The 277,391-nt window shown below is 51.1% G+C and overlaps 10 protein-coding genes, 1 long non-coding RNA gene and 1 pseudogene across 46 annotated transcripts; 7 read left to right on the top strand and 5 right to left on the bottom strand.

Annotated features, from left to right (window-relative positions):
- Positions 1-21,297: 21,297 nt before the first annotated feature.
- Positions 21,298-34,071, top strand: Kcng4 (potassium voltage-gated channel modifier subfamily G member 4). 5 transcript variants are annotated; one of them, XM_063278061.1, is made up of 5 exons: positions 21,298-21,882; positions 22,246-22,461; positions 23,455-23,630; positions 23,837-24,245; positions 30,546-34,071. In XM_063278061.1, the coding sequence occupies exons 4-5, from the start codon at positions 23,904-23,906 to the stop codon at positions 31,314-31,316; spliced, it is 1,113 nt and encodes a 370-aa protein (XP_063134131.1). In that variant the 5' UTR covers positions 21,298-21,882; positions 22,246-22,461; positions 23,455-23,630; positions 23,837-23,903; the 3' UTR covers positions 31,317-34,071. The 5 variants fall into 5 exon arrangements, with proteins under 5 accessions (XP_063134131.1, XP_006255772.1, XP_006255773.1 ...); XM_006255710.5 differs by having other exon boundaries at positions 23,451-24,245; XM_006255711.5 differs by having other exon boundaries at positions 21,301-21,528; positions 23,455-24,245.
- Positions 34,072-41,128: 7,057 nt separating this feature from the next.
- Positions 41,129-45,408, bottom strand: Adad2 (adenosine deaminase domain containing 2). Its single transcript, XM_039098198.2, has 10 exons — positions 45,013-45,408; positions 43,950-44,090; positions 43,241-43,288; positions 43,006-43,131; positions 42,763-42,913; positions 42,518-42,685; positions 42,184-42,413; positions 41,847-42,090; positions 41,526-41,646; positions 41,129-41,441 (listed from the first exon to the last, which is right to left on the bottom strand). The coding sequence occupies exons 1-10, from the start codon at positions 45,362-45,364 to the stop codon at positions 41,337-41,339; spliced, it is 1,686 nt and encodes a 561-aa protein (XP_038954126.1). The 5' UTR covers positions 45,365-45,408; the 3' UTR covers positions 41,129-41,336.
- A 6,315-nt stretch (positions 45,409-51,723) lies between these two features.
- Positions 51,724-58,244, top strand: Taf1c (TATA-box binding protein associated factor, RNA polymerase 1 subunit C). Of its 5 annotated transcripts, NM_001014155.1 has the most exons (15): positions 51,724-51,786; positions 52,544-52,682; positions 53,492-53,573; positions 53,700-53,797; positions 53,869-53,958; positions 54,033-54,106; positions 54,577-54,815; positions 54,924-55,040; positions 55,151-55,268; positions 55,355-55,426; positions 55,578-55,713; positions 55,804-55,941; positions 56,360-56,534; positions 56,630-56,767; positions 56,847-58,244. In NM_001014155.1, the coding sequence occupies exons 2-15, from the start codon at positions 52,545-52,547 to the stop codon at positions 57,758-57,760; spliced, it is 2,529 nt and encodes an 842-aa protein (NP_001014177.1). In that variant the 5' UTR covers positions 51,724-51,786; position 52,544; the 3' UTR covers positions 57,761-58,244. The 5 variants fall into 5 exon arrangements, with proteins under 5 accessions (NP_001014177.1, XP_063134216.1, XP_038953800.1 ...); XM_063278146.1 differs by lacking the exons at positions 51,724-51,786; positions 54,033-54,106 and having other exon boundaries at positions 52,544-53,573; positions 53,700-53,958; XM_039097872.2 differs by lacking the exons at positions 51,724-51,786; positions 52,544-52,682; positions 53,492-53,573; positions 53,700-53,797; positions 53,869-53,958 and having other exon boundaries at positions 53,965-54,179.
- A 136-nt stretch (positions 58,245-58,380) lies between these two features.
- Dnaaf1 (dynein, axonemal, assembly factor 1) lies at positions 58,381-86,464 on the bottom strand. Of its 4 annotated transcripts, XM_017601323.3 has the most exons (13): positions 86,424-86,464; positions 86,001-86,328; positions 75,657-75,792; positions 73,593-73,684; positions 70,692-70,913; positions 70,429-70,595; positions 67,199-67,320; positions 64,855-65,012; positions 63,793-64,050; positions 61,532-61,623; positions 60,442-60,501; positions 59,061-59,454; positions 58,381-58,689 (listed from the first exon to the last, which is right to left on the bottom strand). In XM_017601323.3, exons 2-13 carry the CDS (start codon positions 86,125-86,127, stop codon positions 58,595-58,597), a joined length of 1,923 nt encoding a protein of 640 aa, XP_017456812.1. In that variant the 5' UTR covers positions 86,128-86,328; positions 86,424-86,464; the 3' UTR covers positions 58,381-58,594. The 4 variants fall into 4 exon arrangements, with proteins under 4 accessions (XP_017456812.1, XP_063134214.1, NP_001014176.1 ...); XM_063278144.1 differs by having other exon boundaries at positions 58,381-59,454; positions 86,424-86,461; NM_001014154.1 differs by lacking the exons at positions 86,001-86,328; positions 86,424-86,464 and adding an exon at positions 78,561-78,729.
- Positions 68,820-69,313, top strand: Ndufa2-ps3 (NADH:ubiquinone oxidoreductase subunit A2, pseudogene 3; annotated as a pseudogene).
- Hsdl1 (hydroxysteroid dehydrogenase like 1) lies at positions 78,796-94,888 on the top strand. Of its 3 annotated transcripts, XM_039097871.2 has the most exons (6): positions 78,847-78,921; positions 81,953-82,174; positions 86,901-87,126; positions 87,816-88,261; positions 88,404-88,631; positions 92,809-94,888. In XM_039097871.2, exons 3-6 carry the CDS (start codon positions 86,907-86,909, stop codon positions 92,905-92,907), a joined length of 993 nt encoding a protein of 330 aa, XP_038953799.1. In that variant the 5' UTR covers positions 78,847-78,921; positions 81,953-82,174; positions 86,901-86,906; the 3' UTR covers positions 92,908-94,888. The 3 variants fall into 3 exon arrangements, with proteins under 3 accessions (XP_006255775.1, XP_038953799.1, NP_001020067.1); XM_006255713.5 differs by lacking the exon at positions 81,953-82,174 and having other exon boundaries at positions 78,796-78,921; NM_001024896.1 differs by lacking the exons at positions 78,847-78,921; positions 81,953-82,174 and having other exon boundaries at positions 86,583-87,126; positions 92,809-93,434.
- Positions 94,889-97,884: 2,996 nt separating this feature from the next.
- Mbtps1 (membrane-bound transcription factor peptidase, site 1) lies at positions 97,885-149,078 on the top strand. 4 transcript variants are annotated; one of them, NM_053569.2, is made up of 23 exons: positions 97,981-98,076; positions 108,882-109,365; positions 110,281-110,538; positions 114,834-115,037; positions 115,588-115,698; positions 116,015-116,124; positions 118,606-118,722; positions 119,167-119,234; positions 122,538-122,640; positions 124,446-124,597; positions 126,700-126,861; positions 128,586-128,730; positions 132,126-132,314; positions 133,088-133,260; positions 134,757-134,872; positions 135,485-135,641; positions 136,286-136,410; positions 137,030-137,107; positions 139,021-139,161; positions 141,402-141,533; positions 143,088-143,214; positions 146,548-146,678; positions 148,263-148,778. In NM_053569.2, the coding sequence occupies exons 2-23, from the start codon at positions 109,203-109,205 to the stop codon at positions 148,457-148,459; spliced, it is 3,159 nt and encodes a 1,052-aa protein (NP_446021.2). In that variant the 5' UTR covers positions 97,981-98,076; positions 108,882-109,202; the 3' UTR covers positions 148,460-148,778. The 4 variants fall into 4 exon arrangements, with proteins under 4 accessions (XP_008770873.1, XP_038953977.1, NP_446021.2 ...); XM_039098049.2 differs by lacking the exons at positions 108,882-109,365; positions 110,281-110,538 and having other exon boundaries at positions 97,920-98,076; positions 148,263-149,078; XM_008772651.4 differs by lacking the exons at positions 141,402-141,533; positions 143,088-143,214; positions 146,548-146,678; positions 148,263-148,778 and adding an exon at positions 141,200-141,345 and having other exon boundaries at positions 97,885-98,076.
- Positions 149,079-150,470: 1,392 nt separating this feature from the next.
- On the top strand, positions 150,471-186,799 carry Slc38a8 (solute carrier family 38, member 8). Of its 2 annotated transcripts, XM_063278261.1 has the most exons (14): positions 150,471-156,141; positions 157,207-157,405; positions 160,528-160,660; positions 162,401-162,502; positions 164,309-164,366; positions 168,774-168,888; positions 170,058-170,205; positions 170,523-170,731; positions 173,223-173,274; positions 175,503-179,797; positions 181,546-182,310; positions 182,440-182,587; positions 184,837-185,604; positions 186,307-186,799. In XM_063278261.1, the coding sequence occupies exons 1-10, from the start codon at positions 155,953-155,955 to the stop codon at positions 175,594-175,596; spliced, it is 1,299 nt and encodes a 432-aa protein (XP_063134331.1). In that variant the 5' UTR covers positions 150,471-155,952; the 3' UTR covers positions 175,597-179,797; positions 181,546-182,310; positions 182,440-182,587; positions 184,837-185,604; positions 186,307-186,799. The 2 variants fall into 2 exon arrangements, with proteins under 2 accessions (XP_063134331.1, NP_001178938.1); NM_001192009.2 differs by lacking the exons at positions 181,546-182,310; positions 182,440-182,587; positions 184,837-185,604; positions 186,307-186,799 and having other exon boundaries at positions 155,363-155,598; positions 155,951-156,141; positions 175,503-176,692.
- Necab2 (N-terminal EF-hand calcium binding protein 2) lies at positions 182,952-209,696 on the bottom strand. Of its 4 annotated transcripts, NM_133415.2 has the most exons (13): positions 209,164-209,324; positions 206,364-206,388; positions 204,247-204,355; positions 202,220-202,245; positions 201,992-202,089; positions 192,212-192,348; positions 189,639-189,757; positions 189,431-189,510; positions 187,136-187,189; positions 186,565-186,677; positions 184,667-184,744; positions 183,795-183,886; positions 182,955-183,437 (listed from the first exon to the last, which is right to left on the bottom strand). In NM_133415.2, the coding sequence occupies exons 1-13, from the start codon at positions 209,260-209,262 to the stop codon at positions 183,409-183,411; spliced, it is 1,059 nt and encodes a 352-aa protein (NP_596906.2). In that variant the 5' UTR covers positions 209,263-209,324; the 3' UTR covers positions 182,955-183,408. The 4 variants fall into 4 exon arrangements, with proteins under 4 accessions (XP_063133817.1, XP_063133815.1, NP_596906.2 ...); XM_063277747.1 differs by lacking the exon at positions 202,220-202,245 and having other exon boundaries at positions 182,952-183,437; positions 209,164-209,696; XM_063277745.1 differs by lacking the exons at positions 202,220-202,245; positions 209,164-209,324 and having other exon boundaries at positions 182,952-183,437; positions 206,364-209,157.
- A 461-nt stretch (positions 209,697-210,157) lies between these two features.
- On the bottom strand, positions 210,158-238,987 carry Osgin1 (oxidative stress induced growth inhibitor 1). 16 transcript variants are annotated; one of them, XM_063277754.1, is made up of 12 exons: positions 238,784-238,923; positions 237,467-237,596; positions 235,979-236,082; positions 229,518-229,658; positions 225,957-226,026; positions 222,008-222,110; positions 218,351-218,449; positions 214,644-214,748; positions 213,659-213,795; positions 213,103-213,294; positions 212,910-213,001; positions 210,158-211,471 (listed from the first exon to the last, which is right to left on the bottom strand). In XM_063277754.1, exons 8-12 carry the CDS (start codon positions 214,708-214,710, stop codon positions 210,523-210,525), a joined length of 1,437 nt encoding a protein of 478 aa, XP_063133824.1. In that variant the 5' UTR covers positions 214,711-214,748; positions 218,351-218,449; positions 222,008-222,110; positions 225,957-226,026; positions 229,518-229,658; positions 235,979-236,082; positions 237,467-237,596; positions 238,784-238,923; the 3' UTR covers positions 210,158-210,522.
- Positions 238,988-240,882: 1,895 nt separating this feature from the next.
- Positions 240,883-242,522, top strand: LOC120098609 (uncharacterized). The gene is made up of 2 exons (XR_005496986.2): positions 240,883-241,411; positions 242,047-242,522. It is a non-coding gene; the product is annotated as an uncharacterized LOC120098609 (long non-coding RNA).
- A 4,353-nt stretch (positions 242,523-246,875) lies between these two features.
- Mlycd (malonyl-CoA decarboxylase) lies at positions 246,876-262,741 on the bottom strand. The gene is made up of 5 exons (NM_053477.2): positions 262,175-262,741; positions 255,285-255,397; positions 254,355-254,511; positions 250,082-250,231; positions 246,876-247,941 (listed from the first exon to the last, which is right to left on the bottom strand). Exons 1-5 carry the CDS (start codon positions 262,697-262,699, stop codon positions 247,408-247,410), a joined length of 1,479 nt encoding a protein of 492 aa, NP_445929.2. The 5' UTR covers positions 262,700-262,741; the 3' UTR covers positions 246,876-247,407.
- Between the last annotated feature and the right edge of the window lie 14,650 nt (positions 262,742-277,391).

The following is a 277,391-nucleotide window of genomic DNA, read 5'->3' as shown; positions in this document are numbered from 1 at the left end:
AGAGTGGATGTGGCCTTATTAGGGTGGGTGTGGCCTTGTTGGAGTAGATGTGTCCTTGTTGGAGTGGGTGTGTCACAGTGGCTGTGGGCTTTAAGACCCTCACCCTAGCTGCCTGGAAGCCAGTCTTCTCCTAGCAGCCTTCAGATGAAGATGTAGAACTCTCAGCTCCTCCTGCACCGTGCCTGCCTGGACGCTGCCATGTTCCTGCCTTGATGAAAATGGACTGAACCTCTGAACCTGTCAGCCAGCCTCAATTAAATGTTGTCTTTATGAGAGCTGCCTTGATCATGGTGTCTGCTCACAGCAGTAAAACCCTAACTAAGACAGAGGGACTTCTGGGGTTGGGGATTTAGCTCAGTGGTAGAGCGCTTGCCTAGGAAGCGCAAGGCCCTGGGTTCGGTCCCCAGCTCCGAAAAATAGAACCAAAAAAAAAAAAAAAAAGACAGAGGGACTTCTGGGTGGGAAGACAGTTCACTGGAGGTGTGGAAAGAAAGAGTGGCAAGTGACTGTAGGGATAGAGAATGGACAGGTGATACATGGACGGTGAGGAGTAGACAAGGATTGACCAGTGGAGAGTGCACAGGTGAGAGTGGGGATGGATACTGGGTGGGTGTGGTGCTTCAAAAGAAAATGGTCACCTCAGGCCCATAGGGAGTGGTACTATTAGGAGGTGTGGTCTTGTTGGGGAAAGTGTGTCACCAACTTTGAAGTCTCAGATGCTCAACCCAGGCTGAATGTGGCTCACCGTCTCTTTCCACTACCTGTAAATACAAATGGAGAACTCTCAGCTCCTCCCTCAGCACCATATCTGTCTGCACGCCACCATGCTCCTTGCCATGATGATAATGGACTGAACCTCTGCACTGTAAGCCAACCCCAATGAAATGTTTTCCTTTATAAGAGTTACTGTGTCCAGTCACTGTGTCACTTCACAGCAATGGAAACTCTAAAACAGAGGGTGGGTGGTGGGTGGGTAGAGGGCGGGTGAGAGGATAGAGGGAGGGTAGGTGAGCATGGAGTGAGTGAATGGTGGAGAGGACAGGTGAAGGAAGGATATATACAAAATTCTCCATGATGCTTCTACCGCACTGTGCTGAAAGGTAAAAAGTTTTAAAGTTGCCCCCTAGACACAAAGTTTAGAGCAGAAGAAAAAAAATAGGTTAGGCCCCAAAATTATATGTTCCAAGAAGCCTCTCCTAGGGCTATAGAATGGGTAATTACATTGGCCGGCTCAACAGCTTTCTCCCAGAAACTAGCTGACCATAAATCTTAGAGAACAATCTTGAGAAGCAGGAAGCAACTTCTCCTAGGACCATGAAGCTAAACAATCTGAGAAGCAGGAGACAGCTTCTCCTAGGAAACAATCTTGAAAAACAGAGAGTTTTTCCTTGTGATTTTTCACTGTTATTCTATACACTTTCCAATGACGCCATCCCTGCCCCCTTGTTGTGGTTTCTCCCTTTAAATACCTCTTCTCCCAGCCTCTCGGGGTCGAACTCCACTGACCCTGTGTGGGATATGAGTCTCGACCCCAGTGCACTGGTTGCTATCGATAAACCTCATGTGATTACAACAAGGACGGTCTTGTGTGAGTTCTTGGGGGGTCACGTCATTCCGAGACTTGAGTGAGGGTCTCCCCACTCCAGGGATCTTTCAGTGCTGACACTCTACACTGCCTGTGTGAGTGTGTGTACGTGTCTGTGTATGCACACGTGTGTATGTGTGTATGAGTGCATGTCAGTACAGGTGCATGTGTGCGCGAGAGTGTATATGTGTGTGCCTATGTCTGCCTGTGTCTGTGTGTGCACATGAGTGTCTGTGTGTGCACATGCGTGTGCCATGTGCATGTATGTGTGTGCCTGTGTGTGCATGCATGTATGTGTGTGCATGTGTGTGTTCCTGTGTGTGTGCCTGTGTCTGTGTGTGCACACGAGTGTATGTATGTATGCATGTGAGTATAGGTGCATGTGTGTGTGTGTGTGCATGTGCCTGTGTATGTCTGTGTCTGTGTGTGCACATGAGTGTATGTGTGCATGCACATGTGTGCTCGTGTGTGCATATGTGCGTGTATGTGAGTGGATGTGCCTGTGTGTGCATGTGTGCATGTGTGCATGCACTCCTGTGAGGGGAGGGGGATCTGGCTGTTCTACCTTCTGATAATTTTTACTGCCAAGTGACAGAAGGCCGTGGCTCATGGCATCTCCGATGCTCAAAGCTGTAATCACCTAAACTCCATCTATATTTACTGAGCTTCTCCCCTGGTGCTGGCTCCCCTTGCAGCTGGGACTTTGCCTCTTTATCACCAGAGCTGAGTAATCCCTGTTCAAAGTGCGAGTGGTGACTTCTGCACATTGACCTCCTTCTGAAACTTGAGCACACTGCTTCCCTGGTTAATGCCAGAAACCGGTGGCTCACACAGAATAGCAGGTTCCCAGACACTCAGAGCCTTACCCTTCCTAACCCCAGCCTTCCTCCTTACTTCATCTCTCACCCCGTTTGCTTCTCATTTAAACCCTTCAAAGCATGAGACCCCACCCTTTCCCACTGCCCAGCCTCTGTGTGTGTGTGCATTTTCGTCTCCCATCCTAAATCACTATTCTCGACCTGTGGGTCACAACCCCTTTAGACCATCAGAAATATCAGATATTTACATTGTGATTCTTTTTTTTTTAAAGGTTCTTTTTTTTTTTTTTTTTTTTTCGGAGCTGGGGACCGAACCCAGGGCCTTGTGCTTCCTAGGCAAGCGCTCTACCACTGAGCTAAATCCCCAACCCCTACATTGTGATTCTTAACAGTAGCAAATTACAGTTATGAAGTAGCAACAAAAATAATGTTATGGTTGAGGGTCAGCACAACATGAGGGGCTGTATTAAAGGGTCACGGCATCAGGAAGGCTGAGAAGCATGCTCTAGGGAGAGCCTTTGCCTCTGGAAGCCCAGTTCTGGCTTGTACTACTTTTCAGCCCCAATCCCACAGCTGGAGTCACCTTTTCTCCTGCCCAAACCAACCCTTCCACACCATCCACATTCTCGAAGGCTCTACCCTGCTGCCAGGTCAGAGACCCAAGGGGAGCCCAGGATGTCAGGACCATCCAACACCGTAGGGCTCGGCAGCCTCTTGCAGCCTTTGCTCTCCATCTCCCGCTCCAGAGGCACAGCACCTCCACACAGACTGCCTGGCCCACCCCCACTCCCTCCAGCCACACCCTGGCAATCTGCAGCAGGACTTCAGCTTCTCAGAGCTTCTGAGGGCCCTACCTCTGCTCTGAGAGGCTTAGAATGAAACCCTAGTCCTCTCCTGGTGACAGAGTCTGTCCCTTGGGCCTGGGACCACCCAGTTCTACAGAGCATGCAGGGTCTGTCTTCTCTCCAGCCCTCCAGGCAGCGGGTACCAGAAATTCCTGCCACCTTAAGCAGAGCCTGCTTTGTCCACATCCTCAACCCAGAGAGCCACAGTAATTATCCCCCAACATAGTTCAAAAAAAATCGCAGCAGCAGCTGCTGTTCTGGAATCGACTCTGCTGGCCTTGGTGCTCGATCCTTTCCAGGCAAACTCAATGGGTCTGCACAGGAAGTGAGACATACTGAGCAATGCTATCCATCCCCCATTTCACAGGTGAGGAGACTGAGGCAAAGAGCATCAGAGCATATCTCTCTCTCTCTCTCTCTCTCTCTCTCTCTCTCTCTCTCTCTCTCTCTCTCTCTCTCTCTCTCTCTCTCTCTCTCTCTCTCTCTCTCTCTCTCTCTCTCTCTCTACCATTTATGAACACCTATGAGCATCTGCACACAGGAGCAACCATGTATCATACCAATCCCAGCACCAAGCACCAAGCACTACCCTCGTTTTGGCCCCTCCTCCTGGCTTGGCCTTGTGACTCATCTTGACCAATAGAAAGCCAGAAAGCACGAAAGCCTGGGAAAGTCAGGGTTTTCCTCGCACTGGAGAGCAACTATGCTGGGAGAGGGCACAGTTTGGATGCAGAACTCTGGGTAAAGCCACGAGGGTGGATACCACCCTGGGCATTCAGCCCCAACACAGCCCAGTTCCAGTGGCCAGGCTCCCCATGGCACGAGTGACCTCATCAGCAGGAAGGCACCGCACGGAACCCCAGCCACCCACGAATTCAGGAGAACACTGGAAACTGGCCAGCATCTGCCTCTTCCTTGGTCATTTTTGTTCTATTTTGATTGGGGATTTTTGTTTAGACAGGGTTTCATGTAGCATAGGCTGGCCTTGAAGTCCATAGGTAGCTCAGGCTGACCTTGAACTTCTTTTTTTTTTTTTTTTTTTTTTTTTTTTGGTTCTTTTTTTGGAGCTGGGGACCGAACCCAGGGCCTTGCGCTTGCTAGGCAAGCGCTCTACCACTGAGCTAAATCCCCAACCCCGACCTTGAACTTCTAATTCTACCATCTTTACCTACCCAATGCTGGGGTTAAAGGCACCAATACCCCGGTCTTATTCGGTGCTGGGGATGGAACGCAGGACTTTCGCATGTTAGGTAAGCACAGCCCGTGACCCATCTTTGAACCTCACTTTCCCCATTTGGAAAGCAGGAACAGTGTCTCCTGCTTTCCAGGTTTGCTGTGAGGACTGAGTTTAACCTTCCCAGACAAGATGGCCACCAGTGGCTGGCCAGGTTTTTCTGACCTGGGACCAGCATCCAACCCTATGCACTGTGACTTAAGTCCAAGCCGATCCATCCTCAGGTGACCCAGGAGCACAAACCTGTCCCTGGTATTATCCCTTGTGTCTGTGGCCCATATGGTACTGGGCACATGGCACCCAGGAAGGCGATGTGTTGCAGAATAAGTAGTCGCACTCTGAACCCTAAGATTGTGTAATTTACCAAGGAGGGGAAACCTGTTTCTAGTTGTGTGGCTCAGACTTAGCACACACCTTCAATCCTTCTGGCAGGAATATAGACACGCCCTTAGTACACACCTTTAATCCCAAGCAATGAAGGTACAGTTAGTTTGTAGAAGGAAGCACCCATGTTTAAAAGTGATGTCTAGTTGAGTGGCAGACAAAGTGATGAATCACGGAAAGATTTGACAGAATAGGCTATGCCCAGCTCTTACAAGGATAGAGAGGAAAGGGAGGCTACTTCAGGGGCAGTGCAGGCAGAGAAGAAAGAAGAAAGAAAAGAAGAAAGAACGGGATTGGGGATTTAGCTCAGTGGTAGAGCGCTTGCCTAGGAAGTGCAAGGCCCTGGGTTTGGTCCCCAGCTCCAGAAAAAAAAAAAAAAGAAGAAAGAAGGAAGAAGAAAGAAGAAAAGAAGAGGAAGAGGAAGAAATAGAAGTGAGAGGCAATTTTACTAGGAGAGTTTTACAGAGACAGGCTGCAGAGAGGGAACAACCTAGACGCAGGTGAGGACAGAACAAATCAGAAGATCAGAACAGATTGCCAAAATTGGTATGAGGTCAAGCAGAGCAACTCAGGAGAAGCCAAGAGAAGCCAGATTGAATCAGTCAGCTTGGAGAGGAGTTGGAGCCGGAACAGCTGAGTTGAACCAGCCAGCCAGGGCTCAGAAAGAACTAGAAAGGGTGAGCTTGTTCAGCAGCAGGTCTCAGCGGCTGAAAACATTCTAGGCCTGGGTTAGATTGTATGGAAGCTTGAAGCTTCCAGGACTAGGCCTAGTTTAGCAGATGCAGGTAGTAAACCCTGGAGATGACAATTACCACAGGGAGTAAAAGTGACATTTACAGCTTTCCGTGCCCTAGAGCAGTAGGCTCTGGGGACCTCGAGGTTCCATGGACTTATCCCATCCAGATGTGAACAAGTTTTCCAGGGCAGCTGTATCCCGGGCACAAAAGACGCTCGGCCTGTTCCTACATCTGGCTATAAAACACATCTGCTCTTGAGTTATTGCTGTGCTCATGAATGACTTGGGCTTAGGCCCGCTTTGAAGCAGAAAGACAAGAACTGACCCCCAATACCTGACCATCACCCCCACCCTACTTTGGATATTTCAACAATGACTTTTGTTTAAATACGACCCACTCTTGCGCATTGTTGTCTGGGGTTGGGGGCCAGAGCCTGTCATTGCGAACAGGAGCCTGTTTTCTTTTTGACAAGAGGGAGCGATCTCCAAATTAGACAGTGGTATTTGTAGGATGTCATACAGGTGAGGACAGGTACAAGATAGAACGAGGTCTGTCATTGGACAAGAAGGAAGGATGGGCAGGAGAAAAGTTTTAGAGAGAGAAGGAGACTGGAGCAGAGGCTGGAGAAGCAGCAGAGAGAACATGGAGGCGGATGTTAAGAGTCCTCTCTGCACCTTTACAGGTTGTTATGAATGTTCTTAAGGGATGGATGTGTGCAGGGCTTTGTGTGTCTAGGTGGGCAATTATGTACTATCAATTGGTTGTAAGTTAATTGTGTGCACATTGAGCATTTAGCACATAAATCTGGTCGTTGGGTTCCAGTTTGTTGAGAAATTATTTCACTGGGTGTTGGGAGTGTGAGCAGAGTTTGCGACAGGAAGCCATGCTAGGCTATCGAATGCTTAGGGCTAGCATGGTGTGGGCCCACGCTAGCACGGCCCGAGGAACACTATGTGAGTCTCAGGCGCGGTAGCAACCGCCAAGGGGACGGTGTGTGAAAGCGGTAACAGAGAAACAGCTAGAGCTCGAGGATCCTCGGGAGTGGGACCTCGCAGGAACCAGGACGAGTGTCATCTTTTATAGTTTTACAGCAACAGGTATTGGCCGCACACCTGAGCAAACTGAAGACCAACCACTGAGTCACCAGTGCTAGTGAAGGGGATTTGTGGCACATAAACTGAAGCTGTTCAGACTTCCCTTGCAGAGGACTGGGGTTCAGTTCCCAGCCCCTCCATGGATGTTCACAATGGCCTATAACTACACATACACACACACACACACAGAGGTGGGGTGGAGGGAGGGAGGGAGGAAGAGAAAGAGAGAGAGAGAGAGAGAGAGAGAGAGAGAGAGAGAATAAACAAACACATCTCTATTTTTAAATTGAAAAACATGCAGATCAGAGACGAGGCTTGGTGAGTAGGACACTTGCCTGGCATGCCCAAAGCCCTGGGTTCCCAGTGCTGTATAACTCGGTGGAGCCGAACAGCCCTGAACACATCCATCCCTTAGGAACATTCATAACAACCTGTAAAGGTCCAGAGAGGAATCTCCAGCCCATAATCTCAGCCATCAGGAGGTAGAGGCAGAAGGATCAGAATTTCAAGGCTTTCCTTGGCTACATAGTGAGTCAAGGCCAACCTGGGCTACAAGAGACCCTGACCACAAACAAAGCCAATTGAGGGGAATAGGGAGGAATAAAGATTACGAAGCCCAGGGATTTTTACAGCCAGATGCATAAAGGTAGCCATAATCCATGGAGTAATGCAGCCGCCAGACCCTGTCCCAGACTCCATCTCAATCCCCACTCCTGCCCCCCACCCTTGAGAGGTAACCATGGCCCAGACTTCTGGGGCAGAAGCTAGAGTCAGTCAGGGTCCTCACTCCTCCAAGCCCGGCTCCACTCGGCATGTTTATGAGATCAACCCAGGCCACTCATCCTCAGGCCTCTAGCGGATGTTTCTGTTGTGGAACAGCCCCCCAGAGTGTCCACAGTCACAGCAGCACGAGTCCACAGTCACAGCAGCACGAGTTCAGTTCTGCAGAGGCTGTTCCAAGCGCTCATTGCAAACCTGCTTCGCTCTCACCGTGTCTCCATCCTTTCCAGGACAAATCAAGCCACACCCGTGGGCTGGTTTTTGTTCCTTTGTTTGGTTTTGGTTTTGTTGATTTGGGGGGTGGAGGGGCTGGAAGTTGCCAGTATCGAAATCTAATTTCCATATTTATTTTATAGCTCTCTCTGAACTCCAACTTCCACTCCTCCACAGTCCCCGACGGCTGTAGCAACAGCCTGAGAGCCGCAAGCTCGGGGACAAACCCCTGGAATTACCAAACTATGTCCTCAGCCGGGAAATGGGATGATACAGGAGATCATCAGCCAGTGTTAGCTACATCCAGGGAAGGTCCAGGAAAGCCGACACGACACTCGGGGCGCGGCTTAGCGGATGCAGCTGTTATACCTGCTTAGCTTGCCGCCCACCCAGCCTGCCGCCCATCCCTTCCCAAACCCAGTCACTCCCCTGAGCATTCCCTGCTTAAGAAATGAGATCAGCCCCAAGGGGACCAGCCTATTTTCTTTCCTTCCTCCCTCCTTCCTTCCCTTTTTCCTTCCTTCCTTCCCTATTTCCTTCTTCCCTCCTTCCTTCTTTTCTTCCTTCCTCCTTCCTTCCCTTTTCCTTCCTTCCTTCCCTATTTCCTTCTTCCCTCCTTCCTTTTCTTCCTTCCTTCCCTCTTTTCTTCTTCCCTTCCTCCTCCTTTCCTCCTTCCCTTTCTCCTTCCCACCCTCCTTCCCTCTCTCCCTCCCTTTTCCCTCTCCTTCCCTCCCCTCTTTCCTTCTTCCCTCCTTCCTTTCTTCCTTTTCCCTTTTCTTCCCTCCTTCCTCCCCTATTTCCTTCTTTCCTCCTTCCTTCCCTCCTTTCTTCTCCCCTCCCTCCTTCTTTCCTCTCTCCCTCCCTCCTTTTTCCCCTCTCCTTCCCTCCCCTCTTTCCTTTTCCTTTCCTCCTTCCCCCTTCCTTTCTTCCTTTTCCCCCTTTTCTTCCCTCCTTCCTTCCTCCCCTATTTCCTTCTTTCCTCCTTCCTTCCCTCCTTTCTTCTCCCCTCCCTCCTTCTTTCCTCTCTCCCTCCCTCCTTTTTCCCCTCTCCTTCCCTCCCCTCTTTCCTTTTCCTTTCCTCCTTCCCCCCTTCCTTTCTTCCTTTCCCCCTCTTCTTCCCTCCTTCCTTCTTTCCCACTTCCCTTCCTCCCTCTCTCTCTCTCTCTCTCTCTCTCTCTCTCTCTCTCTCTCTCTCTCTCTTCAGAGAACATCTCAGGTAGCTAGGCTGGCCTAGACCTTCCTAGACTTTGCTGGAGTGCCCCATAACACCTGGCTTGCACCAGCAGTCTCTGACCCCAGAAGCCCGCCATTCTGCTCACCGGCTTCCCTTTTTAAAACTGTTTTGAGTCCTATCGCTCTTTTAGCTTCTGGTCTTCTAAGTTTCTCAAGGTCAGATTTACATTCAAAGCAAATATATATGCAAATAATAGTGTATAATTTATTATTAAAATAAGGGCTTCCTGTGTTATCCAGTCAGTGTCAAGCGTCTATTTCAGGAACTCAGACAGCCTAGAGAGGGCTCAGAGGCTGACATTCAAAATCTTGTGGTCCTTCTTCTGCTTGAGATGTCTCGAATTTTCTCAGTGACCTCATGGAGCCATGGACTTCCCAAGGTACCATTGACCCAGCCCATTCTCTAGCTGAGGAAGCTGAGAGCACCACTGGTAAATAAGTGAGCCAGGAACTTAATTCCGTCAGAAAGAAAGGGCTGTGGTCTGGGGTCTGACTTCTATCCCAACCTTGTGTAGTTGGGGAACCATTAATTTGGGGAAGGGTGGATACTGGAAGGATTTGCCTGCTCTTTCATTGGAACCAATGGTTGGGAGGGAAGATGGGAGGCTGGTGGGTAAAAGGCCGCCATAAAATTAGGTTTATGGGGTTGGGGATTTGGCTCAGTGGTAGAGCGCTTGCCTAGCAAGCGCAAGGCCCTGGGTTTGGTCCCCAGCTCTGAAAAAAAGAATAGAAAAAAAATTAGGTTTATGACTCCTGGGACGATTAGACTTTAGGGAGGGCTGGTGGTGACACCTTTTCCTTGGCAGATGACATTTGAGGATGGGTGTGAGATTATGCAGCTGTGTTCCAGGTGGTCCAGGGCACCCTAAGTGCTTGCCTTTTATCTCCCCTAATTCTCTCTTAATGAGGATTTAGCATAATTGGAATGGTGGCACCTGGGAGATAAATCAGGAGCTTTTCCAGCTGAGCTTGGGGGGGGGGGGTGTCAATCAAATCCCCAGCTGAGATATTCAGTCATTAGCACTTCCCTAATCCCAAGGTGGCTTAGCCCAGCCTACCTCACTCAGGAGTGTGGAGGTTAGGGGACCAGGAACCAAAGCTGTCAGTGACATGGATGGAGCAGGTGGTTCACCAAGGAAAGGTGAAGGAGATGGAAACAAACAGAAATGGGCTCCCAGCACTTGGAGAGGCAGAGACAGGTGGATCTGAATTTGAAACCAGCCTGATCTACAGAGTAAGTTGCAGCACAGCCAGGGCTGAATAGACAGATTGTCTCAAAAAACAAACAAACAAAAAGGTTACAGGCTTTTAGAATGTGAGAGGTGGGCTGGAGAGACAGCTCTGTGGTTAAGAGCACTGACTGCTCTTCCAGAGGCCCTGAGTTCAGTTCCCAGCAACCACATGGTGGCTCACAACCATCTGTAATGGGATCTGATGCCCTCTTCTGGTGTGTCTGAAGACAGCTACAGTGTACTCATATATAATAAATAAGTAAATCTTTTTTAAAAATGTGAGAGGTATTTCACAAAAATATATCATCACATCACACTCCGTTCAAGGTTATTTGCTGTTGCAAGGGACCTCAGAGATGTTCAGTGACATTAGCCCACAGAGAGAGTAGGAAGGGGGACCTAGTTTGACTGGGGGACAAAGTTTGACTGTCATCACTTGGTGATGACAGACCTTCAGTTTTGCAAGCGAGGAGATGAGCCGTCGCCATGGTCTGCATGCAAACTCCCCCACAGGCTCCTGGCTTTGAACACTTTCCCCCAGGTTGTGGCACTGTTGTGGGAGGTCGCACAGCCTTTAGGACCCGAGAAGTGGGTTACTGGCTTTGAGGTTTATAGACGCACCCCTGTTCATTCTGTGCTTCCTGTTCTGCCAAGATACAAGGTGAGGTCCAGCTCGCACTTCCCTGCTGTGGCCCCATGCCTTCCCTCCATGATGAATCATATTCCCTCAAACCGCAAGCCCAAACAAACCCTCCTTCCCTGAGGTTGCCCCTTATCAGGTGTTTGGTCACTGAGATGAGAAAAGACAGACACAGGCTGTTCGACAGTGAACCGTGCCAGGCACCACTGATGGGCACTCTCTGAATGGTCTATCTACGTTACCACAATTTATAAGTTACCTTAGGTGGGGCTGGAGAGCTGGCTCTGTGATTAGGAGCCCTTGAGAACCAGCTGGGTTTTGTTCCCGGGTCCTAGGCGGGGCTCATCAACACCTGTCACTCTAGACCCAGGCGATCTGATGCCCTCTTGTGGCCACCGTGAGCACCTGCACTCATCAGATACCCACACACAGACACTAAGTGCACATACAGATACATTTTTTAAAATGTAAAGATTTTAAAGAAAAAAGGCGGGGTTGGGGATTTAGCTCAGTGGTAGAGCGCTTGCCTAGCAAGAGCAAGGCCCTGGGTTCGGTCCCCAGCTCCGAAAAAAAGAAAAAGAAAAGAAAAAAGGCGTGAAGACCCTGGAACTCACCTTCACTGAGATCTGCCTGGACCCAAAGAAAATTCCAGCCTGCATGGTGGAGTGTGGATGCCAGCCACTCTAGAAAGATATTCAGAGGGCTTCCTGGATGATACAACCCCCTCCCAAGTCCTTGACCTGGAAGAGTTGGCTTCAGCTGGTAGAGTAGCTGACTGAAGCCTGTGGAGCTGGGGGTGGGTAAGAAACCCCCCAGGATGGACCCCCACCTGACTCCCTCTCTTATGGTCCCATAGTGGCAGCAAGGGTCTGAAAGAGAAAAGAAATTACATGCGAGTTACAAGGACGGCCAGTGTTCCAAAGCCCTTGTCTGAGGTAATGCTGGATGTGTGTTCCAGTGGAATCTTCTGAGGCCACAGCTATGCCTGGGCCTGAATCTGAGTTTCCAACATATTTGGGCAGTCAGGTGAATGGGTGTATGTGCATGTGTGTGCATGTGTGCATGCATGCCACAGCACATGTGTGGAGGCCAAGAGACAACCTCTGTGCTACAGGGGGAGATGCAAACCTCTGCTCAGTAGAAGGCTAGTATGTTATTCTCTACATCTGTATTACTAGTAACCCGTCACACCATCACGCAGCACCTAATTTCATGTGTCAACTTGATTGGACCACTGGGTCCCCAGGTATGTGGTCAAATGTTGAGGTATTTCCTGGAAGAGAGAAACACACTAAGGTTCCAGGCGAGCATGTCCTTTGGAGGATGCCTTTAACCCACTGCCCTCCGTGACAGTTCTAACCCCACAAGTTTGCCGGATGCTTGACGCTGACCTGAGAGGTGTCCTCAGGCTGTTCCCTCCACAGTGACACACGGGAGGTGAGAGGTCAGTCAGGCTTGGATAAGAAGGGGGCTTCGAGAGAGGAGAAAGCTATCTGCGGCCCCGGGGTCCTGGACAATCACTCAGTGTTTAACTGTGATTGCAGATGCTCTCCGTTAAGCCACGGTTACTGTTTTGTCCTCCATAGAAATCTCATCAACGCCGGGTGTTTAATAACATCGAGCAGACAGGATAATGAGGTTCGGTGGTGGTGATGTGCCCAGATGGAAACTCGGTGCTCTGCTGACTGAGGGCCAGCAGGACGCTGGGAGGAGAGGTGTCACGTTAGCTTCTCTTGGTGCTGTGCTCATCAACTGACTCCTTGACTAATGGGCCATGCCCTATTAGAGCCATTGTGAGCCGTTCCTGCAATTTCAGATGGCTTAAGTGTCCTCGCCGATACCACAGAACCTATTTTTCTTTCTCATCTCATTTACAAGGCTTACTTCTCAGCCTCAAATTGATGCAGCTGGCATAGGGACATCCTGAGTCATAGAGAGCCCCGAGGACTGATTTCTCCAGGAACGAATACATCTTTATATCCCAGCAGTACCCTGAGGAAGGGACAGAGATATAGGTTCAAATCTCGGTTCTTGCTTTTTTTTTTTTTTTTTTTGGTTCTTTTTTTCGGAGCTGGGGACCGAACCCAGGGCCTTGCGCTTCCTAGGTAAGCGCTCTACCACTGAGCTAAATCCCCAGCCCCTCGGTTCTTACTTTTTGAAGCTGCGTGACCCTGGACAAGGCACCCAACCTCTCTGTGCCTAGGTTTCCCTGTGTACAGGACTGGAATGATACACTTGAGTCAAGGTTATGTCAGTCAGAATACCTGAAGGAGAGTTCAGTCCCTGTTCATCATATGCACATAAGAAGAACTTGCTACTGCTAATTGGCAATTTAGACCGCCAGGTTTTTTAATCTAGGTTCAGTTTGCCCCACTTCAAGTGTGTTTCTTTAAATAATTAACTTCTTTTGATACTTTAATCTTCCAAAGCCCTCAGTGCCCACAGTCTTAGCAAGTTATGAAAGCAATTAAATTCTCCCCAGAGCTGATGGTGGCTCGGGGTGAGCAGCCTGGAGGTCAGAATCGTGGAGAGCTGTTTAATGTCAGCTTGACACAAGCTAGAGTCATTTTGAAATTGAGAACCTCAATGGAGAAGATGCCCGCACAAGACTGGCTAGTGGGCAAAGCGGGTGGAGTCCCTCTGGGCTGGTGATCCTGGGTGCTATGAGAAAGCGGGTTGACCAAGCCGGTGAGCAGCACTGTCCTGTAGTTTCTGCCTCAGTTCCCCATTCTCGGACTTCCCTAGAAAATGGACTGTAAGACATAATAAGCCATTTCCCACTTAAGTTGCTTTTGGTGGTGATGCTTTATTCACAGCAGCAGAATGCAAACTTGGACCGGGACCAGGCAGCCTCTGGCACAGGCATTCCAAAGGGCAGAGACAAGTTTTGGGGTCCATAGTTGAGTAGTGGCCACGGATCTCCTGTTTTCACTGTCTCCTGGGGACATCAGAGCCACTCTAGCCAGTACTGTGGTGAGCTTGGGCTTGCCCTGAGGGAGAGCATTTGGGGGCATGGCTGAGGTCAGCTGGCTTCCCTTTGTCACCCAGACTTCTGTCTTCCTCACTTGTAGGCCGGGCCACCAGAGATGATCCTCCCCAAGGACACGCTTCATGCTGTAATACTTGGTGGCCATAAGAACATAAAGGTTTTCCAAAGGTGACAGAACAGCTTAATAAGCCAGGAAGATCAGGTTCTACTGGAAGAGCTGGGTCTTCTAGTCCCAAAGGCCCAAAGCATGTTGGTCTCCAGATCTTGTTTTCTTTAGGGAGTAGGGTCTTCCTATGTGAACAAATGGCCTTGAGTATGTTATATAGACCAGGATGTCCTTGAACTCACAGAGATTCACCTGTCTTTGCTCTCAGGTACTGGCATGGAAGGCATACCCACCACACTGGGCCTGTTCTCTCTATCCTTAGCAAAGACTCTATACATAGACTCTTGGGTGGACCAGACCACACTACTGCAGTGACCCTAGAAAACCTGCCAGGGTGTCCAGAAGGCCAGACAGGACTGCACCCCATCATCTTCCCAGACAGACACCAGGAATAAGCAGGTCAGGACTAGGAAGCCTGTGGGCACTTGCCAGCAAGTCTCTGCCCTGGAAAGGGAGTTCAACTTTGCAAATCAGCAAACGCATTCGCAAATTAATTCCTCTGCCTTGAAAGGATGAGGTGGCACTGGGGATCTTTCTAGCTACCAGCTCAGGATGCCTGTATAAGACTCACACTGACCCCAGGGGCTTTGCAACTGATCGGCTTGGATCTGAAGTGCCCCCCCCCCACGAAGATTCAAATGGCCGAGCTTGGTCCTCGGCTGGTGGATCAATCATTGACAAGGGATTGGAGGTGCAGACTTAATCAATGGTTCTCAGTGTGACAGTGTGACAGAAGTCTCAGAAGATGAAGCCTGGTTGGAAGCACTGGGATGGTCAGTGGGAGGGTGAGTGGGAGGGCGTGTGTGACTATGGGTGGGAGGGTGGGAAGGTAGGTGTGGGTGGGTGGGGTGAGTGGGTGGGTGAGTGGAAGAGTGTGTGTGGATGGATTGTTGGGAGAGTGGGTGGGTGGGTAGGTGTGGGTGAGTGGGGTGAGTGGGGGTGGGTGAGTGGAGGGTGGGTGGGTGAGTAGGAGGGTGGGGGTGAGTGGTGGAGGGTGAGTTGAGGGTGTGTGTTTGGGGTGAGTTGGGGTAGGAGAGTGGGTGGGTAGATGGGCGGGGTATCTCTTCGAAAAGTGTGTCTTGCCCTTATCTCTCTTCCCTTCCCTTCCAGTCTGTCTTCTCTTCCTCCCATCACAACTGCCACCGCGGATGTTCTGTCTTCCCGCAGACTGAAAATCAATCCTTCCTCCTTCAGAAAGTTCTCTTGGGGATTTGTCACAGTGGAAGGAAGCCAAGTGATGTGTGGTAACAATGTTCTGGAGGCTGCCGTTCTTGTCTGTGGAAAGACAATATGCAGTTTCTTTGTGGTGTGTTTTACTCGGGGTTTCTATTGCTGTGATTGAAACACAGTAGCCAAGAGCAACTTGGGGAGGAAAGGGTTAATTATACTCCCGTTTTTCACATCATGGGTCACCATTGGAGGAAGTCAGGGCAGGAATCAAGCAGCCTGCTTTCTAATAGACCCCATGACCACCTAGGAATGGCACCACCTACCATGGGCTGGACCCTCCTCCATCAATCACTAATTAAGAAAATGCTCCACAGGCAGTGGCAGAGGTGCATGCCTTTAGTCCCAGCACTTGGGAGGCAGAAGCAGGCACATCTGTGAGTTCAAAGCCAGGCTGATCTAGAGAATGTGTTCCAGAACACCTGAGGTTTTGGGGGGGGAGGGGCAAGGAGAGAGAGAGAGAGAGAGAGAGAGAGAGAGAGAGAGAGAGAGAGTCAGTCAGTCAGTCAGTCAGTCAGTCAGTCAGTCCGTCCCTACAGGCTTGTCCACAACTCAGTTTTAAGGAGACATTTTCTCTACCGAGGTTCCCTCCTCTCAGATAACTTTACCTCAGGTCAGGCTGAGATAAAACAAGCTGCCACACTGTCTCCTTGTCTCCTGGGGAAACTGAGTTCATGCCATGAGCTCTCAAACATCTATCACTGAGTGGACCTAAACATTAGTTCACCAAGTTACTACATATTTCTTATCTGTTGAGTTAAGTTGACCTTTAGATTTAGATTTTTATATATGTGCACACATTTTTTTACAACTCTATAAAGAGAATTGTTTTAGACCCAATGCCTGAGTCCCCCTCCCCACAAGTGCAGAGGTCATCACCCTAAGCTCTAGGGGTGATGGGGTTAGGAGGGGATGAGGCTGCATGGTTGATTAGTCCCGCGCTCTCTCTGTCACACAAGGGATGATGGCCACAGTCTAAAGAGAGCCCTTTCCAGCCATGCCAGGGTCTTGACCTCGGATGTCCAGAGTGGCCATACTATTTCCATGGTCCTGCTATTTCCATGTTAACCAATCTATGGTCCTTGTTCTGTTAAAGCAGGCTAAGATAATTCACACTTGTTACAGAAAACCTGGGGAGTCATTTGGAAGAAGACTCAGTCACTTATTCAGGCTGTATTTTTTTTAATTATTCATTTTATGTATGTGAGCACACTGTCACTGTCTTCAGACACACCAGAAGAGGGCATCGGATCCCATTACAGTTGGTGGTGAGCCACCATGTAGGTGCTGGGAATTGAACTCAGGACCTCTTCTGGAGGAGCAATCAGTGCTCTTAACCACTGAGTCATCTCTCCAGCCCCCCCCCCCAGACTATATTTTTGAAAGTAGCATTTCAGTTTGTGCATCAACATATCTTTCGAAGCCAAACAGGATTCTGTTGTAGAAATCCAACAGACACTCACTGTATTTTGATCCAGCGAGTCCCACCTTTCACCCCTTCAAGAGTTGCCTGATATCAAGACCATATTCAAATGACCTTGACCTTGACTCAAAGCATCTCTCGGCCAATTTGTTCAAGCACAGAGCAGCAAATTAGTAGCTCAAGACCCTCAAAACCCAAGACCTCAGGCGCCTGGGGACATCAGATGAAAAGCTAGCTAAGAGGGTATCCATCCACTCCTTCCATCTACCTCTTCCATCCCTTCATCCATCCTCCCCCCTCCCCCTACCCCTCTCTCAATGTCAACGACAGCTCTCGTGCTAAGTGCATAAAAGCAGGATTCTGGCTCCGGTTCAAACCTACCTGCTGCAGTGGAGCTCGGTCAGACCCAGGTCAACCTTGCCCCCAGAACACACCCATGCTAGGGAGTCTCAGCCTGCTAGTTCTGCTGTGACCACTTCCTCCACCGCTCAGTCCTCATCTAGACCTTCTTCAAGTCTACAGCAGATTGTCTCTGTGTGCTCTCCCAATTTATTGCACCAGGAGGGACACTGGGCACAAAAGCCAGCATTTTTATTGCCTGCAACACAAGCGGGGCAAAGCATCGCCTCTTACAATAAAGTGTTCTGCGTCTCAGCAGCGTCCGCTTTAAAAAGAGAATCAGGTCAATTATTTTGTTGCTCTGGTGTCTCGGACTTGTCCGAGTAAGTCCTCGATCTAGAACACCGAGGACAAGGACAGCAGATGTTCTCTGTGACCTTCCCCCTCCCTCCGAGGAAAAGCTCTGTCCTAGATTTTAAACCTTCACGAAGGCAGAATGTGTCTGGAGCAAACGGCTCTCAAAAAAAAAAAAAAAATTGTGAAAGTAAGTCGGGAGGTTTTTCCAGCAAGAAAATGGGATTTTTGCTCTTGAGGAGGCAAATATATATGATACGTATGCACACATACACGCGCGCGTGCGCTCTCTCTCTCTCACACACACACACACACACACACACACACACACACACACACACACACACACATACACACACACACACACGGTGCTATAGTCAGGCAGCAGGAACACCTAACATGCATTTTTCTCCTTTAAGAGTTTTATTAATAAGGGGGCCGGAGAGATGGCTCAGCGGTTAAGAGCACTGACTGCTCCTCCAGAGGTCCTGAGTTCAAATCCCAGCGACCCCATGGTGGCTCACAGCCATCTGTGATGGGATCTGATGCCCTCTTTCTGTCATGCAATAGAGAACTCATATGTATAAATAAATAAACCTTCAAAAGACAAAAACAGAAAACAAGATAGACAATTCTATAAACCCCCAAAGCTTCTCAAGTAATGAGGGAGGGAAAAAAAAAATCGATGTAATTCCTTTAGACAGGTGTTTAGCATAGTCATTTCCTCCCGGGCCAAGTTCTCAGCGGAGATAATTGACTACTCTGCAAACAAGATGTCTGTGTTTTGAAACACTGTAGCTGCCTCCCCCGGGCAGGGCAGGTACTGTGTCTGCTCCAGCGTTGGTGCCAACTGCAGATTAAATGAACACCTCTCCGCCAAGATTCCCAAGGCAAGATGATAAATATGTCCCCACAGCTTTACAAAGCAAACAACTTCTTAATGTGCTGTTATGGGGTATAGGAAAACTTGAACAGGGTTCGAGAAATGCCAGAACTAAACCTCATACGAATCTGAGTCTCTTGTCCCTGTGCATCCTGGGAAATGGCTCCTTGCTGCCCACGACACTGGCTTCCGGGTCTGACAGTTCTCACTCCTGGCCATGTGGCACCCCCACCCCACCCCCACACTACCACTACCATCACCTCATACCACAAGCAGACTCCTTTCCTGGAGACTGACCCTGGGCCAAAATTTCCTGCCACTGTGTTCTGGGCACCCCCCATGAAACTCTAATTCATCCCCTGATGAGGCCAGGTGCTACCTGGTGGTCTGGGTTCCACAACCTGCTGAAGCCCAGAGCCACTCCGGTGACGCTGCCTGACAGATCCCAGCTGGACTGCTCTGGAGTCCTCAGTGCGCCTGCTGGCTGTGGCCAGGGAGAGGCACTTTGTACAGAATCTGCTGGTGTGGGCAGCCATTTCTGGAAGCGAGCCTGCCTGACTGTGCCCACCCCAAACCAGGCAGAATACGCTCTGCGTGGATGGGTAGGCTATCAGGCCTGCAGCCGCTGAGGGCCTTGGGAGTATCAGTGGGTCCTAGGGGAAAGGGGAGGTGTAAGGAGGGAACCTTCGTAGAAGCCTAAGGCGTGGCTAAAGACCGCCAACGCTTCTCTGACTCCTGCCCTCAGGCTTCTGCCTTTTCTGGACCATAGCAGAGTCCCAGGGAAACCCCACAGGGCACTGCCCTTGATCAGGTCCTCCTGTAGCTTGACTGAGTTTCAGGAGTATTCAAGTCAAGGCTCTAGAGCTCTTGTTCAGCTAGGGTTTGACCAAGAAACCTGCCTTGGGGAGCCTTTCTCTCTCCTCGTTGGAAAACCACAAGTTCAGTGATATCCCAGAACCCTTCACCCTCCCTGCCAGCCCTCCACAGACCGATGCTGATACTGGCCAGAGTATTCACACTACAGTAACTGGCAAACACCATATCTGAGGGGGATTTCTCCCCCAAAGGCAGTCATTTTCCATGTACCACTCACCGTCACCAACAGCGGCCTCAGCCTGGGTATCCCTGTATGCTCAATGCTCCCTCGGAGATTCTTACTATGAGAAGGGACAGACAATGCTGAGAGAGAAAATGGCTTAAAGCTCCTGCACCCGTGTGGTGGGATGCTGGGCGTGACCTTTTGACCTTAACGAATATTTCCCTTGCTCCTCGAAAAGACCAGGGAGCCCAAAAGCAGACTCACCCAGCTGCCCTGATGCACAGAGAGAAAAGAAAACCTGCCTGGGGTCACACAGCCATGGTATAGCAGGCCTGAATCTAATCCTAACCCTGAAGGAGATGCACCATCAAAGGCCTCTCACTGGCCTGGAACTCCCTCAGTAAGTCAGGCTGGCTGGCCAGCAAGACTCAGGAATCCTCTTTCCTCAATAACACAGGATAACGGGCATGCTTCACCAGGCTTACATGGGTTTTAAGGGGCTCAAATTTAGATCGGCATGCCCCTGCAACAAGGGTTTCACCGACTGAGCTCTGATGGAGTTTCTAGACCGCCATTGGGACCTTGTATGTACTTAGAGAGGTAGACAGACTCTGGGGAGCGTGGTTAACCTAAGAGACTCATGCTGGCTAGTTTTACGTCGACCTGATGCAAACTAGAGTCATCTGAGAGGAGGGAACTTCACGTGAGAAAATGGACTCCGTAAGGTTAAGCCATCGGCAACCCCGTAGGGAATTTTCTTAGTCAGCCATTGATGGAGGGCGGGCCCAGCCCATCGTGGACAGAGATACATCCCCTCCCCCCAACTGGCAATCCCCAGTTCTCCATGAAAGCAGGCTGAGCAAGTCATGAGGAACAAACCAGTAAACAGCGCTCCTCCATGGCCTCTGTGTCAGTCCCTGACTCAAGGTTCCTGCCTCGACTTCCTTCGGTTGCTTTGGGTCATGGCGTTTCATCACAGCAATGGAAACCCTGGCTGAGACTGAACTAAATCAGGTGGAGGACAGAGAGCCCCCTCCGGAGGGAGAGAATTCTAGAGTCTGGCTTGTAGGAGCTAAGAAAACAGGAGAGTTAGAGAAGGGACAGAGCCTTGGCACCCCTCATGAAGACGCCAGGCTTCTCTCTGCCTTGGGCCTCAGCAACACTGACTGAGGTACAGGCAGCCGGGAGGGGCTCTGGGGAGGCAGAGAAAACAGGCTGTGTCTCCAGTGTTTGTCCCAGCACTGGCCAGGTCCCTTGGCATTCCTGTGGAAGCCTGGGGTTCCCATAGTACCCTTTGAGAACCCCTGTCTCCTGCCAGCTTCTTGATCTTGCCTGCACTCCCTTACTCCTCTGCGAGGCCACAGGTACTCTCTGTTACTCCTTTCAGAGAGCTGAAGATAGGCAGGCTCTGATCCCCCTTGCTCCCGGACCCCCACATACGATCCTGTCTGCATTCCTAATCTAGCTGGGCTGCCAATTAGGACGGTGACCTTGAACAAGCCTCTGGGGATCTCAGAGACAGAATGGAGTTGTGAAGGTCACTTGGCTGCAAAACCTTTTAAGGAAATGAAGGACCCAGGGACAGCCAGCCCCACATTAACATGCTTTTGCAATCTCAGCCTTTATGGGTCCCACTGTCCTCATTTGACCGGTGAGAAAACTGAGGCCCAGAGAGGTGAAGTGACTCACCAAGCACACACAGCAAAAAAAAAAAAAAAAAAAAAAAAAAAAAAAAAAAAAAAAAGCTGGCTTGCGGCATCTTCCCCTCCCTCCCTACACCCAGGGCCAAGCTCCCAGGAGAAGCTCACAGCTTGGATTTCATATCCTGAAAGCCTGCTGCCACTCATATCCAGTTTACAGATAAGGAAACCGAGTATGAAGGCACAAAGCCACCCGCCTAAGGGCATTCACTTGGAGGCTGGGATCTGACCCCAAGCCTCTCTGTCCTCAACCCCTTACGCCATCTCTCAGTACCTTCCCTAGGCTCTGAGGCTGGGTCAGTCTGTCCCACTCTGCACACTTCCCTGCAGTCCTTACTGAAGCTCTCTGCCTTATTGTACCATAAGGTTGCTTGGTCTCCAGGTCCCCAGCTGCCCCAGCTCCTCCTGAGCTCAGCTCCTCCTCAGAGAGCAGAGAGGACAGACACTCTCCTTGCCTTCCTGGGGGTTGGCAGAGCCACTGCTCCCCGCCTGCTGCCTGGCTGATGGAGAGATTAATCCTAAGCCCTTCCCGGCAGCACCTCCACCCCCTCATCTCAGGCAGGACCATGTTGGCTGTCCCCGTGGGACTTGGAGCACCAAGTCCAATGCTGAGGTAGGACAGTTGGCCCAGCTCCTGCAGCATCCGGACCTTCAGCTTCCAGGAGGAGGGAGGACTTCAGAGCCCTTCTAGAGAGCCACCTTGTGCCTCTGCTCTTCTGCAGATTCAGACTTAAAAAACTTCTGTTCAATAGAGGAGGCCAAAGAAGGACTGAATGCTGCTGACCCTCTGCCAGGGCTGCTGTGTTGGGTGTTGGTTTGATTTGGGACTTGGTTCGGTTTTGGTTTTCTTTTCATTCCCCCACCCCCCACCTCTCTGTCACAAACCTGTCTCTTTCCCGGTCACTGAGACATGGGCTCCCCATGCCCGGCAGAGAACCGGCTGGGAACATACTTCCTTAAACAAGCGGTGAGTTGAACTTGGGAGGAAGTTGTTCGTTCCGGGGTAGGATGTTCCAGGGCAGTGACTGAGTGGAACAGCTTGGCAGAAGGGATATTTGGAGTGAATTACTTCCCTGAGCTCTAGAGGGGTTTTGCTGGCCAGCTGGTAGGGGGGAACAGAGACTGTAAAAATCAGATCTGTTCAGCGGAAGGAGAAGGGGCAAGATTCGGGCTCTGGAGAGAACCCCTAGCCAGGAAGCTGTATCCTGGGTTGAGTTTGGATTTGCTGAGTGACCTTGGATGAGTCCCTTCAGCATCCTGGGTCTCGGTTTTTTTGCACTGGAAATTGAAAAAGCTTAGAAAGATCTCCCTGGATCTCCTGTCTCTGCAGGCTGCACTCCTCCCGCTTGCTGCTGGCTGTGTGCTGTGAACCAAGTAACGCATGCAGAATAGCCGAGTGCATGCAGAATGTGAAACGGCAGGGCGAGTGTGAAACGCAAGGAGACCCCCACTCACTCCTCCTCGCAGTCCGCCAGACTCCGGCTGGCTCTGGAATGGAAGGGCACTTTTATCTCCATCGGCTCCTGGCTGGAGTGCCTCCCTCAATGTAAGGGTACAGGTGCCTGCGGACACAGCACTGGCCGGAGTGGGTAGCATCAGAAATGGTCACACAGTACGGATGATGAGACATTTCATAAAAATATTTTTTAAAAAAATTATGTGAGCAAGCTAAGAAAAAAAAAACAAAAACAAAAACAAAAAACTGCTTGTCCTAGTTGAAGCCCCTAAATAGGTCTGCAGTACAGAGCGCATTAGAAACCTCTTTGCGTTGCAAATAAAAGAGTGTGCAGCTCCGGGAGGGGAGTGACCACTTCAAGGTCACACAGCAAGGGTGACAGAGGACCAGGGTGAAGGCTTTTTGGGGAGCTCCTGAGAGTCTGGTGACTTTGCAAAGTTGTCATGTAGGGGACGCTAGGTGTGAGTTCCTTCCTCTGCAAAGGTGAACTGTGCCTGGCTACCTCATGGGATGGTTGGCTTGGGTCCCTTAAAGGAACTGGGTGCCTTAGAGCTTCTAGAAGTGACCGTTATGGTGTTGTTCCCCGACCCATCCTGGGTTCAATGGTTGGGGAGCCTAAACTTCCCTACTCACATACCCCAAGCAGAGGGTCCAGAGAGACTGAGTCCCTCCCCTTGTGCTTCTCTACAAAGAACACAGCCACATAGGGCACCCTGCAGGGTTGATACAAACCTTGTCCCTTGAGAAGAGAGAGGGGAAGCCTGGTGCCCAAGACTATACAGTGTTAGCGCAGCACAGAGTCCATTACCCACATCTCCATCCACAAAGGGTCCATGTGAGGGATGGAGATAGACGCGCAGAACCTCCTTAGTGTGGTGGGCAGCACATCTGTACCATAGATGTGTAGGGATGTATCCAGCCACATAGCCCAAGCATAGAGTAGCTGCCCAGTAAACAAGAAGTAAATGGAAGGTTTAGAGATGGCTGGAGCAACTGCAGCTACTGTGGGACGGTGTTTATACTGCCAGATCTGCTGAGACTCATTCTCCCTCCCTTCTCTGGTTCTTCTTTCTCTGGAGGCAGACTGCTGAGCCCACTGCTCCCTGGCCTGACAGTCTGAGACAATGCCCATGTCTTCCCGAGGCAGGGACCTGCATCCTGGACATCATCACTTTGGCCCCTGCAGCCCCTTGACCCAGTTCTGGCCTGGCCCGGAGCCTCAGTCAGTCAAAGGCCTCTACTACCGCAGGGCCCGGAAGGTGAGCACCTTGGATGCCTCTCCAGAGGCCAACCTGAAGGAGATCCTGGTGAACGTGGGTGGCCAGCGGTACCTGCTGCCCTGGAGCACCCTGGATGCCTTCCCGCTGAGCCGCCTGAGCCGGCTCCGGTTGTGCCGCAGTTATGAGGAGATCACACAGCTCTGTGATGACTACGATGAGAACAGCCAGGAGTTCTTCTTTGACAGGAACCCCAGCGCCTTTGGGGTGATCGTGAGCTTCCTGGCCGCGGGAAAGCTGGTGCTTCTGCGAGAGATGTGCGCCCTGTCCTTCCGGGAGGAGCTGAGCTACTGGGGCATCGAGGAAGCCAACCTGGAGCGCTGCTGTCTACGCAAACTGCTGAAGAAGCTGGAGGAGGCTGCCGAGCTGCGCCGGGAGGAGGCCGCCCAGCGCCAGCAGCAGCGCCAGGCCTGCCACTCCGAAGTGCAGGCTTCGCGATGGGCCCGCAGCATGAACCAGCTGCGGGAGATGGTGGAGGACCCACAGTCAGGGCTGCCCGGGAAGGTCTTCGCTTGCCTCTCCGTTCTCTTCGTGGCAACCACGGCTGTCAGCCTGTGTGTGAGCACCATGCCCGACTTCAGGGCTGAGGAGGACAAGGTGAGTTGGTGCCAATCAGGGACCAAGAGGCAGCCCAGATACACCTTTGAGAAACCATGGTCTGAAGGCTAAAGAGGTTGGCATGTGAAATCTTGCCCCAGGAGACAAGGTCCTCCTGGGGCTGGCATCAGGCTTTTAAACCTTTTCTTCCCCTAGTGCTTCTTGCTGGGTTCGTTGACTGCCTGGACCCTGGCAGCCCTAAAGTGACCCTGCCCCAAAGAAAACATTCTGCTTGATCACTCCTACTCTTTGCAAAGAGCTGGGAGACCCCACAGACTCCCAGGAACTGGAGGGTCTGTGTCCTAGTCTGTTTTTTGTTGTTGTGAGAAACATCCCGGTAAAATACGAGTTGTGGAAATGGTTTATTTGGCACACACTTCCAGATTACAGGCCATTGGGGGTTGGGGTTGGGGAAGTCAGGTGAGGACTTCAAGCAGGAACGGGACACAGAGAAGGGGAAGCTTCTTACTGACTGGCTACTGCTAAGCTCCCTTTCTCACACAGTGGTGGGGTGTGTGGCTATCCTTGTCTAGGGATGGTGCCGCCCACAGTGGGCTGGGCCTTCCTACATAAATTAGCAATCAAGAAAATCCCTCAGAGTCATATAAAGTGGCCAATCTGATCAAGGCAACTCCTCTGTTGAGAGTAAGACTTTCCGAGTCTCTGGGCTTTGTCAAGTTGACAGCTGAAGGTAACTAGAAGAGTCTTAAGAAAAACGAAACAGGAGCCATTTGTTAGGACGGTGGCTAAAGAGCTTGACACTAGAACTAGATGGTTGCCTAAGGTAGAACTTCTCTGCAACTCTGCACTCCTCCACAGCTCCCTATATAATAAAGAAGGCAGATTTCACACACAAACACACACACACACACACACACACACACACACACACACACACACACACACACACACACACACGGATATTGCTGCCTCCCTACAGATTTGCCCCACAACAAGGACCAGAGAACATTCCAGTTAGAGAGCCAGCGTGTGCCTCAAACACATTAAGTTCTTCACGATTAGTTGCTGAACAAAATAGGTTTCATTTGACGGACCAATGTTTTCTCTGAAAGAAAAAAGATGTATAGCACTCATTCCTTAGTCTTTCAAACAGCTACCCCCGCCCCTGACTATAGTTGCAATCAGGAACCCCTACCTGCACCCCCTTAGTCTTTAGCACAAGACATGTATCGGGAAAGCCTGCTTGCCCATGGGGAATACTTACATGTGGATTTTTTTTTGTCTTTGTGTTTGTTTGTTTGTTTTTGCTTCTAAGGATTAGGGAAGAATAAGCAGTGTCCTTACCCCACTCAAGATCCCCATTGCTGAAGAATCAAACCTGGTCTCCACAACGTGCTTTTCTTCTTCAGGGAGAGAAGAGAGTGTAGGGGAGACAGGAGGTTTCCTGTGCAGAGCGGTCATTACAAAGATGGCAGACCCAGGCTGGCCTTAACGGCACTGGGAAAATCAAGTTAGAGGCAGGTCACCAGTTTGCAGGTGTGGACAGTCCAAAGCTATCCCTGAGAAAGTGACAGCTGTGTCCCAAGGGGTAAGAGGATTCCTGTCCAGAGACAGCCACAATGTCCCTCCAGAGCCACCTTTGTACCTGCTGCCCCATCCCAAGAGTCCACAACCTTCAGGGTCTATGCTCCTGCTGGGAATGAAATTCAGAGAGCTAGGGAGGCTGAGGACAGGCAACCTTAGGATCCTACTTCTTTCAAGACGGTGCTGCTGACGTTTATATAAAAAGCTGGTGATCTTTCTAGTCCATGCTTTGTAATTCTCCTTTGTCCTCAGGGGACAGCAGCCAGGCTCTATTTAGCCAGCCAGCTGTCCTGAGGAGAGCCATGGGACATGGTAATTTAATGACATCCAGAGGGACCCTGGGGGTGTGACCGATGGAAATCCAGACTCACATCTCGCAGTTTCATGTTGGCTTATCCATTTGTGAGTTGGCTGGTGACCTTTGTGGCTTTTCCACTTTTTGTCTGGGGGCTGTGTCCAGTCCTGAATGGGCTGTGTTTTGCTGGGTGTTTTCACTGCTCCTGGGTATGTACATAAGTATGACCTTGCTGAATCTTGAGTGCAAATTTAACCCTTAGTGGAGCTGCTCCCCTAAGTTCAAGTTCCCTGCAACCTAGCCCAGCTGGTGTGTGTGTGTGTGTGTGTGTGTGTGTGTGTGTGTGTGTGTGTGTGTGTGGACAGCTTTCAGGAGCTGGTTTTCTCCTTCCACTGTGTGGACCCTAGCAGGTTGTCAAGCCTGGCTTGGTGACAAGAGCTTTAATCCACTGAGTCATGTCACCAACCCTCCTGCTTCTTTCAATTATACAGTTTTCAGGTATACACATAGAAACTTCTTTTTTAAAAAAGGCACACATATAGCCCGCCCCCTATCAATCTAGACTATTTCTCTTACCCCAAAAGTTCCTTTGGAGCCCTTCCTAGTCAACCCAGGGCGGCCTGAGCAGCTGTTTTGATGGTGGGAGTCCTGGAGGTGACCCTTGCTTACTTCCCAGTGTCGCCTGTCTGTGGCCTCCAGCCTGCTAGACCCACACATCTGTCTGGTCTTCCCTTTCTACCGCAGCCTCCTCGGAGCTGGCTCACCTTGATTGCAGGAAGGGGCAGTGCTTTCTCACCACTGCCAGGGACAAGGCACACAGCACAATGGCTAACTCCCCACTTCAGCTGGGTTTGGGAGAGCCTAAAACCAGATTTTCCCGTGCCCAAACCCAGAGTGATGAGAACATTGTGGACCAAACTTCCCCAGACCCTATCACCAGAGACTTCCTTAGATAGAAAGAAGTGCTTCGGCGTGCTCTTTTGTTTTCTCCTCCCTCCCCCAACCCCTTTCCTCCAAATGAGGACGGATTGGACCCCACGTCCTCCATTAGAGCCCTCAATCTCGCTGTCCCGTGTGTCCCCGTGTGTCCCTGAATGGCTGCAGAGATGCTAGCTCTTGAAGGTAGGCACCAGGCTGGTTAGGATGCAGGGCAGAGCAGGATGCAGATAGAGTGACTATGCAGAGACAGCCTGCTGCAGTGCAGGGAGGCCGGCAGCCCAGACCAGGGGAGGGAGGACGGGGTGTACATGGTTTGAATAGCCAAGCAGCAGCACCAGAGGCAGAAGCGTGGCCTGCTGGGCCCTCCAGAGTCGCCTTCCCGAGCTGCTGATCATTGGGTGATATTCTCCCAGATATCAGCAAGGAAACAAAGGCACCCAGACTCTAGGACTTCTGAGGGCTCTAAAGTCACAGGGAGAGACCCCCAAGTTCTCAGGTCTGAGCTTGTCTCCAAGGCTTTGGGTTCTTGATGGACCCAAGACTCTATCTTTGTAGCTAGCACCCTGGGGGATTCTGGTTGTGCTCCACCCGCTTCATCAAACACTGTAGCCCAGAGACAGCCAGGGGCCACTTCCAGATCGCACAGCAAGTTTACAGAAAGCCTGGAGAATGCAGGCCCAAAGGTCTGATGTCATCCAGGATTCTGATGGCAAACCTCTGAGGATGTCCTCTCAGTGGGTTGGAAGTGCGTAGAATGGTAGCCTCCTGCTGACCAAGTGGGCCAGCATCTGTGTCAGCATGTCACTCACATGCGTATCTGCTGGACTCAGTATCCTCGGAGCTGTTGTGTACACGATTCCATCCACACGGCAGCCCTTAGGGTGACGATGGCTGGAAGTCCAGGGAGGACCAGGAAGTTCCTTAGCTGAGACTGTTGACTGAGATGTGACCCTGAGCCGCACACTCAGGGCTTCCTCCAGGCTTACCCTGGAAAGGACCAGACAGAAGCCAGAGAGAAAGCTTCTCAGTCCTGGGTGGGCCAACAGAGCTTGTGCTGGTCTGTCCATTTTCTTTTTTTCTGATGAACAGACATAAAAACATTTCAATTTAAGATTCCTCTGCGCTTGGGCATGGGAAGCAATTTATTTTTCCATTTCAGAGCATTCGAATCCCAATCCCCCATAGTTGTCTACATTTTCCTCTGCCTGTAAGCAAATAGCTCAGTCATATTCTTGTTCATATCCTGTGTGTATGTGTGTGCATGTGTGTGCATGGGTGTATGTGAGAGAGAGAATGTGTGTATATGTGTATGTGCATGTGTGAGTTCATGTGTGTGCATGCATGTGCAGGGGAGAGTGTGCACGTGCAAGTTCATGAGTGACATGTGTGTGCCTGTGCAGGGGGGGCAGAGTGTGTGTATATGAGTATGTGCATGTGTGAGTTCATGTGTGTGCAGGGGAGAGTGTGCATGTGTGAGTTCATGAGTGACATGTGTGAGCCTGTGCGGGGGGGCAGAGTGTGTGTATATGTGTATGTGCATGCGAGAGTTCAGGTGCATACATGTATGTGTGTGTGCACCAGGGTGGGTGTATGTGTGTGTGTGTGTGTAAAATGTGTGTGTTTACACATATGTAAACTATCTAAAGCTGAGCTCTCAACATTAGGCTCATCTATGGAGCTTCTGAAAAATTCTACTACTACTCGAGGTACCACTATGTCAACTAAGTAAACTCCATAGGGGGAGTCCTGTGCACGAGGTCTGCGGCTGCCCAGGTGGTCTGATGGTCAGCAGGCTAAGGCTGTGGAAGTTCATCCGGCAGGATCTTGTTTAAATTTGGATTGTGCATCTGGTGGCACAATCTGGGGGAAGGGCAGGGCTCCATTTCTCCAGGCTCGGGAGAGGTGGACGGTTTTGGTTAAGGACCTCACTGAGGGGCAGGGAGAAGCCGAGATGCTGTTGGGAGGCAGGGGCCAGGAGTGGGTGACACATCGGTGACCCTTGTGGCTAGGAGACAGTGGCCGAGCAAAGGGCTGTGATCACACCTCTTAAAGGCTGGACTGCAGCCTCAGGACCCTCAGGTCCAGCAGCTTCCTGCCTCCATGGCTAGGTCAAGTGGGCTTCAGTGTTTTGTGGCTGTGGATAAAGACATGAAAAGGCAATAGAGACCAGGAGACCTGGAGCGGGGCGGGACAGGACCATCTGGATGTGACCTATTTCCTGGAGTGTAACATGGGGCCACACCCTTTGCCCAGGATGTGGCTATGTGGCTCAAGGGACAACAGCAGAGCTGTATGCTTGCCTTAGCAATGCTGACGTCGGTGAAAGTGACGCTTGGCTGCTGTTATCAGGAGTCCACGACAGGAAGCTTTAAACAAAACGCAAGTTGTTTTCTTTATTGTGTACCAGTCTCTGACTGAGGGGACGAAGTTAGTGGCCGCTCCTACTCTGAACCCATGCCTTCTCTGCTCGAGTGTTTCTGTATTTCACTGGGGTGTCAGTCCTCTGTTGTCTACGGTCCTGGTGGCAGAACAGGGGTCAGCATAAAGAGCTTGAAGTCCTATCTGATGTCCTTGCCTCAGCAAAGCACCTTCCATAGGCGACAAGCATTTGACCATATCTAGCTGCAACAGAAGCAGGAAATCCCAGTTTCTACTAGATCGACCTGCCTAGCTACAAGCTCATGACCACAGGAGGGACAGTCTAGCCCACAGCACATGGCAAGACCAAAGTGTGCCTCTAGGGCAGTGAGTGGTTCTCAACCTGTAGGCTGAGACCCCTTTGGTGGGGTTGAAGACCCTTTCACAGTGGGGCTATGTATCAGATATCCTGCAAATCAGGATATTTATCTACCTACATTATGATTCATAAAAGTAGCAAAACTACAGTTATGAAATAGCAATGGAAAAATCTTATGGTTGTACTGAAAGGTTGCAGCTTTAGGAAGGTCGAGAACCACTCTAGGGCCTGGGAAAATGGCTCAGCTGGGTATTTGCAAACACAACGATTTTAGTCAGAATACTGGAATCCACCTTAAGAGGCCGTGTGTTCTGCATGCGCCTGTAATCCTTCAACTGAGGAGGCAGACACAGGAAGATCCTTAGGGCTTGCTGGCCAGCCAGCCTCACCCACTTGCCAATCTCCAGGCCAGTAAGAAACCCTGTCTCAAAAGAAAAACAAAAAACCAACTCCCACCCCCTCCACCCCCACAAAACAAGGTGGAGGAGCCTGAACAACGATAGCCCTGATTCTTTTCTAGCCTTCACACATACACACATACACAGTACACCTAGGAAGGCTTTCAGAGGGAAGCCATCTCCTGGCATCCCAACACAGCCACCGTGGAGTTACTTCACCGTATCTTCTCCGCCATGGCTGGCTGTCCTTCTTAAACTGTGAGCCCCAATAAATCAATCCTCCCTTCCTCCCTCCCTTCCCTCCCTTCCTCCCTCCCTCCCTAAGCCTTTGTGCCAGGGTTTGAGAAAAGCTGACTAACCCATTGCTCCTGTGGCTCTCACCCCAGGGAGAATGCGCTAGAAAGTGCTACTACATCTTCGTGGTGGAGACCATCTGTGTGGCCTGGTTCTCCCTGGAGTTTTGCCTGCGCTTTGTCCAGGCCCCGAACAAATGTCAGTTCTTCCGCGGGCCCCTGAATGTCATCGACATTCTAGCCATCTCCCCATACTACGTGTCGCTCGCGGTGTCTGATGAGTCCCCGGAGGCAGGTGAGAGGCCGAGTGGCAGCTCCTACCTGGAGAAAGTGGGGCTGGTGCTGCGTGTTCTGCGGGCACTGCGCATCCTCTATGTGATGCGCCTGGCCCGCCACTCGCTGGGGCTGCAGACGCTGGGCCTCACTGTGCGCCGCTGCGCCCGAGAGTTTGGCCTCTTGCTGCTCTTTCTGGGTGTGGCGGTTACCCTTTTCTCTCCTTTGGTCTATGTGGCTGAGAATGAGTCCGGAAGGGTCCTGGAGTTCACTAGCATCCCCGCGTCCTATTGGTGGGCCATCATCTCCATGACCACGGTGGGCTATGGGGACATGGTCCCTCGTAGCGTGCCGGGACAGATGGTGGCTCTGAGCAGCATCCTTAGCGGGATCCTCATCATGGCTTTCCCAGCCACATCCATCTTCCACACGTTCTCTCACTCCTACTTGGAGCTGAAGCGGGAGCAGGAGCAGGTCCAGGCCCGCCTCCGGCGTCTTCAGAACAACAATTCAGCCAGCGAACGGGAGCTCCTGAGTGACGTAGATGACCTGGCCCCGGAGGACCTGACCTCCCCAGGCCGCTACATGTAGCTGCCACCACCTTAGGAATGTGCCATAGCTTCAACCCATTCCATGGCTGAGAAGGGCTCCTGCATCTCCCGTGGACCACCCGGGGGGTGTGAGCTCAGAATACTGACTTACCTCCAAAGCAGGAAATGTGCCAGGTCATGACATCATTGGTGTGATCCTGGGCCCATCCCTATTCCTTCCCCGGCTCCCTGCCAGTCTCTGTGTACTGCCTATCTTTCCTCCCCTTCCTCGCAAACTCTGATATTTCACCCTGGGCTCTGGATGCTCACAGAACTGACCTCCACCAATAACCAAATACAAAGTCTACAGATTTCCATCTTCTCCCTCAGAGCCCCTGTCCTGGGCCACACCACTCCTGAGAATCAGAGAGCTCGGGCACTGAGACCTGCTCAAAGCTTCACGAAGCCTGCAGGATCTTACGTTCTTTTACTGCCTTCTACCGCCAACCATGTTTCCAAATGTCACAGAAGCACTTACTGTTCTAGAAGCTCTTAGGCAAGAAGGCATCCCTGGCTACTTCAGCAAATCCTGTCAGGTCCTCATGGCTGAAAGCCTGCTGTCACCAACAACACACCTGGGGACCTACCTGGGCAAGTACCCAGTTGGCCATCTGGACTCTGGGTGGACAGTCTCTAGTTACCCAGCTCTTAGCTTTGACAACGGGACTCTGAGAACTGTATAATGTCTCTTCAGAGAACAATGGCAACAGGAGGAAAGTCAGTCAACTAAATATGGCTGAAGACTCAGCGGGACAGCCTTAGGTCTTCCCGGTTTTAGCTACTCTCTTGCTCGTGACTCACACTGATGGAGGACAGATATCCCTGCTGTCTCAGTGTCCACATATCCATGTGTTCATCTGTCCACAGACTCAGCCCTGGGGCCCACAGAGGAGGCAGATCACTATGACTTACAGAGACGAATCTGAAATAAAGTGACCCCCTGAGCAGCCAGGGCCCCAAAGTACAGCATTAGGGGGCTAATGCTGGAAGGACATTTCCTGGGGTACTTGGGGGCAGAGCAGTAGGATAGGCTAGGATCAGGAGCTGGTGGACCTCAGAGCACTGTGGCTGTAGTAGGGGGGTGAGGATGAGGTGAACAGTCCAAGGGGTCGTGAGACCACGTAGAAGTAGGATTGCCATCTGGGACCTGCCTGTGGGTTCAACTCCTCTATGACACTACCAGTCTGGTACAGCACACCCAGGAGAGACCCCTGTGCCACTTCTCAGGCATTTACACAGTTCTGCTGTCATTTGATATTGGCCGTGAGGCCACTGGAGAAAGTACGACGGGTGACAGCGAGATAGATGGGACCCTGTGAATCTGATGAGGCTCATGCGTGGGTACAGTCAGTACTGCAGCCCTGCTAACACATGCCTGGCTATCCGTCTTTCCACTAATATTAAGCTGAGACCTGCTGCACACCATGTCCTCACTTTCCTGACTGTAGCCACCACATGGCCAATGGCTCTGCCCAGAGAAGCCCCAGCATCTACCCTGAAGTGCATCTCGCCCATGTGGGAAGTCTCACATCCAGACTCCCCAAACAGATGCACACACATGCGCCCATCCCTCTAGACCTCGAGGTGCAGGGAGCGCCCTTAGTTTTTCTCAAACTCACATGTCTCAAGTAAGCCCTATAATTATATCACACTAGGAGAGCTGAGGCCCTGAGCTGAGGCCCACGGTATGCTGCTTTGCCCCAGGATTCAGCTAGCAGGGGTCCTGGGGGGGGGTACCTGGATGTATTCTGAGAATGTATTAAAAATAGTTATAGTAACCTTTTGCGGGCTGGAGAGATGGCTCAGTGGTTAAGAGCACCGACTGCTCTTCCAGAGGTCCTGAGTTCAAATCCCAGCAACCACATGGTGGCTCACAACCATCTGTAATGGGATCTGATGCCCTCTTCTGGTGTGTCTGAAGACAGCTACAGTGTACTCACATATAATAAATGAATAAATCTTTAAAAAAAACAAAAACAAGGGGCTGGGGATTTAGCTCAGTGGTAGAGCGCTTACCTAGGAAGCGCAAGGCCCTGGGTTCAGTCCCCAGCTCCAAAAAAAAAAAAAACCTTTTGCCCCAGGCTGTTTGTCTGTCTGTTTGTTTTTAGACAGGGCCCCACAGCTAGACCTTCTGCCTCAGCTTCCTAGTGCCCAGGTTAACTTTTTCATAATTACTATTAGGTAAAACACTAGACGGTCAGTTTTTCCTTTATGTTCTTAAGGACAGATGGCATGGGTACCGTCTGAGTGTTTCACTCTATGACTGTGAGGAGGTACATGTGTTTCCTGGTAAACCACAGGTTTGGGCCAGATTTGAGGCTCTAGCTGAGGTTCCACAGAATACTCTTGGGGGCTGCTGTTGTTGGGGGAAGAGCAGCCAAGCAGGCAGAGGTCCCATTGGCCAATGATGACCACACGGTCACACGATGTCTAGAAGAATACAGAAATGTCTAGACACCTCCTCCCTTCCAAGCCAGGGCTGTCCACAGAGCGTGATCTGAGATGCTGAGTTCACTGTGGAACCACTGGAGAAGCCACTGGGGACCTGGCCCCTTGTCAGCTCGGCGTCTCTCCCTCTCTTCTGACCTCATCTGCACCACATGCTTAATGTGATGTCTTCTAGCAGTCAGCCCGATGCTCACCAGGCATCTCCACGGTTCTCCGTGTCACCAAAATGTACCGGGGCCAAAAGAAAAGTCAAAAGTCAGCATGTGCCAAACCCATAAAGGGCATTAAATGTCTCCAGTGTCAGCGTCTCGAGTTTTGACTGTGTGTATGTAACAGTGTAGTCCCGGCAGCTCTAAACATGTAACATGTGCAGGTGTGGAGGGAAGGGCACAGGAGGAGGTCTGAGGAGGAGGCACGCCACCAGGGCTGGCCCAGCCTGGCTCAGCCCAGCCTCTGGACTCATGGCCCTGGTGCTCCCAGCTCTGGGTGGCCTGGGTCTCTGCCCAAAGCCTGTCTTTACACAGCTTTGACATCTAGCCACAGGGCACCTCCCGGAATACAATGTCAGTTAAAAATAAAACAAAAGGCACCAATCTTCCCTACAGCAGCCTGAGTCTGAGGACACATAGAGAACTCCAGGCCAGTACTTTGGGACTCGCTGTAAGGAGGACACAGCCAAGGGTGCATGGCGGCATGTGACATGACTTGGGACATTGTGGGCCCTGACCTAAAAATAGCCCATCTCACTGCCTTCATTATATTTGCAGTGACCTGCCTGATGCAGACCCCTGGGAGGCTCGAGGTGCTGCCTGCCCTTGCTGGTTGAGCTTTTGGGACCCAGCATACCTCTGAATTAAATATTAAAGGACATTAAAAAGAGGTACATGACTCCTCCGGTATATCATGGCCTGCTGTTGACCTTGGGGACATGGAAGGTCCTCTGAAAGGAGAATGGTAGGAACCTGGCCAACCATCTCAAGCCAACTGAAAGACTTAGGTCAGAAGTTAGGTGGGCGTCAGGTGTGGTAGCAAATGCCTGGCATTCCAGTACTCTAGGGGCGGAAGCAGGAGGACGGTCATAAGTTCAAGGCCAGACTGGGCTCTACAGGGAGTCAGACTCTAGCCTACGCTACGTAGAGACTCTGGGGCTAGCCTGGGGAAAATGGAGAAGCCCGTCTGCTCCTCCGTGCCCCCCACCCCAAAAAAATCTGTGGAGAAGCCCTGAGCAGGAGTGGGAACCAGCCTGGCCTTTGCAGAAAGGCAGAGCCAGATCCCTTCACTGTCTCCCAAACCCCAGAGAAAAGCTACTGGGGGGAGAGGTGGCCACAGGGCAAGCAGAACCCGTGTGGTGGTGTGACCAGCCTGCTTGTCCCTGGCGACTGGAGCTTGGACATCTTGTGTGTATGTAAAGTTGGGGGTTGCAGGGTCTATCCTCGGAACAACTGTGGAGACCCAGAAAAGCCAAGGGCTCACTGGATGAAGCTGTATTTCTCTCTTCTGCCATTCTCCTGACCCAGGCAGCGATGGTAACAGCACTGACCCCTTCTGAGACCACATCAGAAATCGTGGTCAGGGTGAGTTGATTCCAAGTTCCAAGTTCCACCCCCATTCAGACTTAATTAAATGAATAAACACAAGAAGTGTCCGTTCTAAGAACCCAAAATCCAGGTAGACTTCAGAAGCGGCTTCCTCCAGGAGCTCTGCAAACACCATCAAGACCCAACAAGCTCGTCTGTGCTGCGTCTCCCTGGGTACATCACTTTCACCCTTCAGCTTTCCTCTTGGCCACAAGATGGCTGCACCAGCTCCAAATTTCACACATTGGTCCCACCAGCTGCCCCATGAGAGAGAACCCCCTTTATCCCAGAACACTAGGCACGTCTCACTGGCCCTGAGTGGGCCCCATGCCTTTATATCTAATTGTTCACTTAACCCCACCACAGCCTCCTCCCCCTCTTCGAGGAAACTGAGGCACAAGGAGTTGAGGTAGATATCCCAAGGTTGTTGGGTAATGGACTTAGGAATTAAGCCCAGTTCTCGTGGCTCCGACCTCTTGGCTTCTTCCTGACCCCCAGATTCTCCACGTCCAGATGGTCCTCTCACCACAAACATAAAGTCAGCATCTAGTGTCTGCATGATGGACCGCAAAGCTAAGATTGCTCCTGAAAGTAGCCAGCATCTAGGGGTGTAGCTAGGGGTCTGCCTAGCATGCATAAGGCCTCGGGCGTGACTCCAGGACCATGGAAATTACCTGTGGAGGAGCATGGCTGCCATCACGGCACCAGGAGGCAGAGGAAGGAGGATCGCCATGAGTCTGAGGTCAGCCGGGACAATAGAGTGAGACCTGTCCTAAAATTCGAAACACAAACTGCCCAGAGATGAAGATTTAAATCTCCACAAAGCCCTGGCACAGGGGCTTGCAACACTTTCTTCATAATTGTAAAATGAGTGACTGAGATGACCTTCAGAGGCAGGAGAACACGCACGGGTCCGTGCTGGTGGTGGGGCTCTCCGTTCAGTAGTGTGAGATGGGGTGGGGGTGGACCTGACACGTACCTCCCTCAGGAAACAGGGACAAGGCGGGGCATCTGGGGAGTCTTCCTCTGCCTAGTTTTTTTTTTTAAGATTTATTCATTTTATATATATATATATATATATATATATATATATATATATATACACACACACACACACACACATACTGTAGCTGTCTTCAGATACACCAGAAGAGGGCATCGGATCTCTTTACAGATAGTTGTGAGCCACCATGTGGTTGCTGGGAATTGAACTCAGGACCTCTGGAAGAGCAGTCAGGTGCTCTTAATCGCTGAGCCATCTCTCCAGTCCCCCTCTGCCTAGTTTTATTGTGATCTGGGGTCTAGTACTTGAACTGGCACTTACTGATTTGACGAGGCAGGAGTCTCCCTGTTTCTCCCCCATCCCCACCCCCATCACTACAAGTGCTTTGCAAAGGGAGCAGTGTCCCTGGCACCACTGGGTCCTGTTTAGAGCAGGGTTCTGTTCTCAGCCAGCCACATTTCCTTGAGGAGACCCTACACACACACACACACACACACACACACACACACACACACACACACACACCAACCACACACCACACACTTCCACTCACAGGTTGTATATGCAGGAGACTCAAGGGGAGATGATGACAGGAACTGTCTCCCCTTCGGGACTGATGACAGCCAGGACTGATGACAGCCAGGACTGATGACAGCCAGGACTGATGACAGCCAGGAGCCAGGAGCACCTCACCTGCTCCAGGCTGAATTTCACGTCAGCTTGCAACCTGGATGACTGGGATTCACATTCACTTGGCACATGGGGAAACTGAGAACTGGAAAGGGACAGCAGAGCTCGGTCCTGAGTCCATGTTTATACCAGGTGTACACTCTGCCCTGGGAATAAAGATGAAACCCAGGGACAGCACAGTGCAGAGCCTGCTGAGGTCCAGAATGTTCCCACAGGCTTGGGGTGTAGAGAAGTGGGGCTGCAAGTTGGAGAAGACCTCCTAGAAGCCTTTCAGGAGGGAGCCAGGGTAGGTTACATCGGCTCCTGATTTAAATACACTGCTGTCAGCAAAACTTTACCGGGGGATCAGGCCAAGAAGACATTAACGGCCTGCATGGAGCTGAGATAACAGAGTCCAGTGAAGGGAGCTAGGCAGATACTGTGTAATGAAACCCTGGCTGGGGAGGACACACTGACGGGACAAAGAGTACTTCTTGGCAGAGTTAATGTCATTTTGAGTAACTTGTTTACTCTGTGATTATGTGCTTGACGGGTACTGCAGGTTTGGGGACATAAAACCGAATCGTAGAGGCTGGTACATTTCTGGGCCTGGCCGCCACCTCGGCCATTGCGGTAGAAATAGTTAATGGTCTTGGGTTGTCTCTGGGGTAAAGAGCGTGTAGTAAGTGGGTGGTGAATACATGCAAGTTTCCAGAGCCCTCAGATCTGGGAAGTTACATCATGAGGAATGATCTCAAAAACGGCAAGAAGAAAGTTACCAGGCTCCCTGTGTCCCCTTTCTCGGCAAGAGGATCACCAAGGCTCTTCTCTGTTGCAGCCTTCCCTACTCTCCTGCCCACCCTCTGCCTTTTCTTACCCTGATGACCTTGGCTCTACCTGTGGCCTCCCCAAGCACACAGGCCCACAATCCTTCCTGATTGGCAGGGGATGCTGTGGAACAGCTGGGCCAGGGGGAATCCTAGCAACCTGGTCCTCTTTTTATAGGTCAGCAAAATAGGACTCAGAGATGTCAAACCTGAGGTCGCAATAAAGAACTGGCCCTTGCCAGCTACTGAATGGAGAGAACAGGCAGCAGTGAGCCTTGCTGTGCAGGGATGACCATGTCTCTCCTGCAGAGCGCTGTGCAAGCATAGGGGGCTCAGGCTCAGGCCCTGTGTCCAGGGGCAGGGAGACAGCTCAGTTGGCAAAGGCACTGCCTTCAAACCTGAAGACCTAAGTTCAATTCCCCAGACCCACATGGCAGGAGAATCAACTTCCTCAAAGTTGTCCTGACTTCCACTTGTAGGAGGTTATATGTGTGCGCGCATGCGCACACACACACACATACACACACAACTTTTTTTAGTTTTATTTTTTACCCCAGCCCAGTCTCAGAACCCCAGAACTGCATGAAAGACCCTGTATCAAAACATTAGGCATACAGTGGAGGTGACTGAAACTACATCCAGTGTCAATGTCTGTCTCATCTGCATCTCCACACATGTGAACACACCAGCACACATGCATATATCTGCACACACATGCATACACATGGCACACCTGTACACACATGCACACTCATGCATATACACACATGTACACAGATGCATACACATGCACATACATGTACACACATGCATACACACACAAAGCATGTGTTTGTCTTTTAGATCTGGGTGGAGACACTTTATTTAAAATAATTCTGTTCCACTCATTTTCCTCCAGATGACATCACTGTTCTACCACACACATGTTCAGTTTACAGGCAACTGGACAGGCTGTTTCCTGACACTGCATAGAGCATCAGTGAACCCTGACATACATATGGGTGACATACATGTGGTGGGACTCAGGGACATTGTTTTTAGAGAAACCCAACATACTGATTTTCTTAGTAGTTGCAGAACTTTTTAATCCTAGAATTAAAGGTCTCCTTGGGGAAGAGGGAAGGAAGGGTTAAGAAGATAAGAAGAGGGGCTGGAGAGATGGCTCAGTGGTTAAAAGCATTGACTGCTCTTCCAGAGTTCAAATCCCAGCAACCACATGATGGCTCATAACCATCTGTAATGGGATCTGATGCCCTCTTCTGGTGTCTGAAGACAGCTACAGTGGGCTTTTACATAATAAATATAATAAATAAATCTTTAAAAAAAAAAGATAAGAAGACAAGGAAATAAAAGTAACAGGAGGAGGAAGTGAGGCTGGGGCAGGGATGGGGGACAGGACAAGTGGGGAAGGGCAGAACAGAGGGTTGGGAGACGGGAGGAAGCTGATCAACCGATCAAAACAAAGCTTCTGTATAGCAGCCTAGACTAAAAATATTAGAATACACATTAAAACGTATCACAGTATTCCCATGTAACTTATACACAGCCTGGCATGGTGGGAGCCATGATGGCTCTACCACCGAGCATCCCCCACGGGCCTCAGCTCCCTCAGAAACATCTGTAAGACAGAATGAAGCATGGACAACATATACATAGGTGTCATTTGCTAGTTGTTTAGGGAGTAACAGTGTCGATCCCACTCTACCCTCTCCCTTCACAGCAGCATAATCCCCTGAGATCAGACTGACGGGTGTGGCCTGAGAGGGAAAATGAGGCAAGGACAGCTGGGGGTGACAGGAACTTCAGGTGGAGGAGGCAGGCTTCACTGAGTAGCTCATGTAATTGTGGGGAACGAGGGCTATTTAAAATTTGGGGGAGTGGGTAGAGGCTTTTGGGGTGAGTGTACATCATTGTCCAGGGCCAGCATGCCGGGGATGCCTCATTTGCATAAGAAGGAAGTCCAGGTGCTTGCTGGACATGACCAATTGGTTGACAGGAAGTTTAACCTGGCTACCAGCTATGTGACCTCTTCTAGTGGGCAAAGGTTGGGGTACAGGTCTTCATGTGCTGGGTCTGGACATGCCTCAACCCCACTCTTGCTTCAAGCCTGCTCCCACAATTCCACAGCTCCCTGATCCCCACAAAATGGAATCTACAGACCAAGTACACATGGATTTTTCTCCTATGAGTATTTTGATCTGCTGACATTTGACTCCGAGGATTGTACCTATGGATACAGGCTTTGGCATCTCTGTCCACGAGAGTCTACCAGTGTGGACACAGGCTCAGAGGTTGACCATGAGGACACAGGCTGGAATGAGAGAGACCAGCCTGGCCCTGATAGACAGCTCTAGTAGGAGCATCCGCACCAGTAAATGGTCTACAGAGAAACCAGACAAGAGGCCAACAGGACACAGTCCCAGGGATGTCAGAATGAAACAACACTGTTGTAGAGGCTGGGGAGTCACTTGATTGGCTGTCTGAATGCCCGGACTGTTCCAGTTTAACCCCAAAGCCAGAACCAGAGCACCAGATGATCTAAGCCCTGATTCCAGCCAAAGGCCCAGGAACCAAAGCCCTTGTGTCTACACCCGAGAAGGTACCAGGTCATGCCTACTAACACTGCTACCCCATTCCACCATGTCCAGGACTTGTCTTCCTCACCCAACTCAACTCCTCTAACTGCTTCAGGTGTCGGGACATGTGTGCATCCCTTTGCTGGCCATGTCCGCACAGAACACTGGACATTGGCACGGGCTAGTGCCACCAGGCCCTTCCATGCCAGTACTCTATGATCCAAGAAAGGACGGGGTAGGCAGAGGGCCTTGGACTGTACAACGGGGGGTACAGGGCCAAAACCAGCTCCCTGAACTTAAAGGCTGCTGTGCTCCCGCCCGGGGTGGCAAGGCCCCAGTTTTGCATGACACGCAGCATCAAATTTGCAGTGTGTGCCACCCTGAAGGGAAGGGGGAGCCACATCCACCCTGCAACTGGGCAGCAGTGGGTATCCTTCAGCAGGGGCCCTTAACCCACAAAACACAACAACGAGCACAAACCTGACCAGATGACAGGACCATGAGGTCCTACAGCCCCAAAGCCTAAGTCCTGGAAAGGAAGGGGCTTCAGGCCTCACAGCCAATAAAATGCTCCCAGCCTGCCCTCTGTCCTACCTGGACCTGCCCCAGCACATGGACCCTCCCAAGCCTGCATCTAAGCTTGAGTACCCATTTGTGGTAGCATGAAAGGTTCCCCTCAAGGACCTACCACCTCAGTACATCCCACACACAAATCACTAGAGACAGTTTCTTTATTAAAACTAAACATACAAGTCCCTCCACTCATCAGCAGTTATGTGTTACAGGACTCCTTGGCCCCCAGTTCTAGCCCCACCCTCACCCTCAACCCTGCCCCCCCCAGCCCCTCACGCTCTGTTCCCAGTATGTTCTCCCACTGTTGGGGTTCAACTCCACTAGGGTCCTTGTCCCTCGAAGCCTGGATCAGTGTCTGAATTTACCCACCAATGGCTTTGAGGGCCAGGCCCCCAGGCCCTGTTGGTCCAGGAGGAGAGAGAGCTGCTGCCGAGCTTCCCTGTAGGGGATGGCCTAGAGTACAGGGGAGGGGACAGGGTGGGTGAGGAATTCACTTAGAGTGTGGTGAGTGGAAGAAAGGGTGAGAGAGACAGCTACCTTGGCAGCCTCATAGGTCTGCAGAGACAGGAGCTGGGGCTTCTCCAGAGCTCTGGCAACCTGGCGGAATGCTGCGAGGAAGGCCGCTTTACAGAGACGGGATGGGGGCCCAACACTGGAGCTGGGAAAAGACATAACAGTGGTCACTGGAGATCCAGACCACCCACACAGTCTCCTCCTACTTGGTGCCTCTGCCACCAGAGACACCTGAGGCACCAACCACTGCTCTGCTCTATCTTTGGGCAAGGGCACAGGGTTGGGGCAGGGGGTTCCCCATCAGAGCTTCCCTACGAAGGGACATCCCCATAGGGCCCTCCTCACTCAGTCTTCACACGTCCGGTGGCCACATCAACAACTTCAATGTCAGGATCCCCCAGGCTCCAGTTGAGGCTCAGGCCATGGCAGGTACTGGGCACGGGGTCAGACGGGGCTACCAGAGGCCCAGCAAACAGGTGCAAAGTGGTTCGGACATACGGACACGGAAGACAGGATCCCAAGACACTGTCTAGTCTGGGCCGGGAATGAATGGCCCTGTTCAGAGTTGGGGGGTCATGGCAGGGGTCAGCTGTGGGCACAAAGCACAGGACACGGCCCGAGTCACCACATCCGCCACACTACCCACAGTCCATCCTCTACCCTAACACTTTGTGTCCCTCACCTAGGACAAGACTGGTGGCATAGAGTGGTGGCAGAAAGTGGGCCAGCAGCCCACCACCCAGCCCAAGGACAGTCCAACGGGCCAGCTTGTCACTGGCTGAGAGGCAGCCCACGTGGGTATCTCGGAGGGCAGGCGCCACGTAGGATACAGGCTTCAGCTGCCCACAGACATGGGCCTGCAGGCGGAAGGCTGGGCTGTGCAGGACGCTGTCTTCCGAGGCCAGTGGGAGGCTGTGGAGGGGAGAGGCAGTGGGCAAAAGCCCAGAATCAGGGTACTCTTTACACCCTGGCTCCCCACAATGAAACCAGGGGGGTTCCCAGGCCAGGCCACGTACTAGATGTCATGAGCTGCCCCCTTGGGAGTGTTGCTCACATACAGGTGCAGGAAGACCCCAGGCTTGAGTGCGAAGGGGGGCCCAGACCCAGGCTGGGGGGTCAGCACAGACCGTTCCTTACCCTTGGGACCCCCCTGTGTGACCAGGAGGAGCTGCCGGAAGAAGAACCTGGGAGTGACAGGCAGAGGGGGCTGGGGCAGTGGTTCTAGGCAGCCTGCCGCAGAACCCTCCTGCCAGCCCCTCACCTCAGCAGGGCCCTGCGGGCAATGACCAGACCATGGCAGTCATGGAGCCGTCGGCCTGAGAACTCCAGCCAGCCAGCACAGCTGCTGCTGCCTGTGCCTAGGGCCACCAGCTCATAGGTCTCTTTGGAGTGACCAATGCTGCCTTGGACCTCTGTGCAGGAAGGGACAGAGAGAACTCAGGCCAGGAGCCTGAGCTAGATTGCAGAGCTAGGGTGGGGGGTGGGGGCACAGGGCAAGTCCTACCCCTCTCCAGGACGACTGCGGCCACTGTCCCCTTACAGGCCCGGTAAGGTGAATTCTCACTCAGGAGTCGGTCCAAGCCGGCGCTGACCACAGCTGCACAGCGCTGCTCATGGGTCAGGATTGTCTCTGTACAGTGACCAGAGGACACTGCAGGACCCACAACCCATGCTTCTTCCTCCACCTCTTCCGCTTCCCTGAGAGCAGACACCAGAGGCTGGGCCAACAGCCTACCTACCTATGCTGAGGGAGGTGAGCAGGGGCTGGCGGGGAGTCACCAGGAGCTCTGCAAGAGACAAGAGGAGAGAGCTGCAAGGCTGCTGGGTCCTCCCAGCCTTTGGGAAGCCAAGAAGAGGAGGGTAGCGGCACACTCTCCATGCTGATGCCCAGGTGGGGCTCTGAGGTGTACACACACCACACATACACACACACACCACACACACATACAACATACATGCACACATACACTCATATACAACATACACATATATACACACCACCATAACACACACACCATGAACATACCACATACATATACAACATACACATATACAACATACACTTATACATAAGTACTACAACACATACACTGCACCAACATACCACATACACATACACATACAACATACACTTATACATACGCACTACAACACACACAGTACAAACATACCGCACACATATACAATAACATATATACCATACACACCACCATAACACACACACCTCACATACTACACACACACACACACGACACATATACAACATATACTTGTATATATACATTACAACACACAACACACAAACATTACCACACACATACACTTATATGTACACACCACACATACAGCACACACTCAACACCACACATACATACCACATACCACCACACCACACACACACACACACACACCATGCAAACATACACACCACACTCGTGCCTTGGCTACCTGGTCTCTCCAACTGCTTCTGGATATACTGAAGGGCAGAGAGTGCTGCCTGCTGTTTGGCCTCCAGCTTGCTGCTCCCTGTTCCCGCCGGACAGACCAACCCATCCAGTTCTGCACACACAGAGAAGGAGGATCCAGGATCTGGGGAAGAGAACTTGAGGGAGGAGGAGTCTCCGGGCCTTCAGCCCCTCTGGGCCATTTTCTTTTTCTTTTTTTTTTTTTCTTTTTTTTTTTTTTCGGAGCTGGGGACCGAACCCAGGGCCTTGTGCTTGCTAGGCAAGCGCTCTACCACTGAGCTAAATCCCCAACCCCTTGGGCCATTTTCTAGTAGAGGTTATCAACCCTAGCCTCCTCCCTCCACTTAAGCCTCCACTGGAGGCCTGAGCAACAGCTGACAATCAGACCAACCAAGAGGTTCTAGCAGACTAAGTCAGGACTTTACAGAGCATAGATGGCGTGTGTCTCTCCATGCTGTCCCACTGCTGATTCGACCTGGCTTCCCCAGGGCCTCTGGAGCAAGCACAGATGACAGGAAAGACAGGCACTTTGGGGGAGGTAGGGTAGCACCTAAGAGGAAGTTCTCCCACCCAGTAAGAGACAGCTTCCTACCTGCCACCAGATAGCAACTTTTTATTTTTCCCCTCCAGGGACCCTCCCTTTAAAAGATCTTTCTGTTTAATGCTGTCATCTCAGGTGTAAAAACCCAGGAGCAGGTAAAAGTCCCAGAATTGGGTCACCTGATCCAAGGCTAAGAACACCCGTAGCACCCACCATGAGTTCACCAAGGGCAGAGAGAGCAAGGTCCGGCCTCTAACAGGGGCACCTGTGATTGTATGCAACAGGCCCTTTTCACCAGGGGCAGCCCTATTAGCCTTGTAGGCACCTGACTATTTACCTTGCTCCTTTGTGGGTGGAGTTTACTGGTGGAATCCCGGGGTCATCATGGCCAGCTCAACAGGCCACTGGGAAACCTGACCTTACAGCATTAATTACTGATGACCTCCCTCATCCTCCAATACACAGAGCCAGAGGGACACACACGCCCCTCTGCCCCAGGCCTCACCCGCAGTCTGGTCCTCCAAGAAGGTGAGGGAGACACCCAGGTTAGCCATGTACTGGGTGAGCAAGGCCATAGCTTGGGCCGGGGATGGGTCCTTGGGCAGCAGGCTGAGTCCCCGGAGGGCCATGGGGAAGTCGCCCGCGGGCCCCGGGCTCAGGACTGAACCCTCCAGGGCCTTGCAGGCCTCCCCGTGGACTTCCTGCTCCCTAGCCACGCCAGACTCATCGGTTCCAGGAGCCCCATCCTCAACCTCCGTGGACTCCTGCCCTCCTGAGGGCCTCCAAGGCCCGGGGCTGATCTGTAGCGACGCTGCCAGTCGAGGTCTCCTGCGCCCACCCTCGTCCACATTCGCCATGGCTGCTCCAGAGCTTGACCCCGTGCTCTTTTATACGTGGAGCACGTGTGTGGCGCAGAGCTAACTACGAACTCCGCCTCTTCCTGGAGATGACCAATCACAGACCGCCGCGCTGTGATGGATGCTGCGACCAGCCAATGAGGAAGCGTATCTCCCCGCGCTGCGTAGACGCAAAGAATGGGATGTACCCGCCACCCGCCAACTGTGCAGCGCGAGGACAGGACTCGTGAGAGATCACAGCCTTTGCTCTAACCTGGGAGCAGGCTGAGTGTTTGGAGGCTTTCCACTCAGACCACAACACATCCTAGTCACCTTATCTGAACCGGGGTCCTTGTCCTTTGCTCAGCTTCAAACCTCTCATTGGGCCTTCCTGAAGCAAAGAAACCCCAATTCTAGCTTCAGATTATCTAGCCCAAGATTAGCTCTTGCCTATCTTCCCTTTCCAGAACGGACTTTCATTTGGATTTTAAAAAATACAAGGTTGGGTTGGGGATTTAGCTCAGTGGTAGAGCGCTTGCCTAGTAAGTACAAGGCCCTGGGTTCGGTCCCCAGCTCTGAAAAAAAGAAAAAAAAAAAAAAGACTTTATCTTAAGGGGCTGGAGAGATGGCTCGAGGTTAAGAGCACCAACTGCTCTTCCAGAGGTCCTAAGTTCAAATCCCAGCAACCACATGGTGGCTCACAACCACCTGTAATGAGATCTGGTGCCCTCTTCTGGTGTGTCTGAAGACAGAGACGGTGTGCTCACATAAAAACAACAACAACAAAAAAAACAAACAAACAAAACAAAAAAAACAAACAAAAAAAAAAAACCAAAAAAACAAGAAGGCAACTTCCGAAAAAAAAAAAAAATACAAGGTTACAGTTATTTAAAGAGAATGGGGTAGCAGGCATTTGCCTCTAAGTCCAGGGTCCTGAGTTCAATTCCCAGGACCCACATGTTAAATTCAGAGACTCAATTGCCAGAGGTTTACTGTGATCTCCACATAGCTACTGTGGCATGCTCACTCACACACATACACACTAATGTAACTTTAAATGAGGGGACTAAAGTAAAGGGAAGATAGAGAAAAAACTAAGATCAAGGCACGTTTGCAGTCAATTTCCATAATATCAGCTATGGAAGGTGATACCAAGGGCTTACTTATAACTGTATAAATATTTGCTGACACCTCAACCCTGCACATTTTATTGAGTGTGGAGTATATATTACTACATCACACAGCAGCTAATTCAGAACAAGCCACGAGGACCTGGAATTGACCTCACTGTGCAAAAATAAACATCTTTTAAGGGTGATGTAAGATACTGGTGTGATAAAATGCTAGTTTCCCAAAGATGTCCACAGACCCTAAACCCCACAGCAGAGGAATATATGGTGGTGTTTAACAAGAGGGATCAAAGCTTCTAATCAGCTGGTTTTATTTCTATTTCTATTTGATTTTATCTTTCTTTGTTTGTTTGTTGTTGTTGTTGGTTTTTTGTTTTTTTGGTTTTTTTTGAGACAGGGTTTCTCCGTGTAGCCTTGGCAGTTCTGGAACTTCTTCAGTAGACCAGGCTGACCTTGAACTCAGAGATCTGCCTGCCTCTGCCTCCTGAGTGCCAGGATTAAAGATTAACTGGATGACTTAATTTGATGAATAATCAGATATTCCAGGCAGGCCCAGTGTGGCCACAGCTATCCTGACTGGAAGAGAATTGGAGACAGTATCACGAGGAAGGTTCAAGTGGCTGTTAGCTTAAAGATGAAGAGATACGGCGTTGGGGATTTAGCTCAGTGGTGGAGTGCTTGCCTAGCAAGCGCAAGGCCCTGGGTTCGGTCCCCAGCTCGGGAAAAAAAAAAAGATGAAGAGATACATGAACCATAGAATGCATAGAATTCCAGAAGCTGGAAAAGGACAGTTGTTTCTCCTTCTCCAGAAGATCCTGCTCATACCATGATTTTGGACCAGTGCGTCTGTATTGGTCCTCTGATCTCTAAAACTGTCAAAAATTGTATTGTGTAAGATTTTCGATAACTGGTCTCAATGGAGGTGAGGGTGATAGGACAGGAGAGTGGAGGGACTGACTCTCTCGAAGATCCTGTAAGTACTGGGATCAGTAAGGAATTTGAGAGTTGGAGCCCACCAGAGCTATACAGAGAGGCCCTGTCTGGAAATGAACAGACTCTGGTGGTTTTGCACCCTTAGGCTAATTTTAAAAAGATATTATTAATTATTAATCCTAAAAATTATCAACCCAAAAGTTATTGCCAAGGTCTTTTTTTTTTTATGTTTTAAACATCCTTTTAAATTGCTCTCACCTAAACTACAGGGATGCTGTGTTAGGTCATTTCATTTATGAAAAATGCACCCTCAGATGACCTCATTGGCAGAGCTGGTTCTCAGAGGAGAAGCAGTCTGCTAAGCCAGACTCATGTCCTATGAGGAGCAGCCTAAGTTCATTTTTCAATTTGAATAAGTGTGCTGACAGGGGCCTGAGAGAAGCACAGTGTGCTGACAGGGGCCTGAGAGAAGCAACTCATCTCGTTCTCTCCTTTGCTGACTCAGTGTTTAAGGAGCGATGTTTAGGACATTTGGGGGTCATGCCAGGCAGAAGCTCTGCCCTCATCTTTCAAATTGCGTTTCTAAGCTTGAGAGCCACGTGTCTGTGACAACAGGGCTGATGCCATTTTCTTTTCTTTTTTCTTTCTCTCTTTCTTTTCCCTTTTCCTTTCTTCTTTTTCATTTCTTTCTCCTTTCTTGGAGAAGTCTTTTGTCAAACCATAACTGTTGGGGTCTGGGAATTGCCACACAAACCATACCCACACCAGCTTCAGTTAGTCAAGAACAGCTTATCGAGTGCATATCATAATACTGGATGTCCAGGACCACAAGAAGGAAAAACCTAATTGTGGCACTAATCTGTCCTCAAGTGTAGTGGATCTTCCCCTGGAAATGGCTCTATCAAAGGGTGTGGCCCTGATGGATTGGGTGTGACCATATTGGAGTAGGTGTGGCCTTGTTGACGTGGGTGTGGCCTTGTCGGAGTGGGTGTGTTACGGTGGGTGTGAGCTTTAAGACCCTCATTCCAATTGCTTGGAAGCCATTCTTTTTTTTTTTTTTTTTTTTTCAGAGCTGGGGACTGAACCCAGGGCTTTGCGGTTGCTAGGCAAGCGCTCTACCGCTGAGCTAAATCCCCAACCCCTGGAAGCCATTCTTGTGCTAGCAGCCTTCAGATGAAGATGTAGAACTCTCAGCTCCTCCTGCACCATGCCTGCCTGGACGCAGCCATGTTCCTGCCTTGATGATACTGGACTGAACCTCTGAGCCTGTAAGCCTGCCCCAATTAAATGCTGTCCTTGGTCACAGTGTCTAGCAGGCTTTTTATATGAGAAACCAGGCTCCAACGTTTAAAGGGCAAGGAGGGGAGCAGTTGGCTTCCTAGACAAAGTATTGTCAGCTAACCTGTGAGCTGATTGGTCATGATTAAGGTAAGGGGAGGGGGTATGGGTGGGGAACAGGGATCTCAGAACGTTGAGATGACAAAGCTTGAGTATTATAATTATAACACTTTTTGGCTTGTTAGTAGCATTCTTCAGTGTCAGCCACAAAAAACAAACAAAGAAACAAACAAACAAAAAAAAACCCCTCACAGTGAGCTCATCCGTAGGTGCAGGTAGGGCTGCCCAGTGGTCAGCTCTGACTCAATATTTTAGACCTAACAGTTCCTATTGACTTAAAGCTTTGTGGAATTTAAGATTAGCAAACCTCAGACAGAGCCCTCAGAGCATACAGAACAAAACAGGACGTGTGGTCCGCATGCCCTTGAGCCACATCACTTCTCTGCGCCAAGGACTGGCAGGCGTGTTACAGCAACAATATGTAATAGCTTTCAGGTATGGAACAAAATGGCTACAGCTACGCTGGGGAGTGGGGAGGTCAGACCACAGCAAAAACACACCTACAGAAAACAGTCTGGACTCTCATCACTGAACATGCCTTCGGGTTGTAGAATATGAGTTTTCTGGGCGTGGCGTGGCGTGGCTTGGTGGTTACCATCTTGAAAAGAGGCGGGCTGTGATTATACTTCCTAGATCAAGTCTGTGCATGTACTCCAATAGAAGGAAGGCATGGGAGGGTCATCAGGCCTTCACCTAAAATCATAGCTGCTCCCTCCCACCCTTCTTTACCCCACGGCACACAACCCTGCCTGGCTGCCGGACGGTCTCAGCAGATGCTAGAGTGTGTATAGCAGACGGGTGGGGGGGAGTAACTGAAGGGTGGTGGAGCATTTATCTATGCTCCCATGCTGCAACGGGGTTTAGGGGTGGTGTGGCTGCTTGGAAAAATCACCCACCCTTCCATAAGTAACTCCGATGAAGTCCTCCAATCACTGATCCGGGACTTGCTAAGATCTTGGGGACTAAATGGAAACTCCATTGTGCATATCGTCCCCAGAGTTCAGTGCAGGTAGAAAGGATGAATTGAACTATAAAAGAGACCTTGACAGAATTAGCCTTGGAGACTGGTGGGGACTGGATGAGGCTCCTTCCCTCTGCCCTATATTAGATGTATATGGCATTCTAGCCCCCACTGTAACCAGCCTACAGTTGGCGGCTATAACGGAACTGAAAAATGATAATTTACTATTTAAGGTCAGAGCTACCCAATAGACTCATGAATATGTTTGCCCTAAATTATGTGCCCTCTATGAAGAGTCTGGGTTCCAGAGCCACACAAGTCAAAAGAGACTGGGTAACTATGAAGAGATTTCACCAAGGTCTGACTAAACCCAGGTGAAAAGGACATCCCATCATCCTGTTGACCACGATCACCACCTGGGTGCACTACAACCACGCCAGACCTGCTCCTCCACTGAAGAGGACTACCAGGCTCCAGCTGTGCCAAAACAGAGGGTTTAAAAGGACACCAACCCCCTCAAAGTTACTATGACCTCAAAGCAACACTGTGTGCAGCTGGGAGCGGGGAAGCAAGAGTATGAACTAGAGGGTTATAAGCTTCAAGATTGAAGCTATGCTAAAAGAAAAGGGGGGGTGTGAAAGAGCCCGAGTAGGGACCAATCTGGAGCCAGTGGGAAAATTCCTACCACAAACCTCCAAGCACAAGGACCCCTCCCTTCCAGGAAGAAGAAAAAAGCTGGTTTAGGTCCTGGAACAGCTACAAGCCAAACCGTCACACAAAGTTACCTGACTCCCAACTGAATGGTACACAGAGTCGATCAGAAGAACGTTGTTTGGCTTCACTAAATGAGCATAGTACCCTGCCTGGTTACCATTGTCCAAATTCCGCCCCAGTTGTTTGCAAGGTATATAACTCCGTTAGAGTCTGCTCTTAGGGTTGTCTCCTCTTGAAGTGGGATGACCCTGACATGTCGGAATGATTAGACCCCTCTTGCTTTTGCGTCAGTCACCTGCCTCCGTGGGTCTCATTCAGGGGGTCCTGGAAGAGGTTCAATTCAGACCTCACAGACTACAGCACCAGACTAGAACTGCTCAGACAGACAGCCTCATGGACAGAACATTACCAAATTCTCCTTGCCTTTTCTGTCATAAGACAACTATTATTAGATTACCCCGATCACAGCCTGTAAGCCAGTCTAATAGAATCACCTCCATTCTATACTCAATCAGTTCTGTTCCTTTAGAGATCCTTTATGCATAGACTCAGGAACACAGATTCAGGTCCCCCCGAGTAACCTGCTCCACCTTGGAGACCGATTTATGAAGTCTTGATAATTACAGAACAAAGGGAAGTCATAACCCAAAGAAGCTTTCAAATACATTGGTGGGAATGTCATGTAGGTAGGTTACATTGAAGCAGATCTGTTCCTTGTCTCAAGATTCTATCTGAAGACATTCTTAGCCTCCAGGTGTGTAGAAGCGAGTGGTCAGCAGAGCCACACATCCTAAGTTTCATGTCATAGTGCCAGGGCCAAGGCAACCTACAGGCAGCGCCCAGGACTTGCTGCCTGTGAATTTGAAAAAATCCCCCAAGAGGACAACCTAATATTCATTCCCGTTCCCCGGTTTAAGCCATGCATGCACCCAGAGGCGTCTGTGAAGAGGATTCTAGAACTTGTGGGCAACAAATACAGTGAGTGGCTCATCAGTGCTGCTCAGTTGTTTGTTGAGAGGATCAATTAAACTTCCCAACACTCTTGTAAGATAGGAAGTTAATGAAGTGGAGGCAGGATCGTCCAACACCAGGACGATGGGAATTTCACAGCTCGGTTCAATTCGCCGCCTGCTCTGAAGGTGGCGCTGGAGGACATAGTGAGGTGAGCTGGGGCGGGACTTCCTGTCTCACTGGAGCATTTCCGGCCCGGCCCGGAAACTAGTTCAGTCTGGGTGGCAATGCTCCAGTAGTTGTGGGTGGCGGCGTTGAGGAGTGGCAGTCCGGCTCATTTGTGTCCCCGGGATCAGGTGAGACTGTTGCCGGGAACCGGCAGGGCCCGCGTGCGGGGATGCTGAGAGCACGTGGCAGGCCACATGGCTCTCGAGCAGGCCGATTCCAGCGCTGAGTCTTATCCTAGATGTTTGCCATGAGGGAGGGCGGTCCCGGAAAACTTGTGAGCAGATTACGGGTCTTCAGTTCCTAGACTCTTAAATTCAGAGCCATCACATCTCGTCCAGCAGCTCGGCCGGTCGGATGTAAGATTTAATTTTTACTAAAAATGAGGACTGTTTGACAGTTACCGCTTGAAGAGAGTTCCTGCTTTAACTCAGACCACGGGCATTTCGGGAGAAGCCTGTATTTGGCCGGGAAAGCCGGAATAGTACGCAGCTCTGGTACGCCCACAGAGGGGTGGAAGAAAGTCTGCCTGATTGAAGACCGCTCAGCTCTCATTAACATCCCACTTGGTCCTCTCACTCTCCCGTTCATATATTCAGCGGTTGCCTATCTCTGGCATTTTACCTGCCTCGGGACCTCTTGCGCTCACCGGTCATTCTCCCCAGCCCCTCTTCCAAGGTGTGCACAGAGCTATCTCCCTGGCTGCCCCAAGGGAGCACTCCCTTGTGATTGGGAGTGAGCAGCTCTGGCGTTAGGCTGCAGATTCTGGTCTTTACCTGCTGTCTTGTAGTGGTCTCCCCTGCGGGCACTGTGTGCTCTCTGGGAGCCCTGGGGCACTGTTGAGACTCTTAATGAAGTCCTGTGTAACGTTAGATACATTGTCTCCAGGATGGACTTCCCCAGCACCCTGCGTCCTTCGTTGTTTATGGCCGGTCCTCTTGGCATGACTGATGGCCCCGACTTGTCCTTCATGTGCAGCTGGAGAGATGCACTGACCCTGCCAGGGGCCCAGCCACAGAACTGCAGGGTGAGGATGGAAGTGGGGTCCTTTCCTTGGTCTCTTCTTCATTCACTTATCGGAGAAAGAGGTCCCAGCAGATGCTAGTGCTGTGCACCGGCCGCCCTACTATCCAGACAGAATCTCTCAATAGAGGCTGTAGCTCCTCTTTCCTTGCTCCCTCTCCCTGGGTTCAGCAAATGTTTATTAGCCAGTGTCTCTGTGTTAGGGTCCTTACAGGCCCAAGAGCCCACCATGAGGAGGTCAGGCAAACCCACCCAAGGGACTGCCAGTTATGGTGGGAGACAGTACGCCGATGGGCAGACCCTGTGTAGTGTGGCCTTGGCTCTACTAGATCATGAAATGGCAGGGGAAGGGGACAGGATTTCTGCTCTTGGGAAGGCCATCTTCAGCTGCCTTGTATTGAGTACGTAGAGGGGAGCAGGTCAAAGAGAGGGTATTGGGGGAGGGGAGTTCTTGGTCCTTGGGACAAGGGAGACTTGTTGGTACCTACTTGGAACCCATTGAATGACAGGACTCAGAGGAAGTGGCTGAGAAAATTGGAGCTCATTGCGTTCTGGGTGGGACAGTCAAGATATAGGTGCTTCCTTTGAAAGCTGCTATGAATGGAGTTTAGAATACAGGCTCTGGAGTTGGTTGCCTGGGTTCAAGTCTATGCCTGTTTTTAGTTGACTGTCACCTAGGGCAAGTGACAGCAGCCTCACCCTTCGGGTTCTACATTAGCACAGTGACTAGCTTTTTAGATTTGTCACGACGACTGAGTTGGTTAAGGGCAGGGAGCGCATACTTGCCATGTTATTGCTGCCCTGTATCCCTAGGACCAGACATCGTCCTTTGCCAAGAACCTGCTGTGGGAGCCATCGACACCAGGACCCCTGCCCCTGGTGCCTCCTGGCCCTGGTAAGAGTCTCTCTCCTTCTGGGCTCCCTCCAAGGACCTTAGCCATCGCATGGACAAGGGGATCCCAGATTGCAGATACCTCCCTATTCCCTCTCAGGTTCTTCTCTGACTTCCTTCTCCCCTTAGATCCCTGGGACCCTGGTCTGGCAGCTCAGGACTTCCTCTTCCGGGGAGGTCACTACTACCAGTACCAGTCTCGAGTTGTGCTGGATGTCACTGAGCAGGTAAACGGTCTCTGGGTGGGACTGTTTCTCACAGCCTGAGCTATGCTGACTCACACAGCCATTCCCCACAGCTCAGCCGCTTCCTGTGGGACCATGGGGATATAGCCTTTGCACCCCTGGGGAAACTCATGCTGGAGAACTTCAGATTGGAGGGGAACCGGGTAAGGAGCCACCACTGGCTGGGTGGATGGTCAGCCACCTCCCTGGGTGCAAACCTGACAGGCCTTCCCTGCAGGGCTACTCGAAAAAGGTGACCATAGTCAGCGTGAAGAGGCTGCTTCAGGACCTCGGTGGACACCAGCCCTGGGGGCAAGTAGCCAGTGAGAAAGCAGCCACGGACAGACCTGTGGTGGGATGTGGAAGGAGCTGGGACACTGACCAGGTTTTCAGCATAGTGGCTTTTCCAGCCCCACACAGTCGTGAGCCATGAGTTCACAAAATTCCCAGTTCCAAGCAGCTTAAGGGAAAAGGGGGGTCGGTGAACCTGAGGCACGGCTACATCCAGGTGTTTAGAATCTCGTCTCACCCACTTACCTCTGTCTGACTTAACTCAAGCAACAATACGATGGCTTCTTATTCCAAAGGAAGAGTCAGTGTCTGAACTACTGCAAATCCTACAAAAGACCTCAGTTGCCCTGACTGGGGACATCTGTGAGCCACTTGCTAGGAGGCACAGAAATATTCAGGGACAGGGTACGGTGTATTCTAGGCAGCTAAGAGAGAGGTTCTCTGCATGTCCTTCACTGTCCCAGTGCTATCCTCTGCTGCTCTGTCCCTAGGTGTCCCTGGGCTTCCCTCAGCCGCCGGCTACGTCGATTCTCTATCCTGGGGGGTCCCGTCCTAAGCAGGTCCGTGTCATTGCTCATGGGGAGGTTGCTGCATGAAGAGCTGGCCACGAGGTGGGAGCAGTTGCTGATGGATGAGGCCTTCACCGGGGGTGCTTTGGCCTGGCTGCCTGGAAGGACAGCACGGGCCGGGCAGCTGGTCTACCCTAGTGGAGGTGCCTTGGACAAGCTGTGTATCCTTTCTCCTTTGGGGTTGTGGGGGGGTGTCCACACAGTGGGCCAGGGGAAGAGTGAGCTGGGCCACTGGGGTCCACTCTAATAATCCTTAACCAGGCACTCAGATTTCCAGGAGGTCAGTGTGAATTCAGGTGGCAACCCTCGGGTCCTTGAGGACCCTGGGCACATCCAGCTGCGGGGACCTGTACGGCAGGTGGTGACTAGCACTGTCCAGGGAGAAAGTAAGATGTCTTCCCTCCCTCCCTCCCGCCTCCCTCCCTCTTCCTTGTCCAACTAGCTACCATCACCCTCTACACACACACTGCAATCCCGACCTCCCTGTCCTCCCCAGCGCTTCTGGCCGTCCGCTCTGACTACCACTGTGCTGTGTGGAAGATTGATAAGCAGGAGCCACCAGCACCCCTGCAGGTGCTACAGGTGGAGAAGGGAGCCACTGGTATTAGCCTCAGGTAAAAGATGTGGGCTTCCCGGCATGGACAGGGTCTGGGAGAAGGGCTGAGTTGCTGGATGATAACACAGCACCTGTGCCCTGTAGCCCTCACCTGTCAGGAGAGCTGGCCATCTGCAGCCGTTCTGGAACTGTGTGTCTGTGGACCCCACAAGATGGGTAACTCCCCTCTCCCCCAAAACCTTCCACTCCAAAGCAGACCATGGCCTTCCATTCCATGGCCCTAGTCTTCCTTCTAGCCCAGCCCCTCAACACCTTTGTTCCCCAACCCCCACCAGGCCCACACTCATGGCCTGCCTTCCTCCTCAAGACTGCAGACAATCTACAAGGACCCTGAGACGCTTGCCTTCCGTGATCCGTCTCCCTGGCGCTGGGCAGACTTTACTGCCCATCCCCGGGTGCTGACTGTGGGGGACCGCACGGGTGTGAAAATGGTTGATATTCAGGTATTGGTTGAGGGGGGTGAGGAGAAGCATTAAGCAGGAGACTCATCTCCAGCCCTAAGACACAGGCTAAGTGTGCTGTACTTTGTCTAGGGCCCGCCGGGCTGTGGGCTGCTGCTGTTCTGTGCTGGAGCAGAAGCTGCCTGCCAGAAAGGAGAACGGGTGTTGCTTGCCCAGTACCTCGGGCAGCCGGGTCCTGCCTCTACGTCTCTACATCTCATCTGCACCCAGGTGAGCGGCAGCCTTCTCGGCCTCTGCCTCTGACTTCACCAGCACTGCTGCCAGTAGGCCTGATGCACAGCCACAGGAACCAAGGAATGATGGGTCCCCGTGCATGTGACCTCACTAGAGGCAGGCGGACTGGGTCATCTGCAAACCTAGATCTCAGGACCTGGGAGGAAGCAGAGGTTGATTCTGGCTCAGGGCTCCAGTTGGCCCAAGTGCCTACTGTTGGGAGTGCAGGGATGGATGTCAGGGACTTCTGGGAACCCTGCTGCTGCCCAGAAAATACGTTTTAGGTTGGGTCGGCCGCATTGAGGGGGACTTGAAGGCCAATGGAAGTGCCGTCCTCCTGCAGGCTGTGTGGCCTGCCAAGGGTTGTTGGAAGGCTGGTACGAATCCACCATGCTCACTCTCCCTTCTTCCTCAGTTCTCGATCTACCTGATGGATGAGCGCCTCCCCCTGGTGCCAATGCTTAAGTGGGACCATGGCCTGCCATCTGCACCCCTGCTTGCCCGCCTGCTACCCCCAGCTAGTCCTGGCTATCCCCGGCCCCTGCTACTGGGGGGCCAGGGTGGACAGGTTCAGCTGCTTCACATAGCAGGTCAGCCTGGCAGGTGGGGGGTAGGGTGGGGTGGGAGCTTATGGAGACATGCTAGTGCTGGCACTGGTATGCCTAGCTCTCTGTCCTTTCTCCAGGAGAGGGGACTTCCATTCCCCAGCTGGCAGGACCTCCTCAGTCTCTGCCCTCCATCACCGACTCCCTCTCTGCCTTTCCCCTGCTGGAACCCAAGAGGCAGCAGCAGCTGCAGGAACGTCTGGAGGCGCCGGTCATAGGTGCGGCAGGCAGAGGCCTTGTGGGGCTGCTGTGGGGGGGTACTGCCAGGCTCTACAGCTCTTTTCCTTCCCTGTCCAGGTCTGGCCGCTGCCCCGCCCTGTGCCTCTGCGCCAGGCCTGTTGCTCTTCCAGCTCTCAGCAGCTGGGGACGTCTTCTACCAGCACCTGCGCATCCAGCAAACCTCCAGCCTCAGAGAGCCTGATCACCCAGCACCAGAACGGCCTGCATCCAGGGCGGCAGCACCTCCAGTGGACCAGGGATCCACACCCTCTTGGACCTCTCGGGCCAGTGCCCGTTGCAGCCGCTGGTTGGAGGCGCTGATGGAGTTGTCCCCCACTAATCCAGTGTGGGCTGCCCCCACCTTCTCCCACCGCCGTTTTCTGGGCCACATGGAGCGGCAGAAGAGCCAGGAGACCCTGGCACAGAAGCTCCAAGCAGCCATGGCCAAGGGGCAGCTCCTGCGGCCTGGGGACCTCGGTACACTCCCCAAGGCAGAGCCACCCCCTGCACCGCAGTGTAGCCAGCAGGATGAGCTCACTGAGCGCTTAACCAAAGCCTGGGAAGGCCAGGCAGCTGCCTGGTGGAAAAGACATCAAGATCAGACCTCCGGGTCCCAGAGACAATCCAAGCGGCCCAAGCGCCGGACTCAGCTCTCTAGCACCTTCTCCTCGTTCACAAGCTACATGGACTCCCCAGATGCCAGCAGTGCCCCTCACAGCCAAGACCTCTCTAACTCTGAGGCCTGCCCTCAGCCACCCAGGACTCCACCCTCCCAGGAGTTAACGCAGGAGCTGTGGGCCCAAGGTGTGCAGCATGAACGTCGCCAGACCCTCCGGGACTACATGGCCAAGCTGCCACTTCAGGACAATCCAGGACCTGTGGCTACACCGCCCTCCCAGACCTCTAGCCGCCAGACCAGGTCTTTCAGGCAGCAAACACCTGTCCTCTCTGGCTCCCATCCTCCCCGGAAGAAGCCACGAATGGGCTTCTGAGTTGGGGAAGCATGTCTGAGAACCTAGCCTTCATCCTGGAGCACTGAGCTTACCTATTCCAGGGCAGAGCCTCTACCTCCCAGTGTGCCCGTGGGAACTTGAGCAGTTTGGAGCCAGGCTGAAGCAATGGGGAACAAATCTGTTTTGTATATTTGGTGGTAGGTTATTCCTGAGAGCTGGCTGCAGAGAGAGCCAGGAGACCATGCACAGGAACTCTGTGTAGCCATGGCCAAGGGCCAGCCAGCTCTTCTAGCCTGGGGATCTGCATATACTCTCCAGGGTAGAGCTACCCCTGCACCTCAGTGCAGCAGGGTTGCTAGAAAGGAGGCCATTGTGTCAGCGTTAGCCTCCTGTCCTTGAAGGTACCTCAGCCCAAGTGCCTCCTGACATGGCTGTTGTGGGTCATTTGTGCGACAGTCCACATAGGTTCAATAGGGGTTGACGCTTTGACTCTGGGACTGAATAAACTTGTCCACTGCCTTGAGCCGGATGGTCCTGTGGTCAGAGCAGATGGTGTCTGATGTGTAAAGCCCACTTGCTCTACCTTGGGGACACACACACTGAATACAGTGGGGTGGGGTTTCTGACGTCATCAGAAGAGAGCCTGACTGGCAGCCCAGTAACATGCTGACCATGCGGGTCTTAAGTGTTTATGTTCTCGTGGGATCTGTAACCAGGGGAAACCGATGTGTTGGGTACACGGCAGGCACACTGGTGTAGCTGCACAGCACCTGCCATGCAGGGTGCCGGAGCAAACCAGCAGGGATACATAGAAGAGGGTGCCCTGCATCCGCTGCACCACTGCTAGACTAACAGTGTAGACTGCCTTGGGGTTCAGTCCAAGCCAAATTCAATATCTTCCAGGCCTATCCGGGTGCTGGGCTCCTCTGGGTACAACGAAGACTGTGCTTCATTCTCAGCTCCATCTCCTGAGGAGTAAGGAGAGAACAAATCAGTACTTGGTAAAGCTGCCCTTCTTGCTGAGCGCCGGTCCAGGCCAGCACAGACTCCTTATGTGCACTTAAGACCCACACAGTCAGCATGTTTACTGGGCTGTAGTCATGTGCTCTGATGAGATCAGAAACCCTACCCCACTGTATTGTGTGTGTGTGTATGGATTGTGTGCACGTCCCCTTGTGCAAGGGGAGCACTGGGAACATAAGCCAAAAGCAGGTACCTAAAATGCACACCCAACCCTTGTGTTTTGTGCTAACTGCCCAGACAGCCTGTGCCTGAACACAGCAGTGAGGTTGTGGATGGTCTGTGGTCCAACCCCTACAGAGCCTCCACAGAGCGTTACCTAGTGGAGTGGCTGCAGGCAGCTGACTGTCTCCACCTTCACTAGACTGGGCAAGTGTGGGGTCACTTGCACAGCTTTGGGGTGGCAGTGGCTGGTTTGACTCTCCCTCTGTCAGCTCATCCTCTCCGAGCTCCTGGATGAGGGGGTGTGAAGATGCTGTGCTGGGGTCTTGACTTTGAGTTTCTAAGTCTGTTGTTGCTGTTGGCATACATATGTCTGCGAAAGGCACCCTGGCTGCCTCTGAGGGGTCTTTGGAGACCGCAAATATGTGTGAGAGGGCGCCTGTGGGGCTTATGGGAGTGCCCTCGAACACGGAGAGGGGCAGCTCCTCCAGCTCCAGGTCACTGTCGTCACTCAAGCTGGAGATGGCCTGGATTTTCCGGATGCCTGTGTCCTGGTGAGAGAACAGGAACTGTGTCTGCTTTTCCTGTGGTCACAATACAGGAAAGCACATGTGGGGTAGAGAAGAAGCAGGCTGGTACAGGATGAACACCTCAGCCTGCTTCACTCACCACACTGTCACACCCACCAACACCTGGGTTCTAGCCTCTGCCACACCCACCAACACCTGGGTTCTAGCCTCTGCCACACCCACCAACACCTGGGTTCTAGCCTCTGCCACACCCACCAACACCTGGGTTCTAGCCTCTGCCACACCCACCAACACCTGGGTTCTAGCCTCTGCCACACCCACCAACACCTGGGTTCTAGCCTCTGCCACACCCACCAACACCTGGGTTCTAGCCTCTGCCACACCCACCAACACCTGGGTTCTAGCCTCTGCCACACCCACCAACACCTGGGTTCTAGCCTCTGCCACACCCACCAACACCTGGGTTCTAGCCTCTGCCACACCCTATAGCCCAGCAACTCTTCAGATTTTGTTCCTGGACAACCTTGGTCCCCCCAGGGCCATGGCCAGTGTGCTTATTTGTGGATATGAGACCTCAAGAAGAGGTCCCCTCTGAAGCCTCTGGGTACAGGTCCAACAGTTGCTTGCTGGCTCCTGGTTATGCCCAGGGAGCGGAGTCGGGTGCCTCACCCGGGTGCTCCTTCCCTCTCTAGCTTTAGTAGATGTTCGGGAGGCGCCCATGGGAACACAGCACACGGCACAATGCTCCCAGCCTCTTTCACACAGCCCGCCAGTAGAACTTGCAAGCCCGAGTCGCTGAAATAAGTCCTTGGTGGGGCCAGAGAGCTGATTTCCCCAGTGAGGTGGAAGTGAGCTGCTCTGCTCAGAAGGGCAGATCACTTTCAGGAGAGATGGTTCTAAAGGAAAGGCACCGTGGTGTACTCCTGTGAGCCCAGTACTGGGAGGCTGAGGCAGGTGAGGGCTGCCTCAAGTTGAGGCCATGCTGGGCTTTAGGGAAGGGATGCTGACCTTTGTCTGGTCTTCCACAGACACATCTGTACCATCAACATCTTCCAAGTCAGGCAGGTCCTGAAAGAGTCAGTGACCACATTGTCATCCAAGACGGTGGGAGAAAGTGTCAACAGGAGACAAGGGAACCTCGCCAAGGCCCCTCCACAGCTCCCACCCATGCCCACCAGACCTCGGCATGCTCAAAGCTACACTGGCACTTCAAGTGTGGGTAATGGAAGAGGGTTTGCAGGCGAGGACAGTAAGATGGTAACAGCTTCTTCACTCTGTTCTGTCACAGGGAACCCAAACTCAAAAGTACCTGTTACACATTAGTCTGGGCCTTGTGTACCTCCTGAAAAATCAGAAAACCACACCACCATTTCCTAGATGTGTGGTCTTGGGCAAGTTGCTTAACCTCTGTTTCTCCATTTCTACTCCGTGATGTTGGGATTATCATACCACCTATTTCCGAACACTCAGTCCATGCCAAGCCTCAAGCAAGGCAGCCTGAGACTCCACCACATCTTCACTGTGCCATGGGTGTCCAGATCTCATTTCAAAGCCTAGGCTTTGGGCAGGCAGAGGGAGCCCCAGCTCACATGGGCGTGCCCTGCTTCCCACTGTTACTCCACTGAATTGCAGCTCTTGGGACAATGTGACAGTGTTTGATTTCTCATGCCTTGCATGCAGGGAATACACTGTATTGTCCTCCAAATGGGAGGAGCTTTGGGGAGCAGTAACATAGCTGTAACATTGCTGGAAGGACCCTAGAGAATCACACCGTGGTGAACCAACAGGAAGCAGAATGGAGACCAGCCGATGAGGTGGCCAGAACCACCTACCAGACTGTGGGTGTGAGGCCCAGCAGACTCCAGTGATACACTCTAGGGCTGGCCACAGAACTGCTTTACACTGTAATGTCCCTGGAACCTCTAGCGTTGCTCTCACAACCCAGGTGAGGTAAATGGACCAGCCTCCAAATCTGAGTCTGAGTAGGGTGACTGGGGTTAAGCCTTGTTGGCTGTGCTATTCCTGCTCCCTGGGGGACTCCTGATACAGTGAGGGCCACAAACGTATCACCCCACCCTCAGCGAAGCCCACTGCTCACATCGATGAAAAGCTTCTCCTTGGTCTCCAGGGCAATGGCCTCTGTGTCTTCCGTTCTGGCCCCATCAGTAGCTTCCACTGGAGATGTGACCTCTGAAGAAGAGCAGTGAGAAGTTACTGGCCCAGCACTGGTTTCAGATACAAAGGTTAGAGTGTCAAGCTAGCAGTTATTGTGGAAGAACAGACCTTCCGGGAAAGGAAAAGAGAGACAGGAAGAAGCTGGCCCTATTGTGACAGGAGGAGAGTCTTAAGACCACAGAAGCCACCGATCCCAGAGTAGACAGCCTGACTGCCGGCAGGAAAGGGATGTTCTCAGAACAAGTGCTGGTTCCAAAGCCCAGGAGGCCAGCCCTGGTGGAGGCCTCTATGTGAGCCTGCATTGCCTGTCCACCAAGTATATGGCCACCTGCTCTCCAGGGTTAGGGCTGTGACGTTAACACAGCAAGGCTGCCTGGCTGGGCAGAAGTACTGTGAGTCCTCCTCTGCCAGACCCTTCTTGCCAAGTTCCAAAACCTTGTCCCTGTGTGATCTATCCACTCATACTGCCACCTCAGTGGGCACATGGAGGAGTGGCTGAGCCAGGAAGTCCCTCTTGACCAGCAGATCCATTTGTGACATTTGTATAGGAGGCGGTGAGACAGTCCTGTACCTTCAAACACCAGCCACCGAGCATCCATGTGCATAAGGCCATGGGACAAGCAAGACCTTTGCTGAACAGAAACATTTTCCCAGGAGCTCAAAACAACAGGCAGGCTAAGCCTCTGACAATTCGCCTTCCACATGCCCTGAGCTAGAGACAGCGAGCCTTCCCTAGTTGTATAAGCAACAACCAAAGCAAGGCAGGTGCCCAGACAGACGTTTCGGCACAGAACCCTGTCAAAGCCAGAAGAACCATAGCGTACCTGATAAGCATGCATGGCGGGGCACCGAAAACAGGTTTCTCTGGTGGCTGTGGCTCTCCAGGACATACCCTGCCTGCACCCTCTCACCACCCACAATCACCCACCCACCCAACTTGGCTCCTGCCTCTCTTGCTGCACACACAGCCTGGGATACCTGAGCTCCCTGCCTCTCCTCTCTAGACTGCCCTTGCACGCCTCCCGCTGCACTGTCCTGTATTTCCTGCCTCTCTCAAGCCTGAGAAGCCTGAATCCCCACACTGGAACCACTAACCCTAAGGTCCTGGGAACAGCCAGAAGTCCTCCTGCCCCCACTCCCCAAGCTCACACCTCCTGTAAAGGACTTGGATATTCAGGGCTTTTTGAAGGTGTGGCAGAATAAAGACGTATGGCTGTTCTTAGTTCAGAATGTTGGCGTTTGGCTGTGTGGACTCGAGACTGAAAGAAAGCCCAGCTGGGTGGGTTGCTTAGGCTCTACCCTGGCCCAGGCCCCTTCACTTGCACGGCAATTCCTGCAGCCCTGGCACCCATTCCTTTACAACCCCTAGTGAGAACACAGCACTTCCAGACTACTTTAAGTGGCAGGGCCTGCTTTCTGGGCCAGACCTCACACTCTGTCAGGTTGGGGCTCTAACTACAGCCTAGAGCCATCTGAGAGGGAAGCCTACAGCAAAGGACTTATAGGTTAGACGTGTAGGTTAGACGGGCCTGAGGGCCTGTCCGTGAGGGGCTGTCTTGATTGGTATGAGAGGATGCAGTCCACTTTCCAAAGCACCACTCCCTGGGCAGGCAGCCCTGAGCAGTATAAGAAAGGTAGATGAGCATGGGCCAGGGCCAGAGCCAGCAAGCAGTGTTCCTCTGTATTTCCTGCTGGAGTTCCTACCCTGACATCCTCAGGAATGACGTGACTTGGAAGTGAAAGCTGAGTAAACCCTTTCCCTCTCTCTTTGATTTTGGTAAGAGTGTTTTACCACAGCAACAAAAAGCAAAGTAGAACACGGTCTCCTTCTAGGACCTGGGGCTCATGGATAGGTTGGCTGGCCAGAGAGTTCCAGAGATCTACCTGTCTGTCTCTCCAGCTCTACATTTTTAATGAGTCTAACATTTACAATGAAAGCTGCTCTCTGGGCTGTGGGGCCAGAGCAGGTCCTGAGTGCTTGTTTGGTAGCACCATTCCTTTTGTGTCAAAACACACTTGTTGTGTACAAGGTCAGGGGCCATAGCTATGTACGGGGTCAGGGGCCATATCTGTGTGCAGGGTAGGGGTCATACCTATACAGGGTCAGGGGCCATACCTGTGCAGGGTCAGGGGCCACAGCTGTGCAGAGTCAGGGGCTGTCCTCTTTGGTCTCAGCTGCCTTACCTTCAGGGGTGACCACCACAGGTGTCTGGGTGTGAGCCAGGTTCCCGGACAGGTCTGCATCTTCCACTGCTCTATTCCCCACCACCACAGACAGCTCCTCTCCTTCTCCTGGCTTCTCTGGAAACAGTTCATCTTTGGCCTCAAAGCTCTCTTTCACAAACGACTCCATCTTCTGCTGGGTTTCCCCCTTGGGAGGCTTTTCCTGAGCCTCTGGGCTAGTGGGGATACTCTTTTCACTCTCTGGCAGAGGTGTCTCCCCTAGAGAGGAAAAGTCCAGAGTTGAGGTTGGAGCTCTGCCTAAGGTTTGGCTGGTACAAGGATGAGCTGTTAAGTTGACTGGGGGGAAGTCTTGCTGATAAAGGTCAAAGGTCACAGTGAGTGTGCCTCCAGGGCCACACAGGCTGACAGCTGCTCCCTTGTCCCAGGAAGGATCCAGGAATCTGTGAAAGGCCCTAGCCCTGCCCAACATGTCTATGCCTGCTACACTACACCACACACACCCCCACACACACAGTGATCATAACATTAAAAAATTAAAAACTCATCCCATGAATTTTGGCTTGGGGTAAGACAGAACTTTCAACATGCTTTGAAGGCGTCCTAGGTGTGCCTCTGCCCTTTTGTGCTGTGTCCTCCTGGCAGTCAGAGCCCTCAGCCCCACAACTGTGAGACTACAGGAAACCCTGACTATGATGCCCTTCCTGAAAGCCAGAAGATGTGTCAGATTCCCTAGGGTGGAGTTGTTGATGCTAAGGAGCCCCACGTGGGTGCTGGCCATCGAACCTGGGTCCTCTGGAAGAGCAGCCAGTGCTTAACTGCCGAGCCATCTCTGCAGCGCCCAGGGTCTAATTCTTTATGCAAAACCTGCACACACTCATTTTATTAACATGCACATCAGTTTTCCTCATTAAATGAGAGAACTGCATGTCCACCAAAGAACCGTTCTCACACTAATTTCTCTGATCCATCTGCAGTAAATGTCTGACCTTTGTATGGTTCCTAGACCATACACCAGGGTCATGTGAAAAGGGTCACACTCTGCAGCTATGGGCTGGGGCGCACCTCTGTCTCTTGCCTTCTTCCGTTCCTCGGCCCGCCGCTTGATCATGGCCAAGGCTTCCAGGCTGTCTGTTATCTTCTTGTGTTCCCTGCTCTCCCACTGGTGACGCTCTTCCTTCTCGGCAGCATACCCGCCTCGGGCCCAGGCCTCTGCACACGCCCTGGGGAAGGACAGAGGACAGAACTGGGGGCTGGGTGTGGGCACATGCTGTCCACACCTGAGCCGTGAGTTCCAGGCCAGCCGAGGAGGTGTGAGACCCTGAGAGGCAGGGGAGTGAGAAGAAGGGATACAGAAGGAGGATATTGAACGGAATTAACTCTTTTAAAGATGTGTTTATATTTCATTTTATGCATATGTATGTATCCCATAAAAATGCAGGTGACATCAGAATCCAGAAGAGGGCTCCTCCTGGAGCTGGAGTTACAGGTAGTTATAATCTGTGTTGGGAACCCAATCAGAGTGGTTTGCAAGAACAGCAAATGTTCTCAACTCTGAGCCATCTCTCTATCAGGTTCCCTACAACTTGTAAATGTTAAAAAAAATTACAAACTTATGCTGTCTGGCCAATGTGTTCGTTCCTTGGCCTTGTGCCTGTCTGTACACACGTGTGCAGATGCACATGTGAATTCATGCATGGAGGCCAGGGCATGACCTTGGTGTCTTTCCCCTTCAGGCACCATTCACCTGTTTTTAGGCAGGGTCTCTCCCTGGGACCTGAAGCCCCCCGAGTAGGCTAGGCTGCTTGGCCAGGGTATTCCAGGAACACTGTCTCCACCTCTCCAGAACTGGGGTGGCAGGGCCTACCACAGTGCCCAGCTCTTCATGTGGGTTCTGGGGCCAAATTTAACTTCTCATGCTTATGAGGGAAGCACTTTACTACTAACTGAGCCATCTCCTCAGCCCCTCAACTCACTCATTTCTTCAGTCAAGAAGCTGGAGATGGTCCAGTGGCTCAGTGGTTAAGAGCGCTTGCTGTTCTTGTAGAATTCAGCACTCCCATTGGGTGGTTCCCAAATGCCTGGAACTCCAGCTCCAGGGATCGAATGCCCTCTTCTGGCCTCACCAGGCAGCTATGTATACATGGTGCTCGCGCACACACACACACACACACACACACACACACACACACAGACACACACACACACATACACACACACACACACACACACACACACACACACAAGTAAATCTTTAAAAAAAATGTTAGAATTCACTTACTAATCTTATGTCAACTTGGTTCCATCAGTTTTAACAAGTGTCCCCAAGGATGCGAGGTGTTCATACCGGGAAACTGCTTTTCCTTCACCCAAAACTGCTTCTTTCGAAAAGTACACTATGGTTTTAATGAGCAGAGGCACAAAGCCAGCGTTTCCCAAAGAACAGGGGACAACAGGCAGTGCATAAGGAAAACCTGGCCCCCAGGGAGGTGCCAGTCACAAGCCTGACAAGCCTGCACCTTGCCTCCCACAGATAGAATAAAAATGTGACTTTGGCAAGGATGAGAAAACTCAGATCCTCTCACAATGCTGAAAAGAAAAGAAGACAGTGAGGCCGCTTAGGAAAACCATTTGTGGCCCTTCAGAGGCCCAGCATGAAGTTGCCATCAGGCCTATCACTTCTATTCCTTTACCTTCTCCGAGGGGAGCAAAGCCAAGCCCACACAAGAATGTGCATGCAAATGCCCCCAGAAGCATTATTCACAAGATTTAAAACAAAAACAAACAAAAAAACTGAAGACAAGAGCCAGTGAGATGCCTCAGCAGGGAAAGGAGTTTGCTCCTAAGCCTGATGACCTGAGGTCAGTGTTCAGTCCCCAGGATCTGCACAGTGCAAGCTGACCTCTTCTGGAAGCAGGTAGGCCATGATACACATGCACGCACACACTCGCACGTACACACATACACACACACACACACACACACACACACACACACACACACACGCACGCACACACAGAGTAATTATAAAACAGTAAAGATTTGGAGCTGAAGAGATGGCTCAGTGGTTAAGAGCACTGACTGCTCTTCCAGAGGCCCTGAGTTCAATTCCCAGCAACCACATGGTGGCTCGCAATCATCTGTAATGGGATCTGATGCCCTCTTCTGGAGTGTCTGAAGACAGCGACACCGTACTGGTGTGTATAAAATAATAAATAAGTAAATCTTTAAATAAAAAAAAAAGACTCTGTGGGCAAGCACCCATTCCAGTGGTGGGCAGTGAAGGTGCCACTAATGGGTCCGACAGGATTTACAGATGTGAGAGAATGCTCAGAAATCAGGAAACCTGAAAGTCAAACGAGTGTTGATAACAAGCAATCAAATGCACGCAGCGCTGGCCCTTTCTTACCTGTCCTTGGGGAAAACCGGCCTGTCGTCCAGATAAGTCAAGTGCTTCAGTCGGACAGTGACCGTCCTGCGGTAGTTAGGGATGTGTTTGGTCACTGGGTTCCCCATCAGGTTCAGCACACGCTACAAAGCAACATGCAGGGCCAAACTGATTATCAAAGCCAGCCAATCAGGGCCTGTGGGTAAGGGCACTTGCTGCCAAGGCTGACGACCTCAGTTCAATCCCCAGAACTGACAGGGTAGAAGGAGAGAACCAACTCCTGAACATTGTCCTGTCACCTCTACATGCATTCCCTGCCCAATATATACACACACATAAACACAACATGCAACACACACACACACACACACCCCACAGTGTTTGTAATGATAAAACCCAAGATCATCATATCATGTGCCCTCAGAATAACACCTCAATTAATTTTCCTGAGGAAAACAAAGTCCCATGTGGTGGTGTGGAGACAGGACCATGAGGGGCTCTCCTGTGCTGGGCACTGGAGCTGTACAGACTGCTCAGCCGCCCACTTATCCACCGGGAAGGTTCCGCCGGAGCTGCACTGGAGAGCATCCCCAAAGCCCTCCTCAGCTCAGTGCTTCTGTTAGCTTTATTCATTTCCCAACCTCTCTTACTGAAGCACACTTCGATCTAATGGTTTCTGGTTCTTCCTACCTGAGACACATTGCAAGAAAATATTTGAAGGGCAACAGATAAGAATCAAAGCCTGAGGGAGGACTGGCTTAGTTAGCTCCTTGAGACCTTGTTCTCTAAACATAGAAACATTAACAAAACACACAAAGAGGCACGGCTGGGTTGGATGTACAGGGCGCTGGAGAGGACTTTCCCACTGGGTGCCAGATCCCCTGGGGGTCAGAATACAGTAAGGAAAGTTGACCCAGCAATGGCAGTGCCCCTCTCCCCTGGCCAGATGTGTACCTTCTGACCTCTGCCTGAGGAGGCTCAGTGGGCTAATAATCATTTTGGAGTCTGTTTGCTTGATCACACCAGATATTTTCATATCTACACTGGCTTATATTGCTGGGGAAATATATTCATATTAGATGCAAATGAATTAGCTTTGAACTTGCCATGCGTTTCAGTATCCCATTATTGTGAACAGACACCGTGACCATGCAACTCTTATAAAGAAGAGCATTTAACTTGGGCTCGCTTATAATCTCAGAGGTTTCGTCCATTGTCACTATGGCATCATGCAGGCAGACATGGTGCTGGAGAGTTCTACATCTGGATAGAGACACTGGGCCCGACATGAGCATTTGAAACCCCAAAGCCCACCAACGAGACCAAGGCTACTCCAAGAAGGCCATGCCTGCTAATCCCCGTGAAGCAGTGCCACTCCCTAATGATCAAGCACTCAAATACACACGCCTGTGGGAGCCCAGCAAGGTTCTCAACAGGAAGCAGAAGTATTCCAGATGTAGGTGAGAAGGACTGCATTGTACTGGGGAAGGGGGTGGGGGATACAGCATCCCAAAAAATGGTCAGGTGACCAGTTTTAACTGGTGTCAGGGTGCACCTATGTTCCCAGCACTTGAAACACAAAGTCAGGAGAAGTCAAGGTCATTCTCCCCAACACAGAGAGTTTAAGGCCAGTCTCAGCTACATGAAACTCATCTCAAAACCCAAAACAGCAGCCTCCAGTGCTAGCAGAGTGATCAGGACGAAGCTAGAGCTATGTGAGATTGGCATCCGGTTATGCAGCATTCACTGGTACCCGGGGTGTGAGAGATTCCATCCAGAAAAGTTATGTGGAGCTGAAGAAGGCGAATGCTGGCCTGCCCATTCTAATCTGAGAACGTTTGGAGGTGTAGCCCAAGCTCTGGTCCCACTACACTTTCAGCCAAGAGAAGAATGTGTCTCTGAAAATCTGAGCACTGATGAGGTGACTGGAACCATGGAGAATGTGCTAAGTGACAAAGCCTGAAGTGTCTTCACAGAGGACAGTGGCAAGAGCACATGGAACCCGGCTCTATTGGACTGAAGACGGTGTAGGGAAACATGCTCTTCTGTTCCTCAGAAAGCTTATGCTGTCCAGCATTGCTTCAGAAAAACAACAAGACTGAAGTGTCCTTGTTGTCCCATTTCCCCTCTGCCAGCCCCCAGGTTTCCTCCTCAGTACCTCAGAATGTGATTATATTTGCAGACATGATCATTGACAAGGTAACAGAGGGAGGTTGTTAGGCCCCAACTGCCTGACTGGAATCCTTGTAAGAGGAGACGGTGTGTAAAGAACAGAGAGAGAGAGAGAGAGAGAGAGAGAGAGAGAGAGAGAGAGAGAGAGAGAGAGAGAATGAAAGCAAAGACTGACTTAGACCTGACACTACAGTGATACAAACAGAGCAAAGCCTCATAGGTTCTAGCAGAAGTGGTGAGGATCTCAACACACTGTGAAATAACCAGAACCCGTTCTGTCCAGGTGTGTGTGTGTGTGTGTGTGTGTGTGTGTGTGTGTGTGTGTGTGTGTGTGTGTGTGAGATTTAGTAGATACTTCCTAGGAACTATCAAATATAGCCACTGCGATGTTTTAAATAGAAGGAAACTTCCTACCAGGTGTCATCTGCCGTTTGAGAAACCAAGTTAAAAGCACTGTTCTGCAGCTTTTTCTCCCAGCTTGAAATATCCCCACAGGATAGGGGTTGGGGATTTAGCTCAGTGGTAGAGCGCTTGCCTGGGAAGCGCAAGGCCCTGGGTTCGGTCCCCAGCTCCGGAAAAAAAAAAAAAAAAAAAAGAAATATCCCACAGGGGATACAGGTGGGGCTCAAAAGACCTAAGGAAACATAAAGGCACAAGAAGTAAACAAAACTAAAACTCCTAAGTCTCAGAAAGCTGAAACTTAAAGGGCCCAGGTCTTGGCTATCTGCTGAGGTTGTGTGGAAGATCCTCAGGTCCAGCTGAGAGCAGCCTGCAAGCCATCAGGGAAAGCAGCTCTCAGGAGTGTCACCATGCTGCCCAGCGATACAAGCTTTGAGTCACCCATGCTCCTGTACTAGGGTTTACTAGGATTTAAGTGGAGTCTGCTCTCTGACAGTGCCCCATTAAGGACATCCAGATAGTTGTTCAAGTCCTCCCGGGGGGGGGGGGGGGGAGTCACATAACTATTAAAAGGGAAAAGGAAGGGACGGAGGGAGGGAGGGAGGGGAAGGGAAGGGAAAGAAGGAGGGTGATGTTTCTGAAGCATACCCTGAAGCACACGGTCTGTGGCATGTACTTACCAGACAGGGCATGGTCTCAAGCACGCTCAGGATCTCGGGGTCACTCAGCGAGTTGTGGGAGAGGTCGAGGACACAGAGTTGCAGACACTCCCTGAGGTGCTCAATGTCTGCCACGGTCTCCAGGCGGTTGTGGGCCATTTGCAGAGTGTTAAGGACCGGCAGACAGGCTGGAGGGGAGGCGGCACAGGTGAGCATGTGTGTCACCTGCTCCCGGCCCACATACTCTCAGCTGGGATGCGGCGGAGCAGGGCTGCTAAACTTACAGAGGTTCTCAATGGTCTTGATGTAGTTGTTGCTCAGGTTGAGGGCGTCCAGCTTCTGGAGCGGCTCCAGGTTTTCGATCTTGTGCAACAGGTTCACTTGCAGGAAGAGGCAGCGCAGCTCGCTCTGGGCCTGCAAATTCTCGATCCTCTGGATGCCGTTGCACTCCAGCCAGAGGCAGCGCAGGCCCGTGTACTCCTCCAGGTTCTCAATGCGGTCAAAGCCTGGCAGGGAGGGGCTGGTGAGGCTCCGGTCTCTGCAATTCTCATGTTGGAGAACATTACCTCCAGGGTGTTAAGAGAAGGAGCCTTGTGTGGGTGGGGGTGTCTGTGGGAGGAGTTTATGACGGTGAGGCCTGCGCAATGAGAGACTGCCTGGCAGAGTGGCACACAACAATGATCTCAGCTCCCTTTGAGGCTATCACAAGTTCAAGACCACCTTGGGCTGTAGACTGAGGTCACAGACAGAAGTCTCCATCCATGACTTTTTTTTTTTTTTTGAGTCTGGGTGTCTCTATGTCAGTGGTTCTAAACCTTCCTAATGCTGAGACCCTTTAACACAGTTCCTCATGTTGTGGTGACCCCCAACCATAAAATTATTTTCTTGCTACTCCATAAGTTATAATTTTGCTACCTTATGAATTGTAAATTAAATACATGTGTTTTCCAATGGTCTTGGTCTACCTCTGTGAAAGGGTCACTTGACACTCCCGAATGGATTGAGAACCATTGCTGCATGTAGTCCTGGCTATTCTGGAACTTGCTATGTAGACCAGGCTGGCCTAGAATTCAGGGAAATCTGACTACCTCTGCCTCCCAAGTGCTGGGATTAAAGGTATGTGCCAGCATGCACAGCTAGTAACAGCTTTTCTCTGCAAAGCCACCCGCCCCCCATTTTTTTACTTCTAGCATGGGAGACTGAACTCAAGGCCTCAGGCCTGGTGTGAACCACATCTAAGCCTTCTTATCTTCGTCACCGCTGAGCTAGTCTTTGTGCCTCTGTGTGTCTTCTTCCTGCTTTCTGACATTGGTCTCTCTTTCTCTGGCCCACCTTCCAGTTCTGACCCATGCTGCCCCCTCACTAGAAAAAGCCCATCTGCTCCCTCAGTTCCTCCAGCAGCAGTCTCAAGTCAGCCTCTCTCTTTTGTTCCTGCCACCTACCAGCAGCTGGGGTCCCTGTGACATCCTTATCACTAAGTCCTGCTGTTAATCTTTTCTCTCCTTGACCTCTCAAAGGTCTCTGCCCCATTTTCCCATTCTGACCTTGCACCAACCCCCCAACCTTATCACAGGCCCTTGTGTTGATACAAAAAGAAGAGGGTGGCCCTGAGATGACAGATAAGGCAGAAACCTGGCATGTGTCACTTCTGGTATTGGGATCCCTATTCCCATCTTGTTCTTTCTCTTGGCAGCTTGCACTAGGTTGAGCTAGCAGTCAGTGAGAGGCTTGCATGGTGGGGAACTGAGGTTGTGGCTCATGGCTGCTTTCCAGCCTCAGCCCAGGTTTCAGGTAATTGAGGGCACTTGGCAATTTCACCATACCTCAAGAGGGACCCCAAGCCAGAACTACCCAGCTAATCACCCACAGATCACCATCGTTCTTCAGAACCTATGTAAGATAATGTGTTGGAAGTTGCTGCGTTTCAGGGTGACTTATTAGCTAGTGACATATAACTAAGTTATATGTCTTTCTCAGTCTAAATCCACCAGCCTGACATACTGGCTCCTCTTCCTCCCTCTCCCTCAGTCTCTGCCCCTCCAGGATCTGTTGTTCTAACCACGGCTATGCTCAGATGCCAGTTGGGGATTTCAGAGAGGGCAGAAGTGAGGAGACAGGTAGAGCGTCCTTCCAAACTCTAAGGCCTGAGTACTCCTGAGCCTGGTGTGCCTCCCTGCACAGCATCCTCCTCCCTATGGCTGCTCACTCAGGACCGTGCCACCTTACAGGACTCCTAAACCATCCTTGCTACATCCACCTCTGGATTCCCAGCACCGAGAAAGTCCCATGCATGGAAGGCTCTCGGGAAAGATCTCCTAAATAAATTCACAGACAAATAGATGAGAGACAAGAGCAGGTCAGCCTTCACTCTGCGCCCCAACAGAGAGCTGGAGATCCTGGTCATCACTGGTCAGAATGGTCCTAGCTCAGCTGCAGATGTGGAGCTGGACACCAAGCCCAAGTCCCTAGGATGCCATCCTCTGTACCTCTGCACTCAGAGAGGACCAAAGACTCTCATCCCCTGTCTTCTAACTTAATTGTCTGTCCTTCACAATACACCTATCCCAAGTCCATGGTTCACAACTGCCCCTACTGCTATAAAACAAATGTCCAGTCCTGAGGCAGCTGTGCTGACTGGAGCCTGAACTGCCAGCATGTAGGAGATTGAGGCAAGGCCACAAGTTCAAGACTAGCATGGCCATTATAACAAACTCCTACTTGCACCTCCCCCCACCCCACACACACAGAGACAGAGACAGACAGGGACAGAGAGACAAAGAGATTGTGATTAAATTAACTAGTTATGTGCCTTGTGGCACAGGCCTGGAATCCCTGCTACTCGGTTGAGTGAGGCAGGAGGATGAGGTGAGAAGTAAGTTCAAGGCCAGCGGGGCAGTCTGGTGAGCCTTCAATACAAAGGGGAAGGTGGGCCAGCTGGGGTTGTATCTGGGGCAGTGCGCTTGCTTGGCATGTTTGAGGCTCTGGGTTCCATCCCCTATTTTGCAAGGAAAAAGAAAAATCAAGCAACCGAAGAAGGGGGGCGGCTCCTCTGTACTCCGATGGCCCCTCTGGGACCTGGGTTAAGACCAGGTCACTGACGTAGTGTCTGAGCATAAAGATGACCTCTGCAAGCCACCGACCCCCCTCTCTGCCAGACACTGGTTAGGGGCTCGCCTGGGACTCACCCTTAAAGTGCAAATACAGGGTGTCGTTCAGGGCCGGGGTGACGTACAGCTTGTGCTGCTTACAGAGCTTTTGGAGGAACTGCTTCGTCATCCTGAGAAAGCAAAACACAAGATGCTCACTTCAGCCTGCCCTCTGCGGAAAACAGTTCAAGGTTTGCATTCGGTTCGCTTTGGTTTGGAGACAGGGTCTCCTTCAGGAGCCCAGGTCAGGCCAGGTCAGCTGGGAACTCACTAGGGAACCCAGGCTGGCCTCCAGATTGTGGTTCTCTTGCCTCTGCCATGGCTGGGATTGCTACCGTGAACCATGGCGCCTGCTTAGGCTCTTTCCTACGTGCGTTCTGTCTAAAGTTCTGAATCTGAAGCCTCACATTGGGTCTCCTCCTTCTCCCATTTCCTTTGGTCTGACTCTGTGTGTTTGTGTGTGTGTGTGTGTGTGTGTGTGTGTATGTGTGCGCGCGAGCGCGCGTGCAAAAGGTCACACGGAGGCCGGAGGTGACATCAGCCACCTTCCTCTGTCATATCTGCCATAGCTTTTGAACTATGAACTATGAACTATGAACTCACTCTCTCTTTGAACCTGGAGACTACTGATTCGGGTAGACTGGCTGCCGAGTGAGGACCAGGCCTCCCGCCTGGCTCAGCCTTCCCTCTATTACAGATGTAGAGAGAGGTGCCTGGGTGTTTGCATGGGCACTGGGGATTCTGATTTAAGTCCTTATCCACACATCCCAGCACCCTCTCCTCCTTTTTTTTTTTTTTTTTTTTTTTTTTTTTTATAGCTCTTAGGACTTCACCCAATATCGTTGCTTTCAGCATTTTAAAAAGCCTGCCCTGTCTGGCTAATGGAAACACTTGGAGCAGTGTCATCAGCAAGACTGGTGTGAGCCAGGCGCGGTACCTGCACCTCTGTTTGCTTCTTTTTTTTTTTTTTTTTTTTTTTTTTTAAAGATTTATTCATTTATTATTTATAAGTACACTGTAAGTATCTTCAGACACACCAGAAGGGGGCATCAGATCTCTTTACAGATGGTTGTGAGCCACCATGTGGTTGCTGGGAATTGAACTCATGACCTCTGGAAGAGCAGTCGGGTGCTCTTAACCGCTGAGCCATCTCTCCAGCCCTGTTTGCTTCTTTTAATCTGCACTGGTGCTGTGCTTGCCTGCAGTCTGTGTGAGGGTGCTGGATCCCCTGGAAATGGAGCACAGACAGCAGTGAGCTTCCGTGTTGGTGCTGGGAATTGAACCAGGGTCCTGTGGAACAGCAGCCATGGCTCTTAATCACTGAGCCATCTCTCCAGCCCCAGTGGTGCACAATTGTAATGCCAACACCCAGGAGACTGAGGCAGGAGGTTCACGAGGTTGAAGTCCAGCCTGGGCTATAGAGTGAGACCCTGTCTGTCTCAATATAGGGGCAGGGGAGATGACAAGATGTCTCAGTGGGTGAAATCAAAGCCTGAAGACTGAGCTTGACCCCCTGGACTCTGCAGATTGTCTCCTGACCTCCATGTGTGTGCCATGGCGCATGTCTGTGCACGCTTGTTCTCGTATTCTTCCCTGACATTAGTGATGAATGCATTTTCCCAAAACAGAACTAGGGTCCATGTGGCGACATGATAAGATGGCTCAGTGGTTAAGAGTGTTTGCTGCTAGGGCTGGGGATTTAGCTCAGTGGTAGAGCGCTTACCTAGGAAGCACAAGGCCCTGGGTTCGGTCCCCAGCTCCGAAAAAAAGAACCAGAAAAAAAAAAAGTGTTTGCTGCTCTTGCAGAGGGCATGAGGCGAGTTCCCAGTACTCACTTCAGGCAGCTCCCAGACACTTGTAATTCTAGCTCTGGGGATCCCAACACTCTCTTTTGGTCTCCGTGGCTATCTGCACACACATGCACACATAAGTAAATACAACTAACACACCCTCCTCCTCCTCCTCCTCCTCTTACTCTTAAGGGGCTACTGCTGTTTCTCTCCTGCTCTGGGCAGGCTCCTCAGACACTGTCTGCCCAAGAGGCTGAGTGGCTACTACTGTGTGCCTCCCTTGGCAGCTTGCTTGATGTTCTGCACAACACACCTGGGGCCCCGATCATCTCTGTCATCTCTCGAGTGGGTAAAGAGGCCATCTGACCCATTGTCACCGCTCGGTTGCTGCTGACTTTGGCAGGATGTTGTACAAGGACCCACACATGTTTCCTTGGTCTCATTAATTTCTGTAAAATAAAAAATGTGTCAGTCTGTAAAGATCAAAAAATTCAAGGACAGGTATGGTAATTCCAGTACCCAGGAGGGCTGAGGAAGGAGAATCTCCTCTCCATTGGGTTTTGGGTTTGACGTCAGCCTGGGCTACATAGTGAGACACCAAAATAAAGCGAAAAACAAACCTGGGCTCTCGTGTTTTTGATTTTTGTAAACAGGAACTTGTGCTTTTGTGGAACTAGTTTTCATACCCACATATGTTCCTGAAAATGACCTCTACTGATGGATGGAGCTGCTGGCACACTGCTTTCAAGTCAGGAGAAGAACTCTTTGGGTTCTGCAAACAATCCCTTAAAGACAGTCGCATCGCTAAAAGATTACAGCTGTTACAAACAACACAGAGTGAACATCTCTGTCCACATTTTATGCTCTCCTGTGCAGTTTTTAGAGAGGATCAGCCTAAAAGTGACATTTACAAAGTCATTAAGAACGTTGTAATGGGGCTGGAGAGATGGCTCAGTGGTTAAGAGCCCTGACTACTCTTCCAGAGGTCCTGAGTTCAATTCCCAGCAACCACATGGTGGCTCACAACCATCTGTAAAGAGATCTGATGCCCTCTTCTGGTGTGTCTGAAGACAGCTACAGTGTACTTATATATAATAAATGAATAAATCTAAAAAAAAAAAAAAGAACGTTGTAATGGAGAGATGATGGAGAGATGGCTTAATCATTAAGAGTGCATGTTACTCTCCCAGAGAACCAGAGAATTTAGTTCTCAGCACCTACGAGGCAGCTCACGACTGCCTCTAACTCCCCATAACTCCACTTCCAGGTGGTCTGATACCTTCTTCTGGCCTTCTTGGGCACCCACACACATCATAGAAACCAGACCCTCAGAAAACAGGAAGCTAAGTAGAGTTGTGCTTAAAGACAATTCTAGTTTAGAAGTTTGTTAAAAATCTGCTCAACAGGACAGGAGTGCATCAAGCCCGTGTCTCTTACCAGGGACAGCATGATACCACTGGACAGGGGGAGTGACCTTGACTGAGAGCTACCCAGAAGGGCAGCTCTGGGACAGGACAGGATCTCTGTCTCTCCCCACTTTGGTTTAGATTGCCATGACTTAGTCTGCTGTGTAAATCCTCCCATTTGGGGCTGGAGAGATGGCTCAGTGGTTAAGAGCACTGACTGCTCTTCCAGAGGTCATGAGTTCAATTCCCAGCAACCACAACCATCTGCAATGAGATCTGGTGCCCTCTTCTGCTTTTTTTTTTTTTTTTTTTTTTTTCTTTTCTTTTTTTTCCGGAGCTGGGGACCAAACCCAGGGCCTGGTGCCCTCTTCTGGCCTGCAGTCACATATGCAGGCAGAATGCTGTACATAAAATAAATAAATCTTTAAAAAAAAATCCTCCCATTTGGTGGATGGGAGCACCTATGGTTTCCCCATCTGTAAACATGTTGTTCAAAGTGTAACTTAGGGATGGCAACATAAAAACAACTCAGAGATAAAAGCACACACAAGAACTCCCTGTGACAGTTCAAAACTGTGTAAAAGAAGCAAGCTTTGTTCTGGGCTGGTCTCTCCTTGGATGTTAGAAACCTATGAACACTATGAGAGACATTTTCCTTATTATTTACTCCATGGGTGTTTGGAGTATATTCTCACCGAGGTGGGGCCTTAATCTGATGCTTTGGCAGACTTTATGTGAAATGTTTTATCTCCTTAACTAAAAATAGGATAAAATACTAATCATTTTCAGGTCATGGGTGTGTGATATGCTGCCTTGTTCTTTGGTCTTTTCCCCCTCAAAGCTGGGTGTGAAAGTGCCACTGGTCCACCAGGGGCAGCAGAGTGTGATGGCTCATTCCTGTGATCACAGCATTCAGAAGGATGAAGCAGGAGGCCCTCCAGTTCAGGGCTAGCCTGGGCTACACAGGAAATTCCAAATTACATCTCCAAAACAAAACCCCAACTCCCTAAAGGAAAAAAAAACCGACAAAAAGAAATATCTTTGTTAGTAGGAAAACAAGCACTTTAGACACATTTAAAGATGTTAATTTAAAAAAATGGTCTATTGAAAAGCACATAATTTAAAAACTACCAGAATGTATGTGCACACGTGGATGTGGAAGTCAGGGTCCAACTTTGGGAGTCAGTTCCTGCCTTCCTTCCGTATGGTTAAGGCAAGATCTCTCATTTCTCTGTGCACTGCATACTTCTACTACCTGTGAGCTTCTGAGCAATTCTGTCCACTCCTCCTGTCTCCCTTTAGCAATGCTGCGGTGCAGATCCTAACCATTGCATTTATGTATTTCTGGGATTCAAACTCAGGTTATGAGGCCTGTGTTGCAAGCACTTTTACCCAGCAAGGCACCTCAAGAAGCTTCAGACAAATGTAACTTCAAGAACTGACAAGCTCTTCTCTGTATTTGTGGGGGTTTGTTGGATGACACTGAGCAGTGTTTGGGGACCGTGTCTTACACTCTTTGCAAACAATTCCCAGGCACAGGAGAGAGCTGATGGATACTCATGGAATAGATAATGGGTGTTCTATATGTACTGGATTGATCATATTAAGAAATAGTGAACGGGTGGGCATATATGTGGGGTGCTGGCTGATCCATGACTGTGTGGATGGGCATGTGTGAGCAGGTTGGCTAGCTGTTCTTGTAGCTGTATGAATGGGTATGTGTGAGGGGTGCTGGTTGCTCCCAGCTGAGTGAATGGGCATGTGTGAGGGACACAAGCCCTCGCTCCCTAGGCTCCCCGGCTCTATGGCACCTTCTTTGCGGACCCCTGGGCCTGCGTCGCCGTGATCGCCTGCGGACTCCTCCAGACTGGGCTCCGCCGCGCTGTCCACCGGCGGCTCTGAGGCTTCGGGGTGCATGCTCGCTCCTTGCCCCGCCACTCCGCTCCAGTACTACAGTCCGCGTCGTTGGCTGTCCAACGCTTCCCCGGTCGCCGCGGCAACCAGCGCGCACGCGCAGTCGGTTACGCCCGCCGAGGGCGGGCCTAGCGGGGAGAGGCTCCACCCAGGCGCGTGCGCGGATCACGTGAGTAGCGGACCTGCGGCGTTGTCCGGGGCGGCGGCCGCGCGGGCAGCCGGCGGGACGGGCTTCGGAGACCGCGCCTCTCGCTGCAGGTATCGCGCCCGCGCCCCTCGCGCCCCTCGCGCCCCGCTTCCGGCCCTGGCCACGCCCCGGGACCCCAACCCGCGGGAACGCCCTCCCCGCCGCGCCCCGTAGGCGCGAACTCTTGGTTCCGCGCTCCCGGCGGCCCTTAGCTGCCTGAGCAGGTGTCTGGGGCCTCGTCCTCGCCCGGCCGCTCGCACAGGCGACACGCCCCGGGACCGCCTTATTTTTCGGTGCCTCTTAATCTTCCTTTCTCTTCCGCTGAGGGGTGTGAGGGGGTTCTAGGATTCAGGACTGGTGCAGAATGGCCGCGCGGATCCTGCAGAGCCCGGTGGGTTCTGTGGAGTCGCTGGGCCATGCCCGGCGCCGCTGGGGAGGGATGGGACACTAGCAGGGAGTCCCTGTTCCACCACCAGGACTCAGCCGCACCCCTGGGCGGTGACCGCTGCGGGTACAGGTTCCCACGGGGAGTTTCAGGTACCACCTGCTAGGGCTCTAGGCTGTGCCTTCACTGTGAGATCCTGGGGTGTCACAGCGTCCGTTTCCTTCCTCTGGTGTAGTACACCCTCGAGGGAGGATAAAGTGACAACAGGGGACTACAGGAACAGTGCCGCAGGGACGTAAAGTCGGGTCTGTACAAACAATTGTAACTAACATCGAACCCTGAGTGATGATCCTGGCTAGTGGCCCCGGTTTATTGAGGGGTGGCAGGAAGGCACTGTTGCAGGTGTTTTTTTAGGCATCACCTCATCTAATTCTCATCGTAGGGGAGAAATTAGCTTTTTACAGGTGGTAGTGTAGCTTCATTCCCAAGGGTGGGATGGCCTTTTCAGTGTGACCCTAGCCATTATGGGAATACTACAGAAGCAAAGAGTTCAACATTACTTTATCAGTGGAGGCTGTGTGTGTTTGTTAGGGGGGAGGGAGAGTTGCTCATTTATGTGTGGGTGTGGAGGCTACAGGTCAGTGTCTATCACTCACCACCGTATGTATGTATGTATGTGTGTATATATATATTAATATATATATATATATATTGAGAAAATGTCTTTCGCTGAACTCAGTTTCCTTTTTTTTTTTTTTTTTTTCTGGTTCTTTTTTTCGGAGCTGGGGACCGAACCCAGGGCCTTGCGCTTCCTAGGTAAGCGCTCTACCACTGAGCTAAATCCCCAGCCCCTGAACTCAGTTTTCTTTAGGTTAGATTGGCTGGCCAGGCTCCCCACGATCCTCTTGTCTGTTCCTTTCTTCCCAATACTGAAATTACAAATCGGTTCTGCAGTTACCCACTCTTACATACTGCTGGGGATCTCAGCTGAGGTTCTCAAGCATGCACAGCAGAAACTATCTCCTGAGCCATCTTCCCAGTCCCCAGTGTATATTTTTTAATCGAGGCAAAATTCACATAATGAAATACATTTTAGCCATTTTGAAATGTACAGTTCAGAGCTTTGTAGTATAGTCACAGTGCGAGGTAGCTCTCACCACCCTAATTCCACATAATTTCCACCACCACAAAATGGGATTCTATCCCATGAGCTGCAGTTTGGTCCTATCTTGCACACCCTCCCCCAGGTTTTCTTTGTTTCCAGATTTCCCCATTGCTAACATGCTTTGTACATGTGGCCATATGCTGAACGGTCTTGTGTCCCTCAGCCTCAAGTGTTCATGCCATAGTATGCACTCATGCCCCATTCCTTTTTAGAGCTCAGTAATATTCCACTGTGTTGAGGTGGCCGCATTTTGTTCATTGCTTGATGGACGTTTGAGCAGATCCATCTAGTGTGAATATGGCTGATAGGAGCCCACTTTATAAAATTTTTTTTTAATATTTTATTTATTTATTATATCTGAGTACATTGTAGCTGTCTTCAGACACACCAGAAGAGGGCATCAGATCTCATTACAGATGGTTGTGAGCCACTATGTGGTTGCTGGGAATTGAACTCAGGACCTTCGGAAGAGCAGTCAGTGCTCTTAACCGCTGAGCCATCTCTCCAGCCCCACTTTATAAAATTTTAATGCGAGCAAAAATTTTCAGTTATTTTGGCCGAGAGCCTAGGAGTGGCCTGAGGTTGCTTTAATTCCCAGTGCCTAAGTGGAGACCTGGATCTCAGGGGTGTTGGATCTTGGGTAAGAGTCCTGGGTTCTGGTTCCTATGCTGCTGTTCTTTTTTCTGGGCCTCGTTGTTCATTCAGTCAGTGATTAAGAATAGACAGAAGCTGGTGAGGAACCCCTGGAATGCCAGGGTTTGCAAGGGAAAGGCTCATCGATGTGCTGATGCAAAGCTCTTTCCCTTCAAGAGTGAAACTTGAGCTCCGGCACAAACAGTATCCAATGGGATTTACTAAGACAATATTGTATTTACGAAGGCAATATTGTATTTACTAAGGCAGTACGCATACACAGCATTTTGGTGCTGTGGTGCCATGCAGAAGATTCCTGAAAGCCAGTCTCCACCATTACAAAATCCAGGTTTACAGACTTAGAACTTCTAGAAGATACCGTGAGGAGATTCCCTGCCGGGAGTTCAGTGTGAAGGAAAACATGATGAACAGCACTCATAGAGGAAGGGGTTTGGAAACAAAGACATCCAGGTTCAACAGCGTTAGCGAGAGATAGTAGAGAGAGCCTGTGTCCAGGAATCCTGTCATTTTGAGAGGAAAAGAAGACAGTGGGACAGGAGGAGGGGCGAACATGGGAACAGGTGTTTCAGAGATTCAGAAACAGCACTTGTGGTTCAAAAGAATCTTGGCCCCATGACTAACCACTCCTACACCCTGTTGTTTGAGGGTGAACTGTTGGGTGTTCCTGCGGGTGGCACAGAGGAGGCAGGGTGCACACCCACCTGTGAGTCAGGTGAGTCAGGCCTGTCACTGTGGAAAGGATTGGCAAGGAAGCGTGGGAGCCCTGAGTGCCTTGTGGGCCCAGCACATCCCTTCATGAATCCCTGCAGCAGTCCTCAAGAGACATGATTAAGAATTTGAGTGGTGGCCCTGTGCAGGAGGGCACAAAACGACCTTGGGCTGCTGATATCACGGGCAGGAATTACGTGTAGGAGTGCTGAATCGTACATCGAAGCTTAGACCTCAGCTGGTAGAGAAGTCTCCAGAAAGGAGGATGCAAGTCAGCTCAGGACACCGGGAATTCCTTATGAGCTACTCAGACCGGCAGTACTCAGCAGCGTTGTGATGTGTCGCAGAGCAGAAAGAGAGCAGAGAACAGACTTGGGGTACAGGCTACGATGCCAGCATTCAGGACGCTGAGGTAAGATGAGTTCAAGACCAGCCTGTGTCTCAAAAAAAAGAAACAAAAACAAAACAACAAAAACAAACCCCCAAAAAACAAACCCAGGGGCTGGAGAGACGGCTCAGTGGTTAAGAGCACCTGACTGCTCTTCCAGAGGTCCTGAGTTCAATTCCCAGCAACCACATGGTGGCTCACAACCATCTGTAATGGGAGCCAATGACCTCTTCTGGTGTATCTGGAGATAGCTACAGTGTACTTATATATAATAAATGAATAAATAAATCTTTAAAAAAAAACCCAGCTTTTGGCAGGGTATGCCCTTCATTGTGGAAGAGACAAGGATGAGTCTTGGGGTCCCGGAGTTCACTGGATGTTGTTAGGCTGGTCACTGAGTAGGTGCTTTGTTTTCCTTTGAACTATGCATAGTAGGTTTTATGTGTTTTTTAAATGTACTTTCTAGTTTCTTTTTCTTTTTAAAAATTTTTTTTCTTTTTTCGGAGCTGGGGACCGAACCCAGGGCCTTGTGCTCGCTAGGCAAGCGCTCTACCGCTGAGCTAAATCCCTAAAAATTTTTTTCATTTGAGGCAGGGTCTCACTTGTAGATGAGCTGTTCTTGTACTCCCAGAGACCCTCTCGCTTCTGCTTGCTGAGTCCTGAGGTCAAAGGTGTGCGGCCACACCCAGCCCCTCACCCCCTTGTAATTGTAAAGAAATTAGTTTTGCACACAGCTCCTGGCCTGTAGAAGCCTAGGCTCCAGTTGCAGAGTCAGAAGTGAAGTGTTGTGTTAGAGCAGTAGTGGGTAGGGCTAGGTTGATAGAGGTGAAGGGTCCTCGGGCTTAGAGGAGGTTGGTCCTCAAGGCTGGCTGGGGCTTTGAACCAAGAAGGAGCTGGCTTAGAAGGCTAAACAGGACTTGGGGTTCTTTGTTCAATGCAGCCTCAGTGGAAACAGCAGAGGTAGAAGACAAGCACCGTACCTGTATGCTCTGTGGTGCAGAGGCCAAGGAGGCCTTACCCCTTCCTAGCCTGCAGGCTCACCCTTCAGGCCAAGAGCAAAGGGCTTGCTTCCCCGTAAACTCTGTGGTTGTAGCTGAGGGCCTGGTGCAGTGTCCTCCAGGCTGGCAGTGTGTTATCTGTCTTCCTGCCATCCCTCCTTCCTGGCATCTGCCCCTGTGTCTGCCACACTTCCTTCTGTAACAAGTCACAGAAGTGACTTAACAAGTGATCATTACTTCACAGTTCAGCAGTTTACAGACCAAAGTCCACCTCACCACACAGGAGTCACAGCCCCCAGCAGGGTCCTTCTGTGGAGACCCCAGCGAAGATTGTCTTCACCCTTGCTGGCTCCCAGAGTCGTTCACGGTGTTCGTTGACTGTGACCCTGTGGAGACTGGGGTCATGTCACTCTTGCTGCCCCTGACCTTCCTGTCCCCATCCAAGGACACATGCCCAAGACTGTTCATGGAGTGAGGGCTGGCTGACTCCAAACCCTCCCTCTGTGTCCTAGGGTTCTTAGAAGTACCCCATGCAGGTCCTGTTTTTGCCCCTCCCTCAACAGCCCCGTAAGTGCCCTAGCTCACAGATGGTCAGTTATCTTTCTGTGGGTCCCCAGGCACTCCTGATTTATCTCCCGGGTTGCCTTTGGTCTGACACCCTTAGTCGCCCTGTTTGAATGGTTTGGGTTTGCACGCACTTTGCTGTATGAGGCCAGTGGCCATCAGTTTAGGTCTCTTGATGGCTTCATGCTTTATTGATAAACAATCTGGTGTTCAACTACATCAGGCTTCTGAGTTCTGGGGTGTGTGTGTGTATGTGGTCTCGTCTTGACCTTGCTGGGAGAAGTGCCTGAGCACCATTCCTCACGTCAGGGCTCCAGAGCCTCAGGGCTGCCAGTGCCTGTGTCTAAGCAGCACACCATAGGTGGGGGGACCACTGAAAGCTCACGAGAGTGCAGAGCTGGGTTCTCCAGGGGGAAATGGGGAATCCCACCAAGCCCCCCAATCTCCCCAGCCCCTTAAGTCCCTCTCCTTCCTGCCATTTCTGCCAGGTCAGGAGAAAGTGTTAGGCACCCGGGTTCAGGCAGACCAGCCAGACTTGATCAGGTGTCTGGCGTGGAGCACACAGGCTGGCTGCTGTGGTGTGGAAGTTGGGCGCTGCAGTGGACCCGAGGAAGGCAGTGTACAAAGAGAGGGTGACTCTTCCACAAGTAGAGCGAGCAGTGGACGTGAGCAGCCCCCTGCTCAGGCTCTGGCACAGTTAGGTCAGCGTAGATTGCCATCGTTCCTACGATCTCCTGGGAGGATTTCCATCCCAGTTGATGATGTGTCCCTACGAAGGAAAGAGTCAGCACAAGGAAGGCATGCCAATCCACGGTGCCTCCAAGCTAGGGACTGTCCCCAGGCCACACTCTTTGCTTGTGCTGACTCCTGCATGAAGAGTTTACTTTGTTTTGAAAACCTTGCTCTTAACTTTGCATCCAAGCATTTCAGCTGAGCTCGGGTTTGTTCGTCCTGGGCTTTCCTTCACAGCTCAGCAGTCAGAGGGCGGAGCTCTGTAGCACCAGGCCCAGAGCTGGCAGCAGGAAGATAAGAGAAGACTGGGGTATACAAGGGCTAGAGCAGAAGCCCTGAGGTCAGACCCTTCATTCCCCCAGCCCCGCTCTTCTCTTCCTCTTCCTCCTCCCTTCTCTCTTTTCTCCCTCTGCTGGTGTTTGTAACCAGGACCTCGTGTTAGACAAGCCGCTGAACCACACCTCCACCTCCAGCCCTAGACGTTTTTCATTAAGTTCCAGGCTGGCTTTAAGCCTCCATCTTCCTACGTCAGTCTCTCCAGTAGCTAGGATGGCAGACAGACCTGTGCCATGGGGCCTGATTTTGTTTTGTTTTTGTTTTTGTTTTTGTTTTTGTTTGAGACTGGGTCTCACTCTGCAGTCCTGGCTGGTCTGGAACTTATTCTGTAGACCAGGCTATCATTGACCTCAAAGAGATCCTCCCAGTGCTGGGATTAAAGGCATGTATCACCAAGTTCAGCTGGGACCTGATTTTTTTTTTATTTATATATTTACTTTTTGAAGACAAGGTAATTACTGTGTGTACACTGTACACTATGTGTACAACCCAGCTTTTTGGCCTCAAACTTGGCATCCTCCTCCTGTCAGCCTCCCAGATTCTTTTTTTTTTTTTTTCTTTTCTTTTCTTTTTTTCGGAGCTGGGGACCGAACCCAGGGCCTTGCGCTTGCTAGGCAAGTGCTCTACCACTGAGCTAAATCCCCAACCCCTCCCAGCTTCTGAGAGTATATGTTTACATCATTACTCCAGGTTCAGAAGAGCTTTCAGAACTGTCACATCAGCTTGATTATGAACGGTGGTAGAAACCTGAGTTTACTGGGGGGAGTGCCCAGTGGTCAGAGCCTCACAGTTTGTGGTTATATCTCTGCTGCACCTCTGCTGTCTGCCGATGTATAATCCAAGTCGCACCCCCCCCCTTCCCCAGTGTCTCCCCCGCCCTCTAATCCCCCTCCCCGGCCCTGGCTCCTGGACTGTTAGTCAGTTCTCACGGTCCCCTGTGCGGTTCTCTGGCAAGGAGGCGTGCCCTCACAGATACTGCCCAGAGTTTGTTTCAGTTTTCCTTCAGTTTGACAGAGCTTGAGTTACGTCACGGTAGACACAACAGGTGCCCACTCCTCCCCAAGCTCCTGCCATTTTGCTTCCCTGTTATTTTCAGGGCTCCCCTCCTCTCACTTTAGTGAAATTTCCTTCCAGAAGTCATCCCTACAATATTTATGTTTTCTTTTTGGGGGGGAGTTGTGGGTGGTACATGAAATCCAGTTTCTGGTGTGTAATCTCACCTGTTCTACTGTGAGTGTGTGAGCCTTCGGTCTCATCCAGCTGCTTGGTGTGCCCTGGATCTGACTGCAGTGGCTCATCTGCTGCGGTCCAGGGTGGAGCACAGCCCTTGGTGATGCCATTTGCCATCGGGACGGTACCTGGCCAGTGTCCTCCTCTCCAGGTCACTTCTGCTCATAGGCTAGGTACCCAGGCAGGGTTGCTTTTTAGTTGTTAAATGTCTGCCTGCGTCTTGGATGCGTGACATCCGTTACCATACCTGGGACTCGTCGCCCTTTACTACATATTTGCTGTGTACTCACTTAGAAGACGTGTGGGACTTTCTCGAACCTAGAGGCCAGGAAGGAAAATAACAAATGAACCAAATTAGTAAGGGAGGGTGCTTGGTGCGCTGTCCTGGAAGAGCGCCATCTCCTCATGTTTACCTTATATGCATGCTTTCTTGGGGCCAAGGCCACGTGCTGTCACTCTGTGTTTATCCTGTTGGTCACTGTTGAGGTAGTAGGTCCTCTGTACTTGCTGACTGAATAATGCCAGGAGCTGAACACATCCCAGGCTGCTACCCAGTGATAATTGTGCCTCCCACAGCTTTGAAGTAGGGCACCGGAGTTTATCTTTGTTTAGGCTGCTGGTAGCCCAGACTCAGGAGTTTTGGAGGAATTCAGTAGCTCTGTTGCATAATCTCCTTGGAAGGCAAGAGCTTTCTGAGCCACCGGTGTTAAACAGTGGGGTCACGCCTCCACGGTCACCTCCACAGTCTCAGGCCAGCTGCTCTCAAGAATTAATGCTATCTGAATGCAGAGCCGTGAAGGCCAGGGTTCTCCTTCCTGCTGAGGACATCTGCTCCTTCTGGTTTTGCTCCTGTCCACAAAGAGCAGCTCTCTCTCTTCCTGTCCCTGCAGGTCGCCATGGCTGCTGTTGACAGCTTCTACCTCCTGTACAGGGAGATCGCCAGGTCTTGCAGTTGCTATGTGGAAGCGCTGGCCTTGGTGGGGGCCTGGTACACAGCCCGGAAGAGCATCCCAGTCATCTGTGACTTCTACAGCCTGGTCAGACTGCACTTCATCCCTCGCCTGGGGAGCAGGCCCGACCTGATTAAGCAGTATGGGAGATGGGCGGTCATCAGCGGTAACTTAAGCTCCAGTGGCCTTTCCATTCGGGGTGTATTTTAAGTCAGGGCTACCAACAAGGAGCTACAGAACTAAGCTGGAGTCTTCTGCCTCCTGCCGAGACCTCATTCTGTGCTCTTTCACCTCACTTGAGGGAGCCCTCCCCTCAGACTGGCATCCTCCTCATTTCTCCAGCTCGGTCCCCCCACCCCCACTTTCCTGCTCTCTTTTGAAGTCATCCTCTGAGGCTGTCAGTGTTCTCAGAGCCACTTCACCTGTTTGAATTGCATTGTGGTTTATCTCTGTGTCCCAGAAAGCCCATCCCGACACCTGAGCAAGCCAGGTGCAGTTTGGAAACAGATTCCTATAGGGGCTGAGTGTGAGCACTCCCACACACACAAAGGCCTCTGTGTGTGCCACTGTGCACGTGTAAAGGTCTGGGAACAATTGTGGGGATTCCTCCCTTCCACCATGTGAGTCCTAGGGTTTGAACTCCAGTTGTCCGCTGCAAGCACTTCTACCCACTGAGCCATCTCGCCATTCCCTGCCTGGGGGGTTACAGTGTTAGGATTCCCCATTGTCCTTACTGACGGATGCCACTCCTTTGTCCCCATGTGCATTCTTCCCGATGAGATCAACAGTGAATGGCTTGGTTCTCTTTAAGGGCACTGTATTCCATAGGCTCATGGCTCCTGCCTTGCCTTGCAGGGGCCACAGATGGCATCGGGAAGGCCTATGCTGAGGAGTTAGCGAGCCATGGGCTCAACATCATCCTGATCAGCCAGGAAGAGGAGAAGCTGCAGGCCGTGGCCAAGCACATAGCTGACACCTACAGAGTGGAGACACTTGTCCTGGTGGCAGACTTCAGCAGAGGCCGGGAGATTTATGCTCCAATCCGAGAAGCCCTGAGAGACAGAGACATTGGCATCCTGGTGAATGACGTGGGTGCATTCTACCCCTATCCACAGTATTTCAGCCAGGTTCCCGAGGACACGATCTGGGACATCGTGAATGTGAACATTGCTGCTGCGAGCCTGATGGTGCACATAGTGCTTCCAGGGATGGTGGAGAGAAAGAAGGGTGCCATCGTCACAGTGTCTTCCGGCTCCTGCTGCAAGCCCACCCCACAGCTGGCTGCCTTTTCTGCGTCCAAGGTAAGCTCTTGTCCCTGGGCTGGTCAGGGAGGAGTCAGCTCCCAGTTGCTCATGCTGGCACTTTTCCCTCAGGTGGGAACAGGAAGGTCTCTCTGCTCCTGGGGTTTCTTTCAAGTTAAAAGTCCCCCTCCTCTGCCCCCAGGCCTATCTGGACCACTTCAGCAGAGCCCTGCAGTATGAGTATGCCTCTAAAGGAATCTTCGTGCAGAGTCTGATCCCCTTCTACGTGACCAGCAGTGTGACTGCGCCTGGCAGCTTCCTGCGCAGATGCCCGTGGCTGGCACCTTCGCCGAGAGTGTATGCACAGCATGCCGTGTCAACCCTGGGCATTTCGAAAAGGACGACAGGCTACTGGTCCCATTCTATTCAGGTAGTGCCACACCGTCAGGTCAAAGCTCTGTGAGCTGTGCTAGGGTCAGAGGGTTGGGAATCCTCACTCCTGCACCCCACATTCACAGTGATTTTGGTTACAGAGTGAGGTGCTCATGTGGGTTTGATTAATGGCAAAGTTTTCACATTTCCTTTGTCACCCTTAAAACATGAGACAGGCTGTGTTGGTGCATGGGAGTGTGAGGATACTGGGTGCTCCATAGGGATCTCAGGGCAGAGGTCCTGCCAAGGTGTGACGGGAAACACTCTATGCACAGAGCAGTCCAGAAAGCCATCAGGGCCATGAGCTCCTCACCACTGTTCTAGTCAGTTTCATCTCCTCACGAGGCCTAGAAAGGAACCTAGGATGTTTGTTGTGATTGTTGTTCAGACAGAACAAAGGTTTTAAGAGTGCTTGTGGGCCAGCCGGATGGCTCAGCAGGTGAAGGTGTTTACCACCACACCTGATGGCCTCAGCTGGTCTCCAGACCCACGTGGTGGAGAGTGCTGCCTCCACAAGTCATCCTTGGATCTCTGCACACACAGGAAAAAGATTTGAAATTTATGAAACATTTTAAATTGTGGTTTTGATCAGTAGGCCGGTTACTAAATGGTTTATAGTAATTTGTTTTTTTATTATCTATACTAGAAATAGATGTGCCCAAATTTAGAATTTTACTGAACAATTTCTGATAACCAGGTAACTACTTTGGGAGCTATTGTGCATGAAGATAATTTAGTTGACCACCACAAAATAAATGTGTGAGCCTGTCGGCAGTGAGTCCTTACCCTCGTCTGCAGCTCGGAGCTGTGGCTTGCCCAAGAAGCTGTCTAGGAGCTGCTCCCAAGTCCGTAATTGCTAAAGTAGTGAGCAGAGAGGTTTGGGCTTGGTGATCTTGGGCAGGATTTGGTAGCCTACCATCTTCAGTCGCCAAGGGGCTGAAGCAGGAGGACCTCTACTTAGCTCCAGCCTGGCCTATGGAGTGAGACCTTTCCTTTCTCAAAGCCAAAACAGAGAAGTGACTCCAGGGCCTTGACATCCTCTTAGGAATGCAACTGCAAGGACAATGGGTGGTGATACACTTTGACGGTGTCTGTGAAAGCAGCATCTTAGCCATGGCGCATGTGTCTGAATCACTGAGCAAACCGGACTGTGGTTTTCACCTAGGCCCTGAGGGGTGCAGGCTGGTAAGCTCAGCTACTGTGGAGGATGGCAGCGGCAGAATTTCAGAGCCTGCTTGAGCTGTAAGTGAGCTCAAGGCTAACCTGGGCAACTTAGAAAAAGTTTGAGACAGAGACAGACAGACAGATAGAAACACACACACATACACACACACACACACACACACACACACACAGAGAGAGAGAGAGAGAGAGAGAGAGAGAGAGAGAGAGAGAGAGAGAGAGAGACACGAGACAGAGAACAAACTAGGACTGTGGCTCAGTGCTTATGTGCTTTCTCACCAGGCACAGGGCCTTGGATTCCAGCCCCAGGACCATTATGGGCAGCAAATGTGCTGTGAGCTTAATGAGAACAGGATCTACCTTCACTCATTGCTGAGAGGAGGAAGTTGGTAGCGTGTGTGCACTGGGGATTTCTGCTCAGCAGTGAACACTGCACTAGAGGCACCTCCTTGCCGGAGACGTAATGAACACAGTAATGAAGGGCCAGGAAGGGTAGAAGGATTGGTGCTACACTGGTTTGGATGGGTGGCCACCTATGTGGTGGAGGTAATCAAGTGTGGTAAAAGCTCACTGCAGGGCTCTCAGTGACTTCTGCAGAGAAGTTGAGGTGGCAGCTGCACAGGCGGGATTCAGGTGAGAGGTTTCTGTTGGAGACAGATTGGTAGGTTCATCCGCAGCATTCGCAACACCACAGAGAAAGCGTGCAAGGAGGACTAGGTGAGAATCTCAGCACCGCAGGGCAGGATGGAGGAAGGAGGTCAGGCCGAGGTGGGGATGGGGTGAGGGAAGCCAGGTGGATACTGAGAAAAGGCCGTCCTTCCTCAGCTGGTCCACTCTAGCTGGGATGGGTTGGTGCACCCAGCTCCCAGCAGCTCAGTTCTGCCTGAGAGGACCTCAGTGTGAGGGCCGAGAGCCTGACCTGTGCGCACTTCTGCTGCCCTGCTTCCCTGCAAATCCCACTGTCTTCCGCTTGCCCGGCCCAGTCTGGGAGGGAAGAGGATCCGAGTCTTCACTGCTGAGGTGACATGCCAGCACCAGATTACACGTGACCACTGTCAGTGCCTTCGGATGTCTCCTCGAACTGCATCGCTTTGGGGGACTGCCACTGTTTTGTTTTTTTTGTTTTTGGTTTTTTTTTTGGCTGCCCTAGGAGCACTGCTTTCTTAAACTTGGAAGGGTCACCATCCACAGTGCGACTCAAGCTCTAAAGAGCTTTGATCCCGAAACCCTTTCCTGCCTGCCTCTGCTTCCCCTCTCGCTTTAGTTGTGGACTCTTCCCTCCCTAGCTTAGAGGGCTGCGGCCCTTCCCTGTCTAAAGGTGTGCAGTGAATTCCTAGCTAGTTGAGTACCACAGCCAGATGCAGGAGTGGAAAAGCACAGGACAGTGTAGGCATTGTCTCCACAGCAGGGCCTCCCCTAAGAGGGCACAGGGGTTTATTGGGGAAGGCTATACATACGCTCATAGGGTTGGTCCATTCCTGAGCATGCTCAGTTTGCTGTTACAGAGGTTAAAGTGCTGAAAGGGATGCTCTGGCCATCTTAGCGTTCATCAGGAAGTACAGCTACACCCGAAGGGATGGACATCTTGAAGGTATCCTGACTCAGGAGTGCCTTTGAAGCCTCAGTGCGTCATGTCTGCACCCCAAGGATAAACTTCGTCACTCCTCTTCCCTTAGTTCCCACAGACAGCTGCTAAGGGCCAGCACTCCGCTGTCACACTGGACAACTGTTCTCTGGTTGTCCCTTCCCACTAAGCAAACAAGAGAACACGCATAATGAGTGTCCCAAGGGGGTCCTGGGATTGAGCCTGCCTCAGATGATCGTGTTTTTTTTTTTTTTTTTTTTTTTTTTTTTTAAGATTTATTTATTATATATGCATACACTATATGCTGTCTTCAGACACACCAGAAGAGGGCATCAGATCCCATTACGGATGGTTGTGAGCCACCATGTGGTTGCTGGGAATTGAACTCATGACCTCTGGAAGAGCAGTCAGTGCTCTTAACCGCTGAGCCATCTCTCCAGACCCAATGCTCATGGTTTTATATGGCCCACTCCCAGGTCCTCCCTAGGGACCCCTGCAAGACTCCTTTCATCTCCTCAGATTTTGAAAAGATCTGTTCTTGGGTTTAGAATGTTTTACTAAGGACACAAGTTCCCAGGAGCATGCAGAAAGGGAGCAAGCACTGGTAGTGGGAATGAATCATGATGGGGTGTCATGTCCTTGCCCTGTCTCAGATGAATTGAGCTGAGTGCCCTGTGCAGAAGCAGAGCTCAGTATGAAACAGGCTGGGGTTTCTTCCTGATTATTTAATGTGCTCAGTAGATGTCTGTTTGTTTGGATCCCACACTGACCTGTACCCTCGTTTCTTCAGCTCTCATTGTTGTGTTTATAAAAAGATAAAGAGAGAAGGAATAGGTTTGGTGGGTGTGTAGTCAGGTGTGAGGGAAGGGGGTGCCTTAGCAGGCCCATGCTGAGCCATCTCTTCTCCCTGAGGGACCAGCCACACGAAGGTATAGCATAGAATAGAGTTTATTCAGGGAATGGGGAGGGGAGTTGTAAGGGTAGTAGGGGGGGGAGGGAGGGAGGGAGGGAGGAAGGGAAGGAGGAAAGGTGGTAGGGGAATGGGGAGATAAAGGGAAGGGGTGAGAAGACAGAGCGGGAGCAAGAAGGCAAGAGCAAGAGAGAGGAGGGGGCAAGCAGCCCTTTTGTTTTGTTTTTTTTTTTTTCTTTTTTCTTTTTTTCCGGAGCTGAGGACCGAACCCAGGGCCGTGTGCTTGCTAGGCAAGTGCTCTACCACTGAGCTAAATCCCCAACCCCCCCCCCCCTTTTTTTTCTTTTTCTTTTTTCTTTTTTTCCGGACAAGCAGCCCTTTTTATAGTGAGTCATGCACACCTGGCTATTGCCAGGTAACTGTGGGCGGAGCTTAGACAAAATGCTAACACTTGTATGCTTGAGACTCTAACCACATCTCCTTTCTCCTTCATTTTAGTTCCTTTTCGCACAGTATATGCCTGAGTGGCTCTGGGTATGGGGTGCAAACCTCCTCAACCGCTCTTTACGGAAAGAGGCCTTATCCAGCCAAGCCTGAACCAGGAAGCTTAGGAGAAGCGTGGCCAAGCCACAGTCATCCACGGTATTCTGGCATTTGGAAGAACATTCACCTCACCTGTGTATCATCTCGTACTGAGTGCCTAGTGTATCGCCATCCTTTGTGAGGCCGACTTTTAAGTCTGTGAGAAAACCTCAGGGAGCACATGGGTGGCCCAGGGCCATGAAGCCTGAGAAGAGAACGGGAAGCCTCCCCAACACTTAGAGCGTGACTGGCTCCTGTAGCGCCTTGTGTTGGTCTCTTGTTCTTCTTTTGAGAAATCACCTGTTTCCCTTTTATAGGTGATTGATTATAGTATCGGCTTTCAAAATGTCTGTCACACTGGGCGTGGTGGCTCATGCCTTTAAATCTAGCACTTGGGAGGGTGAGACAGGTGGATCTCCATGGGTTTGCCTGAGCTACACAGTGAGTTCCAGGCCAGCCAGGGATATGTAGTTAAGCCTATCTTTAAAAAAAATAATGTTCATCAGGAAGACAACAGAAAAGTGTTATTTTCAAACTGTGAACTGTGCGTGCAGGTGGTGTTAACAGTAGACGTGTGTTACACCACACACTCCATGGGGGGGGCATCTGTGTGTACACACTGCCTTTCCCTAAGGTCCCCCTAGAACCATGTGTGTGCTGTGTGTCTGAGCAAAATTATTGATAAGACTTTTCTAAAGACTTTGTCAGGACAAGGTAACGGAGGAGCCTTCCCCCAGGAAACGTCTGGGTTACTTCTTCTCCTGGACTCACCATGTCTGACACTGCTTTCTTTGGGTTTGTCGCTCCAACTCTGTAGGTGGGTTTCGTCCCAGACTGGGACACATAACAGGTTGTCTTTCGATTTCTAAGGTAATTGCTGTGGCTAAGTAGTGATTTCTCAGTACGTCCCTGTTCTAACCGACCCCCTTCAGAGCTGGTTAGCGCTGGTTTTCATACACCTTTCTATGTAATCCAACTTCGTCCCAGGAACGTCGTTGATAAAGTCGTCGCGTGTTTGGGCAACTTTGTGTGCGGTAGTTGTTGACGTGATGTTAGAGGCTCACTTTAGCCTGTGTAGTGAGTGTGTTTGTTATAGGGAATGCTTTTATTAGCGAGAAGGTACCTTACATAAATCCCACAATATGGGTGCACACTGAAACTTTAATTGGATCTTCTAAAAGTAACCTCTGGGAAGGGTCTCATTCCCTGGAAGTTATGACAGCTTGTGTAGAGTGGAGAATATGGCGCTTACCCCTGTGGTGTTGCTGCTGTGCCTGGGAAGTGAAAATGGGTGACATGCTGGGACTTGTATGGAGTTGCTTTAGTGACATCCCATCACCTGTACGCCCAAGTGCACTTTGCCCAGAACATCAGACGTAGCATTTTCAGCTGTGACTTGGATCTAGAAGATCGGTGTCTTCATGTCTTCAGTTACGTCTTCAGAACAAGTGCAGAACGCCATGCTTGGGGACAGTGGAGGAGGAGCATCGGTGGGGATGTCGGTCTCACTGCTGAGGACCCGGGATCATATGTGATAAGCAGCAGCACACATGGTCACATTGGTGGGGAGGAAGGCAGGAGACTCGAGTTCAAGGCCAGCATGGGCTACATAGTGAAACTCTGGTTCAGGAAACAAAAAGAGTAGCAGAGACACACTGTTCTGTGTAAGGTCCCCTGGTTCAGTATTCAGACTTGTCAGTCAAGCATGGAGTCCTTGCTCCAGGATGAGAAGGAGTCAGCGCTGTCAGTGATGTCCCCTCAGCAGGACTCAGCTAGAACTTGATCTTGTGCAGACTCAGAGGACAGTGATCTGTGGCTGCAGCAGAAGACCTGAACCAGGTACCTCTAGGCTTCCTGGCTTTCATAGGCAAACCCTCTCTGCTGAGTGAGTCTGCCCACTGTGGACATGGTTTTTACTATGGAAGGAGGAGCTCTGGACCTTTGTAAGTCATCCTGTGAATTGGAATGTAACAATAAAAGTATTACTGTTCCCTTAGGTGTCACTATCAGGAAAGGTTCTTTTTTTCCTCCTCATCATGAACCATTTCAATTGTATGGTAGGTAAGTGTGGTAGGTTTTAGGGAGTGGGAAGGGAAGTGGGAGAGAACAGACTTCTTAGCAGGTCTTTTCCTTCTAAGATGTGTGTTTAGGTTAATTGTATGTATGCACATATGTACTAATGTATATTTGGCTGTGTGAGCTTGTATGCACCACATGTATGCAGGTGCTGTTGGAGGGCATTAGATTTCCTGGAACTAGAGTTCCAGATGGCCGTGAGCTGCCACTACCCTGTGGGCAGTGGGGATCAGACCTGGGTCCCCTGTAAGAGTAACCTGTGCTCTTCACCACTGAGTCATCTCTCCAGACCCCTTTTTATTGATTTATTTATTTGTATTTATGTATCTATTGAGTGTATGTCATGTGTGCAGGGGGCTACAGAGGCCAGAGAAGAGAGTCAGCTATCCCTGGATGGTTGTGAGCTACCTGATGTGGGTGCTGGGAACTGAACTTAGGTCCTCTGGAAGAGCAGTAAGTGCCCTTAACCACCGAACTATCTCTCCAGCTCCCTGATTGGCCATTTTTGTTTTGCTTACCTCAGTGATGTAAAATCTCTCTCATTTGGGAACTAGAGGATTGGTGGTGTCACCTCAGTCCTGATGATCTCTGCCTCAGCCTCTGCTCCTCTCTACCCACAGTGAGCTTGGTACAGTCCCGGACTTGGGTCTGACCATGCCTCCTATGTGTTTTGAGTTTTGATGTGGTCCCCAGAGAATGGTATATGCAGTTTCAGCACTTAAAGTGATGGACAGTGGCAGCAAGCCTCCCTCAGGCAGCCCCGTGGTCACATGGTTCCTACAAAGTTATCCTTTGGTGTCTGAGGGAGCAGTCCTGGAAGCCCCATGAGCTTAAGTTCCCTGCATCAAACAAAATGGCACTTGTTTGTGACTGCACAGGTCCTCTGTACACTGAAGTCCTCTCTACACTATAATACCCATCACTACGTAACCACAGTGATATTAAAGACTCAGTATGTCCTCCCAGTGAGAAGTCACTCCAGCACTTAGAGATTACTAAGGGAAACTCTTTAATAGCAGCATGGGATTGGCTCTGGCTACTGCGCAAAAAGGAACCAACCCATCGATTTAAGGAGTTTCAGGACCCATAGTTACACTTTGAGCAGTTAAATCAGTGTCACAGACACAGAAATTCCAAAGTTTGGTTGTTTGAACAAGTGGGGAATTTACAACATAACGTAATTGTTCTAGTTGTTCTGAGACAGCCCCTAGGAAGCTGTTAGCCAGTGTTAGCATGCCTGCTTGGCAGAATATTGCTCTTCCTGACAAGAGAACCTGGACTTATTGAGGACCAGGATGCAGTGGTGGTGGGACCCAGTACCCCTTTGAACTTTCTAACAGAGGCATGTTCTTTGATATGGGAATGTTCCTGATGGCCAGCTGTGAGCCAGGAGTGTCCCCTTTTGTTATGGCAATCTTATCGAACAAATTTTAGCAGAGACATTCAGAAAACCGGAACTTTAATTAGGTTCAAGGTACAGTTGTCTCTTTCCTACACTACTCCGCCTTGAGCACTCCTTTAGCTAAGGTCTACTGTATGTAACTTAGTATTTCTTAAGCAGGTGTAATGGGTCTTTATGACATCAACTTATTCTTCCTAGTTTCTCCTGAGCCAGCAAGAGGCTTCTAATTACTGGGCTCCGGGCAGCTGAAGGACAGAAGACCTTGGGAGAGTGGTGAATTAGCTGGGAGACAGTAGGCCAAGAGCAAGACTGAAGTCATGGGGCAGAGAGTGGGCAAGCAGTGGGGTCTCCACACAGCATCTCCCACATGATAGGACATCCATGGGGTTCTGGAACCTGGGAACGAATACAGTATATCCTTTTCAGCGCATGGGACTACATCTACATACCATATATCTGTCGCAAAACTGCCCTTTTAAAACCTTCTGTGTATGTCTGCATAGGAGGGCAGGTGCCCACAGAGGCCAAAAACAGCAGATCCCTCTGGAGCTGAAGTTACAGTGAGCTGCCTAATATGGGTTCTGGGATCTAAACTTGGCTCCCACACAATAGTGTCCCCTCTTACATGCACTCATGGCTGAGTCATCTTTCTAGCTTCCATTTGCCTTTTCTGACTGAACACCTGAGGAACAACGAAACAGGAGTTCTGCACAAGGTCTCCTCTACACTCTGACCCAAATCCGGGGTCCAGATACCCTTTCTTGAGTTTGCTCAGCTGGAGGTCCTAGTGAAAAACCCGATTTCTATACTAGGCTTGGTAGCCAAGGCCCATCTCCCGAGCTTGTGAGCCTACGACTCTAGGTTTGTCTCTCCTATTTGGCTCAGTCAACCCAAGCTGCTTGCTGCCCACATTCAGGTTGTGCCAGGACCAAGTGTGTTTCAGCTCGGTAATAAGGCTGAGAATGGGCCCATCCTACTGGTGTCTAAATCGCTCCAGTGCTTTTTACTGGACGAATTTCACATTGATCTTTGTTCCAAACGATAACTATTCCGTGTTACAAACGCCCTTCCTGTTTCTCAGGGTGTAGATGCACCCTCCTGGGTAATAAACTGGGCCATCAGAGGCCCTCTCGGCAGCTGGGACCATGGGAGTAGTTTAGGAGAACACAAAGATTTGGCGCATTAGGAAGCCCTCTCGACAGTAGTGGGGGTTATATCAGGAGGGTGCATAGGCCCAGGCCATTGGAGGTCATCAGCAGCTGGGGCCATTGGGGTAGTTCAGGAGAACGCATAGATTGGATAGGAGGAGCCTTCCTACTTCAGCCATGCAAAGTTGTATGTTACTTTTCCGAGTTTCCAGGCCAGTAAGCCCGGAAAACCCCAGGAATCCCGTATTTCCTAGATATACCTAGAAAGCACGATCTAGCCCCGCCCCCGCCCCGCCCTTCACGGCTCCGGCCCCGCCCCAAGGCCATAGATGTCGCGAGATCTCTATACTGCTTCTCGCCTGGGTGCCGCGGCCGTCAGGAGCGCGCACGTAGGGCACGGGCGCGCGGAGCACGCCGGACCGTCGCTCCCTTTCCCCTCAGCGGCGTGGTCTCGCGAGATTTGCGAGTAAACATCCCCCGAATGGATACCCGAGGCGTGTTCGCGGCGGAGCCGCCGTTTTCCCGGGTCCGCCGATCCCGAGCCTGAGGCGGACGCAGGTAGGTCAGCCGGCGGCGGGCGAGAGCCGGCTGCGCCCTAGGCCCAGCCGCTTGCTGCACGCACAGGGACCGCCGGCGACCGCAGCTGCTTCCCCAGAAATTGGCCCGGAGCAGCGGCGCGGCCTGGCCTGCGCCTGCGCGCCGCGTTGCGCACGCGCCGTTCGCCTCCGCAGGGCTCTGCGTTCGCGAGCTGGGGGGAATGGGCCTGCAGGTCCGTGCATAACGCGGCTGGGATTTGCCTTTACTGTAGTCGTTTTCGAGTGGCGCTTTGAAGGGACGGGAGGAGCAGTTGAAGAATTGGTTTTGGGGCCAGCCTCACTAACCTCTAGGTTTGGAAGCGAATAAAGAGCCGGAAAGAGAAAAGCATTAAAATCTACAAAAGTAGTGGGGAAAAAAGTTAATATTTGAGACAAGGTCTGATTAGCTCAAGCTGGCTTTGAACTCCTGATCCTCCTATCTCCACCTGGTGCTGGGATTAATTAAAAACATACAGCACCACACCACTTACCGTTATTTTTTTAAACGTAAGAACTTGACTTTTATGAAAGTGTCCGCATCACAGGGTCACTTGTATTAAGTGTTACCGCCCTGTGACTGTCAGGTTGCCGAGCAGTTCGGTCGGCACCACAACTCACTTAGTGAACCAATCCCAAGACTCCCGATACCCTTCTGTGATTAGTAGCGGTTTTAGTACCAATGGACTTGTCTCCTTAGGTTTGCCTTTTGGGAATAGTCACTCAGGAGTGGCCTTCGGTGTCCTTTTTTCTAGAATTCATCTATGCTGCAGCATAAATCAGTTTCTTTTATGCTTGCAGCATTAATCAGTATTTAATCTTTTTTTTTATGGCTGGATGATATTCCATTGTATAATAGCCCACATTTACCCCTATTCGTGTGGAATGCCTTTTGCCAAGAAGGTTTTTATCTTGCAGACACATTTGACCACAGACCTGGGTTTTGTGGGCTCTTTGTTTTTGGTGGGGGCTGGGGGCGAGGTGGCTACCTGAACCTGCACTTTTGCCCATTAGGACTCTCCTGCAGCCTCAAAACATCCCATATAAACAACAGTTTGCCGTTACTATTTTAAAAGTGATGGAGTGTTGGCAGGCCTCCCCTCTCCCCCACTCAGTGGGAATGAAGGATCCTGTTTTCTAGTCAGATCTTTTTCATTCTTGGTGGTGTCATATGCTTCATTCTGATTCTGTTCTCTGTCTGATGGTAGGCAGTCCTTGGACTAGGAAGACCAAAGTGTACGTGTGTGCACTTGTGTGTGCAGGCCAGAGCTCTGCAGGTGCACACTCCACCTTATTTCTTTTTGAGACAGGGACTCAGTGAGTCTGGAGTGTTCTGATTGAGCTAGACTAAAGGGCCGCTGTGCTTTCTGTGTGATCATGCCCCATGGACCATCTTTCCAGCTCCTCTAAGGAGTCTTTTTAGTGGTTTCTTTTGAGGAGAAAGCTTTATATTATTAGCAACTCTTTTTTTTCCCCCCTTAAAGTGATTTTTTTTTTTTAAATTTCATGTGCATTGGTGTTTTGACTGCCCGTATCTGTATGTGAAAGTGTTGGATCCCCTGGAACCGGAGTTACAGACCGTTCTAAGCTGCCACATGGGTGCAAGGAATCGAACCCCGCTCTTCTGGAAGAGCAGCCAGTGTTCTTAACTACTGAGCCATGTCGACAGCCCCTTATTAACAACTCTTGATTGCTTTTGGGGGTGATGTAGATGGGATCAGAACCCACCTGGTGGTCTGAAGTGCTCAGGAGTCCATTTGGTATTGTAGGAGGGGACAAATGATTTTCCTGGTGATGCAGTCTGTTTTGATGTGTTCTATGAATCCCCGTCTGTATGATGTGTAGGTGCACACTTGTGGAGGTCAGAGGACAACTGTGGAGTTGGTTCTCTTGTCTTACCTTTCTGAGGGTTCCAGGGGTCAGACTCAGGTCATCAGGTCAGCACAGCAAGTGCCTTTACCCATGGAACGGTCTGACTGGTCCTATAGACCGTTTTATTGACTACTCTTACGTATATGAGAGTCTGGCCCGCATATGTCTGCATACCTCTTCCCTGAGAAGGCCAGAGCATGTGGGTACTGGCAATAGAACTCTGGTCCTCTGGAAAACCAGTCAGTGACCTTAACCACTGAGTCATTGTTCCTATTAATCTTGACAGTATTTTCCCCTCCTAAGGAAATGAATTTCAGCTAAAACGAGGAAAGTAAGTTTTGTGGCCCAGTCTGTGGTTCTGGTACCTGTTAGATGTGCAGAGACTAGGAGCCAAGAGCAAACTGCACTTCTCTGTTCACACACACTGAACAGTGTTGGCTCATTGAGGCTTCCGTATGCACCTTTATTTTAAGAGTGTATCTTCTGGCACTGCTTAATTGTTAGCCTGTTAAACAGTGGGAATCCAGCCAAGTGTGTGAGTTTCAAAAGAGATCATTTTCCAGCCAACTTTTAATTAAGTTGAATAGTGCCCTTTCATGGTTTAAACAGCCTTCACAGAGTTATTTCAGTAAACTCGTTCATGAAGAGGCAGGGCATGGTGGCATAATTAGATGACTGTGATATGGGTCATTTCCTCTCACCTGAATTAGATTTTAAAATTATATTCAAGCAAATAACTTTAGATAAATTTAAATTATACTCAGAAGTGTAATCTTGGGAGTGTTCTCTAACAATGTGCACATTGTAAAAAGAATTTCAGAGCTGAAAGGGGTATTAGTTGCCCCTTGCTGCTCACTCTCCTCTCACATACTGTACTCCATTGCATCTATCCTTGACGTGCAGGTGTCTTTCTTTCCCAGGCAGTATTTGATGTCAGGCTCATCTTGAGTCCACCCATATGAGCAGTGCAGTCATACTCGGGAAGCCATGGGTGGAAAGGCTTTCTTTAGGGTATGGGTTTTTTTTTTAGCATTATTTATTTTATGTCTATGAGCACACTGTCAGTGTCTTCAGACACACCAGAAGAGGGCATCAGATCCCATTACAGATGGTTGTGAGCCACCATGTGGTTGCTGGGATTTGAACTCGGACCTCTGGAAGAGCAGCCAGTGCTCTTAACCGCTGAGCCATCTCTCCAGCCCTAGGGTATGCTTTTCATAGAAGATAACCAGGTCTTCTACAGGGATGCCTGGGAATTAAGTCTCATCACTACTTGGTGAATTCAGGGGCAGCCTCAAGAGGCCCTGCAAGTAGAACGGCGTCCCTGCTGGAAGGAGCCATGAGGAGTTCCAGGTTCTCCTGTAGCTGGGAAGGTCACTGTGGACAGATGTGTGGGGACAACTTGGAGAGGAGTAGCTTAAGACCACTCCACACCAAAGTAAGGAAGTCTGACACGGTTGGTTTTTGTCATTGAGACAGGGTCTCACTCTGTAGCCCTGATTGTCCTAGAACTCACTCTGTAGACCAGGCTGGCCTTGAACTCTCAAGAGATCCTCCTGCCTCTGCCTCTTGAATGCTGGGTTTAAAGGTGCGCACCATCATGCTTGGCTCACAGTTGAAGTTTTGTGCTTCTGCCTTACCAGGAAATGTAACTCCTCATTTAAAATTTATTTTAAAGGATATATTTAAAATAATAAGCAATATGATTTGTCTAATTATAAAAACAATAACTGCTCTTTGTAAACTACGAAGACGTAATAAAGTGGAAAAGAACAAGTCGCCTGCTGCAGCACTTTACTGCTTTATTAGTTGCCTTTCCTTAGGTATTTTTTCCAGTGTACATACATACAGTAAAAAACTTTTATAAATTAACCTTTATCTTGCTTAAATGTCTGTGTGTTCATGATGTGCTTACAGAGGGAAGCAGACAGTGATGAATCCCCTTGAACTGGAGTTACAGTTGGTTGTGAACCACCATGTGGGTGCAGAGAATCAAACCTGTGTCCTCTGCAAGAACAGCAAGTGCTCTTAACCACTGAGCCAGCTCTCCAACCCAGTGGATGCAGTTTTAAAGGTCAAAGTTTGCTAGCGCTTAGAAGGTGGAAGCAGGTGGATCTGAGTTTGAGGCCATCCTGGATCCTGGTTATCCAGGATGACCCTTGAGAACCAGGATAGCCAGGACTATGTAGCAAGACTCTGTCTCACAGAGGGGAAGGTATATGTGCAAAGTCTGGACCATTCTGTACATGAATTGATCTCTTTAATACTTCATTAGCTCCTTGTCCTATTACTAGCTCCAACCACGTAATCATTCTAGAGGTCAGAAGTCCAAAGTGAGTCTCTAGAGTCAGTGTTGATAGCTGGTTCCTTCTGGAGGCTCTCAGGAGGGATCCGGTTCCTTCTGTTTATAGAAGCCACCTATATTCCTTGGCCTTGATTTTTAACAAAACCACACCCTGGCTTTCATTGTCCTACTTCTGAACCATTCACTTAGCTGTACCGAGACCTTAGAGTGACTCGAGAGTGGAGGAAGCCTTCCCCAGCTTAGGGTGTTCATACCCTGCTGAGTTTTGGTATATAGTCACATCCACAGATTCTGGGGGTCAGGATGTGGACATCTGTGGGGGGACCATGGTTCAGTCTTGTTCAAGACATTCTAGTTCAAAAAGTTGCTGCAGGGCACTGTGTAGTGCAATCAAACCATTATCTTTCCTCCATCCGTCAGTTCCCTATCGCATGCTTACGTAGTCTCGTTCTTCCCCACTGCCCTCGGTCCTGCACACCCTGGGATAGACAGTGTGCTTGCAGGTTCTCGAGTGTTGGGCTGAGTTCCAAGGGGTATTTTTAAAATGTCAGGCTCCTCTTCTCTGAAGAATGTGACTCAGACACTGGGGTTCCCAGACAGCTTTCCCACTTAGCGACAGGGTGTAGGGGCAGCAAGAGCATCCCTCATTTAGGCCTGTTTTCTCACCTGAAAGTATGAGTTATCACAAGACAGTGAATTAGAATCCTACCTGCTACTAAGTAGTGCTTAGTAAGTTCTAAGTTTTTATTCCTGGTGAGGAATCTTTTATTTACAGTTCTAAGTGTTTTAGTGCATGTTGACAATTGAGATTTAAAAAATTAAGAACACGGGGTTGGGGATTTGGCTCAGTGGTAGAGCGCTTGCCTAGCAAGCACAAGGTCCTGGGTTCGGTCCCCAGCTCCGGAAAAAAAAAAAATTAAGAACACAAGAATACTTACTAGATTTGTTGAATTATTTAATATGAGTTGTATTCTGGGTGCTTCACTTTTTTTCCCCAGAAAGTTTTTCGTTTGTTTACAATATAAATAGTAAAAGCATTAAAGCTAATTTTTTTTTTTTTTTTTTTGGTTCTTTTTTTCGGAGCTGGGGACCGAACCCAGGGCCTTGCGCTTCCTAGGTAAGCGCTCTACCACTGAGCTAAATCCCCAGCCCCAAGCTAATTTGAACAGAATATTTTAACTGAAGCCTTTCAGAAAACATGACTGCCTGGAGAATGGGAGCTAGAGTGCCCCCACCCAGTATCCCAACCCCACATCCACATATTTCAGCCCATTGCAGATTGAAACTATGTGGGGGTGTAAGAGCACAAACCTACTGTAACTCCAGTACCAGGGGATCCTACGCCCTCTTCAGACCTCTGTGGGCATCACACTGTGGTACGTGTGCATAAAACACTCATGCACAAGATAAAACTTTTAAAAACCAGACTGTTCAGCATGTGTAGGTACAAAGCATGCCTTGTTTTCTGGACAATATTGCCTTACCATTTAGCATTTACATTTTTAGGCATTATAATAATCTGGTATAAATTACAGTATATGAGTAGATGCACACAGTGTCTATGGAAGTGCTCTGCCCTCTTATGTGAAGGATTTCCATATTCTTAAGCTGTAGGGGTTTTGGGGTTGGAACCGGTCACCAGTAGATCCCCATGGCCAGCCACACTCCCATTTCATTTTAGTCAGTGCTGTCCACTGGCATATCTATTTACTAGGTGTCACTGTACTCTGGTGAGTGGGAAGTCGCTTCATGAAATGGCCCTTGGGGTTCATCTGATGCCTCCTCATAATTTGTCTGCTGGAAGGAATGAAGTCACTCTTCCCCTTTGTAAATATGTATTTTAATGGGCGTTGTTTTGAAACTGTAAACAGCAGAAATTTCCTTAAGCTTCCACTTTATTTGTGTTGTCTGTTTTCCCACTTTGCATTTTCAAAGAGTTGTAATCTGTTACTCTTTATATATTGTGAAGCTAGATTGTCCCAGATTTGACTAGGGAGAATCCCTCTACCCTGCCTTCTGGCAGCATATAGCATATCCCCTTTCTCTCAGCGAGCACTGCCTCATTGTCTGCTACAGGGCCCCAGAGTCGTTTCATCTAGCCCGACCTGCCCTTGAGTTACTCTTCAAGGAGCCCAACTTCTTTTCCTAGAGAATGGTACTGAGCCATCTGGGCACATGGTAGAACTCCTTCCTGGGGTACAGTGCATGGTACTGCTGCTGTGTCCTCGTGGTAGATGAGGTGTGTATTCAGATGTGCACTTGCTTATTTCTGCATCTCTCTATGTACATCTGAAAACCTGGAGTTTGTACCAGCATTTCGGTTTCAGCTCACTATTGAATGGCTTGTTTTATTGATAGCCTTCTCATACACTCTCTTACCTTCTGGACTCCATTCTCACTGGGTCTCTGTGGCCTCCTTGTTCTCAGCGTGCTAACTCAGAAAGGGAAGGACAAAGAAAACAAAGTTGTTTTCTCTCTCTGTGTGAGCCTGTGTACACGTACCTGTCTGTGTAACTAATGTCTGTTGTAGCACTCCTGCTTGCCACTAGCTAATGAGCAAGTCTTGTAGCTCATGTATACTGATTGGGGTCGTGTCTTGGGCACCATGGGTTGTTGATACAGGTAGATGTGTGTTAGAGCCCTGAAGTGCAGTCTGTTCTTTAAAAGCTGCACTGGACATGTCTGTGGGTCAGGATCTCTCTAAACACACAGGCAGGCCCAAGAGCACAGGGTTTAATGGTAAATGCTTGGCTTCCTGCACCCCGGCCCTATGCACTCTCTTCTGAAAAGTGAGTAGTGAATTAGAAGCCAGAAAGGAAAATGATTTGCGCCTTCTTCCAGGATTGGGAACCTGTAGAGGCCTCAGGCTCTCATTTCCACCACAGGCTGTCACTGCAATGTCTTCCAAGAGCCTGGACTTCTCACCCTTGAGGACAGTAGACAGGTTGCCTATCTCTGAACAGCAGGGTTGCTTGAGTTTTCTGTCATTTCCAGCCTTTTCATTTATCCCAGGAGACTTTTGTACCTGAAGCGGCTTCCTTTTTTCCTTACTTTCCTTCTACCACTGTTGGGTTTGGAGAGCTGGTTCCTGGAGTAGACAGGGCTTGGTAGAGTGCAGTCAGACCAGGGCCGCCTGTTCACTTAGTGTAACCTTTTTCTGGAAGGAATCAGTGACTTTTTTTTATAAAATTCAAAACCACGTCTTTACTCTGTGTCTATGAGTGGGTACTAGTGTGGAGGTCAGAGCGGGCATCCACGGGGAGTCAGTTGCCTTCTACCATGTAGACTCCAGGGATGGAGTCAGGTGGTCAGGCTCGGCAGCAAGTGCCCTTATCTCCTGAGGCATCTCCCTCTCCCTCCAAAAACTAAGCCATTAGATTCATCCAGTAGCCAGACTTTCCTTGTGGAAGTTTGATTTCCCTTTTCTTTTGGTCTCTCCTGTTCTTCGTCATCTTCCCCAAAGAAGAGGTGCTGGGTGGCCCAAGATTACATAGTTTCCACCATGTGGGTATGAGTGTGGGTGTTCCCCTGAGCCAGCCTCCGTATTCTTCTCCATCCCTGTTAGAGGCAGAGTTACCCTGTAACTTTGATTCCTCACCTGCATTCTCCCATGTCTGGTTATCAGAAGTTTGTTGACTCCACCTACTGATCCGCAAGGTCTAAGTCAGCATCTTCTCTCCCTGGGTAATTTAACCCATGGTCTTCCATAGCCCTGTCCCCTGTTCCCTGTACTCAGTGCTCCTAGAAGGCTGAGTGGTCAGTTGTGCCTTCTCATCCCTTTCAGGTCCCTTCTCATAGGACCTGAGTTCCTATGTGATATACAGAGCTGTCCCTGGACTGTCCCCAGTTCTTTATCTCCTCTCCCTTCCCCTTCTGCATTTTGCTCAGCCACACCAACCTCTTTGCTTTTCTTCTCACTCCAAACTACTTCCTTTAACTTTCCACTTAAAAGTCCTTTCTCCAGGGCTTCTGTGGCACCGTGGCTGACAGGCAGCCCTCTCAGCTGTCCTGCTCCCATCCTTCCTTTGTTCCCAAGCATAGCACTCACCATCAGCTAAGCTGCACTTCCTTGCTTGTTTCTTCTGTATCTCCCCACACTGGAAGAGAAGCTGAGGTCAGAGGTTTCTGCCCTGGTTTGTCCAGTACCCCGAGCTCCAGCTGTACAGTGCAGAGCCATGAGCAGTTCCTCAGCAGCCTTGTTCTCTGGCTTTTCATGCTCACTTCCCTTGGCTGCTGACGTCTGCATTCTAGAATTCCCTGCTCCAACCTGGTACCTGCTAAAACTCTCTCCTCCATGCCATCTTTCGCCTCCTCCTCACATTGATCCTTAGGTGTATTCTGTGTTCTCCTCGTCCCCAGATGCACCACTTCTCTCTCCATTGTACCTTCTGTGCAGCTAAACTTCTTGTCACTCCTGAAGGGACTTTAACTCAGCTTAGGTGGCCTCTACTCTGACACCTTCCTTTCCTCCATTTGGCCTGGTGGTTGGTTTGTGGTTGGTCTCCTTTGCTTCCTCACACATAGAGCACTGCGTCCCTGACTCTCTCTCCCTCCCCACATCCCCCTTTACAGCACCTGGCCTTGTCTCTTTAGGTAAGCACTCAATAAAATGGCCTGCCACAGTGAGTAACGAAGGCATTGTGTCCTGTGGTGTTGAGTTTTTGTGCCCTAATTCCCAGAACCAACTGGAGAACAGTGGTTACCTATGGGTTTCTTTGTGTAGTCATAGCTGTCCTAGAACTTGCTCTGTAGATCACTCTAGCTTCAAATTCAGATGTCTTCTGCCTCTGCGCCCAAGTGCTGGGATTATGCATATGCTACAAAGAAAGCTTAGCTGTTTATTTCCTGTGGAAAAGGTCATTTCATTCCTTTCCATTTCTTTGTTTCTTTGTTTGGGGCCTAATTTGTAAACATCAGCTATCTCTTCCACACAGAGTACATCATATAGAGATTGACTACCTGTGGAAGAGTTATCCAGGACAGCGTTAAAAGTGAGTTAGTGCAGGCAGGCTTAAGATGCTCTCACAAGTATTGCTAACATTCACATTATATACATCTCCACCAGGTCATAGAGTCTTTCTTTTAAGGCAGAGGATTTTAAGAGATTGTTTTTGTTACCTTTTTAAAAATTTTATGTGTATAGGTGTTTGCGTGTATATGTGTCTACCCCATGTATGTTCAGTGCTTAGGGAGGCCAGAGGAGGGTGTGGAGTGACACTGGAGTGACAGGTATTTGTGAGCTGCCATGTGGATGTTGGGGATGGAACCCAGATCCTCTGGAAGAGCAGCCAGGGCTCTAACCACTGAGCAACTTTTCCAGCCCCTCTGTAAAGCACAAGCTTACTCCAGCATTAGAACTTTTACATTACTCCAGTGACCAGCTGTACATTCTTTGACCTAAAGTGATCTTTAGGGCTGCTTTCTGTGAAGGGCTCTCTGCAGGATGTGTACATAGAGTGAGCTGACCTCTGGTCTTCCTAAAGTCGTGGCTCTTTGTTTTACTCTTTTGTCCTTGTGGTTGACATTGTCACTGTCTTTCTGTCGCTGCAGACATAGTTGCTTCTCCTGTCTCTGGTCTCTGGTGTTCAAAACTGGTGTGTTTTGCAGACTAGGGTGGTGCCTAGGCAGGTCTTTTACTCGCTGCACTGTTTGACGCGTTTCCTGTTTTGGAAGAGCATATGGGCAGTCGCCGAAACCAAAGCCTCTTTCTTACTCTGAGTGCCAGTTTCTGCCAGAAGAATTGAGTTGGCTGCCAGAGCAACATCTTGGTTGTTGGTGGCTCAGTCTTTGATTTTTTTTTTTTTTTTTTTAAAGTACAAGGGCCTCACTTGTTCTGTGTCCACCTGTCCCCACCTCACAGGTATGGTGGTGAGCTGGTCACCCTGTGGCACTTCGGCTCCAGTGCCACTGTTGAGAAGAACAGCTGTTCCATCTCTACTTTAGTTATCTTGAGAGAGATCTGAGCCCATGAGAAATCTCACACTCAACACTTTCTTTAGGAATAGCTTGCCTCACAGACTGTCCTCTGTCCACTTTCAGTAAAGAGCTAATCTGATTTTATAATAGATTAAACTGTTTCAGTTTAAGTTTGATGCTTCAGGTAAAATAAATGTAATGACTGCAGAAAATATCTGTGCCCTTTTAATAAAATTGCCAATAGGTAGTGTCTCTTACATAACCTATTAAAATCAGTTGTCCTTAGGTATATATAATTTACAGCAGAAAGTAAGGACTTTGCTTTCTGTGAATAATTATAGATGCTGACGGGCACCTGGGTGATAGAGAGCTGCAGATGACAGGAAGCCGTCAGTCTGAGGAAGATGTGAAGGGTAGAACATGAGGGTTGGCCTTTGCAGGGATAGGGGCTTGCCTGCTTCCTGTCAGCTCTCGTTCTTCACTTCTCTCTTATTTTTCCCTTTACTTCTTAGAGCTGTCAGACTGTTTCCATGAAAGCAGTAAGGAGTAAGGAAATATAAACAAAGCACTGGGGCGTCGTGTTGTGTCCACAGCTGTCTGAGAGAAAAATCTGATCCTTCCATTTAAATGCAGCTGGAACTGCTATAGCTGGCTGGGTCGGGATGCTACTGATGTTCTGTGTGCTGTTTTTGTTTCAGATCGGCTCAGAGCGGTGGCTTGGGCTCCTGCTAGATTTGGGTCTGTGGTACAAATGGAGTTTAGGACTCAGTGGACTCGGCCCTAATGAGAGAAGCCCCTGTCCAAGATGGAGAAGAAGCGGAGAAAGAAATGAAAGCCTCTTTTTGGGCCAAGCTGTGGGTGACCATGGGACTGAGGTTTTCTTTACGTTGGACAAGTCTGTAGGATGGCTGATCAGTAAGGTTGCAGCTTTTAGCGAAAACAGAAATCCACTTCTGATCAAGGAAGAGCCTAGTGCAATTTGAATTTATGCAATTTTATGACCATATTCACTTAGGACCATGAAGCTCGTCAACATCTGGCTTCTTCTGCTGGTGGTTTTGCTCTGTGGGAAAAAGCATCTGGGTGACAGGCTGGGGAAGAAAGCTTTTGAAAAGGCCCCATGCCCCAGCTGTTCCCACCTGACTTTGAAGGTGGAATTCTCCTCAACTGTGGTGGAATATGGTAAGGACTTTATTCACTGTTGGGCCTCCCATCTCACTGTTTTCAAGCTTAGTATAAATACTGGCTTCCGTTCCCTTCTGTGGTACATTTTAAATAGGCTGAGTGCATGCCATGTCGACATTAACCTTTGCTTGCTTAAGGCGTTTGCCCTGGATTAGAGCTGACTGTACCATTGTAGCGGAGGGAACCGATGCAGGTGCTCAGCTGAGGTTTTGGAGGTCAGGCCTTGGGCAGACGGGCAGAGCAGGAAGTTTGTCTTGATCCGGAGCTTTGTCTTCACATTCCGTAGAGCAGAAGCTGCATATTCTCTGAATTCCTCTTCCTGGTAGGAAACTACATTTCTTTACTCTAGCCGAATTTTAGTAAATATGAAGGTTTTATCTTATTTTACCTTATTTATTCTTTTAAGTTTGCATGAATGTTTTGCCCACATGCAGACCACATGAGAGCTTGGCACTTGGCCAGCGAAGGTTGTGGGACTAGATTTGTAGGTGGTTGTGAGCTGCTCCTTGGGGCCTGGGAACTGAACCCAGGACCTTCTCTAAGAGCAGTAAGCACTCAACCCCTAAGCCGTCTATCTCTCCAGCCCCTCTGGTTTGTGTTTGTTAAAATGTATTTTGATTATAGAGTTATCTTAATTACTGAGCCATCTCATCAGACCCACACTTACTTTTAAAGAATGCACAGGTATCTGGTTTTGAAGTGTATATTTCGTGTGATTTGAAATGTGCCTGAGTCAGCTTTACCAGAGCTCTGCATGCTGCCGCCTGTGGCATTTTACATTCCTTTCTTCTTGCTCTTATTTTGCTGTGGGCTTTGAGGTGCATTGTTCTCTTGCCAATAGAGATTCAGAGTAAGTGTAACATACTCTCTTACGTGTATAAGTACTTATGCTTACTGTGGCATTGATTTCAGAATATATTGTGGCTTTCAACGGATACTTCACAGCCAAAGCTAGAAACTCATTTATTTCAAGTGCTCTAAAAAGCAGTGAAGTGGACAACTGGAGAATAATACCTCGGAACAACCCATCTAGTGACTACCCTAGTGATTTTGAGGTGATTCAGATAAAAGAGAAGCAGAAGGCGGGGCTGCTCACACTTGAAGATCACCCAAACATCAAGCGGGTGACACCCCAGCGGAAAGTCTTTCGTTCCCTGAAGTTTGCTGAATGTGAGTACGCTCAGCACAAGCCATACCAGTGCTTGGCTCACACCGCAGAGACACTAAGGTGATCTGGGGACACCTGTGTTCCTTTTCACAGTTCTCCAGTGGAGAATGTTGTCTTTGTTTTGTTTTCTGAGACAGGGTTTGCTGTAGCTCAGGCTTCAGATTCACGCTGAAGCTGAGGCTGGCTGGCCTTGAACTCCTGGCCTTCAGTGTGCTCCTGCCTCTACCTCCCACGTGCTGGGATTGCAGGCTTGTACTGCCATGACCAGTGGACAGCATTTTCTTGAGAAAAACAGCTTTATGCTGTTTTGGGAGGAACTCATCACTCCTGCCTTCAGGTTTCTGCTCTGTGTGGGTTCCTGTCCTGACTTCCCTCAGGAAGTGTAAGTTTCCTGGAAGTGTAAGCTGAGTGAGGCCTCTCCTGCCCAAGTTGCTTTGTTCATGGTGTTTCATCATAGCAGTAGTGACCTCAACCAGGGCATCATCTCTCTGCTATTTGCTGATGTCTTGCTGTTCTTCTTAACAGTTTTTTCTGTCCAAGCTGATGTTCCCCAGTTTTTTTTTGTTTTTTTTTTTTTTGGAGCTGGGGACCGAACCCAGGGCCTTGCGCTTCCTAGGTAAGCGCTCTACCACTGAGCTAAATCCCCAGCCTGTTTTGATTTTCTTAGAGTGCTTTGTTCTGTTGTAGGTCAAGTAAAGCAGACCACTCCCATCATTGAAATATTCTCATTCGGAATTCTGGAATTGTCCCTTCTGTTGGTGTTAAGACTAGAGTCACATGGGGTTGGGGATTTAGCTCAGTGGTAGAGCACTTGCCTAGCAAGCTCAAGGCCCTGAGTTCAGTCCCCAGCTCCAAAAAAAAGAAAAAAAAAAAAAAGACTAGAGTCACCCTGGGGAGACTTGATGCACATAGATTTGAGTTGGACTGTCAGTTACATTATGGAACCGACAGTCTCTTTTCTGGGACCCCTTTCTTTATGGGTTGGTCTGGGAGCCTTGAGAACGAGAGTCCTTTGCTTTAGAACAGTCCTGTTGGAGGAATAAGTACAGGCTTGTTCTTACAACTGATTTAAGGCCTGACAAGGTGGCTCAGTGGAAAAGGTTCGTACCATGTAGGTCGGGCAATCCGAGTTCAGCCCCTGGGACCCATGTAAGGAGAGAGCTGATACAAAACAGTTGCCCATGCTTCCACTTTAAAAATATGATTTGTGGGGTTGGGGATTTAGCTCAGTGGTAGAGGGCTTGCTAGGCAAGCCCTGGGTTCGGACCCCAGCTCCGAAAAAAAAAGAGAAGAAAAAAAAATATGATTTGTTTTTTCGTTATAACATAGACCTTTAAAGGTAAAATGAAAACTCCTAATAGTATCTTACTTTCATTTCATTTTATTTTATGTATTTGTTTTGTTTTTGTCAAGACAGGCTTTCTCTTTGTAGCCCTGGCAGTCCTGGAACTCACTCTGTAGACCAAATAGGCTTTGAGCTCAGAGCTCTGCCTGCCTTTGCCTCAAGAACTGAGGTTAAAGCTGTGACCACCACTCTAGCACCCTTTTACTTTTTGATTTTTTTTTTAAAACAATTATAATGAAAAGATTTTTTTTTTTTTTTTTTTTTTTTTGGAACTGGGGACTGAACCCAGGGCCTTGCACTTGCTAGGCAAGCGCTCTACCACTGAGCTAAATCCCCAACCCCTATGAAAAGATTTTTTTTCAGGTATTAAAATTCATCATTTCGGGGGCTGGAGAGATGGCTCAGTGGTTAAGAGCACCCGACTGCTCTTCCAGAGGTCATGAGTTCAATTCCCAGCAACCACATGGTGGCTCACAACCACCTGTAATGAGATCCGATGCCCTCTTCTGGTGTGTCTGAAGACAGCTACAGTGTACTTATATATAATAAATAAATACATCTTTTAAAAAAAATTCATCATTTCTTTTCTCCATCTTTATTAACTTGGGTATTTCTTATTTACATTTTAAATGTCATTCCCTTTCCTGATTTTCAGGCCAACATCCCCCTAGTCCCTCCCCCTCCCCTTCTATGTGGGTGTTCCCCTCCCAATCCTCCCCCCATCACCAACCTCTCCACAAGAATCCCTTTCACTGGGGGTCCAGCCTTGGCAGGACCAAGGGCTTCCCCTTCCACTGGTGCTCTTACTTGGCTATTCATTGCTACGTGTGCAGTTGGAGCCCAGGGTCAGTCCATGTTTAGTCTTTGGGTAGTGGCTTAGTCCCTGGAAGCTCTGGTTGGTTGGCATTGTTGTTCATATGGGTCTCAAGCCCCTTCAAGCTCTTCCAGTCCTTTCTCTGATTCCTTCAATGGGGGTCCTGTTCTCAGTTCAGTGGTTTGCTGCTGGCATTCACCTATGTATTTGCTGTATTCTGGCTGTGTCTCTCAGGAGAGATCTACATCCGGCTCCTGTCGGCCTGCACTTCTTTGCCTCACCCATCTTATCTAGTTTGGTGGCTGTATATGTATAGTCCACATGTGGGGCAGGCTCTGAATGGGTGTTCCTTCAATCTCTGTTCTAAACTTTGCCTCCCTCCTAAGGGTATTCTTGTTCCCCTTTTAAAGAAGGAGTGAAGCATCTGCATTTTGGTCATCCTTCTTGAGTTTCATGTGTTCTGTGCATCTAGGGTAATTCAAGCATTTGGGCTAATAGCCACTTATCAATGAGTGCATACCGTGTGTGTTTTTCTGTGATTGGGTTACCTCAGTCAGGATGATATTTTCCAGTTCCAACCATTTGCCTATGAATTTCATGAGGTCATTGTTTTTGATAGCTGAGTAATACTCCATTGTGTAGATGTACCACATTTTCTGTATCCATTCCTCTGTTGAAGGACATCTGGGTTCTTTCTAGCTTCTGGATATTATAAATAAGGCTGCTATGAACATAGTGGAGCATGTGTCTTTGTTATATGTTGGAGCATCCTTTGGGTATATGCCCAAGAGAGGTATAGCTGGGTCCTCAGGTAGTGCAATGTCCAATTTTCTGAGGAACCTCCAAACTGATTTCCAGAATGGTTGTACCAGTCTGCAATCCCACCAACAGTGGAGGAGTGTTCCTCTTTCTCCACATCCTCGCCAGCATCTGCTGTCACCGGAGTTTTTGATCTTAGCCATTCTGACTGGTGTGAGGTGGAATCTCAGAGTTGTTTTGATTTGCATTTCCCTTATGACTAAAGATGTTGAACATTTCTTTAGGTGTTTCTCAGCCATTCAATATTCCTCAGCTGTGAATTCTTTGTTTAGCTCTGAACCCCATTTTTAAGTAGGGTTATTTGTCTCCCTGCCGTCTAACTTCTTGAGTTCTTTGTATATTTTGGATATAAGCCCTCTATCTCTTGTAGGATTGGGAAAGATCTTTTCCCAATCTGTTGGTTGTCGTTTTGTCCTAACAACAGTGTCCTTTGCCTTACAGAAGCTTTGCAGTTTTATGAGATCCCATTTGTCGATTCTTGTTCTTAGAGCATAAACCATTGGTGTTTTGTTCAGGAAATTTTCTCCAGTGCCCATGTGTTCGAGATTCTTCCCCACTTTTTCTTCTATTAGTTTGAATGTATCTGGTTTGATGTGGAGGTCCTTGATCCACTTGTACTTAAGCTTTGTACAGGGTGATAAGATAAAATTCATCATTTAAGTGTTCAGTTTGACAGATCTTAGTAAACGTACCCACAAGGTAAAGTATTCCATCACCTCTAACCCTCCTTCTTGTCTTCCTGATTCTTTTAGTTTTTGAAAGGGGAAATTGGAAACACAAGAAATGACTAAGTTTTGGGCAAATCATAGTGTAAATTGCTTGCTGCAGTCTGGCCTGAGGTGCTTAGTGTGGGAGGCAGCTTTCTCCTGGGCAGAGTGCAGCACCGTAACAGCTGCTGATATGCCAGGGCCAGCACTTGGGCTACTTCTCTCTTTTCTGTCATCTCAAGGGTAGGCCACTGGGGAGAATGATTTTTATCTTTAGTGGTTTTGGTGTCACAGAAGGTTTGTTTATTTGACACAAGGTTTTGCAGTACAACCTAGGCTGACTTTAAACTTGTAGTGCTGCTTCAGCCTTGTTAATGCTGTGGTTACAGATGTGCATTACCAGGACCCCCGACGGGGCTTCTGTAAAGGTTGCTGTAAGTCTTTCCCTATGTACCCGTGGTTACAGAACTCTAAGAATCATTTCGGAATACCATGGCACCTAAGTCTGTCCTATAGTTGTGATTGCCTTGAGAAACATCCTGAAACATGACTTCAAGGTGACACAGTGTGTGTACTTCTCTTGGTCTCTGATCTTGTTCTTCTTGATTCTAGCCGACCCCATTGTGCCCTGTAATGAGACCCGGTGGAGCCAGAAGTGGCAGTCATCACGTCCCCTGAAAAGAGCCAGTCTCTCCCTGGGCTCTGGATTCTGGCATGCAACAGGAAGGCATTCAAGTCGACGATTGCTGAGAGCCATTCCTCGCCAGGTTGCCCAGACATTGCAGGCAGATGTGCTTTGGCAGATGGGATACACAGGTGTGTGTTGTAGACCAGGGTTTCTGCAGACCAGGGACTTGGACAACATTCAGGGAGGCCATTTGCTAGGTTGCCCTGCCACCATATACATCTGTCCTTCTTACCCGGTGTGGAGCTTGGTACAGTTAGCTCTCCCTGCATTTGCCTCTTAACCCCAGCATCTGTGACTTTTATTTTACTTGAGTACATGTATGTATGTGAACATGAGTGTATGGGGGTGAGGGGTGTATGCTGTGGCATGCATGTTAGGGTCGGAGGATGACTGGTAAGCATCTCTCCTATTATCTGGGACCTGGGAATGGATTGCAGAGCATTGAGTTTGAACTTTTCTGTGGCTCCCTCAAAGGGATGATGCATTTATGAGTAGAAATCAAGAAAGAGGGGCTGGGGATTTAGGTCAGTGGTAGAGCGCTTACCTAGGAAGCGCAAGGCCCTGGGTTCGGTCCCCAGCTCCAAAAAAAAGAACCAAAAAAAAAAAAAAAAAAAAAAAAAGAAATCAAGAAAGAGTATTTCTCCCAATGTGATTGTTGTTTTCTCTTTTTGGGTTAAGGTGCTAATGTCAGGGTTGCTGTTTTTGATACTGGGCTCAGTGAGAAGCATCCACATTTCAAGAATGTGAAGGAAAGAACCAACTGGACCAATGAGCGGACCCTGGACGATGGTAGGTCCCAGTCAGAGGAGGACACAGCTCTTGGTCTGGAGGCCAGCACTTATGATTTGGCCTCTGATTCACAGACAAGCCCAGGTCCTCAGTAGCTCAAGGTGGTACCTGCTGAGGAAGGCTCCCTGTGGAGCCAATCACAAAAGAGACAGGCACAGTGGTGTTAGGAGTAAAGGGGGGCGGGGGAGGGGAGGGACGACACAGTAGAAGCCGCTGAGGTATTTCTAAGACCAAGCGAGTGTGGGCATTGGTTGTGGGTGCTGTACCTTGTATGTCCTCAGCTGTCTTAATGAGACTTCTTTTTCTGTGGCTTCAGGGCTGGGCCATGGCACATTCGTTGCAGGTGTGATTGCCAGCATGAGAGAGTGCCAAGGATTTGCCCCAGATGCAGAGCTGCACATCTTCAGGGTCTTTACCAACAATCAGGTACGGGTTTGAAGGGCCTTGAGTGAGGCCCTGCATGAGTGGTCAGAGGTGAGGGCAGCGTCCCGCAGTGACAGCCTTCTTTATTGTACTGTGTACCTCACTGTGGTCTCACGCCATTCTACCTTCTGCCCGTCCTTCCCCAACACTGAGAGAGAAAGAGAGAGAGAGAGAGAGAGAGAGAGAGAGAGAGAGAGAGAGAGAGAGAGAGGTGGCGGGGGGGGGGTGTTAAATTCATAGTAGTCATTTATGTGGTTTATGTAGAGACCATGTGTTAGTCTAAACAATACTGTTCACCTTTTCCTTTCCTTTTATTTTTCTTTGTTTTTGAGACAGGGTCACTGTCTTTCCCTATCTAATCTGGAACTTATACAGACCAGGCTGGCCTCAAACTCAAGAATTCATAGAGATCCTCCTATCTCAGCCTCCTGAGTGCTGGGATTAAAGGCATGTACCACCATGCCTGGCTTCACCTTGTCACTGGAGACAAGATCTCTCATTGGTGCAAAGAGAAGAGCAGCAGCAGTTGGTTTAGAAAGGGGTGACACAGTCCCTTCATAAGATGCCATTCGTAAGGGAATGAATCTCCTTCTCTGGGGAGAGAGACATCAGACGTAAACAATTTGGTATAAGGAGATCTAAGCATTACAGGCCTTAGACAGAAAGAGGCTTGTTTCCCTTTAGATCTTGGAGAGCGGCATTATTTACTAAGAGTGAGACTAAAGAAGTAAGGACAGAGGGGACTCACTCCTCAGGTGGGGTACGCCAGAAGAGGCTCTTTAGAGAGCAGCTTTCTGACCACTTCCCTAATAAGTGCATCCTAAGAGCAGAGAGATTGTCGGGTTAGCAGTACTTTTCATATCATGATTTAGTTCAGTGTAGCATACAAGGCAAGAAGGAGCTTGGTAACATCAATTGAAAGCTGTCAAGTCACTGTGTGGATTGCTCAGCTCTTCCAGAGAGAGCTACAGGGGCCTGGTCTGATTCAGGCTATGGGATCCAGTCTAACAGCTGGGACCTGGAGCTTGCCCAATAGGCTGCTTTGGCTGCAAAGAAGCGCCAGGCATCTGCTTCCCCAGTTCTGAGATTTCAACCACTACACCCAAATCCTAGTGTGTGCATCAGATTCATATTTGTGTAGCACGCTATTGACCCACTTAGTTTTTGTTCCTGTGGCTGTGACAGAATACTCTGTCACAAGCAACTTAATGGAGAAAAGATTGATTTTGGCTCCCAATTGAAGGTTTTGTTCATCATGGGCTGAAAGTGGGTAGCAGGAATTTTGAGGTAGCTGGTCACAAGCTTCCACAGTCGGCAAGCAGAAGAACAATGAATGCAACTAGTGCTCTGCTCTCTTTCTCTAGGGAGCCCTGCCCTGTGGACCCACACACAATTAAAATGGGTCTTCCTGTGTGACATAATATAATGAAGATAACTGCCCCTGGCATGACCAGAGGCCCATCTCCCAGTTGGTTCTAGATTCTTCAAGTTGACAGTTGACCTTAGAGGTCACAACAATAACCATCTCTCAAGCCCTCATTTTTAAATTTGATTTTCGAGCTCTAACACATCAAAAGGCAGTGGATTTCAGCTCAGTCCCCACCTCTCTGTGGGGAGTGTTCTTAGCTGCTTACATTGTGTCTTAGGATTTCTTTCACAGATCAGCATGCAGCTTAACTTTACAAGGTCGTTAAAGTTACTTCCTCACTGCACTACTCTGTTCACTGTGAACGTGGTTTTGTGGTTTTGTTGTTAGTCTTTGTTTTAGCTTTTGAGACAGGCTCTTACTCTGTAGCCCTACTGCTCTGGAACTCATATGTAGCCCAGGCTGACCCTGCTGCTGCCTCTTAAATGCTGGGGTTACAATTCTTAGCCACCATGCCTGTCTTAGCTTGTATTTAAAAAAAGAAAAGGGGCTGGGGATTTAGCTCAGTGGTAGAGCGCTTGCCTAGGAAGCGCAAGGCCCTGGGTTCGGTCCCCAGCTCCGAAAAAAAGAAAAGAAAAAAAAAACAAAACCAAAAACAACAGAAGTATTCCAAAAAGTAGTTTAATTTACATACGGTAAGGGAAGTAGGGGAGCTGAACACTGGTGTTAGGCTCTGTGCAGTGACCGTGCTTGCTCCTGTTTGTCCTTTTTTTAGGAATGAAGGATGTTAGATACTGTAAACTGTAGAAATGGTCAACATCACAGCAGTGTCTTAGAATGAGCACTTTTATAAGGGCAGTTAGACGCTTGGGCTAATCCTGAAAGGCATACTGTAAAGTAGACCCTGTTGCCCCTGGGGGAGAGACAGTATACAACAGCCCACTCCCTTGGTTCTAGTTAGAGGACTTAGTTTGTGGGTGTAATATTTGCGTTCTTAATTACTTTTACTTGGGATCTAGTGTGCTTTGAAGAGTGTGCTTGTCTTAGAAACCAGAGCTGTCGTAGCTCCTTCCACTTTCACTGAGGCCCTCAAGGGACTATGATCTCTATTTAACCAGGTGTCTTACACGTCTTGGTTTTTGGATGCCTTCAACTATGCCATCCTAAAGAAGATTGACGTTCTGAACCTTAGCATCGGCGGGCCTGACTTCATGGATCACCCCTTTGTTGACAAGGTCGGTCAAGTGACTGAACAGCAGCGTGTTGGGTGGGTGTCCTGTGCTTTTATACCTGCCATAGTCATCATTTCTCCTGAGGAGATGACAGCTTTGTGAAACAGATGGTTATGACATGAACTTCAGAAACTTGCATGTCACAAACCCAGTGGGTTCGATCCTGGGAACAGATATTTAAAGGACCATTACTGCCTCCCTGGTGCCTTGATGCCTTTCTGTTTAAACTGTTTTCCAGACCTTGCCCCTGGGACAGTGTGCTGTGCACTGTCCAGCCCCAGGTTCATGAAATTGTCCTCCAAAATCTTGTCCCATGTACCCACCCCTGGCCTAGCACTGCCTTGGAGGGGCTCCTTTCTTGGCCATACCTGCAGAGGGTCCACAGTTTGGAGGACAGTGGCTTAGTGTTACTAGCACTCATTAACTAAATGCTTGGTTATTTTGTAGGTATGGGAATTAACAGCGAACAATGTAATCATGGTTTCTGCTATTGGCAATGATGGACCTCTCTATGGGTAAGTTACCCCAGCAGGGTAATGTGAGGGGTTCTTACTTGCTTGCAATAACTGTACTGTGTCTTCAGTCTGTGTGTCTCTGTGTGTGTCCCTGTGTATATCTGTCTTAAACTTGGCATTAGGTTTTTTCATTTTAAAAGAGAATATATAATGACCCCACCCCCAAGTCCTCACCACTTGTTTAAACAATTTTAAATGTGATTTCTTCTTTATGTTAATTTTATGTTAATTTTTTAAAAAAACCAACTTAGCTGTGGTTTAGGGAGCTGCAGTGTTTGTTTCCCTTCTCCCCCACTGTAGAGTGGTCTGGGAGGTGGCTCAGTTGGTAGAGTGCTATCCATGTCAGCATGAGGAAGGGCATTTGGATTCTCCAACACCCACATAAAAAGCAGGGCGTGACCAAATGTACCTATGACCCCAGCACTAGGGGTAGGAATGAAGAGAGGGTGATCCTTGGGGCTTGCTGGTCAGTGAGCTTTGGTTCAGTGAAAAACCCTGCCTCAGAAAATAAGGTAGAAAAAAAGACAGTGCTGACCTCTTACTTCTGCCAACAAAGCGTACATGAGCATGTGTACACATCCACATACACGCCTACACACACTGAAATGTACATATGTCCCATACATACACAAAAGATAGTTAGGAAGCTGGGCAGGGGGACAAATGCCTGTAATCACAGTACGTGGAAGATTTTGGAGGCAGGAAGATCAGGAATTCAAGTTCAGGACTATATGAGACCTTATTTCAAAGAAAACAAGACAGTAATTATGGTAGTGGGTTTTGTAAGGGAAAATAGGTTCTGAGTATTTTTTTAAGATTCACTGTGTATAGGAGGCATATCAAGGGGTTGGGGATTTAGCTCAGTGGTAGAGCTCTTGCCTAGCAAGCACAAAGCCCTGGGTTCGGTCCTTAGCTCCAAAAAAGAAAAAGAAGCAAATCAAATGGTTGCATTTCTGCCTGTCCCAAAAGAGTAGGTGTAAGCACAGTGACACTCATGTGCTGGGTACCTTTGGGGCTGACAAGGTCAGTCAGGAGAGCATCAGAAGACAGAGTTAAGGTTTATGCTATGCCAGTTAGAGTTAAAGCAGTGTGAGGCACAAAACACCTGCCACTGAAAACCAGAGCCTGTGGGCATGGGGGTGCATACCTTTAATCCCAGGCAGGCATCTCTGTGAGTCCGAGGGCAGCCTGCTCTACATGGTGAGTTCCAGCATAGCCAGGACTTTAAAAACCTAATAGTCAATCAACAAAGAAACCTAGGGTCTCAGGACTCTGACTTTCCTGTGCAGATGGCATTGCTAAACAGGCTGTAGGCAGCCTTCTGCAGCAGAGTGCTTGTCACTTGACCAGAGTACTCAGGACGGTGCATTTCTGTACTGGAACCAAGAGTGTGAGGTGGTCTGAGGGAAAAGAGAAGATGCCAGGGAATGTGTGCCTCATGCCATGTGCAGTAGGGAGGACTAGCTGTGTGCACACGTTAACTCATTTGTTCACATTGTATCTGTCCAAGATGTCCTTGGAGCTCTGGCAGAGGGGAGGCAGACTGGCTGGAGGACAGGCAGAATGTACGCAGAGCGTCCAGAGCGTAGGGCAAGTCCAGCAATGTGAAGTTGGTGTTTGTGTGGCAGGCCAGTGGTTCCGCCTGGTGTGCAGAGATCCTTTTGAGGTCCACGTTTCTTGAACTGGGTGTGGTTCATAAATGTAAGTGGTGTGGACTTCCCTAAGTGCCTCTCCTGGAGGAAGCATCAGATTTTGGGGCATTTGATGTCAGCTTTTCTTGTTCCTTTCTTTACATATTCCCCCTGATGTAGCATCTCCCATTTCTGACAGCCCCACTCAGTTCAGAGTCACCCAGGTTGTTTGCTGGACCCTTCTCCTGCCTTTAGGCTTTCTTAGCTGTGTTAGCATGAACAGGAATGGAGCCTGGTGGACCAGACAGCTGTGATGGGACCTGTCCATGCTGCAGACCTTCCCTTCTGAGCCTTAGGTCATGGCTTGTCCCAGGGCTCCGGCCTGCTCTTCAGATGCTCTTCACACACAGGGGAGCACCATGAGGATCTGCCCTGGCTGCAGATACTACTCCTTTCCTTTTGTCTAAGCACTGCAGTCATTTCCTGGAAGACAAATATGCCTAAAGGGAAGATCCACATGGTTCTTGTTTGATACACTAGATTGAATTGGCAAATTTCCTGAAATGTTGAGAGTAAATTGTGTAGACTCTGTGGTCAGGTGGTCCCTGCCCCTGTGATGTGAAAGGGCCATAGGAGATGGGAAAATGGGCAAGCTTGGCTGTGTCCCATTAACGCTGTGTGTAGAGAAATAGGTGTGGCACCTGACTTCTTCTGTGGCAGTTTGCCAGCTCTTTGACAGAACTTTTGGCTTGCCTTGTTTTTACCATCTGACCCATGCACATCCTCCTTGGGTCTAGTCCCACCTGTATCTGGGAGAAGCCTTCTGAGTGCTGGAGTTAAAGGTGTGCACCACCATGCCTGGCTATGACTAAACCTCTCGTCAGTCATTTACCATAGCTTTGTGCTGATCTAGTGCGGTGAGGTCCTGGCGTGTGTCTGTTATCTTAGGACTTAAAATGCAGGGTTATGGTAGCTGTCTCACATTGTCCTCAGGAAGTGTCACACATACAGTAGGTTTAACTGTGGCAACACAGCTGGATCTGGACTCATCTCAGGTAGTGTCTGTTCTAGTGAAAGAGACAGGCGAGGCACACTGGAATGGCCTCAGATTGGCGTGAGAACATGCAAATGAGTGAGAGACTGACATGGGATGCTCTGGGACAGCCCATGGCCAGAAGAGACTGAGGGAGCCTGGATCCAGGGAAGTGAAATCCTCCTTCTTTTTTTTTTTTTTTTTTAAATATTTATTTATTTATTTTATGTGAGTACACTATAACTGTCTTCAGACACACCAGAAGAGGGCATCAGATCCCATTACAGATGGTTGTGACTCACCATGTGGTTGCTGGGAATTGAACTCAGGACCTCAGGAAGAGCAGTCAGTGCTCTTAACCGCTGAGCCATCTCTCCAGCCCGGAAGTGAAATCCTTAAGATGGCCCCACATACAAGTGCTAATGTGGTGACAAGAGAAGCAACAAATGGCCTGGATAAGAGGCTGCAGCATCACAGGACCCCTGAGGAGCGGCCTCCTGTCAAAGCTGTGCACTGGTACAAAAGGCCTGAAAAATGGCCTTAGATTTTCCTGCGAGTGTTTGACCTGGTTTGAATTATTCATTTAAAATTATTTTTCTTCCCTTTTTTTTCCCTCTTCTTTTGTGTGTCTCAATCCAGCACTCTGAATAACCCTGCTGATCAGATGGATGTGATTGGAGTGGGTGGCATTGACTTTGAAGACAACATCGCCCGCTTCTCTTCCAGGGGAATGACTACCTGGGTATGCTTTCTGTATGAGCCCAGTGTGACTCACAGCCCTTGGTCTGAGAACCTTCGTTGTATGTGTCTTGTCAGTGCACAGGCAGAGAAGTAGCCAGGGCTGTGTGTGTGCATGTGCGAGTGCACACACATATCCATACACACCTTAGTTCAGTGAGGAGCTGTCTTGAAGATCCTGGGTGGATTCTGAGGGTCGTTTCCCAGTCCATGTCTTTTTACTGTTTTCTGAAGCACAAGCATAGGTGAAGTGTCTTCCTCTTCCTCTACTTCACCTAGACAGCGATTTTCCTCAGTACAAGCTCAAGTTATCTTTGGCCTTAAGTAAATTCTGAGGTTAGTCCCTTGGGAGAACGTTGGCTGGCGAGTTCTGAAGTCAGAATGAAAGCCCAGTAAGAATAGCTGGCGTCGGTTCTGACAGAGCCATTGCAGGGTGTTAGGATTAAGCTGCATGGAGTCAGAGTGACTTCAAGGAGAGACTGGGAAGCACCTGCCCCTAGTGATCTTTGGGGCTAGAACATGTCTCGTGGCTCTAATTTGACTATGTGCTAAGCTCTGAGATATCTCAAGAAGGACCCAGAAAGGTTGGCAGCTTTGTGGAAGCACAGGCCCTGTCTGCCCCATCCCCACGCCCTGCAGCACTCCAGAATAGTCTTCCATGCCAGCTCAGTTGTACATTGTGGGCTCCATTAGCTGCGAAGTCTGTCCCTCACACAGGATGATGCCATCCCTAGAGCTGACCCATTCAGTGTCTTGATGCATGGTCTGAGCTGGTAGACCCTACTCTGAGTCAGGCCTGCACTGTGTTGCGTGTTCTGCGTGTTCCCCAGCATGTCTTTGTGTTGTCAGGTAGCAACAAGCAGAGCATCTGCTAGCGTCAGTCTGTAGCTCCCTTCACCAGCTGTGCAAGATATGGTGTCCTGGGCCTTCCTCAAGGGCTTGTTTTTCCCATGTAATGGAGAAATATTTCTGAGTTGTCTATGCAACTATGGCCAACAGTGTCTTCGTGCTTTGCCTCTTTATCTACACTCCACTTATTACCGATTGCCAAGAAAAGATTTGCATTTCAAATAAATGTACTTTTTCTCAGCAGAATATCACTTAGGTTCTTGGGCAGGTCTGGAGGCATGTACTTCTAGTCCTTGCACTAAGGAGACGAGTACAGAACAGTACAGAAAAGCTCGTCTAGTCTGTGCTGCCCATCAAGACCATGTCTGGAGAGTCAAAGAGAAAGCAGGGGATGGGGAAGAGAATTAATTTATAATCCCTTTGTATTTCTCAGTGGGGTCCACGTTTTAGGCTCTAGAGAGGCTGATGTCTGTGCAGGCCTGCCTGTCTTCGATGGTACCTTACTCTTTGAAACAGCTCATCATAACCAGTGCTATTTTTTCCCTTACGAAGGAGACACTTGTAAATGTTTTTTTGTTTGTTTGTTTGTTTTGTTTTTGATTGTTTTATTTTGGGGTTTGTTTTTTTTTTTTTTTTTTTTTTGTTTCCTGATTCTGTGACGTATTTCTTGATTATCAGAAAATAGAGCAGGCTGCTGGTTCTCTCAGTGACAAGTCAGTGAGCAATTATTAAAATATTAGCAAAGTTATCTTGTTCTTGTTTTGCTATTTTAGTATTATAAAACATTAAAGCGGTTTTGTTTTTATGTTACCTCTAAAGCTTGTTTTCAGTTTGCAGAGTATTTGAGACCCAAACCAGCATCTTAGATAACTGTTTAAATCTGTCTGATTTTATTCACACATAATGCTCCGTGGTTAAGGCTACAGATGTGATGAGAACCCAAGCTACCCTTGTTTGTAGGAACTACCGGGAGGCTATGGTCGTGTGAAGCCTGACATTGTCACCTATGGTGCTGGAGTGCGGGGTTCTGGTGTGAAAGGGGGCTGCCGTGCACTCTCAGGGACCAGTGTCGCCTCCCCAGTGGTTGCTGGGGCTGTCACCTTGTTAGTAAGGTGAGTATTGCACACTGATCGGTGCTGTCTCTGCTCCCTCATCTCCCACAGGAGGCAAACGATCCCCTGGGCTAGCTGGAGGCTGGAGTAAACCAGGAAGTCCTGCAGGGCACACTGCTCTCCATGGCTCCAGGATGGAGAAGTGGCTGGGCTGGGCTGGGCTGGGCTGTTCTTACAAGGTATCAGACGACGATGATACAAGACATGCAAGTTTCCTTGCTGAACCATCTGTTTCCTTAGCAATACATATTTTTTTTTTACTAAAGTTCTGTGCAAAGTTAACATATGTAACATTATGTCATGGGACTCAGAGAATAACTGGTTTCTGCTGTGAAGCAGGTTAACATAGCCATCACCTCATGTTTTGTTTCCATGGTCTTAGCTAAGCTGTGAAGCCACTTAGGTGCTGATGGCCAGCCAGTGTCCTTGATGACTGACGGGTATCTCTGTGCCACGCATTCTGTCCTTTTGACTCATCTGTAGCTGGAGTGGACCTTAGTCCTCCGCCCTTCCTCCTGCAGGTGATGAAGCTAGAAGCAGCTTGTAAACGTGGTAGAGCAGAGCTGAATCGTGCTTGCCCTGGCCTGTGGTCAATGGGCCGGGCTCCCTTCCTCAGTTATGTCTTTGAAGCACTTGCATTCCCCTGACGTCAGGCTTTCCCCTCTGTTAAGGCCTTTGTTGAGATTTCGTGTTGTAATAACACACATAAACACACATCTCTACATATCAGAAGTTTGCATTCTATGCTCATTTTATAATTAAGATAATTGCATGTTCAATTTCTAAAAGCAGAGATTGTGTTATTAGTAATATTGATGGGAGCAGTGTATCTCTTGCCTGACTTTCCCTTATACATCAGGGCCAGGTACTTGAAAGTGTCTGCATTGCTCAGAAGTAAGTGTGTGCCTTCTGGGAGCACTGCTTCGCTCTCCCCTGGGAAGCAGCAAAGGGGGGAAGACAGATTCACACTTTGGTAATGTTCTGTGCTGAGTAAAGAAATCTGTAGGCCCTTGTTCCTAGCGCTGTGGATTCTAGAAACAGAAACTACTGGTGTGTTTTTGCCTGTCACATAATTGTTAGCAGGAAGCCAGGCTTCCCACTTCTCTGTAGAGCCCATCATCTGTCTCCTGCTGAGTGGGAAGGTGAGGAGGCTGTGTTTGCCATTCCCAGTAGCAGCTCTCAACACAAGTGGTTTTGGCATTGAGGGAGCCTTCAGTGTACCTCTCCTCACTCAGATGCCACTGTTTTAGTTCAGCAATCATGATGGTGACAGGAACCTGTACGGGTGAGGTAGATGCTCAGTGAGGAAGTGGAGTGAGTACTCTCGACTCCTTATGAAAACCTAGCCCTACTGTCTCCTTTTACTTCTGGTTCCCCATTAGAATCCTGCCCTGGCTCTCAGGTAAACCGTCATCATTAGTTAATGTTCCGGGGGCTTAATAGGAAAGTACGTTTTCCAGTTTGCCCAACAACTGTTCTCACAAACTAGTTACTAAAACCTATTTGTATATGATACATAGATGTGAAAACATGACCATTTCAGAATTAGAGTGAGCCAAGCTAGTCAAGCAAGGCTACACGTTAGTGTGTGGAGCTGCAGTCTAACGGCAGCGTTCACAGTGGTCTCAGGCCTCCAAATCCCAACCCAAAGACAAAGGCTCACCTGGAGGCAGTGGTTCCGCCTCCTGGCCAAACTGTGTTGGGTTCCTCTCCAATATCAACCTATATTCCCTTTATCTCTCAGCCAGCAGGTGACCCTCCCTGGGGACCTTGAACCTTTTTGATGGTTTTCCCTCTTGTAAACTGTGTGACTGATTTATTCAGATTATCAGGAAACTGTATTATTTATTAGTTTTGTATAAATAGGCATGAGCCTACAACATCACTGCTGAGCAAAGTTACCTGGAGCTTTACCGAGTGGTCAGTAAAGCCTGTCACAAGGATCATTGAGTTCACAGTGTTCTCACCGCTCCACTAGACCAGGAAGTGTGGCTAGACAGAACACAGACTGCAGCCACACACTGACCCTCTTGCCGGTTGGAGGCTGTTTGGCTTTCATCCTACACTGAGAAAAGTGAACAAACACTGCTTCTCCTCCCCAGCACAGTACAGAAGCGGGAGCTAGTGAATCCTGCCAGTGTGAAGCAAGCTTTGATAGCATCAGCCCGGAGACTTCCTGGTGTCAACATGTTTGAGCAAGGCCATGGCAAGTTGGATCTACTGCGAGCCTATCAGATCCTCAGCAGCTATAAACCGCAGGCGAGGTGGGTGTGTGCAGCATTCTCAGCAGGCCTTTCCTATCCTGGGCTCCCTTGCACGGAATAGTAGCTAGACGTTGGGGTCATGGCCCCCCACTCAGGTTCACTCGTAAGACTGTAAACTGCTTCTGCAGGTGCTGCCCACAAAGCCCTGGCTCTGTGGACCTGCTGATGCTGTGGACCTTAATGGATGTAGCGAAAAGAATGATGTGCATTTCGTTAATGCTTTTGAAACAATCTAAGTTTGTGGGAAATTTACAAAAATAGAATTGTCATACACTGTTTACTCTCCCAGTGAGGGGGAGATGACCGCTTAGCTGATCTGACACAGTATTGGAAGTCATGTGTGATGCTGACTTTGTAGACAGGGCCTCTGTAGCCACTTGGACTGGATGCTTCCCCTGTGTCTTTTACCTATTGAGGTTCCAGACCCTACATTGTGATTTCCTAACCTGGTCTCTGGTCACTGGCCCCTGACAGTTTGCCTGCTTTGTTATTTATGCTTTGATTCTTGGAGTAATAAGCCAGTTGTCTTCATGAGGGTTTATCTGCTATTTTCTCGTGATTGGTCTAAGGCTGGTTTTCACCTTCTATTTGGAGATGATTTTAGATTTATATCCAAGTTTCACAAATAGTACTGAGAACCCAGAAGTTCTCTCAGCCTTCCCTAATGTTGGCATGTTGATGGCACAAGGGCTAACTGCACAGTCTGGAGTGACACACCTAGACAGCATTGTAGACTGGCTGCAGGTCACCTGTGCTCCCACATAGGCCCTTCTGGTCCAGGCCCACTGGGGCACTTGTGTTATGTGTGCTTCATTTGGCTCGTGTGTGTGTTTGGACCTGTCTCTGGGCTCTCCGTGCCCAGTCTGTAAAGTAATTGCTCTGCAAGCATGAGGTCATAAATTCTCTTCCCAGAATACATATCAAAAGCTGAATGCAGTAGCCCACTCTTTGGAGTTTGCTGGTCAACCAGTCTTAACTGAATCTCTGAGACTCAGGTCATGGTGAGACACCCTACCCCACAAAACAAGTTGAGCATTCATTCTGAGGAGCAATATCTGAGGTTGACCTCTGACCTTCATGTGCATACCCACGTGTGCACTTGCACATGAAAATATATACACAAAGATAATGTTAGAATTCTGTGTAGTAATTCAGTTTGCCCAGATATGCTTAAGAAGAGTGCACCATAGTGAGAGAGACAGTCGGGAACAGCCCATGCCCACTGTCTGCTGCTGCACACACGTCTGACATGGGAATGTTTCGTGGGTCTCAGCTGAGTGTGTCGGGTGCACCAGAGCAAGAACGCCTGCTGTGAGTGAGGAAGGCAGCTGGGTGTGCAGGAGTCTGGGGATCTAGACTCAGAGTTCCTCTGCCTTCCCTTCCTGTCCAGCCCCTGAGCAGGCTTTCACAGAGCTGTCCACCTGATTAGCAGCAGGCTGCATTGGTAAATGGGGGTGTCTGCCACAGAAGCCTCCTGCAGCTTCAGTCCCTGGTCTGCTGCCATAGAGCTGACAGAACCCAGCTGTAGAAGGTGGAGGTGGCTTCCTGTGCATCTCTGCTGTTCACTGTAGCAGTCAGGAGCAGCACAGTGGGCACACCCCCAGTGCCAGCCTGGGCACCCTACCCTTGTGTGCAGCCCCACTGTGCCACCTGTGCCCAGCTTGTTGCCTGCTTCCGCGTTGCTCTGTGATGTGGTGTACAGTAACACTGTCTTCTTCTTTCAGCCTGAGTCCTAGCTACATCGACCTGACTGAGTGTCCCTACATGTGGCCCTACTGCTCCCAGCCCATCTACTATGGAGGAATGCCAACAATTGTTAATGTCACCATCCTCAATGGCATGGGAGTTACAGGAAGAATTGTGGATAAGGTGAAACTTCTCTGTGCAGCATGGCCCAGACTTTGTACCTTAAGCATTACCCTCCTGAAGTTAAGAGAGAAGGACTTAGCTGGGTGTGCTGCATACACCTTTAGTTCCAGCACTCAGGAAGGGAAGCAGGGACAGGCAGATCTCTGAGTTCAAGGGCAGACAGAGTGAGTTCCAGGTCATCCAGGGCCATACAAAGAAACTGTCTCAGAAAGGAGGGCTGGACTTCTTTCATCTGCTCAAGCTTCAGATGGTGGCGGGCAGCTGCTATACAGAAAGTCAGACCTGCTCTTCTACAGAAAAGTCAAGGTCTCAGTTTATTCTCTGGCTTTGGCCCCTAATGGCAGAGCACCTTTTAGTTTTCACAGCTACTGAACAATGAAAATGACTCTGTTCCTGACTGAACACTTGTAGACCGTGTAGAAGGCCTGGATCTTGTTTTGAGGTTTACTTTTTATCATTTTCTAACCACTCACTGTGTAGACATCACCTCTGTTACCACGTACTTTAATTTTTTTTTTAAAGATTTATTTATTTTATGTATGTGAGTGTGTGTAACTGGTGTGTAGCTGTCTTCACACACACCAGAGGAGGGCATCGGATCCCATTACAGATGGACGTGAGCCACCATGTGGTTGCTGGGAATTGAACTCAGAACCTCTGGAAGAGCAGTCAGTGCTCCTAACCGCTGAGCCATCTCTCCAGCCCTTAAAACATATTCTTTACCAGACTTTATTGCAACTTCTTGTCATTTGTTGTCATGGTGTAGTGAGCAAAACTGTTTTAGTCCGTCCATTGTAGGCATCTGAAAACAGTCGTGTCTTAGCGTCTCCGCATGCTGGGCTTTGGGTTATCATTGGCTCACTGCGCCTTCACTTGAGCACTTGAGTGGCTTTTGCCTATAAAGATTCTGCCGTGACTCATAGAGTTTTCTTTTCTTCTGAGTTATTTCCTCAGCATGTACTCCCCAGATGAGAATCCTGAGTCAGGCTTGGAGGTTAGTACAGTTGTTGGTGTACACAGTAAGTTCTCTCCAAAAGAGTTGTATCCAGGGCTGGAGAGATGGCTCAGCGGTTAAGAGCACCAACTGCTCTTCCAGAGGTCCTGAGTTCAATTCCCAGCAACCACATGGTGGCTCACAACCATCTGTAAATGAGATCTGATGCCCTCTTCTAGTGTCTGAAGACAGCTACAGTGTACTTATATATAATAAATAAATAAATCTTAAAAAAAAAAGTTGTATCCATTGGACTGCTGCTGCTGGTGTTCGTGGAGATGTGTGTCCCATTTCTGTACTGGGTGACACGTCTTTCTCAGTTTTGTATCCCATGAGGCTCTTTTAAACCTTGAATGTGTTGTTAGTGTATTTACATGGCCGTGCCAGCATTGATTGCATCCAAGGGCATTCCCTGTCACCCCTGAAGACAGTATGTCCATCAGCAGTTACTCTGTCCCTCCTTCCCCTTCTAGTCCCTTGGCCATCTGTCTGCTTTGCTTCCTTTCTTTTTTTCCCTCCCCTCCCCTCCCCTCCCCTCCCCTCCCCTCCCCTCCCCTCCCCTCCCCTCCCCTCCCCTCCCCTCCCCTCCCCTCCCCTCCTTTTGTATTTGAGACAGGATCTTTTTGTAGCCCTGGCTGCCCTAGAACTGTTATATAGACCAGGATGGCCTCCAACTCACAGACATGCCCTTGCCTCTGCTTCCCAAATGCTGGGATTACACCTCGCTCAGTCTGCTTTTCCTCTCTGGATCTGCCTGCTTGAAACAGTCCATACTCATGGTTTGTGTCCTGCTGTGACTGGCTCTTCTCACTGAAATGTTCTCAAGGTTCCTCATGTGTCGTGCTGTGGTTTGCTCCTTTTTATAGCTGAGTGATACTCTGATGTGTGGATAGTGCCACTTTGTAAAAAGTGTGTGTGTCTCTGTCTCTGCGTGTACGTGTGCGTGTGTGTGTGTGTGTGTGTCTGTGTCTGTGTCTGTGTGCCTGCGCACGCCTGCGCCTGCACGCGTGTGTGCCTGTACCTGCGCCTGTGCTTCTTAGAGCTCGATGACCTGGTTAGTGCAGATGTGTGAGACAGCTAGCTATCTGGGGTGGGCACCTCTGTGTTTATTGATTATGTCTCTCAGTGCCAATTACCTTTGTGTCTCCTTGTTTACTTTTTACTGGAATTGGAGTTTCCCCTGCTGCTGCTGCTACAGTGTCTCTATGTTTTAGAAAAGATCTCCTTTTCTGGTTTTTTGTTTTTGTTTTGTTTTTTAGAGTTCCTCTCACCACTCCACTCCCAGGCCATTGTTTTCTTGTTTTGATATGACTTCTTGTGGTGGTTTTATTAATCCTCACTTCTATAAAAGTTGTTCATTTTGATATTGTTGCATTTTTTTCTTTTTTCTATGTTTAGACTAAATTATTTATTGTATGTCTATGAATACATTGTTGCTATCTTCAGACGCACCAGAAGAGGGCATCATATCTCATTACAGATGGTTGTGAGCCACCACATGGTTGGTGGGAAATGAACTCAGGACCTCTGGAAGAGCAGTCAGTGCTCTTAACCATCTCTCCAGCTCCCTGCATTTTTTTCTTGTGTGATTTTTTTTCTGTTGTTTGAAAAACTATAACTCCCCCTTACAGAAGTCAGTTTTATTTTTAGACTAATTCTATGCTTTTTTAATATTTATACTAATATTCTACTAACTCTGATTAAACCTTGAATTTGTTCATCTGTTAAAGTTTGTTGCAAAAGAGTGATGGACTTCTTTTCTCCATTGCTAACCAATGGCCTAAAAGTAGTCATTAAAGCTGAGATTGGTGTTGTACCCTGCAGGGTCTTCTTTCCCGGAACTCCTTTTTTTTTCTTTTTTATTAGTATTTGCTATGCCTAGTCACTTGGGCAGTTGCCCTGGCTCTGGGGCACTGTGGATTGTGAGGGAGTCAGCAACTTAGGTCTGTATGATTTCCAAGTGCTCTCTTCCTGCCTCCTCCTCCTCTCCCCTCTGGCCCATGGTGAGGTATGCATATCACATAGCAGGGCAGTCACCTACAGCCAGTTCACAGACCTTCCTCCAGGCGCCACTCACTCAGTAGTTGTAGGATTTGGTTGGTGACTGCTGGCATCAGTGACACTTCAGTGACACTGAGGACAAGTCTAAAGGTGTCATTTGTATCAGTTCTCTTCATCTGACACAAGAGAACTCTTGACAAGAGCACACACACTGTTTTCTTACAGAATGGGCAGTTTTATAACCTTGGAGAGCAGGCACAGCTCTCGTCCTGTCTATGTTCAAGACTCCATCTATCCAGAGCACTGAGATAGCCCTCAACAGCCAGGCCAGCTCACTTAGGACCCACTCTTGTGTTCCACACAACTCACTTCACTATTGACCTGCTTTCTTTTTCTGCAGCCTGAGTGGCGACCCTATTTACCACAGAATGGAGACAACATTGAAGTGGCCTTCTCCTACTCCTCAGTGTTGTGGCCTTGGTCAGGTTACCTTGCCATCTCCATTTCTGTGACCAAGAAGGCAGCTTCCTGGGAAGGCATCGCGCAGGGCCACATCATGATCACAGTGGCTTCCCCAGCAGAGACGGAAGTAAGGGTGCACCAGGAAGTGGCTTGTTTTTCTTTACCAGCTCCTGCCAGGAGAGCAGAGGTGGGGAATAGACTGAGAGCTGAGGGTCTCCATTTAATGAACCACTGAGGTTGACTGGATTAGCCTCATGGCCATGAGCCGTGGACCAGGATTTGCCCCAGAGCAGCTGCTCTTAAACCCCACTCTGCTTTGGGCTCTGCTGCCACAATCATGACAGACAGGACTTTCTTGGGCCTAATTTCAAGCTCAGAATTAGTGCCTCTGAAATTGGTCTCCAGGTAGGACATATGGGGTTGGCTTTACATGGCTCTAGTGGCCTTTAGGGATAAAATGCCTGAACTTTAAGTCTTCACCTCTTCTTGGGAAGAGAATTGGTTGCAGCACATGAGTATACGTTATTGCCACACACTCTTACATTTAAACTGTGTGACTTAAACTGGTTAATAGAATCAGCTTTTTTTTTTTTTTTTTTTTTTTTTTTTTTTTTTTTGGTTCTTTTTTTCGGAGCTGGGGACCGAACCCAGGGCCTTGCACTTCCTAGGCAAGCGCTCTACCACTGAGCTAAATCCCCAACCCCTAGAATCAGCTTTTGTAACTGTGCTGTGGTACTGCCACGGGCAATCCCAGCATCCGGAATCCACATCCTGAGTTTGAGATCTTACCTCAGAAACAAAGGGAAGAGGAAAAGAAAAAGGTATTTTAAAACCTAAACTAAGATTTTTTCAGAAAGGGGCTATATTTCAAGTTTCTGTTTTATCTGTTAACTTTTTCAGTTAAAAAATGGTGCCGAGCATACTTCCACAGTGAAGCTGCCCATCAAGGTGAAGATCATTCCCACCCCTCCTCGGAGCAAGAGAGTCCTCTGGGACCAGTACCACAACCTCCGCTACCCACCCGGCTACTTCCCCAGGGACAACTTGCGGATGAAGAATGATCCTTTAGACTGGTGAGCAGCAGCTTCACCTGCACACTGTCACCCTGGGCTGTGTGTGCTCCTGGCACTGTTGGGAGCCTGTGTTGTGATGACACCAACTTCTAAACATGCACGTGTGCAGCAGAAACTGACGTTACCCTCTATTGTCTCATTTCCTTGTCTACCACTGAGGCAGTGGCAAGTCTGCTCAGTCCCACTGTCCGACTCTGTCTCCATCCTCCCATATGTGGCCTTCTTTAGCTCTGTCTTAAGCCTGGGTGGTGTGTCTTTCCTCTTGACAGGTCCTGGTTCTGTTGTTCTTGTTTCCCTGTGTTCTATCCACTGTATGCTGGCCACCATGATCTTCTGAAAGCAGGTGCTCCTCCCAGCTTACCTCAGAGTATTCCTCTCTGCTCTCGTGCCGGAGTTGTGTGGCTACATGACTTCCCAGGCTGGGGTTGCCTCCCTTCCTTTCCCTCATGCACTGTCCTGAGTGCTATTCCTACAGGACATCTAGGTGGCCTTTCTCTTGGCCTCAAAGCAGGCTTGTTTCTCTTAGTGTAGAGTGGAGCTTAGGCTCCATGTTGAAAGTGTGAGCAGGAAAGGTATCAAACCACTTGACCAGGATTTTGTTTTATTCTTGCTTTGTTTATTTTTAATTTTTTGAGACAGGGTTTCTCTGTGCAGCCCTGGCTGGCCTTGAAATCAATCTTTAGACGCAGCTGCCCTTGAACTCACAGAGATCTTCCTCCTTATTGCCAGGGTTAAAGGCATGTACCACCACTCCGGCTTGACTAGGATTCTGACTAGGATTCTGGAAATCAGAATCCTGGTTCAGGATCATATTTGCCTTTTTCATTTAAATTTTATATGTATAGAGGTTTTATCTGCATGAATGTCTGTGTATGACTTGTATTCTTGGTGCCCACAGAGACCAGAAAAGGGCATTGGTTCCTCTGGAAATGGAGTTGTGCATTGCTACATGGGTGCTGGGTCCGTTGTAAGAATAGCTGATTTAACCACTGAGCTGTCTCTAGCCCCCGATTTCCTTCTAAAGTTAAGATTTTCCTGAAAGCCAGGTAGTAGAAACTGACACCAGGCAAGGCCATGGCCCTGCACAGGAGCCTGTCAGGTGGGCATTGCAAGGAGATGGAGTCTAGGTTTTCTGCCAGGCATTTAGACAACTGATCTAGCTGTGCAGAGGAAGAGTGAGCCTATTTCAGAAGGAAAGCAAGCCAAGGCGATAAGCATGTGCTTAACCTGTACAGAATATGCCAGTCTCTGCACCCCATGGTGGTTGTCACATGCAGGTGGCTTCTGTTAAGTTACTGGGTGCCTCTGAAGTGCTGCTCCGGACACTGAGCCTTGTCCTGGCATCATTTTGTCATGGCCCATGCCATTCTCGCAGTTCTCTTTCGTCACTGCTTTAGCTTGTTTGACCCAGGTGATGGACCCGGAAGAGATCAGCCCTGTGCTCCTGCCATTCCCTGCAGAGTGCTCGTCTGAACAGTGCACTTGTTGCTTTACAGGAATGGCGACCACGTCCACACCAACTTCAGGGACATGTACCAGCATCTGCGCAGCATGGGCTACTTTGTGGAGGTGCTTGGTGCCCCATTCACATGCTTTGACGCCACGCAGTACGGTGAGCAGCCTTGCTGGCCAGCTCTTCAGTGTGTGTTGAGTATTCCCACCATGGTCACTCATAGGCCGGTAAAGGGAGCGTGGATGGTCCCGTGTCAAAGTGGAGGTGCAGAGTAAGGCTCCCCGTGATGTTCACGCTCACCAGTGGCCGGAATGCTCAGCTGACTACAAAACTGATGGTGGGGGGCGGGGGGGGGGGAGAGAGAGTGTGTGTGTGTGTGTGTGTGTGTGTGTACATACATACATGCAAACACACACACACACTTTTGTATGGATCCTGACTGACATCAGGTTCGGCAGAAGGAGCTTTTATGTTCTGAGCTATCTTGCTGGCCCAATCTTTTTTTTTTTTTTTTAAATGCTACCACTATACATTACTCTTTTTCCTAAGCAAATGATAAATACTATATTGAGCAAATATGAAAACCAAAGAACACAGTTAGCTGGTCCTTGTGGCCTGCTGGCCACTGTGTGTCTTCCCTCCTTGTGTCGTGGTACAGGCTGACACCAGCCAGACTCCTAGAGGCAGGACACCAGTGAGAGGTGGCACTGCTGAATTGTCTTCTGCCACTCAGCAGTGACAGTTCTCAAGGTGTGGCATTGCTTCTGTCAGGCACTCTGCTTATGGTGGACAGTGAGGAAGAGTACTTCCCTGAGGAGATTGCTAAGCTGAGGAGGGACGTGGACAATGGCCTTTCCCTTGTCGTCTTCAGTGACTGGTACAACACTTCTGTTATGAGAAAAGTGAAGTTTTACGATGAAAACACAAGGTATGTTTGCATGGCAGTGGCATGACAGCTCCCCAGCAAGCTGTTGTGTGACTGTCGTAACTTGGGGTTGTCTTTCTAGGTAGTGATGGAGTGTGGGTGGAGGAAGCTCCTGTCTGCATACAAGAAACTCCATGTAGAGAGACAGAGGTTGCTAGACTCAGTGCTCACTAAGGGGCATTGTTCTCGCTGAGCCCAGGCACCTCTTCTTTGTTTTCTGTCTCATGCTGTTCTGTCTTGCCTCCTTCGTACTGAACATAAGAAAACTCACATGCACCTAACAGAGGACCTGTCACCCAGACCTGTGACGCTGAGTGCTGGGGTGCTGCTGCAGTGTCATGTGTTACCTGTGGATCTTAGCATATCTGCTCCTTTCTTGCTTCTGCGGCACTGGTCTCCTAGACGCAGACTGGGCCTGTCTGGATCGCATGCCAGTGAAGCACTGGTTTGCATCCCATAAAGGAGAGCCTTGGCGTGTCTGTGTGCAAAGCCACACAGTTGGCTGGAGCAGGAGGCTGGCATAGTTTTCAAACCAAGCAGCCAGTTTAAGTTGACACTTTTATCTGTGGACTGGATTTTGTCAAGGAAAGAAGAGTATATGAGGATTTTAATTCTTGCCTTCTCTGTATCTCCTGCCACATTTGCAGGCAGTGGTGGATGCCAGATACTGGAGGAGCCAACGTCCCAGCTCTAAACGAGCTGCTGTCTGTGTGGAACATGGGGTTCAGTGACGGCCTGTATGAAGGGGAGTTTGCCCTGGCAAACCACGACAGTAAGGCTTTGTGTCTGTGTGTAGAGGCAAAAGTGAGGGTGTGAGCTACGTGCTTCTGAATTCTGGGTTTCAGAGAGATGGGATTCGTAAATGAGCGGTGGTGTAGAAAGGCCTTATCAGTGTTTTAAAAAAGCACACTTGGGACTGGGTCTGTGGCTCCGTGGCACTCGTCTTGCATGAGCAAGGACCAGGCTCAGTTGCCATCACTGCAGGAAAATGAACGGAGCGTGTTGCTCAGTGATAAGTATTTACCTAGCATGCGCAGAGCCCTGCGCTCCGCCCTTACCACCACACAGACTGGGCATGTAGTCCTAGCACTTGGAGCCAAGAGCCTGACGGGTGTTTGAAACCACTCTGGGATATATAACAAAACTATTTTTAGTAAACAAAAAAGCTTGTTTATATACTTTACAGTTTTTCTTTAGAAACCGCATGTTACCAGCATTTTTCACTTGAAGTTTGAAATGATTACTTGTAGTTGATATGTAACAGGCAATAGCTGTTCGTCTCATCAGGTTAAAAATGTCTAAACATGAGTGATAGACCATATGTGAAGTGCATGCTGGTCAGTGAGTGTTGGGCATCTCTTCTCCCTTAATGGTGAGCAACTGTCTTCTAGTGTACTATGCATCGGGGTGCAGCATTGCCAGGTTTCCAGAAGATGGTGTGGTGATCACACAGACTTTCAAGGACCAAGGTAAAGAAAAGTGCTGTTCACAGCCTTACTGCCCTTTCTCTCCCCCGCTCCACTCCAGCTTCCCTGTGTACTTTATCTACTGCTCTTACTCCTCTGGGCGTCGGGTTTGGTAGTGTTTGGTGCGTCCCATGTGTGCCTCACAGTCCTCAGCATGTTTTGTTACCATTAGTACGGCCAGGCTTTGCTTCCCTCTTCTCTGGTTCCTGGTAAAACTCACTGCAGTATTATTTCTACAGTGCTGACTGTGGCATGGATTCTGGGGATCCCAAAATGAGCAAGACAAACTCTTGCTGAAGAATGAGTGTATAGTCTGCCCAAAGTGGGGGCGGGCAGGGGGAGGCGTTTCTCCAGGATGGGGCTCAAGATGGTCTTTGTCACAGTCGAAGGGGTCTTCTGTGTTAAGCGTGTTGCTATGGCATAGTCTCAATTTTGAGAGTTCTCAACCTGGTGAAAACCCATAGGTTAAAACGCCATCTTTCCTTTCAGGAGGCATTGCTTGCTGACTTGTTTACCCACAGCAAACATCCCTCAGGCCTGGGCCAGCCCCCTGCTGTAGGCTGAGAAGATGAAATCACCATAAACAGTCCCCTGGTCCACAGAGCATCCTGCTGAGTCGGGAGGAGCAGGACAAACTAGACAGTTTCCGAAAGTTATGTGCAGGGCAGTGGGACTGTCACTCCAGAACTGGGACTCTGAGCTGTAAGACATGTCTCATGTGACAGCCTGTGACCATGTGCTGGTGGAACCATTTCCTCCTGGAAACTGATAGCCTATCTTCAGAGTGACCAGCCACACCACCGTCAAGATGGTTATTTTCCTGTAACTGAGAGACAGTTTTACCAGTTGAAAATGTGAAACTAGGTTTTTCAGTTTAACTGTAGGAGGCCTCTTGAAGCTCATGGTGATTTTATCTTCTGAGCCCCTGGTCCAGCTCGTTGTAAATTAGTTCTTTCTCAATGTTCTCACAGGCTTACCACTTCCAGGGCTAAGAGCCATGGCCTCCTACCTTGCTTGTTGCCTCCTGCAGTTCAGTAATTTGGAGAAGGAGGTAGCAGGAGATTTAATAATGCATCCTTTATTTTGTGTTTTACTACTGTCTAAAAGTCGCTGCTTGATGTTAACTTGAATAGTCTGCGTGGAGGGTAGGACTTTGTAGAGCACGTTACACTAGAGCAGGAGAGGCTCCAAGCTTAGCAATAAAGCTGCCGATCAGGACGGCCAGGCTCGTCCTAAACCACTCCTACAGCGAGCCAGGAGAGCCAGGAGCTTCCCGGGCCTGGCAGGACAGCCTGTCTTAGCTGACCTTAGGAAAGGGGTAGGACTGCAGTTCAGTGGCAATGTGCTTACCTAGTCCCTAGGTTCAAGCCCCAGTATCACCAAATAGAACAACAAAGGGGGAAATATAACAAAGTATCAGAACTCTGTGTAGCTGTGGGGCTAAATGTCTGTCATACTAACCCCTTGTTTCACACAGAACTTGGGGATTTCAGAGCTGATGTCCAGGCAGGTTCCTGGATTCTCATGCTGTCTGACACATTCTAGTGCCAAGGCAAGCGTAGCTTAAACAGTGCAACTCTGCTGTTAGCAGCAGCCCAGGGCACTCCATTCATTGAGCATTTCAAGTTGTGCTGTCTGCTTGGCAGGTCTGAGGTTCTATTGCTAAGGCTTGTTCTTACTTCTAAATGACGTGTGATGGGCACACATTTTAAATAAAGTTTTATGAGAGCTGGATTTTGTTAAAATCAAAATTAATAACGCTTAAAATAATGCTTCCCTGTTGTCAGGATTCGTACTGTTTTGATTGACTGTTAAATTTTGCTAGTCTTAGGCAGGTCAAATTTCAGGTTAAGTGGCAACTAGAAAATCAGCAATTTTCTCATGAGAACTCACTACTATTCTCTTGTTTCCGGCAGGATTGGAAGTCTTAAAACAAGAGACAGCAGTTGTCGACAATGTCCCCATTCTGGGGCTTTATCAGATTCCAGCTGAAGGTGGAGGCCGGATTGTGCTGTATGGAGACTCCAACTGCTTGGATGACAGTCACAGACAGAAGGGTAAGAAAGGAGCACAGAGGAGGGCTGGGCAGTAGCTCAGTGGCACAGCACTTTGCCTCAGACATGCAAGGCTCTGAGGTCAGTACCCAGCATGGCCAGAATAAGAAAGTCACAGGCTTGAAGATTTGAGGACACAGCCCTCTTCTTTCCTCTGTTCCTGGAATGACTGGCCAGAAGCTGAACAATAGATGGGTGCTTTGACCGCTGGGACGTTTCTGCACATCCCTGAAGGTTTTAACACGCAGGACACACAACCTCTGCAGACCTTAGCGTCACTCTCAGCTGCCTAGGACAAAGTCCTTTAACCCAGTTGACCTAGGTCCTGCCGTTCTCAGGCTTCTTGCTAGGTTGTATGAGCCATGGTCTGGCCTCTCTTCCAAGCCCTGTGTCTTAGAGACGCTGCTTATTGCTCTCCCCTAAGCCTGAGAGTTTGGGGTGCTAAGAGCTTTTGTCAATTGAGGGGCCCCTGTTATTTTCTCAAAGATAGGACATAAAGAGTTCCTGTTGTGCCTCCTCCACAGCTGTCTCTTGTGTTCTCCAAGTACGCAGCTCATGTATTTGCCTCCAGACTCCATTTTCTTACTTTAGGGAGGGAACAGTGGAAATGCTGCAGGTCCCTATCTGGAAAGATGCTGGGAAACCAAGACTCAAGTCTTATCTTGGACACTGCAGGATGCTCAGGACAGGGGTGGTGTGGGCACATGCTGGCTGTTGCACCTTTCCCCAATTTCAAGTTGATGTTGACAGGATTTCAGAAGCTTATATAAATCCTTAGAATGTGATTGGTTTTTAAAAGTAAGGTTTAAAGTCACAGCAGATAGGAGATTAATGTTTTATTTCCACAGAAATTCTCTTTAAGATCTGAGCTCTCCTGTTAAGAGTCTTTATTAAAATTTTAAGTGCCTAAAGGGACTGTCCGTGCTGTACATTTCAGATGGCAGCTATTTGGGTCCTTGGGGCTTTTGGCACTTGGCCAGAAGTGCATGCTCTTCCTGAGCAGAAAACTTAACAACCTTTCCCACTCACAAAACTGCTGTCATCCAAATGGGTGCTAATGGGATTTGGGCTGGCTACATAGGGATGGGAGGGAGGGAGGGAGGGAGGGATAGACTTAGAGACAGGACAAGGAAGGAAGCTTGGGCAGCTCTGAGTGACAGCTGCTCGTGTTCTCATAGCTGGGCTCAGATGTCCAGAGAGGAGCTGACTGTCCCCACTGCCTCACATGGTACACTTTCCCCTCTGGTTCTGCCTCACCTTCCTGTGCATGTTCCCTCATAGTTCAGACCTACTTCCTGTTCCTGTGATGGCTTCGGGTCGTTGGTAGCAACTCATGTCCTTGGCACTCCTTTTTGGAGGCCATTCTTTTTTCAATGGGTGTCATATGGTTTTGCCATCCCTAAATGAGCACTGTTCTGCCTTTGCCCATGAGCTGTCTAGAGTTGTGTGACACTCAGGCAGGTGGTCCAGTCTGGCTACCCAGGGCCCTGGGACATAGAGTCAAACCCACCTACAGCCAGCTGGTACTGGAACAGACTGTCCTGGGTGAGCTGGAACCCTGCCTGTGGAGAAAGCATTCTTCTCAAAAGTAGGAGAGCCTGGTTGGGGGCGTCAGCTACACATTGACCTAAACTTCTCGCTTCCAAGCCTCCTCTTCAGGGGAGCTAATGTTCCTGTTTTCCTGGAAGGGTTCTGTTGCAAGAATTTGCAACCCCAATAAACCACACAATCGAGTTATTATATTTATAAACGATATGCCTAGATTGGGCAGATCTATCACTATATTAACTTAGTCCCCAGCTATAAGACCCTTGCTCCTGGGAATCTCTCCTGGCTACATGGTTCTGCTCCATCTTGGCCTCCTCCTCTTCCTCCCCCCTCCCCCTCCTTCCCCTCCCCCTCCTCCTCCCCCCCTCTTTCTCCTTCCCCCCTCCTCCTCCCCCTCCCCCCCCTCCTCCCCCCCCTCCTCCGTCTTCCTCCTTCCTGCCCCATCTCTTAGAGACCTTCCATCCCACCCTTTCCTTCCACTGCCCAATTACAGCCTGTGGCTTGACCAGTGAAAATGGTCGAAAGGCTCACTTGACATCATGTGAGTATGTGACGGACGGCTTGTTGGGCACGCGGCTGGGGGCATGGGGGTGGGCTGGGGGAAGCAGCCCCAGCCCCTCTTGAGGAAGCAGAAAGCAGAATTGACATCAGAGTACAGAAACACTGTTCCTGAGTGTTGTGCTGTGACTTTGCAGACTGCTTTTGGCTTCTGGATGCACTCCTTCAGTACACATCCTATGGTGTGACCCCTCCCAGCCTCAGCCATTCAGGGAACCGGCAGCGCCCACCCAGCGGGGCTGGCTTGGCCCCTCCTGAAAGGATGGAAGGTGAGGATCCTGGTGCCTCAGCCAAGACTTGAGCCACCTCAGTGCCACATCGAGATGTAGTCCTGTGAGTCCAGGGACCTGCCCTTTAGGGAGAGCTGTGGGTCCTGCCCAGTAGCCGCTGATAGCTCCTCAGAGGGCTCATCCGCTCTTCCCAGGGTGCACAGAGACTCTGGGCCCTATGTGTGCGCACTCTCCTGGAGTACAGCATCATTTAAAATACTTTGTGTATGGGGATAGGTACATACGTGTTCAAGTACTTGGAGAAGCCAAAAGGCGGCATCGGAGCCCGCATAGAGCTGGAGGTGCAGGGAGTGTAGGCCGTCCAACTGAGGTCATGGGCCTGAACAACTGTTCTCTGCAAGACAGCAACAATCTTAGCTACTGAGTCCTCGCCACTTCTAAGGCACAGGGTCGTCAAGTACTCTTTGGGCACAGGCACTTGGCTGGGTACATTGTAAGGATTAGCTACAAATGCCTCTTAGTAATCCTGTAAAACGAGATAGTATTCATTTGTGTGTGCAGATAAAGAAACAGGAAGAAGAGAGGTTAAACAGTTACCTCAGGTCACTTGGGCCATGTGAGGTGAGCCTGCAGCTCTCTGCACTCCAGGGGCTGGGCGGATTGGGCTCACGTATTCAGAGGACCGAATGTTCTCTTCCTGGCAGCACTGTCTGCAGAGTAAGGATGTGGTCCGCAGATGCTGTTTAGAGTGTTAGAGCAGCAGCCAGCATGCGGCTCTGTACCCATGTCCCAGCACTTGGGTGGCCATGGCAGAGGCTACATGGAGGCCAGACTGGTGTCACAGGGAGACCCCATCTCAAAATAAAAGAAAGCCAGAACAGAAGAAAGGAATCTCAACAGCTACATCAAAGTGTAAGGAGGGCTGGGAGGTAGAAGCACGAGAGCTTCCATTCAGATCCTTCCTCAGCAGCCTCATAAACACTGGGTGCGGCAGAGCATGTCTGTAACCCCAGCTCTGGGTGAGCTAAGACACTGGCCAGCTGGTCTAGCTGTGAGTTCCAGATTGCATGAGAATAATTTAGAGTGAGGATGACCTCCAACATTGATCTCTGGCCTACACACACACGTAATGCACGAACATGTATGTACACATACCACACAAAATAGAAAAGGTAAAATTTAATTTGATAATATATTTCAATCTAATGTTTAAAAATCGCTTAGGGGTGCAGCACTCATCCCGTTTGCTCAGCAGCTGTGTGTGGACAGCTGTGGTGTGGGTAGCACAGATGAGAGAAATGTAAAAGCCAGCTGGGCAGTGGTGGTCACATCTGTAACCCAGCACTCAGGAGGCAGAGGCAGGCGGATCCAGGGCTACACAGAGATGCCTGTCTTGAAAACCAGTACAGTGTACTGTGGTGAAGGTAACCAGGCACCTTGTCGAGTGTGGTCCTGAAGCATGTGGAGCAAGCGTAGCATAACATAACACAGGGGACTGCCACCAGAAAGATATCCAGTCACTCAGAGCCACCTTTTCTCCTGTATTTCTACAATGGTGATCTCCTGTCTTTTTCTCACGGCTGCCAATCTCAGGAAACCACCTTCATCGCTACTCCAAAGTTCTTGAGGCCCACTTGGGAGACCCGAAACCTCGGCCCCTTCCAGCCTGTCCACACTTGTCGTGGGCCAAGCCACAGCCTTTGAATGAGACGGCGCCCAGGTCAGTGTGTGCCTGTGTAGTCCTCGTTGTTCCCCAGGGCCATGATTCATTCCCTTTTTTATAGGAGGGAATGCAGTTTTGCTGACATCATTGTTAAATAATCTGATCTAGTTCTCTTTTCTGACAATTGTGGAAATGAACAGCCCCTTGTCTTGATCTTTGGAAGCGTACTGCTTTGGTGTCCTACAGTAGAGTGCCTTGGAAAGAAAGATGGCATCCGGCCAAGTGCTGTCTCTTGAGTAGGAGCTAAGCTCTAGCTCCAGTCCAGGATTTGAAGGCTGTCATTTGTAGCTGTGCTTCCTATCCAGAGTGTTGTGTATGGCGTGCAGGTGGTTCTCCCAGGGCTGAAGCTGCTCCTAGGAGGTATGGCTGCTGCTGTGGCAGTCCAGCCAGAAGTGCATACCACATAGGCTGTGGCTTTTGTACACAGGTAATACACTCATGTGTGCCCTGTGTGGCTCTGCCTTCACCTGACATGTTGTTCATCTGCTGTCTTAGTTAGGGTTTTACTGCTGTGAACAGACACTGTGACCAAGGCAAGTCTTATAAAAGACAACATGTAATTGGGGCTGGCTTACAGGCTCAGAGGTTCAGTCCAGTATCATCAAGGCAGGAACATGGCAGCATCCAGGCAGGCATGGTGCAGGAGGAGCTGAGAGTTCTACATCTTCATCTGAAGGCTGCTAGGAGAATACTGGTTTCTAGGCAGCTAGCATGAGGGTCTGAAAGCCCACACCCACAGTGACACAATTCCTCTAACAAGGCCACACATCCTAGTAGTGCTACTCCCTGGGCCAAGCATTACAAACTATCACATTTGCTTTGTCCCATTCAGTTTCTCAGGTCTACATTCCCACTGCAGTTTCTATGCATCCAGGCAAGCCACGCTGTTTATCCAACATGCTCCTCCGTCTGTCTCTGGTATCTTGCTTAAGCAGGACAAGATGGAAGAAAGTTAACAGGACTTGGTGTCCCAGGGCCCTGTAGACATCCCTTTGCAGGGCAGGTGACTGCTCCTCTCTCAATCCCTCCTGTGAGGCTTCCTTTAGAGAACAGTACCTCTCCTCTCTTCTCCCTCCCCTTTCATAGCTGCCACTATTCTTGGCTCAGTGATGGACAGATGTGGGTCCCCATCCATGCTGTGAGGAGACAACCTGGTCTGCTGTTGGGAGTCTGTGTTCTTTACTCATGATCATGAGCTCAGGTCCTCAGGGTGCTGCTCAAGGACCATGTCTTAGAATATCTGTCACAGGAAACAAGAAAGTTGGCGCCACAGAGGTGGCTTGGTGAGGAGCTTGCCATGTCCTGAGCTTGGTCCCTGGAACTCGTGGGGTGTGTTGTTGTTTGTTAGTTAAAAGAACTGTGTGCAGCAGCGTGTGCCGTAATCAGTGTTGGAGTCGGGACAGAAGAATGCCTGGAGCCTGCTGGCCAGCCAGTCTAGGCGAAACAGCAAGCAGGTGTCATGAGATACTTTTTGCCTAAACCAATCAAGAACGAAAAAGACACCACTCTTGACCTCTGCTGCACATGCCTAGGCACATGTGTGCACTCACACAGAGCCGTACACATTGCTTGATCTTTAGCAGCAGTGTTCTTCCAGAAGCTTCCATTGCGGAGTGCTCTTCCATTCCAGTCACCCTGCATCATTTAAAACTTGTGATTTATTTCCATTTTTGAGTCCTTATTTATTTAGGACCTAGACATGATCGACAGTTTATGTTCAGAGAGCAGCCATGTTAACTAGAATGGCAGAGGCCCAGCTCTTCTCCCAGTGTAGCTCGCGGCTCTGAGAACAGATAACAGTGCCTGTGGTATCAGGCTGGCCACATCAGATAATCCCTCCCACTCTAAGTCTCTCCAGGGTGCCGATAGTGCCCAGCTCCTAGAATTTAATTCTGACTTGCTCTCAGCCGCCCTCTCTCTACCACATCACTGCACTGCTCTCATATCTCACATGTCACATCTTGAGGGAAATTATTTTCAGTCCTCAGAGACTTAGATGGGGTATATTCTGAATCTCCAGGAGATCTGATCCAGTGTCAGACAGCTGCAGGCTGGCATACTAAGGGCAAGTCCATCTCTGTGAGGTGAGGCTTTTCCCAGTTCTTGGCTGGGCATCAGGTGTCCTTAGCTGTCATTGCTGTGGGAACATTGACACAAGGCAGAACCCCCATCCGTCATCAGAGTGCTGTGAGATTCCCATGGTAACGTGAGTGAGTGCTTTTACCTCAGTGCCCTGCTAGGAAGTTCAATCAGTCCCCACTACCAGCTCCAAGGTACAGGAGACCTTTTGATTGTCTGCTTAGCAACATACTTGGGAGCCTAAGATGCCCCAGGTTCTATGACCTTGTTTATTAACATTTCAGACAGATTGATTCTGAGCAGTAGCATTAAGTCGTGCTGAGGGAGTTGTGTCAGAGTTGGCCAAGCTGTGCTCAGAGGAGCCTCTGGGGTCCCACCCCTCACTAGTGACAAGCATCATGCCTCACTCTGGCTGCTCAGACTGATTGCCTGTGCCTTCCCTCAACCAAAGTGGAGAAGACACAGACCAACACTTTCTAGGTGGACTGACTACAGGAAGATGAGGAATTCTTCATTTGTTAACACCTTCCTTCCATTGGTGTATGTAGCTCTTCCTAAGATGACAGCAGGATGCCCACTGCTGTTCACAGTACTTCAGTCCCTGTGTTCTTCAGCTCTAATTGCACTGACCTAACCATCTTCCTCCGCCTATAGAGGAAGCAAAGATGAGTGATGCCTTCCTCCCACCCAAGTACCCGCAGCTCAGCACACAGGTTTTGTTACCTCAGGCAGACAGATGTTTCCTGCTTCCCTGTTCTTCAGTACTTGATCACTTGCAGGTCTGTCCTATTGTCGTGTGAGTGCTGTGTCTCAATCCACTGGGCCGAGGGTCTGGCCCCATCTCTGACCACAGTTGTGCATTTCCTTCACTGATTGCTTTCCATTGCTGCAGTTACCTCTGCTCCTTCCAGAGCTCCAGGCTAGACTGTCCTCTTGCCTTGCTCTGCAGTGCTCCCAGTGTTGAACAGAAATGGGCTTGGGTGGGCTGTGCTATAAATACATCCCATAGGACAGACCTTCCTCGGGTACTGTGATCTGTGTGTGAATTTGACCTGTGTGTGAATTTGACCTGTGCCTTTCCCAGGACCGGGAAGCACTCGCTTGCTCTGGCTGCTCTGCTGGCGGTCAGGTGAGCAGAGGTGGAGGGTCTCACATAGCCCTTAGGTTGCTTGCAGTTTGCTGGGTATCTGCTAAACATCCCAGATGAAGGCAGCTGCTTATTTTCTTTAATTTTAATCTATTTCCCGGAAGTAATCTTTGGAAACACCAGAAGCTGCTCTCCATTGACCTGGACAAAGTAGTGTTACCCAACTTTCGCTCAAATCGCCCTCAAGTGAGACCTTTGTCCCCTGGAGAAAGTGGTGCCTGGGACATTCCTGGAGGTGAGTCCTTGATGGCATTTGCTGGGCTAGATTCTGCGGTGGCTTTCTAGGTGTTTCCCCTGCCCAAGGGGGAAAGCCAGGCCTAGAAATGAAGAAGCCATTTCTCTTAGAAAATTTTATATATTCATTTTAATTTACAAAATGTTTCTCTTTACATGTCTGAATATTTGTGTGCATGTATGTGTATCACTTGTATGCCTGGCGCCCTCTTCTTCAGGCCCTCTGAACTAGAGTTACAGGTAGGTGGTTGTGAGCCATCATGTGAGTTTGGGAAGCAAACCCAGGTCTTCTATCTACAATGACAGGGGTAGTTAACCCCTGAGCCATCTCTGCCTCCTCTATATACATATTTTGCATACCAGTTTTTTTTTTTTTTTGTTTTGTTTTTTTTTTTTTTTGGTTCTTTTTTTCGGAGCTGGGGACCGAACCCAGGGCCTTGCGCTTCCTAGGTAAGCGCTCTACCACTGAGCTAAATCCCCAGCCCCTAGTTTTTTTTTTTTCTTCTTTTTTTCGGAGCTGGGGACCGAACCCAGGGCCTTGCGCTTCCTAGGCAAGTGCTCTACCACTGAGCTAAATCCCCAACCCCTGCATACCTGTTTTTAGTGTGTTGGCTACATGGTACATGTAAAATTTTCCAGAGTAACTTGGATGCTCCTTGCTAAAGTTCTGCAAGCAGATGTCTATTATGGACTGTAGGAAACAACTTTTCTCTATGAGGTTTATCTATTATGCTGGCCCCTGGGGTCTTCGGTTTTATGTAGCCTGTCTTGACAGCGGGACTGGCACCTGGCTGAGCTGCACCAGGCTCCTGAGGTGACCCATCCTGCCATCTGTTTGGATGATCGCTTTGGCCTGAGCATATTTATTACTCCAGGGTCCCATATTCTAGCTGGGAGAGTTGGTCCCAGGTCCCTCTAGCTGAGTGTATACGGTCCTTTTATTCTGGAAATTCCTACAGCATCCTCAGAGTGTGTCATAGCTTCCAAGAAAGTTTTCTTTGGGTTTCAGGAATTGGCTGGGAAAAGGTACCCAGTCTTTGGAGGTCAATGATGGGTGCTTCATATGATGTAACTAAGGTCCTGAAGGCCTAACACATAGATTGTAAAGTCCACCAATAATAGTGGACTCGGGAGCCCTTAGCACAGTCTGGCTAGAGTGTCACTGACTTAACCTGAGGTTCTCTGAACCTCACAGGACATTGCCCATAGGGACATGGCCAGCAGGCCTCTGGTACCTCTCTGCCTCACTCTTCCTTAGCTTGTAGGACTCTAGTGCTATCTTCTTCCTCCCTGCATTGAGACTAGTATATATCTATTGATCTCTGGGAAAAGAAACTTCTCCAGGCCCTTCTGATGCAAGCTGGCTGATCAAGATCTGTCTGTCCCCACACAAGCCAAGATTAGAAACGGTCTAAAATGCCTCTCACCCATGCTGTGGTTAGCAGCCTTGGCTACTTAACTCTCACTTAGAAATGATGTCTGCCCTGCTGGCCCAACTAACAGAGTCAGTGTTTCATCTCTGATTCTCAGAAAGGCTGTAGCTGAAGTTTTGTGGCACCATTGACCAGTCACTGTCCTCTTGCAGGGATCATGCCTGGCCGCTACAACCAGGAAGTAGGCCAGACCATCCCTGTTTTTGCCTTCCTTGGAGCCATGGTGGCCCTGGCCTTCTTCGTGGTACAGATCAGTAAGGCCAAGAGCCGGCCGAAGCGGAGGAGGCCCAGGGCAAAGCGTCCACAACTTGCACAGCAGGCCCACCCTGCAAGGACCCCGTCAGTGTGATCATCACAGTGGCCAGACACAGAAGCTGACAAGCTTTGAACCCCTCTGGTGGCCACACAGCATCAGAGAGCATCCTGGGAAGTGCCTGTTTCCAAGGAGCCCTATCTCTGGATTGTGGCTGGCTTAGTGTGTTCTGCCCAGACGTCTATGAGGTACATCCTGCAGTGCCTCACTGTGTTTGGCTCTGGCCGAAGGTGCCCAGTAGCTCAGCCTCCGGTGGCATCAGGCCCAGTGACAGTGCACCAAAGACACAGAGCCTGGAAGGGCTGTCGGGACATACTTTCTACATAATGCTACAACCCTGACCAAGCGAAGACATGCTGGTTACAGGCTATTTTCTATATTTATTGTGGGAGTCACTTTAAAGACTTGTGCTGTCTGGAAGCAGAGCTGTTTTCTTGTCAGTCAAGTGCAGCGACATCCTGAGGAATCAGATTCCGTGACCTCCTCTTTGATGAGAGGACACATGAACTGAAGGGAACGTGCACAGATGTGGGAGATGCAGGTCTTCGCTTTATTTTTTATAACTATCAACTGCCACCATGTTTTGTAATTTGGGGTCTGGATTTCACCGTTGTTGGTGAAGGAAATTTTCAATAAATATGCATAACCTTACAAAGCTGGAATGTGTCAGACCTCTGCACCATCTCATTCTCTGTGACAGTGTAGGTCTGTATCAGCTAGTTCATACACTGCAAAAATGTCCATGTCAGGTGATGCTTTGGTGAGCCCTGCTATTCTCGCTAGGTAACATGACCAGTGCCACTCAACTCCTAACTCCAGAACATTCTTATTACTCCCAGGGAAACTCAACCCTGTTAGCAGTCACCTATATTTTACCCACCCCCACCCCCCGCAACTAGTTTGCTTTCTGTAATTTGCTTGTGGTGTTTTCTATGAAATCGCAGATGGTTTCTTTGTGTTTCCATCATGTCTCCATGCTTCTTCCGTGGCAGAATAGGTATCAGAGCCATTCCTTTTTATGGCTGAATAATATTCTCCCGTGGGTAGACCACCTGCCAAACTGCTATGGATAGTGTGGTCATTCACGTACTGGGGAGTGAGCGTGTACGTGTGTGCGTGCATGTGTTGCCAGCGGTGTGAACTCTGGCTTCTCTGTGTCCTGACCTATGCATGTCTGCTGTTCTGGTTGCTGTGCTACAGCGAGATCCCTGTGGTGTCACTGTGTAGTCCTGAGTACTGAGGCGAAGTGGCCACTTATGCGTCTTCCTTGGATAAGTGTTTTCTGTGCTTGATTTTTAACGGGGTCATTTGCATCTTTGTTACTGACTTGGGAGATTTCTTTGTGTCCAGGTAGGACTTGAAGTGTATTCCCTCCTTCTGAGTGGCCTTTAAAGCAGGAAACTTACTAATTTTGGTCAGGTTTGGGCTTCCTCCTTCACTTGCTTCTTTAAGCATGCTAAGTCCCAGCATCCTCAGTGTGCTATCCCTGTCTGAGCAGGGTACCATACATGCCTCATGGGCAGGAGGATGTCCATGGAGAAAGGAGGAGGATTCCCTGGGTGTCTTGCCCTTGGCAGGTCCATGGTTCACTCTCACAGCTGCTGTTGGTCTGAGAGGTATTACTAAGGTCCGTGAAGTGCTGGGCCCCCTGTTCCCGGTACTTCAGGAGGTCACAAGCAGCCTTGGCTAGGTCAGCAAACAGAGGACCCTGTGTTTGCATGTAGCTCCCACTTGCCTAAGGAGGAGTGATCAGTGGGAAGCCTTTGGGTCACTCTCGGACACATGGGCTCACTATCAGCCGTCAGCTCAGAGGACCACTAGGATTATTGCACAGGGCCCAACAGAGCAGGAATGAGAGGGGCCGGGGACTGAGGCAGTGGGGCAGGGAGTTCTGGCCACTTCAGTCTCATCTTAGGTAGTGTAGGTTTTGTGGGAGTGTGTGAAATCCTCCAGCTCAGATCTCTCTGCCGCTTGTCCTAACTTCATGTGACCTCTCTGGGCTTCGGTCAATGTGTGAAACAGCCAGTGACACCCCCTTCACATTGACATGTGAAGGTGAACTGTGGGCACGAGACTAGCTCAGCTCTGATGACAGCGTGCTGGTTACTGCAGATAGCTCCTGCCTGTGCACAGCTGGTCCTTGCACGCTTGACAAAATCACTTGACAGCGGTACCACAGGCTTCTTTGTTTTCTGCCTCTCTAGACACCTTAACACCTCAAGGCCAGCCCTGCCAGCTCCTGCGTGGGGTGTGCTCTTGGAGCTCACGCTTGATCTCTGTATGGGACACCCGTGTCCAGGGCTTTACACACTCGGGATTGTCTATGCTAAACACATACAAAGAGCCAGGATTCTTGTACGTTCAGAAGCTGGGGGTGGGCCAGCTCCAGAGTCGCTTAGACGGGACCTGCCGAGCCTGCCCCCCTGAGCACCAGCTGAAGTGGGCAGCAAGCTGTGGCTGCTTGACATCCTGCAGCACTGGGCTGTCCTTGGGTTGCACTGATTTGGCCTGAGCGATGAAGCCCAATGAGGCGAGGCAGGCTGGGCCCTTGATCTGCTGAGCCACACCTTGCACAGGGTTGTCCATATTTCCCCTAGATAATCCCCTTAATGCATCCTAATAGGATGTTGGATTCATTCACTGGTTCCTAGAAAGCACAGAGGAGTAGCCTAGAAACACAAGTTCTGGGGTCTTGCCATTGCCCTAATCCATCCGGAAGGATCTGAATCAGTGACGATAGTAAAACCTTGCAGCCTCTTTTCTAGATGTGCCTGGAAGTGGTTGGATCAAAGCCACAGGAAACATGCCTAGTGCTCTTAGAGCCGAGTTACAGATTCCATGATGATGGGCTGATCTTGGAGGAGGTGGAAAAATCGTCTGGAAGGATGCTACAGGGTGATAAGCCTTGACCACATGCAGTGAGATACGAAAAGCTGCAGGTCCCGTGACTGCATCGGTGTAAAATGTCCAGGACAGAAAGATCCATGGAGACAAAGTAGATTAGCTGTTGCCAGGGCTGGAGGAGAAAGGTGCTGGGACGAGGAAGGGAACTGGCGTAGAAAGTGCTCAGGAATTAATTAGTGGTCATAGGGGCACAGTACTGGGAACCAGCCTAAGTCCCTAGGAGCACTGAGCGTGGCTAACACGGTGATTATGTCCCCGTCCTTTTACTCACAGGTTCACACAGACCTCCCCAGGGGATCCTTGTGAGTGGGCCTGCTCCAGAGAGCAGTGAGCCGGGACACTGGGAAGGTCTCTGGTTCTACAGACCAGAGTAGGCCATGGTGGGTGTGGAGACTGTGCTTGGCAGAGGCTCTAACTCTGTACCCTGTCCCTGTCCCAGCTGTGCCCTGCCCCTGGCCTCTTGATTACCTAGCCTTCAGGTTCCTTCCTGGACACTCTGTTGGCAGGAGAGTTGGTAAACTTGAGAGTGGATCTAAGAAGACTTCCTTGAACCTCCTTAAGTTCATCTGCCTTCTACCCCCTCTTTAGACAGGACTGACTGCCTGCAGAAGCTGCCCCATGATCAGGGAGGGAACAAGAGGTCCCAGGAGGATAGTAACCACAGACCCAGCCTAGGAGCTTGAGGCCTCTCAGGTTTCTCAAGGATCAGAAGAAATGACCTGGTTGGGGGCCTACAAACAACTATTGTTCCCTACATTAGCTCGACGGCAGGGATGCTGAAAAGGCTCCTGGAGGACTGGCTCCTGCTTGTCTCACTTCCAGTGACTGCTGCACAGCTCTAGTTTGTGGCCTGTCCTCATCTCCCAGACTTGCCACTCCGCCCTTGATGACCTCTGACCATTCACTCCTGCACACTTACAAGGATACCTTGTAACATCGGAGAAGAGATGTAAAACCACCCATGCACCCTGGGTAGGACACCAAGGGCTTATTGGACCAATGAGCTCACTGGAATTTATTACGGGAATATGGGTGACTCTAAGATGCCCACCCCAGTGTGGGTGTTGGACCCCAAAGTTGCCCCAGTCAACCCTCTGCCCACTCTGCCCCTGCAGGAAGAAGCGAGTACTAGGATCTCAGACGAGGGTCTTATGGCCACATCTAAGTGGGTTTCAGCAGGCCTGACCTCCCTGAGGGGCTCCTGCTGTGGTCACATGACCACTCCAGGCCCACCTCTCCATTTCAAGAATCTTATCTGCAGACCTCCCCTCTGCCCACAGGTTAGGATGGAGCCATTTTTGTGCCCTTGTCAGTCCACACTGGTGTAAACGTGATCCCTAAGGTGTCACGTGTTTACCAAAGTGGGACCGTAGATTCCTGTGAGCTGCCACTTAAAGCCTAAGGGACCCGCCATCCTCAACCCTAGCTCTGTGGCACCAGCATTCACTGGGTTGCCTCTGCGGTCTGTGGGGCCCCAGGAAGCCCCATCTCCTCAGCATGGTGTCTTCTTTTCAACATTTCAAGCTTTCTTAGACGGCTGTTAGGAGCCCTGTATCAAACCAGTGTACCCTGGGGTGCTGATGGACTGACTGGTACTGGCAGCTTCTAGAGGCTCCCTATGAGGCTGAGGTTTAAAAAGTGGGGGGTTGGGGTTGGGGATTTAGCTCAGTGGTAGAGCGCTTGCCTAGCAAGCGCAAGGCCCTGGGTTCGGTCCCCAGCTCCGGAAAAAAAAAAAAAAAAAAAAAAAAAAAAGAAAGAAAAAAAGTGGGGGGTTGGGGGAATTAGGCAATATCATGTGACCTGTGCCCTGCTTTCAGCACTACCTGCTATTGTTAGCCCTTCCTTGCTAGCCATGAATGACCACAGACAGGAGCCACTGTTTTCATAGGTGGTCAAGCCAGAGCCCCAGTGCCAATAAGGTGCCCACGCCCACAAGCTACCTCACAGGATCAGGAATTTCGTAAGCATCAGTGAGAGTCCTCATCATATACCCTGTGGGGAGGAACAGAACAGCCCTCAGGAAGCCCCTGATGGGATGAGTACACAGCCAGCAGGAGAATGAAGGGAGCTGGCTTGAAGGCATCGGTGCTCCAGAACAGCGCCCTGCGAGCCACCACCTGCAGGATCCCCAGGGTGCACACATCCTTGCCTGTCTTCTGCTCCAGTGCTGAGGGCCTGGCTGCAATGGGCTGAGCAGAGGGTGGCCTCCCACCCTCGCCTAGCTACAGATGGAGCCCTGCAGGGTGTCCCCTTCACAGCTTGGGAAAGGTCACGCCGCTCCGGGAGGGCAGCAGGGGGTGGATATCAAAGCCCCAAAGAATTAAGAGATCATGGAATTTTACAGACCAGTGGCCAATTTCTAAGTCATGCACACTAATGGGCAGCTAATGAGGGACCCTGGGCAGGGACCAGGGAGTGCCCTGAGCCCCTGAGCCTGATTAAGGAGCACAAAGATTTAGCCACTGACTGGCCAAGCACTTTTCATCTTTTTCTTTAGGAGCTTATTAGCGCGGGTAGAAGTGGGGTGTCGAGCCTCCTGGCTCCTGGAAGGTGTGCCCCGGGTCAGCTCTGTGCTACTGTGTGTGGCCCCTCTCCCTGCCAACTAGGGCACTGGCCTGCCCCACTTCCCACTCCTCCTGTAGCATTCATCCACCTGGCCCAGATTTCACAGCCTCACTCTAGTGAGGAGGATGTGGAGTAGAAAGGCCTTTATTCAGCTCAGCAGGGCCAGTGAACACCAGACCCCAGGCTAGTTCCTGAAAACAGGGCCATAGCCATGGAGGAGAACCAATCAATAGCCCCATGAGGAGGCCAGAGAAAGCACTCCCCAGCTCCTGCGGAGGGAGGATGGCCCTATCACAGGCTGACCTGAGAGAGAGAGAGAGAGAGAGAGAGAGAGAGAGAGAGAGAGAGAGAGAAAGTCCCTGATGTTTCAAGCCATGAAGCTTTAGATGACATCTGCCCCAGGAGCTGTCACAGGGGGGAGACCTGTAAAAGTGACTTTCCTGTTCTTTCTGGAGTCCCTTCCTTCTTTCCCTCCTCCCTCCTTCCTACAGTACTTCCTGTGTGCTGACTCTTGTCAGCACAGGGCAGGGGGCCAGTGGAATCACAGCCTTCCCAGGCCTTCCTGCTGAGATGCTGTCGGGCATTTAGTGAGAACCAGCTGTGTGGAGCCTCAAGGAGGTCACCAAGTCAGGGTGGAGCTGCTAGGAACACAGGAGGAAACAGCACTTTGGGGGTGTCCCTGACAGGCTGATTGGATGGGGTGGGGCTCTGGGCATGTTTGATGGAAAGCACTTCTCAGCAGGGTCCCTGGGCCAGCAACAGGAAACATATGAGACAGGCAGAGTCTCAGACCCCATCCCAGGCCCACTGAGGCAGAAATTGCAGGGCTGGGCTGGCCGCTTGTCTGCAGTAGTCCTCCGGGGGATTCCCAAGAAAAGATTGGGGTCAGACTTCCAGCAACAAGCCAATGAAAATGCCAAGTTGACCTTGACATCTTGACGTGTGTCTTCCAGCGCAGGGGTTTGAGTTTGGTGGCTTAGCAGCTGCACGCTGCTTCAGAGAGCTTCCAAGTCTGCCTCCTTCTCAGTGTGGCTTCTGCCTGGGGCTTGTTAGAAATCAAGAACCTTGGGCTTCCCCAACAGGCAATCAGTCTGCCTTTTCGAAGGGTGTCAGACACAGCTGAGTCACGTGGTTATTTGAGGAGCACCCACCACTGGTCTTGTAAGAGGCAGGGAGAGAGAGGACTTACCAGGGATGCTTAGTGACCCTTCCACAAATGGGCTTCAATGTACTGCCAGCCAGTGACAGCTAGTAATGGTGATAGACTTAGCCTTCCATGGTCCTCCCCAAGACCTGGGGCTCTGAAGAAACTGACCCCAGGCCTGCAGTGGGTGGGGTCGGTTTCTGGGGGCCTATATGGATCCCAGCTGAGCTCTGCCCAACAAGCAGCTGACAAAGCCACACCCCGAGGAGGGGCTTCTACTGATCACAAGAATTAAGACATCCCGATCAGGTCAGAAACCTCCAAAGTTGCAAGCTCTTGGAACAGGTGGCCTCAATCTGTCTTCTCTGTCCCTCCGACTTGGATCCTTAACCCAACACATGCCCTTAGGATTCCCCAATGAACATCTCAAGAGCCCAGACCTGTGGAGGTAGACTCTCCTTTCCCCCGCCTCCCAGGGCTGCAGCAGGGCAGCTGAAGCACTAAGAGGAAGCCTAAATTGGAATCTGCTGACCCAGGCCTGTGGGGCACCTTACTGGGTTTGGTAAGGATTAGGGATCCGGGCACTGTGGGAGCTGAATTTGGAAGCACAGTTGTGGGTGGGAGCTGGGGAGAGACTCTCCACCAGAAGAGGAAGCCGGGGCTTCAGATGAAAAGGGGAAGGAGAGATAAGGTCAGGGTTGCCTCGGGGTTAGAGAGGATGGGAGAGAGCAGTGTAAGTTACGGGGCCAGGTATGGATGTGCATGGCCGCCTTTGGAAGAGGCGAGGAAACCAAAGAGGATGGGGTTGGGGGAGTGAGGAGTACCACCATTGTTGCTCATGCTGACCTTGAGACCTCGAGTTTAAGGGATCGGAAAGGAAGGTTCGGTGCTAGCCCTCCTCTCTGCTGCCCCAGCCATGGAAGGGCAGACCAGAGGGAGCAGAGGCCTTCCGGAGAAGCCCCTCCCTGCTACCACCCATCCCCCTCTGTCCTCACTGGGCGCCGTGTTCATCCTCCTGAAGTCCGCACTGGGAGCTGGCCTGCTCAACTTCCCCTGGGCCTTCTACAAGGCAGGAGGCCTGGTGCCCACCTTCCTGGTGGCACTGGTGAGTCACAGAGGTGTTTGGGGCAGGTGGAGGAAGACCGCCCTGGCTCTTCTGGGTGCGATTCTTATCTTCGCGTCTGCAGAGCTGCCTGGCTCTGTGTGCTAGCCTGGGTTCCTGAGCCTCAGTACCTGGGAGACACGTCCCACTCTAAGTGGGTTGCATGCAGGAACTGACTACCAATCCCCACGGGCTCTTGGGGTTAGCATGAGATCCATCACATCCTGAGGGATCACCAGGAAAAAGAGTCACAAGCTGCAGGCGCACACGGCTGTACCTCCTGATACAGGACCTGGACAGTGCTAGTTGTGGGACTGGCCGGGGCTGGGCTGGGGCTGTGCGCTGAGGGGCTCATCCTGAAACAGATGTCCTGGGGCAGCCGAGGCCCGCCCTTGTACATTTAGACCATGAGGGAGGGGTGTACAGGACACTGAACTCTCAACAGTGGCCACCCAAAGCATCCTTGGAACTTACTGACTCCTGCAGGCCACTCATACCCTGGCTTCAGAATGTGTCTGGGCAAGACAGACAGGAGAGAGCACAGGAACCTGCTTGTGGGATCTGGGGTGAATTGTGGGTTTGGGGCATAGTCTTAACTCAGTGCATGTGTGAAAACTGTTCATTATAAATGATAGAAAGAGCCCTGGAGGGCTATAAATAAAGAGCCCCAGCCCCACAAACCACCAGTCCTGCCCTTCTCACAGAGCATGCCCCTGAAAGCCCCAGAACCCAGCACCCAGGTGGGACGTCACCATTGCACAGGCTACACAGCGGGGTTTCACACCACACAAGTGGCCTGGCCTGAGGTTCTGAGCCAGATGTCCTTGTTCTGCCCCCACATTCCTAGCCTTGCCTCTCATGAGAACAGGAGGGAATTTCAACTCCCTGCCTTTGTGAAGTTTCTTCTGTCTCCAGGGGCAGAGCTGTCAGGTTCCCAGACTCAGAACACCCGGCAGTGCCCACCTCCCCTGAAGCTCTCGGGCAGAGCTCAGCACAACTCTTTGCAGAAGCTTCATGAAGGCCTCTGAGTCACACCTCTGATGTTCAGGTCCCTGGTCCCCTCTACAGGTATCCTTGGTCTTCCTGATCAGCGGTCTGGTCATCCTGGGCTATGCAGCATCTGTCAGTGGCCAGACCACCTACCAGGGTGTGGTCCGTGAGTTATGTGGCCCCGCCATGGGGAAGCTGTGTGAGGCTTGCTTCCTGACCAACCTGCTCATGATCTCCGTAGCCTTCCTCAGAGTGATCGGGGACCAACTGGAAAAGTGTGAGTTCCTTTCCTGGCATCAGGGTAATCCAGGGTGCAGAACCTGAAATGATTCTCGGGAGCCCCCAGTTGATGAGCAGGACAGTGGGTAGTTGAGGACCTCGGGGGGGGGGGGGACGGACAGTGAAGGCATGGCTTCATCTGAGGACCCAACATGGTTAGGGAGGGAGCAGTCATGAGGGCGTGAGAGAGACAACAGCTACAGATGGAATGGCTGACTCATGGAGACAGCCCATTTCACAGAAGGGGAAACTAAGCCAAGTGCCAAAAGACTCTCCTGAGAGCTTCCCAGTAGCACCTTCGATCTGTGCATGGCGAAGACACACGATCACGGCCTCTGGTCCTCTCCTGAAGCTTCTCCTCTAAGCATGGTTGTAGCGTACATTTACCTACCTCCTGTTTGCACCACGCCAGGCGTGGGCTTAGGAACTCGCTGTGCCTTCTGCCCCGACTCACAGGATGTCTGCACCATCTTGCCTAATTTCCATTTATTTGTTCAGATCCTCTGCTTCCTGTCTTAATTATATCACAGATAAGACCTTCCTCTTACAGCTAAGAGATTTAGAGAATCTTGAGACTCACTCGGAACCCAGCTCTGGTCAGGCTTAGGGAACGGTCCATGTTGTTCTGTTTGGAAACAGGGTTTCACGTAGCCTAGGCTGGACTACAACAGAGCTCTCACTATGTAGCTGAGGATGACCCTAGCTCCTGATCCCCCTGTTCTACCTCTTTTTAAAAAACATTTTTTTAAATGTGTGTGCATGGGGGTTGGGGGAGCATGTGCATGGGAGCATAAGTGCTCACAGAGGCCAGAGGTGTCAAATTACACACACACACACACACACACACACACACACACACACACACACACACCCGAGCTAGAGTTAGAGTTAGATGTGAGCCACCAGATGTAGATGTTGGGAACCAAACTGGACCAACCAAGGTCAGTGCACGTCCCTTCCCCAGGTCATCTCCCCAGCCTGTGCCTGTGTCCTCAGTGCTGTGATTATAGGTGTGTGCCCCCATGCCTGGTTTCTACAGTTCAGACAATGAAATCCAGGGTCTCCTGCTCCATTCACTGAGCCACATCCCTAGCCCGGTCTCTTTTCTGAGTGTTTAAATGCCCTGGTTAGTCCACCCGTTACCTTAGAGCCAGTGTCGAACCTCCAGCTGTGACTTCCGGCCTCACTACTGTACCCTTTAGCTCCAGACTCCGCTCCAAGGCTTTTGAAGCCCCGTGATTAGACACATCTTTTATTAATATGAAATATTCTGCTTTATCTCCAGCATGAAGCCTCTCTCTCTATTAATAGACTTACCCGCTTCAAGATCAGCATCCACGGGCCACCCTCCTAGTCTTTTCTGAAGCCAGCTACAGCTCGGGGTTGCAAACTCACTCTTTGTAAACAGCCTATGGCTGAGTCTTGTGGGTTTGTTTTTTGTTTTTTTTTTTTTTTTTTAAATCATCTTGACAACCTCTGGCTTTTAATTGGGATCTTTAGGCTTAATTGGAATATAGCTGTTGCTAGGGTTAGATGGCAGTCTACTGTGTTGTTGTTTGTGTCTTTCTCTCCTGCCCTTGCATGAAGAGTCCTCTGGCTGTGGGATCTTGGTACCTCAGACGCCATCCAATACCCAAGGATGTGGAGGATGGAAATTCTGGATCGTTCATGAGTAAAAGGTCACACACTGGCAATGGCGAGCGGAAGCCATCCCATGCCTCAGATCCAGGCTGTGTTGAGAAGTCAGAGTCTCCAGGATGGAGCACTGTGCCCAGAGTCCTGAGAGATGAGCCAGCCCAGGTCTCGGTGGGGGAGAGAGCACGCATGTGTCTTTCTGGTCCTCACTGGAGATGTGTCTGTCCTTGACATCTCATGCTCTTGGAATGAAGATGCCAAAAGCAGTCTGAGTGCATAGGGACAGTCACTGTATGAGTTAGGTACACAAATGACCCCATTGGCTGAGGACTTCATGGGCTGTCTAGTCAGTTCAGGTTTATGAAAGAGCAGGCGTTGCACTGATGTGAGAGTGGTGTTTCCTGGTTGCAGGTAACTCCGGGAGGAGGCGGGGAGTAAAGGGTTTGTACCTCACCCTCTGTGGCATTTTAAAGCCCACCTAGGGTCTCTATGCACCCTTCTCAACCTGCCTTCTCTTGGTGGCACAGGGATGTTCTCTGCAGGGTGACCTGGCTGTGGGACCCTTCCTCCCCTCACCAGCTGGGGGAGCTGTTCTCACAAGGCAGTTATTTCTACATGAGGCTACCTTTGATGAGCTCAGAAAAGGGTTTACTTCCCTTCCCAGCCTTCCCTGCCCAGCGGTCACCTGCCTGTGATTCCCAGTCGGTCACTCCAACCTCAGGCTGTCTGCCACTTCCTTGGGTCCCTCCCCCATCTGCCCTCCCTCTCAGTGACATTAGCATCTTGCTGGTCCCCTGGTGCTTTCATTGAGAGGCTGGCCCCCTGTCCTTGAGTCAGGTGTGCTCCGTCACAGCTTTGTCCTGCAGCGTGTAGCATAAGAGACCTGATGGCAAGTCTCAGTGTGGCTTTTAGGGTTGGCAGTGTCCAGCTTGGAGAGCTCCCGGCTGCCATGAGCTGGGTTGAGCTAGTAAGAGGGCCCCTGAGGTGAGGTAGACCAAGGGAAAGGCTCTGGGATCTTCAGCAGGCATTGGGAGTGGGTGCTGATGTCTATCCCCGCCAACCCCCGACCACCTCTGTCATCAGCTAGGTGCCCCTAAGGGTTCTTAACCACCCTTGGGGGAATGGAGGGGCCAGCTCAGCTCCCCCTAAGGTTTACCCTCCAACTGACAATGTGAGCGAGAGCATTTACTCAGTAGATGTGCAGAGCTGCAGAAAGAACCAAGGGGCTCATTCTTCCCAGAGTGCTTCCGAGCCAAACCAAAGGGGGCCTTGGTCAGTTCTCAGTGCCACAAAGGCAGGGAAGGAAACTCAGTGTGTGTATGTTGAGTGACTTCATGAAATATGGCGTTCCTTCCTTCAAGGGGGCATGGGATAGGCCCCATCCCACTTCTGATCTCTTTACTCCAGGCTGACTTAGCCACCAGCCCATGTGTTACTATGGTTACTGTGGGGTCCAAGGCTAGCCCTTATTCCTGTCTCTAACAGTGTGTGACTCCCTCCTGCCTGACGCCCCACAGCCCTGGTACGCAGCCCAAAGCTTCACCCTGCCCCTGATCTCCGTGCTGGTCATCTTCCCCCTGTCAGCACTTCGGGACATCGCCCTCCAGGAGTACACCAGGTATGGGGGCCTCCCAGGCTTCTGGGCAGGCCAGTTGTGTGGCAGGGCCACACCTTGGGGATCGAACTGTCAGAGATAAAAGAAGGACAGGTTTGCTTCCGTTTGAGAAGAAAATTCGAAGTTTTACAGGCTCTGTGTACCCATAGTAGAAAATATAAATTAGCCAAGAAACACTAATAGCTGGTCTTTAAAAAAGAATTTTAGCACTGGGCTTGGTGGTGTACACCTTTGATCCCAGCACTAGGGAGGCAGAGGCAGGTGGATCTCAGGGATCTCAGTGAGTTCAAGGCCAACCTGGTCTTCAGAGCAAGTTTCAGGATAGCCAGAGCTACACAGAGAAACCTTGTTTCAAAAACAAAACAAAAACACAAAAACAAAAAACCAACAAAATAATTAATAATAGCAATAATTTCAATTTATTCTTCAACAATTTTCTACATGGGTATGGTCTATCCCAGGTCCTCAGCAGGTGGCTTAAGAGACCTCATGGTGGGTCTCAGTGTGGCATTTAGGATTGGCAGCGTCCAGCTTGGAGAGCTCCTGGCTACCATGTGCAAAGTTGAACTTGCCAGGAGGGCCCAAGAGGTGGGGCAGAAGACTGGGGGAAGGGCCCCCTGAATGCTGGCATTAAAGGTGCATTCCACTACACCCAGCTTAAAGTCCTTTTTGAAAATATAGTTCAGTTAGCGTACAAGGTCATTATTGTCGTTGGTAAGGATTTCCACAGGTCGTTAGGTTTGACTAGAGTCATTCCACACCTTTTCTCTACTCCACTCCCCTCTCACCATCCATGTTTTAATCTTTAACCTCAGCATAACCCCTTCATTTTTTTTAAAAAAGACTTATTCATTTATTATATATAAGTACACTGTAGCTGTCTTCAGACACACCAGAAGAGGGCATCGGATCCCATTACAGATGGTTGTGAGCCACCATGTGGTTGCTAGGATTTGAACTCAGGACCTCTGGAAGAGCAGTCAGTGCTCTTAACCGCTGAGCCATCTCTCCAGCCCCTACCCCCTATATTTTAATATCCCGTGTGCTCTCCTATTACCTTCTCCATCAAGGCAACTTGTATGAGGGAGAACAGTAGAGCTTGCCTGCCTGGGGCTGCCTGTCTCCCTTACTATGGTTTCCTGTCTCATTTGTTCTCCTGCCTGTCCTTACAGCTGAGTTAAATGCCACCAGGACAGCACATGTTCTCCTTTGACTGAGGCAGGCTTCCCACACACCCAGCCTCGCAGGCTGTACAGTCAGATGGCACGGGTTTTTACTTCATTCTTGACTTTGAAGCTCCCAGGAATGGAGCTAAAAAGCCAAGACCTAACGTGGGACAGACTTGGTCCAAGTTCACATTCACTGCCCTTCCCTTGTGTGTGAATAACAATGGACGTTGTAATCCTGGGAGAAGGAGCCTCACAGCCCAGTTCCTCCACACCTGCAGCCCACAAGGCTCCTGTGACCCTTGGGCCACAGCAGGCTCTTCTTCCCCTCCCCTGGGGCCAAGCCTGAAGATGTTCTGACTTGCTTGTCAAACGAGCAGCTGAGTGGTGCTCGCTGGTGAGAGGAAAGATATCCCAGTTGCTCTCCCTCCTGGTGCTCCCTGTTTGGAGAGGGAATGGTGGTTCAGGAGCAGTGCGTCCTGGCTCTATGCCTGCCAGGGCAGAGCTGGGATGCCCATGTGGACATTGGCTGTGTGTCTCTGGTGTGGGGTCTCTGATTCTGCCCCATGTATGCCAGCATCCTAGGTACTCTGGCTGCCTGCTACCTTGCTCTGGTCATCACTGTGCAGTACTACTTATGGCCCCAGGGCCTTATACGACAGCCCGGTCCTTTGCTGAGGTAAGTCTAAGGAAACTGTTTTTCCTGATTCTCGGGTGGGAGTAAGATTGTGGAAATGGGAACCTCTGGGACTTGCTGCAGAACCCTGGTTCTCTCCCCTGAGATCCCTCCTATCTCTGATGTATAATAAAGAAAATTTCTCCTTTAGAGGGGAAAAACAAAAGCATCAAAGACCACAGCAGCCTGGGGCTCCTGGGCACCGTCGATGTGGAAGCTGACGGGTACCCAGGCTTAGCGAACAGTGGGGATGTCGAGCATCCCTGACTAGGGCTGAAAGTGATGTAGGGTATCATGTAGGGACTAAGAGCTGTTCTGAAGACTGTTGTTTTTTGCCATGGGTGAACTGGGGCACCCTTGGTGTTCTGGGCACAGCAGGGATGGAGCACAACTTGGTCCTGAGAAGGATTGCCATTTGGGCTATTCTAGTCAGACGCAGGGAGAGGGGCCAGCCCAGACCAGATGCCTCAGACCGGGGGAGCACAGGCTGGGGAGCATCCTTGGCAGGTGATATGGTCAGATGCTGGGTCTGTGCACATCTCCTTCTCAGGGTAGGGACAGCTCAGCGCATGTAACCATATAGTCGCCACGCTTGGAATTTTCAATCATGATTGGACCGGGGTCCATCCTGTATCAGGACCCACAGTAATATGGTTGTCCTGGCCAGGGGCTACAGGGTGAAACCTGAGAGCCAGGGTGAGGTAGAGACGACACCAGAAGGGGTTTGGAGACATCTGCTAGATACTTGGTGGCTACTTAGCAGTGTGTGTTTGCAGTTTGGGAGAGCCAGGTGAGGGAAAGCTGAGGTGTGGTGATATATGGAGTCTCATTGGAGACTATGGATGCTGGTGTCTGTGCTGCTGCTCTGTGGAGCTGCGGTACTGAGGTGGGAGGAGTTGGGAGAACCTGGGTGGGTGTGGGGTTTTAAGACGGGTGGGTTTTCCTGAGGCTCTTGTGATGTGTCCCTACAAACCAAGGAGCTGGAACAGTTAGGAGTGTTTCCCTCAGCTCCAGAGCACGGAGCACGTGTGTCTCCCCTCACAATGCTGGGATCGTAGGCACAATCAGACTGTAGCATGGGTGGCCCCATTGTTTCTGCAGTCTCTGGCTTTTCCTGCCTTCAGCAGGTTCCCACATTCCTTGAACTCTGGCCCTTCCTCCTCTGAAAGCAGCCATGTGGGGCTCTGGGTGTACCACTGTTGTCTCCTGTGTCACACTGGGCTCACCTCCATGATCCAAGGTGCTTCTCTGCAAAATCCCTTTTGCCCCTGGGAATGTGCTGAGTCCTGGATATAATCAGGACAGGGATATATCAGGGGCTTTAACTCTTCTGCGGCCGAAAGTGCTGCTGTTCATGTTGCTCTGTATTCCTGTGGGCGTGAAGAGCCGTTTAGCAAACCAGGCCTACCTGACAGGAACCAGGAGGGGTGACTTGTTCCCTGCAGTGCTGTGGATACAGGACCCACCAACCTTGCATTTGGGGAGATGTGTTGGACAGTGGCTGCATATGTCCACATTGGGGATGAGCAGCCTCTAGAGGGGAATTGGGGGTCCATTTCGCCACGGCCTTGTCCAAGCTCCACCCACACAGGCAGAGTCATGTCACCAAATGTCCACAAACATGTATTAAGAAAGTGCAGCATTGAACCAGCGTCCTTCCGGCCCTGGAGCACGCTCACAGACTCAGCCATTTAAAACACACCTTGCAGCCGCTCTGTCATATTTCCCCCGTTACACTTAAAACAAATCTTCTGAAGTTGAAGGTTGGTTCTGGCTCCTTAATGTACATCTGGCCCTGTCTATTCACAGCCCATCTCCCTGGACCTCTGTGTTTAGTGTCTTCCCTACCATCTGCTTTGGATTCCAGGTATGTGACATTTGCAGGCTTCTGAGCTCTCTGGAGAGCAAGGCATCAAGGCTCACACACAGACCCTAGGGAGTTAGGTGGGAGGGGCGGTGGAGGGAGGAGGGGGGGCAGTCTGCATGCTTGTCCTGCTCTCAGAGCTCAGCCTTGCCTATGGGCTACCTTCAGAGGTTGGGAAGTCTGGGCCACCTAGTGGGGATGTGAGCTGTCCTTGAGTTTCTCCCCCACACCTCAGTATCAGCAGTATCCTGTTGGTTGGGTGTGGAATCCAGAGAAGGGCAGAGACTGGGAACATGCCTCTCCAAAGAGTGATCACAGAACCACCACCAGACCTGGGGACAGAGACACCCACGCATGCTTGCAGAATAAAGGGAAGAGCTAGCCTGCCTCCTGAGGCTTTACTGCCTAGAGAGTATGGGGAGAAGACGGGAGGCCAAGTGACAGGACAGGGGATCAGACAGGCAGAATTGCTAGTAGACTATTACTGGAGCAAAGCCACCATTCTGTGTAGAACCCTGAAGGTCTCCCCCCCCCACCCCCGATCTTGTGGATTGTCGCCTGATTTGGTCTACAAGGGCAGTGGGAGCAGGGCTTGGGGGGAGGGGGAGGGGGACCTGGAAGCCCTGTGAGTACCTACAGTGAATGACCTCACCCAGTCCAGCTATCAGATCAACTTTACTCAGAGTGATTCAAGGCTTATAAAGTTCTGAGGGACTGAGGGTAGGAACACCCAGGATGGACAAAGGTCATTGGCTGGGGGCTCAGGGCACCTGGAATGCCTTGTTAGCATGAGAAAGCATTTCAGGATTATCAGGTGCTGACTGAACAGATTTTATCAGGAGAGAGGATATTGACCCTATAATCTAACTGAGGCTCTGTGGTATTCTTCAGGTAGAGGCAAATGTGGGGTCTTAGAGTTCCCCAGACAAGGTCAAAAAAGGAGAAGCCGCTCTAATGAAGGTAGTCTCCCATATTGCACCCCAGCCCAGAGGCTGTCCAGTCAGGCGGACTTCCACCTAAATTAGCGGAGTTTTCCCACAGAACCCAGCAGAGGGGACACCACAGAGATCGGGTTGGGTAGCCTCAAGGCCTCTGTGCCTCCCGCCCTTATCCTCTGTTGGGTTCCTCAGCTTACATTGCTTTCAGAACTGTTTTTTGAGGAGGCCCTGCAGTGTGCCCATTCCTCAGCCTATAACAGATGCACTGCCTCCTCCGGGGCTGGGTGACCGGCTCATGAGAAACTCTCATGCCTGATATTTTGAAAGCTGCACGGGGCTGATTTTTCTCTGGGCTGTTGCCTGGGTGTGGTCAACATGGAGCGATGGTCGGCCTGCCTAAGTCCCCTTCCGAATGCTCACAGACCTCACCTTGACCTCAGCTCCCTCCTTGTGTTCTCTTAGCAACCAAGCTGTGGTTTCCAGGGTTTCCAAGGGCTGCTGTGCTTAGGGGGCAGAAAGGGCAGTGTGTGAGTGTGGGGGTGAGACTCAGGCCAGGGTGGATGAAGGATCTAGAGAGACAGGGATCTGAAGAGGTGCAGGAAGATGAAGACTGCTTGAGCTGTGAGGAAATAAAGGCAGCAAGGCCATGGCTGCCAGGACTTCTCACAGGATTCAGACACATCACCTTCCTCTAAACACTTTTTGAAATAGGGCACCCTGTACCCCAACCTGAACTGGACCAGGGAAAGGCCTAGAAAACAGACCATCCTGGCCATCTGACACCCCCTGGTTTTGTTTTAAACAGACTTACTGAGGGGTCAGCTCACCTCATACAACTGCCCTTCTAAAGTGTGGCTGTGGAACTTGAATAGGATCCTCCTCTCTCCCCCCTCCCCTTCCCCTCACTCCCCTCCCCCTCCCCCTCCCCCCCCCCCAACCAAGCATGGCTCCTCTGTCTGAGGATCTTCTGCCCTAGTGATCTGTGGCCCTCCCTGTGCTGTGCTTCCCTTTTGTCCTCTGGGCCTTGGATGTCACTTTACACCTCATTTCTTTTGGCTTTGATTTTCATTTCTTTGGTTGGTTTTAGTTTTGTAACACAGAGTTTCCCTGTGTAGCCCTGGCTGTCCTGGAACTCACTCTCTATAGCCAGCCCCCAACTCTGAGATCCTCCTGATACTGCCTCCCAAGTGCTGCTTTTTTTTTTTAATGATTTATTTATGAATATGAGTACACTGTCGATATCTCAGACACCCCAGAAGAGGGCATCGGATCCCATTACAGATGGTTGTGAGCCACCATGTGGTTGCTGGGAGTTGAACTAAGGGACCTCTGGAAGAGCAGTCAGTTCTCTTAACCACTGAGTCATCTCTCTAGCCCCCCCCCCCAAGTGCTGCTTTTAAAGGTGTATGTGCGGGGTTGGGGATTTAGCAAGCACAAGGCTCTGGGTTCGGTCCTCAGCTCTGGGGGGAAAAAAATGACAAGATAACAAAAAGACCAAAAAGGTGTGTGTGCTCTCTTTAAAAGACAAGTGACATTCAATTGTGTGGAGTGAGGCTGCCACACTATTTGGCTCATGTGTCCCCTGTCCTGTGCATTGACTAAGGACTGGGGAGTCCGACTCCACTTGCTGTTCCCTATTGCTGTCCTCAGATAGACACATAGAAAAGGTGGGTGCCCAGATGTGTCTGTGCCCCTGAACATGTTCACGTTATTGGAGTTTGGCTGCATTGATGCCTACAGAACCGAGGCTCTGGGTCCCTCAAATGGGGCATTGCCTATGGTTCCCAAACCTGTGACAGGGCCAAGATGTAGGGTCCCTTCAGGAGCCACGGGGGTGTTAAGTGGCCCTGCAGGATCCATCGGCTGTGCTGACAGGTACATAGGGCAAGCACAGAAGTACTGCTGGACACAGGAGGAGGGCTTACCCTGACGTCCACCACTATCAGCCAAGGATCCGGTATGGTCACCACTGCCTGACTGAGCTCGTCCCCAGCCCAGGGGCTCAAAGATGCCCAGGGCAGATGGTGAGGGTACAGGGTTAGTGGGTCAGGGCTAGTGTGTCTGTGCTGTCCCTGGGTTGGGCCAGGAGAAAGAAGGCTTATGTGCAGCCCCACTGTGCCTGTGCCCCTCTGCCTCACACCAAGTAGGAACCAAGCATGGGCTATGGCAGGGCTGGTGGAGCCGGTGAGTCTTGTTTGTTGGCCTTTGGCCACCGGCGAAGTCAAGAGATGCTCGTGTGTTACCCAGGCATGGTTCTGAGCTGGGGGTGGTGACTTTACAGCTGACAGAGGCTGAAGAGACAGAGCCAGGTACACTCACGGTGAGGGCTAAGACCGTGTGGGAGGAAAGAGCTGTTTGGGATGAGGGTACGGGTGTGACTACGGTAGATCATAGGGATGTGTCTCGATCTACATCTCTACCCTGTGAGCTCCTTAGGGTCCCTCACCTGCTTGTGTGACACCAGGGCTAGGGCTGTGCCAGACGAGGAAAGCCAAATTGCGATGTCTGTGACTACATCATCGCGATATGGCATATAATCCTAGCATTGTTTTACTTGCTTGTGTATTAGTGTGTGTGTAAGAATGTGCGTGCGTGTGCATGTGTGTGCGTGTATGTGTGTGTGTAAGAGTGTGCGTGTGCATGCGTGTGCGTGCATGTGTGTGTAAGAGTGTGCGTGCGTGTGAGTGTGTGTGCGTGCATGTGTGTGTGCGTGCATGTGTGTGTGTGTACACGTTCATATGTGATAATGAATGTGTAGAGATAAAGGCCAGCTTGTGGGAGTTGGATCTGTCCTCCCACCTTCTGGGAATCAACTGAGGGCAAAGGCTCTCAGTTGGTGAAAGGCTCCTTCCCCTGCTGAGCCATCTTGCTGACACAGAACTTGTTTCTGTTTGAAGTATAAATCACAAGTGTAGGGTGTGTTGGGTGCTCCCACACAACTACCCTAGAGGGCTTTCACCACCCACTCATCATAACACCCACTTCACCCAAGCTGCCATCCCGGCCTCTGTTAGGTCCCAGCAGCTTGATGGTGCCCCAGAGGCATCGTCGTTAGGGTTTTTAACACACATGGGAGTCCAGCAGTCTAGGTAGAGATTGCTGCTTGATGCCCTCCAACATACAGGACGGCCCTTATTGCATGCATGGTCCCTTCTCTAAGTGCCAACACCACTAATGCCTGGCGTCCCCCACCCCCGAACCCTGCTGCCAATGTTCGTCTTGTGATCTGAACTGGAGACCTCTCCCTTGCTTGACATCTTTCCTTCAGCCTTGTGTTGTTTTGTGAAACTCTTCTGCACTGAAATGGGGGGTAGGGTCAAGGTCAGTCCTTTTCAGAGCTGTCTAATACTCCACCCACTGAGTGTCCTGACATTTGCCTATACTGTTGGTGGACACTCAACACTTCCCAGATTTGGGGTGTAGCACCTCCCTGGTCACCCCTGGAGTCTGAGCTGCAGGTTCTGTCTTCCAGTGTCATGAGGCCGCGGTCTCCATCTACTGCAGCATGCAGAACCAGAGCCTCCCCCACTGGACCTTGGTTTCTGTGTTGTCCTTAATGGCCTGCTGCCTTGTCTACACGCTGACAGGTAGGGTCTGAGGGGGAGGGTGCCCTAGGGAAGGGAAGTGGCCATCGAAACAAATGGGGCAGCAGAGAGCCCATCCCATGCTGGGCACCATGCTCTGTGCTCATTTAATCCTTAGTACCCTGAAGGAAAAGGTTACAGATGGGTAAACTGATGCTCAGGGAGCTTCTGTGCTTTTCCAAGGTCTCACAGTTAGATATGCAAAGCTGAGACCCATGCCACACTGAGTGTCCCAAAGCCCCTACTCTCATGTGGGGCACCTACCTCCCCTGCTGTTCTGGGGTGTGGTTCTGGGGCATTTGGGAGGTGGCTTACAGAGCGCTTGCACAGATGTATGGACTTTGAGGGCCCACAAACTTCGTGAGGTCGGCAGAGGTCCTCAGAGATGGTAAAAGTGTGGCCCAGAGAGTGGCCATGAGAGGCCCAAGGTCAACAGTGTGTGCGAATTCAGACTCGGGTCTCAGTGCAGCTGACCTTTAGCGGCTACTGTCTGATGGCCTTCCTTGCCTTCATCTACTGGAACATCTGACTTGGAAGGCTTCAGGCTACAGGAAGCTGCTATGCAGTCTTAGACTCCTGCGGTCACCTGAGGGACTTGACAAGGACCTTTTTCCCAGTCAGCGAGGGGATCTGTCATTCTGCCACCCCAGGCTCTAAAGGCTGTGACTACAGTATCTCCTTCAGATGTGCCTAGTGTCAGAGTCCGTAGGATCACAGGATTTCCAGCTAGGTCCCCAAGAGACCTCTACATGCTTAGGCCATAGGTAATGTCCCAGGACAGGGCAAGGGACCTGAGTGACAAGTAGTATGGTGCTGTGGGAAGGGGCTAGCTAGCTCTCTGCCCCAGCCAGCTGAGAGATTGTGGAGAATTGGGGACAGTCTAGGCCTTAGTCTTCCCCTCTGGAACGTGATTGTGCTGCCAGCTGCTTCCTCCCGGCTACTGCCTGGCGCTAGGCAACGTGGAAACTGCATCTACTTCCCAGGGCTGTGGGTGCTTCTAGTCAGTGATCCTCATCTTAGCCCGGCCCCAGCCAGAAGCAACCAACCTTCTAGAAACTTCCAACGATACCAAAGGAAATCCTTAGGGTGTCTCGGGGTGGGGGGAGTGTGTGTGTGTGCCGGGGGAGGGATCTTCTCATTGCAGATACCCGCCCCATCTTTCCCACCTGCAGGGGTTTATGGCTTCCTGACCTTCGGGACGGAAGTTTCTGCTGATATCTTAATGTCCTACCCAGGCAATGACACAGCCATCATTGTAGCTCGGGTTCTCTTTGCTGTCTCCATTGTGACCGTCTACCCCATCGTGCTGTTCCTGGGGAGGTGAGCCTGTTCAGCCCGGTGCACTACAGGTCATGTTTTCCGTGTGGGGTGTGTAAGTGTGCATGGTGGGGCTGAGGTCACCTCTGATGGACGGAGTGAGGGACACAGGCACGGTGAGTTTAGGTGTTGGCCAGCCAGTAAGCATTGGACTGGGCCAGGGACCTTGACTTCTCTACCCTCACCCTACAGACCCTGAGGGCTGCCTTGGTGAACACACGGTTGGGTATAGGGCAGACCTGGCGGTGTGCAGCACTCAGGGAAGGCAGGAGAATGCAGCCACAGGCGCTGGCTGAGCCCTGGTATCCATGTATCCACAGGTCTGTGATGCAGGACTTTTGGAAAAAGAGCTACTGGGCCACACAGGGGTCCCCAGTGCTGGCTGACCCCTCAGGGCCTTGGGTTCGGCTGCCACTGACCTTCCTGTGGGTGGCAGTGACGCTCGCCATGGCTCTGTTCCTACCGGACCTCAGCGAGATCATTGGCGTCATCGGTGGCCTCAGCGCCTTCTTCATCTTCATCTTCCCAGGTAAGTGGAGGCAGCCCCCGGCCTCCAGCACAAGGCCTTGGTCTGCTGCAGTGGTTCTCAACCCCTGGGTCTCAGCCTGTTTGGCAACCAAAACTCTCCACCTTATGATTCAGGACAGTAGAAAAATTACAGTTATGGAGTAACTACAAAGATAGTTTTACGGTTGGGGGTCACCGAACCACGGAGAACTGGATGAGAGGGTCTCGGCATCAGGAAGGTTGAGGACCACTGCTCTCACGATCTGGAGGTGGGACCCTTGTGGCATGAGGGCCTGGGTTACTGAGCCAGGTACAGGCTAGACTTTCCAGACCTCTCCTGGCTAAGTGAATCCACAGCCCTAATGGTTGTACTGTGTCGTCCCACCCCACAAATGGGAAGGCAGAGGCCCAGGCACCAGGAACACCCGGCCTGTGGCAGAGTGGAAAGGCTACTGGTCCATTGTCAGTGCCTCCCACTGTGGGATGGTTGGTCACTTCTAAACACTGTCTGTGGGAATCTCATAAGGCCTACTGTACAGTCCCTGAGAGTTTTCTCAGACTCAGACGTGGAGGCAGGTTCTGCAGCGAGGCTTTCTGAGGAGTGAAGCGCTGAGGTGTTCCAGAGGCTCCGGCAGGGGTATTTTCCAGATGGGAAACCCAGCAGGGGTAAGACCAGAGAATGCTTCAGAACAGTTTACAGGCTTCAACATGCAATAGGGGTTTGGGCGCATAATAGGTGCACAGCGCACAGTAAGTCTTCCATGTGTAGATTATGCAATTCTGCTATGGGAGGGTCTGTACTGGGCAGATATGAACTTGGGAGATTGTGGTCAGATGTTCTTGATGCCCAATCCAGGTTGTCTCTGAGACAGTAACACCACGGGGTGTGGCTCCTCTGTCTGCACGAAGCCAGGTGGGAGACTGTCACTGTTCACTCTGGTTCTGGGTACGGTTTGATGATTTCATGGTGCCTGCCTCTTTGAACTCCGTGGTCTGAGGCTGCCTCTTAATTCTGGCTCAGGTCCCAGGGGAGCCTTTTCAAAGCTTCTGCTCTTGCCTGTGCCCAAGTGAACTGCCTGGGGAGGGTCATGTGGGAGCAGCTCCATGGGAGCTCCAGGCAGAACTGGCAGGCTTTGAAGTTGAACAGAAGTGATGCAGTGCCAGAGGTGGAACCCAGGGCCCGTGCATGCCAGGCCAGCACTCTACAGCTAATGCATAGTTCCAGCAATACTATACTATATGGATATGTGTGTACATGTGTGTGTATGTGGAGTGTGCATGTGTGTGCATGCATGTGTGTGCATGGATGTGTGTATATGTTTATGTGTATATGATGTGTGTACATGTATGTGTATGTGTATGTATATGATATGTGTATGTATGTGTATATGTACATGTGTGTATGTGCATGCATGTGTGTATGTGTGTATGTATGTGTATATGTGTATGTGTATATGTGTGCATATATGTGTAGATGCATATATGTACGTGTGTATGTGTATATGTGTATGTGTATATGTGTGCATATATGTGTATATGCATATATGTACGTGTGTATGTGTATGCATGTATGATTATGTGTGTATGCGTATGGAAGTATACGTATATTTATATGTGTATGCGTGGGAAGGGCTGAAGGCAGCAGACAACCTGAGGTATTGTTCCTCAGGTACCCAGTCAGAGTCTCTCATTGGCGTGGAACTCATCATGGAAACTAGACTGCCAGCAATCTGCCTGTGCCACACACCTGCCCCCACCCCCTTCGCATATAATGTATGCATGCATGCGCGCACATATATGTGTATGTGCAAGTGGAGGCCCCAGATGGACATGGGCTGTCTTCATCGATTGCTTTCTAGCCTATGCACTTGCGGAACCTGAAGCTGGCTGTCTTAGCTATGCCAGTGGCTACCATGCCAGCCGTATGCCCGGATTGCAGGCCACCACAGCACCGGGTTTTAAATTCTAGGGAGCTGAGCTACAGTCCTCATGCGTGCGTGGTAAATGCTTTACCCACTGAGCTATCCCTTCCAGCCTCTAAACAAGGAAGGAAGAAGAAGAGGGGGATGGGAGTGGAGGAGGAGGGAGGAGGGAGGAGTTGAGCAATAGCGGGCCTATCTGTCATCCTGACAGAAAGGCTGAGATGGGGATGGAGAACGCCAGGCCAGTCTGGGCTATGTAGCAAGACCCTATCAGAAAGAAGGGAAAGAAAAGGAACCAGGGGCAGCTACAGCTCCCCAGATGCACACCAAGCTTGGGGATGCCAAATTCCTGCCCCTGGAAGTCAGAGGCCTGAGAGGCGATGCTGTTCAGCTAAGTCATTTTCAGGGTGTTTATCTGGAGCCCTCACTGGCCTCACTAACTCCAAGCTGGCACCCTAACCACCGGGCCACACCACCTTCCCAGATGTACCAGTCTTCCACTGGGGACCCAAGGACTGTGGAGCCCTGGCAGCTCTCTGCACCCCCAGCTCAGTAAGGGAGAGCCAAGGTGACCTCGTGTCTCCTTTGCAGGTTTGTGCCTCATCTCTGCTGTGGACACGGAGCCCATAGGACCAAGAGTCAAGTGAGTGTCTGCAAGATGAGGGTGGCGCTTTGGGTGCACTGAGGGGCTGGGAGCTCGAATGAGATGGTGCTTCCAGGCCGGGGGAAACTATAGGCGGTGGGTGTGGCCTGCATGAGAACAGCTCGCACTGCTCTCCAGCCAGCCTTCCTCGGTGTGTACTGAACATATCAGCCTCCATGTTCTATGCTTGGAACTTCCTGTCCGTCTGGAGAACCCTCACCTCCAGTGGCCTAGGCTACACCTATGCTGAAGCTTGGCTCAGGGTAGAAGCAGGGCACAGGCTGGTCCTGAGTCTAAAAGTGTGATGCGCTGGACAGGACTCAGAGCCACCGGCTACGTCATCATGACAGCAGATCTTGCCAGGGGCAGGGGGCTCCACTAATCTAGATGCCCTTCCTCATTTATGTCTACCCTACAGATGGGGGGGAGTGGCTGAAGCAGGCTGGTGAGGACAGAGCCGGCCCCAGCTTAGACACTGGGGTCTGAGCTGCCTTGCTTAGCCACCCCTAGATTGCCACTGAGCAGCTGTGGAAGTAGGCTAAGGCAGCTGGAGGGACTCAGGGTCAGCTTTCTGCAGCAAGATTGAGGGCGTTGCCTCGGGTGTACCGAGGGTCTGGGAGCTCCAACGATATGTCCAGGCCTGGGAAACCATAGGTGGTGGGTGTAGCCTGCATGAGAACAGCACAGATCTCCAGCCTGCCTTCAGCAGTGTGTCTGGGGGCATTTAGTGGTACAAATGTACCCTGGGGGCTCTGGAGGCAGGCCTGAGATCAGCTGATGGCAGGGCTGTGTTGTGGCCCTCAAACCCTTACCACTCAGTGCCTTAGGAAAACACTTGTCTATGAGCCCAGGCCCCAGTACCCTGCACTTATCATACCCACAGACCCTAAGGGCCTGCTGGATAAGGCCCTGGTCTCGTATAAACACGCAGTGTGTGGTGCCACGCAGCCCCTTTCAGATACCCCTGGCTCGCGTAGCCACGTATGCGGGCACTGCGCTAGGCCTGTGCTCTGACCCGGTCCTTCAGCCCTGCCGAGCCCAAGGTCTGTTTTTCCAGGGGAGCAGGTATGGATCGGACCCCTCTTGTCCTGACAGGGGTTGCTCTGGACGTCTCTATGCCAACTGCTTTGTCTCCACTCGCTGGTTCCTGGAGCAGGCTGTGGGATTTCGTCATGGCCGGGTTCACCACAGATTATTCGGCTTTCAAGATAGTTTTCTGAAACTGCCCTCTGTCCTTCCCACCTGTGGGCAAGTGGCTTTGTGTCCTGTGGGCTTCTGGGGGTGCCGATGCTGTTCAGTCAGAGATGTCCATCTCTGGTGACAGTTCCTCTTGGCCCTGGTTAATGCTACAATGATCTCTCTGGAGGCCCTGCCATTGCTGGTCCATTGATTAAGAAAATGTCCTATAGGCTTGGCTACAGCCTGTGAATCTTATGGGGACATTTTCTCAGTTGAGGTTCTCTTTCTAAGTGACTGTTGGTCTTGGCTGCCCCAGACTTCTCTGGTCCTATACCCTAGCTGACCGCTTTCCTGATTGTGTGTGGCCTGGGGCTTTGGGCTTCTCTCTCACTTACATGCTGTTCTCGTATGTGCTGTAGGGAAGAAGGCTTAAAGGTGTTGCTCCCCTGCCCCATTTCTTTTCTTTGATAAAGTGTCCAGGAAGGATGAGACATTGCAGGGAGGGACGTTATCCCCACCCCCACCCCCACCGTCCCTCTGATAAAAGAGAAAGGGGATGTCCTATGGAGGGTAACTTTTGCCGTGATGAAGCACGACCAAAAGCAACTTGGAGAGGAAAGTTACACTTCCACATCATAGTCCATCATTGAAACAAGTCAAGACAAGAACTCAAATAAGGCAGGAACCTGGAGGCAGGAGCTGATGCAGAGGCCATGGAGGGGTGCTGCTTACTGGCTTGTTCAGCTTGCTCTCTTATAGAACCCAGGGCCACCAGCCTAGGGATGGCACCACCCAAAGGGGACCAGACCAGAACCTCTCCCATCAATCATCAATTAAGAAAATGCCCAACGTGTTTGCCAGCAGCCTGATCTTATGGAGGCTTTTCCTCAGTTATGGTTGCCTCCTCTCAGATGATTTTAGCCTGTGTCAAGTTGACATGAAACTATCCAGCACAGGGACATTTGTCTCTCTTAATGACACACCTGGCTTGCTAGCACTACCTAGCAGTGCGTACTGCCAGCCCACAACCCAGGTGTGTTGCTTTGTAGGTGCTGCCTGGAGGCCTGGGGCACCCTCTCTGTGCTGCTGGGCACCTTCGTCTTTGGGCAGAGCACAGCTGGGGCCTTGGTGGAGCTGCTCTGACGTGGGCTGACACAGTCACTCCTGCGTCTGGCCTGAAGACCCTGCTGCCCTATGGACTAAGCTCTGCTCCTCCTGTGGCTCACTGGACCCTGGTGAGGAAGGACTGCGGTGACAAGTTGCTTTCACGTGGTGACTCAGGACAGTAGAAGCCCATGCTGCTGAAAGCTAGAATGCGAGCTGGAGAGTAGTGGGCCATGCTGCTTCAGAAGGTTCTGGAAAGCTCCTCCCACATCCTCCTCTGGTGTCCCTGACTTGTAGATGTTATCATCGTAGTCACGGGGTCAACACCTGCCCTGTGTGTCCTCTCCCAAGCAGGATGCCAGCTACCTAGCCTAGGCCCATCTCTAGTTAGTGAGCGCTTGTCTGCACTGGCTATGTCTAAAGATGTCTGTCTTTGTTACTGTTCTATTGCTGTGCAGAGACACATGATCAAGGCCACTCAGAGAAGAGTTCATTGGGGGCTTACAGTTTCAGAGGGTTAGAGTCTGTGGCCATCGTGGTAGGGAGCATGGCGGGCAGGTGGGCGGGCAGGCATGGTGCTGGAGTGTAGCTGAGTGTTCCCATCCTCCTCTGCAAGCTCAAGACAGCGCACACTGGGAATGGTGTGCACTTTTGAAATCTCAAAGCCTACTCCCAGGGACACACCTCCTCCAACAAGGCCACACCTCCTAGTCCTTCCCAAACAGTTGAGACCAACCATTCAAATGTGAGCCTCTTGGGGCCGTTTTTATTCAAACCGCCATATTCCACTCCCTGGCCCCCATTGCAAAATGCATTCAGTCCAGCTTCAAACGTTCCCATTGTTGGGGTTTGACTTCAGGTTGTGTGAGGGACGTAATGAATTTGAGAGACAAGCGTGAAGACATCTAACGTTGCTATTTCTCAGGAAGTAAATTTGGAATGTCCACACATGTGGGAAGGGAGCACAGGAATGCTTGTGACCTTCCTCGGGCTCTAGAAAATAGTAAACGAGATTCTCATACCTCAGACATTTCTCTGATGACAGATAATACTGTCGTGTTTATAAAAACTTGAATATGCCAGGCTGTGAGGCAGGCTTCCCCGTAACTGCCAACTCCTAGCTCTGTTATCAAAGAACATTTACTTGGGGCTGGCTTACAGGTTCAGTTCATTATCAAGGCAGGAAGCAGGGCAGCATCCAGGCAGGCATGGTGCAGGAGGAACTGAGAGTTCTACATCTTCATCCGAAGGAAGCCAGGAACAGGCTAGAGGAAGGGTCTTAAAGCCCATGCCCACAGTGACACACCTACTCCAACAGGGCCACACCTTCTAATAGTGCGACTCTCTGGGCCAAACATGTACAAACTACCACACCATCCATGGCCCCGGGCACCGCCAGCATCATGGGATCCCCACCACAATCTAGCTGCCTTCTTCATGGCTTCATGCAACAGCCTCTCAGGCTTCCATGCAGAAACTCCCCTGCCAGCCACACACTTGGCCTCAGCAGCTTTTCCCGCGGAGAAGATTCCACAACTCATTTCTTTGCTCCTGTATCCTTTATGATTCCAAAGCCAGAACCACACGGATGCTGCTGCCAAGCTTGCTGCCTGCTTGGGCTGGAGCCTGGGCACCCTCCGTGAATCACGTTTGCATAAGCTTTGCTTCGCTGTTGCTCTGTAGGAGCAGAAGACCCCTCTGGCCTTTTCCTTTCAAGAACTGCAGATTATCTGGGCGGGGCCCCACCCTAAGTGTACAAAGTCTCTTCTCTTTCAGCACAAATCAGCTCTAGCATGGGATTTCCTGGTGGCCTTTTCTCCTCAGACTTGTATTTTTGTATACTTGGCTTTTGTTCATTGTAGACCTGCATACAAGTGACCACTAATGACCAAGGGACAGACTCAATATTGGCTGTCTTGAAATCTTCATCCAAAACTTGAATTTAGCTTCCAGCATATTCTTGCCTTGTTTATGGGGGAGCCACGTGTGTCAGGGGAAGGGAAGGGGGGGAAACCTGGTTGTTTCTTGGGCCCAAGTGCTTCTGGGTACAACTGGAGTAGGAGCCCCTTCTCTAGTTTGGTGGAATTCTGTGCCAGACCCTTCCTATTTGTGCCAAGTGCTGTGTCTGGGGCCTCATGAAGTTGGTGTAACCAGTCTGTGGTGTGGTATTTTCTCCCACCTCCTCACAGGCATGGAGTTTCAATGTTGAAAGGCGGTTCTTAAGACTCACGCTTTGAAGGCATGCTGACCGACAGACATAGCCTAGAATTTAGCTGCAGTCACAGCCTAATCCCAGTGAGCATGCTGTCTCACCTCCAAAAGACTCCGAGTCCTTTAGCACTCACTCCACCCTGTGCCTGTGCTCTCTTGTCCTGTGTCTTGCCGGCTTAGCTGTCCCATGAGCTGTCACTGCAGCAGATGGTTATATGTGGCTGCCCTGGTGTCATGTTGCAAATTCCCACCATATGTTTAACAGCGAGTCCATGGAGCAAGGGAAGTCAAAGCCACTGGTCTTGCAAGGTCCTTTATGAGAGCGACTGCTTTGGCCTTGAATTCCCTTTCACCTTCCTCTCTGCTATTCTGTACTGTGGAGTGGACAGAGGGTTGGGCCTCCATCCTCTGACCAGCCCCGTGTGACCTACTGCTGTCCCATCCAGAGGCTCAGGATCGTCCTAGAAAGGTTGGTTCCAGAACAAGCCAGGCAGTGTCTGAGGACTTGTTAGCCCTTGGAGCAGGCAGTGGCCAGACTGCCTGTCATCCTTGTGAAGGTTTGCCCCTGTGAGACCACTTGCTGTACTAGGTAATGTCTAACAGGGGCAGTAAGTGCCTGAGTGAAGGAGGCTGTGGGCAAACCGGCCTTGGAGCTGAGCTATTGGCTCTGCCTCGGGGAAGGTGTGTGCACCTGTTCAACCAATGAAACGTGTGTGTGTGTGGGGGGGAGTGTTCTGTGTGAATAATAAAGATATAAAAGTTATCCCCATCAGCTAGAGCGATGTCATGCTGGCACCCCAGCCGAGGGTGAGAAATGGGAGGAGACACTGAGTTTCCTGGCAGCCAAGGGGAAAAGGGAAATAATGTGGAGGCAGGGGCTTGTCCAAGAGGAGGGTACATGAGCACAGAAGTGAGGATGAAGACCCCCGGAGGGAGGGAGGGAGGGAGGGAGGATAAGGACCCTGACAGTGACTGGATGTTGCTACTGGGGACAGAGGTGCCCATCTCAGTTCTGTATCAGGATCGGATGTAAGTCACAAATCTGCATAACAAGAGGATATGCAAACTGGATACTGATGTCAAACAAGGAAGTGGAAGGAGAGGATTTGAGTGAGGTCCTGCTTCATTTCTAAGTGGATTTCAGGTCTGGCAGCAGCTGGCTTTAGGAAGAGTGCAGTGGGCACCCTTGGGCACCCTTGGCCTGTGAGCGTGCTGCTTGGCTTGTAGACTATGTGGCCTTCATGAAGTGGGCGTCCTTTCTAAGCCTTGCTCACCCTTAGGTCACAAGCCCAGCAAAGCTCCGGAATGGCATTCCCAGCTCCCTGTCCTCCCATATAACTAGTCATGCCCCGTTCTCCCTGTTGTCCTCCAGTGAGACAAAGCTCAAATCCCCCTGAGGGACACACTCTGTGTCTTCAGCACCGAGCAGAAGTCACTAGCTCGGTGTCACTAGCTCCCCATCGAAGGTGACAGCGCCCTCTCCCATGTCACCGCTGACACTGTAGAGGATGTTCCTGCCTGAGAATCACAAGCTCTGGGGGCGCTGTGTGCCAGGGGAACCTCTTGGAAGGCCAAGGCAGTCTTGGCTGCTGCCTGCAACCTTGGGAGTAGCCAAGACACAGGCTCACAGGGTCCAGCCAGGATTGCCTTGGGCATCTCCTGCAGAGGGCCTTGGTGTGCGTCAGCCTAGCAGGGAGGCAGCTGGCAGGAGACTCAGGAGCTGAAAGCCATGAGAAACCATGAGTGACACAGCCATCGCTCCAAGGCCTCCCTCCCTCTGGAGCATCCTCTCCCCCTGGGGCTCCCTCCACCCTGTGAGCATTCCCTTCACCAACCAAGCCACAACCTGCCTGTGGGTTGTTCAATCTATGGGCACGTGTGTGGCGTCTGTCACTATTGCAGTGTTTTCTAGGTTCATCTGTGCTATGGCAGGTGTCAGCACCCTTCACTGTGACTGAGTGCAGCCGTCCCTTTGTATCCATAGGGGTCCACAGATCTGTCTGTAAACCAGGAGTCTCTCATGGAAAAGGTACTGTGTAGAATATAATCTGTGTGCTGTTATTGTTTTAAAAGATTCATTCATTCATTTATTATATATAAGTACACTGTAGCTGTGCTCAGAACTCATTACAGATGGTTGTGAGCCACCACGTGGTTGCTGGAATTTGAACTCAGGACCTCTGGAAGAGCAATCAGTGCTCGTAATCACTAAGCCATCTCTGCAGCCCCGTATGCTGTTATTTTAAAACAAAATCCCAAACATTTTTCATTTTACCCATGAAGACTCAGGAGACAGATGGTGGGGTAAAAGCCTGCTGGCCTAGAGAGGCAGAGAAAGCACCCAGCTGACCTTTCTACTCCACTGATGTTCCAGAAGGAAAAAGGTGGTCTACTTCCTCTCCCTCTTCCTCTCCCTCCTCTCCCTTCTCATCCTCTTTTTCTCCCTCCTCTCCTCCGTCCTTCTTCACTTTCATCATCCGCATGCTGTCTTAAATACCCTTCAACTCACAGACCCTCTTTTCTCTCTCCTGGCTTTTCTTATGTTCTCTCCCTGCCAGCTGGTTGCTTGCTCCGCCTTTCGACCTGTGGTTGACTTCATTTAATCCTCTTTACACAAAGCTCTTGGGTTAAAGGTATGAGCCACACCGCAAAGAGAAACAGGTTTTTCCAGTTCACAATCTCTGGGATCACAATGTGACCAAATATCCTGCAACCATGGACGTCTACCAGTTACTTAAGGCCTCTTTAGATTATTGCCTGCAGAGAACCACCTAAATGGTCACAAGGTTTAGGAAGTATGTCCTGTAAACACTTGGCAAACAACGTAGCCTGCATACATAGAGCATGTCGGTAGCAGTGAGGAGTTTCTATTTGGCCCATGGTTAGCTGAATCCTGAATGTGAAACTGCAGATACAGGGCTGTCCCTGATGGGGGCAGTGTGTGCTGCTTAGTTTTCTTAACTTGATATAAGCTAGAGTCATTGGGAAGAAGAACCTTCATTGGAGGGATTGGTTAGATAAGAGTGGACTCTGAGTAATTGTCCTGATTGCTAATGGACAGAGGTGGGTCCAGCTGACTGTGGGCGGTACCATTCCCTAGGCAGTAGGTCTTAGGCTTTATAAAAAAGCCAGAGGAGCAAGACAGTAAGCAAACGTCCCCTGTGCTTTCTGCCTCAAGTTCCTGCCTTGATTTCTCTCCAGGATAGACTGCGACCTGGAAATGTAAGAAAAAAAAATCCAAAAACCTTTCCTTTCCAACTTGCTTTTGGTCAAAGTGTTTTGTCTCCACAGTAATGGAAAGAGTACTAGAACACCACAGGCACGGGGGCCAGGGCTGCTGCACTCGTTTTCCTATAGGATTGCTGCATAGGGTTTTATTTCTTCACAGACTGTAGAATTCTCCCCACGAATGCTATCAGGCACTTGTCTCAATAGCCTCCCCCTCTGTGTGTTTGCGTGGGGAGGATGGGGGCAGGGAGTGCACACACGGAGGGCAGGCTTCCAGTGTCTTCCTCTTTTGCTGTTTACCTTTACTACCTGAGACAGGCTCTCCCACTGAGCCAGAAGCTTGCAGTCTTAGCTAGGCTGGCTTGGCTGACTTCTGCAGTCTCAGTACCACCCACCTTCCCTCCGCAATGCTGGGGTTACAGGCATTCACAGCCACACTTCTTACATGGTGCCGAGGACTTAAACTTGTGTCTTCATGCTTGCATAGCCAATGTTCTACCCACTGAGCATCCTCCCCCACCCATGTCAGCATCTTCTGTGTATATCCAGGAGTAGAACCACCGGGTCACATGGTTACCATCATGAACAGTTTGAGGAAGCAGGCACAGATATTAACAGGATTGGAGTTGTTCTGCCAAGACGCTACTGCTGCGTGGTGTGGTGTGAGGCACAGGATTGTGGGTAATGTGTTCTGTCCTTGGCTCTTCTCGAGGTACTACCATGCTGTGTGACCTTGGTGAGTAGCTTGCCCTCTCTGTGTCTGTATATCGTCTCCTGGGTGCTGGTTCCTGACTAGTGTAAATGTAAGAGAAGGTGGAGAACCTGGCAGGGGACATTCCTCAGTCTGTCCCCACACCTCCCAATAGCGAGGATCTTGAAGCTTTGCACTTAGTTCTACTGTACTGTAAAGAACTTGGGCAAAGTGTGGTGAGAGGAAGAGGTGTGCGGTGTTCTGTTAAGTGGGAACCCCTCAGTGATACCCCCAACACAGCAGCCTCCTCACAAACTGTCGTACTGTATGGGAATGGGGCAGCCATGGGCTGGTAGGACGACATTTACCCGGGCTGAGGTGCCAGCAGGGACCTTCCCTGGGCTGAGCTAGGTAATTCCCAACCATCACAGGGTGGCTTTGCGACCCACTTTCTGCAGGAAGCCTCTGATTCTTCAAGGCTGGTGTGGGATACTCCAGTTAGAGCCAGAAGCTGGGATCTGAGTCTGCTGTACTCTCCCTAGGGGTGGGTGTGTTGGAGTGGTTTGAGTGGCTGGCAGCTGACTGGGTGGAACCTTTGAGCGAGCAGGGGACACAAGCTCCAGGTATGCAGTGGGAGGATAGAGGGTTTTATGGGTGGTAGACGTTGGTAGGGGTGAAAGGCATAGTAGCAGTCCTGCCACTCCCCAGCAGAGGCAGTGCCCTTCTCTTCCCCCCAATTCTCTCCTAACCAGAAGGAGATCTGCTGCTCTCCTTAATGACCAAGGCTTCTGTGACAGTCTTTCCTGCTGAGCAGGAGAGGAAGCAGAGTGGACTGTCCAGCCCTGACCTGCCAAACGGCACCATAAGCACAGGAACTTTTGGAGAGTCCCTGACAGACAGGTAAGCGAGGTGGGTGGTGGCCTCTGACCCAGGCTCCTGGGAGGAGGCCAGTTCTAAGTCCTACTGTGGTAGCCATGCTTCAGTTTAGGCTGAGGGCCCATCTGTGGAGAACCCTCCTTCTGTTAATGCCCTGTGCTGCCAACCTGTGAATGACCCAACCAGGGCCACAGCACCCTTCCTGTGGCTGCTACAGTTGAGGTAGCCCAGGGTCCACCAAAGTCACTTGTCCGGATACCTATCCCAAAGCACAGCTGAGGCTAAGGGAGAGCCAGGAACCACCTTGGCTCTGTGTTGCCCACAGTGGCATTCCCAGCTACCCGCCTCCAGCTGCCTTCAGCTGGGAAAGGGACAGAGACATGGCACACACTGTTCCTAACCAGACTTTATTTGGTGGCTGTGGGCCTAGTGTGGTGCTGGGGACCTGGGCTCTACCCAAGCCTAGATTGGGTACTACAGGGTCACAGCTCCTACTAGGTAGAGGGCCATCAAAGAGGACAGATGTAGAGGAGCAGGCCTGTCCACCTGAGGTGGGCCCTGCTGGGCCTCAGCTATTAAGAATCAGGGATGCCAGAAGCTGGCTGGGGTGGGGAAGCCACCCCTACTAGCGTGCCAGGATCGTTGCAAGAGTAGTCTGCCAGGTGGAGTCAGGTGTGGGGACGCCAGGGGATGGGCCTCCTCTGTGCCACAGCAGGGGAAATACAAGTCCTTTGATATATACGTATATTGAAAAGACAGCTGTTTACCAAAGTATCTAGAAAAGGGTATTGGCCTTTACAAGAAGGGTCATGGGACTAGCAGTAGGACTTCTTAACTGGGAGGGGTCAGTCTCGGCCGGAGGTGCACCAGGCAGCTGTAAGCAGGGGAGAGAAATGGTGGTCAGTGGTTGGGCTTATGGGGGTCAGGGCCACTTCCCTGGAGGCTGGAATGGCTGTGGGGAGTACTCCAGACCAGGCTTTTGTGACCCGAGGCTGCTCACTCGGGCCCTAGAGGGAGGTCTGCAGTGAGCTTCTCGGGTGAGCTCCCATGGGTACCCACTGGTATCCCTGTCTACACACACCAAGCTTTGGGTCAGAGAGCCGGCATCTGGACCAGGATTCCTGATAGCGGCAAGCAAGCAGTCCCTGTAGGCCTGGGAAGCCCTTCTCTGAGACTGGTGTTGAAGATGTGGGGCACCCCACCCCCATGCGTTCTGTCCCTCGTCCTCTACCTGGCACGGAGATCTGGGAGAGTGCCTCAGGCTGGCTCAGTGTGTCAACCTTGACATGTCGGAAGGCCTTGCACACAGGGCTCTGCAGGTGCCTGCAAGTCAGGAGCACAGATTAGTCCGGGGAGGGAGGGCTCTTGGAGGTAGGGATGAGGGGAGCGTGCTTTAGGTGTGGGCCCAGGTCTAGTCCTGCACTGGGAGAGAGGCTGTGACCATCCATCCAGGAAGCCGCTAGCCTGTCCATGGGAACAGGATTAGACCTGTAGCCCTGACCTTTCCCGTTAGCTGCAGCAGGGGACAGCCGTTGTGTCTGAGAGCCAGCCCTCTGTGTTCACTCCTCCCCAAAAGTACCCAGTTCCGTAGTCTTACGGCCCCGAATATTCACTGCAGGGAAGAACAGGGACAGAAGTGACCCCCTCTGCCCTTGTTGTATGTTAGGGCTGTACACGGGAAACTAGAAACTTCTGCAGTACTGTGGCTCCGTCTGAGGAGATCAGCGAGGTGCCTGGGCTGGGGTGCTCTAAACCAGCGCCATAGCCCTGTGGCTAGGCTAGCCCCATGACACCCAGCAGCTTTACTGGCAGCAAGGCTCCAGGACCCAGCACCTGATGACGTAGGCAGGGAAACTGAATCAGTCCTCAGAGCAGAGATTTACATGTACAGCTCCTATGAAGGGTCAGGGTCTTAGAACCAGACCGACTCTGGGTGAAAGACAAAAGCTGGCCAGGAAAGGATGCTTGCCTGGAAGCCTCTGCAAACGGAAGCTGGGGCTCTTCACTGTCCTCAGTGTCAAGAAACAGGAGCCTAGAGACAGTCAGCCCCACCTTACCACAGCTCCACCCCCTGGCATGGGGTAGGAACAGGGCTGCACCAACCTCTTCCACTCCTCCTCTGTCTCCCAGAACTCGTAGATGACGAAGGTTAGCCCATCTGCCATCCTCACCGCGGCCACACTGCAGGGAAGTGACAAGCACATGTGTGGCTGGCAGTGACGACCCATCGCACACCACAGCCCTTACCCTCTCTTCCCGCTGGTCCTCTACAGGGCAATGGGAGCCGGAGACATCAGAGACCACTGTGACTCCAGGTCTCCAGGAGCAGCACCACGGTCCACAAGGAGAGCAGGGTTTTTAGATGCGTTTGTTTGATGGTTCAGTCGGCACATGACTGAGACCCAAGTTCAACCTGGAGAAAATGGTGTTGAGGGCAGGAAGATGGCTCAGCAGGTGAAGGAGACTGAAACAGTCCGATGGCCTGAGTTTGATTCCCAGACCTACACAGCCGAGGACAGAACCAACTCCTGGACGTGTCCTCTGACCTTGCAGTGTGACATAAGCTAGAGTCATCTGAAAGGAGGGAGAGCCCAGCCCACTAAGGGTGGAGTCATCCCTAGCCTGGTGGTCCTGGGTTCTATAAGAAAGCAGGCTGAGCAAGCCATGGGGGAACAAGCCAGTAAGCAGCATCCCTCCATGGCCTCCGCAGCAGCTCCCGCCTCTGTGTTCCTGCTCCACTCCCTTTCCTGATGAATAGCGATCTGAAGTGCAACTGAAATAAACCCTTTCCTTCCCAAGTTGCTTTTAGTTATGGGATTTCATCACAACAGCATCCTGAGACCTCACAAACATCCCATCCCAACCCCTGGTACATAATGTACACATACATACACACACACACAAGCTGGGTACTCACTTATCTCAGGAACAACTCCCCAACTGACCTCTGACCTACACACACACACACATGCATATCTACACAGAGGGATGTTTACACACAAAATACCTGGGTTGAGAAGAGGAACCTGCAGCTCCGGGAGGTATTGTCCCAGACTGAATGACCTGCATCCCAGGGATGTCACTATCTCAGAGGGGTCTGCGGCAGTGGTGTGACCATGTGGCCTCTGGTAGAGTCCCTGTCCCCACCAGCTCCTCCTGGCACCTGGATGCCTCTTTCCCACATGTGGCAGAAGTGCACCTGAGCCCCTCAAGCTGGGACTCTTTTTAGGGTGAAGACTGTGAGGGAACTTGACTGTTGCCCCATTGTTGGCTCGTTATGCACTGGCCTAGAATCACGTGTAGAGCCCGGGGTTCTTGAGTGGATGGGGGTGCCTGCTCTGGTCTCTCTCTAGGCACAGCAAAGGTTCCCATCAACAACTGGGTCCTTAAGTATGGCCCCACAGAATGATGACTGCCAGCCAGGTGACTACCTTTGCCTGGCTGGTGATGGCTTCTCATGAAGGGAAGACACAGCAGGGCAGGCTTGGGTATGGAGACACAATAGGAGGAAATCTTGCACACTGATGTATCCCAGGATCCCATCCTTCAAGAAGGACTGGGGGGGAGGGGCAACAGAACCCAGAGGGCCCAGGTAAGGAACAAGGAGTGCAGGGAGTACAGGGTGGAGTCCCCTTCTCTCTCTTCCTTAAAGAACCCTCATCCTCAGTCAAACCAGGGCTCTCCTCCTCGCATGTGTGGCTTCTCCCTGTGGCCCTGCTACTTATCGGTCTATCTTTACACAGGAGACAGGACCGACCTGGCTCCCGATGACGCCATTCCAACACACAGCCTCTGGCACCTTCCTTAGGCCATCTACCAGTCTGTCCAGTCAAACCATCGTCACCCTTTCTTGATATTGGCAATGTGCAGACCCCTCACTGGTGACCACAGTCCCCTGCTCTGCCTTAAGGCAGGTGACCTGCAGTCTAGAAGACACCTCTCCTGGGGGCTATGGCGTCTCCCTCTCCCCACCAAGCCCCGGCAGGAAGCTCTTTACTTACTGGAAGCAGTTCCTTTCTTCAGCAGTGCTCCGAAGGTACTGTCTCAGGGAATCCAAGAACTCGCCCAGCTGCTCAGGGCACACGGCCATCTCCTGCCGGACCAGCTGCAGGTACTGTAAGCCAGAGTGGCCGTGAACACGTGTGCCACGCCCTTCCCCAGCCACAAGGGCATCATCCCAATCCCGGACCTTGCTTCGGAGAGGTCAAAATAAACCCACTACACTTTTTATTCTTACATGTGAAAATCAGCTAAAGGAGACAGGTCCCAATGGGTAAAGTCCCTGTGGGGCCCCCACCAACAGGGCAGTAAGAAGACTGCAGGGAGCCCCAGCAAGAGGCACAGCCCAAGGCCAGTAGGCTGCCTTTCTGACAAATGCAGCATGATGACTGAACAGGCCAGATCCTTGTTCTGAGCCAGGCCAAATGTTTTTTCAATCAGAGTCCTCTACCTTCTGTCACCATGCCCCTTGGGGAAGGGTGAGCAGAGAGGGTGACCAGAGACATGGAGCTACCCACACTCCTCAAAGAGCTGAAGGAACAGGTCAGAGGAGAAGGGTGGAGAGGGGCTCACCATGTTGGTGCCTTCTTCATCCGAGAGGCGCTGCTGCAGGTCAAACGAGAGGGTCTGGAACAAAACAGCGATTCATGCCTGGGACTCAGGCTGCCTCCAGGAAGGCTCCCAAGACTGCACTCTGGATATGGGGTACCATGCACCCCGAGAGTTACAGCCCCTGCCCAAGTGTGCCAGGGGTTCCCTGGGCCAGTCCTAGTGGGCAGGCTACTTAGCTCCCATGCATAGAGAAGCCTCAGAGGAGACCCCAGACTCAGGGAATTGGCAGAGAGGCCCTTATGGTCCAGGCCTCTGAAGCACTGGGAGATTCAGAGACAAAAGATGGGCCCCAGTAAACTTGGGGTATGTAGCTGGGGCAGGGAAATCTTAGTAACGGGCCCCGGGGGGCCCCCAAATCAGGACATTGTTTTTACCATGATTTCATAAGAGCCCTAAGATCCCCTAACTCACATACATCACCCCTAGCAGTGACTTCAGGTTCCCCATAAACCCATGGTCTACCCAGAGTGGCCCGCACGCCGCCTCCCCAAAGCCCTGAACCAAAATCTTTCCACATCTATTTCTCAGCTTCCCGGAGCCAGCTGCTGCCTGATTCTGCTGAACACAGAAACCACTGCAGCTCTGCGGGTCACCAGTACCTGGCGCCCGAGCACACGCTTGATATACAATCATCATCATGTCATAGCACAGAACCCAGGGCCGCAAAGTTCCCCAAGTGGGCTAAGCATTAGGGTCTGGGTTTAAACCATATCTTTTCCCCACCTGGAGAGATCCATTCTTCTTCCTTCAATGTGGGTACCCAACAACCACAGCCCCCATGCCTGTCTACTCTGCCAACCGGCATGGTGCATGCGAGAGGCTCATCCATTGTTTAAAAAGCGGCAGGTGGGCTGGTGGTTCTCAAACGTTTGAACAAGGGCCTGCCCCTGAGTCACATCCGCAGCCTTGACTGATGTCCACACATCTCAAGATCGTGCCCAGTGGACAAGATGTGATTGCGGGTTTAGGTTTGTTTCTGTCACTTAATAGGCACACACGGGCGGCTCCTGGAAGGCTGGGGCCCTATCAGGAACCCTTTGGCCTCTCCACAATCAGATGGAGAACCCAGCAGTACCCAGATCCACCCACTGCCTGGCAGGCACAGTTGGAGGCGGTGCTTGGCCACGTGGGGGCAGAGCCTGAAGCTGGCTGGAATTGGCCAGTGCTTGTTCTTAGGTCAACCAGAGACCTCGCAGGACCCCTCCCCATCTCCAGGACGCCTAGGTGCTCCTGGTTACCAGCAAGCCTCGTTGTTAGGGCGACCGGGGTACTAAAAATAAGCTTCAAAGCACCTCCCTCCTGGGGCCCCCACTGAGTTGTTATGACAACCGGGCACAAGGTCCCCACCGCGCGCCGCTCTCACCCGGGGCAGCAGCCTTAAAAGAGGCGTGGGAGGGGTGACCCTCGCTTCAGCCACAGCCCTGCAGCTGGCAATATCGCCTCTCCTCCCATCAGACGGCCTTCCAGTGAGAAGCCCCGCCCATGAGTTGCTCAGAATGAACACCCGAGCCCCGCTAAGTACCCGAGCTCATTGCCAAAGAAATACAGAAAAGACAAGACATGTTACCTCAATCTCAGGGCTCTGACACACCTGTCGCTCGGCGTAGGCAGGTGCGTGGGAGTCCTGCGCGCACATGTGTGGGGAATTTGATAAAGGGTGACTATCAGTGCTAACGGGGCTAATGTTAGACGCTAACTGCGACAGCAGGCTCTAACTTGAGCTGCCAGTGCCTTTGGCGAGGGACACTGATCTGTCTCCCCGGTCACCAAAGCAGAACTTTCAGGTTCAGAGAGGGCAAGCTACGAACTCAAAGCCAAACAGCAGAAACCCAGCTCCAACAGAGGAACCTCTGAGCCTACTTATCTACAAGCCCCTTTGAGAGCATTGTGGGTCACACACTGTCCGTAGTAGAAACGTCTCTGTAAATGCTGGTCTGCTCCACACTCCCATGCTGTATTAAGTCGTCAGCAGTTTCCTGTTTGGAATCTGCCCTGGACCACCGTCCCTGGGCTCCCACTGGCACCTGCTTTTCACCTCTGGTCTTGGAGCCAGCGTTCTTGGAAACATCCGTAGCACAGGCCCCCCGCGGTTATCTGTGCCTGGGTTACTCTCTGCGGCCTGCCCTCCCACCGCCAGGACCATGATCCCAGTCTGATCCTTACAACCAGCAACCCACCAGGGCGTCTAAGCTTCCCAGCAAACTCTAAAGTGGATAGGGCTGGGAGAAAGGTGAGACCGGGGTGGGGCAGGCCTACCTTGCTCTCCAGTCTCCCAATCAGCTCTGCCAACCGGCTTATCTGGACCTCCAGCCCCTCCTCCTTTGGCTCCCCTATGGCTGAGAAAGAGAGACCCTGGAGGTGGGCGGGGCCATCCTGAGGGGGCGGAGCCCCAGCCCCTAGACTAGACCCCGGTGCAGATTACTTGGATCCCTTTGGAGGGCAGTGCCCACCCATGCTCTCTTACCCACAGGCAGGCTCTTCACTGGTTCCGGGACCACAAGCTTGTGGTTGGGGATGTAGGGAGGAGTGGGTCCTCCGTAGCGGCTCTCGTTGACGCCAGGACTAGGTTTGCAGTGGTCCTGTCTGCAGTGCATGAAGGAGAAACAGAATGTTGATGAGGGCACCCGTGTGACCAAGGCCACCTCTACTGCCTTCACTGGGCACTTACAAAGCATTGACTGTATCCTGAAATGTGCCCGGACCTACCCTATAACCCCACGTTGGCGGGATGGGCAGAGGGGCCTTCATTTTCTCAGAGGAGGAAAAACCATCCACGAGGCAGATGACTTGACCAAGGCCATATGGTCAGCTGCGGCATAGCTCGGTGCCAGACTCTAGAGGCCAGGCCCCTGTGCCCCTCAGGCTCATTTCCATAGCTGAGGTAAAGCTGAGCATCTATCTGGCAGACCTCACAGTTCATAGCTTCCAGCCACAGGCTGAGCCCAGGCTGAGGAGACACCGTGTATCTTCCCCCCTTCCTATCTCAGTAGAGGCCACTGTGCTATGGATGGAAGACCTAGTTTTGTGTCGGTAAGACCCCCACCCCCAAACAAGGTAGCAAGACAAAACGGAGCCTGGCTTGAGCTTCATCTTTCTTACCCACACATCCATGCACAAGACTCAACAGGCATGCTGTGCCCCTAGCACGGTGACTGCCACCCAGCAGGGTCTCCAAAACTGCAGGGTGAACAGCCAGTTCCTTATGCACAAAGGGAGCCTTGCAAAACCAACTAAGACTTACCAATCAACAGGGTGTGTGGGTGACACCCCCACACTCCGCCTCTGAACCCTTTAGCACATTTTGAAATCTGTCTCCTGTTGACCCCTGAAAGCTTAACAAGTCTTTCTCCCATGCCGAGGAAGCAGGCTCAGCTCCCTCAGCGAGACAAGGCGAGTGGAGGCTTTGAGCTGTGAATCACCAAATCTGTACAAACCAGCAACAAATGCAGTGTCCCTCGGACCATGAAAGGTCGAGTGGGAGGCCGCTCAGGCAGCAGAGTCTGCATAAAAGCTTTTCCTGGAACGCAGCGCCCTTGGGAGTTGCTCTGGGGTGGGGACACACGGTAGCCTCCCCTGGGGAACTCAGGGCCTGAAGCCAAAAGTGTTGATATGTGGGCCAGCATGAGGTGTCTGTGGGCGTGGAACAGATTTCCCATCAAGACACACCACCCACTCCTTCCACTGACACCCCAGGGTTATCCCCTCCCAGTGGGGACAGGCGAGTAGAACCACGGATGTAGCCATGCAGCGTAGGAAGGCAGCCAGGAAAATTGCCCAAGGCTGCTATCTATCCGCAGCAGGAGAAAAGGGGTGAGCTTGATTAAGATGATAATAACAAGTCAATAAAGGGGAAGTCATCTGTTCCTCGGACGGTGGCTGGTGACACTGGGGGCTCAGGATCGTAAGGCTGCTCACATAGGCAGAATCGTGAACCATTTTTTCCAGGTGCTGAGGGCAAACATTTGGCAACGGCATCATTAAGAGGCCCCTCACGGGCTGGAGAGACGGCTCAGCGGTTAAGAGCACCCGACTGCTCTTCCAGAGGCCCTGAGTTCAAATCCCAGCAACCACATGGTGGCTCACAACCATCTGTAATGGGATCTAACGCCCTCTTCTGGTGTGTCTGAAGACAGCTACAGTGTGCTTATATATAATAAATGAATAAATCTTTAAAAAAAAAAAAAGAGGCCCCTCACAATCCTGCCTGATGGAGGGCCTCACTGACCAAACTTCACTCGTTCAAACCCTACCCCACAGCAAAAAGAACATCCTGGTGGCACTGCGACTCTGCCAGGTACACTGAGGTTGTACCCAGAGAAAGCCAAGGCCATGACTTTGGGCTTCCTGACAACTGCCCAGCTGTGTGTGGGTCCCGTTTCTCCTTGACTGCTCCGAGCAGGAGTGTGCTCAGTTAGCTATAGGCAGCATGGAGTGAGGGTTGGGAGGGCTCAAAGCTGAGCAGACCCCTCTCAGCTAGAAAGACTGAAGTGACCCAGCCTGGGCACACTGCACCCACGGTGGCCATGAGAAACCTCTGGGTGCTTGCCAGCATACCTGGAGACCAAAAGAGCAACACCGTGCACTCCAAACCTCTCCAGAGTCTCCTTCAGTATGTTTGCCCTGCCTTCAATAGCTCCCTCAGTCTCTCCAGGTAGCAAGGGAGCCCTTGGAGACTCACAGGGTTCCTGACAAGAAGACGCTTCCCTCAGAAAGGTGGCATTTGTGTTTCCAACCTGCAGCCGGATCCCACTCCCCAAACTGGTTCCCAGCGTTCAGAAGGACATTGTTACGTGAACAAGAACTGTGGTAAGATCTGCAGCTCTCAGGAGTTCACATCCCATACCGGACGTTCTCCTAAGCACATCCTGTCCCACGTAAGCCTCGTGACTCAGGTGCTAGGTCCTAAGTTTGTCCTCAGATTGCAGTCAGAGAAATTGGGGAAACACACGGAGAGGTGCAGCAACTTGTGCACCCAGATCTGAGGGGGTACAACAAGTCAGGCTGCTGTGAGTACCCCAACAGGTCCCACGCACACACCGGATCTGGCTGGTCTGTTCTTCGATGGCTTCCACGGCGCTTTCCACAGAGCTGAGCAGCGACTGGATCTGATTGGCCGTCTCCTTCAGAAGGAAGCGGGTCACAAACTGGTCCACGTTGTTCCCACCTTCATACACCTGGGGCATCGGGAGAGAACCTGGGTGTGAGTTAGCTCAGTGGCTGGGCACGCCTTGGGGCCGATGTCTCTCAAGTGGCACAGTGGGACCCTGTACTTTCTCCTGCATCCCGGAAGCTGCAGGGTACACCAAGCAAGGTCCCCACCTCCAGAGGCCAAAGGTGGACCTAACTGTTTCATTTGGATCACCTCTGCAAGTCTAGAGAGCTGTGGGTACTATCTTACATCTTACCCCCTGGTGACCAGAGGGCAGACAGTAAGCTGTAGCTGCAGGGATAAAAGTGGTAGCAGTGTGACAGGGATAGTTATGGTGACAGAGGTGTTAGTGGACTGATGATGGCGAAAATAGCAAGGGAGATGCTGGGGATGGTGATGCTGGTGATGATGGTGGTGTTGGTGATGCTGGTGATGATGGTGGTGTTAGTGATGATGGTGATGATGATGGTGATGCTGGTGATGATGGTGGTGGTGGTGATGCTGGTGATGATGATGGTGATGCTGGTGATGATGGTGGTGGTGGTGATGATGATGATGATAGTGGTGGTGATGATGGTGGTTATGCTGGTGATGATGGTGGTGATGCTGGTGATGATGGTGGTGGTGGTGGTGATGATGATGATGGTAGTGGTGATGATGGTTAGGGAGATGGTAATGACGCCATCAATCACAGATGGTGGTGTTTTAGTTGCCGCAGTAAGCAGAAAGCACCAGGAGAGATGACCTCTGCTCCCTTCCTTCTTCTACAAGAAAAAAGTCTTTGTGCCCCTGAGTCTCCATGCTGCTATTCAGACAACTCACTGAGGAGAATTATATAGGCAAGAGGGCTAAATGGCTCCCCAGGAAATCCCCAAAGCATGTGCTCAGGAGTAGGGGACAGAGCGGAGAGGCGGGCAGGTGCACACGGTGAAGAGCAAGCTCTGGAGAGAGGAGGGTGAGGGGTTTTCCTGCACGCTCTGGCATTTGGGGCATAGTAGAGCCTCTCCTGACAAGACCGGAACCGACGTCCCTTGTTGCGATTCCTGCCTCTGCAGAAGGTTGCAGAGAAGGTGGGAGAAGCTTGACTTCTTATCATCAATGGGGTGCAGAGGTAATCAGCACTGGGGAGAGGTGCTGGATCTCGACCGCTGAGACGTCCCCCTCTGGAGCCGCCCCTCCCTCTGCACACTGGACCAATGCCCAGTCCCTGGCAAAGCAGGGAAAAGCAAGGCTCTCAAGGAAAGCAAATTAAACTATCCATCACTCTGACTGGGAATTAATTAGCAATAATTACACATTGGGAAACATGAAGGGAGACAGAGGGCCCGAGGAATGAGGCGTGGGGGGCGGCACAGCAAAGGGTACACGAAGGCGGACATTCTGTCCCGAGGCCTGGCTCCGGGCCACTGTGGGCACACCCAGGCGGAGAAGACATCTTAGCCCGAGATATAAGCATCTTCTAGCTGTCTTTCTAACAAACTGGCCACCCATGGCCTAGAGAGCAATGGACTCTGACAACTGAATTCCTCCAGATGAGCATGGTGACAGAAGACAGTAAAAACCACCACCACCATCAACAACCCCTAAACCCACAGGAGAAAGGCGGGCTCTGGACAGAACAGGAGTGGGAAGTATGTTCACGACAACCAGACCAGTGCCTGACAAGGCAGTCACTAACTGCACTAACTGTGAATTCCAAAGCAAGGCCACCTTCCGGGGGAACTGACAGAGACATCACCCTTTTCTCCTCCACCAAGAGCCAAGAGAGCAGCTCCACAGTAGAAAGGTCAGGAAGGCTGTCCACATGCCTTGGGACAAAGCCACTTGCAGAAGGCACCCAGAGCCCTGTGGAACACTCAGATTTTCCAGATGGCTCTACAGGCAGCCATTGAGAATCTGCCCTAACATCCATGCTTGAGCCACAGGGAAATATCCCCTAAGAGAGGAGCTGTAGGTGAGCAGTGGCTTCAGAGGTAAAGAAGGAAACCTGTTAGCCATTAACAGTTCCCTTGTTTATTTCTTTACATGTGTGCGTGTATGTGAGTGCATGTGCCATGATGCATGTGTGGCGGTCAGAGGACAGTCTGTGGAAATCTGTTCTCTCCCTTTACCATGTGGGTCCTGGGGATTGAACTCAGGTCCTTAGGTTTGGCAGTAAGTTTCCTGACCAGCTGAGCCATCTCGATGACCAGATTAAGCCAATAAACTACTGAGATTCTATCTTTCCCATCTCAGAATTCCCAAAGTGAACAGGAAATGTTTTTAATGGCCTAGGAATAGGACGGAACATGTTTCCAGAGACGTTTCTTGTATGTGTGCATGTGTGCATGCATGCGTGTGTGTGCGTGTGTGTGTGCATGCATGCGTGTGTGTGTGTGGGTGCATGCGTGTGTGTGTGTGCATGTGTGCATGCATGTGTGTATGTGCATGGGTACATGCGTGCTTGCGTGTGTGCATGTGTGTGTGTGTGTTCTTGTGTATGAGGGTGTCTGCAGAGACCAGATATATTGAAGTTGGTGTTATAGGTAATCCAGAGCAGCCTAACACAGCTGCTAGGAGTCCCAGTGATCTGGAAAGTAGCAAGCACTCTTAACTGCTGATCCATGTCGCGCACGTGTGTGTGTGTGTGTGTGTGTGTGTGTGTGTGTGTGTGTGTGTGTGTGTCTGTGTTTTGAGACAGGTTCTCACTGTGTAGCCCAGGCTAGCCTGCACTTACTATGCAAACCAGGCTGGCCATGAACTCAAAGGTCCACTTGCCTCCGCTGCCCAAATGCTGGGAGTAAATGTGTAAGTCACCACACCTGGCTTCAGAAGCCACTGGATAAGATAAAAATGAAGTTCTTTTTTTTTTTTTTTTTTTTTTTTTATCCTCTAAGCTGTAATCAATGAAGTAGAGCTGACCGTCAAGAAAGAAGAGTGTGAAAGAGGTAAAGAAAGCCTGGAGCCGAGGAAGAACAAGACCCGTCAGCCGAGCCGGAGCATTCGTTATGAAGAAAGGCATCTACAGTCCCCTGGGTGCAGGCACCGTTCCGGAGCTGATTAAACAAGCGGCAGCCGGGGCGCTCCCCATCAGAGCGGCAAAGGCTGTGCAGAGAGAAGCCGGAGCAGAAGGTTCTGCAATCTCACTCAATCAGGCAGACAGGGCCAGCTGCAATACCGCCAGGACGCTCGAGCTTAAATGAGAAAACGCGAGGAGAGATAAGGAGACCAAGGGCGCAGTGTGGCCAGGCTGTTGTTACATCCTTTAGGGCTGAAGGGGAGGCTGCTGTGAGCCTTGCTAACCTTGGGGACAGGGACCCAGCTGTCATAAAGCAGGCAGGCTGGGTATCAAGAGGTTCCAACTCCTCATATTCTTTCTTTGAGTCAGGGTCTCTGGCTGTCTTGGAACTCCTAACAATCCTCCTGCCTCAGCCTGGGGAGTAGCTAAAATGGCAGGTGTGCATCACTACATCTGACCTGTGGGCATTCTTCTTAAGACTTTTTTTATTTTTATGTGTCTGCAGGTGGCTGTGGAGGCCAGAAGAGAAGGCGGGAGTTAGAAGGGGGTGTGAGCAGGGAACTGAACTCAGGTCCTCTGGACCGAGCAGCCAGCATCTGTAACCACTGAGCCATCTCTCCTGCCTTCTGTTCATATTCTTTAGTTCAGTGACCCTCCATGCCTGATCGCTGCCCCTGAAGGCTATGGGAAGGAGTGGGCAGATCTGTGACAGCCATGGTATGATATGTATTTTATGATATATATATACATATACATATATATGGCCATATTTTTTTTTCTTTTCTTTTCGGAGCTGGGGACTGAACCCAGGGCCTTGTGCTTGCTAGGCAAGCGCTCTACCACTGAGCTAAATCCCCAACCCCCATATTTATAAAAAGCAACTAATGTGCCCAGTCATAAATGAAAAATTAGTAAATCCAAGTAGCAGTTTTTAAGGAGACATTCTCAGTCAGGCATGGTAGTACACGCTGTGTACTCCATACGTCTACCTCAACTTGACACAGGCTACAGCCATCTGAGAGGAGGTGACCTCAGCCTCCATAAGATATCAGGCTGCAGACAAGACTGTAGGGCATTTTCTTATTTGACGGGGGAGGGCCCAGCCCAGCGTGGGCATTGTCACCCCTGGGCTGCTGGTCCTGGGTTCCTTAAGCAAGCAGGCTGAGGAAGGCACAAGGAGCAAGCCAGTGAGTGGCAGCCCTCCATGGCCCCTACATCAGCTCCTGCCTCCAGGTTCCTGCCCTGCTTGAGTTCCTGTCCTGACTTCCTCCATTGATGTGGAAATGTAAGATGAATGAACCCTTTTCTCCCCAGCTTGCTTTTGGCCATGGTGTTTCATCATAGCAATAGAAACCCTAACTAAGACACACCTATAATCCCAGTACCTGGGAGCAGAGGCAGGAGGATCTCTGTGAGTTCAAGGCTGTGTAGGGGTTTGAGGTGAGACCCTGCCAGAAAATAAAATAAATAGGGCTGGAGAGAGGGCTCAGTGGTTAAGAGCACTGACTGCTCTTCCTGAGGTCCTGAGTTCAATTCCCAGCACCCACATGGTGGCTCACAACCATCTGTAATGAGATCTGATGCCCTCTTCGGGTGTGTCTGAGGACAGCTACAGTGTACTCATATAGTTTAAATAAATAAATCTTTAAAAATAAATATAAATAAATGGACACTCTTAAAAATTGCAGGGACAGTGTTAAAATATTCGGTAAAAGGCAGCAAATAAAGATTTTCTGACCGCATATTAAAAATATTGCATCTGGAGAGACGGCTCAGTGGTTAAGATCGCTGCTCTTCAGACAACACAGGCGTGATTTCTAGCACCTACACGGTGCTTCACATCCCTCTGTAGTTCTGGTTCCAAGGGACCTGACACCCTCTTCTGGCCTCTGACAGCACTTATAGTAAAACATTTAAAGAAATTAAAGAATCGCACGTTAAAAAGTTGCCAATATCATCCACCAGAACCTTCTCCATGTTCAAGGTTCTGCGTGAACAGTGGCCTGAACCTGACACTTCACAGTTTGTATTCTGAACTCTGCTTTACTGAACACCTAAGATTCGGTATAATTTAAAAAAATACGATAAAAGTCTAAATGCATCAAACAAAATAGATGAAAGTATACAGAGAAAACCAATAATTAAGTGATAAGATACTATTTAGTGTGAAAAGTCAGCTCTCTGCTGTTCAACAAGAAAGATGCACTAGAAAAACCATAAACAGGGGAAAGGGGCCGCGAGCTGGCTCAGTGGGCAAAGGCACTTGCAGCCAATTCTGACAACCTGAGTTCAATCCCCAGGACCCACGGTTGTGGAAAGAGAAGCAGACACACACACACACACACACACACACACACACACACACACACACACACACGCAGGCGCACGTACTGGTGCAGGGCTCCCAGATACACACAGGCACACAGTTCCAAAGCCGGCAGTGACATCTCGGAGGCGTCACTCTACCGTGCAGGGGAGACCAGCTTTGTCCTCTTAAAGAGTACGTTTCAGCTGCATGCATTTCCCAACAAAGACACAACATCTATTTTCAGGTCTGATGTCCCACAGTCTCCAAATGTCCCTCTCAAGGTCCTGTGACAGTGTCAGGCGGCCAAAAGACGGGTCCACACAAGACACGATGGGGGAGGAAGCCTGCTGGTCACCTGCCTTTATCATGGTCCAGTGAATTCGAGAGATGGTTCAGAAAATGCTGGGGACAAAGACCATCTGTGGTGGCCGGGAACCAAAGGTCAATGGTTTATATTTCAAAATTTCCTATTCTAACCAAAGCATTTCATTCTCACGAGGGAAAAAAAAGACCGGTCATGACCATGAACCCAAGCCAACAGAAGGCAGGAATTAGAAGAAGAAGCACAAAGAAATTAGAAAACATAACACGCGGGGCTGGGGATTTAGCTCAGTGGTAGAGCGCTTACCTAGGAAGCGCAAGGCCCTGGGTTCGGTCCCCAGCTCCAAAAAAAAAAAAAAAAAGAAAACATAACACGCATATTAAATAAGTGTGTGGGGCTGGCTATGAGAAACGGCTTATTAAAACAGTCAGCACCCTCAGAAGCACTGGAAGTGGCACACACTTATACTCCCAGGACTGAAGAAGCTGAGGCAGAGGGATGGTAAGTTAGAGGTCAGCCTGGTCTACACAATAAGATCTCGGGTCAACAAACGACATGAAAGAAAAGGAAGAGGTAGGCATGGCGGCCCACGCATGCCTTCCATCTCAGCACTTGGAAGGCAGAAGCAGAGGCAGGTGGATCTCTGAATTTGAGGCTAGCCTGGTCTACAAGGAGAGTTCTGGGACAGCCAGGGCTACACAAAGAAACCCTGTCTTGAATAAGAAAAAGGAAAAGAAAAGGAAGGAAGGAAAAGAGAAAGAAAGAAAGAGGAAGAAGGGAAGGAAGGATGAAGGGCCAGAGGAAGGGAGAGGAGGAGGAGGGAGGGTTCAAATCTTAGAGAAATTTAGAAATGGGCCATTCCTAAAGTGCTCTCAAACTGTGACAGCCCCGACCTCGCAAATGCCTAAGGACTTTGTTGTTTTTCTCTACAGAAAGTGTCTGTCCGTCAAACAACAGTTTAGACTTTTGAAAAGAATCATAAGAACACGCCGTGTATAACTGATCACGAAAGCAAACAATGTGTCCAGGCTTGTTAAAGAGAAAGGGGAACACACCGAAAAGGAAATGGTTAACTTAGGGTTGGCTGTGACCAGGGTGTGACCTGTGACCAGGGCTGCAGAAATGGCTCATTGCTTAAGAGCTTCAACAAAAGACCTAGGGTTTAATTCCCGGCACCCAATGGTGGCTCACAACCATCTGGGACTCCATTCCAGGGGATTCAAGGTCCTGTAGACTCCAGGCACACAATAAAGTAAGAGTCCCTACCCTTTCAGTCAGTCCCTTGACCCAGGAGTTCCGGATACGTTTTTGTGTTTTAGTAGAAGACAAAAACCCACTTCCACATGTGTCAGGGAAGGTGACTCATACAGAAGATGTCCAGCTGTACGGTCAGCTACCCGGGCCATTATCCCATCTCAGCTCCAATGCAAAGAGAAGGCCCTCCGTGGGTGACGGAGCCGAGTGAGGGATTGATAAAGGATGACGCTCTGATGAGAGTGCATCGCGGAGCGTGGACTATTCAATACAAGGGAATCTAAAAATAGAATCCACCCATCGATGGCTGAGGCGAAGTCATCAGATCACAAAAAAAAAAAAAAAAAAAAAAAAAACCAAACAAACCAACAACAACAACCAAAACAAAACAAAACAAAACAAAACAAAACAAAACAAAAAAAAAAACCCACAGGCATTTGAACATATTCCTCACCATCGCCCAAGACAAGACAGAACAAAGGGGGAAGGCAAAAACATTTTTTTTTTTTTTTGGCATAGGCTGAACTGAGGAGGCTTCTAAAATAAGAGCTGGCATTAATATTGCAATTAGCATAGAGATGCTGGAGAGATGTACTTGAAAAGCTGGGGTCTAGCGTCATTGTGATGCGTTAGTTTCTGGAGAATATGTCACGTGAACCACGGGCACCAGAGGAGCTGAAGCTAGCCAGCATGAAGGAGACTAACCCAGCTAACGGGGACGGGACTTCTGCAATGGAAATCGAGACACTCAGCTACCACTCAGGGACCGAAAGATGCCTTAGTTAGGGTGTCTCTTGCTGTGCAGAAACCCTGTGACCAAAAGCAACTTGGAGAAGAAAGGGTTTCTTTCAGCTTTCACTTCCACATTACTGTCCACTGACAGAAGTCAGGGCAGACACCCAAGAGCTAATGCTGCGGCCAGGCCATGGAGGAGTGCCGCTCACTGGCTAGCACCCCAAGCCGGCTTTCTTATAGCAAGCATCTAAGGCCACCAGCCCAGGGATCGCACCCCCCAACGTGAGCCTGGCTTTCTCATATCAACTATCAATCAAGAAAACACCACAGGCCAATCTGTGGGGGGGAATCTTCTCAACTGGGACCAACTGGGAGGACTCTCGCTTATGTCAAATTGACATAAAAAACAGCCAGCACACAAAGGAAGCATTAAAGATCACCAGCGAGCTGCCTTTCTACGAACAAGCCATCGAGGAGATACCGAACAAAAAAAGAAATACTCGGCTCCTGCATCATCAGGACCGCCATGACCACCTGAGGCCACGTGTGCCCACAGCTAAGGCTGTGCTGAGCCTCCTGGGAGGAGTTCAGCCCCTCTTCTTCCTGTGAGCCATGATCAAAGAGCAGGCAGACCACTGTAAGGAGGGCCCAAGGCCTCATTACTGCCTCACAGCTCTGCTCCATGGAAGGAAGAGGTCGAGGAGGGGCTTGCTGCGCAACCCATCTTCCCCTCCTCTCACAGCCAGCAGCAGCAGAGCAGGCCGATACCCATGCCTGGAACACCCCACTAATGCTCCAGCCACCAGGGACACTGGGGCTGTCAGTAAAACTGTCACAATGAACAGCCTTCCTGAGGCGCTCTTACAGTGTCTTAAATACTCACAAACAGAAAGCCCAATGCCACAGTGGCAGTCTGTGTGTGTCTGTGTGTCTGTAATGTGTGTCTGTAGTGTGTGTGTCTGTGTGTATGTGTCTGTCTGTCTCTGTGTGTGTCTGTGTGTCTGTATGTGTGTGTCTATCTGTCTTTGTGTGTCTTTGTGTTTCTGTATGCGTGAGTGTGTGTCTGTCTGTCTGTAGTGTGGATCTGTGTGTCTGTCTGTGTCTGTAGTGTGGATCTGTGTGTGTGTGTCTGTCTGTAGTGTGGATCTGTGTGTGTCTGTGTGTGTCTGTAGTGTGTGTCTATGTGTGTCTGTCTGTGTGTATGTGTCTATCTCTGTGTCTCTACGTGTGTGTCTGTCTGTAGTGTGGATCTGTGTGTGTATGTCTGTGTGTATGTGTCTGTCTCTGTGTGTCTGTGTGTCTGTGTGGGTGTGTCTATCTGTCTATCTGTCTTTGTGTTTGTGTGTGTGTCTCTGCGTTTGTGTGTGTGTGTGTGTGTGTGTGTGTGTGTGTGTGTGTAGGGGGGTTGAAACTCAGCAACATTTGGGTGCACATCAAGAAGGAGCCCTCCAGCCCGCTGTGGACAGGGTATGGCACAGGCTGTGTGAGAAGCTGAGGGAGCTGTGATTGACCTACACACAGTACTGCTCTCAGCAGCTTAGAGGACCCTCTTCCTTCAGTTCCTTCAAGGCCGAGAATAAGGATGCTCCTGCTTCACAGGCGAAGAAAGTGACACTATAATCCTTCAACCTGGTCACTGGCCAGACCAGCTAAGTGTTCTACTGCACATGGGTCAGCCACTTAGGAGACAATATCACACTCCTGGGTCAAGTTCAGATACATAAACCTTCAATCTCTGATTCCGGGTCCTTAGGTCTGTTCTGTGCCTCAAGGAACCAATCACTCGGGGACTCCTGCTTCACAAGGTTTCCACTCCAGGACCAGCCTTGACCCTGGGAAAGGCCCTCACACTCTGATGCACAGCCTACAGACAGGGCTATCCACCAAGGTGCTCCTTTCAGAACGTGGCTTATCTCCACTCCTCAGCGAGCCCTAGGTCAACATTTGTCCCCACACATCCAGACACCCTTGAACACCAATGACCAGAAAAATCTAGAATACACAGGCGCTCAGGTCTTAGCTTCCCGAAGGCACTACCCACACCCACTGACCTTCTTGGTGTAGCCCATAGCCTTCAGGACTGAGTGGTTCAAAGTCTCGAGGGAGGCCAGGACATCTTCGTAGTCTCCCATGTGTTCCACAAAGTAATCTGAGGAAGGAGGTTGCAAAGGTCAGGGGTCACAGAGGATTCCATCCCTCTCCCTGGGGCCCTCCCACCAGCCCCACCTAGGCCCAAACTGCTCTGCCCTCCTCTGGCTACTGTTGTTCCAGGTACCTACCACACAATTCCTTTGTGTCCACATGGCTTTGGAGGGAGTGAGGGAGGGAGGGAATAAAGGAGAGAGACAGAGAAAGAGAGAGAGGGAGTCAGCAGGCCTGCTTCTGACCCTCTATGCAGTCCTTAAAACAATTGCTCCCCCCTCCCACATCTTAAGCACTGATGCGAGCCCACTTCCTGGAAGGTAGAAGAGGAAGGTAGAGGAGGGGGCAAGCCACCTGTCCTGCCCAGCACGTTCTGTTTTCTTTCCTCATTTGGAGACAAGGTTATATTCTGCAATCCAGGCTGACCTGGAACTCTCATGATCCCCCTGCCTCAGCATCTTGAGTGTTGTGGCCACAGACCTATGCCACCATACCTGAAGGCACAAGGTTTCTCTCAGAGCCTGTGGGCCGTATCTTGAGTAGCTGGGACTAGTCAAGGGCTGAGCCTGGGAGACGGGAAAGGGCTGCAGGGTGGGCTGTGACTATCAAAAGTTGTCAAAACAATACTACTGCCCCTCCTAGGACTCTTGGGGCTCTGGGTCAGCCTCTATTCTAGCCCTGAACTTCACTTGTTAGACTAAAGCAGGGAAGGAGCTGGTCCTTGCTCAGATCTGGGGAGGTGCGTGAAGGCATCAGCACCAGAAGCTGCAGCAGAGGGACCAGCAGGGTCTGTGTGGGGTCTGATGCCTCCTCTCTGGGCCTAGCCTCTACCCTGGCTCAGGACTGCTTTTGGTAGATGCCATGCCCATCTGAGAAAAGGTTGTCTGTAGATTCCAAGGCCGGCGACTGCCTTGGAGTGCCTCAGACAACCGGAAATGTTGCTTCTTATGTCTACTTCAGGGAATACTGGAGTCAAGAATCCAGAATGTCTTCAGAATTGTGACCTTCCCTATAGGGATAGATCCCCCAACCCCACCCCATCCTTCAGGGCAACCTCTTTGGATCTTTTTGTTTGTTTGTTTGTTTGTTTGTTTTTTGAGACAGGGTTTCTCTGTGTAGCCCTGGCTGTCCTGGAACTCACTCAGGCTGGCCTTGAACTCAGAGGTCCGCTTGCCTCTGCATCCCAAGAATGTGTGCCCAAGAGGCTGCAGAGAAGCTAAGACCTCAGATGGCCTGGACACAGAGAGCCCTGCTCTACTATGAGAACCAAAAGACATCCTCAGAAAATTACACCCTGTCAGGTCTCCAGCCTCAGTTCCTGGCTACCACTTTACAAGCAAACTGCAAAGTGGCCCGGTAGTAACCATGTACCTACATCACCGCTAGGCTCTGGGCCCCCCAAGTGATCCCACCTGCCCTAGCACCCCTAGAAACTTTAGTCCTCAGCACCTCAGTGGGGCAGAGGAAGGTGACCAGGTGGCTGTTGCCCACCCAGGCAGAATTCAGGGGCATCAGACAAAGATGAGTGAAGGACACTGCACACTTATGCTGGCTCTGGACGCCAGGTGTCCTGGGAGGCTGAGTCACAGGTCCAAGTTCTTAGTGGGTTACAGAAACAAGTTCATTTTGTTCCAAGGTCAGAAGTGGAATTCACAGGGGTTGGGGATTTAGCTCAGTGGCAGAGCGCTTGTCTAGCAAGCTCAAGGCCCTGGGTTCAGTCCCCAGCTCCAGAAAAAAAAAAAAAAAGACAGAAGTGGAGTTCAGGCTAGAGTTGGGATTCATAGACACTGTAGGGTGGTTTGGGATGGTGGTTCACAGGGAAAGCGGTGTCTGAGGTCACGCTGGGATTAGAACTGAATGGAGAGATAGCAGGCAGGGCCACAGCCAACTTCCCATCAGTCCTGCGTATACTGCAGCAGGCCCAGGGTCTCTCCCCGTTTGGCCAAGGTCGCTCAGAAAAGACAAACTTTGTGGGACACACACACACACACACACACACACACACGGGGCTCAGGCAGCTTGGCAGCGAGGATCAAGTAAGTCTGACTTTTGAATTATTGAGTCAGGGGAGTTCTAGGCCTCTTGCCCTTAAACAGGACCTTGGCACTGTGAAGAAGGGAGGAGCCCACACATCCCAGGGTGCCCCACAGTAGCCCAGGCTCACTTGGTGTTGTCTGAATCAATGGTGTGGAAGAGGCCCTCCAGCTCCTTCTCATTGAGGACGCCATCCGCGAAGAACAGTTGAAATTCCTCAAGGGACAGTTTCCCGTCGTCTGCAATGGACAGGCAAGGAAACAAGTGACTGCTTGTCTCAGAGAAGAGAGCGCATGGTAGCCTACAGCCTGTCCTCAGCTGACAAACTCCCTGTTGTCAGCCTGAGGCCTACTGACAGGTAATCCCAAACCATCGGAGACAACTGGTTTCTGGGGAGCAGATACCTTCATGCTCTATCAGGCAATCACCCCTTCTGCTCTCCCCTCAGTCATCTGACATAGACATTATTTTTTTTTTTTTTGGTTCTTTTTTTCGGAGCTGGGGACCGAACCCAGGGCCTTGCGCTTCCTAGGTAAGCGCTCTACCACTGAGCTAAATCCCCAGCCCCCTTACATAGACATTATTTAAGCAACATGCTTAACCTGATACCACTAGCCTATCAGGGATCATGCTCAATCCAAGCCCCAGGTCCCAGCTCTGAAGCAGTCTGAAGATAGTCCTTCTATTCCGTCCTTCCTCAAGGCAACAGCAGGCTGAGCTCAGACCTTCAACCTACCCTAGAGCAGGACTTTGTGCCACATGGTAGGTAACAGCACAGTCCCCCACCTTTTGGGTGAGGGGTAGTCAGTGGCTCCATATTTCATGGCGTAGCTGGGCTGCATGGAAAAGCTGAAGCCAATGCTAGATTCAATGAATGTGTGCTGTAATTGATTAGTCATGTCTGTCCCGGGCACAGCATGGGGTGTGCTAACACCAGGCCAGGCTTCCCTCTTGACTGTTTCCACCTGCTTATCATGGATGGTACCTCAGTGTCCTCTGTACCCAGAGAGAACAGGAAGCTGGAAGACAGGGCCTGCAGATCCTCTGACATTTACCTTGGGTGCTAGTCACAGGCCTAATGAGCACAGATGAGCTATTAAGAGGAAAATATCCTCCACTTGGCCTCTGGTCCAATTAGAGAAGACAAGTTGTCCTGCAGTTTCATCACCTCTGCCAATGACCCAAGTGGGGCTGTTTGCAGGTGGTGCTACTAATGAGCAGGAGCCCAGCCTGCAGCAATGACCTTTCAAATAGCAGGAACCTGTGAGCCTCACATCCTTGGATGGAAGGGCTGGCTGGTCCTCACCCTTCTGCTGAACAACAATGCCAGTCTTTGAGGGTGATACCCAGGCCTCTCACACTAGCCTTCCCTTGGGGATTAGCTACCCCGTGTCTACCACATCCAAGCTAGTCAATCATGAGAGCCTCCCAGAGACACTCAGCCTTGTTCTCATAATGGAAGGCATCTTGCATACATTGGCAGATGTATGCATTGGCACAGAGGCCCTCCTGTGCTTTGGGCACAATGGCCTCAACGGAGAAGACAAGTTCAATCACCCAACCTGTGGGAGTGGTGGGGGTCAGGAGGGTGCAGTCTAAGGCTCCAAGCTGACACTCCTGTGACCTGTGTGGGGGGCAGGGGCCAGGCCTCTTTCCCTGGGTAGTATAGGCTCTGCACAGTGCTACCACACCTTTGGTACCCTACATCCCTGTGTTGTGTGTGGAATCTGCAGGTGGTCCCCAAGGCCTGGGAAGATGCATACCATCCCTGGGACAGGCCCAAGAGGGCAACACTCCTCTATAATGATCCTAGCCCAAGCCTGTCCCCCTGTCCTTCCAGATCCCAAAGAGCTCCATCCCAACCCACAACCACGTGGGACAGTTAACAACAGCTCCTAGGAAGGGCAGAGGAGGTGGACAAGGCCGGAGCCACCTTGAATTAAAACCCACTTGGGAAGGGCCTCAGGGCAGGTGACAGGCAAGGGTTCTCTTCTGCAGTGTTGTAGGTCACCCACGTACATCTCTTTACCTCACCCCAAAGCTCAGGGCAACACAGGACAGCTGTTACCACGTCAGCTTACAGAAGGGGAAACCGAGGCACAGAGCAGTGACAGCACTTAGCCTCTGGATTTCTTGCACTCTTCACCCTCAGGTCCATAGTCGTCCATGTTCCCACCCCTAGCTGTTTCCCATGAAGCACCAGGACAGGGAGAGTGCGGGCAACGAAGCACCTAGAAGGAAACTCACCGTTTTTATCCGCACGGCGGAAAATCTGGAGAGAGGAGGGCTGGAGTCAGTCCTGAGATGAGTCTGGGCAGGTGCCCTGAGCAGCCTCGTAACCCAGCTTGAGATCCCTCTCCCAGGAACAGCTTGGGTGAAGCCCAAACTTCCCCAGGAGACCTCCAGGCTGGGACCCAGGTTGGAGAGACTGCAGCAGGCAGAGGCCCTCCCCATCCTCCATAAGCTATCAATCCCTCTTCCCACCGCGCCGCCAGCCTGCCCACGGCTGCTGACAGACACACACACTCGTGCTACACACTCACACACCCCCACATGCATCTCTGCAGGTGTACGCACACTCATCCCCCTAGACTCCTCCAATGCTGAGCGCACAGCTGCACCCAGCCGTGCTCGGAAGGCCACGGGAGCTCCAAGCCTTCCCACCATTTTCAGGACCCACCTCCCCTTGCTCTGGCTTGCCTGGGTTCCTTCTGAAGGAGGTGATCTTGAAACCTGGTGACAAGATCAGCCCACGAGAAGCATGGCGTCATTATGGGATGGGGGTGAGGCAGGCAGGGATGTTCTGGTTGCAACTAGCAGAGATGGGACGGGGAAACACTCCTAACCTGGGACCTGCTGCTTTGCTGACATTTGAATCCCTTAAAGTCAGTTCATGGCGGGTGCTGGGTGCCCAGGGCCATTAGGCTGTTCTAATAATTGCAAGGCAATTCCAAAAGCTGCTCAGCCCAGACCATAACCCAGGCAGGTAGACCAAGGGGTCTGCTAGACCTCCCAACTCATAAAAAAAGATTTGATGTCCAACCCTGGGCCACTGAATCAGAATTGCCTTTTAATACCCTAGGGGCTGGTGTCCCAGCACTGTAAGGTCTGAGATGGTCCCTGGGCATGTCCCGGTCCTCCAGCTCCACAGGTTTTCCCAGACTCTGTCTGGGAGCTCTGTCAGGGACCTGCTAAGTCAGACAAAAAACAGATGGCTCTGCTCACCTGCAGCCCACAAGCAACTGGATAAGGGAACTACTGTGTGCTCTCTGGGTACCCCTTGACCTCAAGAGGCCTGGCTGTCGAAACCGACTCGGTTGATGTGGCCCCAAATGACACCAGGTAAATTGAGTGACACTTTCTCTCTACTCCATATCCCACCTCACAGGGACAGAAAGAGGCTCGGTCAGCACAGGAGCAAGTGCAGAGGGAGGGGCTGAACAAGGCTTTTCTGGAAGAGGGCAAGCTGCCACCTCTACTCTGGACTCTGCCTGGATCCTGCTGTGTGTGTGTGCACCTCTCTCTCTCTCTCTCTCTCTCTCTCTCTCTCTCTCTCTCTCTCTCTCTCCCCCTCTCCCTCTCCTCCCTCTCTCTCTCTCTCTCTCTCTCTCTCTGTGTGTGTGTGTGTGTGTGTGCGTGTGCGACATGCATCTCTTGCTTGTGAGTTCCCAAGGCAGCACTAAAACACCCATTTCCAAAGCCCTCCTGCCCAGACACACCCACAGGTTCTGAGATCTAGCAAGGGAAGTAAAGTGGGGATAGGGTTTCTAGTTCCATGACACTTGTAGGGGTGTGTGGCACACACACGTGAACTCACGCACACACCCAAAACTACCCCCAAATCCTCTCAGAACCCCATAACATATGCAGGCACTCCCTGGGACCAGTCCCATCCCCCAGAAGCCCCTCCACGAACCACCAACCTTCTCCTGCCTGTATGTCACTCCACTCTGCGGGGGTGGGGGTGGGAGAGCGGTGGTGTGGGGTGTGGGGGGTGTGGGGGTGGGGTGCATGAGGAACTAGGTCGGGTGAGGAGTGAGTCTGGGGTCCAAGAGTCAGGAGGAAAGAACAGAAGAGAGTGAAGGGCGCTGCTCAAGGTGGAGCTGGGGGTGAGGACCCTTAGGTCCAGGCAATGATTTTGATTCTATGGAAAGAGAGGAGGTGGGGAAGGGGCTTCGCTCTCAAAGTGGCACAGCAGGAAGCTCAACTTCCTCTGCGGAGAAGAGAGCAGCAGTGGTTCAGGGCTGTGTGTGGCGCTGGTCTCAGAAGTATCAGATCAGGGAAGAATCCGGGATCGAGAGGAGGGGGCTGGCGGTGCCGTGCTCTTGTCCCAATCGCAGAGACTCAAGGGAGGGTTTGGTTAGGACCCGAAGAGGGGTATCGTGGCCAGACTTACGACAGCTCTGGGGGACTAGGCTATTGGATACAGGGGTGCGGGAATGTGAAGGGAGATCTAGAGGGTCGTGCGGGTTTCAGGAGGACCTACGACCCAGCCGCCATGCGAGGGGAGTAAGGTGGGCCCGTGCTATGGAATTAGTGGAAGCGGGAACGTGGAGAGAGGCGACTGAGGAGAGGGTCCTCCGTCCGGGTGCGGACCCAAGCCTCAGCCGCGATGGGGGCCTGGGGGGTGGGAGGGCTCGCGCTCGAGGTCCCCACGCGGAGGAGGGTCTCAGGCTATGGGACATGGGGATGCAAGAAAGCGGAGGAAGAGAACGGAGGTGAGGGTCATACGGTCCCGGCGGAGTTGGGGGCTCGGAGGGGATGTCCCGGCAGGAAGAAGGGGTCCCAGCTATGGGATGTGGAGATGACATAAAGTGGAGGCAGGGATGGAGAGGACCGTACGGTCTGAGCTGGGGGACAGGAGCCTCAGCGGCAATGAGAGTTGGGGATTGTGCTGGGGGGGTGCCCTCGCCAAGGAGGGTCTCAGCCATAGATAGGATGCAGGGATGTGGGAACGGGCAGAGAGCGGATAGTGGAGAGGGTCCTTGGGTCCCGTGTGCGGACAGGCACCCAGCCGTGCTCGGCGGAGGGTCCCGCGCGTACTCACGTCCAGGATGACGGCTGTGCCCCCTCGCGGTGCGGCGGGCCCGGGGTCGGGGTCCGCGGCGGGGATGTCGGGGACGAGCGGTGCGCGGGGTTCCCCCATCCTGGCGCCCACCCAGCGCAGCAGCCCGCCCAGCGCGCGGCCCTGCGGCGGCGGCTCCCGGAGCAGCCTGTGCGCGCCGGCCCTGCACAGGCGCGCCGCCCGCTCACACATCTCGCCCGCCGACCCCCGCCCGGCCGCGCCCCCGCGCGCCCCCTGCCCGCGCCCGCCCGCGCGCGCCACTCCCGCCGCCGGCCCCGCGGCCCGGACACCGCGGGGACCGCCAGTGCCGGGGGGTGGGGGGGCTCCCCGGACCCCGAGCCACGTGCTCCGCGCCCGCCACCCCCACCCTGCCGGCCAAGAGCGGAGGCAGGGGACTGCCCGCGGGGGCGCGGGGCCCGGCGACCGGACCCAGGCACGGTCGCAGAGGGGAATAGCTTCGTTTCGGGGCTGAGGGCGGGTGTGGAGGAGGGTGGCGGCCCCCGGGATTGTGCCCCTGTCCCTGCCAGGGTCTCGCTGACCCCCGGTCCCCTCCCCCCCTGTGGTACTGGTGTCCGGCGAGCCCCGAGCGCCCTCTGCTGGGCGATCCTCCCCAGTCCCTTCCTCCCCTCCTCCACCCACGGGCGTTAGTAGCCTTGAAGGCAGAGCAAGATGCAGACTTGTGCAAGTGACTCTGACTCGACACCTGAATGACAGGCCTGGAGCTGGACAGCAGCCTGCGAAAAGGCCCTGAGGCAGGCAGCAGGGAGGTGAGACCGGGAGACTGATGGATAGACCAGGGGACTACGGAGCAGGCTTCTGGGAGCCTCATTCCCAGACTCCCTGGAGTCTAGCACAGTGCCTATGGCTGCTCCACCCTGGGGCCCCATTGCTTGTTCTTCTGGAGCTGTGGGCCTTACCCAGGGGCCCAGTGCAGGGTCTATTTGCCTAGCCACTCCCCAAGCACAGACTCTTCAGATGCAGTGGAGGCACAGCTGGTTTTATTGCAGATCTGATGGTGAAAGGTTAGGTCTGAGGTCTTCCTAGTTGGACACTCAGCTGGCCCTGTGACTCCAGCACACACCGACAGCTTCAGGGGTCCCAGGCCCCTCTGGTCTATGGCTACTGCTCCCACCTTGGGCCTTGACTCGCCTGAGGATAGGGCGGCCTGTGTTCCCCATACCTCTGGGGCAGATAGTCCCCCATCCACGGGGCTCAAGTCTTCCCCTCCTGCAGGGGAGACTGGTCCCCGCATGGAAAATCTTTAGGCGGGCTCATGTGCCACTGGGCTATGGTGAGCCCTCTTCCTCCTCAGGGATTGGGTGTCAGGGCATCAGGCTAGTGTTAAGGTGGCTTCCTGGTCTCCTTCTTCAGCAGGGAGCTGGCAGCAGCCAGGGCTCCACCCTGGACGAACCTCACAAAGTTGTCCCCAGCCAGGGGCCCTAGGGCATACAGGCCCTCCTGTTGAGTGCTCTCATGGGTGAAGGGGTCCACATCGATGGGGTTCCTCTTGGGGCTCAGTGGCTGACTGGGGTCTATGGCCAGGTCAGCCCCTGCCCTAGGGAGGTAGGAGAGGTCGGGGTGGGAGCCGATGAGGACGAGCACCATGGAGACTCCAAAGAGCTGCTGGCCCCCCTGTGGGTCCTGGAACACTGCCTGACGGTCTTCCTTGAAGAGCAGTGGCTGGTGCTCTGGGAGGCTGCGGTAGCCCTCGTAGGGGCTGGGGGACAAGATGGACTGGTCACGCATCATCTGCTGCACTTTGTGGTACTCGGGGTACAGCATCTTGGGCAGCTGGTTGAACACCAGGCCAGGGTCGTGCACAGACCGGCGAAAGGCATGGATCACCTGGATGTTGTAGTGACGGGCAAAGAGGACAGCGTCGGCCGCAGATAGCCCAGCTCCCACAATCAGCACCGGGTCTGAGGTTGGGTTCACAGTGCCTGCCCGGAGGGCCGCCTCCAGGGCTGACAGCTCGTGGTGGACAAAAGGCAGGGTCTCTCCCGGGATGCCTAGCATGGCTGGGCTGTCAAAGGTGCCCGTGGCCAGGACCACGTTATGGGCCCACAGTGAGAAGGGCTGGCGGCTGTGGTCCTTGGCAGTCAGGTAGCCTGTCACTTGGAAGAGGGGGCTGGGTGCCTGGGCCTCAGGGCTGCAGTGCTCAGACTTAGCCCATTCCACGGCAGTGACCACGGCACCAGACACAAAGTTGTGACTGAGACCCTTCTTGATCACATAGTCCCTGTAGTAGTGGGCGATGTCACCGGCTGTGGCTCTGCTGTTACGGAGGCCTCTGAAAGGGAAGCAGATGTTGGGGCTGGGTGTCAGAGACAGGCGTGGAGGGAGGCAATGGCCAGTGACGGCATGCCCTGCTGAGACAAGGCTTTAGTGTCTCCTGTGTAAAGCAGAGCTGACAAGGGTACCTCTCAAACCCTGAAACTCCCTGTGCCTCAGTTTCCCCACTTGTGAGGCAGGGTTGTGTGTCAGGAACATCCCATGAGGGTCCTGGAGATCACACAAGGTTGGACACAAGTCAGGGGCCTAGACTAGAACTTGAGCCTGGAGTGACATGTCTGGGCTGGCCAACCAGTCACTACCAGCACTGAGGAGACTGAGGCAGGAGGATCACCAGTTTAAGGCCAGCCTTGTATGGCAAGATCCTGCATCAAAAACTAAAAACAATCAAAACAAGAGGAACTCAAAGGGTCTAAGTAAATGCAGTAATACCTCACATTTGTGAGGCTGATGATGAGATCTGTATAGACAGAGCTAAGAGCAGTGCTGTACTGGAGGAGAGAGATAGAGGGTGAGCAGAGGGCAGTGGGTGCTGGCTGGATAGCAGCCTCAGAATCAGCCACAGCAGGGTGCTCCTCAGAGGCACTCAAGGCTCCCCTACCCTTTTCTATGAGGGTCACATCCCCCACCCCACAACTCCCTTGCCTTTCCTGAACCCAGGGCCTTGCTCTTGCTTGGCAAGCGCTCTACTACTGGGGTAAATCCCCAATCCCGTGAATCACATTCTGATTGAAGTGTGAACTGAAGCCCTTAGCAGGTCCTGGGCCACGCAGGAAAGGTATAGGGGTGGGGGTGGGGTGAGTCATTTTCACTGCAGGTTTTTTATTGTTTCTCCTCTCTTTCTAGGAACCCTGGCTGCAGGGGGTTGGCTTCTCATAACCCCAGGCTTCCTGTACGTTATTGTATGACCCCTCATGGCTGCAGTTACCCTGTACAGGGACATATGGCTAAGGATGACTCAAAGGCCAAGATGTAGGGAGCCCACCCAGGAGCTATAGACTTTATTTCTGTCTGTCTTCCATGCTCCTGGGTTTTTTGTTTGTTTGTTTGTTTTTGTTTTTGTTTTTTTAACCTTTTATAAAAGCTGTAACAGAAACCTGTCTTCAGAAGCTACATTTAATATAATGTCACACTTGGGGGGTGGGGCAAGTGGCTGGCAGTGGATCACTGGGGTGGGGTATTTGCTGAGCCAGGGACACGGCCCCTTTAGGAATATTACGAAGCCCTGTAAAGGGCAGATTATGTAATTTCACCAGAAAACACTTCTCAAAAGTGCTATGAGGGAAGTGCATTTTCCTGTCACGACACAATCCTGAAACCCCCTCCTCATCTGCAGGGACAGAGTCCGTCAGAGCCAGAACCCAGAGAGGCCAGTTTTATCTGCCTGTTTATAGGGGATTCTCCTCTGCCCGTCCAGCCTCCCAGGGTCCCCTTACCTGCATTTCTTCCGCATCCAGTCCTTGACCTGCAGGTCTGGGAGACTCATCCACTGGCCTTGGCTCAAAGTCACCATGGAGCCTTCAATGGACTGCAGAGAAAGTTGTTGTCAGGCCCGGCCAGGACAGCAGCACCCCGCCCCTCCCCAAGTGTGAGGGAGGGAGAACAAGGCTACTCCAAGCCGACACTCACATGCCAGGCACCCCCGGGGAGGTTCCGTCCCAGGACAAGGTGGGGAATGGCACGGTCCTTCTGCCGCTTCCAGGAGAGCACAGAGTCTAGGCTGCCTCCAAAGTCTGTGTCAGGACGTAGGAGGGCATCAAAGAGCAGGGCCACAGGACTCTGGCTTCGGCCTTCGAGGCCTTCGGAAAGGTATTCTAGGTCCTGAAGAAGGGCACAGGTCAGTGGGATCCCCAGGGGATAGCATAGTCCCACCTTGAGTCTGAGGGAAACTGGTCACACAGAGATCTCTATGCTGAGTAGTTTTGGGGACTGTCACTATGGTTCTTCTGGGAGCCCAAGGGCCCCAGTGAATGTTCTTGGAGGAAGTCAGTCATTGAGAACCATGGGTCTAATGTGTGGTCAGACAGCTGACATGGCATTGGCGGGTCTTGGAAGACAATCCCAGTTGTTCTTTCCCTGTTTTACAGTTTGTTTTGTGGACTCCTCTGTTTTAAGGGTGGTCTTCCAGGGACCCCTGGCTTTCTGCTAGGAGAATGGCCCTCCTAGACTCAAGTGTCAGACCCACCTGATCCAAGATGGAGACCCCTGGAGCCTCGGTCAGCTTCCTCTGCAGCAGGGGGTGCGGGTGGACAGCTCCTGGTTTCACATAGGGGATGTAGCCAGAGAGCAGGTAGGATAGACAGATACCCGAGGGACCATTGCCTGCAGAGACAGGAAGGTCAGGTCTACTCAGCATGAAACATTCACCAAGCCCTGACTCTGTGACAGAGGCCATGTGTAGTAACGACCAAGAAGCAGACAAATGAACAATGGTCAAAGGTTTCCTGCGTGAAGGGTTTCTAAGTATAACCACCTCAGTGACATCAGTCAAGGAACGGGTACTGGCATTTTCTCTTTGTGCTTAGGGGAATGGGCCGGAGAGGATAAGCAGGTGTCCCATGTCTACTTGGCTGTCACACTCAGGGAGACAGGGCCTGTAGCCATGCAAGCCTGAAACTTGGGAGGCTGAGGCAGGAGGAGCTGAAGCTCAAGGCCAACTTGTACAGCATAGTGAGCCCAAGAGGAAAAGCAAAAGGTGGGTGGGTGTGTAGCTCAGGGGCAGAGTGCTTGCCTAAGCCAGGAGGGCTGTGACAAGGACTTGGAGGTGAGAGTCCATCAGCAGGATGGACTGCTTCAAGTCCTGGGTGTCTGAGTTGACCAAAGCTCCTCCTAGCCAGGATTGGAGCGTTCTGTGCCCGTCTGTCCAGCTCTCCCCAGCTTTCACTTTTAAAATGCCCGCTCGTGTGGGTCTACCTGATGCTTGCACCCTCTTCTTCAATTTGGCAGGGCTGATGACAGGAACCACGGGCCCTATCTTTGTGTTCCCTGAATGGGCACCTGGCACGGGTGGACACTGGGTAATGGTGCAAACCTTATGTGCATAGTGCTGGGCCCACAGCACTATGGCAACCGTCTAGAGGCCAGCCTTGACCTCGCTAGCCTCAGACCCAGGGGTCCCCAGAGCACCAGTGTATCCCCCACCCTTGCCGGGGGTTGGGGGAGACACTTACCAATGATAACTACTGGGAGGGGATCGGAGCTGCTGGCCCTGAGGGAGTCATGCCTCCAGGAGCTCATAGCTGGGGTTGGTGTTCAGCCTGGGGTTGGCAGCTGACCTGGAGAACAGAGCAAAGAGGAAGCCCCTTTAGTCAGGCTGGGTGATGTCACTCACACAGATTCTCAGCTCAGCTACTCGGTGGAGCTCCAGCTGTCTGCGAACCAGGAGCCACCGACTCTACTGAGCCTCATGCCATCCCCCCAATCCCCCCAACACCCCCTCTTCATCTTAGGAGAGGACTCCCTGCCTGGTACAGGAGGGATGGGCAAGGCAAGACTTCTTTGGTAGCTGCAGGGCCACTTCCCCACTTCCTCACTGGTGACACTGGCTGGTTCCCAGACCCGAGCCTCAGTAAGCCATACAAGTAGGAGAAGGTTCTGGAACACCTGCTAGGGTGGATTTACTGCCAGGATGGCCCTGCCTGACCTCCGGCTCAGGGCAGGGCTGGACCTTGGACTTGGGGAGACTCTGACAGCTGGATTTGGGAAAAATGCCAGCAAACCTGGGTTTTGGAGTTCCTGCGCCCCCTAATGGCCACAATGCCTAATTGCTCTAAGCACCGGAGCTGCGTTCTCAGGCTCACCTAGTGGTACAGCACACTGGTCTGAGGTCACATCTGCAGAACTCTTACGGAGGAGGCAGAATTCTGGGGGTTGTATGTGAACTCTCTAGTTTGGAAAAGTGGGTAGCCAGTGATGAACCTTTATGCAAATACCTCACAGGCCAACAAAACACAGCTGAGGCTGTATGTGACTTGCGCACAGGGACATAAAAACTGGCATCTCCCACCAGGCAAGTCCAACCAGTCAGACCGGACAACTGACCTAGCAGCTTGCACCTGGGGCTGGTGCTCCTCTGCTGGAGACTGTGAGGGGCGAGCCTCGAAAGGGGCGGAACAGTGTGCCAGTGGAATGTGCCCCTGCACGTCATTGTGGGCTCACAGCTGGGCTGGCCAAGAACCATCTTTCTAACCTCAGCTTTGTTTGGGCATTAGGACAGCTTTGTGGACTTGTCAAGATGGCTCCCACGTCCCCAGCACCCGCTGGGTCCTCCTCCTCTTCTTCCTCCTCCTCCTCCCTGGGAGAGTGCAGGTGGCTGCCTGCTGTTATTGGAGACCACGTGGCATTCCCATACAAAGCCTAAGAGGATACTGGGGACACACTGGTGGCAGTGATTATAGAGCCTATGTCAGGCTTTTCTGTCCGGCTGGTGCCCTGCAAGTTCCAAACCCTCTATGTATTTAGGGAAGCTTGGGGGTTTTCATTTTTACCTGGGTGGTTAAAAGTACTCTTTGGATCACTCCTCTGTTACAACTAGAGAAACTGAGGCTGGAGAGCTTTGCACAGACTTTTAAAGTCTGCTGGATGCCTGTTCCACCGCCAGTCACCTGGATGGACTTGAGCTGGGTCACCCTGCTCCAGAGGCTTCCCTGGGCCTCTGCAGGTGTAGGGGATTGGAAGCCTCTGCAGTGTGCAGTTGTCCCCTTTGGCCCTGCAGCAGATTCTGATGTCCTGTCAGTTTCTCACTAACTAGAGGGTGCAGCTGTACTCAGAGCCTTGGCGACTCAGGCTCCAGTTCCTGCAGGATGGCGGTCCCTTTACACCCAGGGCACAGCAAAGGCCTGGGCTCTCTCCCTCCATTCTGCATTACCCAGCAACAGCAGCAACACGGGAGGCTAACATCTGGGGCAGAGTGCTTTCCTGTGCCTCTTTTAATCCTCACGACAACCCACATCTCAGATGAGGAGACTGAGGCTGGTGTATGCTTTTGTGTGACTAAAGCCTGCTAAGTTTCAGAGCATACAGCCCCACACGGTGCCAGCAGGAGGCCCTGTTCCCACAGGCCAGATCCAAGGGGAAGCCTAAGTTGCTTCACAGGAAGTAGGATGAGCTAATACACGGGGAGGACTTTGCACTCTAAGACCAGGTCCCTCTCCCAGCTGGCAGAAGCTTCACCTAGAGCTGCTGGATGCCATATACATGAGGTCACCACCAAGCCCGGCCCCCTACCCCCCCAGAGGTCACATGTCTCCATGCTGTTCACCCTCGCAACCTCCCACAAGCACCTGCTACCAATTTATAAGGCAAATCGGCTCCTTCCAACTCTTAGTCCCACCCACAGGCCACAGTTTGTAAAGTGGGAACAAACTGCTTGGTTTGTTCCAGACAGGGTCTCATGTAGTCCAGGCAAGCTTGAAACTAGAATAAGCCTTGGCTGGCCTTGAACTCTTGACCATCCTGCCTGCATCTCCCAATTGCTCAGATTACAGGAGAGAGCCACCACCCCCAGTGTAGAATAACCAGTTTTTAAAGTACTGGCATATTTCTGAGTCTCTCTGATTGGGCAATGCTGACAGAAAAAAAAAAATTAATGTTCTCAAGTTGTTAGTTTGAAGGGCCAGGGAGATGGCTCAGTGGGTAAAGTGCTTGCTTAACCGTGAGGAACTGAGTTCGGATTCTCCACTCTTCTGTAAAAAGCAGATGTCTGCAATCCTAGGTCTGGAGAGACGGACACAGGAGGGCCCCTGGAGATCACCCGCCAAAGAGCCAAATGACAGGCTCCAGGTTCGGTCCAGGAGGAGGGAAACCTGGAGTGAAGTGGCCCAGCAGGTCACTTGGTATACAAGGGCAGTGACTTGATTTGATCCCCAGAACCCACACAAAGGTGGAAGGAGAAAACTGACTCCTGACCCCTGAGGGCGGGTGGTTGTCTGATTTCTATACCTGCTCTTGTGTTCTCTCTTTAGCAATCACAACAATAGTAATAATGGAATAAAAATAAGGTGTGGACAGTGACTGAGGAAGGCGCTAGACGTCGACCTCTGACCCCACAGGTATGAGCACATAAAAAGAAGTTTCTCAGAAGTGGCAAAAGCAGTCCTGGTGTAACACTGCAGATAATGTCTAGGGTTATGAAATCTTCACACTGGGGAGGGCTGGGAGCCATATACCGTTTGCCTCTAAGACACTCCCACCCCCACTGCCAAGAGCTGGGAGTTTCTTATCCCCACTGCATGGAGAAAGAAACTGAGGTAGGGGTTGGTAAGCATCTTGTCTAGGTCCCAGACAGCTAGTTGGACCCCCTTCCCCTTCATTCCCAAATAAAAAGCAACAGGTAGCGGTGACAGCTGGTAGGGACACAAAGCCCTGGGCATGAGGGAGTGTGCAGTCAGCCAAGTGTTACCTGGCCTTAGTCACAGTGAACCCTCATTCCAAGTGCTTGCTCCGCCTGGGCCCAAGGATGCCTGATGCCCCAACCTCCGTGGCCCACTACTCTCTCCACAGTACCTTCCATAAACCAGGTGCCCAGGGATCCTTGGCTGGCCGGTCTGTGCCGGATACACAGGACCCAGGAAAGCACCTCACCAGGCTGTAGACACAGTGGCCATTGCTGCCTCGAAGGAGAAAGGCTAATCCACACTCCTTCCTGCCGAACAGCTATTTCGTGGATTAGGACGAAGCTGCTGGGCGAGGGGAGGATGTTGGGGAGAGGGGGCCCAGACACCTGAACTTGGACAAGGTAGGAGGAGGAGGGAGGACTCCCAGAATCCTACTCAGGATCAGACTACAAGCAGCCCAGGTCCGCCCCCTCCCCAACCCCCGTTTGGCTACCCCTGCCTCGTGGTTGTTTCCTACCAACAACTTTGCCCACACTGCTCACCTGATGGACGGGCGGTAGCTGGAGGGAGCTGGTGAGCCTGGGTTGGCTGGACACTCAGAGAAACTTGGTCACGGTGAGAGACTTTCTCACAGTGCCCTGCTGCAAGAACAGGATGCCCATTAGCCCTGGGGATCCCAGAAGCTGTGCGAGGCCCAAGGCTAGCAGGGGTATTTCACAGCAGGGCAGGGAGGAGGCGGAGGCAGAGGCGGGGCCAGGAAAATCACTTTCATAAGCGTGAGTCAGCAGGGGCCCCTGGGTGAATGAACTTGCCCCTGGCCAATCTTAAAGGGCCCCCGCTGGCCAGTCCCCTCTTCCTGGGTTCAGTCTGAAGGAGGAACTAGTGATTCTTGAGAGACCACCGGGTCTCTTCCTTACCTTTGGGGACAACTTTACCACTTCTGAGAAATAACTAGCCAGCTGGCCTCTGAACTACATACAGTTCTCACCCCAGCTGTGGGGTGAGGGGACACGGGAGGGGGGGGCGGGGGGCGAGGGGTGGGAGGCGGGGCAGAAAAAACCCCTAGTCACCAGCCTGACCCTAACAACCCCCGACTCAGCAACTTCCTGGTTGGAGGCTCTGAACAAACCTCAGTTTCCCCATCTGAAAAGTAGGGTTGAGTGTGTGTGTGTGTGTGTGTGTGTGTGTGTGTGTGTGTGTGTGTGTTCTCCCTAGTCCCTTATAGACTTCTCTTCCTGTAGGGGGTCACGCCCCTCTGCTGGCCAGTTCTTGTGCTCCCTGAGTGGAAGCTGGGTCCTAGGGAGGTGTTGCTTGCTGTTCACTGGGTCCTTATGGCTGCTCTGCGTTAACTCAATAGAAGGAAGTTGGGCAGTGGTTTAGGTCACTGCACAGATCTTGGTAGCCATTGCTCCTGGTCCTTCTCAGCTATCCTTCTCACTTTCTCTCTGCCACCAGGACCAGAGCTGGGTGTGAGTGCCGGGCTCTTATGCTAAGTAGCAACTTTAAGAAGGACTCGATAATTTGGTGCTGGAGAGATGGCTTAAGAGTGGTGGTTAAAGAGCTTCCAGGGACTAAGCCACTACTCAACGACTATACATGGACTGACCCTGGGCTCCAACTGCATAGGTAGCAATGAATAGCCTAGTAAGAGCACCAGTGGAAGGGGAAGCCCTTGGTCCTGCCAAGATTGAATCCCCAGTGAATGTGATTGTTGGGGGGAGGGCGGTTATGGGGGGGAGGATGGGAAGGGGAACACCCATAAAGAAGGGGAGGGGGAGGGGCTAGGGGGATGTTGGCCCGGAAACCGGGAAAGGGAATAACAATTGAAATGTAAATAAGAAATACCCAAGTTAATAAAGATTGAGAAAAAAAAAAAAAAGAGTGGTGGTTAAAAGCACTGACGTCCTGACTTCTAGACATCCTGAGTTTAATTCCTGGCAACCACATGGTGGCTCACAACCATCTGTAATGGAATTTGATTCCCTCTTCTGGTGTGCATGAAGACAGAACAACACACACACACACACACACACACACACACACACACACGCACACACACACACACACGATAAATAATTCTAAAAAATAAAAAAAGAGGGACTCAGTCAAGAAAGTGACATTTTGTGCAATTTTCTAAAAAAGATCCTTTTTTTTTTTCCAAAATACAGATGAATACAAATTCCAGAAAAAGAAACCTTCCGAGTTGTAACGAAAGACAGGGTCCTTGGGGCCCACCTTGAGGAACATCCTCCAGCTGCAAGAGTCTTGGCTGCTAGCATAGCATTTCGATTAAAAAAAAAAAAACACCTGATATTTTGTTTTTCCTGGATTAAAAAAATATTATTCGGGCTGGAGAGATGGCTCAGTGGTTAAGAGCACCCGACTGCTCTTCCAGAGGTCATGAGTTCAATTCCCAGCAACCACATGGTGGGTCACAACCATCTGTAAAGAGATCCGATGCCCTCTTCTGGTGCGTCTGAAGACAGCTACAGTGTACTTATATATAATAAATAATAATAAAAAATATTATTCAAAATACCGCATATATAGGTTTTGGGGAATAGCTCAGTAGAACCTGTGCCTAGCATTGCATGAGGCCCCAGTGCCATTAAAAAAAAAAAAAAAAAGGCCCTCCCTGCACTCCTATGTTCAAACCCTGGGCTCAGGGCAGAACACTTGCCTGGCATGCTTAGAGCCCTGGCTTCAAACCCCAGGGCTGCCAAACACACACAGAACCCGAGAGTCCCAGTCTGCACCAGTAGACTCAATGGGAGAGCCTGCTCCCCCAGGGAGACCTTGGTGCCAAACCATAACCTGACAGAGGGGCACCCCTCGCAGGAGTGGGTGAAAAGGGAAGTAGGTAGGAGGCAGGGTGGGCAAGGCTGGCTGCTGACCTGGGTTTAGGGGAAAGGCCAGGTACCTGCAGCCGCAGCCCACACAGCTTAGGTGTCAGGGTTTGGAAGCTAGTGCTTCCTCTCCCTTCCTGGCCTCCTCCCCTTGAGGGATCCTGGGCTTCGATTTTTGCTTAGGGCTTTGTGGTCAGAACCTTGGTTTAATGCTCTGGTGTCTTCCTTAGAATTCTTGGTCATTGTTTAAACGAGGACCTGACCTCGCTTTCTGCATTGTCTGTTTGCACTAGGCTGGGCAACTTTCCCCAGCCAGCGTGGGAGCTCCCTGGGTTTAGCTCTTCTGCTGAGATACTCCCTTTAGTGTTGAGGCTTAGTTTAAGTCAGGGCTCGGTAACAGAAGCTTCAGAGACCCCACTGCAGGCCTCAGCTCACTGCAAGTGTGTTTTGTGACCTGGGCTGAGCAAACTCCCTCTGTAGACATCTACAGTCTTAAAGTGTTCTTCCCACACGCTAGGGTCTGGAGTGGGGCTCTGAACTCGGTGGGGATCCTGAGGGCTGGAGCACGGTTTCTGGCTGCAGGTGGGTCTGCCTGCACCCCCTCCCTGTTGTCCATCTCTTCTTTCACATCCCACAGTGCTTGGCGGCAACCTGCCCATGCTTTTGGATATGTAAACTGAGGCAGAGAGCATGAACCCAAGGTCAGAGGCTTTCACTTTGGAGCCTCAACTGTCCAGGGGGAAACTGGAGGAGGCGAGGGACCAGGGCCTGGAAAGGCAGGAAGGAGAGACTGTCCCTTCTCCAGGCTGGCCCTGACCAGAGCTGAGGCCCTGTATGTGAAGTTGGCTGAGAGGAGGCATTTGTGGACTTTCTCCTGCTTCCTTGTTTGCTTGTCCAGCGGTTATCAGCAGCAAAACCATCAAGATGGAGAGAGATACAGATGCCGCAGAAAATAGGCCAAAGGGCACTGTCGGGGGGTGTGGAGGGGGTCCCACATAGCCAGTGCTGACAGGGGCTGGGGGTGGGTGTTCTGGATCCCTAACTGTCTTCTCTGCTCTGGTAGGCAAGCCGGCTTGCCAGCAAATACACACAGGCTCCTGGGAACCGCATCAGAGGTGAGTCTTTAGGACAGGTACATCTGGGAGGCCCCCCTCACACTAAAGGCTCAAGCTTGCACAGAGAACTTGTTTTCCGTTCTGTAATTCTGGCTATAAAATGTGCAGGAGGCCAGCATCAGACCAAAGGCGGAGCACTGGGTGGCAAAGGCTGGGGGAGATGGCTCACAGGGCACGCATGCGAGCCCCAGTTCAGTTCCACGGCGTCCACACAAAAACTCTACTGGGCAACACGCACCTGAAATCCCAGCACTGTGGCGGCAGAGACAGGGAGATCCTGAGGGGAACTTGCTGGTCAGCCAGGTTTGGTGGAACATGCACTCCAGGCTCAGTGAGAGATTCTGTCTCAAACAAACAAACAAACAAACAAACAAACGTAAACAAAAATTAAAGTCATCAAGGTGGAGAGTGATGGAGACATTTGATGTTGACTTCTGGCCTCTGGACCTGTCACATGTGACACACACACACACACACACACACACACACACACACACATACACAGACACACTTCACCCACCAGTAAGATAGATTATCTTGTTAGTAGAATGTATATAGACTTCGTGGGGGTTTTTCTTCAAGTCCATGCTCTGTAGATGCTGGGCATACACATCTCAGTCAGTGAAAACAGGGAATGCTGGGCTCCATGTAGTTCAGTGCTGCAGGGCTTGCCCAGCCTGCTGGGCGCTTGGCTTCTGCCCCCCCAGAGCCAAAGGAAAAAAACTCTCACATAAAATAAGGGAAACACTGGCACATAGGGAAGTGTTTAAGGAGAATAGGCTCCACCTGTCCTTTCCCTCAGCTAGCATCTCTCCCTCTGTCCCTCTGTCCCTCTGTCCCTCTGTCCTGAGATCCTGCTGTATGATCCCACGCATCTTGGCCTCAGGTGTCAGACCTAGGCTGATGAGAGCCTGACACCCAGCCGGTTCCAGGGTCCATTATCCAGGACAAGGGGCTGGGCAGAGTAACCTGAGACTCAGTTTCCTTACTTGAGCACTATTGCAGCCAGCGCAGAGCTTCCCAGGTCCCAAAGGGCGATGAGTGTGAGCTGAAGGAAGGGCCTTGGCTGTGGGTGTGGGGATGGGGCCTGCTCTCACTGCTCCTGTGAAATACTACCACTTCTCTCTCCCCGGCCAATCCCAGAACCACCCAGCAGACCCTCTCTCCATCCAGCTACTTCTCTTCATGTTCTCAGGCACCAGGCACTGTGAACAGATAGTTCTTATATAAGGCTGCTACTCAGAGAAGTTCAGCTCAAACCCAAAGTCACACAGTGGCAGAACTGGGCATCTCCCAGAACCAGCAGGCTAGTGACTGAAGCATGGGTTCTCAACCTGTGGGTCACGACCCCATATATCCGATATTTATACTGGGAGTCAGAGCGGTAACAAAGTTGCAATTGCAGTGACAGTGACATAAATAATTTTGTGGCTGGAGGTCACCACAGGCTGAGCATCCCTGGACTACAGGAAGAGAATAAGAAGCTAAGGTAAACACAGAGGGTCCTGAGTGCCCAGCCCCTCAGTGGGTGAGCAGGGCTGTGCTCACCCCCATTCCAGGCAGATTCAGGGCGGTTCTGTCCACCCAGCAGCTCAGAAATGGGAGCAGGGGCATTGTTTTTCTGAATCCCCAGTGAAGAGACTGAGCGATGGGAGGCTGGGAAAGAGCTGTGTCTGCAACCTCACCTAGGCTGGGGCTCTGGGTCTGCAACTCCACCTAGGCTGGGGCTCTGGGTCTGCAACTCCACCTAGGCTGGGGCTCTGGATCTGCAACTCCACCTAGGCTGGGGCCCTGGCACAGAGAGCCTAGGCCTTCCGGCACATGACACACAATCAATATTTGTTCAGGCTCACAAGGCCACTGGCCTTGACCCTCAAATTCTTCATTCTCTTCATCTGCCCAGAGGTGGCCAGATATTTTAGCAATGACTAGTTTACAGATAAAGACAGGGATTTCCCAGGGCCAGAAGTGGGCTGAGGGGCTTGTAGCCTGTCCTGCTGACAGAACTCTGCTTGATACCTGGGATCCAGCGTGGGTAGCCAGTGCCTGCCTGGCCCTAGGAATTACTTAGGGATTAGTACTGTGAGCTCTAGGGAGATTGCCAAAGATAGGGACCCAGGGCTCCCACAGGAGGAGGAGGAGAGAGGCCGAACCCGGGGGGGGGGGGGGGGCTAACCACTCAGGGAGGAAGAAGCTGGGAGGCTCCAGACCCTTGCGGCAGCCTCCTCCACTTGCTTGGTTCCTTCCTCTTTCTTTTAAACAGCAGTGAACAGACTGCAGGAAAGTGAGGACATTTGCTCTAGGGTCTGGAAGGCTGTAGGTATACAAGGGTCCAGCCCTGGTGTGCAAACGCCTTCCATTGTGGCCTCAGTATTCTGGTTTCATTCATTGAAGCTGTGTGACCTCAGGCAAGAGGGTTAACCTCTCTGGCTATTCTACCTGTGAGATGGAAAAACACCTAATCATGCTGCTTCCTGCTGCTCCCTGCAGTCCAGAGGAGAGATTTGGAGGAATGCTGGGACTCCCTGGCGCAGTGCTAGCAGACTCAGGAGCTCCAGGGTCCTCCTGCCTCAGGCTTGGGCTTCTTCGGGGAATGACTAAACAGTTTAGCAATCCTCCTGCAGTCCACCTCCTGTCAACCGCATATACTGATTACAGGAAGGCATAGGGTCCAGAAGAAAAGCATGTTCTGGGAGCTGGGCAGCAGGGTCATAGGTCACTCAGGGACCTCAGGGGGAAGTCCCAAGAACTGCTTAGCTCTCCTGACAATGAACTGGGACCTCAGTGGAGAGATTATTTCCATGAGGGTATCTGTCTCACCGTTCTGGGCAGTCCTAATCAGAAAGGGTGGTGATCCACGGGAGCTGTGGTGACACCCAGAGCAAACACGGTATGCCACTTCCCAGGTTTCTACTGGGAACAGGCCAGTCACCGCTGGCTATACCTGGATGCTGGTATTTTGCAACCATTAAAAATGTAAGCCCAGAGGCAGGGGCAGCAGGAACACTAGGAACTAGAGGAACAGATCATGAAACAGCTCCCAGGAGTCAGACAAGGCTCTGGCTTGTTTTGTTTTCAGCATGAGGGTGGGAGCCAGGGACCCACCATGCTGGACAGGGCTCTACCACTGAGTCACATCCCCAGCCCTCTTTTCAAACTTTTTATCTTGAGATAGGTTTTTCCTAAATCGCCCAGGCTAGCCTTGAACTTAGAATCCTCCTGCCTCAGCCTCTCTAGTGGCTGAGATCACAAGCCTGTGCCACCAGGACCAAATAGATTTTTAAAACAAAAGGCAAGAGTGATTTGGCCGGACGAGCGTTTCCCCCCCTTCAGTTATCATTCATGCAGTGTGTCTTACCTGCCCGTCCAGGGCCTGAAACGCAGTAGTGCCTCCTCAAATATTCAATCAAACAGCCATTGGATAAATGAACCTTGCTCCTCTGGCCCTCACTCCTTTCTTAACGGTTTCATGTAGCCCCAGGCTGGTACTGACTCTTGGGGGAGCAGAGGAGAACTTTGAACTTGTGACCCTCCTGTCTCTACCTCCTGCGTATTGGAATCACAGGCTTGTTGTATCAGCATGCCCATTTATACAGTGCTGGGGAGGAAACCCTGGGGTGCAGGCATGCTAGACAAGCACGCTACCAACTGAGCCCTAGAAGCCTTGTGTCTTTGGCCTTTTCTGGTTGACTGCTGGAACATTCCTGAATATGGATGACCCTGTTGGTGTCGTATCACATGCACCCGATGGACATGTCTTCTGCGATTAAATCTTTGGCAACAGTTTTGAACTGGCCAAAGGTGAGGACAGCCCTGTGGCAGGAGCACCATGAGACCCTTCTTCCAGGAAGAGACAGTGGTTCAAGCCACAGGAGCTGTCGGTGAGGTCAGAGCCTCTGGGTACATCTTGGCTCTGGTCTTGTTAGCTGTGTGCACTTGGACAGCCCGCTCTCTGAGCCTTCATACCCTCATCCACAGGGCAGGGGTGGCCATCCCTGCTCCCCACTGTGGTGGTCTGGGGGCTGGCACACTGCAGGCCCTTAGCACAGGATTCCACCCAGAGCCTCCTCTGACTCACTGAACAGCCAGCCATTCCCAACACCTAGCCTAGACCCTGGCAGGCCCCAGGTCCCCAGGCCTGCCTTCTCCCAGCAGGCTAGAAGCTCTAAGGAAGCTCAGTCACTCACACTGTCTCAGGTGGTTCCGATGCTCCACGGGCTTCAGGGCCACAGCTATACGGGATGGGCAGGCCTCGGTCTGTGACAGAATGCAAAATTGTGACAGCTGACTGGGATGATGACTCCTGGTCCTGGCCAGGGGAAGGAATTCTGTTGGAATTTTGCCTCCAGGCCTGGAGTTTTTACAGGCCTCCGACCTCACTTGCCCATCCTTGAGGGTCTTACTGTGTGTGTCTCATCAGTGGGGACAGTGGCTGTAGGTCTGTGTGTGTGTGTGGGGGGGGGAGTTGAGGACCCAGGTACCCTGTATGCTGGTGGCCGCTTTGCAAGTGAGGGGGTCTGTAGACCTCAGGCGGCTGTCTGTCTGGCCAGAATCTCATTCCTACTTCCATTGCCATCTAACAAGCTGTGACCTGTTAAGAGTTCATTGCCCGGAGAGTTCCAAGAAGCTGGGCCATCGAGCTGTTTGCTCTCTGGCCCACACAACTGCTGCTCATTGGTTCCCTTTTTGTTTTGGTCTTATGTGTGGTGGTTTAAATACAGGCTGTTGTTTGTTGCCTTGATCAGCCTCTGTAAACTTGACAGACCTTCCTTCTAGGACAGGTAAGGCCAGTGACCTGCTGGAGGTCACAGGTGGTTGGAACTAGCTCTAGGGCCTTTCCCATCTCTCTGCAGAAGAGCTTCCATGCCAAGCACTGGGATGGCTTCAGGCTCCAGTGGAAGGATGAGGGAAGCCAGAGAGGCTTATCCCAGCCAGGCAGTGATGGCACACACCTTTAATGCCAGCACTTGGTAGGCAAAGGCACATGGATCTCTGAGTTTGAAATTAGCCTGGTCTATAGAGTGAGTTCCAGGACAACTAGAGCCACACAGAGAAACCCTGTCTCAAAACAAAACAAGCAAGCATGCATACACACACACACACACACACACACACACACACACAAACCTTCCCCACGTGACCCTGCGGACCCCCAGCATCCCTGCTGTTTTGGACTACCTCCAGTTCAGTAGTACCTAATGGTCTGCAGGATATGACCTAGAGGCCCAGCCCCACCAAAGGCTCTCTCCCACTCTGTTGGGATTCTCCTGCCCTCCGAGGCCCTGCCTCACACACACTGCCTGGGCACACTTCTCTGGGCTCATTTCTGCTTTGCCTGTTAGGATGAGAAGGGTCGGCTCCAGGTGTGGCATTTCCCAGCCGCCCGTCCGTGCCCTGGGCTCATGCCAAGTCATCTACCTGCACTTCGCTGTTGGCCCAGCAGGCTCCCGTTTGTCAATGGTAACCACACAAACCAACAAGTGTGTCTTGCTTAATTTTGTGTGCCAGGGTAATGAAAACGAAAGGGAGCTCTGGAGAGAGTTAAGAGGTAGTGCAGTGGGGCAGTGGGAAGCCCTGGGGAAGGTTCTGTAGTGGGCAGGAAGTGGGGTGTAGGACTAAGCAGAGAGTGTGGGGGTGAGGGGCAGGGCAGGTTCTCTATGACAAGCCCCAGCTGGGGCTGGCAGGGATTCCCAGGTTGGAAGACAACCTTGAAATATCTGAGCTGCCTGGGTTTTGGGGGTAGACTTGGGAGGTAAGGACAGCACCATGGAGTAGGAGTGGATTCCCACTGGCCAGTAAGAAAGTGAAAGGGTTGCACGGATGGAGTACAAAGTCAAGCCCAAGCAACAGTAGTGTCCTCCAACATGTTGAACGCTAATGTCCCCAAAGAAAAGCACAGGTTAGTGGCCACCATGGACTCTTGAGGCATAGAGTCCACTAGCTGTGGCTGACCTTAAGCTGTGGATGAGTGGAGAGATCTGTGGGACAGGTATGACCTCATGGGGTGCTGTGAGCAGGACGGTACCCTTGGGGCAGAGGAAGAGAGGCCTGAAGAGAAAGCTGAAATTGGATTATGTTCGTGAGGACTTTGACTTCTCTACCAGTCCAACTGTGGGTATTCAGGGTACAAGGAGCACAAAGGTGTTGTGGTTTGCCCTGAAGTTATCTGTATTTTGATGCTAATTCCACTGCCCCTAGGACAGCTGCCTAGTCAAATACTCAGGAATCAGGTGACTTGATAAGAACCTTTTCCCCATTGAATTTGTAAAGTACAGGAGAGGGGCTGGTACAGGATAGAAGGAGGCCTGTCATTGGAGGAGAAGGAAGGATGGGCGGGAGAGAAGTTTGAAGGAAGAGAAGAGAGGAGGAGAGAGGAGAGGGAGAGAGGGGCTGAGAAGCTGTGGCAGGACAAGATGGCAGGTGATGTTAAGATTCTGCGCTGTGTATTTACAGGTTGTTATTAATGTTCTCAATGGATGGATAGTACCAGGCTTTGTATGTTTAAGTGGGCAATTATATCTTACCAATTGGATCTAAGATTATTGTGTTGTGTGTTCTTTTATGTAAGGGTTTGAGTGTAGGAAAGTGTGCAGCTGGGCTGTGTTTCCGCCAAGATATCTAGCAGATATCTTGGGGCACCGAGGTGCGAACCAAGCCGGTAAAAGACATCTATACCATTTTATTTTTATATTTTTACAACAACACAAAGGCTTGTCTCTTGTGAGTCCAGGGCCTGGGGAGCACGGGGCTTGTCTCTTGTGAGTACTGGTATCACTGGTAAAGAGATGGGGTTCAGTGCTCACAAAGACCTCTGCCAGAGTGAAGGGAGCTGGGTGAAGCCGAGAGATGGGGTACCCCTGCCACCCTGGGGGAAAGTCCCTGCTGGCTGGAACCTCGGTGTGCTTCTCAGGGCTTAGGACTTCCTCTGGCTGTGATCCTGACATTGTCCGTCCTGGTCACCACAGTGGTGAGGTCTCTTAAGAGGCCTGGAAGTATCCGGCTGGCTCAGACCAGGGTGACTCATAGCCCACGGTTTAGGAAGCACAGGGATGATGCAGGCTAAACTGGACTGGATTACAGAATTACCACCAAAGCTGTGGTTGCCAAGTGGGATGAAACCTGAGATGGGTGGATTTGCCTGGTTGGGGAATGGGTGCCCACCCCCCACCCAGGTTCCTCAGCTTCTTCTCCACATTCAAAGCACAGTCTCTCTGAGGGTGTTTCTGGTCCAGGAGGAAATGAGACCAGCCATGTCTCCTTTCATACTATCTTGAGCAGAAGCCACAAGACCACAGAGCTTTCTAAGGTAGCTGTCATCTTCAGCGTCATTGCCACCCCTACTGTCATGGCCCCCACCCTTGTCCACTGTTGGGGTCACTGTCAGTGCACAGCTGGGAATCTGGGGACCGGTCTGAACTGTCTTTGCTAGGTTCCCTTGGGGATCAAGGGCACACCCCTCTTTATGCAGGGACACTGTGAGGAGTGTGAGGTAGAGACTGTAGGGACATGAGGCGCTTGGATGAGTAGTGGAACCTCCTGCCCTACTAACATGGCCCCACTGGGCAGGATCAGGCAGGCCCAGGCTCTTGGCCTGTTTTTTCTCACCCCAGAGCTGGCAAGCCTGCTCTGTCCCACAGCCTTGGCTACTTTGCCTTTCTACAAATGCATGCCAGCAGCCCAGTCGGGCCCGGACAAGCTTGGAGGATGTGAGGGGTTGGCGAATGGGCGGAGGGTGGGGGCAGCCTCACCCTTGGGGCTGGAGAGAACTGTGATCCAGCCATCCTCTTGGGCAGTCCATTTCCAGCTCGGGGAGTTGACGCTGGTCAGACACCACTTGCTGCCTGGCTCTGCTCCCACCAGTGTGTGCTCCAGGACAGGCCTGCTTGCTGCTGTCAAGGACTCTGGGTCAACTCCATGCCTCCCTGAACTGCTTCCTGTGCATAGGGCCATCCTCCAGCCTCTGTGTCGAGAGGGCAGTCCCCATCTCCCTAGCTAAGGTCAGGACTGGATCCCCCACCCTGTGCTCTCTTCACCTTGGGGATTCTGAACTTGGGACCCACACTTTGCTTGCCAGTGTCAGGGTACACAGTCCTGGGCATAGACTCATGGGGAGTCTAGAGTCCTCCACTTCCTGGGAAGAGAAGCTGAGGTCTAAGCAGGGATCATATTTCAGCCCTGTGTGTTTCCTGACAGCCACACGCTGTACATAAGGGTCTAAAGCTCTCGCCTTACTAATACAGACAAAAGAGTTCAACACTTGTGCTGTGCTGGGACCCTGAGGAACTCAAGCCTTATTCCTAGCAAGGCGACTGCCCAAGTAAGCACAGGAAGATACCCAGGCTGGCCATGTTGGGAACAGACTTTCTGAGCTGTCCCAGAGGAGAGAGCAATTGGGCTAAGACCAGAAAGATGAGTGGAGGAGAGGGAAGCCTGACAAGAGGACAGCATGCAGGTACAAAGGCCCTGTGGCTGGCAGTTTGAGAGACTGATAGGGTAAGGCCAGAGGGAGGGAGGTTTGGGGGTTGTTGTGATGACAAGGGACCCAGTAGCCACTAGAGCAGCTTGCGGTTTCTTCCAAGGGCAACAGGGAGGCAACACATGGCTAATGTGCATTTTGAAGAGTGGAGAGGAGGAGGCGTGGGTCATGAGCTTTGGCAATCATCCCAAGAGAGCTTCAAAGTCACAGCTACTTCCTGTCCCCAGGAGGAAGTGGAAGGAGCTGTCCTCAGGAGGGCTGGCTTCCAGAGAGTTCCATGTGCGTATGCTGACACATGGGCATATGCTTGTGTGCATGTTTGCCAATGCATGGGTGCACGGTGCATGCATGTGGATGTGTATGCAGAGGGTGTGTGAGTCAGCAGTGGTGTCTCAACTCTGGCAGCAGGATGGGCAGTGGGGACTAATGTCATGGAGACCCTCTTCTCCTCCCAGCCTGCATGCCCCAGCTCCTCTTTCTTCTAGGGTGGATAAGTGTGGCACCAGCTGGGGAGAGATGGGCTGCACTTCCTGCCCATTTCTGCAGGCAGCTGCAGACCAAGGCTCAGCTGGCATTGTGTGTCCTTTGGCCCACTCTGGAGAGCTTGCCTCTTCTGGGACATTGTGGGAAGAGGGGACCCAAGAAGGTGGGGCGAAGTATGTACATCTGCACTCAGGGAGTGAATTACTGCCCCCTAGAGGACCTCAGTCAGACCTCACTTTGTTTTTAACCTCTTCTTGCTGTTTGTCGCCTGTTAAGCAATGCCTCTTTTCAGTGCTGGCATAAATGGGGTGACAGGGACCAGAACATTCCCTTTGTATATGGCTCTTTTCTCAGCTCACACCCTGCTTGGAGCAGCAGATCCTTTGGGTCCTGCCAGCACTGCCTGACATCTGGACTCTTTCTTAGCCCAGGCCTGGCTGTTTGGTCCTGATTTCTGACTTGTTTTCCTTCCTCTCCGTGGCTTTGCCTGTGAGTTCCTGGTTTCTGCAGACAGGCCCCAAGGCTCCAGCTTCCTGTTCTCAGCAAGGCGCCCTTGACATTCCTGGCCTCAGAACATCCTTGAGATACTGACTGAGTCAGAGCCATGGTCTTGGTCAGGGCCGCTCACATTAGATCACCCTGTGGCCAGGCACTGTCTCACTTTGCTTCACAGTCCTTACCCTCTGTGGTCTACAGGATCACCACATTCCACAGGGGGAACACCCTGTACCACTCCGTGCTGGGTGGTACAATGGGGCAGTGCTTTTGTCTGTCACAAGAGTGGGCTGGAGCAGGTCGGTCACTCCTGGCCATGGGTTCCCTTCAACGACAGCAGCACAGGGGAGATCAAACCAGCCTCAAACTCCCTGAACCCAGAGCCCTAACCTGGAGGCCGCATGGCTTCCCATACCTCCCGGGTCCTGATGCTTACGCTTCCCACAGTCCCAGGTCACCCAACGTCCGTTCAGGAAGGGATGAAGAATCCAAAATGGATGGTCCCTTTCTTCAAGTAGAAGAACGTCACCTTGAATTTTTTTCTTTTCTTTTCTTTTTTTTCTTTTCTTTTCTTTTTTCTTTTTTGTTTTTTTGTTTTTGTTTTTTTGTTTTTACTGTTTGTGGTGGTATTTTTTCAAGACTGGGTTTCTCTGTGCAGCCCTCATTTCTCACTCTGAAGACCAGGCTGGTCTCGAACTCAGAGATCCACTTGCCTCTGTCTCTTGAGCACTGGGATCAAAGGCATGAGCCACCGCCATCCTACTCAGCCGTGTGATTTTTAAAGACAGGCAGCACATGGGTTGATAGTGTCTGTTGTGTAAGCAGAGCCCTACAGCCTCCATGAAGGCCCACGAAGGCCCACTCTGGTCTTCGGGTCAGCACTCATGTGCTGCTGACTGGCTAAGAGGTGCCACCTGAGGCATGGCATCTTCTCTCCCAAGGATGGAGGACGCTTGCCAGTCACATTCTACCAGCTTCTCTGACACACTTCCTCCTCCGTGGCTCTCCCTGAGCCCTGAGAGGCTGAACCCTGGGGAACCCCATGCCCAAGCACTGCACGAACTTGCTTTCTGATTGCATTTGATTAAGGCAATCACAGCCAGAGGTTGAAGGACAAGACGAGAGTGGCCAGGGCAGGTGCTAGCAAAGTCTGAAGAATCAGCTTTCGGGGCCAGCAAGGTGGCTCAGGTGACAAAGGTGCCTGTGGCCAAACCTGAGGGCCTGAGTTCGATCCCTGGGAGCCAGTGGTGGAAGGAGAGAATGGACTCCTGCAAGTTGTCCTCTGACTTACACACACGGGCCATTCCACATTAATGAGTAAAAATCAATGAGAAGATTAGAAAAGCAAGAATGTTGAAGACAGCTGGAGTGTATAATGCTTCCTGTTGGGTAACAGCCACTCCATTGCAGAGTCTACATGACCAGAGTAGCTCTTGGGGCTTCTGAAGGGCACAGTGGAACAGAGATTTCATGCACTCAAAGACAGACAGCCCTGAGAGACCAGGAGACTTCAGGCAGGGTCAAAATGAGTGAACTGACTGTTGCTTTCTGGTTTGTGCATTTAACCTTTAACTGCAGGTATACTTAACAACCGACTTAGAAAGATTCCTAGACACTTAACAACAGGACCTGGATTTTGGACCCAAAGAAGCTGGCACTGTGTCATCAGAATGGGGTGGCACTTCCTCACTTGGGTCCCTGTCAAGTCTCCCAGAGGAGCCAGGCTCAGTCCTGTGGTTCTGTCTCTTGTCAGGCTGTCCCTGGGCTCATGGCATTTGATCTTCAACCCAAGGACAGCTCCAGCTTCCTGTGGCTGCTGTCTTTTGGGTTGTCAGTGACTCTGTCCTGTTGGGCTCCTTTGAGGGAGCATGTGGGGAGTAGACGGATGGCAGCCCACCTGACCTGTCTAACTGTGGCCACTTCCTCCACAGTTCAGCCTTCCCTGTGAGAGTTCAGAGTAAATATCTCTGCGACTAAACAACAGGAAACCACAAAGAAGGGTGAATTTGAGGACAGGAAACTGCTGATCAAGGTGACATCAGCCCCTAGCATGGCTGGTAGGTGTGACAGTCAGAGGCCCTCTAGGAGGTCTCCTGTTAGCCATGGAGCTCGGAGACAACCATTCATGGTGAGGGAGTTGACACACAGACTTTTGGTGACGGTTGTAAGAAGCTATGCACGGTGTGGAGGCCCCACGTGGGCCCCAAGCCAAGTGTCAGTCATGGAGACTCATTAAAGACGTTCTGGCACGTTCTGCTGGAGAATCCCTAAGGCAGGTGGGAAGGGTGCCCAAGGTTGCCTGTGAGCAGAGTGGTGGGTAGAGCATATCCACTGTGCAAAGGCTTGGTTAGGCTGGGAGGGGGAGGGGGGGGGAAGAGGAGGGGGGAGGGGAGAGGGAGGGAGAGTAGCGGGAGGATCCCAAGGCATCAGCTGCAGCATGGGGGTCAGATGGGATGTGTGGCCAAGGCTAGTTTCATTTTCCGTGTCTGTTTCACATGTCCCAGGCTAGCCCAACACTCACTATGTATGTAACCTAAGCTAACCTAGATCCTGTGGAAGTTTTCCTGCCTCAAATACTGGGATTGACTTTATTTTCACTTATCACCCAGCCAAACAATGACGTCCAGTTTAAACATAAACATTCGATTGCTGCAACAGACTGGCCTGGTGGCTTCTCCGCTGGACAGCCCCTGTGCCATTTCCTGTGTCTGACGGCAGACTTTGCTGACGGCACTGGGTTCACCATTGTCCTGTCAGCCCTCAGCTCCTGCACATGGCTTGTCTTTGAAACCAGCTGGGTTCCTGTCGTCCTGCTGAGGGTGGAATATCAGACCAGGAATACAAAGAGCTAAAGTTTCATGGGGCGGTGCGGGTGTGGTGGGGGAACGGCAAACATTACTTCACTTAACTGCAATGAACCATCTCCAAGGTTATATGGGGAGAACTGCCAGTTTAAGGCAGGCTTCAGTGAACTCCTGAATATTTACAAGCTGCGAGGTGAGAAGGGGTGTCATGTGGGTAGATGCGGGCAATAGAGGCAGGGTTAGAGGCTTGCCCTGTGGGGATGGATGGGTTAGCTGGGCTTGGCCCTGCGGAACTGTTCCTTGCCGTGCCTTGGTCAGTCCATAGGGGCAGCACCTCACATGGGCCTCGGAATAGAGAGAACAAGACTGGCTCTAGATCTGGGGAGGATGGGAGGGTGGGAGGGCTGTTTGTCCTGTGACCTGAAGAACAGTGAAGCTTCAGGGAAGTGGATCACTAAGGAAAGCAGGGTGTGCAAAGGACCTGGGGCTAGAAGGGGTGAGTCTGAGGACTACAGCGTAGCCACATAGTCACCTGGGGTGGGCTGGATACATGGCCATGGCGGCCACAGACAGTGTTCTATGAGTATGTGGGGACCTGGGCATGTCTGTCCTGGAAGTTTAACCCCTCTGAGCCTCAGTGTCTGTGTGTCCAGGGAGCAGCTGAGGAGAGGACTGGACTGAGGCTAGGCCGGGGAACCATAGCTGGGGCAAAGGTGTCAGCGGCCATATTCTCACCTTTATTATCACAGGGAAGAGAGCTAGGTTGGGTTCCAGACCAACTGGGCTGGGTTCCCAGTCTTCTGTGCAATGCCTTCCCTCCTGCCTGCATACCCCTGCTTTGGAAAGCACTCCTGGCTGAGGCCTTGCCTTCCTGGGTCCTAACCGAACCTTTTGTGGTGAGCTGGGTATCTAGGGCTGGTTGTCCACTGTCTGGGCCCACGGGCTTGGGCCTGCCATGTCCGTACTGCAGGATGGCCGTGTCCTACTGTGGACGGCAGTGAGCCGAGGGTGGGTGGGTTGCTGATGACGGAGCTTGCTGGGCTCTGAGGGCACCATGGCCCTGGAGCTCAGGGACACAGTGTTCCCTTGCTGATTCCCTGGCTACTGTCAGAGCTGCCTTTGGCTGGTGGTGGCTGGTGCTCAGAGTAGGTAATGTGATGGGCAGAGGAGAGGGAGAGCCACTAGGAACACAAAATGAACCCCAGGAGGCCCAGCACTCCCCTCTCTTGCTGGGCTCAGATTGCCTCAGAGGTGAGAAAGAAAGCCAGGGCCACCTCCAAGCCAAAGCAGCTCCACTGGGTTTCCTTCCTCAAATGCTTCTCCTGGCTCAGTGGCCCAAACAACTCCATGCACACTCAGACTCCAAAGACTCAACCCATACACCCCGATTCCTCAGACTCTGCTCACCCTGGCCAACAGCAAATCTTACCATGCCTGACAATCCTGCCTCAGGGCTTTGATGCAGTCGCCTAGGCCTAGAGTGAGTGGGGACATAGGGACATGCTCTTAGAGTCTACTCTCCTCAGCTCCTCAGTTTGTAGGCTTCTACTCAAACAGGGAAACCAGAGCAGCCTGTGTCTACTTTCTGGGGCTGGGGAAGTGGCTCAGTGGGCAAACCCACTAACTATTGGACAATTCAGAGAACCTGAATTTGAATGTACATAGAAGCCAGGCATGCTGGTCATCCAACTGTTGGTGGGCGGAGACAGGTCAACCCTTTATGGGCTTCAGGTGTAGCAAAGGCCAAGCAGAGTGGTGAATGCCTTTAAACTCCGCACTCGGGGGCCTGGTCGAAAATGCAGAGAGCAATAGAGGGAGACACCCAAGTCTCCCCCTGGCTTCCACGCACACTTGCTTACACCCGTGTTTACACACACACTGGCTGGATTCGTGTTTTTTTTTTTTCTTTTTCACAGAGCCCTTGCTATTTCTTCATGTGCTTTACACGTACCTGTGTGTGTCTGCGTGTGATCCTCCACACTGGGGTGTGAGTTCCAGGGGCGTGGGGTAGGGTGTCTTCCCTTCTTTTCCTCTCAGGGATGGATCTTTCTGACCCTGGGGAAACAAAACCAGATGGCCAGCTCTGGCGGGGCATTAAGTTGGGCTCTGGATGGCCTGAGGGGCCCAGTAGGGTGGGTACTAAAGCCCTCGTTTGGCTCTGTCAGATGGTGGAAGAGAGGATGCTTTGGCCAGCACCGAGGCTCCTGGGAGCTGAAGGATGCTGGGCACACAGAGCCTACAACCCTGCCTGGGTGCTGGGGGAGTTAGGGCAAAGGCCAGGTATTGTTATTTGGGGAGGAAGCGTCTTCATGGGGGCCACAAGGGGGGTGGGCTTAGAAGGACAGAGATCTGTTGCTGGCCAGGTATACAGTGAGTTTTGAGGGGTGCAGAGCTCACAGGGATACCACCCCATGGTTCTGGGGGCAGGTGAGATGAAAAGGTGCAAGCCCCTCTGGGTGGCGCAGGGCACCAGACTGGGGAAGGTCAGAAAGCCCTAGGAGCTGGGGGTGGGGAGGTGGGGTGGGGTGGAGTGCTTGATGGTGTGCAGGTAAACAGGAGGACCCGAGAGAGCAAGCAAGGCTTAGGGGTGCCAGCCTGGCCCGAGGCCTATACGCCAACTGATCAACTTCTCTCCAAGTGGCTATCTAGAATATTCTCTTTGCATCCAGTCTCTCCCCTGTTACTTTAAAGGGGAAAGATGTGACTGAGGTGGGGGGGGAGGGAAAAGCATGAGGGGGAAGAGAAAGGGAGGGGAAAGCACGAGGGGGAGGGGAGTGTGTGTGGGGTCATGTCCACCGTGTTAGACCAGACTGCTCATTCATGGGAGGGCATACAGCAGACTCACGCTCACATTAGGCACCGTCCCACCTGGTGACTCTGGTGAGGGGGCGGGTATCACTAAGTGTTGGTTGCTGGCCACATAGGATGTGTCTGTCCTATGGTCACATCCTAACCCCGAGAACCCGAGAGTGTGACTGGAAAGAGGGGTCCTTCCAGATGTATCCAGGACCTTGAGATGAGATCAACCTGGGCTGACTAGCTCTGAGCCTGATGCCCAATATATGTCTATAAGAAACGGGGTCAGGAGATCGGACAGAGCAGGGAAAGGGTCATGTGACCCAGAGACTGAGGCCAGGGTTGAGGCAGCCACAAGTACTGGAGATAGCAACAAGCAACAGAAGGGGGAGGAATCCTGGGCCTGGATGGGCAGGCTTATGGCTCTAGCCATCCCTACCTGATTACTCTGTGGTCCTAAGCCCCAGTCTGTGACTATGGGCTATAGCAGCCCAGGACACTTGCATAGGGAGAAGGCAGAGGGCAGGAGACAAAGGGACAGTGCAGGAAGGACTGAGGAGGGTGAGGGCACAGCAACCTGTCCTCCCTGGTCCTAGGACCCCCCCCATCCACCCACACACACTGAGACCATCCCTGGTGGCACCTTTGTCAGAAGCAGAGTCTCACAGGGCAATGGGGACCAAGGGCCGCATAGAAGGTGAGAACCAGCTGTCTTCATTTGCCTGTGGCTGTCAGCTTGAAGGCTTGGGAGTTGTGCTGTCTGCCCTGGAGGTCTTTTAAAAGGGGGAGAGATTGTGTGGTGGTGAGAACCTGGCTCCTGATGTGTGTGCATGGGGCAGGGGTCTCTGCTCAAAGGCACTGAGACAAGCCACCCTGCCGGAAAGTAGCAGGATGCCTGGAAAGGTCTGGCTGGATAGCTCCTGGGTACCCTGGACATTGAAGGCCTTTATCTCCCAGGCTGCCTGGCTTCTGTGCTCTAAGCTCCTATCAAGCTATGTGCACAGTGGGTGACTGTGTCCCATTCAGAAAGCCTGGGCTGTGATCTGGGCTGAAGGCGCCCTGGGCCCACCAACAGGCAGGATCAGAAAAGGCTCGGAAGCAGGAGGCTGAGGACGTGTGTGTGTGTGTGTGTGTGTGTGTGTGTGTGTGTGTGTGTGTGTGTGTGTGTTTATGGAGGGGACTGCACACTGGAAGGGCAGGCCCAGCTCAGCTGCAGCTGGGAAGTAAGTCCAGGAGGGAGGACAAGCCTGGAGGACTCCTCCCAAGACTCGGGCTAGCAGGGACAGCCCTGCAGTGGAAGCTCTCTGCTGACTTCCAGGGACTGTCAGGGTTCAGTGGATGGGAGTGGGGTCAGCAGGACCCTGTGGGTCTCTGCACAGAGAAAGGAGGAAGGAACTGGGTCTTACCCAGTGTGGTGGGGGAGGGGGCTCTGCTCTGACAGGGCCAGGGAGGCTGTGAGGGCTGCAGGCCTCTGGCGGACTCCATGGCTCATCCTGGTGGGCAGGAGGGCCTCACTAAGGCGTACAATGCCAGCCTTAGCTGAGTCAAGAGACCCTGAGGCTGAGTTCCTGCACTGTTTGGGCCCGGGCTGTCCCTGAGGTCTGGGCAAACAGCTACAGAGCCAGAGAAGAGGGCGGGTGGCAGATAAAGCCCTGTGACATGAGGAGAGTCTGGCCTGAGGAGGATGGGGAGAGTCAGTTCCAGGGCCAAGGCCCTTACCTCATGTTTTAAGTTCATTCATTCTTCTGACCTGCAGTCCCCTGAGGCAGGACCCCCTGCATGCCCATCTAGTCCAGGAGACAGGTGCTTGGCACTCTCTGTGCTTCCTTGGGACTATCCAAGAAGCCCTGCTTTGGGATCCTCTGGGGGGCATGGCCACCACCTCCCCAGAACCCTCCTGCTCTATTGCCCCAGAATCCAAGTAGACCGTGCTGGCCCTTCTGGCCACAGGTCGGCTTACCTGATGATGAATTGCTTTGGTGGAAGGGACTGCTGGTGGGGTGGGGGTGGGGGGGAGAGGGCACCATGTAGCTGGCCATCCCCCCAGGGGACCCCACCCCCCATGAGGCAACAGGGATCTGGAGGACAAGGACCAAGCACTTGTTTGTTGCATCACAAAGTCCTGCCAGGAGGCATGCTGTGAGCTGGTCCATCAGCTGGGCACCTTAAGAAGGAAGCATCCTGCTAGGTGAGCTGAGGCTGGCGGGAGCTTGGCTGTGATCAGCCCAGTTCCCCAGCCCTCATTGCTGGCCCCAGCTCACCATGTAGGACCTGCCGGCCTCCTTGAGTGGCTTGTAGGTGACAGGCACGTTCAGGAGCATATAGGACAGAGGCAGGTTTGGAGGGAGACAGGGAAAAAGTGGGGAGGGGACCAGAAGAGGATGTGAGAGCAAGAGGGGGGACTGGGAGGGAAGCTGGGGTGGGGGCGGGGGTGGGGGAGAAGAGCAAAAGGAGGAGGAGAAGGGGAGAAGTGGGGAGGCAGGAAGGAGGACAAGAAAGAAGAGCTGGGAGGGAAGAGCTGGGAGGAGGAGGGGGAGGAGGGAGGAGAGGACGTGAGGTAGGGACAGGAAGAATGGGCAGAGAAAAGGTAGTGGAAGGGTGGGGAGAGGAGAAGTGGGAAGGGAAAGAGAGGAGAGATGGGTAGGAGAGAGTAGGAGTGGGATAAAGAGAGAGATGGGAGAGGAGGAGGGGGCAAGGGGGAAGAGAGGGAAAGGAGGGGAGAGGAAGAGGAAAAGGGGAGGGAAGGAGGAAGAAGAGGATGAGTAGGGAATGTGGGGGAGGGAGGGTAAGTACTAGAAGAGAAAGGAGAGAGGAGGAGGGAAGGAAGGAGGTTTAGGGGCAGGGAAAGAAGGAGGGGATAGAAAAGGAAGACATAGAGGTGGGGTGGGGGAAGGGAAGAGTGGGGTAAGTGAAGGGAAAAGGAGGGGGAGAGGGAGGGGAGGGAAGCAAGGAGTGAAGGTGGGGAGGGAGGGAGAAAGGGAGGGGGAGATGAGAGGAGGACAGTTGGGGAAGTGGGAGGAAGAGTGAGGGAAGGATGATGGGAAGAGGCGGGAGGAAGAGGAGGCAGAGACTGAAGACGGGAGAGGGGGTGGAAGGAAGGGGTGGGGGAGAAAGGAAGAAAAGGCTGGAGAGGAGGAGGTGGGAAAGGGAAAAGGAGTTGGGGAGTGGAGAAGGATGGGATGTGGAAGGAGGGAAGAGGGAAGGAGGAAAGAGGAAGGGAGAGGAGGAAGGGAGAGGAGGAAGGGGTAATTAAACCAAAAGGAGGGGAAAGAAAAAGGGAGAGAGGGTGGAGAGAACAGGAGTGGGGGGGTGGGACAGGAGGGTGGGGGAGGTAAACTGGAAAGGGATAGAGAAGGGAGGAGCAGAGATGGGGAGGAGGGAGAAGATGGGGAAGGAGAAGAAGGGAGAGGAAAGGAAAGGGAAATAAGGAGGGGAGGTGGGAAGAGGGAGGAGACAGGATAGAGGCATGAGAGAGGAGAGAGGAGGGAGGGCATGGGGAAAAGGAGGGAGGGGGGAGGGTGTGGAAGAGGATCTGGGAGAGGAGGGAGGATGTGGGAGAGGAGAGGAGGGAGGATGTGGGAGAGGAGAGGAGGGAGGATGTGGGAGAGGAGCAGGGAGGAGGGAGGGTGTGAGGAGGAAGAGGAAGAAGGCAGGGTATGGGAGAGGAGGAGGGAATAGGGAGGGGGAGAAGAGGATGTGAGGGAGGAGGGAGGGTGTGGCAGAGGAGGTGGAAGACAGGGGTTGTAGAAGAGGAAGGAGGGTATGGAAGATGAGGTGGGAGAGGAGGAGGGAGGAGGGTAGGGAGGAGGGATGCAGTGATAGAAGAGGAAGGAGGAGGAGGGAGGGGATGGGAGAGGAGGAAAGAGGAGGAAAGCTGTGGGAGGAGGGAAAGGGAGGATGTGGGAGAGGAGGAGGGATTAGGGAAGGGGTGGGAGAAGAGGAGGAGAAATGAGGGTGGGTGTGGGAGGGGAGGAAGGAGGGTGTGGAAGAGGAAGAGGGAGAAGAGGATGTCGTAGAGGAGGGAAGGGGGAGGTTGTGAGAGTGGAGGAGGGAGGAGAGAGGGTATGGGAAAGAGGGAGGGTGTGGCAGAGGAGGAGGGAGGAACAGTATGTGAGAGAGGAGGGGGTAGGTTGTGGGAGAGGAGGAGGGAGGATGAGGGAGAGGTAGCAGGGGAAGATTTGGGAGAGGAAGAGGGAAAGGGAGAGTGTGGAATAGAAAGTGGGAGAGGAAAAAGGTAGGAAAGGAGGAGGGAGGGTATGGAGTTGGGAGGAGGGAGGGTGTGAGGAGCTGGGAGGAGGGAGGGCGAGTGAGAGGAGGTGGGAGGAGGAGGAGAAGGAGGAGGAGGAGGAGGAGGAAGAGGAAGAGGAAGAGCCCAAAGAGTGACTGGGGGTGGGGTGGGGTGGGAGCAGATGGGAGAGGAGGGAGGACTAGGTGGAGGGAGAAGAGTGGGGCATGGGAGGGCTCTGAGGAGGCTGTTAGTGGGGAACAGCTGGGAAGTGTTCTCAGAGGCTGGGGCTTGCAGCTTATTGCCCCTTGGCTGAGAGAGCCTCTCTCAAGGCTCTGCTTTCCTGCTCTGCTGAGGCTCTGGGTAAGTCTCAGGGTGAGGGGGGTGGGGACAGGTGTCAGCTGAGCACCTGGGTGTCACTGAGAGGTTCTTGTGGGTGCCCCAGGCAGCACAGGGAACAGGCTGCTGTATAGCTGCTGTGCCTAGCAGTGGCTTGGGAGGAAGACCATTTGTCAGTGTTTTCTGAGGTGCCTGGACTCCAGCTAGCAGGTGGAGGAGCCAGGGAGAGGAGGAGCCAGGGAGAGGAGAGGTGGTGACAGCCTGCAAGCTACCTACAGGGCTCCAGGGAAGGGGATTTGTAGAGTCGCCCACCCTGGCAGGCTGGGGGTTGCACTGGAGCCAAAGGACAGCCTGTGGCCTGCAGGACTCATGGAATCTTCTTTGGGAGGGGGACTCACCATGACTATCTACAGTGCGGCACAGGCAGGGACCCCAGGCTGCTGTGGTGACTGCCTCTAGGTTGACCTGGCACAGGCAGGCCTACTGCATGGCAGGAGAGTCTCCCAGGTGCTGCCACTGAGGCTTCCCCTAAGGACACCAGATTTGCAGTGGGCAAAGGACCTCGCTGGCTAGGAAGAGGAGCACAGTGGGAGGTAGGAGCACGGCACCTACATGCCAAGCCTGCTGACCCCTGGTGTTTAGGCTCCCAATCTTTTCAGCCTGGACAGGTGTAACTGCTCTCCAGGGATGCAGCTGTGAAAGAGGCGAGGACTCAGCTCACTCCAGAGCCGACGGAACTCAGAGAAGCAGAGTCGCCGGACCAAGCACTGCCCAAGAAGAGGGATGGGGACCAGGCGGTGCCGGGCTACGGTGGTCCTCCGGGTGCCATAAATGCTAAAATCACCCATCTCCTGTAATCCTGCATCTGTGCTCTCAAGAGTGAGATGGTTAAGTTCACCGCTTTGTGGAGCTGGCTGCGGATGGCTTCTGTGTGGTCCTCTGTCCCGGGAGAAGATAGAGCGCAGGCTGATGGGAAGGCTCAGCCGGTGAAGACACTCGCTTCCACACCTGTGGCCTGAGTGCAATCCTGGTGAGCTTCATGGTGGAAGCAGAGAACTGAGGCCATAAGGAGTCCTCTGACTGCTACATCTGTGCCTCGCACACTCTCCCAGTAACTAAAACTGTCATTAAAACCTTAAAAGGGGCTGGAGGGATGGCTCAGCGGTTAAGAGCACTGCCCGCTCTTCCAGAGGTCATGAGTTCAAATCCCAGCAACCACACGGTGGCTCACAACCATCTGTAATGGGATCGGATGCCCTCTTCTAGTGTGTCTGAAGACAGCGACGGTGTACCCACATACATAAAATAAATAAATCTTTAAAAAAAAGTTGTCATGTTTTTATAATTGCAGGAAACACTGATTTTCTTATCCGTGGGTTAGAAAAACTGGCAGGCTTTTTTCCTCTTCATCTGAATCCTGGCATCTAAGGACCGGCGTGGAGCACAGCACTAAGTAGCCTGTGTATGCTCTCTCCCTGGATACGTTACGACCTATAACTAGTTCTTCCACGAGGAAGATCAAGACTCAACCCATTGACTCCCGTGTCAACAAGTGTTACTTGGACATCCACCCCACGCAGCCCTAGGTGTCACATCACATATAGGATGGGAATATTAAACTGGATGACTCTGCTCTGGTGTGCACACCTTCTAGAAAAATGTATGTTACAGAGAATAAACAAACCTCTGTTGTATATGTTATTGACAGGCCAGCTGCAGCAGCTATGTTTTCTTGGAAGGCTTTCAGGCTAGCACAGGCCAGCCGGGATTTGTTCGTAGTACTCTTATTATACAAAAGCTAGTGTAGGTTTCAAAGGGCGAAGTTAAACGATTCAAGAACATTGACCGCAAGTTGGTAGAGGTCTGTCTTTGGCTAACGGACGTTAAAGAAGTAAAGCTAAAAGTTAATGTTTCTTCCTACAAATTTCTCCTGTAGGTGAGGTCGTGGCCCAGCTAGGATGTGTCAGAAAACGTGCACAGAACGCCAGGCAGCAGCAAGCGCGTCAGGGCTCACAGAGGGCTCAGCCAAGGCCCTGATTTCTACCCCTGGGACCCACATGGTAGGGGACAACTGACTTCCTCAAGTTGTCCTCTGACCTCCACATGAACACCATGGCATTTGAGCACCCCCCACGTGCATAAATAGAATAACAAAGGGCAAAGCGCATACACGTAAGCAAGTGGAAGATACGAACCGCTCTGAAAATTCTTGCTCCTGATTTATTAAAAACAAAAAGGACTCCCTGAAAAATGAATGCAACAGGACCCCATGGCAGAGTTCTAATGAAATACACTCTAGTCTCTCTCCGTCGAAACCACAAGGCTGCAAACCTGGGCCGGGCTGTGACGTATGCCCACGGGTTGCAAGATTCACAGATAGCAGACATGGCCTTGTCCGAAGGCTCCTTGGAGGCCAGTGTGAGATCTGCCTCAGATAAAGCTCGGGCACACGTCATCTGCAAGCCACACGGGTGGGACACCCTGCTCTGTTCTGTGTCTTCTGGGCTTCTGCCAAGGGTCCTGCTGGCCCTTGTATTTCCTCTTGAGCCCGCATAGGCTTCACTCCAAGCTCTTTCCACTCAGAAGCACTCAGAGGTCTGTCTGCCTCTGTTGGTGGCAAGAGCAACCTGCTGATGTCGTTAGCCTTTGTTTCACAAGCTTGACTGGCCTTGGGGGTGACGCTTCGTGTGCTTTCTAAGTGTGTACCTGCACTGCCCTGGTAGGTGTGCAGTGACGCATCACGTGTGCACGCGGAGGTCTGAAGTTGAAGAGCATCTTTCGCTACTGCCCTCCGCCCTATCTTTTGAGGTCTCTCTGGGCTTAGGCAGCTGACTGGTGAGCCACAGGGAATCCTGGGGTGTCTGCCTCCCCAGTGCTAGGGTTACAGGTTACATCACGCCTCATTTTTTTTTTTCTTTTTTTCCGGAGCTGGGGAACGAACCCAGAGCCTTGCGCTTGCTAGGCAAGCGCTCTACCACTCAGCTAAATCCCCAACCCCATGCCTCATTTTTATGTGGGCCGTGGGGATCCGAATTCAGGCCCTGGTGTCTCTAAGGCAAGCACTTTAGCCACTGACCACATTTGCTACCCCACCCCCACCCCTTTCTGCGAGAAAAAGCAACAAGAATTTATTAATGCCGTTTTCTATCACCTATTTCTCAGTCTTAGGTTATATTCAAGGACATGAAACACTTAATCCTCATGCTCACTGGTGACGTGAAAACTCTATGACCACCCAAGGCCGATGCCAGGAACCCGGCCACTTGTGTGCTTGGATTTGGGCCTGTGCGCCCGGCTCAGGCGGGAACATGCTGTTTAGTCAGCCTCAGTGAGATCCGTGGAGGGGAGAGGAGAGGGACCCTCTGAAACGGGTAGACAGCCACTGTTGGTGAAGCAGACCAGAGCTGGAAGAGCCAAGGAGCTTTGGAGCAGAGGGAGTGGTAGCTCCACGTCCCCAGCTCTGTATCCCCAGCTCTGTGAACCCTTAATCTCTGCTCTTCCACAGTTCTGCTGTCCCTGTCAGCTCCGCACCCCACCCAGCTCTGTGCCTCTCACTAGCTTGGTGTTCTAGGAACCTGGAGTTGGTCTGTGTGGGCCGATGTGGTTCTGGGTAGAGCCTTTTGCGCGCACCAGAGAAGCTCATAACTAAACCCCACTCTTAAGCACCCTTCGGGAAAGGCACGCGAACCGCAGCAGCGCCACCTGGTGGCGATGGGGAGGACCAGTTAGCCTGGGAAGGGGCCAGAGCGGTCCACAAAGGGTGCTGAGTTAATCCTAGCCCCTGCATTCCCACCAACCCTCATTTCGTTTAGATTCCTCAAAGCCCTGGATGGGGGGCATGCCAGAAACACCACTCCGGATGGAAGTGGCGTGCCGAGGTCACATTTTCCACCACAAGGTGTCCGGGGATGCGGGAAGTGGCCTAGAGCCCAAGAAGGGAAGTGTGATTACTGAGAAATCTCTTTCTTTTTACTTCCCTTTAGTATCAGCAAGAGCTTCCTGTGGTAAGCCTTATTAAGGACCAGAGCCGTACAGCTGCTGGAGGGTCCTCCAAGGTTAGGTTTTTAGGGCCATGGTGGGATGTGAACGGCCAGATGACCCCCAGTACCAAGAATACACATCAAAGGGAGGCTGAGGGTTGAGCAGTAACTGGAGTGCTGGTGGCAGATGAGGCCCAGGGTGGAAGTGCTCGAGGGACAGACACACTTTCAAGGGTGGTCAGCGAGCTGATGCCGAGTCAGGCCGCTTGAGGGTGTCCTGCAGAGCAGATGCTGAGAAGACGCCCCTGGCCCCTCCTCCCAGCTCCTCCCAAGAGCCCTTTGCAGCAGGAGCTGCTGTTTGCCTGAGCTTCTGAGTGCTACAGCTGCCTACCTGTGTGAGCTGAAGCTAACCCAAGAAAAGCCACAGTGTTACAGACTTAACAGGGCAGAGCAGCTGGACTTCCTGATTGTGGAGAGTTGGAATGTTGCAGATCAGAGACAAACTATCCTTGCCTTTACTCTGTCCGTAGCATTTTTAACACAGCTCCTGGGCTTGAGCTAGCAACCTTGTAGCTATTCAAACCTTTAAAACGTATTAGGAAATATCATTACATTTTCATTTCTTATTTCTTCTGTGTGTGCCCTGGCATGTGTGTGGAGGGCGGGGTACAGCGTGTGGGAGTGGATTCTATTATGTAGGTCCTGGACTCAGGTTCCGATAACCTTCGTGCCCATGAGTTGTCTCGCCCTAAAGTGCTAACAGACCACCAGCTCCCACGGATCCAACAGGCAAGAACGGCATCAGCGCCCAGACCACGTTCATCAGGTCTCCTGCAGTGCGGGGATGTGTTTGGCCAGTGCTCTGTGACTTAGCTCTGTAATAAGTTCACACACAGATACTGTCATGGTGGTGGTGCATTCACAGCAGCCTGAGGCCAGGTTCCTTGGGCCACAGACACTTACACTGGCTCAGGTATAAATAGTCTTTAATTTTCACCCTTTGAGGTGAAAGCTGTTTTCTGTTGACATTTCTACCTAGGCAAATGGTGTCCAGTCAACCTAGGGAGGCCACTCTGAGAAGGTCTAGAAGATGCTATCGGGGAAGACAAGGGGACAGCGCTGTGCCTGCTGATGTGTGACATGTATACACATGTGCGTGTGGAAATATGGAGGCATGCACGGACACACCTGACCCCAGTCACAATCGAACTTACCAAGACAACCCAAGTGCATCCAAGCCCTTCTCACAGCTGTGTCGACATGTGGAGACACACAGACACAGACACAGACACAGACAGACAGGCAGACACAGACACAGACACAGACACAGACACAGACACACACACACACACACACACACACCTCTCCTCCACTCCTTATCCTGCACTGTCCAAAGTGGGCTGGCTGGGGAACAAGACACCATGGACATTTCAGAGCTGAGCCTGAGCCTTGCCAGGACGCTAATCTTGAAGAAAAGTACACAGTGAAGTACAATTGAAAAAAAAGTGTACAGTGAACAATCATGTTTAATGTTTACAGAACAAATTTGTTCTTTACTGTTCAGTTCATTATGAACTGGGATCTCATTTAAACCCTACGAGCCTATTCTGGCCTCAAGTAGCAGCATCCCTGGGTTGCAGATCACACCCTGTGCACACCACAAGGTCTCCCTAGTCTGAGCTTAAGCTGTGGTAGCAGCCACGGCACAGACCTTAGCCCTCTCCCGAATAGAGGACATGACTGCCAGCTCTCTGTACTCTACAGGGTCTGTGCTCTGGGCTCCGTCCTGGGCGGCCTGTGGCTGCATCTGTAGAGCTTTCTGAAGGCACAGGCTGTGGGGCAGCAGCAAGGGCTTCTGGAGAAGCACAGTGACATCCTCAGGGCACGTGTACCCACCCCACCACCACCTCCAACCAGTGAGTCCGCCAGCACAGTGACAGCTGAGGTGTGGCCTCCTGAGTGGTTGCTGTGGTGAGCAGCGCTGGCCCATCAGAATACAGCCTCCTTTCTGAGCAGGGCCAAGCGCTGGGCAGGATGTCCCTAGAGTTTGCTGTTGCTCTGGAACTGGGCTACCAGGCTGAGGATCTGCTCGGAAGCTTTGATGTTCTTGGAGCCCAGGTAGGAGATGCTGTTGGGGCCGGTCTCCTCCAGGTAGTAACGGTAGTTGACCATGAGGCCGCACGAGCTGGTGAGGCCTTTGAGGCTGCTGTCAGCCATCCAGTTGATACGCCACATCACAGCCCCGTTCTGCAGGTGGAAGTTGGCCACTGGATTGAGGGCGTAGCCTCGGTGCTTCTCACCGTAAAGGTACCAGGCACACAGTCTCATCAGTGGCCCCTGCAGTGCCTGTGCCAGCTTCTCAGACTTCGCCCACTCACCACTGCTCAGGAGACCCTTGAGGCTCTCGTGAACAGGGTCGCCCGTGACCTCTGCGATTTCTTTGCACTCTGAGTCTGTGAACAGCTCGTTCCTCCCATACTCCTTTCCCTGCACATTCAGAAGGCCCAGCAGCCACTTGGTGAATCCGGGTATAGGTGACAGGCTGGAAAAGGCCCCCAGATGAGGAAACTCCTTCTGCACAGCGGGTAGGTGGAGGAGGGAAGGCAGAGAACACTTGGTCAGCAGGGTGGGACACATGGGAACACTCCCCACACAGCCTAGGCATGCTGCTGCAGGCAGCAGGGCCAGCTGATGGCATCATTGTACATTCTTTCAAACCACATTCATGAGGACTCTGGTGAGTGTCAAGGCCAGGAGGCATCTTGCCTAGAACCATGGAATCTCCAGCCACACCACTGCCGTGACAGTGAGACAGAGGTTGGCAGTGGGCAGCTTGCTTATAGCCGGAGAGCCAGGCTCTGATGCTTGCTTCATACACAGATGCCCAGTGACTCATGACTGTTCAGCTATCTCAGCGGTGGCAGAGGGGACATCAGGGCCAGACAAAATTGTGTTACCACAGGGCACAGCTTAATCACGGCTGTACAAGTTACACAGGGATCTCACAGAATGTCTTCAAGCACGCGCACTCCCTGGCTATAAACATAGTAAGCCTACTATGGGGAAATCCCACTGCCGTGAGGACACAGCTGAGTCCACATCTCACAGTGCCTTTGGTCTTTCTTTGTGGCTCTTCCACAGCTGAGGCACGTTTTCCATCCTGTAGTGAGTTTGTGCTGTACATGTGCTACTCCCCATCTAACGTCACAGACCAGTACAGGAAAATTGGCCAGTGGTTCCCATGCTCTCCTCACTGGCACTGGGGCTCGAGTGTGCTGCCTGGAAACCCTGGGGACTGAGCCTTGGTGCAGAAGGGGCTGGGCTGCTGCCAGCCTTCAGTGAGGGCACCCGGACGGGCTTTCTGGCTCACAAATGAGTCCAGGAAGTGGCCACAGGTGACTTCCGGGTCAAGCTTCTAGCTCTGTTCATGAAGGTCTTGGATGGATCACCTAGAACCCTAGATCCTGTTCTCTGACTTCCTTGTCTTGTGCCCCCTCTCCCTGCAGCACAGGAAAGAGAAGGGGTGTGTGCTTCACTCTCTCTGGGGGACAGAGTTGCAGCGGTGATAAGGCAGACTCCCAGAATACCAAGTTCTCTAAGTCTGGTTCCCGCCAGGCCTGTTGGCACATGCCTGTCATCACTGCCACTTAGGAGCTGAGACCCGAGGGTTGGAGGTTCAAAATAAAACACTAAAATGGGTGGGACGGGGACAGGGGACTGTGGACATGGCTCAAGGACAGGTTGCTTGTCTCACGTGATCAAACCCAATTCCTAGCGTGAGCCAGTGCAGCTCGAGCATGGGAGCTTTCCGCTGCTGTGAGGTCGAATTTGCCGCCGTGCACTGTTCCTGAGCACACAGGGCTGGCACAGAGCTGCCCTCGGCAGCCCAGGGTTGACCCTTCCCGGTGGCCACCTGCTCCACATGAGGTAAACTGCAGCACTCCCGTCTCCCGTCTTAGGACGCCATGTGTCTTAGGACATGGCATGTGTCTGTGGCGTCTGATAGGAGTGGCCCCACATGCTCCTGTGTTTGAATTCGTGGCCCACAGAGGGTGGCACTGTTAGGAGGTGCGGCCTTGTTGGAGGAAGCGTGTCACTGTGTCACTGTGGATCAAGAGCTAGACTATCTGAGTTCTTCTCTAGTACTGTACCTGCCTGCACTCCACCATGACAATAATGGACTAAACCCTGAACTCTATGCCAGCCTCAAGTAAACATTTTCCTTTATTAGAGTTGCTGTGGTCACTGTGTCTTCTCCTACAGCAACGAGACCCTAAGATCCTAACTAGTATCTCTCCCAGGCAGCAGAGAAAAGGGGACCAGACCAACACAGGCCAATGCATTTATCTTTACGCTGCCTGGTCTAACCTGGAAACTCCCCTTCCAAGGCCTTGAAGGAGGGAGGGTCTGGCATAGCGTGATGGGGCGGACGCTCAACTGTACTACATAGACTGAAGTGCAGAGAGTGATGGGCGGCCATGCTGACAGATGTGCCCAGATGTGTGTAACGAGGAGTGTACGGCAAAACCCAGGCACAGTCTCTGCACACACACATCCTCCTGACATCCCTGCCCGCACTGTACAGCCAGCAGGATGCTGTGCCTCCCTCCACACCTGCTCTTCCGGGTCCTGGCCTGGCCACTCTGCCTCCCCCTTCCTTCCGATCCCTCCTTCTGCATCCTGTGTGGGGCTGGGGCTGTTCCAGCATGCTCACCTGCAGCTCCTTGACCACTCGCTTTATGAGGAAGGTGCCGAGCTCCACGCCCTGCAGGCCCTGCTGGGTCAGGCTGATGGAGTAGAAGACAGCAGCAGCGATCCGGTTCTTCTCCTCTGTTTCAGACGGAGGGCACTCTTTCACAATGCTCTGCAAACACCGACGGCCACATCAGAAAGGCTCGTGTGCACTGCTCACACTGAGGGCCACCCGGCCACACTCACAGGACAAGACCCATGGCACCAAAGCACTGCAGGAGAATTTGGTCCCTGCTCCCACTCTCTGGTGGCCTAGGTTCAGGCCATCTGTTTTGAAAGTGGAGGTGAGTACCACACTCCCTGCCTGCCACTGGGAGACGGCAGCTGTGTCCCACTGCAGCGCCTCCAGTCTTTGCAGGCACCATGGTGACACGCTGCTTTGTGTGCACTGAGCCTATGTTAAGGATAATAATGGCTACATGGGATTCCTTTAATTTTCTTAAAGAAAGAGTCCGGGCCCCTGCCCTCTGCCATCCATCTCTCTGCTCAGTTTGCACTTCTGTTCCAGGAAGCCACAGGCAGTCCGTATACATTTTCTTTCTCGAAATGTACCCTTTAAAGGATTTCTATGCATCTCTTTAGCCTCATGTGGCACCCTTATTTCCTAATGAAAACACATTCACAGACACCTACCCAAGGCAAGCTAAGCAATGGCTTCTGCTGTGAGTCTCAGTGGCACCAACTTTCTTAACTCCTAGTTTTTACTAAGTGTATGGTGGCTTTTTTTTTTTTTGTTTGTTTGTTTGTTTGTTTGAGGCAGGGTTTCTCCACCCTGCCCTGGAACTCTGTCTGAGGTCAGACTGGACTTGAACTCAGAGCTCTGCCTGCCTCAGTGTCACGAATGCTGGAATTAAGGGAGCTTGATGCCACTGCCCATGTCACTGCAGTGCTTTAAGCTGCAGACCATTTCATGCCACTAGACTGCTGGGGACAGCATACCATGACATAGATGGTGTCTGGGACCTGAGAGGGAGGAGTCACATCTTTCCAGGGGACCCACCATTAGAAACAAGGAACTACCCACAGCAGGCCTGGATGGAGACATCTCAAAAGCCTGCAGGCAGTTCGCTTGTAGAAATGTTGTTCCCATTCTCTCAACCTTAGCCCTGGACAATAGCTGCATAGATTTCATTTGTGTGCGACTGTTTTTCAGTTGGCCTCGGTGTATATAATTATTCTATTATATCTGACCTTTCTATTTCTTTCTCCTTTTGTTCTGGTGAATTCTGTGAAACTAGATGTTCCTTGATGTAATAATTCTTAAACAATTAAAAATGGAGGCATAGGGGCCCAGGTGCATGCTGTGTGTTCTCATCTTGGAAACAATGCAATTGTTAGATTCGGTTTAATGTTAGACTTGCAAAGAAAGTTTAAAGAGATTGCTGGAAAATGAGACAGAGCCATGTACTGCTAGAATTTCCTAGAACTATGAAAATTATTAGTCTAAGACACAATCATGGACTAAGGGAGCACAAACATGGATACTTTAATTTAGAAAGGAAAAAGCTATTGAGTCACTGTGTGCAATGTGTAGAAGCAGAAGCCAGAGGAACTGCCGAGTTATGGGTTAACTTGAATTTGTCTGGCCACTGCCTGGCAGCTTTGCCCATGTCAGTTATCATTAGAGCTTCACAGGAAAATGCACGTAGCTGACCTCGGAGCTCTGAGCTCTGAAGCTCTGAAGTATAAATAAGTCTAGGGCTGGAGAGACGGCTCAGTGGTTAAGAGCACTGGCTGCTCTTCCAGAGGTCCTGAGTTCAATTCCCAGCAACCACATGGTGGCTCACAGCCATCTGTAACGGGATCTGATGCCCTCTTCTGGTGTGTCTGAAGACAGCGACAGTGTACTTATATATAATAAATAAATAAACCTTAAAAAATAAATGAGTCAAACGTTAAAGTTTAAATAATGATAAGTTTATAATTACTATTTTGGCCATGGGCCTGGAAATAGGGGAAGCTTAGAACTTGGAGAACAACTAAATGCTTAATTCTTTGTGAGCTGTGGGCATTCTTATGGATTTGATCTGGTAATGATTATGCATGTCGTTTTTTTTCTTCCTGCTTTTTGGACTATTAATAAAAGACTGGGGCAAGTTAGAGACAAGGAGAGAGGAGAGAGTGTATGGTGTGTATGTGTGAGTAGAACGCATGTGAGGTGTGTGTGAAGTGTGTGTGAGCGGAAGGAGAGCACATGGAGTGTGTGAGTGAGAGAAAGGGAGCGAGTGAGAGAACACAACCTCTAGCCTGAGGAGAGAGTGAAAGTGTACAGTCTCAAGCTGAGGGGGGGGGGATACAACCTCAAGCCTGGAGACTTGTCTGTACCTGAGAAAGTTGTCTTTGTGTGCTTCTTTAGTGCCTTCCGTGAGACCCAGCTCCTGTGTGGAGGCGGGACGCCAACACTGGACTAGCAGGTGATACTTGGTGCTGAAGCAGGCACAGTGTGACTGGGATTAACAGACAGGTCTACACCACCTGAGTGCCTGCCAGCCTATGATCCCTGGAGCAGGGCTGCTCAGCCCCCACCCCTGACAGTGCCTTCCACCGCACTGTGCTTTCTGCTCTGCAGTCATGGGCAAGAGCCTCAGCCCTGTCTAGTGAGACCTACGGTAATAAGGTGTCTCTCTCTCTCTCTCTCTCTCTCTCTCTCTCTCTCTCTCACACACACACACACACACACACACACACACACACACACACACGCGCGCGCGCGCTTCTGGAGCCTGGAGTCCAATCCTCCAGAAATCAAGGTTGGCCTTCCATGCAAAACGTAAACCCACAGCGACCTTTCGGTACATAGGCTGTGCAGGTCAAGGGTTCCTGGAGCTACCCTCTGAAGGCCATGTCTACACGGCTGTTGCCTTCCACTTATACACACGAGCCGCACGCATATGCATTTGGGTTCTCAGGGCTAGAAGTACCCTCGAGAGCCAAGTTTTCAGATAAAAAGGAATACATTCTGCACTTTAACACACATGCCAAGCTGCCCCGAGAAGCACCAACAACACTGGTCCCTATGCCAGCTCGGAGGCCTGCTGACTCCTTCACACACAACAGCTTAGAAGGACTTTGTCTCTGTCTATCAAGAATAAGTGTCCATCTGCCTGATGCCCATCCTCTGAGCTCCTCAAATGGGAAGCCGAGGCCAGGGAGCCTGTCTCACAACGCCTCCTCCTCATTTGCCTGTGTGATGCACAACCAGACCGCCACGCCCTCCCCACTTCTGGCACTGAGCAAATCTCTCTCTAGGAACCTCTCTCCCTTCACCTGCCTGTAGGTCATGTAGTGTAGCCACTGACCCACTGTCCCAGTGTCACGTGCTTGTCCATACCTTCCTGCCGGAAGCCTGCAGAGGACCAGCTTCCACAGGAAGGGGCAGGTCAAATCCTCACAGCTTCGGCTCCTTGTCAGCTCCCAGTTTGCAGCAGTAGCACGCAGAATCAAGTCCACTGAGGCTGCCAAGCTGCCTCTCACATGCCAGAGCAAACGCGCCCTGCCTCCCTCTTCCATCACAAAGGCTCCTTCCTGTTTATAGACCTCAGCTCTTCTCAGCTCAAAATCACCAGGCAGGTGAGTGCTGATCCTTGGCCTGATCTTTAACTATACACCAGGAGATTTTACCTACCCAGTCACAATATCCATGAGACTTTAAAGCGGACTCTCTTTCTTTTTTTTTTCTTTTTCTTTTTTTCAGAGCTGGGGATCGAACCCAGGGCCTTGTGCTTGCTAGGCAAGTGCTCTACGGCTGAGCTAAATCCCCAACCCCTAAAGCGGACTCTCTTAAGAAGGGATAAAACTACACTAAAAAACATAAACCACCAATTAAAATACACTTATAAGTTGCACGTGATTGCTTAGAACTTTAATCCCAGCACTTGGGAGGCAGAAGCAGGCAGATCTCTGAGTTCAGAGCTAGCCTGGTCTATGCAATGAGTTCCAGGGCAGCCAGGGCTAAATAATGTGACCTATTTGAAAACAAAACAAAACAAAACAAAACACACACACACACACACCCCAAAAACAGGCGCACTGGGTCAGAAGCCTCAATGGGTTAAACGCTTGCTGCCAAGCCTGGTGACCTAAATTCAATCCGTGGGACCCACGTAGTAGGAGAGACTCTGATCCCACAAGCTGCCCTCTGCCCTCACTGTTCCATATATAGGTACGCATGCACGCATATACGCACATCACAATGACAGGCCCAGTTTTGTCCTGAAAGGACCACTCATAAGTACCTGGATGTTGTTGGAAATGTCACCGGTCAGAGCCACATGCAGAACAACCAGGGGGTCCCCGGGGGTGGAGCAGTGGGAGAAGAAGTAACACCTCCGGTATGGCCCCACACGCCGCTTCATGTCCATCCAGTTTTTCACAGGGTGCACAGCCTCACACCTGAGTGAGCAGAGGTCAGAGCGATGCAGGACTGCAACTGCCGCGTGCTCGGCCCTATCTACTCATGTTAGCGACATCTGCTTGTGTGAGACAGCATTCTGCCTTAGTCCTGGCTCGTCTGAGGCTATAACCTAGGCTGATCTTCAACTTTAGATGATCCTCCTGCCTCAGCCTTCCAAATACTGGGATCACAAGGGTGTGCTGCCCAGCTCAACACCTGCTTTCAGAGGACTTTGTGGGGCTCTCAGTGTACCTATGTGTCAGTTTCTTGTAAGCCTCCCGAATGTCTAGTCACTGAACGGTGTCTTATATCTGCTTTGGGTTCCTACAGTTTATAAGCAGACCCGTGCTGTGAACACTGGTCTACAGTGGCTATAGTTTCCAGCCTCATCCCTCAACTCCCACTGCCAACGTGGGTAAGAACAGACGCTAGCAAGGTTTCCATCACAGGATGCCTTCCAGCCTTAGACTCCATGGGCCGGGATGGGATGTGGGCAGCATGTTCTGACTATGCTGAGAGCACTTACAACTGGGTGAGAGAGCACTGGCCACTCACGCCAACGCTCGCTCTAATTAGTCCCTACAGTTTTGGTGATGGGGCCATTGGCTTTAAGTAACGGGATGTAAGACCTTGGGTAACTAACAAACTGGTTAGGGTCTTCCTGGAGTGCACCCCAATCTCTACCCTTCCTGTAAAAATAGCCCAGCACCCACATGTTGTGTTCGAGTATCAGGTGGTACAAAGCTGTGCTGGCGACGGCTGCAATACTCACTCGCTGATCTTCTGAAGCACCTCACAGGGCGAGTGCCAGGTGACCCGCTCCAGGTTCAGGAAGCCAGAGGAGAACCACTCGGACAGCATGCTTTTTAGCACTCCGTTCATTTCCTAGGCAAGAGAGAGGAAGGCAGGCCTCAGAGAAGCAGGTGCCCACCCAGTAGTTCATCTACCCACTCAAGGACACACGCTTCTGTACCCCCATGTCCACACTTCCAGCTAGGCTCACGGCTGTAGAGTCAAGCCAGTACTGCACACAGATGGCCATGTACCTGCCTTCCGGCCAACAAGCTCTAAGCACAGCAGCCCTGAAATGGCGTTGGGAGCCTTAAATGACACCGGGGACATGGCTTTTGCTGACCCTTTTCTCTTGTCTCTCCCACTGTGGGGTGAGTTACTAGGATGGATGGCTTTGGAGCAGACACTTTGGGCCAGGTGATGTCTGTGAGGGTTTTCAGGGCATAGCAGTAAGCTCCCAGTCCAGGACAGCAGTCCACCCTGGGGCTGCTGCTTCCTCCCAGACTTTGCCCTGAAGTGCCTGACTTCTTGTTACACAGGCCTCTGTACTTTGGGTCTATTACTCACAGGTGAACTCTACTCTGACAGACGGAAGGGTAAACATCCTGGGGCACCTGGCACCAAGGTGACCTTTCCTAAACCCTGTAAAGTTCAATACACACGTGACCTACATCTATGAAGATTAGTTTTATCAGAATTAGAAAAACTTTACAGTGCATCTTAACTCTGGATAAAAGATGAAAAGTCTCCCATTTAGGTGGCCTAGGCAGCAGCTGCAGGCAAGGGGTGGGCAGCGGCTCTAAAGAAAAGCCTTTACATAGATGTGACATTCATATTCATGCAGTTAAGTACCAGGACACAGAGGAGGCATGGTGTCGCCCTGTGTGGCTTCACTGGGTGGACAGTACAAACCCTGGACCAAGGGACCCGGCTTAGTGTGAGAAGGGTGATTTGAATGGCAGGGCTGCCTGCAGCTCTCAGACTCCTGGGAGAGTGCAAACAGCTGGGAGTGACTGCATGCAGGCAGCATGAGAACTCTCAGAGCTGTTCCGGACACAAGGCAAGGCTGGAGAAGTGATGGGTGGAAGCTGGGCAGGCTTTATCTTAGACTCTCAATCTCATTTCCCTACTCAGAGAAGGTTCTGCAGGGCAAGGTCCACCTGAGTCAAAGCACTGATACCCAGGAGGAAAGAGAAGGTGTTGAGAATGGTGATTGCTAACAGGAGGCTAGCACACAGGACAAGTTTGTGTTTGTTTGTTAAATGAAACCTCATGTCTGGCTGAGAGATGGTTCCATAGGTAAAGCCCCTCCCGCACACAAGTACGAGGACCTGAGTGGATCTCCAGAACCTGAGTGGGAGCTGGACACGTAGCCTGTGTGCCTGCAGTCATAGCACTCCTAAGGAGAGGTAGGAGGTGGGGTCAAGATGGTACCTGGAACCCGCAGGCCTGCAGCACCACAGTAGTGAACAACAGGCATAACTTAAGCAAGTTGGAAGCCAAGATACCCACGGTTGTGCTGCCCTCTGATGGAGTACGCATTTGCCCTCACAACACTTACATAATGATCTTTTTAAAGGTTGGCTCTGGCAGTGGTACACACCTTTGATGCTGTACCCAGGATAGAGGCAGCTTGGTCTCTGTCAGTTTGAGGCCAGCCTGGTCTACAGAGTGAGGCCCTGTCTCCAAACCAAGAAGTCCTCACATACTCTGACTATGATGGTTCTTCATGGGCCTGAGATCCTCTCAATTTTTAAAGCATAAGCTAAGAATCACTAACTCTAGCCCTAGTTAAAATGCGAACACATCCCCAGTCTCCGGGCCTTGTGGATCTGCTCCTGTGCTCCTCGCTGTGGGGCTAGAACGGGCTGGCTGAGCAGGTGCGATGAGCTACATTTGACACTCACGGCAGGAAAAGGCCAGGAACCCTGCTCCATTGATGCCGCCTCCTCTCTGGAAGTCTCTTCTATTTTGGGCTGCTGACAGCTGCGACATGTGATGTTGGACAGCAGAGTAGGGAATGTGGGCTAAAGGTGAGAAGTCTAGTTCTATGACAGCTGTTCCGGTGGGAAGTGACCACAGCAAGTGGCCAGGTCACCAGGTCACAGACAGTAAGAAACAAAGTCTTTTGCCTTTTCTGTTCACTAAAACAGAAGTTCTGAGCCACACCATAGCAAAAGCTGAGGGGCCTGTGTGCCCCCAGCCTTCCTCCTGTGCCTGTTAGGTGCATTCAACCCCGGTGCTCACGGAGGCTGCTCTTTCGTAGCGGAGAGCATCTTCTGAGATGCTTGGCTCTCGAGCGGCCTCTTTGGGGTTCCCTTTGCCTTGCATGAAGCCCAGAGCTAGGAGGGAGGTGAAGTTACTGCCAGGGAAGAAGGGCAAGCCACAGAGTACCTGTCTAGCCCCATGGGGCCATGGGGCTGGGGAGGAGGGCTTGTCGTACTGGAAATCTGCCCCTATCAGAAACAAAACCACCACCACCACCACCCCACCCCCTTCGGTCTAACACAGAAACGCACAAAACTAACTACAACTTATTACAACACAGAACTACTGTCGCACTCAGGAGGGTCTCCACTGCCTAACAGGTGAGAGGCTAAGTACCAAGCATGGTGGCTGTGTGGGGAGGTGGGCAGTCTTCCTTCTCCAGCTCTCCTGCTGGCAGGGGTGAATCCTATGCCCAAGCTGCCTGTCCAGATTCCTTCTGCGGTTCTAACCGCCAACTTCGGTCTGGTGCCTGCCAAGTGCTAACCACTTCTTCGCTGCATTTTTACCTAAGAAATGTAATTGCTAACCACAAGGGCTGTTGCAAGTGTGTGGAGGAAGCCCTAAAGCCTGCCAACTCCACCCAACAGACACAACCTGAGGCAGGGGCCACCGTGCAGGGGAGGAGCAGAACCTGGCTATGGGGGTCTGTTGAGGACTCAGCTCCTGCTAGGAGTCCCTGTTTGGCTCCCTCGTCACAGAAGGGCACATGAGAGATGAAACTACATGCAGGAGCCCAAGCCCAATTGATGGCTCAGATTGGAACTGGTGCCTCTTTAAGCCCAAAGCCCTCAGTGGCCATCTCCAGAAAGATCACCGAGCCAAGCACAGCAAAGAGTCTTTGAACTTAGGGTTTTGTTTTTTGTTTTTTTAACAGTCCTGTGTACTTACTGCCCCTGGCATGGCAGCATTGCTCTTAGGATTTTATATCAGTCACCACACTGGGTAACCTATTCATGCTCTCTTTTCTATGGGATGCCATTTTGGTGTTTGAAACAAGGTCTTGTGTAGCCCAGGCTGGCTTCTTACTATGTAGCTGACCTGGGGCTTCTCTGTGATCAGCATCAGCTAACAGCTCACCTCAAGGGTACAGCCCAAGAATCCCATGGAGTTAAGGAACTTAGTAAAAGTCATCTCAACCACACCACGGCAGACATGGCTAGACAGACTTATCTCCTCACGCAGAGCTTCCTCTACTATGTCCTGGGAAACACATGGAATCAGCATGTGTTTGGGGGCTGCCATTCGCCCACTTATTCTAAAGTGATGGCACCATCCAGGGTTCAACACACAGAGGTATGAACCCACATGATGGGAGACCTCAGGAGCAAGCTCGGAAACCAGAAAATACAAAGGTCACATTGGGGTCAGGCCAGCTGCACACCTGTCAACCGGCAGCTCTGAGATCTGGGGACACTGAGCAGTGGGCGGGTTCCTGTCCTACTTAGCTTCAGTCGTCAACCTGACACACTTTGGAAGAGGGAAACTCCACGGACGGCCCGTGGAAGGCATTTTCTGGACTGATAACTGAGGGCCCAGCCCACTGTGGTTGGTGCTACCTCTCGGCAGCTTGGGCCTGGGCAGTATTAGCAAAGGTAGTTGAGCAAAGCAGAGAGTAGTGTCCCTCCGTGGTCTCTGCTTCAGTTCCTGGCTCTAGGATCCTGCCATGGCTTCCCTCCATGATGAGCTATGATCTACAAGCCAAACGAACACTTTTCTCTGTAAGCTGACTGGTCAGAATGTTCTGTCACAGCAAAGGAAAGCAAACTGGGATGCTCCCTAAGAAAACGAGGCATTTGAGGAGGCCCTGGGAGTGAGGCAGTGGTGGCGCACACCTTTGATTCCAGCACTAGGGAGGCAGAGGCAGGCGGATCTCTGAGTTTCAGGCCAGACTGGCTTACAGAGCGAGTTCCAGGATAGCCAGGGCTACACAGAGAAACCCTGTCTCAAACAAGCAAGCAAGCAAACAAGCAAGCCCTAGGGGTCCACACAGCCAGTTCTCAAGCCCTGTGAGCAAAACTGGTAGTTCTGTCCTCACCCGAGCGGCCTTATGAACACGGGCACCTGCATGCTAAACTCACAGTGGTACCTGCTGGGGATGCTGATGATGGGGAGTCTGTGCCTGTACAGGGCAGAGGAAACTGGGGTGGGGGTGTGTGTGTATCTCATACTCAGGTTTGCTGTGATCCTAAAACTGCTCTAAACACCGCCTGCCTTTTAAAGGGGAGTGCGCAGGGCTGAGGAGACAGCCCAGTAATCTTTCCTGGGTTTGATCAGCGCACTAGTGATTTAAAACTGGTGGGGGTGGCGGGGGGAAAGAGGGTGTCAGGGAGATGGTTCAAAGGTTAAGAGCGCTGTCTGGTCTTGCAGAGGAACTGGGTTTGGGTCCCAGCATCCACAGGGCGGCTCTCAACTGGCTGCAATTCCAGTTCCAGGGATCTGATGCCCTCTTCTGGCCTTTGCAGGCACTGTATGCATGTGTACATGGGCAAGCAGAGCACTGGCAACATAATCTTTAAAATAAAGGCCAATATAGTGGTTCCCGGTTCACTGGCACCGGGAAGGTGGAACAGGAATATTTCTGGGGCTTACTGAGCAGTCTACCTAACTGGTGAGTTCCAAGTCTCAGTGAGAGACCCTGCCTCAAAAAAAAAAAAAAAGTGCACAGCTTCTGAGCATGATACTCAAGGTTGACCTCTGCCCTCCACACACACGAGCATATACATGTATATATCCAGACTTCAGCTCTTCTGGTGATAGGTAACAATTCCAAATCCTGACTGACAAATGCTAGGGACAGAACTAAGACCTCTATTCTCAAAACGGCTGATGAATGTTATAAAATCATGTGAGCAAACACATTGACTGGCTTGACTTCGCACAGTTAAACATGGCAGTTAGCCTAGGATCGGGGTAGAGACACACACAAGGCCTCCACCGTCTGCCTCGTGTGGAAGGGCAATGGTCAGGCTGTGGCTAGTCCTTCTTTGCAGACAATTCTATTTAAGCATCACTCATGACTCCGGGCCAGGAATAGGCAGTGTCTTTCTCCCTTACATGGGGGGGCTGCCAGGCTAACAGGCAAGGGAACTTGTGTGCATAACGTCTAGGCATGACTTGCTTCTGATTGCCAGATGCAAGCTCCTCACCAAAGTCAGACTCTGTGTTCCAGTGTTAGAGACCATGATGAACCACCCAGAACTCTGGCTGGAAAAGGAACTTCCAGAATCAAAGAATCTGCAACTGGATGGGGCATTAGAAGCTATCCAAGAGCTGCTGGTTTTGCTTTGTGGCTGGTCGTGAGCCTTTTAGGACCTCCCTGACCTCTTTTCTAGTTCTGAAACCTGGGGGTCAAGCACGGAGCAGTCTGACCTCAAAAACATCTGCCTCTCTGGAGCCTGTCTCCAGGACTCGGGTATCCTTTTACCAAGCAGGAGATTTAGGGCAAGGTTCCAGTTTTCAATGAACCGGCTGAATAGTTGTGGGGACATTTCGGAAACCACAGAGCACGGAGTACAAAGGAGCAGCTACTCAGACATCAGCAGAGCCTGGAAGGAGGTGTCACAGAACCACCCAATAAACTCCTCAGGTTTCCCAATCGGGGACTTATATGGATGAAGCTTACAGCTCCGGGTAACACTTAGCCTTAGAAATGAACTAGCTATCTTGAAAAAGCTGGTCATATGCAGTGTTGTCTGTTGTTCATATTAATCCCAAGGCTAAGCAACCAAAATGGGAAGAAAGTCGGTAAACCCTCACATAGAATGGTGGAGGGCTGCGCAAAGGAACCTGGTTGGGGGATGTATATCTGAGGTCTTGAACACCTCAGCATGCTATGTCCTTCACTGATACGTGTCTGCCAAAAGGACGGAATGGAAGTAGAAAACGGTCATGTCTGTTTTGGAGTTCTCAAGCAGGTTAGGACATAATCACACCACCGAGTTTGAAAAAGGAGACAAAGATTTGACTACTGGGGACTTCTGAAGTGGTGGTATCATTGTGCACAAACCCGGGGTCAGGTGAGTGTGTTCCCCTTTATCGAATATTAATGGCTGGCAGCAATGTGAGACAACCTTTCGGGTCACAGTTCTGTAAACCTCCGTTATCTACACACGACATGATCTCGGGGAGTGAGCCGCTGACTGTGACTAGCACAAGTGCTTAAATGTAAACTTAGAGTTTACACTGAGTTTAGGGGCGGGTTTGGGATCAAATCTCCTGTCCAGAGTCAGACCGCAGAACGAGGGCTGGAGGCTTTAGAGACCCAGACGGTGGTGACCTTGACTTCTGGCCATGTTTGTGCATTTCGTGTAACCGGTTAGGGCAATGCAGCGCTCGCGGGTGGTGCCCAAACTTTGCCCAACACCATGTTCCATCCCTTGTGCAATTACAGCGCAATTAAAACTAGAGCCATCTTGGAGTAAGCGCAATGGGTGCTACACCTGACAGTTACCCCGAGGATAGTGCTACATACCACGCAGCAAGCATTGTGTGCCTGAGGCCGGTGAGGTGGGGCTGGAGGGCTGCAGGGGCTTAGATAAAGGCCTGGGAAGCGGGAAGGGGCAGGGCCCTGGGGCAGTGGCGGTGGCCCGGGGTGGGCCTTACCCGGACGTGCGGCCCTTCCACCAGCTTGAGGGCCTGCGCCTCCAACAGATCGGCCCGCAGCTGTACCAGGAAGCGCACGCCGCCGTCCAGCTTACTGATGTGGTGGAAGAGGCCACGGTATCGCGGCACGAGGGCATAGCGTAGCCGGTCCTCTGCCTGCAGCAGCACGGCCGCCTCGCGCGACTGCTGGCGCAGCTGCAGCACTCCGGCGCTCTGCTCCGCTACCTGGCCGTGATCCACGCCGAAGCCCTGAGCCAGGCGGCCGAGCAGCTCGGCGCGCTGGGCCGCCTCGGCCAGGCCGCCGTAAAAGCTCACGAAGTCCGCGCACTGCCCCTCGGCCGGGGCCGGCGTCTTCTCGCGCAGCTCGTAGGCCGGCGTGGGTGGCACGGCTCGCCGTAGCAGCTCGTCCATGGCGCTAGCCGTGAGCCCGCTGCACAGCCTAGGTCCCCGAGGCCCCGGAGGCCGCGGCGGGTACCGCAGTGGGAGCAGGCGCCGAGCCCTCAAGCTTGGCCCCAAGCCTCTCATGACAACCCGAAACAGCTGCTAACGGGAGAAGCCACCGGAGAGCGGCCCCAGCTGCACTTCCGCTTTCGGCTTCCGGTACCTCTCCGGCCCATTGGTCGAGGCGGGACAACGGACGAGGGCATCGGCCAATCGGAGGGCGGAACTGCGGGCGGGGGGCGAGGCGGCTTTCTCAGGATGGAGGCCAAGTGCAGCCAAAGGTTCCGAGAGCCCCGTATCCTTGGGGCACCTGACTCGCCCTCTTGGCCTGCATCCTGACACCTGTTCTGAGAGTCACTTGCTCAGCCTCTTGCCTATTTTCCCACTACGCACGCGCTTCTCTTGATCTGAGTGCTTGACATCTCAGCTTTTCCCAGGACCGTGCCGTGTACGCGGCCTCCTGGGCTGTGGTTCGGATCTAGTGTAGGCGAGGAGCTGAGAACTTTGAGTTTGCATACTGGACAAGGGCTCCTAGGAATGCGGATGACTCATTGGTAAAGTGCTTGAGAACTTGTGTTCATATCCAGAACCCGTGGGAAGATATTTGTAACCCTAGCTTGGGGAGAGAAGACAGGAGGATCCCAGGGACTGGCTGATCAGCCAGACCAGCTTACAAGTTAAGTCCAGCTAGCCAGAGACCCTATCTCCAAAACGAAACATGAACAAACAAACAAACAAACAAAAAACCCAGGTAAGTGGCCTCCAACACTCGAGGTGTCTTCTGGCTTCCAGAAGCACGCATGTACATAGATGCACTCCCACATCTGTGTCCAAGAAAATGCACATGCACACACAAAGTAATTCTCTGACTTGACATTGTTTGGCCCTGCCTAGGCACTTTCCCGCCCTTGTCAAGGGTCCCAACCAGAGAGAACTGCCAGAGACCCAGCCCATGCCTCCCGCTGCATCCTAGAACTTACGGTTGTGCTGGAAATGGGTATACTAAGAATCTGTTCCCTACCAGCTTCCTTGCTGGGCCTCATTCTTCCATTCATTCATTCATTCATTCATTCATTCATTCAATGGAATGATTTTCAATGGTCTGGTGTGTTCGAAGGCCCCACACTAGGCATGCATTTAAAAGGTCTCGTTCAGTTGACTGGGGCTAGCCTGCACATTAAAATAACTGCAAAAAAGGAAGCAGAACGCTGGGGTGGGCTCTGTATGCATTCAGCTTGAGATGATCATTCATCTTGAATCTAGACTGTCATGACTGTCCTACAGAAACCACAGTTCATTTTTTGGTGCATGAACTGCACTTCACTTCAATCTATAGACAGACCAAATCCCAAGAACGACCTATGGGACCTTACAACCGGATCCAGGCTTCAACCTGTACCTGGCTCTTTGGTAGGAACTTAAGACAAATCGTGTACCTCCCAGCCCCTGGGGAAGTCACTTTATCCTAACTCATGTCTGTGACTCTCTTTCTGACCCATATGGTAGGATACGGTTGGTTTTGCTGTCTCCCAAGACTATGCATTTATGAATAAGTTCTCCAATACACTGTACCCTTCGGTTCTTCATCTGCCTGCGTCTTCTGTGTCACAGCACCTCAGGCCTGCCTGTGGATGCTAGGACCTGCTGCTTTGGAAGAGTTTGCCATCGTGGATAGGATAGCCAGGGACAGCCTATCATATGCGAGCAGACGCTGGTTATGAGACGGGAGCAAAGAAAGCCTCCCTCTCTATTCTTCTAGCTCAAATACATGACTTATAACTCTTGCCCTGCCCTCTTCTGCAGTAAAATATCACTGATTTCAGTCTCTTTCTGGCCCATTGCTTCTGTAGCTCCCGTCACACCTCACCAGGACCCACACAGCACTTCTTACGCACCCAGGTGTGCTCCCTCGAGCCTACTGTCTGCTCTCCCTCCTGAATGTGGTTTTTTCCCCCTCCTTCCTTTATGCACACATGCTGTTCACTTGCTCAGCAACCAGTCACTGTAGCCTACCACACAGAGCTAGACCTCTCTCTCTCTCTCTCTCTCTCTCTCTCTCTCTCTCTCTCTCTCTCTCTCTCTCTCTCCTTGCTGTTTGATGCCTCCTAAGCACAGAGAATTTGACTATCAGTTTTGAAAAAGACTTTAGGGGCTGGAGAGATGGCTCAGCGGTTAAGAGCACCCGACTGCTCTTCCAGAGGTTATGAGTTCAATTCCCAGCAACCACATGGTGGCTCACAACCATCTGTAAAGAGTTCCAATGCCCTCTTCTGGTGTATCTGAAGACAGCTACAGTGTACTTATATATAATAAATAAATAAATCTTTAAAAAAAAAAAGAAAAAGACTTTAAAACAAGGAGGGGATGGACTAAGCACAGGAGGGTGGGATGGGCAAAGTGGGCTCCAAGCTGAGGCTTAGACCTGAGGAGAAGGATACAGGAGGATTCTGGGTCTCACCGGAACAGGACCCCTGAAGAGATCTGTGGGTACTAGGGGGTGGGCCCTTTTGTTCTGCAGTCACAGTAGTCAGTAACTTACTTGAGCAGCCACGAAGAGACAAACGCACAGAGCAGTTGAGCCCTTCCTGTGCTTACATACAGGAAGCACCGACATGTACTTACACTTCGCTTCAGCATGTGCTAGATGCGTGCCTTCTGCTATAGATCCTGCACATTTAATGTCACAATAACCGTTATTCCCATGGGATGGAGAGTCCAACAGAAGCCCAGAGAAATAGGAGAGCATTCGTGACTGCTCCCAGCGGGGAGACAGATGGCAGTCAGAATTCCTAGACCACACTGAGATTGCAATGGATGAGTTAGGACTTGAACCAGAGCCTGCCTCATTCCAGCCAGGACTCTGTCTGCCCCAGGGCTCTCCATGCTGAAATGAGTATTTGTTTGTATGTGAGATTTGAGTGTGTTTTTATGCTATAGGGTTGGGGTTTGGGGGGAAGAGTTGGGGGTTGGAGAGATGGCTGAGAGGTTAAGAGTATTGGCTGCTCTTCCAGAGGTCCTGAGTTCGAATCCCAGCAACCACATGGCGGCTCACAACCATCTGTAATCACTCTAGACTCTGGTTGGCTCTACTCCACTCCTGCTTCTGTTTTTGGTGATCATCCCATGGTACTGGCATCTCTGATACACTGGGGTCTTCTGCTGCAACTAAGCTTCACCAGTAGCCTTCCTAGGGTCTCTTCATGGTGCCAAGTCCCAACTTCTTTGCATGGCCCCTCAGTTCTGGGTTATTAACTTTAGCTGAGGTTGCATCTTTACTAATGACTTTCCCTGAGCTCTCACAGTGCCAAGCCTCAGCTGCTCTCTATGACCCCTTCATGCCTTCAAAACCAGTACCACCTGTGTGACTCTTACACATTACCAAGTCCAGCTGCAACATGAGTTACAACCTTGGCTACCTGTGGAACACAGCTCTTTGTGCTCTCAGAAAACACTTCCCAGGAGATTTCACCTCAGTGATCTTCTTAACCACCACTAATTTCTTAGCTCCAGCTAACTAGCACCAACTGTCCCAGTAGTCTCTTCCTTTTGACTATAAAGCCAGAGCCAAATGGCTGAAGTTCCAAATAGTGCCTCCAAATTGCCAGGAGCTGCCCAGCCTGGCATGGGCTTGAAGTGGGACACAGGATGTTGCTTTAAAGACTGGTGGTCTCCAAATGTAGTTCTAAAGACTGATGGGGGCTGGAGAGATGGCTCAGTGGTTAGGAGCACCGTCTGCTCTTCCAGAGGTCCTGAGTTCAAATCCCAGTAACCACAGGGTGGCTCACAATCATCTGTAATGAGATCTGGTGCCCTCTTCTGGTGTGTCTGAAAACAGCTACAGTGTACTCATATACAATAAATAAATGAATAAATCTTTAAAAAAAAAAAGACTGATGGTGTCTGGCCTTTTAGATCTCTAACTATGCTGAATGCTTGCTGGTATCTTCTAAAAGATTCTAGAAACTTTCTTGCTTATTCTATAGTTTAAAAACGCTGGCTTCTTTTCTCTTTAACTGTGCATTATTAGACATAATAACTCTCTGTGCTTTATTCAATCCTTTATGCTTAACTCTTTCTTACTGTTCTGTGCTAAGAACTTAACTCTTTTTTTTTTTTTTTTTGGTTCTTTTTTTCGGAGCTGGGGACCGAACCCAGGGCCTTGCGCTTCCTAGGTAAGCGCTCTACCACTGAGCTAAATCCCCAGCCCCAAGAACTTAACTCTTATTGTTCTGTGCTTCATTAAGCACTAAAACTTAACTCTGTCCTAACTCTTTATTACTTGTGTTTTAATAAGTGCTAATATCTGGCCATTTACACATACTGTTTAGCAGCACAGAATTAAGTAAAAGGATTTATTGCTAGAATTTATTTATTTCTCTGGTGAACCAGCCACATGCCTCTCTGGATAAGCTGATTAACTTTTTGTGAACCAGAGAGGAAGGAAAGGGAAAGAATTAAGATGCTGTATACAGGGGCTGGAGAGATGGCTCAGCGGTTAAGAGCACCCGACTGCTCTTCCAGAGGTCATGAGTTCAATTCCCAGCAACCACATGGTGGCTCACAACCATCTGTAAAGAGATCTGATGACCTCTTCTGGTGTATCTGAAGACAGCTACAGTGTACTTATATATAATAAATGAATAAATTAAAAAAAATTAAAAAAAAGATGCTGTATACAGGCAGATATACACAGACACATACACATTCAAACATTCATACACCCATACTCTGGCCAGGCCTGACCGTCTGTCACAATCAATTCCACAAGTATTCATGCATGGCTACATACTTACATGTTGGGAGGGATGCGCTTGAAGCCCTCCATTGTTGTTAGAATTAAGTATGACTAGGTTCATGGAAAATCCCCAGCCAGCTGCAGAAGACTAATACAAATCTGGTGGTCAAGAAAAATAATAATATGATAAAGACATCCTGCTGACTAATAGATATGACAAACCTGTGACCTTTCTGACAACTTGTCAACATTAGCCTACTCCCTGACCACACGAATATTGTGTCCTTGGCCTGCGTAAATGTTTCTTACTTCCCCCCTCCCTCTGTTACCCATGTTATGGTATAAATTCAGCCTTGGGGAAAAATAAAATTGTCGCCTTGATCAGACTCTTGTCTTGGCGTCCTTCTTCACATCCCTTCTCCCCCATTCTCTTCCAGGTATCTTCAGACACCTTCATTTACACATACACAAATACCTACACACAAACATATAGACAGACCGACCTAGACAATTGGATAGAAGGATGGGTAGATGGGCAACCTCCCCAAGTCAAACCATTCAACCAACAACTTTCTTTTTTCTTGTCTTTTTATCCCTTCTTAGACAAAACGTTCTTTAGAAAATTACCTCAGAGATAAAATGTTACATAAACTGGGAGTTACAGAAGGATGCTGATATTAGATTCAAAGCGGTGTTTCATTATAATGTACTCATAAGTTCAAAGCAACAGTTTTCACATGGCCTCACCTCATCATAGTGCACACTTGTGACCTTATCCTCGGACCAGATGTCTTTCCTTGAACATGAAATTGTCCCAAGTCTACTTCTCCTTTTGGTGTAATTATGAAAGCTCATTGTATTTCTTTCTTTTTTTTTTGAGCTGAGGACCGAACCCAGGGCCTTGCGCTTGCTAGGCAAGCGCTCTACCACTGAGCTAAGTCCCCAACTCCGGGCATTCTATTCTTGATTCTAACTTTATTACATCTTTCCAGCAACTAAGACCATCTCTAAAAACTTTCTTCCTAAAATTATGTGAATCAAGTCCGGAATTCTATGGACTCGTCATCTATTTGTTTGTATAGCATCGCTACAAGATAGTATATCTTCATGGGTCTGCAGAAATCTCAGAAGGGTGGGTCAGTACCTAGTGAGAGTTACATATTTAATAATAATAGGAAAAGTACACTCATAGCAGGAATCTTTCCTCAGATTTAATCGTCTCAGCCTTGCCTAGGGAAGCAAATCCTTTGTAGATTTTAGTTCATGGCAGAACCGTCTCAGGAAGATTACCCTGCTAGTTTTTAGTGTCTCCTAGATGGCTCTTGGCAACAATAGTGCGTCTCCTAGGGTCAAACATATTCAAACTACCACAAACAGACACCATATCCACCACCAGGCCATTCCATGTTTTTAATTCTTGTTTCTGCTACATCAGCCAGCAGATTGAGCAAGGACGTGATGGGGTCAGTTACATCCCCAAGGAAAGTGTGTGAGCGGGAGGTAAAGCCTACATTTATCCCTTGTGGCCCTAAAACTCTTTCTTTATTTCACTCTCTGAAGTGAGGCTTCTAGGGATTTTTTTTTCCTCTTTCTGGAGGCCATAGGGGAATACTGTCTTCTTCCCTCAGTTGGGTACCAGTGATGAAGTATCTAGGAAGAGGCTTCAGAGAGGATATTCAACAGACCTTAGAACTAAAGGAGCCCAGTGGCTGCAGGCCTGTGAGCCAAGCTATTTGAGTAGCTGAGGCAGGAGGATCACACAGTACAAGTCTTACTTGGGCTATAGAATGAGCTCAAGACCAGCCTGGACCATTTAGTGAGACCCTGTCCCCAAGTAATAAGCAGAAAAGAAGGTGAACAAGGTAACTCAGTGGTTAGGAGCCTGTCCAGTCCATCGTGGGAGAGGTTCTGGGCTCAGTCTTCAGTATAGTAATGAAGTGAAACACAGTGAGTGTCTCGGGGTTCCCATTGCTATGAAGACACCATGGCCAAGGACAAGAACAGCCTTTAACTGGGGCTGGTTTACAGGTCCAGATGTTCAGTCCGTTATCGTCATGGAGGGGAGGTGTGGTATCATGCAGGCAGACATGCTGGAAAAGGAGCTGAGAGTTCTACATCTGGATCTGCAGGTGGTAGGATGAGACCGTGACATACTGCCCAGGTTTGAGCATCTAAGACCTCAAAACCTGTCCCCTGAAATGACACACTTTCTCCAACAAGGCCACACTCCTAATATGAGCCTATGAGCCCATGGGGCCATTTTTTTTTTTTTTAAAAAGGATTTGTTTATTTTACGTTTATGAGTACCTGGGCTTCATACCCACCAGAAGAGGGCATCGGATCCCACGACAGATGGTTGTGAGCCACTCTGTGGTTGCTGAGATTTGAACTCAGGACCTCTGGAGGAGCAGCCTATGCCCTTACCCGCTGAACCATCTTTCCAGTTCTCATGAGGGGGCCATTTTTATTCAAACTGCCACAGCAGTGAAAGCACGATGATTAGCACTGTGAGCCAACAGCTGTAAAACTCAATTGAAAGCTCAAAGAGAGCCCCAGTAATGTCCGGGTACTTAGTGTGTCACAGTTTGTTATTGAGGAAAACCTTAAATAAACCACTGGCTTTGCTGAAGTGACCCCAGAGGCCAGAGAAAGGAGCTAGATCCTTCGGAACCAGAGTTAGAGGTGATTGTGAGCCGGCTGGATGTGGGCGCTGGAACTGAATGTGGGTCCTCTACAAAAGCAGCAAACGCTCTTAACTACAGAGCCGTCTCCCCGGCCTCCCACGTTTCATATGTTATTAATCAACTACATAACCGACTGTTTCCGGCAGAAAAACGACTAAGAAGACTTTTTGTCATCAGTAGCTTTTTCTTCGATTCACAAAACATCCAGCAACTTTCAGAGGCAGGAACCGGTGCGTCAGAAAAGCAGCAGCCCGCCCCCTCGCTGCTTCCCCACAGTCTCCTATGTAGACCTCATCCCAGGAACCCTGAGGCAAGATGGCCTCTGCCGGCGACAGCCTGCATCTTCTTTGGTTTTCTGCCTTTTCCTAGACCAGCTTGTCCTTGAGCCGTTGACTTCTAGAAGGAGAGTTTGCTGCTATCATTAGGAAATGGAATTCAATGTTGCTGGTAGTGCAGCCTGAGACTTCACGACCTTGGGTGGTCCTTAACATCCAACCATGGGAAAGAATTTCAGATCCGGTCTTAGGGAAGCAGTTAGCAAGTTTATTGATGAAGAGGGGCACTCGAGAAGAGCCCTCTCCACGCAAGGAGGAGGAGCACTTGAAGCAAGCCTCGGGCTGAGTTTAGAAAGCAGGGAACTTATGCGCAGGCGCAATCTTGTTCTGTAGCCACAGAGCTCTGTGAAGAGGGGCTTCTAGGGGCAGGATGCAAGCTTGCCGCTGGAGAGGAAAGAGTGGGAGAGAGAGAACACGCACTCCAAGGTTCTCTTTTCAGAGGGGTCATGAGGAAACTGGAGTGAAGGCCTGGGTTATTAGCCATCAGAGCAAGCTTGTCTGAAGTTTCTGAGAAGTAGGAGGAGGGGCTCTAGTTCTTTTCACAGAGGGTCTGATCAGTTATGTTGAAATTTCTAGGTGTGAACCACTGGGAGACAGAAATCATAACCAGGGGTGGGTGGGGCCTCCGGTTCATGGTTACAGAAGTCTTGAACATAACTGGAAGGAATCATCTGTGTTTCTTGGGAGAAAGGGCAGAGTTGGACACCAACCTTGGACCACACACACTAAAACTGAGATGCTGGAGGCTTTCGGTGATTTAAAGTGAATGAAAATGGGGCGCTGTATCCGACTGAGAAAACAACCCTGCAGGCCACACAGGAGGCGGTGCACACCTTGAATCCCTTTAGTCTCGAACTCAGGGGGCAGAAGCAGGTAGATCTCTGAGTTCAAGGGCAGCCTGGTCTACAGAGTAAGTTCCAGGATAGTCAGGGCTACACAGAGAAACCCTGTCTTGAAAAAACCAATTTCCCCATATGTGTGTGTGTGTGTGTGTGTGTGTGTGTGTGTGTGTGTGTGTGTGTGTGTTTGAGCTGGGGACCGAACCCAGGGCTTTGCACTTCCTAGGTAAGCGCTCTACCACTGAGCTAAATCCCCAGCCCCGTGTGTGTTTTTAAAACACACATTTTTCTCAGCATCCATGACATGTCTAGAACTGGTTTCCCAGTACTCCAGTACTAAAGGAAAAGACTCCACACAATAGGGAAAAGGGGAAAGGAGGTGACCAGAGCATTCTTAAAAGAAGAAATAAGAATGGCATTTAAAAACCTAAGCACTGGGGTCCCATCCTCCAGCCTTCCCCAGGTTATACACTCTAGGCTCCCTAGAGACCTGGAAGCCACATGCAACTGTGACAGCATTGTATAGAGCTGGTTGGGAGGAGTGTCTGGATATTCAGATGAGGGTCCCATGACCCTCCTGTCCCCCTCTTTCTATGAGGAGGTGACAGCGGTCAGCAAGCCCAGTTGTGATGATCCTTTGCAAGTGGACACAGCTGGCGTCAGGAAGATGGCAGCAGGGCTTGGGTAGTGCCAAACAGCACTTAGCAGACATCACGGGACACATACATCCATACAATGACAAACAAGGAAACCCAAACACCATTCTGGCATATTCTTACATGCATGAGACCTTAAGAGCCAGTATTAGATTTTTACTTAATACTTATTTGTAGCAAAATGCACAAGCTCCAGTAGAGGGGGGTATTGTTACATGAAAAGAAAACTCGGCCTGAAAAAGGATTCCTATAGTGAGTGCCTGACCTTGCACACAGAGTTGAAGATGCTACCCAGAAGATGCTACCTCGAGAAGGCTGTCACCTGGACAGAGGACTCCACCCTGCAGATTGCATATCTCAGATATGTGACAAGCCCCTCACAGAGCACATTAGGGGATCCACACACTGATGCATCAGAGCCCTGACGGTCCAACCATGTCCCAAAGTTCAACATCTGGCAGCCAAGCCTCCAACCTCCTAGCCTTTGTGTTTCAGGTTCAAACTGAAACACTGGGTCAGATGCAGTCAGGACAGGGAGTGCCGGGCTGAAACGCAGACTTGGATCCTTGTCTTGGTACCTAAACATGATGTTTAAAGATAGTTCTAGTTTCCTCTCTGTCGCTGTGATGAAGTCCACTGACAAAAAGCAACCAGGAGAGAAATGCAGGCCTTATTTTTAGCTCATGGTGCTGGTGTTCCGGTTACAGTTCATTGCCGTGGAGAAGTCACAGCATCCAGGGCTTGAAGCAGCTCGGTGGCATCCATAGACAGGAGCAGAGAGAGAGAGAGAGAGAGAGAGAGAGAGAGAGAGAGAGAGAGAGAGAGAGAGAAGTGAATACTGGCTTGCTTGCTTGCTTGCGCTCAGCTTGATGTCTCTGTTCAGGACCCTGTACCTAGGGAATGGTGCCACCCATAGGTGCCTGGGTCTTCCCACATCAATTAACAAGCAAGCTAACTCCCACTTCTGACCTGCCCACAAGGCCAACTGCATGTAAAGAATCCCTCGTTGAGGCTCTCGTCCCAAGTGATTCTACGTCAGATGTATATAAACCAATGCTATAATGCTATGGCTGCTCTATGGTATGGTTAAGGCTTTTTAATGTAGATATGAGGGGAAGGGGTAGGGGGACGGAGCCAGAGAGAGAGAGAGAGAGAGAGAGAGAGAGAGAGAGAGAGAGAGAGCACAAGAGAAAGCTAGAGAAAGCAAAAGAGAGCAAGAGAGAGCAAGAGAGAGTGAGAAATAGAGAAAGCGAGAGAGTGAGAGAGAGAGCAAGAGAAAGACAGTAAGAGGGCTGGAGAGATGGCTCAGAGGTTAAGGGCTCTGACTGCTCTTCCAGAGGTCCTGAGTTCAAATCCCAGCAACCACATGGTGGCTCACAACCATCTGTAATGGGATCCGATACCCTCTTTAATAAATAAATAATTCTTTAAAAAAAAAAAGAAAGAAAGAGAGCGAGAGCGGGAGAGCGAGTGCTCAAGGGAGAGTGAGAGAGTGGAGGAGAGTGGGAAAAGAGAGGGGTGGGAGAATGGCCAGCAGGCATAGCTGAAATGGCAGGGTTATAAGGAGAATGGGTAGTTCTGGAGAACTGGGGAAAGTTCAGGGTAGGGGAGGAGGCAAGCCTGGTTTTGTTCCCATCCAGAGAAGTTGAGAAGAAAGCTTATAAACACAGTATGGCTACATCATCAAGATCTTTGTCCCCAAGGGCCTTGGGGGAATTATTTTGCATGTGGCCCATTACACCCTCTTGTTGGCTGTTTTTGTTTGTTTTTTGGTCAGTTGGCTCATGTCCACGGTCAGGTTTGGCACTCCTGAGGAAGCTTGGAATGGGGTCCTGTTCTTTTAAGCTAGAATGCTAGCATGGACTTTGAAAACAGTAACTGCTACTTGTGGCAGAGCGAGCCTAGTGGCCAGCATACACTTTGGTGTGGTAACAGACACTGCAGGTAGCCAACAGTTGTTTCTTCTGCCAGTGATAACAGAATGTCTCCCTTTGGTAGAAGGGAGCGGCTTCACAGGTTCCTGAGGAATGCTGGCTTTTGTCTAAACCACTGGGAAACCCTATATAGTCCAGGATGAGCCCATTTCTGGATATCTGGACTGCCTTTTGGAACTTGGGAAAATGGAGTTTCCTTTAGACCTGACAGTAGTAAGCTGACATAGGTAGCACTCACAAAGCGGAGACTGGCGGATCTCAGTGGGTTTGAGGACTCACAGATAGAATCAAGAACTGCGTACTGAGATCCAGGGCAGCCAAGGCTATATAATAGAAACTCTGTCTTAAAAATACCAAAAGTGGGCTGGAGAGATGGCTCAGCGGTGAAGAGCACTGACTGCTCCTCCAGAGGTCCTGAGTTCAATTCCCAGCAACCACATGGTGCTCACAACCGTTTGTAACGGGATCTAATGCCCTCTTCTGGTGTGTCTGAAGACAGAGACAGTGTGCTCATATAAATAAAATAAGTAAATCTTAAAAAAACCCACCAACATTAAAAATAATAACAATTACTTTTTGGTTTGTGTACATGCTTTGCTTGCATGTATGTCCTTGTACCGTGTACATGTATAGCGCCTGCAGAAGATCCCCTGGGACTGGAGTTACAGATGGTTGTAAGCTACCATGTGGTTCAGGTGCTGGGGCCTGAACCTGGATCCTCTGCAAGAACAACTGGCAGTCCTAACCACTGAGCCCTCTTGGCAGCTCTGTGCTGTTAAGCTCAACTATCAATGTAACTGTTGGGAAGAGTCTTGGTGAGGAATTTCCTAAATCTAGATTATCATACCTACAGGCATGTATGTCTATGAGGGGTGACTTTAATTGTTCACTGAGGTAGGAAGAGCCAGCCCACTGTGGGCAGCACCATCCTGTAGGCAGTGCAAAGGAAAAGGAATAGGAAAAGGGAAGAGAAACCTAACTTACACCAAGCAAGGATGCAAGCATTTATTTATTCCCTCTGCATTAGGAATTTAACTTAATTTTGTTTTGTTTTTGTTTTTGTTTTTTTTTGAAACAGGGTATCTCTGATCCTGGCTGTCCTGGAACTTACTCTGCAGACCAGGCCAACCTGGAACTCACAGAAATCCCCTTACCCCTGCCTCCTGAGTGCTGGCATTGAAGGTGCATGCACCAGGCCCAGCCTTACTCTGCTTTCGCTTTGAGTTCTTGCTTTGACTTCCCTGCCGTGATGGAATCGTGAGCAAAATAAACCATTTCCTCACTGGGTTTCTCTTTTGTTAGTATTTGTCATACCAACAGACATTTGCAGATAGCATGAGCTCTCTCTCTCTCTCTCTCTCTCTCTCTCACACACACACACACACACACACACACACACACACACACACACACACGCGCGCGCGCGCGCACAGTGACTTAACAAAAATTGCTATGATTAACAAATACAATAAAGTTGCAGGATATGAATCAATATAAAAAAAAGTGCCGTTCCTTTATACAGACAGTGAACTTTCCAGAAAGGAAATTAAGGAAAGAGTCCCATTTGCAATTACAACAAAAGAATAAAATTCTGAGGAATAAATTAGACTAAAGAGGTGTAAATCTTGCATGGTAAGAATTGGGGAATGGCGACAAAAGCAATTGCAGGGGACCTAGGTAAACGGAGAGGTGTCATGTGTACATGGATTGGACTTAATGCTGTTAAAATTCCCATAAGCCCCAAAGCAGTTCATGGATCAGTGTAATCTGTACCGAGGCCCCAAAGACATTCTTTGTAGAAATAAAAGCGTTCTAAAATTTATATGGAAATAAAATACCACGAAAAGTCAAAGCAATTTTGAATAAGTAAAACAAAATTGAAAAAAAACTGTAATTCATTATTTCAAAATTTTCACAGTTGGGGTCAGTGAGATGGTTCAGTGGCTAAAGTTACTTGCCATGAAAGCCTGGAGACCTGAGTTCAATACCTGGGACCCTCATAAAGGTGGAAGGGGAGAACTGACTCAACATAGTTGTCCTCTGACCCCCACACATGCTCCATTGTACTTGTGCCTTCCTCCACCCCATAATAAAAAGCTTCAGTAAGCATTCAGTACAATACTGGCATGGAAAGAGGCACACGGACCAATGGAATGGAATACAGAGAGCCCAGGACCACAGTCTGTTTAAGAAGTGATGTTGAGGCCTGGAGAGTTGGCTCAGTGGTTAAGAGCACTGACTGCTCTTCCAGAGGTCCTGAGTTCAAATCCCAGCAACCACATGGTGGCTCACAACCATCTGTAATGAGATCCGATGCCCTCTTCTGGTGTGTCTGAAGACAGCTACAGGGTACTCCTATACATAAAATAAATAAATACAACTTTAAAAAGGAAACAAAAAGTGATGGTTTGAAAAATCAATATCAGATGGATGCTTGTCTCACAAAAACCAATTAAAAATGGATTGGAAACTTAAAAGTTAGACCCAGTGAAAACACAAAGGAAAAGTACCTTGACTTTGTTCTTGGCTCTGGGTGTGTGTGTGTGTTTACCAAAAGAAATATAGACAATAGACAAAAATAAGTAAAACTACACCATGTGAATGCAGGCTTGTGATCCTAGCTATTTGGGTCTCTGAGGCAGAAGGACCTTAAGTTCAATGGCTTCCTGGACTATAGCATAGGTTCAAAGCTAGCCTGGGCATCTTAGAGATCTTGTTTAAAATAAAGGGGGTTGGGGATTTAGCTCAGTGGTAGAGCGCTTGCTTAGCAAGCGCAAGGCCCTGGGTTCGGTCCCCAGCTCTGAAAAAAAAGAAAAGAAAAAAAAATAATAGTAAAGGACCTTGGGTTTAGTGGCAGAGCATTTGCATAGAATGTGACAGACACTGGATGCAATCCTCTGCACATAAATAAAAGTCACTGAGCTGGAGAGATGGCTCAGTGGCTAAGAGCACTGACTGCTCTTGCAGAGGACCTGGGTTCAGTTCTCAGCACTCACATGGTGGTTCACAATCATCTGTAAGTCCAGCTCAGGGGCTACAATGCCCTTTTCTGACCTCCATGACATAGCACACACACACATGTGCAGACACACATTCATGCTATAACAAGGTATCGTGCCCCATTTGTTCAAATGCCACAACTTTAAAAAGCCCAAAATATACCCAGGTCGAGGAAGAGGTGGAAAAAGAGAACTCTTGCAAACTATTGGTCAGAGCGTATACGTAGTCATCACAGAAAACCATATGTCAGTTCTTCAAAAACAAACAAAGAAACCACCTTATGCTCCATCCAGAGGGATCAAAAACCAGTGCACCAGGGAGAGTTCTACTCCTGAGTCCACTGGGAGATTATTCAGAGCATCCAAGACAGGGAAGCAAGTCAGCCATTCCTACCACCATGAGATTAATATTAATACACTGTGATGCACACATCCACTCGATGGGATACTACTTAGCCTCAGGAAGAAAAGCCTGCTGTTTGCATTAATGTGGGAAGAGAATATGCTAGGTTAAACGAGCCGGACATAAAAAGGGCAATGTAAACTCCCTCCTGTAGAGTGCACAGATGCAGAGTGGAACGGTGGCTGGCCAGG

The sequence above is a fragment of the Rattus norvegicus genome, chromosome 19 (assembly GCF_036323735.1).
Source record: "Rattus norvegicus strain BN/NHsdMcwi chromosome 19, GRCr8, whole genome shotgun sequence".
NCBI classification, from domain to species: domain Eukaryota; kingdom Metazoa; phylum Chordata; class Mammalia; order Rodentia; family Muridae; genus Rattus; species Rattus norvegicus.
Note: the sequence above shows the minus strand (reverse complement) of the source record. Positions and strands in the feature narration are given on the sequence as shown.

Coding starts and splice junctions, on each gene's coding strand:
- Kcng4 (XM_006255710.5), top strand. CDS start 23,496: ATGCCCATGTCTTCCCGAGGCAGGGACCTGCATCCTGGACATCATCAC. Junction 24,246..30,545: donor TCAGGGCTGAGGAGGACAAG/GTGAGTTGGTGC, acceptor CTCTCACCCCAG/GGAGAATGCGCTAGAAAGTG.
- Adad2 (XM_039098198.2), bottom strand. CDS start 45,364: ATGGCGAATGTGGACGAGGGTGGGCGCAGGAGACCTCGACTGGCAGCG. Junction 42,914..43,005: donor CGCAGTCGTCCTGGAGAGGG/GTAGGACTTGCC, acceptor CTTCCTGCACAG/AGGTCCAAGGCAGCATTGGT. Junction 42,414..42,517: donor GGGGCAGCTCATGACATCTA/GTACGTGGCCTG, acceptor TCCCCTCCACAG/CCTCCCACTGGCCTCGGAAG.
- Taf1c (NM_001014155.1), top strand. CDS start 52,545: ATGGACTTCCCCAGCACCCTGCGTCCTTCGTTGTTTATGGCCGGTCCT. Junction 55,427..55,577: donor CTGTGGACCCCACAAGATGG/GTAACTCCCCTC, acceptor TTCCTCCTCAAG/ACTGCAGACAATCTACAAGG. Junction 56,768..56,846: donor TCTGGAGGCGCCGGTCATAG/GTGCGGCAGGCA, acceptor TTCCCTGTCCAG/GTCTGGCCGCTGCCCCGCCC.
- Dnaaf1 (XM_063278144.1), bottom strand. CDS start 86,127: ATGGCAAATGGCATCACCAAGGGCTGTGCTCCACCCTGGACCGCAGCA. Junction 70,596..70,691: donor CAAGACCATTGAGAACCTCT/GTAAGTTTAGCA, acceptor CCTCCCCTCCAG/CCTGTCTGCCGGTCCTTAAC. Junction 59,455..60,441: donor CTGTGGAAGACCAGACAAAG/GTCAGCATCCCT, acceptor TTCTCTCACCAG/GACACAGGCATCCGGAAAAT.
- Hsdl1 (XM_006255713.5), top strand. CDS start 86,907: ATGGCTGCTGTTGACAGCTTCTACCTCCTGTACAGGGAGATCGCCAGG. Junction 88,262..88,403: donor CTGCCTTTTCTGCGTCCAAG/GTAAGCTCTTGT, acceptor CTCTGCCCCCAG/GCCTATCTGGACCACTTCAG. Junction 88,632..92,808: donor ACTGGTCCCATTCTATTCAG/GTAGTGCCACAC, acceptor CCTTCATTTTAG/TTCCTTTTCGCACAGTATAT.
- Mbtps1 (NM_053569.2), top strand. CDS start 109,203: ATGAAGCTCGTCAACATCTGGCTTCTTCTGCTGGTGGTTTTGCTCTGT. Junction 110,539..114,833: donor TTCCCTGAAGTTTGCTGAAT/GTGAGTACGCTC, acceptor TCTTGATTCTAG/CCGACCCCATTGTGCCCTGT. Junction 119,235..122,537: donor AATGATGGACCTCTCTATGG/GTAAGTTACCCC, acceptor GTCTCAATCCAG/CACTCTGAATAACCCTGCTG.
- Slc38a8 (XM_063278261.1), top strand. CDS start 155,953: ATGGAAGGGCAGACCAGAGGGAGCAGAGGCCTTCCGGAGAAGCCCCTC. Junction 156,142..157,206: donor CCACCTTCCTGGTGGCACTG/GTGAGTCACAGA, acceptor TCCCCTCTACAG/GTATCCTTGGTCTTCCTGAT. Junction 164,367..168,773: donor CCATCTGCTTTGGATTCCAG/GTATGTGACATT, acceptor TCTGTCTTCCAG/TGTCATGAGGCCGCGGTCTC.
- Necab2 (XM_063277745.1), bottom strand. CDS start 206,783: ATGGTGGGAAGGCTTGGAGCTCCCGTGGCCTTCCGAGCACGGCTGGGT. Junction 202,090..204,246: donor ATTGATTCAGACAACACCAA/GTGAGCCTGGGC, acceptor CTCCTTCCTCAG/ATTACTTTGTGGAACACATG. Junction 183,887..184,666: donor ACAGAGGAGGAGTGGAAGAG/GTTGGTGCAGCC, acceptor CCTGACTTGCAG/GCACCTGCAGAGCCCTGTGT.
- Osgin1 (XM_006255706.5), bottom strand. CDS start 214,710: ATGAGCTCCTGGAGGCATGACTCCCTCAGGGCCAGCAGCTCCGATCCC. Junction 213,796..214,643: donor CCTCCCAGTAGTTATCATTG/GTAAGTGTCTCC, acceptor CTGTCTCTGCAG/GCAATGGTCCCTCGGGTATC. Junction 213,002..213,102: donor TCCCCGGGGGTGCCTGGCAT/GTGAGTGTCGGC, acceptor CTTTCTCTGCAG/TCCATTGAAGGCTCCATGGT.
- Mlycd (NM_053477.2), bottom strand. CDS start 262,699: ATGAGAGGCTTGGGGCCAAGCTTGAGGGCTCGGCGCCTGCTCCCACTG. Junction 255,398..262,174: donor TGGAAGGGCCGCACGTCCGG/GTAAGGCCCACC, acceptor TCTCTTGCCTAG/GAAATGAACGGAGTGCTAAA. Junction 250,232..254,354: donor ACATTTCCAACAACATCCAG/GTACTTATGAGT, acceptor CGGTGTTTGCAG/AGCATTGTGAAAGAGTGCCC.